This window comes from Gavia stellata, chromosome 24 (assembly GCF_030936135.1).
Source record: "Gavia stellata isolate bGavSte3 chromosome 24, bGavSte3.hap2, whole genome shotgun sequence".
In the NCBI taxonomy this organism is placed as follows: Eukaryota; Metazoa; Chordata; class Aves; order Gaviiformes; family Gaviidae; genus Gavia; species Gavia stellata.
The window spans coordinates 8,070,597-8,310,006 of record NC_082617.1 but is presented as its reverse complement, the minus strand read 5'-3'; the positions used below and the strand labels follow the sequence as shown (position 1 = coordinate 8,310,006).

The 239,410-nt window shown below is 48.3% G+C and overlaps 6 protein-coding genes and 1 non-coding gene across 13 annotated transcripts; 2 read left to right on the top strand and 5 right to left on the bottom strand.

Moving 5' to 3' along the window:
• The first annotated feature begins 35,439 nt into the window (after positions 1–35,439).
• RAPGEF1 (Rap guanine nucleotide exchange factor 1) lies at positions 35,440–125,370 on the top strand. The gene is made up of 26 exons (XM_059829067.1): positions 35,440–35,472; positions 69,892–70,031; positions 74,672–74,850; positions 77,914–78,070; positions 82,971–83,059; positions 83,450–83,602; positions 85,016–85,139; positions 86,425–86,608; positions 87,228–87,734; positions 94,283–94,485; positions 97,006–97,164; positions 106,514–106,795; positions 108,180–108,272; positions 109,913–110,001; positions 111,340–111,451; positions 113,089–113,164; positions 116,360–116,444; positions 117,796–117,888; positions 118,247–118,432; positions 118,588–118,672; positions 118,877–118,971; positions 119,440–119,518; positions 119,662–119,763; positions 120,194–120,291; positions 121,371–121,499; positions 122,108–125,370. The coding sequence occupies exons 1-26, from the start codon at positions 35,448–35,450 to the stop codon at positions 122,256–122,258; spliced, it is 3,675 nt and encodes a 1,224-aa protein (XP_059685050.1). The 5' UTR covers positions 35,440–35,447; the 3' UTR covers positions 122,259–125,370.
• A 1,733-nt stretch (positions 125,371–127,103) lies between these two features.
• On the bottom strand, positions 127,104–128,005 carry PRRT1B (proline rich transmembrane protein 1B). The gene is made up of 3 exons (XM_059829066.1): positions 127,664–128,005; positions 127,358–127,498; positions 127,104–127,250 (listed from the first exon to the last, which is right to left on the bottom strand). Exons 1-3 carry the CDS (start codon positions 128,003–128,005, stop codon positions 127,104–127,106), a joined length of 630 nt encoding a protein of 209 aa, XP_059685049.1.
• Positions 128,006–129,163: 1,158 nt separating this feature from the next.
• On the top strand, positions 129,164–134,620 carry UCK1 (uridine-cytidine kinase 1). Its single transcript, XM_059828748.1, has 7 exons — positions 129,164–129,250; positions 129,468–129,627; positions 130,457–130,553; positions 130,680–130,822; positions 130,921–131,015; positions 132,149–132,197; positions 132,615–134,620. Exons 1-7 carry the CDS (start codon positions 129,164–129,166, stop codon positions 132,800–132,802), a joined length of 819 nt encoding a protein of 272 aa, XP_059684731.1. The 3' UTR covers positions 132,803–134,620.
• A 64-nt stretch (positions 134,621–134,684) lies between these two features.
• On the bottom strand, positions 134,685–149,906 carry POMT1 (protein O-mannosyltransferase 1). Of its 4 annotated transcripts, none has more exons than XM_059828656.1 (21): positions 149,829–149,906; positions 148,997–149,116; positions 148,181–148,324; positions 147,781–147,887; positions 147,108–147,158; positions 146,607–146,753; positions 145,461–145,572; positions 144,666–144,731; positions 144,004–144,097; positions 143,398–143,553; positions 142,669–142,799; positions 142,325–142,420; positions 140,845–140,937; positions 139,736–139,832; positions 139,552–139,644; positions 138,907–139,027; positions 138,528–138,625; positions 137,887–138,000; positions 137,229–137,355; positions 136,321–136,498; positions 134,685–136,099 (listed from the first exon to the last, which is right to left on the bottom strand). In XM_059828656.1, the coding sequence occupies exons 3-21, from the start codon at positions 148,300–148,302 to the stop codon at positions 135,925–135,927; spliced, it is 2,178 nt and encodes a 725-aa protein (XP_059684639.1). In that variant the 5' UTR covers positions 148,303–148,324; positions 148,997–149,116; positions 149,829–149,906; the 3' UTR covers positions 134,685–135,924. The 4 variants fall into 4 exon arrangements, with proteins under 4 accessions (XP_059684639.1, XP_059684638.1, XP_059684640.1 ...); XM_059828655.1 differs by having other exon boundaries at positions 148,997–149,120; positions 149,834–149,906; XM_059828657.1 differs by lacking the exon at positions 143,398–143,553 and having other exon boundaries at positions 148,997–149,120; positions 149,834–149,906.
• Positions 149,907–150,358: 452 nt separating this feature from the next.
• PRRC2B (proline rich coiled-coil 2B) lies at positions 150,359–187,479 on the bottom strand. Of its 4 annotated transcripts, none has more exons than XM_059828963.1 (31): positions 187,333–187,479; positions 186,169–186,346; positions 185,846–185,948; positions 184,784–184,856; positions 181,831–181,974; positions 180,931–181,172; positions 180,400–180,521; positions 179,795–179,937; positions 179,103–179,193; positions 178,504–178,696; positions 177,802–178,117; positions 176,954–177,144; positions 174,201–174,411; positions 173,242–173,461; positions 170,519–172,585; positions 168,802–169,001; positions 167,829–167,974; positions 166,420–166,561; positions 165,715–165,797; positions 164,821–165,012; positions 164,487–164,681; positions 163,965–164,051; positions 162,928–163,032; positions 162,141–162,333; positions 160,757–160,854; positions 159,962–160,089; positions 158,629–158,869; positions 157,038–157,214; positions 156,271–156,362; positions 155,587–155,668; positions 150,359–155,123 (listed from the first exon to the last, which is right to left on the bottom strand). In XM_059828963.1, exons 1-31 carry the CDS (start codon positions 187,445–187,447, stop codon positions 154,983–154,985), a joined length of 6,711 nt encoding a protein of 2,236 aa, XP_059684946.1. In that variant the 5' UTR covers positions 187,448–187,479; the 3' UTR covers positions 150,359–154,982. The 4 variants fall into 4 exon arrangements, with proteins under 4 accessions (XP_059684946.1, XP_059684945.1, XP_059684947.1 ...); XM_059828962.1 differs by having other exon boundaries at positions 164,821–165,009; XM_059828964.1 differs by lacking the exon at positions 155,587–155,668 and having other exon boundaries at positions 155,029–155,123; positions 164,821–165,009.
• Positions 161,805–161,892, bottom strand: LOC132319143 (small nucleolar RNA SNORD62). The gene has a single exon (XR_009484459.1). It is a non-coding gene; the product is annotated as a small nucleolar RNA SNORD62 (small nucleolar RNA).
• Positions 187,480–219,667: 32,188 nt separating the features above from the next.
• PLPP7 (phospholipid phosphatase 7 (inactive)) lies at positions 219,668–233,278 on the bottom strand. The gene is made up of 2 exons (XM_059828879.1): positions 232,694–233,278; positions 219,668–220,511 (listed from the first exon to the last, which is right to left on the bottom strand). Exons 1-2 carry the CDS (start codon positions 233,142–233,144, stop codon positions 220,147–220,149), a joined length of 816 nt encoding a protein of 271 aa, XP_059684862.1. The 5' UTR covers positions 233,145–233,278; the 3' UTR covers positions 219,668–220,146.
• Positions 233,279–239,410: the final 6,132 nt, after the last annotated feature.

Genomic DNA, 239,410 nt, shown 5'->3' with positions numbered 1-239,410 from the left:
ACTTACTTCTGCAAGGCAAGCACCACTGCAGAATCAGTAGCAGCCAAATTTAAGAGAGAGGGTGAGTTAGGGAAACTAATCTACATGCAGAAACAACAGTGCTGCTTTTAGCGGCTCAGTCTGTCTGTTACAGAGCTGCGTCGTTCCAGCGCTGTTGTTTACAGCGCAATGATATGTTAATCTCACCTAGTACTGCAGGAAAAGTGCATTGCCTCACCCGGATTAGTATCGTCTTGGTATCACTTACCCTCATCAGAACACGCGGTCTTCTGTTGCATCCCTGATGCGAAGAAATCTCATTTTATTTTCCCATGTGCAAACCCCACCTGGTGTGCTTGCAAGTGCTAAAGGTTACAAAATCCATCTTTTTGCTAAGAAAGCAACTTAATTAATGTGAAAGTTTCTCTCGTGAAGGGAACCCGCAGCAGATATGCAGTGCCTGTTGCAGCCGGCTCTCCTCTTCCCTCCCAGCACCCCTCCCCAAACCACTTTAATTTCTCTGCCAATATTGGACAAATGTAACAGGCTGACTTTTTAATTTTCTACTCCCAGGTCTCCCTTGTCCCCTCATGCATTTTTCATCACAGCTCATGGCTCCCTCCCTGCCTGCCCTGTGAACAATATTGATCGACTGATTAAGCCATCAAGCCATGGCAAACAACTTTAATTTTCTAACCAAAGCCTTTTAGTTTTCTTCCCTTTCTTGTATATTTGTTACCTTCTTAGGAAGTTTTTAATGTCTACTTGGAAACAAATATATTTTTTAATTAGTCCCCAGGTTAATTGGGAGCTACGCGCCACCGAGAGAAATCCATGTCAAAATATTAACCCATAAAATGTAAAAAGAGAGAGCGAGAAGTGCTAGGTACGGTCCCCCGCTTCAAAGCCAGAATCATTCCTGCCCAAGCTTTTGGAGAAGGGCTTTAAGAAGAATTACGGTGCTTGCCTTTTCTCTTTGGTCTCTCCCAATAGCCTTAAATTTCACTGAGAAGAGAGGAAGCCCACCGCGGCAGTGCGGCACCCCCGCTCATACCTACAGCACTTGGGCTCGGGTACCAGGCTGCGCTTCTGCAAGTCCTTGGACCACAAATTACCGTTCTCGGCTAAACCCTCCAAAGGCTCATCAGGTTTCAGACATACTGCTGCCTGCATGCTCTGAAAGCCGTAAGAGTTCCTGCAGGTATACGTGAGACCCAGTTGTCTTGTAGAACATTTTTAACCAATGATGATGATAAAGTGAAAGGAGATTCATCTGACCTGAATCCCGGGGCTGGCAGGTGGGTAAAAGCATCTTTCTTGCAAACTCAGTACATGTGGTTTCAGTGAGGCTTGTCAGAATCGCCCTGTGCATCTGCAAATTGCTTTTCAAGGTAAAAATGCAACTTAAATGTCTCTCGCTGGAAGCCTTAGAGCTCTGCATCGTGCAGTGATGCTGCAGTCCTGTCTCAGGTGCTGGTCCTTAAGGTAGCACCGAGCCGTGAGAGCACAACTGGCAAACTGTAGTGTGTGTTGAGGATCCTCATTTCGAGCTTGTTCTGATATCTCCAGATCTGTGAATTACAAAGATGAGCAAAACCTCCCAAAGGAACCAGGCCCCCGTCGATGGGGGGTTTGCATAAAGGCAGTGCCGGCACCCGGCATCTTTACACCCCTGTAACTGCCCTGTGACCAGTCTGTCTTCTGGTATTTAGCTGGGAACCAGTTGCTCCTTGCTCTGTGCCAATACACGCGAAGAGCCCAGTCCCTGGAGGTGGGAGATGTGGCTCCCCGTGCTTACAGCAAGGTGGTTAAGCGGGAAGCTCGGTTGTCTGATTCAAGAGCTGTTACCCACCGCTGCGTGGAAATCTCAAATGTTTCTACTGCCGTCCCCACCTCTGCCTGTGTGCCCTCAGCACAGATTCATGCTGTGGATTTAGTTCAAATACACGCCATAGGGTGACAGATCGGCTTCACAGCTGGCTCTTAACGCAGGTTTCATCAGTGAGTTTAGCACCTTAATCCCTGTCCCGGACTCCCTCTCCCAGCTCCGCGTGGGAACTGGCTCCTCCGTCAGGTTTGAACCTCACAGCCCATGCCGAGGTCTCCGATTCCTCCGGTTTATCAGGAATGCAGCATCACTGGGCAGGGCTTCTGTTCTCCTAAACTCACCTGGGGTCCTTCAGAAGAGGAGATCTTCTGCAAGTACACAGGGGAAGGGTCAGCTTCGGCTGGGTTTCTTCGTCAGAAGCCGGCTGTTTCACCCGTGGCCATTCGTCGGTCGGAAGCAGCCGGGGTACGGATGGAGTTGGCTGTTTTGTGAGCAACAGCCCCTGAACAAAGCTGGCTTGGAGTCGTCGGGGTTTGTGTCACCTCTCTTGCTTTGAGGGACTCTGATTTCAATATCAGATAATTAGTTCCTATAAAGACATGTATGTGTCATGAACTTGCTAGAATTTTTGAGGCTGTCTTTTTTCCTCCCCTTTTAAAACCAAGCGATCAAAACAAGAGACATCTCCAGACGTGCTCCTTGTTAACACGAGGAGAGCGGTGGTGAACCCTCTGGGAGGTCAGGGGTGTATGCCTTTGCAAGAACCATGGGGTTTTTATCATCTGGCATTTTATCCTTTGTAAAGCTTAACAGCAGCACTAATACCTGATTACCAGGTTTGTGTCGTAAAAATGAAAGGGGATTAAAAAGAATGAAGTATGGCATAGGAGTGTAAATAGTCTTTTATTGTACGTTGCATTGTGAGAACCCAGGGACAGCTAGGCATGTCTCATTTTATTCACTTTTTTATGTTAATAAGGAGGCTAATTTAAAATGAGAGTCCTTGTACTTGGTAATAGAGAGGTTTGTGCTGATCAAAAGTTGCTCTGAAAACCAGAGGGCTGGGATCAAGGACGGAGATGTTTTGTTATTCAGGTGCTGAGAGCCGTCATTCTGGGTTTAAAGATGCCCGCGTGCACCGCGCTCGGGTCTGTCGTTCAACATCTCCAACAAGTTCCTGCAAACCAGTTGAAGAATATTGCCAGAAAACAACAAATACGTGAAAACTATTAATGGTGAGATAATTTCAAATTCATGAGAACAAATATTCGCATTGAGAACGTGATTATAAGAGTGATGCTCGTGAAACAGTAACGCAGGCTGGGATTTATGTTCCCAATTACAATTAGCCCGTGGTACCAACATTTCAGCTATTGCGTTTCCACAACAAGCTGCTCATTCGGCATCCGCAGGTGAAGAATTATTAGCAGGAAATTTCACCGTAGCCTTGGTATAAAAATAAAATTGATAGCGGGGAGAAGCAGCCTGTGCTTGTGCAGCACTGCCCTGCCCTTGTCTCTCACCATCTGCACTTCCTGCATGCGTTTTGGTTTTATTAAGGTATTTTTAGCCCTTTTTCTTTCCTTATAGCCGCGCTACTGTTGACGATCCCGCTTTAAAATGCCGCGAATAAAGCAGGAGCCTTTTTTTTTTTTAAAAGGCGCTGAAGTCCCATCAGCCAGGGCTCAGGGATGACAATGGGGCTGTGGCTTCCCCTTGGTTCAGAACAATCTATAGAGCAGCTACAGCGAGAGGTGACCTGTGGACACCGTTCATTTTTTGCTGGATGAAAAAGTCAGCCAGTCATCGGTTCCTGTAGCTGAAGGGGCTGGAACCTGCCGGGGGCCCTGAAGGAAAGCGAAATGTCAGATGAGAATGGCAAACGGGGGAACCTCTGCGGAGGGGCTGGTTGCTGTCTGCGTCCCGCTGGAGGGAATAAAGCTGGTCCCGGCGGGGGGAAAGGGCCTCTCCGGCCCCGGGGTCAGGGTGAGCCGGAGGCAGGTCGGGGGCCCAAAATTTGAGCAAGAATCACTAAAACAGGACCTTAACAGGAGGCTTAATTACGTTTTATTCTCTTTCTTCAAGTTTTTACCCAGCTCTTACATAAATCCTGCTCTCGTGATGAATCCCTCCCGAGCCAAGAGGTGACTGTTCTGTGCTTCCAAACCCCTTCTTCCTCAGTTTCCCCAAACCTGCTTTTCTGACTCAGCTGTGCCCCCAGGTAAGGGGAGGGAGCGAAAGCGTACCGGTCCTTCACATCAAGGTCTGTTCTGCTCAGGCACCGTGCGATTTCACCTCCGAGTTTTGGACGACAATTCCCCCTCTGTAACTACAGAGGAGTGATTGATGCTGATGTACGATGTGCTCATGATCTTACCCTCCCACTCAATTCAGTTTCCACCACTGCACATGGCTTTGAGGCAACAGCCGTGGAAGATTACAGTCTAATTAGATTCTTTGTATTAAATATTTTTCTCCTACTGAAAAACACGAGGAAATTAAACTGAGAGTATTTAACAAAACATGCCAAAAAGTAAAGCTGCTAAGCTCTTAAGATTTTCCTTTTGTTTTTACTGTGCACCTCGCTAAACTCACATAATTACAGACGTCCGTGAAATTAAAACTGCAAATTGCTGATGTAAGAGAGTGGAGGAGCTGTGCTATGAAACATTTACAATTACTGCGATGTGACGGGGTTTTTTCCATCCTTAAAGGAGCAGTGGGTGATGGGTCCTGCTCAAACTCCACTGACAACTGTGTTAATTGTAGCGGGAGATTAGAGGTGAGCTCTCAGACATTATTGCAGCTGAGACCAGTGGAGTTTGCAGGTGTGCAGGGGATACTGCCCTCTGCAAGAACGAAACTCCGATACTTGCTCAAGCGGCTGTAAAACTTTACCTTTTCTTTGTAAATTTACCTCTAATCCTCGGGTCTAGCCCTGTGTTTGACATCTCAGTTTCCAAACCAATTTGTTTGCTGCTGTTAATAATTCTTTTGGTTGTTTTACTGTTAATGGACTGTTAGAAAATTCAAGGTTAGTATTTATTTTTCATCTAAGAACTTTTTTAAAGGGTTTTCTTGGGGATGGGGGAAGGGGGGTGGTTCACTGCTACTTAAAAAGCAGTCGGGCACGGGCCGTTCCCTAGCAGGCTCCGAACCAGGAAAGAGCTGACTTAGCTCTTTTTTAATACAAGCCACCTTATAGCACAAGCGAGAGAAATCGATACGCCCTCACCCAGGTTATCAGAAGCGCTGAAAATATTTATCATTAAATAGTGGTGATATAAACAAAAAGTAACACCTTCAGCCCTTGAGATTAAAAGCGGATTTACTTTATTCTTCCCAAGTATAGTGCCGTAAGAGCTCTGCGCAAGCGCTGTGTGAAAACTGCTTGGTAGAGACGCAGCGTGGAAAAAGTAGAGCTTTTAAAGGGCATTCAGAAGGCAAAGTAATTAAATTTAAAAAAAGAAAACAACCAAAAACAGAAACAAAAAACCCCACCTCTAAGTCACTGATTTGTAAGCTGCATTTTAAATCGGTGCTGCCAACCAAAACTTTCTCTTCAAAGACTGTTAGCACAGAGTAACGTCCTCGTGGGCTATTTTAGTGCCATTTTAATTCCGTTGTTTTACCAGCTTCAGATAAAGCTGTTCCTTTCTAGGCTCCTATTCCAAAGAAATAACTCACACATTCGGATACCTGGCATTTTGTCCTCTTCCTCCGTTATTTTGAGGAAGCTGCAAAAAATAGGCTTTATTTGCTATTCTTTCTTATCACCCTCAAGGCCATCAGTGCTGAGAAGAATCTCCTGGCTTGTAGCATTCTTCGACGTGAGTTCAGAAGTGGGTTTTGGCACACGGGCTCTACTCTGTCCTCCGAGTCTCTGCTTAGATTTCAGCAGCTTTCCCCCTGTGCTCAGTGTCTGTAGGACGAGAACGATATTCCTCATTTTCATTACAACAGGCAATGCTGGGTTTTTGTTGGTCATGGAAACTTGGATTTCTTTAAAATGTAAATTTTGAAAATAGCTATATTTTTTATCTTTCATCCCCGAGGTATCACAGGCTTTACAAACCCTTTTTAATCTTGGATTGATTGATGTCAACGGGAGTTTTCCACTGGCTTCGATAGATGTTGGACCGGTCCCAGGGTGCAGCAATGCAACGATCTCTGGGAGGGAATGCAGCAGCTGTTAAACCTCATGAGGTGATGCTCTAGGACAAGCGGAGATGCTTTATCAGGCTGAATAAGATGGAGGTAGCTCGTGGGGAGGCACATGTGAACCCCTGAAGCAGCAAGAGGTGGGAGATGGGTCAGGGCAAAGAGCCTGGATCCCACTGTTGGTTTAATAACACCTCCAAGGGCATCACCGGCCGTCTCTGAGCACGGGACGTGCTGGAGGACCGAGGCTCAGCTAACCCGAGGCTCAGCAGCAGTGGGGTGTGCCTGGGACCTCCAGGATGGCGTAGGGACACTGGCGAGGTGGCGTGCTCCGAGGGGTGTCCATGGCGGCTGGGATTAGGGATGCTGGATGAGACGGGGTGAACTGTTTGATGTTCATCTCGCAGTTGCGTTGCGTGGGAAGAGGGGATGAAGCCTGGTATTGCTGGGGGAGAAAGAGAGGGAAGGGGGGGTCCAGACCTCAAGAGGAGGGATGGGGGGGTCACATCATGGGGAGACCCAACAGCCCTCGCATCGCCCCACGTGCAGCAGTGGGGCAGGGGAGGTGTCAGGTCCCCAGTACAGGCTAGAGGTGCGCTGGACTGTCCCCTTTTCCAACTACTGTTTGTAGGAAGGCGTTTGTCCCACCAAGATTTATTGTGTCCTGTTAAGTGTCTCCACACTGCGTTTACACAGCTGGTTAAAGAAACAATGCTGTTGTGTGTGGGGCACGTACTTGTTTTTGCTCAGGGACCAGCTTATAGAAATATCCTGATATGTGGTGTAATATAGACATAAATCACATCACTTTTTTGTAACGTGCTTGATCAATCTGTGCTACGGATCCCCCCCACTCCCCCCGTTCATAATGATCCGTCCGTCTGCGGTGCAAGATTAATAGTAGCCAGCTAGAGAACATTAAGATGACATTATCTGGAAAGAGAGCAAACACCATTTGAATTAAGGATTGTAATGGGATTGACATTCCCAGTTTCTGTGGGAAAAGGTGACTGCCTGTGGAAAAGCCCCTGGTGCATAGATTGGCATGAAACGTGGCTGGCAGCGAAGCGCGGGCACTTGTGTTCTGCTCAGAGAGCTGGTGGTTCAACCTCGGGGCCAGGACGGCGCTGATGGGGACAAATGGTGGCACAGCTCCACGAAATGCTGAAGATTATCAAGCACATCACCCCCGGGTTTCTGAACTCCGAGATCTCGGACATGTGGGACTAACAGGTACCTTCCCACACACAGCCCGGCGTGAAGAGCTGATAGATTTAAAGATCTAAAAGGCAAGGGGTAAGAGCCCAAGAGATGCTTTCAAGCCACCATCCTCCTTTCACACGCTTTCAAGAAGCTCAGCGCAAGAAGCAGCCGAACTCGCCACAATCTTCTCTCCTCTCCTTCGCTCCCTCTTCGTTTCCCAGCCCCGCTTTGAGGACCTTTGCACAAAGGGAACTCCACGACACGCGGATGTCCTCTACTTGTCCTGCTCTGAACTATTCGGTTGCAGCTTTTTCTCCTGAGCTCGGTGCTAAAAATACTTTAAAGGTAAACTCTGGGGTGGCTCCTTCCACCGATTCGGTCTCCTCCTGCCTCCTCCTTCCCAGGCAATTTCCCCCGCAGCCGAGCTGGCTCTTTTATGCCAGTGGAAATGTGGTATTGATCTCGCCACTTTACAAAGGGAGGGGAAACACGGCCCCTTTCATCTTCTCCTTGCATAGACTGATCCCCTTGTCCGGTTTGTGTTTGATGACGGGAGGGTTTTAATCCAGAAGGACTGGAAATCTTTACCTGATCAAAGAACCCCCCTGCATGGCAAGAGCTTCAGATGGGGGCTGCAGCTGCAGCAAGCAGGTGGAAAAATAGGGAAGCAAAAGGGATGCCCCGCTCGGGAACTGGTCTCAGGTGTTTCTGGGGATGGAATTGCAAAGCGAGCTCAGCTGAGCATCGTGCGGCATAAACCCTTGCGCGGGACGGCTCCAGCCATCTCCTCAAATGAAATCCAAACTCTTGTGTGTTTGTTTTAACCACCCCCCCCCCTCCACTTATTCATTAACTCAGTCATTTTTGAGCGTGAACACCCAAGCTGTAAATCTGAGGCCATTTAGCAGGTGAGGTGAACTGCGAAAAGCAGATTTGCACAATTTGCAGATTGCTTGTTGAGGTGAGAGCTAATGCTGCTGACTCACCAGCTGATCGGATGCTGTTGGCAATCCCTCCCCAGACTCCAGCTATTTCTATCCAGCCCTTCACCCCTCTCAGGTTTTGGCAGCATCCAAAGTTTATTCCAAGAACAGAAGTTTTCTGGATCCAGCAAAGCCACCTGTTTTTCCCCAAATGGTGCAAATACACCATTGCCTCTTCCAGACCCTGGCCCCAAAGCTGCATTTAAGTGGTCTCAGCTTAGACTAGCAATTAGTATTCAGGCAGGAGAGCCGGCTGCCGGCGGGAGCGGGAGGGACGCCTTGGCTTGATCTTTATTCATAATCCGAAAGCGTCTTCGCTCTCCGGGTTTGGGTTGCTGCAGTGCTGGAGGAGCCGGCTCCGGCTGAGCCGCAGAGGACCTCTTGGGCGCTCCGAGGCTCTGCTGGTTTTTAGCATTTCAGGATCATTTCTGAGCTCAGGCTCTCTCCCAGCCCGGGAGGGGCAGAAAACCGGCTCGGGGCTGGGGCCGGCGGTGCTCAGCCGGGGCAAACCTCGCCGGCACCGGCTGAGCGGCAGCAAGCATCTCCCTGCATGTCTGCTCGGTTTTCTCTCCCCATCACAGCCACCTCTTGTCAGTCCTCATCTCCTCTGCACGCTGACATAAAACCACCTCCAGGTACGAGCTGTGAGGTGGTTTCCATTGATCGCTTGGAAATCTGTGGCAGCAGCCAGGCAGGGGAGAAGGGTTTCCCTGCCCCGAGGATCGCTCACACCGACCCTTCAGCTCCAGGGCCTCCCAGACGGGGGAAAACCACTTGTTCTTCCAGCCCAAGGGCCTTCAGTCCAGGCTTTGGGCAGAAACAGGGATTTTTTTTTTTTTTTTTTTCTTCCTAATCCCGCTTCTCACTGCGGTTTGCATCCTTTTCCTAGAGGACAGCGAGCTCTGGAAATTTAGCAACATGTCCCAGGGTGAAACCGGCACCCACTGTGTCACTGGGCTGGGATTTGCTGGGAGAAGGGGCTGAGGGACCCGATGCTCTCGGGGAGCGGGTTTTCGCCCTGCCTCCCTGGCCGGAGCCACCACGGTGTCCCGAGCAGCCACGAAACTGCTGCCACAAGACAAACATCTCGTGAGCTCCGTCCTCGCGCTGCCCAGGGAAAGGCAGTGATAGATTAATCTGAACAAAGATTAGTCAATAATTTATGCTGGTGTTTTCATTCACCCGGGGCTTAGACAGACTTTGATATGATTTGATGGGATTGGACCCACCTTGCTTTAATTAAACGTGATGGTGAAAATTAGAAAGAAAACCTATTGGCTACTGGAGCTGAAATCAATCTGTGATCAGTAACGAGAGACTGATTAAAGAGGTGATGCCCGGGAACGAAAGGACAGATTCAGCAGACGCTTTCTGAAGGCCAGATTAGCGGGACATATTGAATGTAAATACACCTATTGGCGTTTTGTCATGGCGTGGCCTTTAGCGAGCGAGCTGTTTGTATGCGGTGATAAATGGCTTTGCACCATGGAAGGTGCTGCGGGAATTCACGGCTGCACTGGATGCTCTCCCGGAGCATCGGGGCGGGGGGGGAGCCGGGGCAGCATCGGCAGAAGAGCTGAGCCCCGTGCACCCACCGCCCCTTGCTCGGTGGGCTGCAGGCAGGTAAAGGCGGTGGGAAATGCGGTTTGTCTGGTTTTTGGCAGCGAGTTGCCTGCCGGCGGGCTTGCGCAAAGGCAAACTCGTGCAGGACGCCGGGCATGGCAAGGGACAGGGTCTGGGTGCAGCCGGCTCCCACGCCTGCTCTTGCCTTTCTCTCCAGCTGCTGAGCTGCTGTTGGGCTTTGTAGAAGCAGAGCTGCAGCGGCATCGTGAAGCACGCTCCGGGCTGAGAGCAGGAGGGAGGTTAACAACGGACCCAGCGCTTTGCAGGGGCTAATTAAGCAGCGTTGCATCAGTCCAGGGAGACGGAGATGCTCTAGGAGGAGAGATGCTCTAGGAAGGAGGTTGAGAGCGGTGCTCTGACAGCACAAGGCTTGGGGTGGGGAAGACAGAGAGACCAAAACCAGCACTTTCAGGAGGAGAGGTCTTCCCCCTGAGAATGAGGCAGAGTTTTGGGGGCCCCCAAGTGAATTAGGGCTGGTTGGTGGAGCTCATGGGAAAGGGAGCAGTTCTGGGAGCAGATTCTGTGCTGGGCTCTCTGATGCTGTCGGTAAAGATGTAAAATGTCCTGAAATTCAGAAATGGTGGTGGGGAGGGACGCTTTTCTCCGGTGAAGCTCTCACCTGTCTCCAAAGCAACCGGCCAAGGCACTGAGTGAGCCCATCAGGGCGCTTTGCTTGGCACGCTGGGCTGCGGGCTCTGCGAGCGGCTCTGCCATCCTGCCCCCTCCGCCCTGGCACCAGCACCGCCTCGCACCACTCCCCCGCAACCCCTCTGCCAGAGCCACCTCACCAGGGCGGCGAGGGATGTGCCCGGCCTCCCCGTGCTGGAAGTGCTCCCCATCGCCATTCGAAGCGTGGAGCATCCCTGCGTGCAGGGCGGTTGCTCATCTCTCTTTGCAGGGCTGGATTTTTCCTCTGAAAAGTAAAGAGAAAAATAAGCTGAAACGTTTCCTCTCTCTCCATCCCACCCTCGACCCTGTTCCGTACCAGACAGGGGGGACAAGCAGTATTTTTCCAGTCCCCGTGTGCCCCCATCCTCTGCTCTCCTCCGCATCTGCAGCTCCGTGAAAGACACCTGCAGAGCCCTGAAGAGACGGGGGACAGTGGGGACGGGGTCGGGGACGGTTCCTTCCCTCGGCTGCTGCAGTTGCTCTTTTTTAACTTCCCCGTTGCTTTGCAGGGGGAAGGAGACGGTGGGGAGGCAGGCGCTGGCTGCAGCGAGAGGTGCAGGATTTTAAGAGTTTCAGAGGCTGCGGGCAGGAGATGGAGTCACCGTGGGCAAGGCAGAGTCATGAATAAAGCGCCCTCGATTATTGCCTTGCTGGTGGAAATAGGCTGGATTTGGGGGTGAGGGAGAGAACCCTCCCTGGGAACAAGGTGACTTACGTGCCTTAAAATAAGCTTTTGCCATCAATCAGTAAACACGCAGCGTCTTGGAAGGAGCTCAGAAACGGGGTGTGTGTGTGCGGGGCTCCTGCCGGCGCGGGCACCACGGCTGCATGGGGACAGGGATAGGGATGGAGACAGGGATGGGGACGGGGATGGGGACGGGAACGGGGCGAGGTGCGGCACGTGAGCCGACGGACCTGCCGGCCACGCGGGAGGGGTTGGAAGCCGCTTCTTCCCCTGCCTGCCTTGTTGGGGCTTTGATTCCTTGCTGACAGCACACTGAAGGATTGATCTGAGTGGGGATAAATAATTCATGAGCTTTTTTTTTTTTGAGCAGCTGTGAATTTTGAGATGTGAGCTCTGCACAGCAGACGCTGTTGGGACTAAGAGAACAGTTTGAGGAGAAAGCTGTATATTTTTGTTGTTGTCTGTTGCCGTTTATAATTTCTAATCTCCTTTTTCTTTCTCTTTCTTTTTTTTTTATTCTCCCCCCCCCCAGGCCTGGTTTGTTCCTTTGGCTCTCGGCAGGTGGCTGTGGCAGAGGCAGCATCCCACCGCGAGCGGATGGCTCCGCCAGCCGAGCTGTGCCAGGGCAAGGTCTGACATCTCAGCGCCGGGTGAAACTCTAACCTCTGCCTGGAGGGAGATGCTTCCCAAGGGCACCCCCCGCTCACGTGTGCCCGTGGAGCACCTCAGACCCACCTCTGACCGCTGGCATCTGCAAAGCCCGTGCTGCTCCAAGCCCCGGAGTTCAAGGGGTTTGAATAGCACCTCGGAGGCTGCAGCACGGCTCCTCCACTGCTGTCTGCTCCCGATGGGCAACACGCGGATCCCCTTGGAAAACAAGGGTCGGAGCAGCTCTGTGCACGGCGGCACGGGTGGGAGAGGGGACGGCTGGGGCTGTTGGCAAAAAATGCCTGGGGAGGCTCAGTGGGGGCTGAGGACCCTTCCTTGGTGGTGTTTGGACACGGGGCAGCGGCGCGTTGCTAGAAAAGTTGGCCTGCAAACCCCCCTGGGAGCATCTGCCCGGCTGCTCAAAGGGCTGGGGGGGGACGACACACACGCGGGGTCTTGGGCAACTACAGCCCAAGAGCTGCCCCGGCCCCTGGGCTAAACCCCTGTGAGACCGTGCAGGTGCTTTAACCTGCATTTAATGTTTCCCAGGTTATCTGGGAGCATTTGTTAGCTGGGACCCCTGGCTGGATCTTTTATCAACTGCTTAAAATCAACCGTGCAAAGCTGCGGACGTCGTAAGAAGAGCTTCCAGCTTAACCCCACCGATCAACGCTCGCTGCGAAGCTGGATGCTGTAAACCCGAGCTGAACACCCACGCGCTGACTCCAGGAGCTCCCAGGAAGGGAAAACGTGGTTCCAAAGATTTCATAAGGAAAAATTAATGGTAAAAATATTCTGTTGCAAGTCAACCAGAAGTTGTAGACTCGGATTCCTGTGTTGGTTTGCGGCAGTGGTGGAGGCAGGCGGTGTGGGGAGGCAACCTGCAGCTGCATCCGAATCTGGGGGGGACTGGCTAATGCTAATATAAATCAGTGCAGAAAAATCTTTGCTGTAGCGAAGTTTATTTAGGAAAATGAGAACAAGAGGCAGCCCCCGCGCTGCTGCGGTGTGTACAAAGCCATCCGAAAGCCCTTGAGGGCAGCACCCACCGACACTGCCGTCAGCCTGCCATGGAGAGGAGGAGGGAGGTGAGACAGGAGCTCTTTGTCTTCCTGCCCCCCAAGTCACCCCCAAGCACTGCTGTCCGTGCCCAGAGAGTCCCTTCCTGGGGAGCAGGGTGTGCTGCTGGGTGACCCAGAGCTGGGGGCTCCTCCAGCCCCGTGGAGCGAGAAGAGCCGAGACCAGAGATGTGCCCATCACAGTCCCTCGTGCCCAGCACAGCTGAGGTCTTCTTCAGGGGTGCAGGGACAGCCCCTTGCTCTGCCCCGGGAAGGGGCTGGCATTGGGGCCGGACCCTCGGGGGCTCTACAGGCCCCTATTCTGTGGCTTTCGCTCCAGGGTGGGATTTTCTTTGTCGCTCCAAAGAGCTCTTGTCTGCCAGAACAGCAAAACTGGTGCAAAATGTTTATTGGGATAATTCCCCCGTCACAGGGAGGGAGGTGTGTCGGGAGGTTTTGCACCACTTCACCCCACTCATCCAGGTTTTCGTTTGTTCGCTGTAGAGCAAGAAGAGGGGACAAAGTCTACTCCATTTTGGACCCAGGAGATGATTCGCAGGGACATCGGGGTCACCTTTCCCAGCAAGTCCTGCAGGTCCTCAGCTCCCAGGAACAGAGGGGCATCTCACGGCTGCATCTCCCAAGGGGAGAGTGGATGCCCACATCGATACGGGCACTTTGGGCTAAGTCTCGTCAATGATAAGCAGTTTCAGGCTGATGGAAATTATTCATGAATTAGATGAGGAGTTGATGAATGGGGGCTTGGGGTTTGTATCAAAATGTTTCTTCCTAATACTTAAAAAATGGAGTATCTTAACTCTTCGTTTTGAAATGGTGGCCAACCCTGGTTTCCTAAAGAGGGGGAACACCGAAACAGCGTGAGACATTAGGGTTGGTGGCAAAACATTTTCGGTACTTTTTTCATCTGCTTATTTTGACAAGGGAAGGAAAGAGGAAGCCTGGGGGGCAGTTTTTTTCTTTCTTTTCTCTTCTGAAGGCTACAGCATTTTTTATAACTCTGCCTTTTCCCGGGTAGGCGGAGGTAGTAGGAGACAGTGAAGCAATTCCTGCTATTTAATTCTTGGCCTGTTACATAGAGGAGAAGGAAGATATTTAAACAACAGTAATTTATCTCCATCGTGCCGAGCGCACGAGGGCTTTTCTGCCTTCCCCTCTGCAGCGTGGCGAGCACGTCTGCCATCCCCGCACCTTACTGCAGAGCCCGGGTTCCCCTCGCTGGCAAGCAAAGCGATGCAGAAGCCGCCCGTGTTGGACACGTGGATGGTTAATCAGCTAATTAATTAATCAGACTCTGGGATCCAGCTGCCAACTCAATTTAGCTGGGTTTCGTTTCTCTCTTTGGTGGCTTAATGATGTTCACGACAACTTTTCCTTTGGACCGGGAGACAGACCCACAGCAGCGAAAACCTTGTACATCAAGAGCTTGATCTGCTCAGTCACACTCGCCTGCCACAAAGGAGGCACAGCTGCACCGAGAGAAGAAGATAAACACTTGAAACACGGGATGAAGGAGGCTTCAAACATCTCTGCTGCCTGCAAAATAGATTTCTGTTTCCAACTCCCTTTCTGAAAGCCACAGAGATCACAGGGAGATGCTCAGAACAGGTGGAAATCTGTGGCGAGACATTACTTATTCATAAAATAATGTGTAATCATTCCTGTAAAGCATTGGGGTTGGAAGGGTCACTGTAATTCAGGTGAATCCTGCTTACTCGTTTCCATTTCAGGGGTGGTAGAGCCCGGTGCCGAGTGGGACGAGGCTCCTCTGGCGCTGGAGGGGAGCGGGGGCACCCGCCTTTCTTGCAGTCGGAAAAACACAAAGAAAGCTCGGGAAGGTTGTTTCTTGGAAAAAGCTGCTTGACACATGGTCCCTGTTGATCGGGTGAAGAGCGGAGCAGCCTCCCGCTCTGTCCTGCTGCAGAGGGGCAAAGCGAGCGCCTTGTCTCGGAGCCGTATCCACGGGGTCTGCGCAGCACCGCTCTGCGCTGCCTCCCTCTGCGCTGCCTCCGTGCCAGCGGTGTGACCAGGATGCCTCGGAGGTGCCTCCTCGGGGCTCGATAGCCAAAAAGCGGGAGGGAACAGAGCTCTGTCCCACGTTTCCTGGGGTACCTGTAGGAGCTGCGGGATGCGTGTGGTCCCTGGGTGCACTCCTCTCCCCCCGCCACCGCTGCAAGGACTTGGGGGTGCACCCATCCCGCGGGCAGCTGCCATTCCTGCGCTCCGGCTCTTCCTTGGTCAAGTTATTCCTCTTCAAAAAGGGTGGCACAAAACCAGCAGGAAGTGAGACATCCTGTGAAAGGGGGAACCCGGTTTCATTAATCGATAGGAGATCAAGTGCTCCTCACCGGCACGCTGCGGTGCAGTTACAGGTATGAGATTCACAAGTAGTTATCACAGCGCTGCTAGTTAATTTGCTGTGTTAGAGTATCCGGCAAAGGGCTGAACGTGGACTGCCGGCAAGGAGTCTCCCGCAATAATTCACCCAAGACAGAAAACAAACGGTCGTGAGAGCTGATGGACACCATTGGTGTGGACGACTTCATCCCATGTGGGAATTCTGCCGCATCCGAGGCCAGAGCCAGCAGCTTCACTGAAGCAACATCCCAAATGGAAGCGAGGAAACCCCTTTTTTGCTAAATCTGTGCTGGTCATTTGGGAAACCAGAACTTATTTGCTGTTAGCACCTTTTACTTTGAAAATGCATCATAAACCTGAACAACACCCACGGTGCTGCTGTCAATCAGACACGGACACCGCCATCCTGCAGCCGGGGAAGGCATGGTGTTGAAGGGGATCCCCACATCCCCCCAGCACAGCAAGGGCAGGGGGCCACGGGGGACCCCACATGCTCCTGGCGTTGTCCAGCCCATGCTGGTTCCTGGTGTGGTCACCTGAGATGGACACCGGGGCACCACGCCTGAATGCCACCTCCTGGGGACAACTGCCCTGTGGAAGGTCACCCATGCTGCACACGTGGGTCCTTGAGCATCCCGGCTCCTCGAGCATCCCGGCTCCTCATAACTCTCACTGCATGTTAGCTTTTCAAAAGAAAAAAATAGGAAAGAACCAATCCTGGAGGCTCAAAGGATGTCTAAGAATAGGCTCTCCTGACAATCCTGCTTTTGCACATGTGGCCATGACCTCTCTGGGGCTCCCGTCCCGGTCCCTCGGGCTGGCTGCTGGCGCTGGCTCCTCCTGAACAGCCGCGGGCGCTTAACGGGACCTTGGAAAAATGCCTGGTCTGCTCCTGCCCAACGCCAGGATTTCATTAGCCTGCAGTCAAATATTAGGGCTGGCGCTGCATGTTTGATTGAATTTCTAATGCTTCTGCCCTCCCCGGGGCTGGGAATTGCTTCTCCACCTGAAAGCAGAGGATGCACAGGGACTCCTGAGTAAATTGGTCCAGAGAAGAGCATAAACGTCCCAGAAGGGACCGAGGTACTTCCAGAGATGGGGTTGGAGCTTGGCTCGGGGTGAATGTCACCCTGGGGCGCTGGGCAGCAGCTATCCCAGGTCTCTGCATGAAGCTGCTCCTTCCATCCCCTCCCAGAGGCTCATCCGTGGTCCTTCGATCAAACTGAAATACTTGCCGTGTCCCCTCGGATGCCGATAGCAGAGCTGCAATGCGCCGCAGCCCAGGTCTTCAGGACAAACCCAGGCTTTCCTGCAAAGCCCGGCGCTGGGGGGTCTCCATCCGCTCACTGCGACCCGCTGATGGTTTGGTACGGGGCTGGACCAGGCTCGTTGCCTCCCGACCTGGGGTAATGCATTCGCAAGGTGGGTCCTGGGGAGGTTCAGGCTGGACGGGGCCTCAGGAACAGCCCGGGCTCCTCTCCCTTTCTTTTGTGTGCAAAACTGAGGAAGAAAAAAGAACCCCAACAAATCAAACCCAACTAGTTCTTCAGCTTCGTTTGGACGGAGGCGTAAAACACAGTCTGGCGAGGCCTCGCGCAGCGCAGATGGAAACCCTATATGGGGCTACTGACTCACAGCACTAAAAAAAAAAACCAGTTAGTCAACGTTGGAAAGGGATGGAGCTCCCGAAGAAACCCTCCGCAATCCCCACAGGGGATGCTCCGCTTGGGGACCGCTACGGGCAGGGGACCGTGCCCCAGGAGCTGCGTCCCCCTGCGATGCTCCCAGGACCGATGGGTGTCGAGCGTGCGAAGCCTCGGCGGGGTAATGAGGTGGATGTTATTGACAGGGGTTTTCGCTTCTCCTCTTTACTGATTTCCCGTCCCTCCTCAGCGCGCTGCACTTTTTAATCCATCCAGGTCATGGCCCGCTCTAGCGGGGCCAGCTGTGGGGTCAGCACTAATGATATGCTAATGAGGCAGGGCAATCAATTCCCCCCTAATCAGGCAATCGATCCCCACTGCAGGCGTTTCTGATCTCAGGCTGTGCGGGAGCAGCATCCGATTTTAATGTGGAGGGGCTCTTTGAAGCCACTTGTCACAGCAGGAGCGGGCTTGGAGGAGACTTATAGGACTTATAATAATTAAAATATATATATATATTAAAAAAAAAAATAGAAAGGGGGTGCTCCAATGGGGATTGGAGCATCCTTTTGAATCCAAGTGCTGCTCTCTGGTCTGGTAATGAAAAAATCCTGTTGGCAGCAGTGGGTCGGGGCACAGAGGGGTCTGGTCCATGTGGAGGGGATGGGGATGCTGCAGCACCCAGACCCCAGGGGAGGGGGAAGGCTCCTCCCTGCTCGCCTTCATGCCATTGACAAGGTCTCGCAGGTACAGCGTTTTATGTGTGCCCACGTGCACCCTCATGTCCGCCCCGGCAATTCCCCTATCTCTTTCAACAGCAGCCCCAGCACCTTCCTTGCAGGAGATGTCCCACGCGCAGATCCCTTTCTCCACCATGGGGCACATCGTCTCTCAGGACACTGAGAAAACAACGCCAGCGCTGCCCAAGCAGACCTTTCTCCAAAGGGACAGTAGAAAGGTAAGAGGTTTCCAGGGGTTTCTCTGCTGCCGACAGTCTGGCAGAGCCTCGTGCATGGAGGTGCTCAGAGGGACGGACGCAGCCCGTCCTGCACCCACTGCAGCACCCAGGGGATGCAGACGGATAACGTCGGTGGGACAAATCCCAGATCCCCTTCTCAGTCATTGCCTTTTTCCTTCAAGAGCAGCGTTTGCTTTCCTCTTCCCTCCTGTTTTCCTCCATGGTCGGTGAAACAGGACTGTTTTCTCCCAGCCCTCCCTGCCTTGGGGGCACCTTCGCCAGCAGGAAGCTTTCGGGAGCCTTCACACCACCCAGTCTGCGCTGCCGCGTTTGAAGCGATGGCGAGAGGCTCTCCAGGATGGGTTCTGCCACGCAGACATGAAGGCGAGTAGCGAAGCCCCTTCTAGAGTATAATTTCCCCTTATTAGTCATGCAGCTTTGGGATGTTTACTTGCCTCTCTGATTTAGTTGAGGCAATTGCTTTTAAAGGCTGATTATTTATGGATCTATAGTACACAGTGCCAGCAGGAATAAATTTCCCCACCTAAATCAGTTATTTTCCCAGCACGACACACTCCCTTCAAAATAGATGCACCCACCCCCTCATCACCCAGCCCGGCTGCGCGGCGGCGGGCACCCACCAGCGCGGCACAGCCCAGTGCAGCCCCCACTGCCACCTCCAGCCGCTCCCACTGCACCGGCTCGCCCGGCCGGGGTTTCCCAAGCCTCTTCCCGCCTGGGGTTTGCGGGAGGTGCCTGCCACAAAATAGTGGCTCTTGAGTGGGTTTTTTTGGTCTCCTGTCTCCCATGGTAGCCGTAAGCAGATGCACAAGAGCGAGCAGGAACGGGTCAGGGTGTTTGATCCCCCCTAGTATTTTGTGTTTGAGCCCTCTAATAGTTTTTTTGGTGTCAATTGGTTTTGGCTCAGGGAATTTCCTGAGCCTGATGTGGTTTGCCCCCATCTCTTTGAGCTCCTCATCCACTCTTCTCTTCAGCCTACATGAGGTTTTTTTCCCCCCCACATCACCCTTAGGTAAGGATTTCAGCAGCTCAGCTGACCCCTGCATGGGAAAACCCATTTAACCGCCTCTAGTCCTTGCACCGGGAAAGCCTCTCTTCCTTGCAAAGGGGAATTAAAATCCCCCTGTGTTGCCCGAATCCTTCCCTCTGCACCTGGAAAAGGAGGAGGCGATGGGAGGGTGGCTCTGCTGCCTGCAAACCCTGCACACGCTTCGCGGTTATTGGGTTTCAGCGTGTCATTGCATCTGGAAAGACTGGAATTAAAGTTGCACGTGTGTCGTGTCGTGTGGTCCCAGCGTGGGTGTACAGATGTGCATCCACCCCGGTCCTCCAGCGTGTGGCTTTAATGGGAAACACTCTTACACCGAACCCAAGCCGCTCCTCCATGGCCCCGTGGGGATGCACAGCCCTTGGCACAGCCCTGCTCAGCCAAGCGACGTGAGGACGGTGGCAGGGCCAGACCTGTTCCTCAGCCCAGCCGGGACTGCCAGCATTGCCACCCGGCAGGCTCGTCAGGTTAATTAGAGGTACTGCGATTTACGCTTCTGCTTCGGGCAAAACCCCCTCTCCAAAACAGCCCTGCCCCCAATTAACCTGGGCTGTGCTCCGAGCCCTCTGTGGATCCACGCAGACGAGTTAACCAGGGCTCGGATCCGGTATTCTCACTTGGTCATGCCCAATTACTCCAGGGGAAGTAAAATAAGGATCAAAAGAGCAAGAAATGCACTTAAAAAATGACCAGCATCTCCAAAGTGACAGCGCCTGGGAGCAGGAGGAGCACTGGGAGGAAAAAGCACTGGCGGCACCGAAAAGAGATTGGGAGTGGGGGGCGGCCGGGGGTCCCACAAAAGAGATGATCAAGGAGCCGCTCGCTCGAATAATGCAGCCAGTGGCAGAGATGGAGACGGCTCTCAGGGCCCATTAGGAAGTCATCAGTATTGCTGGCGGTGAGGCTGTGCCATTGCCCGGCGCTCAGGCTCGCCGGCGGCGTTTGCCCCGTGTTTGGGTGGGGGCAGCGGGGGGGTGTTTGGGTTATGGAGGGGCTGGGTGTGCGCGGGGGGGTGTGTGAATCTTGTTAGACACATTTCCTGGCAGGTCAATTAGTTCTGCGCCCTTTTTTCCCTGATCTACCTGTCAGTCCCAATATTATCGTTAATTAGAGCGTACAGCCGGAGTCAGCTAATGGGGCGTGAGCGGCCGGCTGGCCGGTCATTAGCAGTGCTCGGGGTAGAGGCCAGGGCTGATCTGACTACGTATCCTGGTGTCCTCACCGGCACAGCCTGTGCCGAGGGTCACGCTCGCGCCTGCAGCGCTCAGGTACTGGTAAACCATCAGCTGCTCCGCGTCCGCTGGCGTTACACAGCGGCTCCTGCCAGCACCGCCTTTGCTGAGTCAGCAGGTTCCTCGCTCCAGCTGAGTCAGCAAAAAGCACCATCCCACCCGCCGGTGCTGCGTTGTGCCCCGGGGAAGACGGGCACTGTCGGAAGAGTTCCCCTAGGCACCTCCCCAGCAAACAAAGCAGCGGGTGCAATATTACGTTTCTACCAGTTTGATGGCATCTGTGGCCAGATGCTGATCCCGGCGTAACGCCAGCACAGAAGCAACCAGAGAAGAATTTGGCCCCGCAGGCAGACGATGGCAGGTCAGTGACTTGCATGGTCAAGTTTTGGTCCTGCAGTTTTGGTCCTGCAGTCGCAGCCCTGGGGCTGGATTTGCTGGTGCCTTGCCGGGCTCTGGGGTCCCCTGGCTGCAGACCCACTGGGTACCACCCCACCAGAAGCTGTAGGACTTTGCAGGCCAAAGCCACCTCCCCAGGTGGGGTGCGGGGTTCCCCAAACATGGGGGTCACTGCAGCTTTTGAGCTTTTCCAGCCCGCCGGGCTTGGCTGCAGAGAGCTGCAGCCTCTGCCCCGGCCGGAGAGCGATGGGGCATTTGGGATGCTGAGCTGGGCACTGTCACCTCCCCTCCAGCAGCCCCCTCTGCCAGCCGCTCCTCGTGTCCATCCCCTCCCAGTTCCCTCCAGCATCCTTCTCCCGGGACTGGCGTGTCACTGGTCCCCGCTGCAGCCCGTCACCATCACCGGTTACAGCCCGGAGTTGGCATCACTCTTCTCAAGGTCGCAAAGACATTTGGCGTTATCCCTGTGCTCTCCCCAGGCTCTGCTTTCCCACCAGCATGCTCTCTTCATCAGCAAGAAAACTGTCTTTTCTTAACACTTATTAAGCCCTAATTTTCATCTTATTCATTACTACCAAGTCATTAAGCTGGTAAGGAATTAAATGAGGTGAAATGAAAAGAATTGAAAGAAGACTGAAGGGTTTGGGGTGGTGGTTTTTTTTTTAAAAAGAGACCAGAAAATAATCTCCCAGGATTAAGCAGGTGAGAGCAACTAACCCTGCGGAAGGGCACGTAAGACTTAAAGACGAGGCTTCTAATTAAGAAGAGGCACCGAAGGACCCCAAGGGGTGTCTGTCTGCTCCTCCCTGCCCGCTGAGGTGACAGCGAGGACAGCCGGGCTCTGGCGGCTCCCTGCCAGCGAAGCGGCTCCTCCTTAACGTCTCTGCTCAAATAAAAGACGCTGCAGCGAGAAATGGGGGGGCCCAGTGGACGTTTGTGAGGCTTCCAAAAATAGTCTCTGCCAAAGTCACTGCTGTCGGTGCCAGACTAAGGTCCTGTGTGTGTGTATGTGTATTTAGGGATATTATTTAATAGATTAATAAGTTACATATAACCGCATTAATATATTTATATGTTCAGGGTATATATTTAAATATATGTCTGTATACATAAAGCCATTGCTTTCAGAAAACAACCTTCAACCTGCAGGGTTAAGGACGGGCCCTTGATGGGCGTTTTCTCCAAGGATGGCTCTCTGTCAGCCGCGCTGAGTGTGCACATGGCATTTACGAAATGCTTTGAAATCAAACGTGAAAAGCCTCCGTCCATCTGTCTGTCCCTGCACTCCTCTCCATGCATTTGATCTCCCACTGCCGCGTGTCCCCAGGGCTCCTGGCACAGCTGGGTACAGCCCCGGGCATCTCGCTCTGGGATGGGGCTTGGGTTTCTCTGGTGAGCACCCAGAAGGTGCTCACAGCCCAGCTTTGGGGCGACCTGAGCTTGCCCGGGGGTGACCTGAGCATCCCGTGCCTCGAGGAGCTCATTTCATCCCCATCCCAAACCCGTCACCCACCCGGGCTCTGCTGCCACCCGGCAAACCAGAGGGATCGGGCGTATCGCACCAGTGCGTGGCTTTTCTATTTGTATTGTTGTTTCCTCAGAGTGAATTAAAATAATGGTTATACAGAACAATGTCAGACCTGCCAAAGGAATCCCAACTCTCTGGTGACTTCATTAGCGCCAGTGCCTCCAGTCAGCAAAGTCACAGGGCTTTATTAGCGCACGGTGGGTTTTCTTCTCTCACCCTCGCGCATGCAGAAACCTCATTAGTGGGGAAGACGGAGCGCTTAAGAGTCCCGTTAAGTTTCCGTCCCGACTTGTTTCATCTCCTCCTTCCCTGACATGCTGCCCCGTCACCTCCGGTTCCACCGGCAGAGCGAGCGAGGCCCTGCCACAGCCACGGGGATTTGGGACCCGGCATCGCCCCAGCACCGCAGTGAGCATCGCCCCAGCACCGCAGTGCTCGTGTCCTGCCGCGGACCCGGGTCCCCCCCACTCCCCTGCCCAGCCTTGGGGACCCCACCGATGTCTCCGGCCCCACGTTAGGGCTGTGTTCGCATCTCTCATCAGCGGACACGCACCGAGTTGGCCGGCCTCTGCTAGTGCCATCCCTTGGGATATCCAAGTTGTCGGGCAACAGGACGCAGGGAGACCACAAGACAAAGGTGTGTGCAGCACACCTCTCTTCCTGGCCTGAACTGGTGTTACTGGTTTTAAGCCCACCTGGGTGGGAAGGTCTGAGTTCCCGATGTCCTGATTCACCCAGTACCCGGTGGGTTGGGGTTTGTTTCCACGCCACCACGTACAGCCCTGCTTCACATTCAACACGTCCCTGGTTGCACTGCAACCCCGCCGGTCTCTCGTTCATTTTGATGCATTCAGGATCGTAAGAGGCTGTTATTTTACAATGGATTAACGACGCTGTATTTGCTTTTAGCCTGTTTTATGGTGCCCCGAGTGCCTTGGCTATAACTCTTCTGTTTATTTGTTTTATTATCCCAACAGGCTGCTCATGGAGATTACTGCGAAAACACCCACTTCCCCCACCGCGTGCTTCCCGGGAGAGGCTGGAGGAGATATCCCACCCCAGGTGAGGCGCAGGCCCATGGCTTAGCCCGCCCGTGCCGTGGGAACGCTGCTTTGAAGGGGGGCTTTGCCAGTCGGGTGGGCTGGTTGTGAGGCAGGGGGCTGCCTGGGGATGGAGGGAGGGGGGCAGGAAGCCAAAGTTGCCTTAATTCAGTGTCTGTCTCAATGCATCCGCTCGCTCACGTGCTGTTGCGAAAGAGTGATTTAGGTCGCTTAAAGAATCATCGTCAAAGCTATTAGCAAAAGTGGTTTTAACATGCTATTGTAAAAGTGCGAATTAACAAAGTTCAGTGGCAAGGTTCACTCTATTAATTACTGCATGGAAGAAACGTACAAAGGAAAATTGAATTACGCTCAAGTTAGAATGATTCACAGAGAGAGCGGGGACGCAAAGGGTAAGGAGGACCCTCCCGTTGAGTCATGAGGTTCAGAGTGGACCCCCTTGCTTTCTAAACTCCTTCTCAGAGAGCAGTCTAGGTGCGGCTAGGTCCAAACCTAGTCTCAGACTTGGTCAACAGTTTATGTCTAAAGGTTTATATACGCAAAGTTTAGATAATGTTTCATTAGCATCAATTCAGCATGCAATCAAAGTTACCATACTACAAGGTTATGCGCAATATCAGTCGCTTACCAAAGATCTGCCGTTGGTAAAAGGTCTCTCTGTCTCGAGGAGCAACCTTGAGAGGCGTCCCAGCTCAAGGGGAGATCGCCGCCACGCTGCCTGGCAGGCAGAGCTCAGGGAAGGCTCACTTAGGCTGTCATACTTATGGGGTAAAGTGGTTGGCTCATAGTCAAGTTAAATACGATGGGAAAGGTATGCATGAGACTCCCTGTATCCACAACTTTCTTTGTTCCTTGATAAATGAGTCTTGGAAAAGCCACCCTGCTATTCATGTGTCAATCGCATGATGGGTGTTCCAAGCTCATATGCATCGACGCTCACTCTGTCACTCTGCTCCTTCGTGGGTTTTCAGAAAACAGATTGAAACTAGAGGAGTTCTTGGCCCAGCTATGGCTCAGGACTTTGCCTCCTTTGGAGCCTGTAACAAACTACTGCTAGTTTGGTTAAGGGATTGAGTGCGTCCGTCACACGTGCAGGGCTTGGCGTGGGCACCACCCTGGAGCAAGAGGAGCTGGAGCAAGGAGCCAAGGCCTTAGGAAAGGCGATGCGGAGCCATCACCGCTGCAGGGGGTCACATCCATCTCCCCTTCATCCTCCTTGCTGGGGCCCTTCTCCATCCTTGCCCAGGTACACGTGTGCTGCTAGACACCCCTGTGCAGCTCCTGGGACAAGTTGTGCGGGTGGGTAGGGTTTGGCTGGAAGGCAAACACAAGCTCAGGGCTCTCCGCAGCTTTGGGGATGACCCTGGGGGTGGCCCCGGTCTCGTACCTGCTCACCACCCTGCCTCCTCTCCCTCCTCTCCTCCCCGGGCAGCAGTATCTCGCCTCCCCCCTCCTCTCCTCCCCAGGGGCTGGTATCTGTGGTGAAGTACCTGAGTGCTAATAACTCACATTAGCACCTTTGGCTGATGGATGTCAGCACCAAGGGCCAGACTCCACTTCAGCTGAAAGCCTGGCTGGTAATTTCCAATAGCAAAGATCAACCGGGAGCTTCAGGGATTAGAGCAGTGGGTGGAGGGGGAAACAAGAAATGAAAGAGGAAGATAAACATAAAAGTTATAAAAAACAAATAGCTGGCAGTAACTCCATTAAATCAGACTTTTTAAAATGAAATATTAAAATATTAACTATGTAATTAAGTATTTATTAATTAAAAAGGAAGCCAAGCCGCATTAAGCCAAGCAAAGCCCTAGTCATGTGCAAATTCTTGTTTAGCGCAGCTGCTAATTCAGTGGACCTTGTATCTATCCGGCTTGCCAGGGCCTTGGGCTCAGGTCTATCAAAGGCATGGGGAAGCAGATTCCTGCTGAAGTTAAAAGGAGCAAAATCACTTCAACGTCTCCATTTTCCTGCCCTCCCGAGGTCAGAGCTGCCCATGTTGGCTCTTCCTGCGGCTCCTTCTTGCAGAGCCCCGCAGCTGCCCCGGGAGCTCGGCCGGCAGCGGGGCAGCAGGCGAGGGCGGGGGCGATGGTTTCCCCGGCTGTGCGTCGCTACTATTCCTCCAACTTTTTGGCAATTCCTCCTTCGATGACACCGAAGCGTGCCAGGAGCCATGTGCTGTTGTCCTTGATGTCCCAAACCGCCGGAGCTGGGTGTGGAGATGAATCGCTAAGTCATGGACTGGGATGTCTTAGCAACTGGTTTGAGGGAGACCTCGGTGTCCCTCTGCGAGGAGCCAGTGCCACCGGAGCTGTGACTTGTGTGGCAATGCTGGAGCCGGCGCCGGGGTCACATTGAGCTCTCCCAGCCCCGTCCCGGGGAGCCCAAGCTGTCTGGTGCCTCTGACAAACTCATCTGTCACGGAGTGAGGGCCATCGGCTGCGAGACGCTGCAAAAGAGGGAGAATTAAAAGAGGGAGAGAGAAAGAGCAATCAATACATTATTTAACAGCAGGAATGCAAATGACAAAAAATTAATGAGGCCCCCCCACCCCACACCCCTCCCCCAGCCCTCCTTTGCTCTAAGATTGCTGACAAATTCTCTGGAAAATATCAAAACAGCCGGAGGGTGTAACCTGCCAGAGTGATGCACCATTATCTATTATTGATGGAAACCTTGACAAGTTCCCTTTAAAAAAGGAGAGAGAAAGGGAGGGAGAGAGGGGGGGGGAAAATTGCATCTGATCTTTGTTTTAAAGCTACAGTTGCTCATTTTCTCTTTCCTCAGGGCAGCCGAGCGACAGAAGTTGTCACCATGGTGTCACCGTGGTGTGATGCTCCCTGAGCCCCAGCACAGCCGGGTGCCTCCAGACTGGGCTGGGGCTGGTGGGGAATCGGCACGGGGGGTGCCAGCATATGTATGGAGGAAGAATATTTGTTTCTCCCCCCGGTACCACCGTAAAGAGTCTTTTAAGCCTCATTTAAAGATGAAATAGGGCTGAGCTGGCAGAGATGGCACTGGGATTGTGTCTGGGGAGGAGAGAAGGTAGGGTAGAAGGGGTAGAAGGGAGGGATCAGACGATCAAAGCAAGCCATGCAGTAAATCCAGGAGGAGAGACCGGCTGTGGGACAGGAGGAGGAAGAGTTCCTGGTAGAAAAAGTGACTAGGGGAAAAAATATCCAGCAACTCCCTGAAGTATGTGAAAACCACTCCTGAGCGGCAGAGAGGCGAGAGACCACGGGAGCCAGCACAGAGCCACTATCAAGCACGCTGGCGAGTGACACGCTGCAGGGATTAATACTTTATAAATGTCATTGGCCTCCTGACAGGCTCCTGTGTAATCCTCTTCTTTGGCCTCTCACAGCAAACCAGCAAACCCCTCCGAACAAACCAGGTGGAGCAGGTGGTCCCCGCTGCTCCCGTCATTCTGTCGCCCCGAGCCAGGCATGACCTGTCCCCCCTCCCGCCGGTGCCACCGTCCCCCTCGCTACGCAAGGGGCATCTGAGCTGCTTTGGCTGCAGATCCCACTGTCCCCACATCGATGCCCTGGGGATGCTGTTTGCTGCAGGGCAGTGGGGCAAGCCGATGCGGCTGATGCTACAGGAGCCCCCCAGGATACAGCATCCTTCCCTCCAACCCCGAGCCCGCCTCGAGTAGCCACCTGGCCCTAAATTTATAATCTGCTTTCCTTTTTCTGCAGCGCTCATATTTACATGCCTTACTGCCAAGAGATGTGCAGCTCTAGGGAGGGAAAGCTGTCGGTACGTTGCGTACGTGTGCAGGAGCTGTGGGCTCTCAGCTGAGCTGCCATATGTGTGCCCATGTTTCATCGTGCCTCAGTTTCTCGAGGCAGACGAGAGAGTCACTTTGAGATCCAGGGATGAAGGGCATGCTGTAGGTGCCAAGTATTATTATTCACTGTTGCTTTTTTTATAGGTCCTCAAATGTCTTTCTCTCATCTCACGGCCAAGTCCCTCAAGGACGCTTACAGGATCTATTCCAGGCGGATGCTGAAATCCAGCTCCTGTTTCCCCATCAGTAGCTCTGGGCCTGTCCTCGGGCTATTGAACATGAGGCTGTTGGAGGTGTAGGAATTACCCCCAGAGTTTTTTTTCCCCGGAGACCTCAAAGGTACAAAATCCTGGACAGGACAATTTGTATCTTACTCAATTTAACCCTGGCAAACACCGGTGGTGTTCTGGTTTATGCCCACTGGCGTTGCGGATCCTGCTAAACTCCACGTTTCTGTGAAACCTCGTGGCAGGGAGTCCTGCAGTTCTGCCTGTCGGTATTCCCTGCTCTTGGTTTGAAAGGTATCGCCCTCTAATCGCATTGAATGTCTCCCGTTTTGGTGCTGCAGGGGAATATCTGTGCTCCCAGGCACCTTTTCTACACCAGCCATTGCTTTGTATGCCTCTGCCATACCCTCCTTCTCTTCACCTCTATCCCATCCTCTCTTCTTAAACTAAATAGTCCTAAATCTTTTTAATCTCTTCTCATGGATTATTGATACTATTTGTTGCACTACTTTGGATCTTTTCCATTTCTGCTCTATCTTTGCTGAGATGATGGGGTGATGAGAGCACACTCCCACCGAAAGTGAAGTTTATAAAGTCACTGCAACATTTGCAGGTTTGCCACCTCTCCCTCTGATGCCCAAACCCGCTGACTTTGGGGAAGGGGCTGCTTCTGCCCATTGCGTTGCATGTTCCTGGACCTGCCCACAGCAATCCCCAGGCTGCTTCCCCGGGAGCTTATCGCTCAGTAAGACCCCATCCACCAGCAGAAGGATCTGTGTTTTTCTCCCTGTCTGTTTGCGTTGGAGTTGTCACAGTAGGTGAGATCTGCAGTTGTGTTGCCCAGCCCCTGCTCTTTTTTTGAGTTCTCCCTAGCATTGCTCAGCCGTCGCTGGGTCTCAGGCAGCTATTTTGAGTCCCCCACAGGTCTTGCTGCTGTGTGATCCGGAGCCTCTCTGGACCTTCCGGACACAGAAGCGATGCTGCGGCTCTGCCCGATGCCTTAGCAGCATCCCTGCGTAACGGGGAGCAACCATGTTGCCCCTCTTCGGCTTGCTCCCACCCGGACTCCGGCGAGCCCCAGCTCTCTCCCAGCACATCCGCGGCCTCAGCAGCTTCTTGTGTTTGCAAAGCCAAACCCACGGAGGGGGATGCAGGCAGTGCGCAGGCTCCCATTTAAATGGGGAGGTGGCCCAGTTTATACAAAATTATTTGGGCCCTTGAGAGACCTGGTAAGCTGGGGGGTGGCAGGCAGTGCTCCCCACTGCCTGCACTGCGTGTTCTGCTGTTGGGGTGTCTCGGGGGGCAATCCCCTTTGCCAAGGTGTTGTCCCTGCTCATCATGCTCACCTGGATGCTTTATTAGTTAAATCAGTTCATTTTCTTGTTATTGGAAAGTGACTGGTCTATGATGCCCTGACTTTATCCCTTGGGTCTCCTTCAGGTTAGGGTTTGGCTTTTACTGCTTTTCCAGCTTGTCGGGGGGGGCTAATGGGAGGTTTATTTTCTTCCTGTCACAGCCACAAGGAAATGAGTCTGAATGTCCATCTAAAATGTGCTGCATGCCGCGTTTTCTGCCATCCAGACTGAAGCTGTGTCAGTTTTATCAGAAATGGAGCTAAACCCCAGCCACCTTTAAGGTGGGGAGAAAACAGGATTTGGCCCTATGGTAACAGAAATGAAGGTTGAATGACCTGCAGGAGTGCCGGGGCTGCTCTTGCTGAGGAGCTCATCCATGCCTCTTCCTGCAGGCAGGAGATGGCAGGAGTATCCCAGTCGGCTGCGCCCACCCATCACCTCCCCACCGGACCGCACCGTCACCCCACGCAGGGCTCCAGCCTGGGGGACACAGGAGACATCCCCCAAATATCCCAGCCTGCAAGGAAGCACTGAAGACCAAAAGAAGCAAACCAAGATAACGAAGCTGGTAACAGCAATTGGAGAGGTGATTACCGAGACGGGGCTGCCAAACAGTTGAGAAGCTCCAGCTCCTGCGGTGGGACCCCTCAGCCCAGGTAGGTTGACACAGCTGACAAGGAAATCAGCCTTTCGTGGAGCTGAAGGTCACCCCTGGGCCGGCTGCGGGGGGACAGAGAGCAGCCGCCGCTGTCACCATGGTGCTGGAAATGTCGTGTCCAGCCAGAGCATTAGTTTTGCTTTTCCATTGTCTGTTCTGCTAAATAAAGCTTTGTTGGCAAATGGACTTCGTGGGAAGTTTATCTCCCTGCTGCTAACTTTGGGGGGGGGGGGGGGGAAGCAATAATAAAAAGAATCCAACATAAATTGCCAGGCAGAATCAGGAGGTCAAGTTAAAAAAAAAAAAAAAGAAAAGGAAGGAGGAAAAAACTGCTCTAAACAACCCATCAGCGCTGGCTTGACGATGAAGAGAAGCGCTCTGGGCTGAGAAATAATGGTTTGAAGTTTGCATCATTATCAGGGCTACGTGCCCCACATTTACAATGCTCTCTGAAACGCATACAAGCTGGGACTTGTGCAGCGTAATGGAAGCAGCATGAGGGTGGGCCAGTCCCTCCTTCAGGGACAGAATATCCGAAAGAGAGACTTGCACGAGACATTGCAGCTCATCACCCCACACACTTCTGAGAGGAACCTCAGAGGGACTGGGTGAGACTCGCTGGTTCATCTTCGTACCAGCTGCCAGGCCGGCTGCTGTGCTCATAAGTGAGGTGCAGAGGAGGCTGTGCCTTTCTTGTCTAATTGCAAAGATGAATGGGCCCTTTTACAAAAAGGGAAACTGAGGCACAGAGAAGCCTGGCTGCCCCAACTTAGCTTTCTGCACTGAAAGTGATGCCCTTGCCTAAGCAAACGCGGCTCCTCTCTCGCATGCACATCCTCTGTGCTGGTGCTGCTCGCTGCTCAGAGGGAGCGCTGCGTTTCCCCAGCCTGGATCCTTTGCTCTCATGCAGTCTTCAGGATTCAGCACATCTCAATCCCGACCTGCCACAGCCTTTTTTATTCAGTGCTGGGCTCCCCAGGCAGGTTTGCCAACACGGCTCGCTCCTGCCCTGCAAGACCTCTGCTATTTCAAACCACGACCCTCTCCATCTCACCCAGCTCCCTCAGGTCTCTCTCCCCCATCCTTCCAGGTCTGTGCGTCTGCTGTCAGCTGTACGAACCGTACGGTGCTTCGGTAACGTGGGCAGGTGGCACTTTGGCTTGGGCACGAGGTCTCCCCACCCGGGACTGGCAGAGAGAGGAAATCAGAGCGCTGGGCTGTCACGTCCGATTACATTTTTCTCTGGGTCACCTCTGTTTCCATAACACAATTTTTATTATTTGACTTTGGAATATTGATTTTGGTTTCCTTTTTTGATTCATTTTGGTTTCACTCTTTTGTGCAGGGAGTGTCTGGGGTGACCTTCAACTTCTGCTTGCTCTGTAGTGTGAGGCAGGAAGGGTCACTTGTCCATGGAAAATGACCTGGAAGAAAAGCAAGGTTTTAAAGAGCGCTTGCATATGGAAAGGCTACGTGGTGGAGGGCTGGGTTTGTATCTGATGCTCTGAATTGGGTCCCTCCATCCTGTCCCTCCTGAATACCCCCAGCCTACCTGGTGACTTGTCTCTTTCTCTCCAGGAGATCCTTCCTGGAGGTGGATGTGAACTGCAATGAAGCAGGTTTGGATGTGGATCTGAACCTGCTACTTTAAGGCATCTGAAAATGCAATTTACTTATTTTTCGGTTAAACCACCTAGCCCCAGTGACCTAGGCATCTTTGGGCTCCTGCCCTCCTGCCTGCGTGGCTGTCTGGGTTTTACAGGTGGGGAGCCCTGGAACAGTGAGCGATGCATCTCAAGCAGCCAAAGGATCTGTCGGACTTGGGCTCCTGAAGCCAGCGATGAGTGCGAGGCCGGGGGGCTGCGGCTGCAGAGCCCTGCCTTGGCGGGGGCACGAGCTCGGGGGGTAGGCAGAAGGGGGGGAATTTGGGCTGAGATTTTCTGTGTTTGGTTCTGGCGCTTCATCCCTTTCAGAGGTTTGTCTGGGGAAGAAAAAAACCACCCAACCAAAAGTCTGTGAGGAAGCTGGGAAGGGACCAAGGTGTTTCAGGGTGGGGTGTCCCACCTGCAGAGGGGGGTGAGCCCCCTCGCTGCCCCCCCCGGGGTCTCCCTGCCTCCTGGTCCCCCTCTTCGGCGCTCGGATGCAGAAAGGGCTCGGAGGACGGGGCGCACCTTTACCGAGCATCCTCACGGTGAGCACTCCTCGGGATAACGAGTGCCGGGATGTTTTCCTGCTCCTTGCACCCGAGAGTTTGCTTGGCTCAGGCTTGCGGCGGGCGCAGGGGGGGGTCAGCGCGGCGGCCCCCCCAGCCCATGTGCCGGCAAATGCTGCCCTCTAGAGCCAGCACCCAAACTTGCCTTTTTTTAAAGGAAAAAAGCTGGTAGAGAGCAAGTCCTGTCAATCATGTGCCAGAGTGGCTGAACCAGAGAAAATTGCCCCCCCCGGGGCTCGGCAGTGCGCGGGTGCAGGGTGAGACCCCCACGGCCGCGGACCGCAGTGAGGGGGGGGGATCCACTGGGGAAACCACTACCCCGCCTGCCAGACCCCCAGCTTGCCAAATAACCGCTTCTCTCTCACTCCAGCGTGTAGGACACCAGGGTCCGTCCCGCAGCCGGGACCACCAGCCAGGTACTGTTAGCTGTTGCACCGAAAAAACCCCCAAAACACTGAGGCTGCTTCAGGGAGGTGAAAGTGGGGATGTAGCCAAAAGCAAGGTCTCCCATTTGTGCTTTCTTGCTTCTGTGAAGTTTGATGCAGCCCACATCACATATGTATTTTTCCAGGGAACTGCTACAGAAGCTCTGTCCTTGCCTACGTCAGCTCCCAGCTCTGTCCCCTTCCGCATCGCTCCTCGGAGCCTCACCCAGAGCCTGTCCCCCGTGATGATGCTATCTTCCTCTCCTTCCCTGAACGATTCCTCTCCTCCCCCATATACTGGGATCTCACCATTTTTTTCCATCACTGAAGACCTCAGAGGAGTTGCACCCATTAACAGGAGGTGAGAATCTTGCCCTTTCGCTTTAGTTTGCTTGCACTAAATTTTTTTTACCTCTTCCCAGTTGCAAAGCATTCCACCCTGAGGGCTGAGCGTGCATGGTGGCAGGAGCACCATCGTGTATCTGTCGCTCAGGGACCCTCGTGCATATTGAATAAGGTTTTTACAGGGAGCTGGTTGTGTCTTAACCAAATTGCAGCCACACTGACCACCGACGTTAATCAAGGCCAATGCTGGTCCAGGAGTCATCACGCAAGAAGGCAGTCGGCTACATTGCATTTCCCTACGTAATCCCAGTTATTCCCTGCTACTGAAACCCACCTGGACAGCTGTGTTTGGGGGTGAACGGCTGCTGTCTCCCGGCATTTCTGCAGGGACAGACCTTGCATCACCCCAGCCCCGGCCCCACAATCTGGGGGAGAGCAGGAGAGCGAAGGCTGGGGTGGGAGAGAGCCGCCCGGGCGAGGGGAAGGGCACTAGAGGGCAGGAGAGCTCTTTTCTAATTGCACGTCTCAATAGTTTTATTGGCATTTCTTGCACAATTTCCCCTGTTCAGTGGGTCAGTTGTAAAGTTCAGTGACTCATTGCAGGAAATGACCCTGTGGGGTTGCAGTTTAAGTCTGCTGGCCGTCCCTAGCTGCTGTCAGCACAGGTGGCGGGGCTGGAGCAGACTCGGTCGGAGGGGTTTGCAGGCGGAGACCGACCGTCTGCCCAGTGTTGCTGGCAGGTTCGCTGCCAGGTAGTTTCTCCCAGCAAAGGAACATTTGGGGAAGGAGGCTCCAGTTGTTGCCCCTTTCCTTGCACGCCTCTTGCTACAAGGTGAACTTTAGCACTGCCCTCTCATCTGATAGCAAAGCAGGTATCCACATCGGTACCAAGACCCAACATATTCTTCTCCTTTTCTTCTTCCTGACATAGCATCGCACATGAAAAATGGACTCTTTGCAGGATGCTTCAGTATTGCTCCCTCTTGAAGGTAACCAGCTACCGTCACCCCCTTTCCTCTCTCCCCAGCCTGCAGCAAGAAACATCCCCACGGGAACTCATGACACTCTAACAGCATGGAAAGCAACGTCTCTCTTCACAGCTCTCCTCCCGCTCTCCTGATCGGGGCTCAGACCATAACAACACATTCACAGTGATGCAATCAGCTCTGGGGTGGGTTTTTTTTTTAACCAGCTGGCTCAATGGGATATTTAGAAGCATCAGGTTTTCCCGGCGTTGTGAGTTGCATCTTAATGCAGAAAGCACAAGAGAAACTCCAGCATCCCCCGAAGGCAACACATCATGGGCAGAACAGGGCTTTTTATATCAGAGACTATGAAAAGACCTTCCAATTTAGTAGCTGTTCTGTTCATATCGCACATTATTGCACACACGCTCCTTCTTCCTTGCCCAAGTCTGAAAACGGAGGGTGTAAGAATAGTAGCTTCTTACTTCATCTGTCTGCTTCCTGTGTGTACTCACAGTCGGGTCTGCTCGCATTGACATCACCCGCTACGGCTCCTAGTTACTATCGCTCACTAATATGAGTGAGTCAGCACAGCTCAGCGTGGCTACAAGACAGCCACCTTTTACACCTGTGTAAGTGAGAAAAGAATCTGTCCCCAAATCTTTTCTGTTCAGGTTTATTAAGCAAACACACCCAGGAACTCTCCAAAAGCCTTTAAAAAAAAAATTAATGAGAGAAAAATGCATACTCTCCCTCTTAGAGAGTCCCTCCTGTAGCTTGTGCCCAGCCCCAGGTGTGTGAGCTGTTTAAACAAGCTGATGAAGTCACTTTAAAAGTTGTGTGTAAAGCTTTCAAAAATAGCAGCCTCGTGAATGATTTATTTGGTAGAGGGGGAAGTAAACAGCCTCTGACGGCTCACCAGGCTTCAGAGATTTATTGGCCCGTAGCACAGGGCACTACCTGCAAGTCAAGGTACTGCTGTGACATTTGTCCCTAATTAAGTCGTAGAAATGAGTTAATTTTCAAATAGGACCACAATCCTTTTATTGTCACCGAGGGCCATTCCCGCTGGCTCTGCTGTCGCTTCCCGCTAGAGGAAACCCACTTCTCCCCAGGGAGCTGCCACCGCTTCCCGGCCTCAGATGAGAAGAAGCGCGTGGGGCAATCCCAGGGCTGTGGGGCGTAGACTATGGGTGTAGGGCAGGCGGGAGCTGGAGCACGGCCCTCGTCTGCGGCTCCCGTGGGGCTTCCAGCAGCGGCGGTGGTTTGCACCAACCGAGGCTGCCGCGCGTGCGGGAGTTGGGGTATTTACGAGATGTCGTGGGGTGCTCTGTGGCCGCAGCACCCGTGTCCGGGCTGAGTTAAAAAACATCCTGGGGTTTGCACAAATCCCACCCTCGTTCTCCTTTGGTTAAGTGTAATCTCGCTGCCGACTCCTCCAAGAGAAAGACAGCAAATTTGGAAGCACGCGGCGCGCTGAGCGAGGCCTGACGAGTTTCTGAAGGGCCGGGAGCGTCGGCGGGACGTGTCCCGGGCAGCGCGGGACGGCGGGTCCCTGCTCCTCCCAAACCCGCCCGCAGAGGATTGCGTTTTGGGGGGAAAACGGCCCGAGGGGCCCAGGGCTGCCCCCGGGGCCTCTCCTTCTTCCAGGTTTCCCCCGGCCCCTCGGTGGCGGCCCGGGGAGGGGGCCGGGCCCGCAGCAGCCCTCCGGCGCTGGGCCTCCCCGCCGCGCTGCCCGGGGCTCCGCGGCCTCCCGCGCCCCGCTCCTCGCCCGGCCACGCTGACAGCTCCGGGGCCGCGGGCGAGGGTTTCCCCGAGGACGCTGCCGGCACCCGCCGAGGCCCTGCCCGCCTCCTGTCAGCGCTCCGGGGGGGCACCGCCGAGAGCACGGCCTGTCCCCGGTGCCACCGTCCCTGCAGCGCCGCCGGCCGCTGGCAGGACCGCCCCCCCCCCCCCGAGGCGCCGCCGCTCCCCCGCGCCCGAGTCCCCGGGCACGCCCGGAGATACGCGGGGCGCTACGGGGGCGCTGCCCGCGGCCCTGCCCGCCCCGCTGTCGGCCCCGCCCGGAGGGCCGTGGCGGCGGTTCCCCGGCGCGGCCGGCAGGCGGCGCTGCGGCGCGTGTGCGTGTGCGGCGGGAGCCCCCGGGCCGCCTCTTCCCCTCGCGGCCCGGCGGAGCGGGCGGGGGGCGGGCGCTGCCTGCGCCGCCGCCGCCGCCGCCGAGCGCCACAGGCCGCCGCCGCAGCGCCTCTCCCGGATCGCGGCCGGGCGGCCGGCAGCAGGCGGGAGGCGGCGGCGGCTGGCAGCCCCGCGCCGCGGCCGCTCAGCCGGCTACCTGCGCGGCCGGGCCTGAGCGCCCAGCCCGGCTCCGACATGTCCGGCAAGATCGAGAAAGCAGGTGAGCGGGCCGGGCGCCGCGGGAGGCCCGGGGGGAGCCCGCCTGGGCGGCCGCGCTCGCCGCCCTCCCCTCAGCGCCGCCCCGCCGCCGCCGCGGCCCGCCGGAGCTGCCGGAGCTGCCGGCCGCGGGCCTGGCGCGGCCCGGCGGGGCTGGGGGAGGCGGGCAGGGCCCCCCGCGCCCGGCGGGTTTCGGCGCCCCGGGCCGGCGGGAGGCTCCTGTCAAGGCGGCGGAGGGCCGGGGCCGGGGCCGGGGCCGGGGCCGGGGCCGGGGCCGGGATGCTCTGCCCGGCGCCCCCGCTGCCGGGCTGCCAGGGGCCGGTCCTGGGCTGCTCGGGCGCCGCTTGGGTCAGGCTTTTTGTCTTTTCCTCTGCTTTTTCCTTCCCCCCCCCCTTTTTTCCTTTTTTTTTTTTTTTTAATTTTCCCGCACCCCTGCTGTCCTTTCCATGTAGCAAAGCATCAGCAAAGCCAGGGCGCTGCAACGCTTTGGGGCCTACACGTCATGATTAATTGCAACTTCTCCAACTTTCCTCTTCTGGTGTTTGTGCAAGAGCAGAAAAGATGAGTTCGTGGGCAAATGTCAGAGGGAACTTGCTCATTTTTTCCTATCTATCTCTTGCAAAGCTCTCCCCTCTGCCTGGGGTGCTCGCCTAGAGCCAGGGCTGGGGGAGGCTGCTGGGACCTCTTCTGCTCTCACAAGGAAACGCTCAAGCACGGATCATATTGTCTCTCTGTGCTTCTGGAGTCGTGTCTGGTTCTCAGTTGTCACTTTAGATGGTTGAATGCCCCTGTTTTTCTGTGTAGTGGGAGTAGTATGTTTAAAGATTCAATTAGTGTTTTGCAAATCAAGCAGTGAAGTTATTTAGTTTAATTATGTTGCATTTAATTAGCAGAGAAAAATCAATGCTGTTTTGTATTTTTTATTGTAAGGAACAGCTAGGCAGTTTCCTACTGGGGAACGTAGGGTAGCAGTCTGAGTCAGGATGTGTGAAGTACAGCGGTTCAGGCTTTCCAAGGCAGCAGCCACCGATTTGGGAAAGATTCCTGTTTCAAAGGATTGAAGTTGGTAGCCGGGCTTTCTGGTTTTGATCATTCGATCCTGGTTTGTTCTGGCTTCTGCGCTGCACTGTATACGAATATGTTCTCCTGTGATACGGTTCTGGAGCGGCCTCCAGGGATAAGCCGGCTGGCTGCCTGGCAGCCGGCTTTTAAGTGCAGTACGTAGGCATGTTTCCAGTTCTTAGCACTAAGTTACTGTCTAACAAGTGTGCATCACATCATGGGACAAATGTTATTCCAGAAATATCGTAGGTTAATCTGATGCACAATCCCTTACATAGCACTGGAACATAACGCTTTGCTTTGGGATTCTGGCTATGTCTTTTCAATGCTTACTGGTATATTGCTGCAACTGTTTGGTATATCGCTGCAACTGTTTGTCTGGGAAGCGGGTAACTGAGTAAGGAAGGTGTTAGCAGCATATATAGTCCTGGGGCCAGCTCTAAAATAATTGCCACTTGTTTATGCTAGAGGTGAATTTGGCTTGGGATTTTAATAACTGCTGATAGCGCTATAGACAGTAATTACAGATGTATAAATAAGTGATCACGTTTTGTTTATTCGCGTGCAGTAAATAACCTGTGAGAATAGTAAATATAACTCCACACCAGCGAAGCAGCGTGAAGAGTTCAAACGCGGGAAGATGACTCTGTAGACACACACAAACGCAGTGCGGTTCCATAAACAATAGAACAGAAAGGCCAAAAATACCATACAAAAAATCATACGCTGCGCAACCTAGAGACCCGACCTTGCAACACACTGAACTCCCATTGAAGAACGCAAGACATCATGCAGGATCCATCCCCAGGTCAGTGCTGTAAATGTACAGTTTTGAAGATGCAATGGGTGAAGCCTCGATGTGGAGGCGTTCTTTCTAGTGGGTGTGTATCTTAGTAATGATTTGCTGAACAAGAGAAACTGTAAAGCTGGGAAGCTGTCCTCTTTCAGCTGCTTGTACTTTCATTTCTTTAAGAAGGGTATTTAAAAAAAAATTAAATCCAGTCCAGATATAAACTGGAGGAGAAGAGATGGGGAAGGGGAGGGAAGGAGAGCTGGAAACCAGCTGTTTCAGTGCGGTGCAGTCTTGATCACTGTTTCTGAGTGTTTGAACTTCTGATTGATACAAACAGTTTGGTTAATAGCGTCACCGAATAAACACAGTCTGCAATACCGCGGTAATTCTGGGATAATATTTGTCAAAACGTATACAGTAGCAGAACAAAGGATACAGAGTCATGAAACAAACGCCATGAGGTCTAAGGTCTGCGTATTTGTGTACATTTGAATTTGTTTTTTTCTTGTGGGAACGGAAATACATGCAAACCCCATTATGTTGTAAATAAAATACGCTGTTGCCTGATAACAAGCCATCTTGGCAAATTTCAGAATTGGCTTGGGCTTTGGTTTGACTCTCATGTTCATCTAGTCAGGCTTCTGGGAAAAGAAGTGTTACCTTATAGGGTTAGATCCCTAGAGATCTTACATACATCTGCTCCCTGGGCCCTTAAATGAAATACCTTCTCGGCACTTAATAAAAAACAATAATAAATGATTAGAGATAACAGCTACCATCCTGTCCACCAAGAAGAGCAGACAAGGCTCCCACTGGAGCCTCTCTGTACTGTTGTTTCATCAACAGAAGGGTCACTGTAGAGTGATTCAGAGCACTGCTTTGGAGTGAAGGGGAGCCATCTGGTAATGTAGAATAAGATGGTATATTTTGTTTTCACTAGTATTAGACCGCCTGTTTCGTTAGGCTCCAGCCAGGAGACTTACAAATACTTTTTGGAAGCAGAATCCCCATTGACTTGAAGAGAAGGAATGGCACCCAGTGTTGGTTTTTTCGTTACTGTAGGACTGTGACTTTTTGTCTTCACTTTCAGGAGATACTTGCTCTCACCCTCATTAGTCTTACAGTTTTGATCTAAAATCCAAAATAGGGATGCCAAGAAAGAGTGGAGAAGGTCACAGATTCTGCTTGGGTTTCCTGTTACCATGGCAATACGTGAATTCCTGTATTTATTTACCTGATGGATTACATGCTCCAGGGAGTTGAACTATTCTGCATCATTCAGGGGGAATAGGAGAGCAGTTAGACACCATCAGGTCTAAAACCAAAAGCTCTTCCACGAAGCAGGTCCTTTATTAAAACCAAAGAACATATGGGTGCCATACTTCGAAGGTTTATTCTACTTGATGTTCTCAGTCTTAATGTTGTAATTTCTTGCAGGGTTTTCATATCCCATGTAAGCTTGCTTTTTCAGTAGCTGTCTGCTAAAGGCCATTTGAGATAACTTTCAAGCGTTAGCTACCTGGAGTGTAGTAAATGATGTCTATTCTGCTTGGGACTCAACTGGATGTATTTATTCCCATCAGACTGAAAACGCTGTTGTCTTCACCTTTTCCTCATAAGCATTTGCTTGAGAAGCAAATTCATCTCTGGAGTCTCCTCCATTAGTATTGGTGGTATAAACATCTAGGGGTAATCCCGGGAGAACTCTCTTCTTAAGGAAATGGCAAAACAGAAGAAACAGTTCAGGAGGCCAGATTATTCCCATCTTTATAGGAACTTAATGTTTGTTCAGAGTCCTCCACACCAATTTACATGATTCTGAATTGTGCATCTGTGAATGTTTTTGTGAAGTTTCACGTTGATCTTACTTTTGGGGAGGATGTATTTTGAACTGTAATCATCTGTTGGATCATTCTATGCAAATTAACCTGCCTATTTTTTTTACACCTGTACAGTTTTTTGCAGTTTCTCTTTGTCTAAGGTACGCTTAGGTGAGTTACTAGGCAGAACTCCTTCTCGGTTCAGTTCTGCATTCACCACGGTACCATGTTCTTCAGTGTAAGTGAGGACTTTCAAGTTAGAACTTTTGCAGTTGAGCAGTGTAAGTGCTGCTCTACTGGTGGTTTTCAAACAATGTAAAAATCCTCTGTGAAATGTTTTGTCCTGGAATCTGAAAACTAAACTCTCCTAAAGACTCGCTTCACAACCCGAAAGGCAATTCGGTTCCAATTCTTCCTTACTTGGGCTTTTAGCACCTACTGCATTTCCTACTGTATGCTGCTCGGATGGTGACATCGCGTGTGTGTTTTGTTGTAACTTGTTTAAAAACAATCAACGATTCAGTCTAGTTTTGTTTAGAGGCAAAATACAGGTACAAGATGATCGCTATTTAGTGTTTCCTACAAAAAGACACAAAGAGCAGAATTTCACATTTTTTTAGAAGTCGGCGTAGGCTTGACAGGTGTTCTCTTGCATAGCTTCAAGATTGGAGCATTCAGAAATGTAGCCTGTGGGATAACTGCTGCAAGATTGAGATGGTCGTAGCAGTTGTAAGAAGGAAGTGGACAAGGAGTCGAGAAAAAAGACAGCTGAAGTCTACTGGAATGTGAAGCAGCTGGGTTGTGCTTTCGTCAGTGAAAAAGCAGAAACTGGAAACAATTGCTAAATTTATTTTCAGTGCAAGCAATCGTTTTCCTTGAACCGCAATGACTAAATATATCTATTGGTGTGATTTTTATGTGGTGGTAACTCTTACTGGCTCTTGCTAACCTCCTGGCAAGCAGAGAGATGAGTGGAAGTTCACTGTCAGTCAAGATCATAACACAAATGTCCCTCATCTAGGTCTGTTGCTTCACTTGCAGACAACGTTTCCTATTTGTAAGAGACCTGTAGGCTGTCAGCATGGCTTTACTTGTTGCACTGTGTTGTCTGAGTGGAAGAAACCTGGTGTTTGTTCCTAGGGAAGGGAGTCAATCTGTAACTGCTTTTTCAGGTTTCCTTGGGGTTTTATTCATCTTTTTGGAAGTTTTGAATTGCAGTTGATATCTCAGCTGATACTCTAATAACTTGATGTGTAAGTGCATCCGTGCTGTGTTAGAAAGACTCTGAGGCAAAGGTGTGGGTCTTTTTTAAAAAAGATACATTAACCCCTTATTTATTCGAAAGTTGAAAGCCTGTGGGTAGAATTGGCAAAATGAGCTTTGCTGTTGAGTTGCAAATCCTTTGAAAGGAGAGCATTCAGTTCAGAAGCTTACAGCATCTTAACTGCAAGTGGAGGAACATGAAGTGTAAACTTTCTAGACTTCATTTTAAAGAAACTAGAGAGGTGTCATACCTTTCCCTGGCAGAGGCATTTGAATTCAAGCACTCAGTCATTACGTGTCTTACAGGGGATGTCTAGGTAGTTCTTAGATGGGCTACTGAGAGGTGACAGCTGGAATTGTTCGTCATCATAGCATCTAATTTGGAAGATCCTTGTACCCCAGCAAAGGTAAGATGATAGAGAGCATCTCCTGTCTTTGTGCCAGATAAAACTCCAGTAGTATATTAAAAACAACAAATCACACGTCAGAGCTACAGGTAAGGTGATTTAATAGCTGCCTTCCTCTCTCCTGCTCCTCACCACACCCATCATTTTGCATAGTTTGGATACATGTAGAGGGATATAACTTGTTCCATTTTCCAAGACAACTCATCCCAACGTTTTTCTGCTGAAACTAGAGATCTGGAGTTTTGGGGTCTTTTGCCAGGTTGCAAAGCTATTGACCTCTGTGTACTGTTGCTTAGCAGTGAAATGAATCTTTCCAGTCTGTATTCTTCCTGTGGAGACTTTACATTGTCTGGAGAAAAACCTGTACATGGGGAGGGATCCTTCCGCTTCTCAAATTTGTGACAGAATAGGCTTTTCTCTCTGAAAACGATTGAAAATTTATTGTTCTCTAAGTGCCTGAATATTTGGGAAATTCTGCTTTGGTGTTATGTCTGTCTTTTTTTCTTTATTAACATTAGCAAACTATAGGATTTAGCCATTGTCATGGAAGCAGTATGGAAGGAGTATTAAAATCAGGTAGCTATGGCAAGAATATTAGCTTTGTTATTTGTCAGTTTTCTGTAAATAACCAAAGCTTGGCTTTCATGGTGTACAGCTGAGAAATATTGGAGAACATAATGGGATGAGGGGATGGTAATGGAGAACAGTGTGTCATTCTTAGTGCTTTAGTAGAGATTAGAGGAAACGGAAGAGCTGGTTGGAGGAAAAATAGATTTATTCACCTTTGCAAGTTTGAATTTGCAGCCCCAGAACTCCAAGGTGTATAAAAAGGAGGACAGGGAAGGAAAAGGGAACGTCACAAGGGGAGACGTTGATGGAATGGTTGGAAAGACCAGAAAAGGAGCAAGGGGATGCGCAAGCCTTGGATGTTAGAAGAGGAGGAAATGGTGGGCTAAGTTGCATGCAAGTAGAGCAGACAGGAAAAGACAGACGGATGACAAAAAGGGAAAGTGGGCAAGGAGGAGGCTCCAGGCAGCTTTCATGAGAGTCTGTTCCAAGGCAAAGAGACAGAAGATGAATTTCAGCAATCCGGAAAAGCTGCAGGAGTCCTGCAGGTTGGGACGTGCTGCCAAAGGAATGTTCTGCAGTACTGCTATTCACGTTACTGCAGCCTGATAAATTTACAGCTACATTACCTGACCCAGAGCATCCACTCTGAAAAATACATTTCCGTTCTCTTCTTGTGGTGCGTGACATTGATGCTGATAGAGGAAACAATTTCATCTATGCGAGAGAGAAATGATGTCCCCGCATATTATGTGAAGCAACCTGAGAAAGTTGATGGGTCAGACTATTGGTCTACTTCTATTTGCGTTGCGTATTTCAGTTAAAGCTGAAACAGTCTTCAGTTAAAGCTTTGAAACAGCCTCTTGATGTTAAATCTGTTTGCTGGTTTAGTTGCTACCATAACTCATTTTCTCTGCAGTTTGTAAGATAATGTTTTCATGTTGAGAGCAAGGAAGAAGTGAATAGAAACAAGTATAAGAAGGAGATGGCCTGTATCAGGGCGTTCACTTACTTAGTGTTGTGGGAGATATCATATCGACGGTATTTGGGAGAATCGGTTCTCCTACACTTGTTTTCTATTTTATCATATTTAGGAGAGTAATCTAAAAGATTTGAGAATTGACAAGAGCTGTATGGAGATTCTAAGCCTTGGCTAGCATTTTGGTTTCACGTTTCTTTCATGTTTTTCCTTCCCCTGTGGTACCACTGAGAGGGTCAATTGAGTGTGGGTGGCACCCAAAGAAGAGATGTCTTAGTTATGGGGTTGAGGCTCTCTGAAATCAGCAAATGCATGTTTTGCATTATCTTACTTTACCGGGGTGACAATCTCTGCTGCTTTGTGTAGAGCTTTTCCGGTGTCATGAAAATACTGTGCATTTTGTGATTCAAGTTAACATCTTGGTGTGACCATCAGTTCCTCTAAGGAAATATTAATTCATTTTTCTGCTGAGGGAGAAAGGTTAAAGCTTGCTTGCACTCTCATGCTGTCATTCTTTCTCTCTGAAGGCTTCATGTGGCGATGCCCTTTGTTGCATACTTAACATATTCACTGAACCAGTCCCATTTATATTCTAAACCAGGTCTTTAATTTCATCCCTCACATGCACAAAAATCTTGGATTTTTAAAGAAAATAGATGAGAATTTTCATTTCAGGCTTCTGGAAAGAAAGGAAAAAAATCAGTAAAGGTTAAAATCAGAGAATAGTTACCCATGACTGGTAAAGTTGGAGTAAGGAGATGCTGCAACTTGGTTGGTTGATTAAACCTTGATAGAATTTTACCAAGAGACTGAATATGTAGTTCTAGACCTGTTAAACTGTAGTTTGCAGGCAGTCTTTAATAATTAAAATGGGAGCAACAGGAGTGTGTTCACAATCTACAGCATGCACTGTTTTATCCCCTACCTTTTGATGGGTTTATTGTGCTTCTCAGTCTACCGATCTGTCCTGTCCGTACTGCCCAAGAGGTGGTAAAATAGCCTCAGGAATTAATTCCATATTTAGAAAGTTTCCTTTACGAACCAAACATCATGTAATAAAGGGCACCCAGGGAAATCAATATTTTTAGTCCTGGTTGTATAGAACATTCCAACCAATTCTAGATAGCAGCGCTCAGTGAATCTATCCAACGATGGGCTTCAGTTAGCAGGACAATACCGTTTAAACCACAGTTTTCCATGGGTGATATATTATCTTTTCATTTTGTGCTCTAACTATATTAACTTCAGTTTGTCAATTGGAGTATGGGGAGATAAAGTGCGGATGGTTCCCATCCGCTTTTTGCTTAACAATGCAACCTTGCATTTCATTGTTGGGAGTGATCTGTGCTGCAGCTTTCATATGCAAAGAAATTAAATATCCCTACCTGGATATATTTTTTCCATCTTAATTTTTTCAAGTGTATGTTTTCTGCTTTTCTAATTAGGAGAAGTTTTAAACTGAATTAAATACAAGAATAGCGAGTTTGAGGAACTAGGGAGGTCTACCAACAGGTTTAGTTAGAGCTCATCTATGAGTTTACAGGGACTTAGAGAAAACATAGAGCACTGGTTTGTGCAGGAGGTGACTGTCTGTATAAATATCCTTGCAAAGGTCACATGAAATCACATGTTAAATCTGATGCCACGTTTTTGATGGAGCATGGTAAGAGTGGTGCAGGGGCTGAGTTTAGTCTTTTACTGCTTGGAATTGCTTCTCTGGAGCTACAATATGGCAGAAATCTGCAGTGCCCAAAAAACATTATGCATCTGAAAGTCAAGTGACTTTAAAAAAAAAAATACCTTGTATCTTTATGAGCAATACCTCGGAGAATATAACTGACAGAAACTGAGGTGGGGAGTTTCTCTGTTTTCAGCTTAGTTTTTCTGTTTGCTCTGTGAATAGCTGTGTGCTCTTCGTCACTGGAAACAGTGGCACTTGTCTCCTACTCTGTCAGTCTGGTCTGTTGTAGTTTACAGGAGAGGCTCTTTGGAAAGTTGTAGAACCACCCTGTTAAAATGTTCTAATGAATATAAGGAATGGTGTTTACATTGTTTACAGTGAGCTGGCTCTCTCAAATATGGCCAATTTTGTGATATTCAGGTGTACAGTATGCCTTTAACGAAGAACCACTGAGTCTTGATGCATAACTTGGTGCGTCTGCTCAGAGGTAAGCTTGCTTCTTATGTCTGTACCCCTCCTTCTTAATCTGCAGTATTTTTGCATAAGGAAATAGCGATGGTTCATCCATCCTGTGTTAGAGCTCTTGGACCTATTGGCCAATTTCAGTCAAACTTTGCAGAGGAATCGGTATTTGAAATTTATGTAAATATCTGCACATTTTCTGAAGAAGGCTGAGTAAAACGAAGAGACCACAAATAGTGCCTTCTTCATGGCAAAAGGGAAAATGTAGCTGTCCCATACGCCGTTTGGCCATCCGTTGTCAACTGGTACACACGTCAGTTCAGAATCACTAACACACGGGGTGCTTCTTGATCAGAGGAGTGCCAAAGGGGCTGCGAGGAAGCTAGGTTTCTTGTGGGGAGAAGAATAGATAGAGTTTCACTAGTTTTGCTGCTCATAGAAAAAGACTTTTTTTTTTTTTAATAAGACTTGGATATTGCAGTTTGCTGTTTGATGATTTAACTAAGGTTATGATCTTATGCTCATTCAGTTGCATAAGCAGTTTGTCAGTCTAAACTTGTCTCGTATTAGTTTATCTTGCACTGTAAAATTCACAAGCATGAGATAAATCTGACTGTATTTTGAAAAAAATACGAGAAAATTGTGCAGTGAGCTACTCTAGTTTAACCTCAGCTGGATTAATTGATGCAACCTTCATGTATAGGCAAGGTCTAAGAATGAACAGATATAAATTCTTTATTGCCTAGAAACTTCTCCTCATTTCTCTACTAAACTTCTTGCACCAGTACACTTGTATTAGTTAAAAACTGATTCTATCATTTAAGCTTTTGCCTCTAAATTTATGAAGGTAAGATAAATTCATAAAAGAGAGATTTGTAGTGATTTGAGAATATCCTTGCTCAGAATTAGGCAATTTTGTGAAGCTGGCTCAAAATTGCACCTATCTTGAAATAGATAGAATTTTGTGTATACAAAGTCTAAAATATTTTTTATTTACATGTAATTTTTATTCTAATAATTTCTAGTCCCTTGTGGATTCCAGCAGTTGTCAAAAGGATTTAATACTGGTTGTATTGGTTTGGAAATGCCCATCTTTCACCGGAGATTATAGGAAAAGCCTGTGGTGACCGTGACGAGCGTGGATCCTAATGCCTCGCATTTACCCAGCCAAGTTTGGGGGAGTTGAATCCCAGCCTTGGGCAGATTTCTGTCCTGTTGGGAAACTGTTCAAATAGATTTTAGATATTGCTTGATACTGTAGTTATGTGAAGCTGAATGCATTGATATAGCAAACAGCTTGCTGCTTCTTTGGTTGAGGCAGAGCTGGGGAAGGCATTTCTTCATAGCCACCCTCGCTTGGCACGCCTGTTCTCGCAGCGCTAGAGCAAACGTGCTGTTTGGCCATGGTGTTCACCCCTCAGATTGCCTGACTCTCCGGGGAGGACACCAGGGTTAGGAGAGGATCCCTTGCCTCCAAAAAAATCCCATCTCACATGCAAGTTACTGCTGAGAGAACTAACGAAAGAACCTACATACTACAAAGGGGATGGCTGCAAGAGCTCATTTAATATTAACCCTGCTGCTGGTGGCAGCTCTGTGAGCTGGCAACATTTTTATCTAATTTGCTGTTAGTTGCCAAAGATGAAACAGACACTAGACCTTTTAAAGTTGAGTTTCTTTGCTTTCCCTTATGCTGCTCAGCCCAGGGAGATGCGGGGTATCGCGCTCCATCAGCCGATGATTTGGCATCAGGCTGAAAGCTAAAAACACTGATAAAAAAATATGTTTTCCTTTGCTGCTAGAACAAAGACTGCTTGAATTGTGAACTGGTTGGCCTGGAACGGGGAATGCCAAGGAAAAGCAAAATCCTTTGGAACAAAGCAAATATGTGTGTCTTCTGGGGACGGCTCAGAGCAGCCAATCAAGGGCAGTGAAGGTTGCGTTGCTCTTAAAAGCCAAAGTATCACAGTAAAAATGGCAGGGCAAATGAACCCTTAAAAACTGTTTAAAGAGAAAATCCGGTTCTCCTAACTGTCTGTATATATTTCCAGGTAGACTTTAAACAAAGATGGTTTTGCTCCTGTCTGTCTCGGGTGAAAGCATTTGTATAAATTCTTTAAATGTGGATTGGCAGCTCTTCCTCTTAGGTTTTATCCTGAATTACAGCCTTGTTCATTAGACCTCAAATCTGAGGTGTACATTTCACTGTAATACTTCTAGGGCTCCCTGGAGACATCAGGTATACCGCAAGTGATACACGGGAGAACTTCTCCAAGCTTCCATTTGGCTGGCAGCCTGGGGAGCGCCAAGGTCCAAGGGATCAAAACCATCGTTCGGACCAGACATTGATGTAACTCGTGTCCTTGCCTGGGGTTGTGGGGATTGTTATGGCTTTTTACCATGTGTGTAAGGAAAAAATGCTTACCTGGCGGTAGACCAAAATGATCTGTGTTCAGGGTTACCACCTGAACGTGCATTTTATACTTTTTGTTCTGGCTGAAGTTAACATGATAGAGAAGGGAGAACTAGGGAGACATCTGAGGGGTTATTTCTGGCAGCTGGGCAGATGACTTTGTCTATAAATCCTGAGCGTCTCTGGCAACAAGGTGTGTAAGAGCGTTAGTAACAACGGAAGTGATGTTGGAAGGTTGTAGATCGCTTATGTCATTGTTTTGATACTTCTCAAGTTCTGTAAGTACTCAGGGCTGGTATAAATAATAGCATCTAAGGTTACAGTCATTGGGCATCCAGGCTGTTGGAGCTCCACTGGCAAAATCCAAAAAAAATTCCCCCATCAAGTGAAAGCATAACTGATTCTGAAATTGTTCCCAGCGTGCATGTGCTGTTAACATGGCTGTTGATTGAGGTCCTGATCTGAGTCTGGCATCCAAAGTTGGTTACTAGTGCTGTGGCTTGTCCTGCGGGGACAGCTAACAGGCTGTAGGGTTTATTATTACTATTATTTTCTTTTTTTTTTAATAATTTAATACTTTTCAGATGAGGTACTTTACATCTACAAGCTTTGGCAACATAGTATACTAAGTTGCAAATATTATCATAATGGTGAAAAAAATTGTGCTGGAAATATTAGTACTCAGTAGTATACATTTAATAAAATTGTTATTCAAAGCTCTTATATCCAGAAAAGTAACACTGGTTTGTGTTGATGCTGCACACTATGATCTTAACCTTTGGGATGATAACAAAGCACAAAAACTGGCTCCTCCTGCAATCCTGTGCCCTTGGAGGAGTCATTTAGTTAAATTCCTTAATATTTTTGCAGCTGTGGTTGTGGTTTATTAACTGATGCTGCCTTGAAGAAGAGCCTGTGTCTGCAGCAGAGTTTTCATTACTCATCTGTCAATACTTGCCGCGTGAAACAAATGGGTCTGGGTAGAGAGGTTTCTGCTCTTCTGTGTAAATGGTTTCTTTTTCTCCATCCCTGCTATTTTACCCAAGGGGAGGGTAGAGAATAGTCTTGATGCAGTACATGGTTGTACTATATTGGATAGGAAGGTCTGGCCTGCTTTGTCTGTCAGGATTATTTTAAGGTATGATGTTTAGATTTTTATTACATGAACTAGAGGGAATTAAAAATATCTCTCTCTCCCAAAATATTCTCACTTGTACAGCGTAAAATGCCCCTTTATCCTGAACCATACCAGCTGAAGAATCTCCAGAATTTCTCTTTTGCAGTGGGTAAAATATGATATTTGGCCAGTTCAACAATTTGCTTGTCAGAAGTCCAGCTGAGTTTTGTTTGGGTTTGGTTTTGTTTTTGTTTTTACATAGTCCTCAACATTGAAAATTAGGTAAACCAAAATTATTACCTTGCTGTGTTTACTGATGCAAACTGCAGGTTTTGCAGTAATTGCCTTGGCTTCTGGGTGAAACGCAGGAGGCAACTTATCTGCCTGGATTTTGGGTTTTTTTGCATGGTAATTGCAAATGAAGGGCACATCTTACTTTGAAGCTCCTGTAAAACAGGGATATCTGCTCCGGGAGGTGGAGATACAAATTAATTTCGTGCTGGTACATAGTATGTGCGAGTGATTGGAACGAATGGCTTTCATAGCGAATGAGCAGTTGATACGAAATGCTTTGCTGGAACAGGGTAGGGCTGTAGCAAAAGGATGAGCTATAATAAGTAAGGGAGAAGGACTTGCAGAGCCCAGGGTATTGACTCATTTGACCACATGCTTCTCTTGAGATTCACCCTTGACTGTGACAAATACTGAACAGAATAACAGTCAGGCTAGTGAGCAAGTGTGCTTAAGAGCCAAAAGTCAGTGCTGACCTTTTTCTGTGCATGTGTATTTTGGGGAAAATACTGGAGTCCTTACCTCCTTTTCTTGTCGTGCATTCTGGTTTTGCGTAGTTTTTATCCTACTTCAAAAAATCACGGTGGGGTGAAACCACACTCAGCAATTCCCTGCGCAAGAAGGCGTAAAGAACGAAGGCCCAGCCCAGTAAAGGCGATTCGTAAATTGGAGCCTTGCGTTGTGCCTCTGTACCTTGGCTACGTGCAGTGTCAGCTAGTAAATTGGTGCCAGTTTCCTTAGCGCAGACCTGCCTTTTGTCATGGAGTTGCCATCAAATGTATTTTAAAGCCTGTCCTGTGGGAGACTATTCTGTGTTACCGTGGCCTCCGGTGAGAGCGGAGGGAACCAAAACCTCTGCCAGACTGAGCTCTTGACTATCTGCAAGCGTGAGAACCTAGTTTGGAGATAAAAACTGATTAGTGGATAATTCCCCCAGAATGAATCTCAGCCTTAAAAGATGAATTGTAGATGGGTTTGGATGAGAGAGGTATCAGGTTTAAAATGTCATTCTTTCAGTAACCTGAATCTGCTGACCTTACGTGGCATTACAGAGATCATTTCAGCCAAGCGAGAATGGAAGGAGAGACTTGCCTGTGGTACGTGGCCAGGTCTTCCTGCACCAGTCGGACCCCCGAGCCCCCAGTGTTATATTCACCTGGTGGTTTGAAAGGTCTTTTCACTCCATAAGGTCAAGGAAAGCTTCCAAAATACAGAGGGGAGCCATTGTAAGCTCCCCAAGTGAGAAGGATTAGTATCTAATACAACTTTTTAAACAATTTTCAGATCGGTTATGCATCTTTACCCATCTTTTACCTTTGCAAAGGTAACAGCACGTGTGTTTCCCCAGCTTTGACTGGAAAGCTTGCAAAAAACAAGACTGAAACAAAAAAACAAGTTAATGACTGTACGAGCAAGCTATGTCAATAAAGACCATCATTTTGTGTAGCTGAGCAGCTTATCAAATTACTCCAGCAAGAGTCTCCTTACAAATGCTTTTGTATTTTGTCTGTTGACTCATCCATCTCAACACTTGCAGTAACGTTTCAGTACTGTCTTATAAAGCCTATGATTGAAACAAGGCTGTTCTTGGGCTGGTTAATCAACAGATGCAAGTAATACAATGATGTTTGTCTTGACACCCTGTCTTACTGTGGCGGCATTGTAAGCAGCATCGCTACGTGAGGAGATCTCTGTGGTTGAGGACTCACTGTACAGGCAGATCACTCAACATCTGTATTCAGCGTACAGTCAACATTGAAAGAGTTTCAGACCTCTCCTTAGCTGGCAAATGGTCTCACTGGCACTACAAGTGATGTTAACAAAAGGTTAAATCATAATCTGCAGCACTTCTAATTTATTTAACAGTTTTATAAAATGCTGGGATTTCTTTCTGTTACAGAGCACCAGAAATGTAAAAGGAAAGCTCAGATAGATTTTCTTCTTGTGCGACTCTGGGAAGGTGGTGAAGGAAATACGATTTGGACTCAGATATTTATTCTTTTAGTAGAACAATGTCGGTCCCAGACCAGTGCTTCTCAGATGTGTTTTACCCTGGGAACTTGTATAAAACGTCTTCCCTTTCAGCTATTTCATTTTTAGCTGTATAGAGGGTGTAACCATTGTTTAAGGGAGTGTCGGTGGCATGTAGCCAGTTGGTATCTAAACCCTATCATGAATTGTTTTAAAGAGAGTATGATTTTCTGTACTGAGATATATTGATGACTTTTTTTCAAGGCAGGAAGTACACGCTGACTCCAGCACTTGCCAGAGCAGCTGTTCATTATGAGTAAGCCATATGAAAAATCTTGTGAAAACCTTAATATAAGTAGGAGGCAGTGCGAGCTTAAATGATCAGCACCAAAGTGTGGTTAAGCTGTATCAAGAACTGCTTTCATATTTTCACTTGCTCAGAATTTTATATTGGAAAAAGTTTCTGGTTCTTATGGAATCAAAGTCTGTAGGATAGTTTACAGAGAGGTATTTAACTTCAGGCTAGTTAATATTTGTAAAGGCTTGTCTGGCCACTCCCCAGACTCTTGCTCCAGGGTACAAATTTAGATGATTTATCCCATGCTGAGTTGATGCAGCAGTCTCTGTCTCTGTCAGTAAGCATCTCAACTGACTCCATGGCTTTTAGCATTTCCTCACAGTGTAACACCAGTGTTACTTAGACTGGGTTTCTACCAAGGCCTGTATTAGACAGGGCACACGCTTGAAGTGCAGTTCTCTCTCCGTCCTGAGTTTGCTCATCAGTAAGTTGGGTCTTTTTTGTTATAGTCTGTCTCTAATCACAGAGCTGACTTTTGTTGAGACTGGTACCTAGATTTGCATAGCTTTCCACCAAAAAGTTTATTTGTAATTAATGGGCATTTCAGTTAATTTCTGTAGTTGACATTTTCTGGAAAACGAAATTATTATTTTGGTCCGAAAACCTCTGATCCATGCCAGCTGTGAGCAGCAGAGGAGGCGCTGGGCTCCGGTGGGCTCTTCCTGGGTACGGGTGGCTATAGCAGAACTGCTGACCTTTGACTCACAAAAAAAAGAGTAAGCGAGAAGCACTGTGCTCCAAACGTGAACCTGTCTGGAAGCTGAGTATGCAGAGATAAACTGCTGAAGGGGAAATCCCTTTCACGTATAGCTGATGCATTGCACAAGTGAACCCAGTGTAATAGTTTCCTAGCTCAGCTTCTCAGATACTTCCAACCCAAGTTCAGTTACTGCCTTCGTTCTACATTTGAGCTCTGTGTTTGAATTGCTTTTCATTTTGTGTTGTTCCTTGTTGTTTTTGATACCAGGATACGATTTCTTCTTTGTCACCTCTCACTGCTGTTTGTTTTTCTTAGTTCACAATTTTTTTGATGCCTACACTCATGTTGCTTGTAGTGCATCCTGTCCAAGAGCCTGTGTCACAAGGTTTTGATTCAGTGGGGTTGTCCTGGAGATGTGTAGGGATGTGCCAGCAAATAGTACTACGTATGTCACAGCAAAGAGACACACATACACATCTTGCCCAAGCAGTAGAACTTGTCTTGCTGCTGAACGTGGTTCTCAGGCCATGGCTCAGGAGGGTGGTAGCAAGGGGAAATGTGGGATGTTCTGGCTTATTTTGAGAAGGAGATTCATTTTCCCTTGGTGCAATAATTTCATGAATCAAAAAGGAAAATGCGTAATGCCTAGTGTTTATCTGGAGCTTTACATTTTTAGAGCATTGTGCAAGCATTTATTCTGTACTTCTGACTTCATGAGGGGTGGTGATGGAAAGTGCTGTCTGTAGTGAGGTGAGAATAGCGAGTACAACTTCTGCCCTGGTTTCATTTACTGGCATGATTTAACTTGTTACTTTGGTCAGATGATGTCTACTTCTCCAGAAGCTTCTGTGGGCTTTTCATTTTATTGCTAGAGCTGCATACCCTCTGAGTGGGTTGTTAGTTCATGCTTTTAAGGCATTTGAGATCTCATTAGGTAGCGAGAGCGGAAGACATAGTGCTGTGTAGTGGTGGCATCTCTCCATTTGTGGGGAGATGCAGGTAATATTGTGTGCACAGAGCATGCCACCTAGAGGAACGGAGCGGGCCGGCAAGGCTGTAGCCATGATTTGTGGGCAAAATTTAGGTGGCTGTGCGAATGGCTATGTTGAGATCTTCTCCAAGCAGTGCCCTTTGGGGCCCTGTCGCTAGTACCTTTGCCAAGTCAAGTGTGAGAAGGTCCATGCACAGCAAGCTTTCCATCAACTCTTCTCAACGAACATTTCTCAACTTTTTACGTGAGACTACTGTTCATGATTTAGCCTCCTGGTTATGTTGATCCTAATCTTTCACGGAGACTCAAAAATCTGAAATTAAGTTGCGGATCTCACCTCATATTCTGTGGGAATTAGGGTGAGGAATCCAGTAAAAGGTGTGATTTGATGGGCTAACGCTCTCCAAGCTCTGTGCTTTTTTTGGCTTGTATGTTGCAATTTCTTTTGCGGGAGACTAATAAATTTCCCAGAAGATTATCCTAATTTCCAGAGTCTCAAAGTCTGAGTTGTAATTAAGCACTTAATTTGATGAGGGTTTTTAAATGTGTTGCTAGTCTGCTGGCAGCTTGGGGAAACGCTTCCATCTTCAGCCCAGCTGCCCTTGTGCAGGTTCAAGCTCAGAAAGCTGGTGTATATTTAGAACCTGCAGAATTGCAGCCTGCCAGACAGGCCTCAGAAAATTGCTCCAAATCTATGCTTTCTGGGTAGGTTAAAGCCAAATTTGAAAGAAGCCTGGCTTTTTTGAAGAAGCTGAAGTTAGGGTGATGGCAATTTTTCGTTAACAAATGGGCAGTGGGAAACTTTAATAATACATTTTATTGCTTACAATTGCATTGAGTTCCCCCGTTGCCACAAATGACAGTAATTAGTATGTCCAACAAGGAAGCTATTACTTTGTTTCTTGATCTTCCAGAGACTCATGATCATCCTGAGAGTCGAGGAGTTGTGTTGTCAGATAAGCACACGGCTTGACCAGAGCGTATCCCCTCTTTAGGACGGAAATTTCTTTTTGATCCATGTTATTCTAATATGTGGCATTGTAAGGTCATAACCAATGACTTGGGCTCGTAGGATTTAATACACAAATAATAATGACTGAGTAGACGTTTTTTCTTTCGTGCTATTTGAGGTTATGACTTCTAGTTGTCTCTGATTAAGTTTGTATCTTCTGCTAAAGTTTCTTTCTACCATTTAAATAAAACATCTTTTCTACCTCTCCCTCCTGTGCTTCACTTTCATGCTTAAAAGCTCAGGAACAGTCTTGAAGACTTTATTACATTGTGCCTTTGAATTGACCCCCATGTATTTCCATCAAGACATTAGGATGGCCTTCCCATTTCCTTCTATTCTCAGTTTAAATTTTCCTGTTATGGGAATACTAAAAAAAAAAAAAAAAAAAAAAAAAAAAAAAAAAAAATTGAATTGCAATTAGTCATATGTTAAAACAACCAGACTAAAGCCAGCAGGAAGAGCATCCTCTCAGTGTCGGGGTACGAGGCCGTGTGTCAGTGTGCCATTTCGGCTGCGGTCGGATCCCTTGCGTATATTGACCACTCACGCATTTAACAGACCCGTTCTGTGGCTGCCCCATGTCTCTCTCCTTAACACGTGCCCCTTTTTGCTGATAACTTTCTGGCCTCCAGGCTACTGACAGCTGTTGTCCACTTGCTGCTAATTAAGAAAGCAGCATGAGCGATGGGAATGTGGATTGGAGAGATTGAACCCCCCTCTCTGCAGCAAAGTGTTTCGACCTGATTAGAAAGAGTCTGACTGACGACTGATCGGCCTCTTTTTTCCTTCTCTGTCTGTTGAGCCTCTCTGTAGATAGCCTGTTTGCTATCAAAACTCGCATGTTAGGCATTCTCTGTGTCTCTGTATTTTTTAGATCCTGTAACAATAAGCAATGTCAGAATAGATTTACCATTGAAACAGTGGGCATGTGTGAAATTCAAGCCACTATAAAGCCACGTATTTAACATGCAAAGCGTTGTGTACATCTGTGCTCCTATGTAGACATTCAAATGTAGGTCGTATTTTTTAAATAAAATGACACGTTGAAAATTTAGAACTAGCTATAAGAATCAAGATCATCATGAATTAACAGCACTTAAGTGGATATACTGATGATTTCAAAGATTTTTCTTCGTTGTTTAAGGATTTTCCTTGTTTGTTTTGTTTCCTTGTTTGGTTTCCTTGTTTTGTTTTTCCTCGTTTTGCATCACGTCCCAGTGGGTAACCTTTTGTGTGATATGGTTATGCTGTGATTTTTATGATCCACTGAGAGAATGAGCTTGAACTCTGGAATTCCCTTTCTGGCCTGTGCTTCTGTGGGGGTAAAATGATAGACTGAGGTTAAGATAATACAAGATTGTTGTGTTAATACACAACCAGAAGATGTGAATTCAAGTAAGAGTGATGGTAATTAGGTAGAAGCAGCCTCCTCTTCCTCCTGTAACACTGATGCTTTCTGGAGCTGTATACCCCCAGGAATATTATGACCCTCTGTATTTCAGATTAGACCTCCGAAATTCAGTCTGAATTCTTATCTGCAATAAGTGGGCTCTGCATAGCCCCTAGCATGCTTTGAAAGCAGTGTTGTTTGCTCTCATATCTGGAATATAATTTCTCTTCTTCCTGTTGTGATTTGTCTCATGCTTGGCTGTTACCTTTTACCTTGGAGGTGATTGTTTCTTGATATATTAATTTAGCACAATCAGAGCTTCTCTTTAAAAGCAGTATGTATATATAGGAGTAAAATGTTTCTTTAAATTAAAAAAAAAAATATCACTGCCAGACTTGGCTCCTTAGGCGCGTGAAAATCCTCTAACAAACTATGTCTACCACAGTATAATCGAACAGTAGGAACGTGTCTAGGGAGAGGAGGACGTGCTTTTGACTGTATTTATTGGTGTTCACCTTGTATGCCCATCGTTTTGCCACATGATCACTTTCTGACAGAAGCCTTGGAGCATTTGACTTCAGCTTTTCAAATAAAGAATTGTTTTATATTTGAAGTTGAACAAGAGCTGCTCTACCAGTCAGTGTTATTATATAGTCAGCTAAACACTTTCAGTACTAAAATGGTTGGAAATGCAAAATGTAGTGTGCTTATAACTAACTGAACTGGGCAGACTCTTTGGGATATGGGTGGTTCAGGGTGTGAAAGTGCTATAATGTCCTTGGGCAGCTTTTTGTTTTCACATGAAGAGAGCAGATGCTGACGTGATGCAAATAGAAGAGAAATCCTATCAGTAGATTGGCCCTGAGTCCCCAAGCTGTAGTCTGTAAATAAAGTGATTTATGGGTATTATAGATGAAAATGGTGTTTCTTTTTTTCCTCCAAGCAGAATATTATTTCCAAATAGGTCATCTCATTATTGGACTCTGGTTTGGCTAGTAATTTTATAAAATAAGCCTGGTAGACTTAATGTTAGAAAATTAATGGGATGATTTCTCTACTAGTAAGAATTTGTGGAGACTCCAAATCCCCGTCTATCTTGCTGTGGGAGGCAATTAAGAATAGAGGCAGTGGTTTCTTGGTTTGAAATGTTGAAAGTGACTGTAAGCATTCGTACTGTTACATCTGGAGAGCTTGTTAGGGATGGTGAGATTGGTTATGCTGGGTCATTTGCTGTGAATATTAGTCATTTCTTTCACAGTAGCCTGATTATTCCTTGGACAGCTTTGCTGAGCTGTTTACTATCTGCTGCCTGTTGACAGGCGGTGTGTTTCGAGCGGATTATAGGAATATTTTGTGGCTTCAGGATCACGGTTAGTCTGTTTGTCCTTTAATGCCACTCATGGTGACAACAAGAATTGAGCTGCCGTCATCCAGGTAGGTCCTCCGCCAATATCGACATGTTTTTGTGTCTGTTCTGCATTAGCTTTTCATGTGACTGATGGCAAGTGTCACTTGCTCTGAATACCTGCCTCTTATCCATTTGTGCCATGAATTTCTGGCTGTGTAAAATGAAAAACCATCACAGTCGTTTCAGAGGCACAGAGGTGGCAGTTTTGACATTAAAGGGGCAAAAGAAACATTCTGCAAATTCCTATGTAAAAACTAGGTGCCTGTGTGGTGCTAGGTTAGGCTTTGTTTAGACTATTGTCTCAATGTAAGCCTAGAGCTTTGCTACTAGGTCTACAGTTGACTTCCCTTCCCCTGGGTTCGTGAATGACAAAGTATTTCAGAGGAGCTGGCGCTTCTTTGTTGGGTTGTTTTGCAAATGCGGACCCGGTTCTTAACAGGAGAGCGCGAAACAGGAATTTCTGCTTTATAATAGAAAATACTGGGTTTATGTTGTTGGAGGAACAGGTTTAGTTTCTCTGCTTTCCTGATTCGTTATAGTACCACAGGAGCGTCCCTTAAAGAAATAAAAATGACAAAATAAAACTGCTCCTACCAACTGCGAAAAAAGAAATATACACAAAAAATTTTGAGAACAGGCCACTGGATTGTAGGGAGAGTGACTACAGGAAAAATCTCCTCCTTGGAGGTTTGTCATCTATTTCTGTTTGACAAAGCTGGACTTTATCTGAGAAACAGCTTCCCATATATGTGAGAATTATCCCTAAATATTTTCCTTTATTGCCAATTTGGCTTCTAATTAGCTAAATCCACTTTGCAAGAGGACAGTCTTATTCCAAAGTAAAACCCTGTAGGGAGTTAATTGGGAATATTGTGTCTGAGTTTCTGGCCTTCTTCTTGATTTGAATTAACTTTCCCGGATGGAAAAGCCCTCTCATTTGTAAAGTCTGAGCTATAAGGTTCTTGTGGCTTGTGATGTTGGTACGTTTTATCATGAAAAATTACTGGTGTATTATAGTTTCAAGCAATCTCCCTAAAAGTATAGATTCGTACAGCTGCCAGAAAACCAGCTCAGCTCTTCACCTCCTCTATTCTCTGCCAATGAACGGCAAATTAACTTGATTGTGCTTAAAGTATTGCAGTATTTTCTAGATATGTTTTTTCATTCTCTTTTGTCAGTGATTTGAATCCCTGTCGGGAAATGTCTTCTGTGAGGGGCATCTTTCAAAGTTTCCATATGAGTGGGTTCAGTTTCATAATTTAACATTGTGACTGCTATATATAGTGTTGGGTTTTTATCAAATACCAGCAATCAAGCCATTATGGGTGTTTTGTACCTATGGCTTGTGTGTAATATCAGGATAGACATGGAAACGGTGTTGTTTAAAGTCGTATAGACTGTAGGAGCCTTCTGCGGAGGAACTCAGAACTCTCAGCGCATTTTAATGAAGGAGGTTTTCCCAAGTCACATGCCTTTTCCAAGATTTGTTTGAGACATCATGTTTTGCACTCTTCGCAATAGATACATAGCTGGTTTTCAGGTTAACCAAGAATAATGGCACACTTAGTGTGTTCAGACTTCCCTGACTGCAGACTTGCCAGAAATGAAGCAGGAGAGATCTCTTCCATCTGTCATTCTTCTACAGAAATCAGCAGTTTAGAAGTAGATGTAGCTGTTTATTTGCTGAGCTTCAGAGTAGAGTTCATGAGTACACAGAGGAAAAAAAAGGCAAAACTTACTTGTTTGTTTGGCGAGGGAGGCAAATGGATTTTGTTGTGTAAATTTGTAAATAGGGTAGAAAGGGAAGGGAGGTTTCCCCAAAACACATGCTAAAATAAATTAAGTCCAAGCTCAGATTGGAAATCTTGTGAAGTCGTGCAGGGCGTCGTGGGAGAGTGCTCCTTGTGGGGAGCAGATGTTTGCTGAGGTCCTGCAGTCAATGGCTGCAGTGTTCAACTCCTCTCAACCCCCTCCCACAACTCACGGCTATTTCTGCCGAGCAGCACCCCATCTCCTGTTCTTTCTCCTTTTTTTTTTCTCCCCCCCCCCCCGAGTTTTCAGATAAGAGTAGAGAAAATTGAAGGGTCTATGGGGCCACCAGTCTGCCCCTTTTTGTTACTGCAGAAGCTCAGACGCATACTCTCCTAGGCAGAGGTATTTTTTAGCGCATGTGATATTAGATAGCAATGACAAAGTTATGATTTTTAACTAGGCTGCCACAAAGCTTAGTATTAGATGCTTCATATACTGCAAAATAATATTAATAAACATGGATCGTATGTACAACGTCAATTCTGCGTTTGCAACATTATAGGTACTTGTTTATTAGTTGAAAGATGGTTTACAGCATTTCTTGTTGCTTTACTGCAGTGTAATTTTTTTGACTCATTAGCTGGACCCAGTTGAAGACTCTGAAAATACGACAGGGATGAAGCTTGTGCAGAGTGGTTGTGCATTACCAGTTGATGATATTAAGCACCGAGGTCTGGGAGGTATTTATCCTTCTAATAATGGCACCAAAGGTATTTTTAAAAACATGTCTTTCTGAACCCAACGGCTATGACATACTAAATCCGCTGCAGAAATCAGTAAGTTATTGAATGTTTTTCACAGTGAAAGTGCATAAAGTTAATCACACTGAAGCTTTAACAAAGCACCAGGCTTAGCCCGATGGAAAAGGCAGTGCTCTCTGGACGTGATGGAGCGTAGCCTGACCCGACCCACAGCCCTCTCCGGGCTGCCAGACCCAGCGCCGCACATCTTGAGGCCTCCGGGAGCTGAAGTTTCTCGTTACAGACTAGTTGTTTTCTTAACGGACCTCCTAAGCTCCCAAAGTATTGCTCAATGTACCACAAGCTGAAATTAGTATTGATTCACCTTTCAGGGCTGGATGGCAGGATCGCCACACAATCGTATGTTGTGTTGCAGAGACTTAAATAGCTTTGGCAGTTGTGGTTTTACTGCTTCGTCAAAACCAAATTAAATATAAATACTGTACAAAATTATTTATAGAATCGTAGGGTCTCTCTGCCACAGAATCTGGGCACGGGGTTTTAAAACGCGCTTTTTTGCATGGAGTGGATTGTGGTCTTTGTATTCACGTGGCACCCTGTGCCTCCCTGGCAGGTATGGCTCGCGGGCAAGATCTCACTTTTGAAACCTGATGCCATGCTCTGCATGGGATGTGATATGATAAGGGAATGCACTGTTCGTATAAACCTCACTCAAGCAGCTGTTAATTCACCAAGATTTATTCGGTGATAAAAGAATTGTTTCAGCAGGTTTGTAGAGAGATGCTGAGATAAGGTTCAACTTTGTTTTTGTTAAAATACAGTCTCAGCTTAGTTCCCTTTAGCTATCGCCCTATTGAAGGTGTTTCTTGAAATGTAGGCCAACTTCCTCTATCAGTAAACTGGAAGCTCATTAAAAAATAGAAACTGATTCTTAGTAGGGCGCACTTTTTGTAATTTCCATAAAAGATAACAGTAACTGGTTAAATACAAATAGCCAGGGTGATACAAGAAATAACGTTGCATGCCAGCAAAGAAATAAGCTCCAAAGAAATCAGGCTCAGCTATCCTCTTAAGTGGGTTTTCAAACTTGTCACTGCATTAGGCTATGTAATATTCCAAAATAGCTGGGGAATAGCTGCTTTTTCTTCAGCATTAAATTAACAAGTAAAATTCTAGTGACTGTTTCCATGCTACTGAAGCCTCAAGTCTTCAGTAGGCTTGGTTGTGTTAGACAGCATGGATTCCTTCAGGTTCCCTTCGTGTTTCTGGTGACGCTTCTACAGATCTGCTGAGATTTGCTTCTGTAGAAGTTTATTGTTCTATACCTTTTTTAAGATTTTTTTGTTTGTTTTAAAGTTGGGATTTGCTGAGAAGATTGGGGAGAACTGTTTGTAGCAGTATGCCTTCTCCTTGAAACCTGTTGTCTGTAGGAGCGATGTAACCGGGCAATTTTACTTCGGGCATGAGGAGATAGGATAAAGTAGGGAGTTGACACAAATAAACAAATAATTGTTTACTGCTAAAGTAACTTTTAATGTTTATGTGCAGTAGAGTGAAAGACAGATGTCCTGCTTAGACTCTGTAAGCTACCTCATGTTTCCTGCCATGATGGTCTGGGGATGTGCTAATCCTACAGCTAAGAAAGACGAGGGCTTGTATTTCCTCTCCCTCCTGGGCTGTTCAGTTCAATTAACATCTCATTTTCCCCTTGCTGGAAGCACTGATGTTTCAAATTGTGCTTATAGAAGACTAAAATTTCCTACTGCCTGTAGGCAGGCAATAACACTAGTGGTTTGGTTGCAGATCCTATCAGGTATAGAATAGGGTATGGAACTGAGGATATGGCCTGCAGCTTCTTAACCCTTTATGCAAGCAGCACAACAATAATGCAAAAGCAGCTTCTGACCTGATTACATCAGAAATTTCACACCTGCAGTGCCGCTCTATCACTTTGCACACATGCTTGTCTGTGTATGTGGAGATAGAGAGCTGGCCCTTTGGGGCATCAGTAGAGCAGTACTTCAAAGTTTAGTGATTTGCATAGCCCTCCTGTGATGCCTTGTTTTATTGAGTAAGCAATATTAGGGAAGTTAAGGCTGGTATTGCAATGCCTCTCTAGGAGATAGTGCTGCCCTGGTTCCTGACATTCATTTTTCTTTCTCTTGCAGAGATGTGAGCCCCCAGCATAGTGCACTGGAGTTGTGCAGACATGTTTAATCTTACCGAACTGAATATCTGCTTTTCAGCATCTGAGCCCTGAGGATACAGTGCTAGTCAGAACAGTGAGAAATGAGGCTTCCTTGCAGAGCAGTTAGCTCATCTCTTAACACGCATGGAGAAGAGTTTACATCACACTCTCACCTGGACTGTTGCCCTTAATCTATGGCACTTGCTAAAGAAGGAAATAAAATTGAGCATGTTTAAGCAAATGCTTCCCATGTTTTGATCTTACTTCTTGTGCTCAGCTCAGATGAGTGTGGGCTGTGGCTTTTGGGCAGGGTATAAGGTTCTTCCCAAGCCTGCTAGAAAAGAGGAGTTAGCTTTGCAATTCAGACTGAATGTGCAAATAGTCTGTAATCAGAGGTCAGAAATAAAGATGACTATAATTAGTAATGTCCAAAGCAACTGGAAATTGTGTCAGGCAGATCCGAGCCAGCTTCTCTTTTTTTCCATCGCCTAATGAATGAGAGCTGAGGTTACTCTCTGAGGATGAAAGAGTCTGAGTTTTTCCCATTCAAAACTAGTGCTGTGGGGCAGATGCAAAGTCAAGACTCTCATTTACGACCTTCTTTTTCAGCTATTGAACCTGTAGGCAGGTTGTGAGCAATTAGGCTTTTCCCTAAAGCATCTAAAATAATGCATTTCTGCTTGCTGTCCTGCAGAGTGCCAGTGACGACATTCTGTCACCTTGGAGATGGATAAACAGCTTCAGCAACATCGGGTTATAATCTTTCAGGTCTGAGTTTCAAAGCTGACAGCCGTACGACAAACTCAAGCCTAGCAGAGGTTTTTCAACGTGGAAAGTGTCTAAATGTGCTCGAGTAAAATGAGAGGAAGGGAGAACGAGTTTAAGCGGAGCTCAGTGAGAGGGCTTTTTGCTTGGCCATGGCAGTGGTGTGAATGAAGCGAATTAGCTTTGGCTCACATGCTCCCTACAGCCTGGAGTGACTCAGGTAGTGCGCACGCATACTTGTGCCTGCAGGGATTTATTTTTAGATGTCTGAATCACTGTCATGACTATATCCTCATAAAGCTGCTAGACAAGTGGGGATGCCCACGGACCCCATATTAAGTCATGTTTGGTGAACAGAGAAATTCAACAGATTCCCTCGCAACCATTGCAATTTCTGTGCTCAGAGCTGTTTGCTGAAGTAATGCAGAGGCTATGCCTTGTAGCTGGATTATTTTTTTCCAGTTAAAATTGAATGTTTAGTTAACAACCTTGGTGGTTTTTATGCGTAGAGCAGGGTGAGCACGGACCACAGCAGTCATGTTGATGTTGGAGGCTACTTGACTTTCTTGTTGTTTTAGTGTTGCTGGCACAAGGGGAGTTACGAGTCATGTTACCAGTGTTGTAATCCCATTAGTTCTCTCGGACTTGCAGGGCTGTGCAAAATCAGTACTTAAATGGGAAATTACCAGAGACTCACCAGATGCCACGCGAAGGTTTGCTAGTGATTCGGTAAATGGCAACATTTCTGCCTGTGAGTTGGTATGGGACCAATCTGCTGGGGCAGCTTTCTTTCAGATAAAACAGAGCAAAAGTCCTGTCTGCTGCTTATCAATAAATTACAGCATCTTTTTCAAAAAGAAGTCTGAAAGCCAGATTTGGTTTGCTGGAGGAAACTGAACTTGAGTAGCAAAATTCTACTCCCTTAAATCCCTCCTTGTTCAATTAATTGTACCTTTTTCCCTTTTTTTTTTTCCCCCCTCTGTAAATTGGTTGGGTGGCATTGCTGCAGTTTTCAGCAGCTAAAGGATTCCTGGTTTATGTGTCTGCATGCAAGGAGATTTCTTTCTTCTGAAATACTTCAGGCTAAAAGAGGACTAGGAGGGAACCTGGTCAGCTGCTCTGAACTTGCTGCCTGGTCTGGTGCATCTGCTCTTCCTTGCAGCCTGAAGATCTTCCGAATAAGAAGCTGGAAGGAGGAAGAGCTGTAGTACTAATGCACCATGAAATTAATGTTGTTGACTGACCCAGTCCTTTCGCTGCAGTCGGGAGACGTGGCTGAATTGATAAGTTGCCCTCTGTGCCTCCCAATTCCCTCGCAAACACTGTGAGCTCTTTCCACATGAGATTGCTGCAGCTGGAGATGCCTCATTCATGGTTGCTTAGAAAGAAAAAAAAAAAAATCAAAATAAAAATGTGCTCTCTGACAAATAAAAATGTTTTGCTTCCTCTGGAGGCCCCAGAGGGCGGCATAAAAAATAATGAAGCCTGTGAGTCAGTGAGCATTGCCTGGCCAGCTGAGAGGGAACTGAGCCTCCCTTTTCCATAGAAGTTTGTGTGCTGTCATTGCACATCATTAATGCTCACTGGGTTATGCTCATTCACTGTAATGTTGCCAAAAAAGAAAAAGGGCAGTTGGTCTTTCCGCTCCCAAATGCTGGCTGCTTCGAAGGTGACGTGATGTTAAAGGAAAAGTTTCTTTAGCACTCAAGAACGATTGTTTGATTCTCGAGCTGCCCTTCCTCCACCGTTTTCCTCTAAAACCTGGCGGCTCTCCTAGCAATCGGATTCCCTGGAGAGGGACTTGGAGCAGCTTACAAACAGCTCCACCTAAGGTACAAAGGTTAGGGTGGGCAAACTTCCTGACTGACACCAGACCCTCCCTTTTTTTTTTCCTTTCTGAATCCCATACCAAGTCTTTTTTCGTTTCTGAATAAATTCTCTTTGATTCAGTCTCTGGGGGTAATGGCAAAGTCGAGAAAAGTAAACTCACGGAGATGGAAGTGGTAGGTCTGAGGCTTCTGTAGTGCCCATGATACGCTCAGATGCTTAAAAGGGATATTTTAATTCTGCTGTGTCATGTTCTGCCTTTTTTGTATTTGGGATCCCAGTTCATCCTTTTGAGAACATACAGCATCGCACAAGTGCTGCATATCAGCATTTTTAGACTTCTAAACATCCCCATAGACTTCTGGAGAAAGAAGGCGTGAACTGTAGTAGAAGGCTGTTTGCTGTGTAATGCGAGAGCTGAGTTACACATTGCAGGTGTGAAAGGGCCAAGAACATACCTGGGGTTCTCCTCATCTGTTTCTTCAACCCTCCGTGAAAGCCTGGTGCTTCCTCTCCATCCTCGTAGCTACACACTGGCAGCCTTGAATGTGTTCTCACAGGGAAGACAGAGATGCCCTCCACCGCAAAATTATTAAAAATTATTTTTAAAAGTGCCCCTGCGGTAGCTTTCTGTTGCCCACAGCCCACTGGTGAGCTTCACATGGTTCCTCCTGCATCGGCTCTGCCAGCTCTTCTGCGGAGGAGCTCGGGTGTTGGGAGAGGCTGTTTGAGTTTCAGGTTAGAGCAACATTTCTGCAAAGCTCAAAGGCTTCAATTTTCTGTCAGTCGCTATTATTTTAGTATTTGCATTACAGGAGAGCCCAAAAGCTTTAGCCAGGGCAAAGGCCCCACAGATCGGTGTACTTACAAGTATGTAGGAGATAACAGCCCTTGCCTTAAGACGAAGGGAGAGGGTGGAAGGAAGATGGTTGGGAATTCCAGTAATATACATATAAAGACTTGAAAGATCTGTGCTTTGCAGCATGCTTCAGGATTATCGTGGGAAGCTCTCGTGCCCATCTGTCCATCCTGAATCGCCTGTTCTCCTGTGTTTCTGACAGCAGAATTGGGTCTAGAGGAACCGGAGCGGTAGCCCCAGCCCCGTAGCCTCTCGCTGGGTAGCACATTGCCGCACCAAACGGACAGCCTCAGCGGAAAGGTCGTTTTGAACTGTAGCTCATTATTTTTCCCTTTTGCTTCAGAACTCTTAAAGTCCCTGTCAGCTAGGGTTTAGCTGAAGCCTTGCAACTTGCCTTTTGTCTTCCACAAATGATGGAGCTGAGCCCAAGGGAACAAATGCCATTTTAATGGGCATCGTTGTGTAACTCATTACATAAGTCACCTCTGCCTTCAAAGGACTCGTGGCATAGATGGCAGGAGCGGTTGATTAAAAATGTGCACAATAGCTTCATTATGACATGGGGAGAGATGTCTGCTGTTATTTTTAATCTGATAGCTTTTAAATATGTGCATCCAGCAGAGGCCCAAATGGCCTTTGAAAAGGGAACCATTTGTGGGATAAGATTTTTATACTCTACTTGGTTCTTTCTAACGAGCCGCAAGAGTCAGTTCAAGCTGGAAAATGAACTATAACCCTTTCTTAAGAATTTGTCTCCTCTAAAGCTGCAGGGTTTCAGTCTGTGAGCACGTACAGAGTGAGAGAAGATGGAGGGTTTAGGTTTTCAGGTGAAGGAAAGAAAAGGTACTGTATTCTAAAGTGTTGGGGTTTTTTTAATTAAAAAAAAAAGTCTATTTTCAATTTGTTTGGTGTCGTGTCATCCAAGCACTAGACAGGTTGAACAGTTAAACTGCCCATCCCTGCTGCTGGAGCCTGCCTGCCATTGAGCTGTGCCATAGTGGCAAAAACGTGACCAGGAGGTCCAGAAGCCGGCGGGGGGTTATTTCCCATCTCTGAAGCCTCCCATGCGCTGGTTCCGCGCAGCCGGCGTGGGAGGCGGCCGGCGAGGAGGACCCCGCAGCTGGAAAGTCTGCTGTGGCTGAGCTCTGTAAAAGGCTGAACTTTCACTCTGACTTTAAAGTAATATGCTGCTGGGTTAGGTTGGTGGAATTTACCAGCATGTGTGTGTTTCGACTTAATTTCTGGCATTCCTTTGAACCCAAGTGGAAAGTGACTGTTTGACTATGGCAGCGGTGGTCGTTGGGCTTTGACTTGCCGGCTTTCTCCTGAGCAGCCTAGTTTCTTTGCCCACAAGCACATAAGCTGATTTATCTGCCTTCCCTTGTGCCTCTTAATCCGCTGTCGTTTAAAATCTCAGTTCTTTCCTCACCAGATTTAGCTTTCTGTCGGCAAACTGGCAGGCAGCACCGCTTTGCTGGAGCTGGCGGAGCTGCCGGGGGACGAGGCGGCTCCTGGCCACCCATGGCCTCCCCGGCCCGGGGGGCTCGAGGGGTGCCGAAAAACCCTCCGGCCACACCTGGCAGTGAGGCGGCTTGGAGCAGGCGCGTAATGTGAGCTTTTTCGTGTTGTGTGTGTGGTCGGACCCCAGACGCGTGCCGGACGGGGGGAGATGAGCCCGAGAGCTGAGCAGGGCCGTGACTCAACAGCTGGAGCGCGTTCAAGCACAATGGAGCGGGAGCCTCATTAATAGGGGGATGGAATTAGCAATGAAACGAGTGACGTATTAAAACTTCCAGTCAGAAATCAAGAAACTCAAATCCATAGTAAAGTAATTTTGAAGGGATTTTTTTTTTCCAGTTGTGTGCAGCAGCAGAGCATCCGGACAGGTGAAATATGAGGGGACAGAAAGTCAGCGGTTCCTCTGAGACAGAAACACTTTGATACAACAGTATTTTACTTTTTTTCCCCTTGCAGTTGAAATCACTCCATCAAGTTTATTACCCTGTCTTTTCCCATTCATCTTAAAAATATTTGAACACTGCATAGAAGTAAGTATGGGGTACCCTCCTCCTGTGCACCACAAAGGAGAAAGAATAGTTGAGAAAGCCGGCGCTGAGACTCCAGTTAAACACTGCCAGTTATTCATCAATAAGAGGCGAGGGTAATACGATAGAACAATTTCCAGTGGGCAGACTACCAAGCTCAGGAACAACCTCAATGCTGCATTAAGAGGTTTGGTTACTGTAGACAGGCAGGAAGGAGCAGAGGGACAGGAGAAGTGGTTTGAGCACTGCCGTGGGTCTGTTTTCTGCTTCTCTCTGTACGTTATCAAATTATTTGATCTGTAAAGGCATGCTGTGCTGTCTGAACTTTTTAACTGGACAGACATAGGATGTTGGATATTTAAATTAGGATATAGTGTAAAGAAAGTGACTTTCTCAAAGCAGACCACTGCTATGGTAACCAGTCTAGGAAGTCTTGCACAGCTGTGCTTTTTGCAGGAGAGTTTCAGTCTTCATCTGTAAAAGCATAGGTAACTTACACCTTTGGGCTAGAATACCTTCCTATTTCAGTTTAACTTCTCTTTTATACCACTTCATCCAGATTCATTAAATGCAAATTCTCTGTATAACGCTTGAATGATGTATCTGCTTGAAAACTGTGAAGCCCATCGTGCTGAATAATGTCTGTTGGCATACACTGAATATAATCACAGTAGCTCTGCCGTTTGATTCATGAATATGGGGAGAGGGCCGAGGGCCGAGGGCCTGCAGTTTGATGGAGGTGCTGTACTGGAGCCACTGACCCACCCTTTGCTCTGTTCAGACAAGTTGCTTTACCTATCTGCCTGCTTCCCATCTGCAGAGTAAGGTTAAGACCTAACTGTTTAAGGATGAGAAAGATACGTTTGTAATGTGCTTGGAACAAGAAAAGTGCTATTTTAAGTGCTAAGTGTAATTGAGTGTAAGAGAATATTGGTTTGTGACTCATTTGTTTAACTGCAAATGCATCAGAAACTTATGAGCAAATGAGATGTGGAAAATGCTTGTTGTAGATGGAAAGACATGGTAGTAAAAAGCTGCATTAATTTGTGATCTTCAAAGTGGAACTTAGCAGGGCTGTTCAAACAATAACATTTATTATTTTTGCAGATGTCAGCTGATTTACTTCATTAGTACTATTTTAAGAACTTCCTATTCTGCTCCAGCCACTTGCTCCTGTTCTCGCTCTGTAGGTCTGTGTCCCCTCGGAGCGTGGCATGCAAATGATTGTGTTTGATGTGACAGAAGGATAAAGAGAGCGAAGGGCAATGGTTAGGCTGGTGATGGTGGTGAAGGGAATCTGCTGTCAGCAGAAGAGAAACTTTCTCTGCTGACAAGGCATCTCCTTTTAGAGGTTCCAGACCATGCACACACAGTAGTTCAGCCGTTCATGTGCTTGCCCCATAAAGGTGGGTAGAGATGTCTGGTGGGGAGGAGAAAAGGAAACAGTAGTCTTCTGAAATCTCTCACCCTTCCAAATTTCTCGTCCCTACAAGGCAAAATTATTACTATAAGCAACCAAGGGGTTTGTAGGTATTTAACATTTTCTTACTCACACTAGCAGTCTGGATCTCACTGCAGCCCATGGAGGAGCCAGACACAATTTGTTGCTGCTACCCCTATTTCCCTGTAGATTAATTATTGTAATTAGCTGCCAGTTCTTGAAAAAAACTAAATTCAGAGCCATGACTTCTCTTGGCAAGTCTGCATACGTGCGGATGTATAGAAATTGTCATATGCTGTATGAGAGAAATACAAATTATTGCGGGGGGGGGGGGGGGGGGGGGGGGGAGTGCAAGAGCTTTATCATAGCAGCCAGGAACTGTTTTCAGTGGTGACCTTCAGCACCCTGTGGAGCCGGAGAGGTTTTAAAGGTTTGAGATCCCCTTGTGGATGTAAAGCAATGACGTAAATTGTTGCTAAGTTAGGGTGCCAGCTGCTGTAAGTGATTCTTCAGAGGCCAACTGATATGTCTGGATTTATCTGCAGTGACCGAGGTTTTTGGTGCCTCCCTCCTCAGTGCATTAAACAGGACTTTATGATACAAAGAAAACTTTGAAAAACATTTACTCCTGTAAATGGAGAACAGGTCTGCAGCCAGGCTAGATTATAATTGGTGCTGATGCAGCTTCTGTTAATAGGATGCCTGCAAAATTTTGATCAAGAGGACATAACTAACCAGAGTTTTGGCGCTGGTGAAGGTGTTAATAGCAGGGTCTTAACACGCTACCAGGAAACCAAGTTTAAAGGGAGACAGCCCTTACGGGGAGGCAAGCACAGGTTCCTTCCCTTGAGTTGTGGTTAGGTAATTTCTGAGTAAGAGGAGCGGTGTTTGCGCTGCAGTGTGGTATTTAGCTTCCGGGTGCTAGATTTGACTCAGCAGCCTTTTCTGTTTGCAGTCTGCATGCTAACAAGGTGGTGCAGTGCTGCATGCATGGGACTGTGTCGTTTTGACTCATGAGAGCCAGTGCAGTCAATTCCCAAATAATGTAAAAGAAAAATGAAACATACAGTGAAACTGCTTACTTTTCTTGATAATGTAGTTAAAGACAAGTTTGGTATCTTCTGCTGAATTATCTGGGTCACTAGAGAGCAATTCAGACCTTCATTTATTAAAGTGCTCTTTGCTCAAAATACATTCTAAACTGCTCTCTACAAGGCAGCTTAGTTTTATTTAGCTTCATGGCTAAACAGATAGAAATACATTTCAACAGTAAGTCTGCATATGGCATGATTGCAAACCTTTGAGACTTCCGCTTTTCGATATTAAAAAAACCATGAAAATACAATTTTTAAAAGGGTTGCGCAGTTCTGTAATTAAGCTTCTTCAAGGATGCCCTGGTATTAAAGCAGTTCCTCTGTTCTCTGGTTTGTCTGGTACATTTGAAGTGAAACCCATTGCAAATGACAAGGGCTGGCATTTTTGTTCAGATTATCCATGGAGCCACATTCAAAAGTGATGCTACCAAGTGGGTAGAGGTAGGGATCAGCAGCCTGGGAAGGCCATTACATCGGACTGCGTTTTCCTTTCCTGAAGCAGCCGCCATCCTGGGTACCGGGCAGAACCCTGCCCGCGCACCCGCGGGGGTTAGTGACCCTCAGCCAGGACACGGGCAGGAGCTCTGCTCTGCCAGAGGTCTGTGAACAAGTCACTTCATCCCCTTGACTCAGTTGCTCATCTGCAAAAGAGGGATGATGATTACCCCCTCTGAAAAGTACTTTGGGATCTGCTGGAGATAAGTGCTTTTAAGAGAGGTGGTTTTCCTTTTCTCTCCAAGGCACAGAGCGGTAGCAATCCCGCTGTTCCTGCCTTTGCACTGCAGCGTTGCTGCCTCCGAGGGGAAGCAGGAAATAATGGTGATATTGCGGTTGGAAACATAATAGAGAGCCACAATTTTTTTTTTTTTTTATCCTGTTCCACTCGATAAATTTACATGGTTGCCATGTTTTTCATACGTTGGTTTTCCAGATAACGCTGTAACACAACTACCCTGGTTTCAACAAATTTACCCTAATCCAGTAACGCATTTTTGTGTCTTTCTAGATTCTGAGCGTTCCCATCTCTCCTCGTTCACTATGAAGTTGAAGGGCAAGTTTCATTCACCAAAAATAAAGAGAACCCCTTCAAAGAAAGGAAAGCAAGCTGACCTGACAGTGAAAACACCAGAGAAGTCAGCGAACAAAGTAAGCAGACGAAGGACATGTTCTGTTAGTCTTGCTGGTTTCTTGCTTGCTGGTACTCAGCTTATCAAAATCCACAGCACTTCTTTTGATGCGTGACTTTGTCCTCTGCAGAACTCTGCAGATTTTTCAGGATCCTCAGGGTTGCTTTATGGTTAGTTATAAACTGCGCTGTGTAGTATAAAATAAGAGCAACCAAAGCATGTAATTCCCTTTGGAGAGCCTGCTGGGACCTCCTTCCATAAGCGTTTAAATATCTCATTACGGAATGTAGTTTATGGCCTGACACATCGACACGTCCTCCCTGCATGCACACCCTATGGTTATGCTTATAGCTTCCAAATAACTGCCTGATTTTGGGGTGTGATCCTTTTAAAAACCCCAAAACCCAGGCGAGCAAATCCTTGAAGCTGGTCCAAAGATGTGCTCAATCTCTGACGACATCAGCAGGGAGAGTCAACCAGATGCGTTCAAGCAGCTGCTGATTCTAGCACACCGTCCCTCAGACCCAACGTACTTCAAGGCCTCTAAGAGCTGAGGTCACCACTCTTTCCCAGCACAAACCTATCGAAGCGTTATCTCCTCTGCTGTTGTGACCTGATTATGTAGACTGGAGACTGTCTCTGTAACACTACTGTTGCAGTCAGTTTTCAAGTATGAATCTAAGCCAAAAGTTAAGAACAGTCGAGGTTATTTATGATAATTCAAAATCTTTCCCAGTTGTTGTTGAAAGTCTCATCCAATGTGCAGTGCCAAACATGCAAACTTTTTTAGATTATCTCTGCGGAGGATTGTTGTAGTGTTATTGAGACCAGTCAGCAAGATACAGTTATCTTATGCTGTGTGATGTGCTTAACACCCAGAGGAGTCGCTGCAGGGGTTCCTAGCCCTATTCTGCACCATCAGGTGGAAGATGATGGGCTTTTATTTCCCAGGCTATAGAGGGTTTTTTTTTTTCCCCCAGGAGGCTATGGGTATGCTTTTTAGGGAGCTGAGCACCTTGTATTGCTGCCTGCTACTAAAAATAAAAATAAAAAAAAATCTGGGAGTACTCCTTGAAGGCTTTTAATTCCAACGATATTTAAGGATGGTATTTTGAGATAGTTTAGAGGCCTTCCTTTAAATATGTGACCACAAATTAAATAAATCAGAAAATGAAGAGCCCTTTTCAAAATGCTGTTCTATAGCTATATACTAGCATGCTAATAATAGGTGAAGTCTTTGCTTTACTTTCTTTCCTCTAAGAAACAATGCTAGAGGATTTAACGATAAGGGATGCTGAACATGTAAAACCTTTTTTTATGTACAGATTGGGATTTTTTTTTAATTGGAATACAAAACTCTTGCAATAATTTTTATTATCATACATGATTATTTAAGCTGTATACATTTTTGTACTGTGAAATATTGTTGGTTTCTGGATCATTCCTTATCTATTTTAATAGCTACTGTCCAACTAATCAATTATTTGGATGCAGTCAGCTCGTTAGCTTTGTTGGGAGGGAGTGGAGAAGAGGATATGCCTGGATTGTCACCAGGTTCTCTCAGTGGAATACAGACATCAGTTGACAAACAGGAGATTTTCTGTCAGAAGGCACACTCGATAAACCAAATAGCATCTTTTCCTCCCTCTTAAGTACTTAAGATGCTATTTTTATACTCTTGAAGTAGATAATCACTGTAGAGCAGAAATAGCAATAGCAAAAATTAATGTAAAATCACAACGTGCAACCTGAAGGTTATGCTCAACCCATGCAGATGACATCTTCTCCTCTTCCCCTTTATACCTAAATGTGGGCAATGTAGGGGGAGGTTTTTTTCAGAGCCTCCTTTTGTTCCCTGGACCCTGCCTTTGATTCTTATCGTAGGGCATATTGTAGGAACAGTAGTGTCCTTCAGCACTATATATAAAGTTATGACAGGTTTTTCACTGCCAAAATGCAGGAAAAAAAGGGAGTGTTCCAGCTTTTGTAATCAGGTGTATTCTGTACAGCTGGCTGTAACCCTTTCTGGGTCAGCTGTATTTCATACGTTATGCATTTGTAATGATTATTTAAGCGAAAACTTCAAAAATCATGCAAAAATATCTATATGAGGCAGGCAGGCAGGGGAGTGAAGATGCCATTTTGCCTGAATGTTAAGTTTATCTCATTTAATGCCCAAAAGGGCAATGGGTGAATGAAGTGGTCCTGCTGCTTTAGCAGCTCCCACAGTTACCGATCTGCTCTCTCGCTGGGGTGAGGTAACTACTGGGGCAAGTTCACCTCTATTCAGAAATTAAAGGAGAGATTAGCTCAGGTCCTCTCTGCCAGCCCAGAGGGGTACCACTGCCTGTTTACTTTGGCTTTAGGGACACACTAAAATGTGTAGTGTAAGAGCTTAGTATCATTAGTCTTGTGAGGTGCAGACACTGGAATATATTAATATCCATCCATCCGCCCCACCAGGTTATTACTCCTTTCTCTAGATTATTGCTTCTGTTCTCAGGCCTCAGTGAGTAAAGCACTGAACACCAGAAACTTCAGCCTCGTAGCAGCAACTGACATTTATATATCTGAGCTCTGTAGCAGAACCTGCAATCCTGTGTAGTACGTATAGGCTTTCTTTGGGCGTGTTTCTGTGCACCTGTATGCACACATATATATGATGCCTTTGGACCTCAGAAGGAGATTCATAAAAAGTGCTCTTAAGGGATGTCACCCAAAGAGCTAGCAGGGAAGTTGCAAAAAAAGGGCTGTGTCCCAAAAAGGGGCTGGTGGCCGGATTTGCATGCCTTGATGTGCTCAGTGGAAGGATTTGTGTTCCTACTTGTCATTCTCAGCCCTGAACTCTCAGAGTCAAGCCCATCCCTCCTCTGGTCAGGAGTGTGTTTAAGCTATTAAGTTGCAAGCCTTTCTGCAGGAAACAGTTGTTGAATGAAATACATTAGCAGCCATCAGAGCAGGAACTGCATCCACATTTTTTCACTTCAGTTTGAGAGCTCTGACCACTGGGCCATAGTCGTACTCGCTCGGGGAATATACATATGGTCTCTCTCATCCCTGAAATGTGTGATCACATGAAGTGCAAAACCTTCATGGGAGGGACTGAGCCTTTCCGTATCCTGGAATAAACTGTGCAGTAGTGAGGGCACATGCCTGAAAAATGGGAAATGTCATTTTTGACATCAGCGAGTTGCCAGGATGCTCCTCAGCAAGGGAGTTCGGGGCACTGTGGGCTGCAGAGCAGAACTTGAGGTGCCTGGCAAGCAATATTGTCAAAAAGTAGAAGCAGCAGCAGAATTTGGGCACTTCCCAGATCAGATGGAAAATGACAGGGTGGTTTGCAGATCTTGGATTGGGACTTCTAAAGTTGGAGCTTGATGGGACTTGGGACTCTAATCCTTTTATGCAGCTGGCCCCAAATTACTAACCAGTGCTGCCTATAAATTGTTCTTCCTAAAACCTTTTGGGCTGCTGGCCTGATTTTGCAGAAAAGCAGCAGTTTAACAGCTGACAAGAGTATGGGGAGTACACAATGCCCATAGGTCATTAATTCTTGAAGCTGAATTTACAGAGGAGATAATGGATGAAACCTGACTCTGCTAAGCTCTCTGGTCCTTTTCTAGCAGTGTTCAGTAGTTAATTTAAATCTCACTTAGGAACAACTTGTGGCATTAAAAGTCCTCCAGGCATACTCTGGTAAACTTTTAAAAAATATCCCTGTCCAGAATGCCATTAAGATATCATGTATCACTTCTGAATTTCCTCTTCCAGCGTTGGTGGTGGCGCGGAAGTTGGTGACCACAACTCAGCTTTATTCCAATGAATTGTTCCCTTCTGCAACATTCATTCACTGATGCCAAAACTTAGCTTTCACGGTCTGTCCCCGTGGAAAGCATGCGAGTTCCCTTGTTGCAGCAGCATCGCAAAATGACTTTGGTTGGAGGCTGATCAGAATGGAGTTTTTTATTTGGGAATGGAGACACAAGACTATAGGCCACTTTCATAAGAGTAGGCATATTAGAGTCAGCAGAATTACTCAGGGTAATAAGGGTGAACACCCCATATGTCATTGAAACTATCAGGGATGGGTACAAAAATGGAGGCATCTTGTTTGTATTGTTCTGGAGTTCAGAAGTTTTTCTGGTTGTGGTTTGTTTTTCTCTTTCCCTTTGGCTGATCCACTGCATTTACTGATTGAAAAGACATTTTGATAGTGAGATGTGCTTAAGGCTTTTGATCGCGTCAGAGGGGCAATTCTATTTAAAACCAGTAGTTGTTGCTTCCTTTCTTGCATTATCATTACTATCTGAGCTTGCTATATTTTTTTTTCTTTCACCCTCCCAGTTTGGCATGTGGGTTTCAAAGCAGTGCCCTTCACATCATCAGTAGTGTTAATCTTGGCCTAAAACTGATCAAGATTAGCCTTCAGTTTGGAATGCACGTAATTCAGAAAGTTAAAGCGTGGGTGCAATTTTGCACTGACTATTCTTTTGAAAGAGTAGTGTTTCAATTTAAAAGTGTTAGTGGTAGAAGGGGTTTTCTCCAGTCCTCGTGGAACGTACGTCATTCAGTTTCGCCGCACTTCAGGTAAGTTAAAGTAATCTTGCCCTTAAAAATCCTGAGGTTTTAACATATTTCTCCTTTTTTCCTCCTCTTTAGAATGTATCATGGCTAGAGGAGAAGGAGAAGGAGGTCGTCAGTGCATTGCGTTACTTTAAGACTATTGTGGACAAAATGGCAATTGATAAGAAAGTATTAGATATGCTGCCAGGCTCAGCAAGTAAAGTGCTGGAAGCCATCCTGCCCTTGGTGCAAACCGATCCACGCATCCAGCAAAGGTAAGTTTCCTTCTTGGGTTTTGGGACTGTGACAGACTAGCAGGCTCCCAGCTTCTTCCCTTCTTGTGTCTGAAGAATCACACCGCACGGGAGACAGGAAACGCTGCAGTGGCTAATGAAGTGACTGCTATTTTTACTAATTATGTGGTAGTTTTCAAACATAATTTAAAAGCAGATTCCCTGCTGCGAAGCAGCCCATGCTGTGGAAAGATAAAGCAAATCATAATGGTTTCAGAGAGGAGGAAGGGCTGATTCTTAGCATAAACTTGGAAACTCATCATTTACTACCGGGAGGTTCTCCTCAGATACTATACTGTTTCCGCAGTCCATGATGGTATCCTAAAAGCTAACAAATCCAACAGCTTTTACCTGAAAAAGAGTTTATCTTCAGAGTAATCCTTCTTTGTGTTCAGTTTATCCACCCTGATACTAGAGAAGTCTGAGCCTGCACTCTTAACTGCTTTTTTGATTTTACTGGATCAGATACAGAACAGAAGTATACAGATGTACTTCAGTAGATTAACCAGTCCAAGTTCATTCCTGTGTGCTTTCAACAGATTATTTGTTTTATGTTTTAACAGATGATGTGTATTATGTTTTAACCAGTTAGACAGTGGGTCTGAAGCCAGAAAAGAAGAAGGAATTTGCCACAGCAAAGCTCAGCATGGATTATAAGAGTTTGTGGAGTTGCCAAGCCATAGAGATATAGCTGCCTTTCATCCCATAGATGCTGGAGCAATTAATTGACACAAAGCAAGCAAACGTCATTGAATAATACAGAAAGAGCAAAATTAGCACAGATTGAGAAAAGTACAAAACTAGGCAGAGCAATGCACGTGTTTGGTTCCTGAAATCCTGCCAGTTTTTGTGCTGTTCCTATTTGTTTTCCTATTAAGTATCTCCAAAATTTTTGTTTCAAGATGCGTATTTCAGTTCTCATGCAAGAAAGGTTTATAGTGTGGTTGAGACAGCAGTAGAGTGCCAAATATTTTGCAAACAGAGATGCTGAGCTGTGTTCAGCCCTAATGCATAGGTCAGGGTTATACCTGACAGTACAAAGGAAGGAGGCAATGGGTGAGTATCAGAGCTGTGGCTGGGACAGGAGAGATCCAATTTAGGTTAGATCTGAAGAATTACAAAGAGCAGTAGCTGTTAGAATGGGAACATTCATCAGGCTTCTGAATAAAGACACAAAAGTTTCTTCAGTTGCTATCAGCCATTAAATTCCTGACAAGCACCTGCTTTCACTTAATAAAAGAAAGAATGAACTTTCCCCTTACACCAGGAGAACATGTAAAATGTCAGCAAATATTTTTAGGATAGAACATGTCATCTTCATAGTCACTTGCTTTGATGTGTGTATCCACTGGGTGTTCGCTGGGTGATCTTTTCTTCCAAGAATATATTTGGAAATAAATATCAACTAAGTGGTCTTCAGCAGCAGCGGTATTTCAGACAGTTCTATTCTTGAAATTCCTTACACCCTCTCTCTTAGTAGTGAACTAGTGCAACCTTGACAATTGGATATCCATATTTACCCGTATAAGCAGAATAGTCAATGGAGTCCTCGACATAGTGATAAGTCTCTCTTTCTGGAAATGGTATGTATTACAGCAGAGATCCCATATGTATGTTCTGCTCTGCTTAGCCTCACAGTAAAAAAGGGGATCTGGCATTTTCAAAAAGCCGTGTCCTTTCATGCCTACCTATGCACTTTATTTCTTTGGAATAGTGGCAGGGCACCAAGGGGTGATTTTGATAGCAAATCAAATTTTGCTGGACTTCTTTTTGCTTTAGGGGAAGCATTTGCATTAAGGAAAAAAGTAATTAAATCTAGCACAAAATGGGCTTTCAATTACCGCCTCCTTAGAAGGAAGCAGACTGAAGATTAATGGCAAAGAAATCAAAGCCTTAGAAAGAGATGGGGGAGGGCCCTATTTAGCAAATATCTCCTACCAAGCTAATTTCATTTGAAATTAGAACAAATGGCAAGCAGCATGCTTTCAGAAAAAAGAACAGCCAAACAAAAAATTACTTGCCGTTGTTTGTATCCCCCTGGTTGTAACTTGACAATAGTTCTTTCCCCAGTCCTGCAAACTTCATTCACCTGAATAATCTCAATGAAGCTTGTGGGCTTGATTCTCTTCTCACAGATAATGAAATCACTGGAGTTAAGCCAGTGTAAAATAGATACCAAAAAGAAATGGGGAGACTTGGAACACTCGTATCAGTAATGATCGCAAGATTACACCTTCTCTTATCTGTTTATGGTTCTGATGCAGTTTGAAATGGATTTAACTGTTGAAGCATTGCCATCAGCAGTACTGTTAACACACCTTGTTTAGTAATGAAGTAAGTGTTTTCAGAATGGCCAGGAAAATGCCTGTGAGCACTGTTGTTACAGTTAACTTTTATTTAGAGTTGTCATCCTTCCAAAATTCCCCTTCAGAACAATAGCTTCAATTCTGTTTCTCATTAAAAACAAAACAAAGCAACACCCTTCCACTTCCAAACCTGAAATTCATTCAGTTCAATTTCTGTAAAGAAGCAGGTTTTAATTACATGTTTTCAGGCATTATAAACAGTGAGGAAATGATTTGTCAAGGAATGAATACAGTCAGCTCTCAATTATCCAGGACATTTTTGGGGAGAGTTAATAAGGAAGAAGGAGAGCATAGATAAAACTGAAATAATGTACCTTAAGACTTAAATACAGGACTTAAATACTTACCTTTGAAGTTAAGGCATAGGATGGAGCTGTAAATTAAAATGGAAAGCACGTTCTTTTTAGCATTGCTGTGTTAACCTGCAGCCCAGATAATTCATTCTGTTAACTGAGAATGAACTGTTGATTGTTCGTACCTTCATACTGGGGAGAGCAACTGCAGCGGAGGAGAAACCCAGGCTTTGTCACCTGCTAAACACAAACTCCGAATGTCAGAGGGAAAAGGAGAACAATCACGTTTTTAACAGTGTGAAATGCGCTTTAAATCAAGCACTCTGGTAACATTTGATAGTAGCTCCATAATTTCGTTTTGTTCTTTTTTCTCCCCTGCCATCCAGTTCTGCCATCTCGTCCTGCTATAGCCGTGTGTACCAGAGTCTGGCCAATCTAATTCGCTGGTCTGATCAAGTGATGCTGGAAGGTGTGAATTCAGAAGACAAGGAGATGGTGACAACAGTGAAGGATGTCATAAAAGCTGTTCTGGATGGAGTCAAGGTACAGGAGGCAAATACTGTAAATTATATTATATAAAGTATATAATAATGTACTTTAGAAGAGATTGATAGTTGAAGGAGGTTTTTAAGTGTAGGTAAAATACAAAGATCCTATTCTTGCCTTCAGTAAACTACCCCTTAAATCAACTGCTCCATAACTGAAATGATCCTGCTCGGTGCACTGGTTAAAGGCTAGCACAAACGGTTTGGCTGTTAGTGTGCACTTCTGAAATGCTCACCCTGGCATTTGATGAATTGGAAGGAACAATAAATCTTTATTGAGCATTGTATTAAATTTTCAGCAAGTCATTCCCAGTCTCCCATGCAGATTACAAACCAGAGTTTGCGTATTTTCTGTGTAGGCAAAATATAATGGAAATGCTTCCTGTCAATGCCCACAGAGAATTAAAGATTCCAGCTCCACCTTTTAACATAAATTTCAAGGGATTCGTCAGTGATATATCACTGCTTTCAGCAGTCGGATTAGGGTGTGGAACAGGTGATGAGCTAAGCTCAGTTTTCTGGAGATTAATTTTACATAACTAGTGGAAACGTTTAACAGAAACCTTTGTATCCTTTGTGAGACCTGCTTATAGCGTTCCCTCCCTGCCCCACCCAGGGAAAGCTGTTGGCTTTCCTTCTACTTCCCAGTAAGCCTTTGGTACCCATTATTTCTGTTTCCCAGGCTTGTCTCTAGGCCAATGTCGGCGGAGGCTGTTCATTCAGCTGTCCTAGCACTGCAGCTAAAAGTTGGCTTGACCTGGGCTCAGGGCACCAGCGGAGACACCATCAAATCTCCTGGGAACCTTATTTTGCAAACTGCAGAGAAAGTTAAGCCTCTTTCAACAGCAGGGCTGAATCTAAAGGGGAATACTTAGATCAAACACAGAAGGAAAGTTGGGGTAGAGTTTTAAGAGCTGCAGCAGGTGTTTCACCTGGATTAGTGTATCAGGAAGAGGCATCTTTCACTGTACTCAAACTCAGCTTAGTTTTTATTAACTGGAGCTGAATGCAGAAATGAAGTGGCTCTCCCAAGGCTTGGCTATCAAGTTTTCAGGAGTCTTGGTGTGGTGTTTGCATGCTCTGAATATCTCTTTAATGTTGCTCAAACACAGATACTAAAATCTACTATTACCCATTGAGCCTTTTAAACAAATATCTTTGAAATAAAAACGTTCACATCACCTAAAGAAGACAGATTTTCCAGGATTATTTTGCACAATATGCCCTTTAACTTTAAGCTCCAGATTTGAAAAGTAAAGCTGATCTTAAATTTGCACAGCAGGGTGGAGAAAAAGAGTTTAGCTTAAAGTCTCAGCTGCTGTTAGTGTTGGAATTCAGCAGCAATTTGCAGTATGTGAAAATCTGCGCTGTGGCATCTGAACTGTAATACCCCAGCAAACAGCGAGCCAGTTCACTCTGTTATCACTTAATGAATCTGCACAATCCCGTGGAGAGCCGTGTTACCGCCAGATCCAGGATAGGGTTGTGTCATGTCATTGCATGAGACTTGGACACCCACTGTCCCTTTCACTTCAAGCAACACTTAAACCCTCGGTACCTGTTGCCATCCAGCCACAGCAGCGTGCCCGTGCGGAAGGGTGGAAGGTCTCGGATGCCTGCTCTGCCCATGCTGCGAGCCAGCCTAGGTTGGAAGCAATGCAGGCATGTCCCTACAGTGCTAAGCTTGAGCTATTAAGCCCCGCTGAGCAGCATGGCTATATCAGTCTCTACTTTGGTGTTAGACTAAAAGTTATTTTGGCCTTCCAGTTGGAGCTGGCTTATGTCTGGTCAGCTTGGAGCATGCTTAGAGCAGATGTGTGGCTGTCTGGGTAGATGCGAATGTGTCTGCCCATCAACAGGTCAGCATTTGGAAGTGGCGTGCACTCATCTCCTACTGCATAGCGAGGAACAAGGTTTATTTTAGAAGGGCCAAGGCAGCTTTCGGATCTGGAAGCAGAACTGAGAAGCTGGACACTTCTCTGCTGTGGAGAGCCTTTTTTGTTTTTCTGGCAGATCACACAAGATCCACTTCCACATTGCAGTGCTTACTTCCCCCTTTATTTTCAGAATTGAGCATAAAGGAGTTGCTTGTTCACTTGTGTTACTTGCTGTTTTGATCTCAGGTTTTAGTGCCTTGCTAGGCATATGTAAAAAGAAGAAAAAAATCTATATTTTGATTATGTGACTTGTTAAAATTCCATCTCATTTTGGAATTTCCAGCTTGCTGAAGTAGCATAAGTTTGTAGAGAGGCTTTAATTATCTCTAATTACTGCTGCAGGAATCTCTTTACTTGCTGATAAGGAATAGCATAATGTGCATCTGGCTCAGTTGCGTGCTGATTACCTCTGTGTGTACACTAAAGATCTTGGCTTGATTTTTGAACACTAGTTTTCATTTTGGAGTTAGTAGGGAGGAGAAAAAGTCAGGGTCCAGGCAATCTGGACCTATTTGTCAAAGTTTAGAGGAAAAAGGGATCCTCTCAAGTATTGTCAATCACATGTTGTGTTGGTGTCTCTGGTGGGAGGTGGTTTAGGTTTTTTTCACAGCAGCAATGGTTTGAATCACTCTAAAGATACTTTCGAGCCAAATTGGATTGTTTCTCTCCCCTGTTGTAACGTACACTCCCATATGGTGGACAGGCATGTGTCCATTACAACTGGCAAAACAGGAAAACTGAGCGCTTCAGGCCCAAGGTTTTTAGTTTGAATGCCCGTACGTTTTATTTCCCTTATTGTGCTCTTACATGTTGTTTGGAGTCGCTCTTCTTGCTGGCGAGTGCCTGATAGCCCCATGGGGTCTGACGCTGAGTCCGTTGAAGTGCGTGAGAGTCTCCAGAAACCTCTTCAGCAGTGGAAGTTTGTCCAGAAGGCGGGAAGGTGGCAATCCGTTGTGTCATCACCCACTCCTGACGGTGACTGGGAGCATGGTGCCAGCTGCAGCCAGAAGAGTCAAATGGTGCCACTGCGTGATTTCTGAGTCGTCTGATTTACAGAAAAGCCTTGTTTGGCGTTTGTAGGTTCCCAGGTCCTACTGTTGTTTTTCCTAGTGATGTTCTGTAAACTTTATAGGGGAATTTCTAAAGTCTAAAAGGAATAGCAAGTTTTTAATTAAAGAATATTCATCCTGAAAGCGAGGATGAAACAGAGGAAAGTACATTTTTTAAAAATAGTTTCTGTTGAGTAACTGGGGACACTCAACAGAGGAGTCTTGAGGTCATTTCAGTGTCCGTCTTACCACTGTAGTTCTTCTGTGACTGAAGGGCCTTAATTATTTTAATTTTCCTTATACTGTGTAACATACATTACTACAGTGGAGCTGATAGATTGTCAGAAGCCCTGTCCGTCTGTTGCTCCTTGTTGCAGAGTATTTCCCCGCTGGGGGACGTGGCCCTCCATGGAGGTGGGAGCTGGCTGGGCTGGTCGGCTGTGGTTGGCTTGGGCTGTCCTTTTTCGCACCAGGGCACTTCTCACAACATGCTGCTCCTCGCAAGGCCTAGTCTTCCTGCCTGGGACGGACAGGAACATCTTCATCGCATTAGCCTGCATGGACATCTGCATGTGCTCTGTTTGTGCTCTCTCATCCTTTCCCGCATGTGGGATTTTCCACTGGAAAGCTGACTGTTTTGTCGTGGTTTTGGTTGACACGGTGTAAATTTATTTTTGAGCACGAGCTCACACCAAGAATGTAAGTAGAACATCGAAACCAGTATCGGCTGTGGTGGACACTTGGACTATGTTTGCTGTCCTTTGCACATCCAGTGTAGTACTTTATTCCTTTTGTTGTGCATGTGTTGACCCATAGGAGTTGAGCTTTATATAGAACCTTATATAAAAATACGAGAATTAGAATATTTCTCTTCCTCAGAAGGATGATGACGTCGACTTTCCAGTTGCAGTTACTGCGTTGAGAGAGCAGTGACAGTTGTTTCCAAGCTCAACAGACGTGGACATGAAGATAATACTGGAATAATGATGATGTACTTCAGGCTGCTTTAAAAACAAATTTAAAAATTGATCCTATATAGTTTCCTTTGCATAGTATGCTGGGAAGCCAATACTTTCAGGAAGCAGTGCCAATTTTCCAGCCTGCCTCTAAGAGGGCATGTGGCTGTATCTGTGAGCAGTAGATGTATTTGTCAGCCTCAGACATCCATAAAATGTTCTCTCCATCTTTCTGGCATGAATGATTGTTGCTTTGACTGCTGGCAGACTGGTAGTTCAGGATTATCATGCCCTTATCTCTTTATCCAGAGCCTTATCCGCCTCTCACAGATACACTACAGTAGTTCCTTGAATGATTAAGACTTCCATTGCTAACATGTTAAAAGATGGCTTCAGGGGAAGCAGGCCTTTTAATAAAGGTGTTGACTGCTTAATTTGTGGTTGGGCTTCTTACAGAAAACTTGCTTTTTGAAACAAATACATACTTGTTCATAAAATACAAAGCAATTATTTAATTCTTTTACTGGCTAGGTGAAGTAGTCCACTGTGCAAGACTTTTCTGTACTTGCATTTATGTATGTAAAGTCAATTTGCCATTATCTAGGGTGTTGTGGGGACTGGAACACCTTTGTGACGATAGAGGAAAGAGGAAGCACAGCAAAAAGGCACATAGGTGGCTTTGTGCAGAATCCCCATAGGGCCAGGGTTTATGAACTTAACTCAAATATGGCTAAACTATCTGCTAGGTGCAGGCTGCTCCTTAGAAGCAGTGCCGCATCATTTGTACAGCTCTGTACCAGACTTACACCCAGCTCGGCTCTCTCTGTGTCCGTGCCATTGTTAATCCGTAACGTGGGTAACCAAGAATTTACTGCCGTAGCACCCCTAGGATGTTTGAGTGCAGCATTCAGCAAATAATGATTATTCTCTTTTTTTTTCTCCTCTCCATCCATCAGGAGCTGGTCAGACTCACGATTGAAAAGCAGGAACATCCCTCTCCAACAAGCCCAGTTAAACCCAGTTTACCAGCATGTAAATCTGACAGGTGGGTCACTGACAAGGATTTCCTCTGTGTGCAGGACTAATAGAGAAGGGATAATTTCTGGCTACTGATGATTGAATTAAAGCATTCAGTTATTCTTCACAGAGGGTAGCGTAATGTTCTTTATGTAGCCTCATCCATTACAGTGGGACTACTTAAAGGGTGCAATATGCTATGATAGGGAAGATGCTAAAATCTGGCAATGAAACATCGCTTGGCCGTGACACGTGCACATTGTATTCTGCATATACATGGAATTCCACCTGCAAATGTAAATTCTGCCTTCTGCTGTAGGTGCCTTTCATATTGCGTATGATTTAAAATATGTATTAATCTGTCAGCATGCTGCATTCCAACTGTCGTTTATGATCTGCAATCCATATTTTGTTGCAGCCCATCAGAACTTCCCCTTACAGACCGAGAAATGGAGATCCTCAACAAAACAACTAATATGACTCAGTCCAATGAGCTACTGACTGACTCCATGGATGAAGAAGTTGCACCTCCTAAACCCCCTCTGCCTAGCATTCGTGTGGCAGAAAACAGGTAATACTGGCCAACCAGCTGACAGAAGAATACCAGTGGTTCTTACCAGCTTCTTGTGTTTTAAACGATCTTGGCAAAATGTGCCCAAGACAAGTCATGAGGAGGTTAGTGATGCCTCTGACTTTCCAGTTCTCCAGAGTAATTCTTCCCTGCTCCTGGACTCTGTTTATGACTTTCTGTTCTCTCTGTCTTGTTTTGAGCAATACCCTTCATTATCTGTGTTTTCCTTTCCTTCTTTTTCTGTGAGGGTAGTGCCATGCCCTGAGATCATGCATGAGAGACATCACATAAATGCGCAAGAACCTTATTTAAAACTATGTGAATACCACGCTGTACGACAGTGTCTTGTGCTGTTGTATCCAATGGGAAATGTTTTAACCTCAGCTGGCAGTTACTAGTCTGTCCTGCACATCCAGGTTGTTCTGCATTGCTTATCAGCTTAAGAGTGAAAGGAGCCAATAGTGCGTGAAAAAATTCTTTTACCTGGTTGTTCTTACGCTGTTCTACAAGTAACCACATGAAAGTTTCTGTGTTCTATTTTGAGAAGGAAGAGAAAACCCCCAATTTGCAGGTTTTTGGTCTGTGTGTATGATGTTTTTCTTCTCTAATGGATGGTGTGAAAAATACATGTTGTGCTAATTTGAAAATGCGGCATCAAAAGAGCTGTGGCTGGCAAAAAGAATCACATTTCTATGTATTTTTTGAGTTCTCATGGGTTATAGAAAATTTTCCTGGTATGTTCCAGGAACAGAATATGTGTGCTCTTGGGAACCTTGCAGGCTTGGTGATTACCAGAATGGTGTGTCATTAGAAGCAAAAACTAAAAGTACAGTGGTTAAAATCTCACTAGTTACTGCTAACGTGTGTATCTGAAACATATTCATGCCAAAACATGGGCCCTCACAGTATACATGGTGAGAGCAACGCTGACCAGCTTGTTCCCTGAAGTTCACCAGGAGAGTAAAAGGGCAGAAAAAGAATTTTCCTGTCCTGTAAATTTTTGAAACTTCGAACATTTTTCAAACCTGGAAGGTTTGAGGAGGAGGGACTTCTGTGGGTGGAAAACCAAAACATTTAATTGGGATTTTCACCACTTTTATTAAGAAATAATTACAATGCTAATTAGCACCATTAAAAATAATTTTTAAAACAGCAGTTGTTTGAGAAATACCAACTCTTTTCCAGCCTTAAAAAATAAATCACTGAACAGGACCTTAGCTGTGAGAGTACTCTTAAATTGGTATTTGTTAGTCGATACACTTTGCTGAATAGCTCCTGGCCAGGTTTGGTCAAGAACCTCTGAGCTTTGAGCCTGGCAAGTCAAAGGCTTTCTGGAAAACAAGCTCGTGAAGCCTCTAAAAGTCTTTTTGCTGGAAGAGTAATGGAAGCATCAATGCCTGTTGTGTCTTGCAGCCCTCCACCAGCATTGCCCCCTAAAAAACGACAGTCGGCACCTTCCCCAACCAGAGTGGCCGTTGTGGCCCCCATGAGTCGAGCCACCAGTGGGTCCAGTTTACCTGTTGGAATCAACAGACAGGTAATGGTGTAGCCCCTTTGTGAAAACCAAGGGAAACGTGCTGTGAACATGTAGCAAGAGCTCAGAGAGATGCTGTGACCTGCAGCCGCGCAGTTCCCTGCATGCCTCTGCTCGTCCCTGTACAGGAGAGCTCTGGAGTGGGAATTTTAGTGGCAGGAACGTCAGTATAATAAATAATGTGACTAGCTTAATTTTTTTTACAGTGCTGTTGGATTTCATTAACAAATTGCTACAACTTTGTTGCCTTGAGCTGTAGCAGTGTGAGTGGCTGTGTGTTGCTGTGTCGAATAGATCAGAGTACAGAGCGGCTGGCTGAGCTTACCAAGATCTCACCAAGGTTTACTTACAGGCCAGGGGAGCATATGGCATATTGAGATCAGAAGTCTGTCTTCATCCAGTCACAATTTAAAACATCTTTTAACCCAAACAGTAGTTTGAGCAACTGCCCTGACCACTGTTGGTGCTTTGGGGAAATTCCTAAATTTTCCAGTAGAAAAAATGGAAAACTTGTGTTAATCATATTCCATCGCTTGTGCTAGTCTGGGGTTTATGAGGTTGTAAATGGCTGGGTTTGCTTTACACATTCAGGAACTTACTAACTCAGCGGTGAGGACCTGAATCATATTAAGTTGCACCAAAATCAAATCTAGTCGTCATCCCCAAAGCCTCAGCTCTGGCTTAGGGAGCCTCTGCTGTCGGTTGGCTGACCCAGATCAAGCTGTGGCAGGTCTTCAGTTACTAGTGCAATCACACTAAGGTTGTTTTGCAGTAGTGGGAATACTTGAGGGGTTCACTCGCAGGCTAATAAGCTTGAGGTAATTTCCAAAATAGAAATGTAGTCATAGGCACAGAAAGTTGTATCTCACTATAGCTTATTTTCCCTTTGCATGCACCTAAGCTAACCAAGTATTTGCTGAAGTCCCAGTTATTTAATGAGAAATCTTGCAGTCTGGTTACCTAGTATCAACGTCTTAACAAGTAGTCATGAGACGTGTGTAGCAGTGAGGAGCTCTGTCATCTTCTCAGCATCTTGTGAAGTCCACTGTGGGTCACAGCGTGCCCTGCCTGGAAGCACGAGCGCACAGAGCTCCCTGGCGTGGACCTTTTACCAAATCAGAGGTTTTCTGTGGTCCTGACAAGTTTGTCTAACTAGAGAGGGCTAGCAGCACCGGTCCTCTGCCCTCCTGGTTTTCTTAACGTAGCTGTGAGGTGTTTGCTCCTCGAGCTGCATCTCACTTGCTGGCGAGCTGCCAAGAATGGCGTTGATTTGGTTTTTTTGCTTAAGGATTTTGATGTTGACTGCTATGCCCAGAGAAGGTTGTCGGGTGGAAGCCACTCCTATGGGGGGGAGTCTCCTCGTCTCTCACCGTGCAGTAGCATCGGCAAACTCAGCAAGTCTGACGAGCAGCTCTCTTCTCTGGACCGTGACAGTGGTCAGTGCTCCCGCAACACAAGCTGTGAAACATTAGGTAAGCTGGGGGTTGTCCAGGGCCGCTGGAGGAGCCCCCATGACTCTCATTTGGGAGCTGTCGTATCTGTGATGCAGAAGTAAATGGATTGTGCTTGCAACTGTCATCTTGTAGTTGCTGCAGGCGGTTCTATGCAGAATTATATTCTGTCGGATAGGAGAAAACCCAAGGGAATGTGTTTCCCTAGCTATAGGTGATTGTGTTCAAACTCAATTCAGCTCTCAAGTGGAATGTTTTGTTGATTTCAGCCTTGTCTGCAGATGTCAGTAGGAAATGACAGTCGTGGTAGACTAAAGAGATGTTGTTTCTATGTACTAGGAAAGAAAATAAAAATAAAAATATAAATATGAAACATAAATAATCTCTGCAATGATCTACCTATTGAATTTTTGTTATTTGTTTGGTAGTGTAAAGAAATAATGATAAGAGTTTTATTAAGGCTGGACGTTACAGAAGGTGTAGCAAGATGGTCCCTGCTGCAAGGAAGTACCACTCTGATTAAATGAACTGATTAATTAACTGATGGAATGGGAGGGGCAGAATTGAGAAGGGCTAAACAGTAAAAGAGAGAAACTAATGCATCATCCTCCTGTCCCCTCTGTTTAACCAGATCAGTCAGATCACTATGATCCGGACTATGAATTCCTGCAGCAGGACCTCTCCAACGCTGACCAGATACCTCAGCAGGTGCCAGGTATCCTCAGCCCCTTGCCAGAGTCCTTGGGTGAGTCTGGCTCCCCTTTCCATGGACATGCTTTCCAGCTCCCGCAGGGCAGCTCTCCTCCACTGGAATTCTGCAGCCTCTCGGGAGCAGCGCAGCCAACAGAGACTCCTCCAGCTTTACCAGAAAAGAAGAGGAGGAGCGCGGCTTCTCAGACTCCAGATAACTCAGGCTGCAGGGTGTCCTATGAGAGGCACCCTTCCCAATACGATAACATCTCGGAGGATGACATGCAGAATGCAGCGTCTGTCCCATCAGGACCCTTCACGCCGTTTGCTGCTGTTTTGCCTTTCCAGCAAGGAAACTCTTCAGCACCAGTTGAATTCATTGCTGACTTTGCTGCTCCAGATTCTAACAGTGACCCAGAGAAGCCACCACCTCTGCCAGAGAAGAAAAACAAACACAGTAAGCAAGTTCTTGTGTTTGGGTTTTACTTTTACCTTTCCCTTTCCTTGCAGTTGTACTTCAGATGACCACTTAGTAATGGTGACCCCAAGGTAATGCCCTTGCTTATGTGAGGCTGAGTGTCAAAATCAGTTAGTGTCAAAGGCATGGAAGGGAAGTGTCAGTCCTTTGGTGGGCAGGGAGTGACTCTTGGAGCCAGGAACGATCCAGGCCCAGGGGAGCTGGCATCACACAGCATCTTCATTACTATAGTGAGACCATTTTACGTCTCTGTTTACCTGAGTGCGAATCTTTGAGGTGCTCTGCCTTGCAGATCTTCCTTGTTCATCCTCCCTTTTTATGTCCATTCCTTCCCCCCTGCCCCCATTTTACGAATGTTCTCCCGCTGCAGAAAAGAACTGTGTACTCTCCAAGAGCTCGGAGAAAGGGCTGCTTTTCTGTCCAAAACCGAGCACTGCCAGAGCAGTTATTTGGCAATAGGAGCATAGTCACCCACATAACTGTGCAAGACAACGCTATTAACCTAGCCTCCAGTACTGCTGTTTTGCTACGGGATCTCATTTCCTTTGGATACCTAAGTATTTCCCACATCGTTAAAATGAGCAGCCTCTAAATGCGAAGGCTTGCCATCCCCAGCCAGGCTCCTGGCACACCAGTACTGACTGCGACTCAAACTCACGACCTTATTCTGATTTCCTTAATGTTCATGGCTGAAAACACGTGAAACCTCTTGCCAAAAAAGCAGCCATACTGATCTGCCAAGGAAGGCTGTGGACTACATAGTGAGTTCAAGCAGATGTTAGTTTACTAGTCACTGGCTTGCTTTGCAGTTGTACGTTGCATGAGGAGGTAGCGTATACAAGATCTGGATCGACAGTGTTACGTTGTATGGCTGGCAGCCCAAGTGAAGAGCTGATTCTCAAGTGCTGAGTTGGCCCTCTGACTCATTTCTGCAGTTTATAATAGTCTTTTCACTGAGAATAAGGTGGAAGTGAGACCGGTGTGTCGAGTGGCACGGTCGGTATTCTGTCCGTTCCTATGGTAGTTCACTGTGCCCGTTGCTGTTTTTAAAAAGTGTGTTGGCTAAAAGCATTTCCGTTATCCCTAAGTGACCAGTCCACATTTGTAACCCTCTGGGATTTTACTCAGAGCACAAGGCTTGACCCACCTGAAAGTGAGGGTCTTGTAGTTCGGTGTCCCCATACGTAGGAAATCACTTTCATCTCTCGCTGGTAAGCAAGCAGTTAAAAGATACTGAAAGTGGCTAAAAAGGAGCTGAGATGTTTGTTTGTAGAAACCAGAAAGGAAATAAATGCTGGCACAGGGCATAGCCGAGGTTGTTTGTGAGGGCTCGTGCTGTTCAAAATACTTGCCTGCAGTACCAGCTGCAAGGGGATGTGATACAGAGCCTCCTTACTGTAGGATCAGGTCCTTGTGGGCTCTGCATATTAATAACGAGGGCTGGGTCCAGGTGGTTTTACACCATGCAGGCTGGGATGGATGCAGGGAAATGCACCTCTGTACACAGAGGCAGCTTTAGTAGGGGGAGGCGCCTGCATGAATCTTGGGTAAGAGGCAATTCGACAGTTGGAGGAGAGACCTGGGTTGTTTGCTCTTCTCTTTAAGCCTCATGTCTTTGTTTTCTGTTATCGTATGAGATGTCAAGGAGTTAATTAAAAACGATTTTAAAAACTATATTCTCCATTATTGCCCATGCACACTTTTAACCTCAATACCAAGGCCTTGCATGTGAATTTTCTTTGATGTTAGAATAGAGTTAATTGTCGTCTGGCACTATCAGAAGCTCTCAGAGTATCGATCAGATTGCATTGTTAGGAAAGGTAGAAGCTGTTATCTAATGTGTTGTCAGCTCTGCTGGTTTGATAAAGCATCCTTGCTGCAAAGCTTGTAGTAGTATTTGGACTGATACCTGATTGCTGCGGATTTTTTAATTGCTTTCATGTGACACTGAGAACTTGTTTTAGATTGTTTTTACTCCACAGTATATCACACCACAGATCTGTGGTTGTTAGTTTTACTTTTATTTTCAACATTAAAAGGACAGTAAAACATTACTCAGGCTGTATGGTAGCACCCAGGATTTTTTTGCCGGGAGGCTGATGCATGTAGATATTCTTGTGTAAACGCATAGATGAGGCAGTGCTGCTTCCACAACCCCAACAAAGTCCTGGGATCCCAAGGAGATGCATGAATTTATTAAAAAGATCTAGAGCTCTCACAGATGGGACTCGGTTGTAGTCTCTTTGTTGTGGGTCATCTTTTGGTAGTTGGCAGGAAATGTTGCAGCAGAGACTTTGATGGTCTTTTTGTTGATAATATACAGCAAATGCTGCTTGAGTTAACCATGTGTATTGCTGTGAGCTGTGCTCAGAGGGACCTCCAAGAGTTGACTTCTGTATAATTTAAACAGAGGAGTGATAAGCCTTTTAGTCTGGCATGAATTATTGTTCTTTTACTGTGCTGTAAGAGTACATGTTACCGTGCTAAGGGCACATTACTACAGACTTCTGCTTGAGCACCAGCATCGTGCTTCTGCTGTACAAGACATGGATACAGAGCAGCTTCTGCCACGAAGAGCCCAGAGTCAGAAACAAGATCCTTCCCCTAAACAGCTCACAAAAGAAGCGAGGCACTTACGTTTCCCTCCCTGTCAGTGGGAACAAAATGCAGCCTGGTGCCCTGTAAGCAGCTGGTATTTAACTGCAGGAACCGTGCTGAGGGTAGTCTGGGCTTAGCCAGCGGATAATGCGAGCTCTTTAAAAAACAGCTCTCCTCCCAGAGGTGACAGCAAAGACTGGCTTATTTGACCTTGACTTCTTCAGTGAGCTGATGTGCAGTACAGCTTAAGAATTTCCATTATTTTGGCTCTTGCCCATGCACACAAATCTGTTGTGCTTGTTCGGGGCCAGTTGTAACACAGGCTGCTGACACAGTGCCTGGAGTTGGGCTATACTCAGTGAGTCCTTCCTCATCGGGTACTACTCTGCCTTACCTATATTGCAGATGTGCCTCATTGCTGATAAACTTCTAGCGATTCCTTGCAGCTTTCAGGACCAGCAGCTGCACGGCAAGCTGGCTCGGGTGCTGCTGGTGCACTCTGAGCAGTACCTGCGACTTATACCGTGTGGGCAGAACTGGTGTGTGATACAAATCCCTGAGCAGCTTTAGCTCCTTCAGAAATGACAGCCATGGCTCTGCAAGCAGATTGCTGGGAAGGTGTTCCTAGCCTCAGTCTGAGGTTGGGTTTTTTTTTTCATTTGAAATATTTTCTGTCTGGGTTCAGAACTGACATAAGCTGGGCATGGTACTGTGATGGGAGAGGTTTCTCTCTCACGCCTCCCTTGTCTCCCGGGGCGCTGCCTTGAGACTGTCACTCCACCCCGACTGCTCACCATGGAGGTTGCAGCCCTCATCTCCCCCTCTGCACAGAGTCGCTGCAGGGCGTGCAGCCTGATCTGAGCTGGTGATGTAATTTCCCATCTGCTTTTTAAATTTCTGCCTTGTTAAATACCGCAGCAGAGAGGGGAAGGGATGGAGGGAGAGGGGGGGAGAGAAGACCCTTTGCAAACAGCAGTCTCAGGAATGGTCCTGCTCCCTTCCTCTCCTGTTCAAGATTGGCAGCATTTTAATGATGCCCACTTTAATTTGCGCTCTGCAGTCTCTACTCCTGAGCCAGGTTTGTATTTCACCATCCCAACCGTTTTTCGCTTCACCTAAAAACAGAGAAGACAAAGTAGAAGCAGAGACACGCTCACCTGCCCTGGACTAGTTGTGACAAGCAAGGCAGGGGAGCTGCCATGGCGATGGGATGCATTAGCCTCGTAAAGAGCTGAGATAAAAGAGCTCTTCATTATTCCCTTGCAGATTGAGTTAAGGCTCTCAACAGCATTCAGGCTTACTACCTTGAGTTACAGTGATTTAATTTTACGCAAGTGTCTAACGTGATACCCTTTTCGCCAACACTTCCGAGTTGTAGTGTCATACAGACGTCTGAACCCAGGAACTCACAGCTATCAATCCTGAGTGTTGTCTTCAGATCTGGATGTTCAGTGAAGCACTGTTTTTGTAGATAACTCCACATGAAGGGCTGGTCTGAATTTAGCAATGTCAGCTGCATTATACCAGGACTGCCAAGTCTGACTTCTTGGCTTTTGTCCTACTCAGTTGATGAGCTCTCAAAATGTGGTCTTTTCCCTGAAGCTCTTGTCCTCTACCCTTCTCCAAAGAGTCTTGATCCTTAGTTCAATTTTGCTGCTAGAGAAATATCTGTCATTAGCCACCTTTAGATCTTATCCTCTGAAGCTGTTGTATGATACCAAGGCAATTTTCAGGGCATGGGTATTAATAGGAGTACCTTAGTCAACTGAATCACTGATATTTGAAAACAGTGTTTTAGCAATTCTGTATTTTCTACACCAAGACTCCTTCACCATGATTTCAAATAAGAGAATATTGCCAGAACGTGCTTCTTTTCACTATTAGGACTTAGGCTGAAATTCACGTGCACGAGCAAATTTGATCTTGGCTTTAACATGAGTGCCGACACCAGCAGATGGGAGGGCACAAACACACACCAACATGCATGTGTGTGCAGTTTGAAACCTCTGTCACACTCCCTTCAAAAAGGAGAGGTCTGAACCAGCAAGGGTGGTGACTTACAGCTGTGAAGTGGTGCTGAGAAGGCAGGAGGGCGGCTGGGAGAGGAAGAGGAGCAAGGCTTGGGTGGCAGCGGGTATTGGAGGGCAGAATTTCAGCAGCCTTGGCAGAGCTGTGCAGGAGCTGGCAGTACTGCGGGACACGAACAGGTTGTCCACTGGCTGCACTGTGTGGGGTCACAGGATGGGGACAGCAGGTGTTACCGGTCGGGATTGAAATCCATCAGCTGAGGTTTCCTGTGCTCCGATTGCCACAACCTTTTTTTTTTTTTTCTTTTTTTTCCTTTATTCTATTTTTTGGAGGAGGGATATCATTCTGTGGGAAGGGGCAGCTGTGTTAGCTCCATTTCTAAATGGAGTTTAAAATATTAGAGGAAATCTGAAAAAAGGTGCAAAAGACAGGTGCAAAGCGACTCCTTCCTGCCGACACATTTGCACGGCTGCATCCTGTTTGAAATAGGCCGGCCTGTAGATCTGCATTGGCAGGTGAACAGAGGGCTTTGCCTTGCAGCTAGTGTGGGAACCAGCTTCACGATGTGCAAATACTGTATTGTGGTTGTTGTATTTATAGCTTTCACTGAAGTCATCCATTCATTTCAGCTGTACAACTGAAATGCCAGCAGAAGCTGAATAATTGCCACCTAATGACCAGATTTACAAAAACTGACAACTGCTTGTTTATCAGGAAGAAGGGAGGAATGATCACAGAGTATCTTGTGCATGACAGCATATTTACAAAAAGACCTTGGTTAGTCTTTTTTGTGACACTTAAATACATCTGTTGCTCCTGTTCTCGGGTACATAGACGAGAGTTCTTTATTTATTTTACATTTATTAAGTACACTTCTGATCCTTAATAATTCTGGGGGTTTGTATTAGTCTTTCTATGGCACTGGGTGTCATTCTCCCCCTCCAAGACTAAAATATTGCAGCAGTAACTAATCCTCTGTCAGAACTGCATAGGCAGACCTGCATGGGTTTTTTCATAGATTTCAGAAGGATATTGTACAGATGGAAAGGTCCCTCTCTAAATGAGATTTGATCCCGTTTAATATTTCCATTGAACCACATCTCAGTAAAACTTTTGAATCAGTTGGATTCAAGAATTGGAGATGATAAGATGCTTTAAAAAGGGGTGGGAGCGAAGGGTGTTGGATTTGAGCTAAGGAGGTAGGAAGGCATGGTCAGTGGCACTTGTAAAAGCTGAGACTCTTGTGCCAGCATTGACGGTGCTATATAAATAGCTGAGGGAGAGGTACACCCAGTCTCGCAGGTAGATGTTTTCTGATAAAAGTTTCATCAGCTGGCTAGAGTGGAGGAAGGCTGTAAGCCTCGTTCTAGAAATCTTGCTGACTACAGATATGAGACTTATTATAGGAACAAGAATTATTATAGATTTATTGTCAAGGTTGCATCTTTGTACAAGATGATTTGTGCCTCCTAGAAAGCAGACTGAAGTTATTCTGGTTTTTTGGTGACTTTGGACATTAGCTGTTGAGGAATATTCTCAAAATTGCCATGGGTTGCATGAGGAAGGGATTTGAGCTAAGAGTCAGTGAATCAGACTTCTCAAGTGGCTGTTTGGAGACCTCACTTGTGCCTTAAACTGTTGTCAGATGTGTTTGTGGCCTGTGATTACGTTTGTTGTGCGCTGGCTTGCAGGACGGGATATTCAGAACCTTTCCTGCAAGGTGGATGGCAACTGACTGTGTGAGCTACCTGTGAACAGGGCACGGATGCCTTGCTGCTCCCGGCCTGCAGCAAAGCCTGACTAAGAGTGGCATGGCCTTACTTGTACTTTATTTTGAGAACGCCTGCTTGTTGCAGCTGCAGCATGCAGACCAGGAGCAGTGATGTGACCTTTTTTTGCAGTGATGGCGTATATGCAGTTTGTGGAAGACTACTCAGAGCCACAGCCGTCCATGTTCTACCAGACCCCTCAGAACGAGCACATCTACCAGCAGAAGAACAAGCACCTCATGGAAGTCTATGGGTTCAATGACTCCTTTATCAGCTTAGACCCCTCTCAAGACCTGGCGCCTCCTCCTGCTCTCCCACCGAAACAGCGGCAGCTGGTGAGTGACATCCGCGGTGCCCTCCCCGGCAGGGCACACCAGCCTCCCAGGAGCAGCTCTATTCTTGCTACTCCTGTTTCTGACAGGCTGCGGTGGTGGGAGGATGTCTCATTGGTGTTACCACATCATGCTCCTTGTCATCTTGTTAACACTTTTTTAGGCATTTTGCATCATCTACTTTGAGCTCCTTTCTAACCCCACGTTCAGACTGTTCCCCATAAGCTCTGAAGTCCTAAAATGCCCTAAAAATGAAATGTTAGTCTTCCACATGGCATGGCTGAATATATGCCAGACTACAGGCTTGTGTAACGACAACTGCTTTGAAGATTTTGACACACTGGGCAACACGATTTTCTAGAGATTGCTGCACTGTTGTTCCCAATGGTGTTTTGAAACTATTGTCAAGGATGCCACTAATAATAACCGTTTAAACATAATAACTGCTTTTATGGCTCAGTCTTTGCCAGGGCCACAGAACTTTGATATAGCCATTATTTAATTCGTGCATGTTTTCTCCACATTAGTCCCCTTGTGTGATTCAGGATTTTACCTGTTTTTCAGTGTTCTGCTGGCCTTCTCAGATTGCCAGCACAAAAAGGCACATCCACAAGCGCATGTGTGTTGGGTGGTGGGTTTACCAGCGAGTCGCATTTTCCACATGGGTGATGAAATCCTGGCCTCAGTGATGGCAGCATCAGTTTTGTTTCCAACCTCAGTGGAGCTGGGATTTTGTCCTGTTTCTTTTTAAGGGTCTTCTTTCTTTCTTTTCTCCCTTTTTTTTTTTTTAAACAAAACCCCTAATGTTGGAGTTAATCTGATTTGCTCTATTTAAAAAAAAAAAAAGCATCTTTTATGCTGATGTCGCTAACTTACATTGGCCATGGCTTTAACAAAAACAGAGAAAATATGGGAACAGAGACATGGTCTTACCACGTCTTACCATCATGAGGGCTCCTGTTGCCATATTTCTTCATGTTATCTGTGCTAAAGTTTGACTGTCCGAGGGTGTTACTTTTTAATCAAATGGGAAAAGCAACCAAGAACTCTAATTTTAGGATTTGCATAACTACATTCCTGTGATGCAGATAGGAGTCCTAAAAAGATACAGTAACATTTCTGGCTAAGCTAAACTGAGTATTATGCATTATTGCTTTGTGGGGATGAGACCTTAAACGCCCGCGTCCCATCGGCTTTGCAGGGACACTGAAGAGTCTAGAGGATTCCTCTCTGAATGATCCAGCAGTTCTCTAGAGTCTGTGGTCCCCTTGTCAGTGTGATCCTCGCACTGTCATTTGTACCTTGTAGTCCCTTGCCCTATCTCCTCGTCCTAGAGGTGGCTACACTCTAGTGATAGTTTCCAGTGGTGACTTGGTCTACACGGTCATGAAGGGAGGGTGTGTAAAGCACAGATTTACTGTAGCCATTTTGCACAGAGGGAAATTCTACTCCTTTTCTGAATTTGTCAACTGAAGCAAAGCATTTCTTTGCTGCCCTTTAATCATTATCTGGGCAGCCAAGTTGTCACTGGTTTGCCTGCTAGGCATTCTTGTAGTCTTGCAAGCTGATACCATCAAGGTGTTGCTTGCAGTTCCCCTGAAGCAAAGGTTTCTTCAAGTGCAGCCTCCCACCCTTACCTTCATCTCTCTGTTGGGAAAGTGGTGCAAGCAGACGATGGCTTACTCAACAACCATTGTAAAAGCCACCAGACTCTTGTTCCTCCGCTCCTGCTGCCATGAGAGTTTCTGAAACAGCAAATTACACGGGCATCAGCTGCTCTAGCAGTAGGCAAGTTTTGCTGGATGGACTCCTCTATAAAACAAGTTAGGAAGTCCTTTCTTGTGAGCTTCAGATCTTATTTATGAAATATTGTACATTATATTCAACAAGTAAGAGCTGAGAAAGCCTAGATACACCTTAGCCTCCCTCACACTCCTTACTATAGTGGAATTCAGGAGAAATTCCTTAATAGTACTTGTTACTTACAGTGTAATATCTCCCTCTTGTGCAAATGATACATCATTTTGGATTGGACTGAAAAATGGCTACAGCCGTACCAGTGAAGGCCCATAGATCACACTGGAAGGACCAAGTTCCCAGTCTGCAGGTTGCCACAAAAAAACCAGCAATCTGCAAGAGTCGGCTGCTTAACAGCCAGAAGCAAGAGCCAGTTCCTCCTTTGGGCATCTGCACCCATGCCGTGGGCAAAAAAGGGCAGGGAGGAACAGCTTGCCGCTCCCAGCAGCAGCTGTCCAAGGGTGAACTGGAAGGGGGAGGCGGGAGTTTATTTTGAAAGGATTTGTGAAACAAAGAAGATTTGAACTGTGATTTTTGTCATGCCTCTTGAGCTCAAGAAAGACATATTGATGTGTCTGGCTCTGATGAACTGTATGAATAGTTGTTTGTTTAGCAAGCCATTATATGCATTGTTTTATGGTTAGCATTTCTTATCCTTTATTCATAGCCTTTTCTGTGCTCTCTTTCTTTGTGTCTTCTGTCTCTTGCTTTCTTCCCCCTCTTCAGCAGGCCTCCTATGCTGCCTCCTCTTTCTCTTCTGTCTCCTACTGTGTCCAGCAAACTAAAGTGCCCTTCACCCCCGAGGACACCGGTGCCACTCAGGGCCTCACTATGTCAGTCTCTAACTCCTTTCTCAACCGGCACAGCTCCTTTCCTGTGCATTCGGTGAGTTGCTCTCCACACTTTAACACGTGTGCATATTTGTGTCGGTGAAACGCTTGTGTGCAAATTCTGTGCTTACGCTCTCAGTTGCAGGTAAAGGTGAAGGTTCTTTCGGGGGTTTTTGAACTCACGTAGTAATCAGCCAGGTGAGAAAAACTGTGTAAATCCTACTAAGCGAAGCACGGGAGAGGCGTGGCTTTCATTGCTTCATATACAAGTCGGTATTGACATTTGTGACGAGGGACTGATGAAGGAGAGCTGGCCTGTGTGCCCAGGCACGCTCCCTTGACCTGCGTGTTCCCCAGGCTGCACCTTGGAGCTGCAGAGGCTTTTTGTTCCATTGCATAATGTCAGCGATGTGGATGAGTCGATGAAAGGCTGCTGTGTGAGTCTGGCCTTTGGAGAAATAACAAGATGCTGTCCCTGAAATACATGGATTTAGTCAAAAGTATGGAACAGTGGCTGCAGCTCCTTAATTTTTTTTTCTAGAAAATGGCCTCTACCAGATCTTTCATCTCATATTTGCTTGTCTGCTTCCCTTCACGTCTCCATGGTCCCAAACAAGCTCAGCGAGCTTGTGTGATTTGCTGATGAATGAGCAGGGTTTTCTCTCCTACAGCACTTGTGAGCAGTCTGAAGAGAGAATGGCAGGAGGAGCTGAGAATGATTTAAATCAAAATAAGAAAAATCTTAGAGCACTGCTGAAATCTGTGATCAGCTGCTTAAATTAAATGGTAGTATTAATAAAGTGTTAAAGTAATGAAATTAAATCTAACCATGGGATTCCAACAGCTCATCAGTATGGGGCTTGTTTGCATGTAAAACTATGTGGTTATGCTCTGATTGCTGTGTGGTGACAACTGAGAATAGACTATTTTTTAACAGTGACCTGGATGTTTAGTAAATTAGACTTCTTCTGGAGAAGAAATTATCAGACAAGACTTGAGAAAATTCAGAAGAGTTCAATTAGTTTAATACTGACTATTTGAAAATGGTATCCCCCCACTGTGCCACTGCTATCTTCCCATTTCAACACTTATCATTCTTTAAAAATTAGTGATAATCATGGGTCCGAAGAAGAAGAAAGTATTCAGGTACTTTACAAGTAGCGCTACTTCACAAGCAATGAATTAAAGCGTAGTTTTGCTGCACAGATGAAAAGGCTGAGGTGCAGAAAGGTTAGTGCTTGCGTAAATTTGTGGTAAACAGTTTTAAAATTTGAGGTAATGCAAAAGTTCTGAATTGTACAGCTCTCTTGTTTGATAGTGATCCTTGCAAGCAAAACACAGAACTGTAAGACCAGGTAAAAGCCCTTCACTATTTTTGCTGTAATTGAGAGGCTATAAATACGATAGTATGATGTTCTAAAAATATGTGGGCACGTTCATTTAAAAAAGCCTCCTGGTTGGATTAAATGGTTATTACCTACTTAATTGTTCTGACCTGCTCTCATCTTGCTTTGGACTACGTTACTGTGAATACATTATTTTACGAAATGTGAAAACTTCATTAAAAAATCCTTACTCATTTTTGCAAGGATTTGGTGAGGGGAGAGTAAATGGCTGGAGCATGAGGAACAGTGAGAACAATTAGGCAGTGCGCTGTCAAATGCACAAAGGAAATAAGCTGAATTAAAAATGGTGATTTTTCCATTAATGCCTTTAAATTATGATAATCTCATAGTTGCTCATGACTCTAGCTGGTCTGTTCTTTGACAGGCAAAAATGCAATTTTTCACTATGACAGTGTCTCTTTGTCTCCGAGCTGCAAAATACCAATGTCCTTACATGTATTATAGCTGACCCATGTAATACCATAACCATGGTTTATCCCATTTTCCCTATCCCTAATAAGACAGAGATGTGAAACAGCTGTCGGGGTTTGGATCGTTCCCAGGGTGACACCCTGCATTTCAGCACTAAGAAGGACCGGAGCCCCTCTTGCAATCCGCTCCCGAGCATTGCCTGGGAAGTCCATGCGGTTTCACGCGAGGGATGCCATGAGCGGCACCAGTAACGCTTTAAGCACATCGCTCTGCTCCTCTATTCTCATGTCCTCATTTTTAACTCTCTCATCAAAGAAAGGCCACTCAAGTGAGCACTGTGGTGAACAATAAACCTGTTCAGAAATAAGCATTAGCTTTCCACCAGCCCCAGCAAGGGAGTTAATGCTAGGGAGAGCCCACCTTTCGTATACCAGCCAACTGAGGAGTTGGCCTCTTGTGCACCCAAATATCACTGGTGGTTATCAAGTCTCTTAAAATGATATGTCTCCTACATTAATCGTTATCCATTCTGTACAGGAAGCAAAAACCTCCTTAGATCAATACCAGGAAGTCAGAGCTGATAAACGAAATGGCTGTCCATTGACCCAACGTGAGCAACGCATTGCAGGTTTGCCAAGCGTAGCCAATTTTCAGAAAGTGCCCTGTGCTTTTTTCCTTCCCTGGAGACTGGCCTGGGATGGGCAGCAGGAGTCAATCCCAGAGGGAAGAATAGACCCATCTGTCCACGTGCAGGCAGCAGGAAAGCCAAGCCAACACCATGTTCTGCATGTTAGCCCATTAGCTCTGTGCTCCAGGTGAAGGATTACCACCTTATTACTGATTTACGGGGCTTAAAAAGACTGTTTTCAGACAGTGTTTTGAAGCAAGAGAGATGTGAATTTGTTCAGAGCGTCTTTACTCTTTTAATTTTTAATGTATGAATTTCTTTTCTAGAACCCTGACTTTTTTTCTTCCCAATCAGTGCTGCAGACGCTGCCGCAGTCCAGAAGCCACCGCTGCTCTGTCAGCCCACTAATCGCACTTTTCCCTTCTTTGCAGGAAATTGTGTCAGAGGTAATAGCTTTTACTGGAGAGAGGCAGATCTTGAGCAACTGGATCAAACCTCATAGGTTTGGCAAGTTGAGCTTGTTTTTTACCAAGCCTGATTCGCGTCTGGCCTCTGTGCCAGCAAGGGTCATGTTTGTAGTGTGGGTTGATATTGTAAGGAACTGCAGCATCGTCTTCCCCATCCCATGCACAGCTAGAGCTGTTAAATCCAACATCAGTGGGACAACTGGATCGTACTGTCAAGAGTCATTTTAGGGATTCCCATCTCTTTTGAAAGTACTTTCTCTTGCTAGGCGGTAGGAAAGGAGGTATGGAATAAGAAAGCATCCTCCTTGGTAATTGTTGGCAGTAGTTTTTCTCTAGCTGATCGCCTCCCTCCCTTCTTCTTGTGAAGACAGAGATACTGTCCTTTGGTTTATTAACTCCTTGTGCTGTTGGACTGGAAATGGGTGGGCGGGTATCTGAATGGCAGGAATCAAATCTCATTACTTCCCGGCAGCTGGGGAGCTCTGCACCGATAGAGGAAATCAGTCCAGTGACAAGCTATACTGCTATCCATCCACATATTTTCCACCAAAGACTGCAGAAAGTCTTGCATTTGGTTACAGCTAGGAATGTTTTCCTCACTGAAACAAGGAACGCAGTTGTTTCTCTGAGGCATGTACGTGCCATTAGTGGAAATCTGGCTGCATCCTCCACTATGGAGAAATAGCTTGCCTTTCTCAAAATGCTGTTTTTTCTTATGTTTTCATTTTAATTAAGAAACATTTCCAGTAATTTTCCAGAAACCAAATTGGCTGTCGGATTCCAGCAGAAGGCGCAAGTGATTTCCTTATGAAAGCTCCAGTTCAGCGCTTCTGTTCTCACTTGTTCCCACTGTTCTTGAGCAAATCGAGCAAGCGCACAGAAAATTCACAGCAACTGTTTTTCTTTCTTGTGTGTGTACTAACGTATGTTCAGGAAAAGGAGGGTCAGATAAGTGTTTAAAGACGCGTGCAAAGCAGACATGTGCTTCGCATGTTTTCTCCGCCTCGCTCCTGTTCTTGTAGCTCACTTCCAGTCTGCAACACGCCGCAGCTCTGGCCCTCAGCAGAGACTGAGCTGTTTTGATTCATCTGGTGGTTCGATGGTGGGACCCTGATCAAACCAGGACTGGAAAATCATAGTGTGTTAGTTCGTTTCTGTCCTAAGCAGGTTTTGGCTCCTTACTTTGGAGCAGAGAGAACGGGGGAAAAAAGATTTGCAACCATTTAACCAGCTGCTGAGTTCTAGGTATTGTTTTACCTTTCCTGTTTAGCGTTCCTTCTGCGCTTGTGTTCATTTCCACGGCCTGGACGGTGGTATTATTAGTGCTGTTGCATGCTGGCATCACTGAATCCTGCTTCTGAAAACCACTTCCTCCAGTGGTTTATGCATTTTCCTTGCAGTTGGAGCAGTACGGGTCTCTGCGTAGGTCTCTCTAAACAGTCCCCTACTGACTTCATAGGCCACACGCGTTTTTTGTGTGACTGACTTTTTAGGAGTCTTGTTTTTTGTCTCCAGGCTCTGCCTTTTAAAAATCTGCTTGCTAGATATGGTGGTATCATCTACAAGCTAAACAAGAGTTGATGCTGTAGGTGCAATCAGGTTGAATTCTCCTCATAGTTTCGAAAGAGATGCATGATAGCATGGTTAATAAATCTTACAAATGTTTTCTTCCCCCCCTGCCCCCTTATTTGTTTTGTTGCAAAGATGTACAAGAATCCTTCCCACTTGAGGAGAAGTTTGTGTTTTCTTCTGCAGAAGCCAGGAGACTCTTTCCCAAGGGAACGGCAAGCCCCATCCATCCATCTGCTGTGCTACCCATTGCTTAAAAACAGGGAGGTCAGCTGTGCAGCCAGGTCAGAGGCTTCGCTGAGAAACATTCAAGCATGAGGAGTTGCTGCCTTTCCTGTTGCAGTGCTTGAAGCCATTCTGTTGGCAGCTTGTGTTTCCAGCCATTCATTGTAGGAGCATTTCCTTCCTCATTAGCAAAAGTACCTGGAAGCCCAGCATTGTGTCATGAGATAGGAAGTCTTTTCCAATAGTTGTCTATGCAATTATATTCTGAGGGTGTAGCAGTTTTGTGCAACACCCAGTATTTTGTGAACATAGTTCTCTACTGTTGGAATTTGGGCATCCAGTTCTGGCATGTTGCCCACGTTGCTCTCTTAATAGCATTAGCAGAGGAGATCTAAAAGATTGATCCTTTCCTCTGATAGCTTCATGTTTTGGAAGTCTGATGCTCTATCTGATCTGGGAGTGTCTGGCGGGATTGCAGATTAATTTGGCAGCAGAAGTCCGTAGGGTAATTGAGAAGGCTGTGCTTAAAAGGTAAAGACTGTGTCTGCTGATGCTGCAGATGCTCTGGCAGCCATATAATTGAATTCAACTTTGAATTTAGGATGGAGGCTGCTGTAGCTCTCAACCAGTGACTCCCTGCATATAAACACCCTGTCTCCCTGTTACTTGTGGTCAGCCAAGCCTAGTGAATGTAAAGGAACGTCACTCTTGAAATAAGTTTTCTATTAGAGTGCTTATCTCCTGCCATCTACTTCAAATAAACGGTCATAATGTCATTGACCTTTGGGACATCCTGTAACACTGCTGCTAATGATGGAAAGCTGTTCTAAAATATTGACCGTTGCAAAAAATCAAAGGCAGCAAATTGCAAATGTTGAAAGATGCCATCTCTGGCAGACCTCTGCATGTCACGGTGTGTGGTAAACATTTAGGTCCAGGCATGTTAGCTTCCTGCTATTCCCAGGAGACGAGTTGCTCTGAGCTCAAAGCACGCTTTGTGGAAGTACTTCCCAAGTGGCAGACAGGGCTTTTTTAAAATCCACTTTACTGGTGAGAGGAGCGGAATCTCTCTCTTCTCCCTGTGTTGGCCGTTTGCCGTGCCACTCAGGATCACTCGTGCTGGGAGACCGTCTTCTGGTCCTGCGGTGGGAGCCTGGCAGCACGGCCGGAGCTTGGACAGAGGAAAGCATCCTTTCTCAAAGGATCCGGGTGCACGCTGCTTTCTAGCTTTCCCAGAGATTATTTTGAAGTACTTCAAGCAAAGCCATGGAGTCGGAGGTTGTGTCAGTACAGCCATAGCCATTACTGACCTTGCAAGAAACCTCTAAGAAGCAGATTAAAACAAGCACTGATTAATTTCCAAGATAAACTGTTGCCTGTGATTTCTTGGGGGAGGACTAGAGGATGACTAGTTTGCTTGTGACAGTTCTGTTGAATGGACTGTCCCCTCCCAAAAAAAGTATGTCTTTTAAAGGATGACAGGGCTTCCAAGAGATGTAAAACACCCAAACCCTGTGGAAGCCGTTGCCGCAATTCCTGATGCAGCTGCTGGCTGGGCTGGGCTGGGTCGGACTGGGGAGCTGCAGGAACGGGTGCCATATGGACATCATCGCCACCGCAGGGTGTTTTTTTCCCTTTTAAAAGTATGCTTCATTCTTGGCTGTTGTCCCAGCACGGCTGCATAGCTGGAATTCCAGAGCTGCTTGCAGGCTCCAGAGGAAGGAGGGGGCTCCCTGGCTCGCTTTCTACAAGATGCGACTTTACAACAAGATTGGAAGTCGAGAGCAGCCTGGGTAATTAATGCCAGTGCACCAAAGGCTTCTCTGCACTGTTCCCTTTGTTAACAGCATGCTGAGAGCATGTCTTCATTGTTAAATGATTGTTCGCGGATCACATAATGAAGATTAATCCATTTTCCTGGATACCTGGGCCTTAAACCGACGTTTTCAATACATCTCATGCCAAGATACTGTTTTGAAAGGTGTATTGATGAGGCCAAGGAGAGATGAATGTATAGTGATTGTCAGTAGTAACGTATTCGCATTCAAACTTTTAAAATTTATGCAATGTTATGTTATATTTAGGTCTAAATTGCCTTTGAATTGGAATGAATGTCTCTGGAACTATGCAAGGCAGAAGCTGTGCAAATTTTCCTGCCCCAGAAGCAGTAATTCATCTCCCCGAGCTGCTAGCTCAGCCTGCAGGCAGCGTACCAGGCAGCGTCTCAGCTGCAGAGCCTCCCGGCCGGCGTTTGGCCTGAACTAACCCTGCCAGCACCGTCACGCAGCGTGAGAGCTTCGCAGGGTGCTGCCTGTCCCAGAGTGACTTGATTGAGGACAGTAATGTCCTTTCACTCGTGCCCTGCGTGAGCTCCACTGCTGCTTTGCAAAAGCCTGGCTTTTTCTCTGGGTTCGGCAGGTCAGAGACAAAAACCCTTCGGATTCCTTGGTGGAAGATGTCCATCAACTACAAAGCAAGGACAGCGTATGCCGCCCGTCTCATTTGGGCACAGGAAGCCCAGCTCTAGGGGAGCTGGCACACAGGTCCTGTTTGAGCGAATTGTTTCCTTTACTGGAGCAGAGGATCTCGTTATTGTGACAGCAGTTTGTGGAGTGCCTTCTCGAGAGCCGCTGCAGCGGTGGTTCTCCGTTTGCTTTGCTCCTGTTCTTTTTTGGGGTCTAGCCTGGGACTTGGCGTGATAGTTGGCATATTAGCGCCGGTGAGATCATGAAATACCAGGGAGACGGGGCAGGCATAATGAATCTGCTGAGCCAAGATGATGTCATGAGCCTGGCGTCTTACGAGGGATTTAGTGTTTTGTGCCATGCAAGTGAAAATGAATAAATACAGAGCATTTATCCAGGCAGAAAGTAAATACAGAGATTAGACTTGTCATTGTTACTGAGGCAGCACCAAAAGCTGACAGTGTCCCTGGAGCCAGGGCTGCTCATCCGGAAAGGAACAGGCAGGAAGAGAGAGAGGAGCCTGTCCTAGAGCCAGTCTCCTTTTAGCCACAGGCATGTGGTAGGGATTTGCGTTTTAATTATTTTTCAGTAGTCTTTTAAGCTCTCTTTCCAAAGCATCTCTCTCTGCTTGTCTGTATTATGGCCTGCAATATGTTTTGGGCCCCGAGAATACACCCAGAGCAGTGCCGGACTCCACGCATGGCAGAGGGCAAGCGCTAGAGGATTAAGGTGGTGGAAGGTAAAGTCTAGCCATTGACCTTTATGTTTCCTTTCCTTTGTAGTGGAAAAGCTTTTTTGCCCAGGCTTCTGGCCCGAGGCTGTTCTCAGTTTAGATTTTTAAGCTCGTATCTTTCCCAGGTAGAAAAAAAATACCAGTGCTGAACTGGATGCTGCTGCTGTGGCTCAGGTGACAGACTAAACTTTGCTTTTTATCACCCGTTCAGCTCTCCCGAGAAAATGTAGCCTGAATTCTCTGATTCATGCTTTTGTTTCCCCTTCTTTTTACATCAGAGCGGTGTCACTTTTCAGCCTGGTTTGAGCGAGTTGTGTCTGTGCTTCTTGAGAGCTCTGTGATGCACCATCCTTCTGCAGCAGATCATGCAACCGAGCAACCGCCACAGCTTCATTTCAGCATGGGTTTTTTTGGATGATGTGATTCTTTCTTTGGTCCACTTGGCTACGATACAGATCTCGCTAGTGGCTGAGCTCTACAGGTTTTAAAATAAACTCCTCTCGAGCAGGTTTAGCATTATTGTATTTTTTTTTTTCTTGGTGGGTGTCAGCTTTCTTTTGGCCTTACCCTGATGGCAAATCTTACTAGCACCAGATGTTAAAAGACAGAGGGTTGCTCTTGTTTTTCTTGGCACAATATATTCCCACTGCACCCTGTTTAATACTATCTGAACAGTAATCTGATGATTAGGAGAGATAGTGAAATAAAGCTTTACGCAGATGATCTCTTTTCATCTCTTCAGCTGACTCTTCGAGGCACTGCATTAAAGGATCGGTTTGATAAGGAATTCATCGCTCCTGAGGGCAATTATCTTTTTTGCTCCCTATGTTTCTCAAATGGGAAGGAGTCGCAGCGTAATCTCCTTTATCCTTCAGTGTAACTTTGAAGGCAGTATCCAGCCACTCCTCCCTGGGAGCTGTGTGTTCTGGAACAGACTTGACACAGTAGCTGTTAAATTACAGGGCTGGAGGAAACGGCATCTTAAATTTGGATCTGGTGGAAAATCCCAGAAAAGCAATAAGCACTTGGAGTACTTTTCTCTGTCTAGATATTTCCAGCATGCTCACAGTCGTGGTTTCTGTATGCCTTTGCGTCCTTTTATCCACTCAAGGGATTTTTAGGCTGCACTTTGTCATTAACAGTACTGAGATATCCAGGCTTTCTCCCTCCCTGGCAAAGACTGGATACCTGCAGGTAAACACCCTGGTGCCCACTTTCCCTCTGTGAGATGAGCAGCCTGGCTGCTGTTCGTGCAAGAACATGCCTCTCCATGAAAAAACTGGCTGACGTGTCCCGGGTAGCAATTCCTGCTCTAGCGTGTGGATGATAAAATAGTGCTGCCTTTGTCGGGTTGGCCTCTCAACAGAGAGGTGCCTGTGTTAGAAATGCCTTGTGCTGTCACTGCTACGCGACTGCCGATCTAATTACTTTTTCTTTTGTCTGTCTCTTTCCTTTCCCCATCTTCCTTGTTTTTGTGTTGTACGTCTCTGTGTCCTGTAGTACAAATCTGTGTTTAGGTCCTACTCCCAGGACTTTGTGCCTCACAACCAAGTCTCCATACCTCCTTTCCTCTCTTCTACCTCCTCCTCCTGCTCCACCCCACCTTTTCCGCCCGTCCATCCATCTCAGAGCTCTGACCTAGCGGTGCCCGCCGCAGCCAGCCAGTCACCCAGCACTGTGGATGTGCCAAACTCCTCTTCTCAGGAGAGCAGCTTTAACGGGAATGCTCCTGTCTGCCTTCCTTCTGAAACCTCTTTCACTGATTCTCTCCAGACGCCCTCGGTGAGACTATCCAAAGAGATAATGCACCTTAATGCAAGGCTGGGTTTATTTGTTTTTTAAAAGAAAATGTCTCTTGTATTAATACATGCTACATGTGATCTAGTCTGGTTTCCAAACGTGTGTGTGAACTGCAGAGAGGTAATTTCATATAAAAATGGTGGCTAGAAAAAATGAACAACCTCAGCAGGTTTGAGAAAAACCTTAGCACATGTATAGCAAACAAAACGTCAAATGCTGGTAGAGGGGAGAGGAGATTTTGCCGTAGCTTCCTGCAATTGTAATACAAAGCTGGGGAAGGTAAAGGAGTGTTTTGTGAGGTTGGTTGTTTCTGAACACGGGCTCCTAACAGTGGTTTGCATCCTGCAGTCGCTGCCATGGCAGGATTTGGTGATTGCTGCCCTGCTCCCTCCTAAGTCACTGGTGAGCCCCAGCAGCGGTGGGTGCAGTTCAGCTCTGTCTTTCTTGTGCATAAAGCTGTTGCTCTCTCCAGGCTCCTGCTCTTTGCGCTTACCAGCAGCCCTAGCTGCGCGCTTGGTGGCAGTGCACGTTGGTGCAAGGCATCGCGTGTTGGTGAAGTTAGATTAACACTGATCCCACACTGATACGACACTGCTAGTTTAAGGTTCCAGATCACTTTTGCAGATCACTTGGCAGGTTTGTGCATTACAGCTATTTTTTTAAGCACTTCATTTTCAAGGCAGTTCCTTTTTTGTTTGCTGCAAAGCCTAGAGTTGATGGGATTAGAGGTGTCAGCACAGTGCGTGGTAGTGCTGTCTCTTCACAAAGTTTGGAAGAGGGACACTGATTGCAGAATAAATTATCAGGTTTTCACACTTCAGACCTGACCTTGCTGTTGCATCTTCCTTGCCTTGGGTCCTTGTTACAGCCCAGAAGTCCTCAAGTTTGGTTTAGCCTGGTGTGATGGCTCTAGTCTGTGCTTGTAGTTTGGGAGATACGCTTGATACCCTCTGGGCTGCAGGGCTGATCAGCATTTAGCAGCAGAACTACAGCACGGGTAGGACAGGCACTTGTGTGTCAAGCTCTGAATGCTCAGCTTCCATAACCTTGAAATCCAGACATGCATATTGCACCTTCGCAGTCCCACGTGGAGTCCATGGCAGCTCTTGCAAAGCAGTGCCTGCTGCTGTCCTGCTGCAGCTCAGGGCCTTCGGGATAGTCCTCAAGAACCAGAAAATAATTACCTCCAGGAAGGTACAGCCTTAGTGGCCAGTGTTGGCCACTGAGCCGGAGGAAGGGCTTCCAGTTAGGTGACAGCAGCCACCGACAGTGCTTCTCCTCCCAGACCATGGGCACGTTCTCTCACTAACGTTAAGTGCTGATGGGGGGCACCATCACGTATTTCCTTTCATCCTGTCTCCCTTAGAGTGAAAACGCCAGTGAGGAGGCTGGTGAGGGTGAATACGTCAATCTGTATTCCTCTGGCCAGAGCAACGGGGAACTCCCTCGTTCTGAAGGAGTAAGTAACCTGGAGAGGGCCAGACACCGGGAAGGGCCTGCCTGGTGCATGCTGAGTTCACACCGGGGCTGACGCGCTTGGCACCGGCCTCTTCTGCACACCGTGGAGCTCCTGTGTCCGTCCTGCTGCCCCGGCTCCCTTGCTGGTGGTCCCTCTGCTTGCCCACTCCTGGCTCGCAGGCTTGGGTGGCCTCCCAGTCCGGGTGGAGAGCAGGGGGTGCCTTCGGGGTCGCGGTGAGCCCTGGCAGGAGGTAGGGACGGCTTTTCCTGCCGCGCTGTTCGTTTGTGCTTCGCTGTCTGTTTGGAGCTGCTTGCGTGAGGTTCCCTTCCGGAAAGCTGCACCCTGACCAGCACCGTCCTGGGGCCGTGTCTATTCTTGTAACTGCTTTGGCTTCCCCATTTTAATACAGAAAGCCTTGTGCTCTAATTTTTTTTTTTCCTTCACCGTTTGGATACAAAGTAAGTGATTGATTTAGCATGGTAATCACACACTGTTTCTTCCTTAACTCCTCTCTTAGATATTTCCTAGAGGAGACAGGGCGTTTTCCATTGCAGGGAGGTACCGTCTTCCTGTTGGGTCATAGGAAACAGCAGCAGAGGTCTGTGGTGATCTTCTTGCCTGGCCTCATCTTGGAAGGCACATCTCCTACAGGATGTCTCCGAGACCTTTATCCATGCTGGTGTTAAATACGCCAAGAGATAGCGCTCCCATCACTTCCCTTCAGGAGACACATCTAGGCAGGCCCATCCTTTTGGGCAGCTGTGAGCTGGTTCTCAACTTTGCTTCAAAGGGCTTTGCAGATATAGTCTGGAAAAATTCTGCAGAGACCAAGAAACCTGAGCTCACCAGTGTCTTTTCCAGGCCAGATGGATAGTGTGTAGGTGGTTTCAGTCCTGTCTGTTTAGTAGGTTAGATTTCCAAGTTTCACTCCACATGATATTAAATAATTCTGAACTCCAACACTGTTAGATTAATATTCCCATTTGCCGTTCATGGCTATTTGTTTTCTTAATATATGGCTAATTTAAAATGCTGTATCTTTGCTTTGAGCGCTATACCTGCTGTTCCATGCCATGAGTTTAGATGGTTCTGCTTTTTTGCATTAGCCTTATTTCTACAGCCGTGAATTGTGAAGTGGAAACATTGCATCATTGCGTAACTGCTTCTGATGGGAGAGAAGGGCGGTAGGAACAGCAGTGTGCATCCACCCCCTAAGACAGGCTGGTTTGGGGGGCTGTGACTAGGAGGGGAACTGAAACTGGAGAGCTTAGAGCTGGCTGTGTCTGTTTGGATTAAAGCAGAAGGCAAGTGTATTTCAACAGTACGGGCTGGAGGAAAAAAAAAAGTTGTGAGAGGGTTAAAATCCAAGACAACAGCTGACTTGTGTTGTAACTTTCAGCATCATTTCACAATGTTAAAAGCAAACAGTACTAATTACACTAGTCTCCAGAGATGGTCCCAAATTTCCTGTCTAATTAACTTCTGTGTTTTCCTGGCATTTGGCATTAACTTGCATCAATCTTTAACCGCTCTGTAGGAATTTACAGTAAAGGGCCATTTAGAAGCAGTCAGACTGTAAATGCAAGGCTAGCTGTGGTGTAGGACCCCACATAATAACAAAAAACTTCCTTCTCTTGCAGGAATCTCCCTCTGTCAAAGACGGCCACTCAAAAGACTCAACTTTGAACAGCAGTGCCATGGGAAAGGAAGGCAAAGATGGAGCTGAAAGGTGAGCCTGACTCCCCTGGTGCTCGGGCTTCCCAGCCTCGAAGGGTGCAGAGTCTCACCAACGTCCCGTTAGCCCTGCTCTCTACCAAACCATCCTTGGGGCTGCCTGTTTTGCCTTCAGCCTTCTCAATGTTCTCTAAACTTTAAGTCCGCTTTTTTTGCACAACGGGTGAGCAGTGGGATCCTACTGAACAAGGAGCATCCTGGCAAGATGTCGTTACTTAACTCCGGGACCCCGTAGGGTTTAACGCAGCCTGTGTTAGCCATCCTGAGTCCATCTAACTGGCAGTCCTGCCATTGACACTGCCTGCTCCCTCCTGCTTCCAGGGAAACGGGCAAAAAAAAGTCTGTATTGCTGCTGGGAAATAAATAGTATTCCAGAGGGGAATTTCTTCCTAACCCTGCTAGTTAGGGGCTGGCTGAGGCCCTGAAGCAGGAGGCTTTATATCCCTTCTAATGCTCTTAGCTATCATTTGTCTATGTAAATGAAGAGGTGCAGGCTGTAACAGATGGGCTTCAGGAGGAGTGGAGTGAGTGCTTCCCTGCTGCTTGAGATTGCTCTTCAATTGCATTTCTAAAGCAAAAATAGAGAACGGCATTGTTTTGTGTGTGACAGTCAACTTCCCTCCCCCATTTTCCTGCAGTTGGTTTGAGGGTTTTAATCCCTGCAGTGAAGGAGACAATGCAAGAGTGCTCTGCAAAGCTCCCTGTTTGCTGAAAGTACTGACTTGGTGCACGGGATTTTGGCCTGTGCCTGGGGAAAGCTACAAAGAACATTTGTACTTCTTTTTTTTTTTAGGAATACAGGCACACAGAGCATGTGTCCAAGCACAAGAGTACCTGCCTTTGGGGGTGGGGATACTGGTGTTGTGATGTACACGAAAAAAGTGGTCAGAGCTTTCTGCTCTGTCTTCCTGCAAAAAGAGAGCCCCTCATCCCCCCATTATTATAGGTCATGAGCTGACTAAGATACATACATGTAAAGTATGCTCAGTCTCTATACATTTGAGGAAGGACTTAGATTTGTGTGCGCTAAAAATTTGGTGGATTAAGGAGACATGGAAGTGTGTACTTATGCAAGGCATAGTAAAATCCTGTCTGCCAGAAATGCAGGTGTTCAGGTCCTAAAGGTTCATCTTTCTCTTCTTCGAGATACGCACAAAGCAACAGAATTAGAGCTAGGCATTGGGCTTGTTTGCAAAAGATTTACCTCCAGACTTTGTGTACTTACTGTCGTTTAATGAAGGTTTGTACACTGAGAGCTCGGGTGGACCCAGCATCTCTTCCCCTGGATGGGCAATGACAATGATGGGTATTTGCCTTTTTTTCTTTTTTACAGGCAGCAGCAGTCACCAGATGCTTTGGAATCGTCACAGCTGGAGGAAGAGGTAGATGAGCTATCCCTTATCGACCACAGTGAAATTATGGCTAGGTTAACGCTGAAGCAAGAGGTAGGTGCATTCAGGTTTGCTTTCATACTCTTTGGTTTATGCTGTATTGAAATTTGATTCTCTGTGTGCACAAGCAAGGCATCAGCTTTTATTTGACAGGAAAAAACGAGGTCGCAGCAGAAGTGGTGTGCAGCTTTATGTGTGCAGGCTGTTGTGAAAGTATGAGATGCTGGTACAGGCAGGGAGCACCAGCAATGAATGAGTGTTTAACAAAATGTGAGCTGTCTCTCTAAAAACCAGCGTATCTTGTGCTCTTTTCGCAGTCTGCTCCTTCCCACCTCTTCAGCCTGCAATAAAGCACCTGAGAGCTTGAGTGCAGTAAATCTGAGTGCAGGTTTATGGTGTTGGCCTTTCAATCTGAAGGCTGGTTTAGCAGATTTCCCGAGCAGGACATTATATTACTGATGTGGAAGAGCAGCCAAAGTAACTGTTTCTGTATTTGAGAAATGGCTTTGTTTCTAGCCTTGGGTGCGCTCCCAGACAGCTTTGCTCACTGTGCTCTTGAACCAAGCTGTCTTTGACATGCAGCTTGAGGGAATATGCAGGCTTTTGAAGCTTTCAGACTGTCAGGGAGCTAGTCTGAAAACCAGAAAGAATGTATCATTTACTGGCACTTTAGGAGTGTTCTTTGGTCAGCTGAGATGCGCAGGAGAGAGAGAGAAGCTATTAGTCGTTCTTTAAGTGTTTCATGAGTCTTGCCAGAGGGTCACCTGAAAAACTCACGTCTTAGACATAGCTGCTCCGTGGCTGTAATCCATGTTTTTTTCAGTGTTTTACATATTGAAATGACAAAGACATTGCGAAGGGAAGCCAGACATGACTCCAGTCTCCTCTGCAGGAATATTTCCTTTAAAAAACAATTAAAAATCAGTGATTTCTGAACATTTGGGACTAGCAGATCTGTGTCAACCCTTCACTTCTTTTTTTCTTTCTTTTCTTTACGGTCTACATGTTTGAAACGGTGTAGAACTGCCACTGCAAGCTGTTTCCTGCAGCGTGGGAACCGCTGGCTGAGTGATAGATCAGTTTTGCATATTTTTACTTGTGAATTGCAGTAGCTAGAAGAAAGACATTTTTAGAGAGTGGTAAGGCAGGGGTCAAGCAGTTAGCAGGGCTGTTTTCTGCTCCCGGTTATTGGATCGCTTCAGGTGACCTCCAGCCAAATAGTTCCAGATTAGGGAATTAACTTGCTAGGTTTTGATGTTCCAGGAACGTGCAAGTTGAATGCATGACCTCTCACCCCACAGCCGCTGCGGTACGTGATCCCGCACTTTGAGACAGTTCACACAGTGTTACTGCTCTGTTAATGGTCTTCTGGGAGCGTTTGGGAGTTTGGGACATTTCTGTTCATTATTCTGTGGGCAGAAAGTTCAGCTTCCGCTGAGCTTCGCAGCCTGGCCTTAAGGAGTCAGAGACCCCGAGTGAGGATCAGCCCAGATCCTCATCTGGGACACCAAATGCTTTATTCAAATTCTGGGATTAGCCCGGCACTGAAGACCATGTCCCAGCTTGCGCTGTGAGCAGTGCCAGGGACATTGCGTACACTGCCAGTTGTTGCTGAGCTTGGACCCCAGAGATGGTAAACCAGGCTGAAGGGAGCTTGGGCTATGCCTAACACGTTTGTGTTCTCATTGCAGGGAGATGATGGGCCAGATGTTCGTGGTGGATCTGGAGACATTTTATTAGTGCACGCAACAGAGACCGACAGGAAAGGTAGAGTGGATGCACCAAAATAGAGCTGAGGAGCCTTTTGCTGCTTATCTTCTGTGTCTCTGCAGTGTGCGCAGTCGTGATGTGGCTGCAGGCAGCTGGGCCAGGGTGGAGAGGACTGCATTTGTGATCCTCCGAGTTGGGGCGGGGGGTTGTGCTTATCTTTGGTGAAATGGCGGTAAGCTGGATAAGTGCCTGTTCGTTCAGTTTAGCAGCAGGGATGGTATTAACTCCTCATAGCCCTTGCCCAGATCTGGAAGGCGAGGAGCACCAGTAGTGTTGGTGACAGAGCTGTGTTGGTGTCTCCATGCCTGCCTTCTGCAGGTGTGACTGATCCTGTTTTCAGAGGTGCTCCTTCCCCTTGGAACTTCAGGGCAGTGGTGATGTAGGGGTTGCTGGAGTGACTGTTGCAAAAAGTAGGAGAGGAGGGATGTTGGTTTGGGTCTAAGGCAGTACCTGTGGGCATCGGGCAAGCTGTCCAAGTGCTGATCTACTGACACCCCTTATTTTCAACTTAGCGTGTCACTTCCTAGTCCCACTCTGTATTGCTTGCATGCTGGTAGCCACCCAGACCGGTTCAGAGAGGGAATCCACAGTACAAGAAAGGAGATGTGGGGGAGGAAAAGGGAGGTTAGCAACCTTTAGCTCTAGATTTGTTAAAACCCCACTTTATCTCTCCAAACCCGGTCAACACCCACATGAAGCAGCTCCTTTCCAAGACCTGTGGCAAAGACAGCCTTTGCAATGTTTCCGGAGAGTGATTTTGAACCTGCCAAACACATTTGTGCTGATGGCCTTAACCAGAATTGATCTCCTTATCTCCTGGGATGCAAGGCAAAATGTGCTAACCCGCTGAACCACTCAGCACTCATATTTTAGAGGTTTGATAGTCAAAGGGGAAATATCTTTTCATGTGCATGTTTAAATGGTAGGGTTTTTACTATAGCATAAGGTGTTTTCAATTACTTACCAGTAGCATTCAGCTAGCAAGAAAATCCTTGCCCTGACAGCTATGTTTCCCTATTTACATTGGGCATCAAATCCAGGCAAAAAGAACCGAGGTTAGGAACATACTAGCGAGGAGGAGGCAATTGATTGTGGCAAGGTGAGATATGTATATTTAAAAAAAAATAGTCTAAATGAGATGGTGGAAATACCCCTTATAAAAATGCTGAAACCGGAATAGAGAAGCTCTGATTTACTCCGGCTGTTCTCCAGAACAAGCATCACATTGGAAAACTTCTCTACTGTTCCTGTTGAAAGACAGCTACTCGGTAAGGGGGGTGTGCTAGACCTCCGGTTCATGAATGGGGAGCTCTGAGGGTGCTGCAAGCAGTGAGGTGAAAGCTGTAGAGAACCTCTCAAGACTAGAAAAAAACTAGAGCAGGATTTAAAATGCACAGCAGTGCGGACGGGGAGAGCGGCTGGGTGGAGGGAGCTCTGCGTGGCACGTTTCTCAGAATAGTCACAGAGCTTAGCCTCACGGGCTCTGCCAAGCCGCTGAGCTGAATGGTGCACAGAGGAATTTGTGCTATGCTAACCCAGTGTTTGGGTGACTGAGAGGGTTAATGAATTAAGCTTACAATGAGAAGAATTCAGGGCTTGTAAATCAATCAGCCAAACGGCACAGAGGGGTATAGTTAAGAGGCTTTCCTTTAAAGATGAATTTCTTGGCAGCTTCGAGTGCCAGAGCAGACCAGCTGTATTACCTCACGTTGCCTTTTGGGCAGATGGGAACCCAGAATAAATGTAACTCCACGCCCTGTTGCATGATGCTTCTTGTCCATTTGAGTTTTCTGAAAGAGCTAAAATGGAATAAGGGATAAAGGGATGGATAAAGGGAGACTTGTGGTCTTTAGGAATAAAATCCATGGTCAGTTAAGTGCTCACAGCCACACGCGCTTGCTGTGAGTGCAGGATTACAGCTGGACGAGGCCTAGGACTCACCCCTGACATGACCACCCAGCCTCCGGCTTTAGGGCTTATGTCTGATTGTCTTTAACCAAAAGGCAGCAGTGCTCTCTGATTTAAGAGCGGGAGGAAGCGGCGTCTCTGTCAGGCTCCTGCCAAGAGAAACACCGCAGGTAGAGAGGCACAACTATCACACGGTGCCCTGCTCTTTCCCACGCGCAACGGATGGATGTTACAGCAGATGGGTGTGGGGTGATCCCTGTCCTGGCTGAAACAAGCTTTACATGCACGGCCTAGCCTGGGCAGGCACGGCAGAAGCTTTTTCTCCCCATCTGTGCTAACAAGGCTCTGCCAGCGGTTGCAGTGGGCCAGGCAAGGGCAATGTGCCATCCCACTGCACATGCTGCCTGCAGTGCTGCCCGGTTTTATACCGGGGCTAATAAGTTTCCGTTTTGACCACTGCTGTCCACAGTGACCAAGCCTTACCTGGGACTGTGAGTGTACTCCAGTCTTGACCTGAAATCTCCTCTCCCATTTGCGGTTCCTGCTTTTTCAAATTCCCTCCTTTGTGCCCATGACGATGGCCAAAGCCTTTGCAATTGTGGGGCCTGTAGCACCCACTGCTGCAGATTAATAAACAAAAGGTGTCTGCGTGCATCGCGTCAGAGTCTGTGTTGTGGCAGGGTCATGGTCATGGTAGCGTCAGTTTTTGCAGTGCAATTTACTCTTCTTTTCACTGAAAATAATCTTGTATTTACACTGTCCTGGGACAGATTTCCTGGAAAGGGCAGAGGGTCTGCAGCGCCATATCATCATGTCGAAACACGTGCATTCCTGTTCAGGAGGGAAGAGTGACCATGTCTTTCTGCAGGGCTCTGTGCTGCCTAAGCAGTAAAGACAGAGAACAGGCACCCACCTCTCACCATCAGATCTTCTCTTTAAAGTATCCCCAAGGTCTAAACCACATTTTCCCTTGACCCATTATTGAAAGTTCCTGTCCCACAAACAAATGTTTTTCACTGACCCCTTTGGTGATTGCATAAGCGAAGCAGCAAGCCTGAGTGCTGCAAATGGGAGGCAGGCCGGTGGGGATGGGGCAGTTTGGCTGTTGCTCTTGTGCCATAGGGTCCATCTGCTGGTAAGAAACAACAGCACAGCATTTCTGTGAAGTCCATTCATGTCAAAATGTGTCCATGTCCTCTTCCTGTAAGACTGGATTCAACTTTACAAGAACTTTCCTTTTTCTGAAAGCAGGGTTGACTGAGGCTTTCTTTTCTTTCTCTGTAGATCTGGTGCTGTACTGTGAAGCCTTTCTGACCACATACAGGACATTTATTACCCCCGAAGAGCTCATCAAGAAGCTGCAATACAGATATCCTTTTGCGTGAGTGGCAGTTCACCCCCACGAGGAATCAGAGCCGAGCAGTCATCATGGAAGGAGTTGGTGGCAAGTTGTTTGGTCAAAAGCCTGCTGACAACATGGTCAGTAATGTGCTTGCCCTGGCGGTGTACCAAGGAGGACTTCCTTCACCTTTGCACCCTGCAAATGGGAAATGCTGCTGGGCAGGTCCAGGCAGGGTGGGGTACCAGACCTGAGAGTAGTCTCCTGAGGGCCCTGGCAGGGGAGAAGAGCAGTTCAGCTTTTCTGTACATCACTGGGGAATTGGTCATTTGTTTGGGACATCTTCTTTGTAGAACGGGGATCACGCTACCTTCTGCCTTCCGGAGGGGCTGTGGGGATCGCCTGCTTGGGCAGGTGTAGTTTAATACCATCAAGACCTATTCTCTCTCTTATTACAAGAAATGCAGCACAGAAGATAATGTCCTCTTGGTCTCCTGGTTCTGAACTGAGCTTGTAACTGCTAACAAGGCGAGGGCCCCTACGTGGCAGGGTGAGCATTAGCATTTCTGGCAGAAATGGAGAAGGCTTCTTGTTGAGCACACTGCCTGCAGTTCCGTCCCCTTGGCTCTGTTCCCGTGGCTCCCTTTGCCATCAGCTGAGCGGGTCAGTGTCTCAGTTGAGGCAGTGCAAAGGCCTCGTGGGCTTTGGTCCTGTACACGCACGTCAAAGGGAGCCTGACGTCACCCTGTCCTGCGTCGCAGCTCATCACTGCCATCTGCAGCAGAGCTGCTTGCTCCCCTTGCTCCTGCTGGGATCAGCGCGGCGAAGGACACAGCAAATCTCACTGCAGAGCGGTTGTCAGTGAAAATGCCAGCTGGGGCATTCTGGCAGGCCCTTGTCAATACTTGACTTACTGATAACCTTTTTCTCTTTCCCTTTGTCCGCCTGGCAGAAGCTTTTTCAACCTGTGCTGTCTCCCCTGCCGCCATTCTCCTTGCAGCAAATTGGGCGGTGAGGAAGGTAGAGGTGACATCTGAGCTCTGTTATGAGACCAGATGTCAGAGACCAGTGGGGGAGATCACAGTAGAGGAGTGCTGCTCGTTAAATTCCTCCTTAGAGAGAACAGTTTCAGGATACACCTGCTCTTCCAGCATCAGTTCTGCAGTTTTAAGTACCTCCTCATACCCCTGCTACCTGCAGCTGGTGGCAGCTTAATACCATGTTAATTAGAGCCTTATCGGTGTCCCTTATCTCCTGGAAATTGAACACCAGTTTCATTCAAGACAGAATACTACGCTGTTCTAATGTTCCTCGAGGCAGCTGTTAGTTGTGCTGATGCTGGTCTGACCGTGCTAAGTTGATTCTTTAATTTGAAACCAACATATGAGAAGTTTTGCCACTTCCCAGACACATTTAAGAAGCGAGTCAGTAAGAACACCTTCTTCGTGCTGGTGAGAGTGGTGGATGAGCTGTGGTGAGTTGCCTTCTTTGTTTTGGGATGAGAGATGCGGGGTCAGTAACAACACAGAAGTCTGGCAGTGATGAAGATGTGGTTTTTAAACCTCATCTATGATGACAGCTGAAATCCCCTGACCAGCAAGACACCTATAGTGCCGAACCCTCTTGTCAGAAGAGCAGGTTCTCAGTGTGTCCTAACTGGGTCGGCGATTTTAAAATAACCAGTAAAAGGGGAGTCTGTAAGAAAGGGAGAGCTGGGAGGAGGAGGAATTTCAGTCATTCAGTTCTGCTTGTAGAAAGGAGTGACAAGACTCGGTACACATACAAACTCTGTAGCTCTGATGCCTTCCCCGGGTTTTCCATCTTTCTCTCAGCTTAGTGGAGCTGACAGAGGAAATTCTGAAGCCGCTGATGGACCTGGTCTTCCGACTGGTCTGCAATGGGGAGCTGAGCCTAGCCAGAGTGTTACGCAAGAATATCCTTGATAAAGTGGATCAAAAGAAAATGCTGAGCTACGCCAATTCCATCAAACCTCTTGCAGCCCGTGGAGTGGCAGCCAGGTGAGAAAAGATGCATGTAACCATACCTTTGTCCTGTGAGAGACAGGGCATCCCTTTCTTGCGGACACAACAGTTTTCTCAGTCCAAACTATAAGAAAGGAAAGACAGCAGGTCACGTTTTCTTAGCCTTTATACTTCATCCTTGTTTCCTACAGGCCAGGGACCCTGCATGATTTCCACAGTCATGAAATAGCCGAGCAGCTGACCCTCCTAGATGCCGAACTCTTCTATAAAATCGAGGTACAGAGACGAGGATGGGGTAAGGGCGGTGGGATCTCTGGTATTCCTGGCCAGCTCTCCAAGCACTCCTCTTGGGTTGTAGGAGACAGCTGAACTTGTGTCAGCAAATGGCTGTGAACACAGACTGCGACTGGGAATCTTGAAGCAGAAATCCCATTTTAATGTGTGATATTTTCCCACCCCTCTCCACTATTTCCTCGGCAGATACCAGAAGTTTTGCTTTGGGCAAAGGAGCAAAATGAAGAGAAGAGCCCCAACCTGACGCAGTTCACAGAGCACTTTAATAACATGTCCTACTGGTAAGGAGCTCAGAGCAACTGTGGTACTGAACTGTGCTTAACCTCCAGTGCCCTACAAATATTCAAAATATTCCTCACAGAGTTGGGTTCCCTTGTTACAAGTGGGAGAACATATATTTTTGGCCAGGAAGTAGATGCGGGGCAGTCATCAAAGACCCCAGAGCACGAGAGAAAGAATATCAGGAGGGCAGTGTAACCTGGAGGAATTATTGTCAGTACTGTTGACCCCTCCAAACAAACATTCCCCTTGCAAATAAAGGCACTCTGTGTGAGGGTTTTTGTGGTCGTGCTTGAAATTAGTCTTTGTTGTGAATTAGAGTGCTCCATTTAAGTTGGAAGCATCATGAGCTTTTCAGTACTGTTGATCCATCCTTATTAGTTAGCAGTTCTGTAAATGAAACAACAAGAAATCTGACATCTGCTTAAGTGCGTTTATCTTTCTGGGTTTTCTTCTGTCTGTTCTTCCAGGGTCCGTTCAATAATTATGCTACAAGAGAAAGCCCAAGACCGAGAGAGGCTGCTCCTTAAATTTATAAAGATTATGAAGGTATCAGCTTGATTGTTGCTGTGAATCACACACACTGCTCCTTAAAGGAGCAGGGGAGTGGGACCTTCTGGTTGGCAGAGCTGTTGGATGCTAGAAGGCTTTTCCGATCTCTAGAGTAACTGGTATATTCTCCCTCTTCACAGCACTTACGAAAGCTGAACAATTTTAATTCCTATCTGGCCATTCTTTCTGCACTGGATTCTGCACCCATCCGAAGGCTGGAGTGGCAGAAACAAACCTCAGAGGTGAGGAGCAGCGAGGGCTGTCGTCTTCAGAGAAAAAGATAACTGTGCTTACGGTGTGAAACAGCTGGGTGGTTTTAACAGCTCAGCAGCGTCCCAGGGTGGAGGGATGGCGGAGGACTGCTCTCCAGTAGGTATAATGCCACAGCGCTGGAAGCCTGCAGCACGGCTGGGCGTTCGGACAGCTGCAGGAGTGCTAGCGCAGTTGTGGCTGAGAACAGCCGCCTCCTCCTCCTCCCTGCAAGTTGAAGGCTTGATGAGGCTGAAGGCAGTGAGGCTCTGTGTATACGTGCTCGGGGTGAGGCTGAGTAAATCATTTGGAGGTGTTTGCAGGATGGCATTAACTCCCTGGCCTGCATGGCTCTCTGGGGAGAGCTTACAAAGGAAAGGGGTTTGCAGCAGTGGTGTCACCATGGACTTTGTGTTCTGCCAGGGCCTGGCTGAGTACTGCACCCTGATCGACAGCTCCTCGTCCTTCCGCGCCTACCGAGCAGCTCTGGCTGATGTGGAGCCTCCCTGCATACCTTACCTGTGAGTTGGTAGTTTCTTTGCTCTGCCGTCACTTCTGCACGTTCAAATGGTTCCTTCAAGGATTTCTCAGCAGCTTCTGCTCAGCTCAACACTCGCCTTTTGCCCTACATCTAGAATAAGACAGCAATGGGCCCTATCAACACATGTGCCCTCCCCGAAGCAATTTGTCCTGTAGCAGAGGAAAGCAGAGTGGCAGCTGTCTTTTTCTAAAGAAGGCTTTTGTGAATTGACTATGGCAAAGGAAGGATCAAGTGCCTGGATCTTTAGCTGACACTTTTTAACTGTATTTTCTTTGGGGTCTGTGTGCAGAAAGACCAATTTTCCCATGAGGTGCAATGGATCCCACAGCTTCAAGCTGCTGCTTGCTCCTCTGTTACAGCTCTGGTTTGGCTGACTGTGAGAGCTGATAAATGAGGAGTCTGCCTTGTCAAACATGCTGCTGCATCCTGTTTCTAGATGAAAGGTTGAAGCCATTGCCCTTCTCCGTAAGGGCCTTCTGATCTAGATACCAGATTTGCTTTGGGTTTACACCAGTAAAACTTCTCCTGGTCTTGCTTTCTTCCATGGAAAGAGTTCTGTAGGAGAAGGTTGCATAGGTACATGGCATCTCATCTGGCAGGGGACCACAGCAGGGCTCTGCAGAGACATGGCTGAGCAGGGGAGGCAGAGGGAGGAAGGGAGCGCAGACCCCCTTGCTAGCAAAACCTCAACTTGAGGGAAACCCTCTTGCATAAAACTGGAAGGAAGGTTTAACCCCCAGCAGGCACTTGCCATTGTGACCTTCTTCCAGCCTGGTCCTCCTTTCCAAGGAGGGTGAAAGAGCAACCTCAGCGCCCTCAGTGTGACCGCGAGTGCCTCGCCTCGCAGGTCGCTCAGCTGTGCACGGTGGGCACCTTGCGCTGAAGATTTTTGGATCTGCTACCCGGGGGAGACAGTCCCCTCTAGTTTAAAGCTGCCATGCTGATGGTGGCGGCAGCGGGAGGCCGTTAGATTGCATCTGGCTGCCTTTTGGCTGGCTGTCCTGCCCCTGTGTGATTAACCTCTGTACTTGTTTGCCTACTCCCTGGCCTCTCTTTCAGAGGCCTGATTCTGCAGGACCTGACCTTTGTTCATCTGGGAAACCCTGATTACATTGACAGCAAAGTGAACTTTTCCAAGCGCTGGCAGCAGTTTAACATCTTGGACAGCATGAGGTGCTTCCAACAAGTGTAAGTGCAGCAACAGGGGGGGTCAGAGGTGGCTTTGAGGCACTGTGGTGGGGATTGGGGTGGGGAGTCGTGGCTGGGGCACAGGAGCCCCCGTGGAAGGGGAAGGGAGTCTAAAGCCAAAGCATTGTGACGGAGATGTAAGGAGATCTGGGAATGACAGGGCTCCGGCCACGATCTCCTTCCCTCTTTAGGTTAGATATGACTAAAAGTTGTGAAGCGTTTTCCTATATTAGTTTTGAGATACAGTGCGGTAAAGTTTTCCCACTACTCTCTTTCAGACAACAGGTTTTTTCCTCCAGGTTTTGCCATTGCTGGTTCCTATGTTCTCCAGGTCACGGAGGGTTTTCTTCAATGCTGTCTTGCAGCAGAGGCCACAGATCTAACTGCTGATTTCAGTATGATAGGGTCTTTTTTTCCCCCCAATTCAGCAATGGGCATGATAGTTTTTCCCCTTTTTGGTGTCACACCACAGTCACGAGTATTGGGCTCAGGTAGTGCAGACCCCACAGCGCTGGATGTCCCTAGAGCAGGGCAGGGGTGACTCGAAGTTGGGAGGGGTCCCCAGGTAGCCCCTTGTTTAACTGCCACCCTACTCTGTGGTTTTCCAGACATTACGACATCAAAAGAAATGACGACATAGTGTCATTCTTCAATGACTTCAGCGACCACCTGGCTGAGGAGGCCTTGTGGGAACTGTCCCTCAAAATCAAACCTCGGAACATTACGAGGCGGAAAACAGACCGAGAAGAGAAAACCTAGGAGGAGGGGTTGTGCGAGCGAGGAGAATTGCTCCGCAGATGCGCCGAGGGCAGCTATGAGACTGGAGTTCAATGTTTGTACCTGTTACTGGATGACGCACCCTCCCTCCCAGCTGGCAGCGAGCCCTGGGTGTGTGAATGTTGGGCTCTCACAGCAGGCGAGAAGTGACCGGGCGCGTCAGCCGCGAAGGGCAGAGATCAGCCGGTGCTCGCTGCACTCGTCCTCCTTCTCCTCCCGTCCCTCTGTGCCATGAATCAGCTTTAAACCTGGGGAGAGAGCTTTGTGGAAGGAGGGTCCCATGCAAGCGTGTTGCTGGTTTGCTGGCCGATTGCATCCCGGAATACCCGGGCTTTTGTTTTCATCCACAAAGGAGGGTCAGCAAGAGCTCAGCACCCACAAACTTGTCTCCGGAGTGGTGTTCAGCAGGCAGCAGCCATGGAAGCCAAGGGTTTGAGTCTCCCCTGCCATGCCATCTCGAAACGTGTTCATCCCTAGGAGATGAGGATGGAAGAGCCTCCCGCTGCCTGCCAGAGGAGCTCTGCTTTCAGAGGGCTGCTTGTGTTTACAGGGGTCTTCGGTTTACCCCAGATCTCTCGCGCCTTCTTCATGGGAGGAAGGCACCAGTCGTAGATACGGAAGAGGCACTGAAAATGTGGGCAGGAGCCCGCCATCTCCAGTCATCGTATCCCCCTCCTCCTCTCAGATCTCGTTATTTAAGCAGCGGTAATCCCTCTGAACCCTGGAAACATTGACTACCCGAGGTACTGCGGTTCACTTGTCCTGTGAACCCGTATCTTTTAGTGATGGTACTAGCTTTTGCACAGTAAATGCTGTAGTATACGAGACTGTAAATATTAGTATTTAGAATCCATTGGGGATTTTTTTGATGCATGTCTGAATACCGATGGGTTTATAGGAAAACAAGAAAAGTGTGCAAAACAGTATGTATAAAATTCACAACCAGTGACAATATTGTTCCAAGTGCTGGAAGAACAGAGGCTCGGGGCGGCCGCGTTGGGCGCTGGCTGTGGAGCGGGTGCAGGAGCCGGGCGAAGGAGCCAGCGGGTCTGTTTCTGGGGTTGGAAATGGGAACCGGGAAGGAGCCCTGTGCCCGGCCGAGTCGCCCCGTCCCCTCCATCCCGCTCCTCTCTCCTTTCACTGTTGCCAAATGGTTTTTTGAGGGGGTCCCAGTCTGGCTGACCCTTGGTGCTGTGCTTTGTGACCCACGCTTTGGCAGGAGCCCCAGCAGCTCCCCATCCCCAGTCCCGCCGTGCTGGAGCCAGCAGGCCAGGGGCAGCCCGGCATGGAAGAGCGATGGGAGCGGGGACAGTCTCATTTCCCACACATGCAGCGTTAACCCCAATCTGTTCGGTGTGCCTTATTCAGCCCCTCTGTCCCCTTTCCGTGTCCCCCCCCAGGGCATCCTCCCCAGTGCAGCCCCAGCCGGGCCATTTCACATCCCTCCTCTCTGTCCTCATCCAATGGTTTACAGTGTGGATCATGGATTTGAGCGTACGCTGTAGGTTTTAGCAGCCTTGCGAGGCCTTTCTCAGCACCGTGTCGCATGATCACAGGTTTTTACAGAGTTCTGCTTAACAAAATCCGGCGGTTTTTGGGCAGCGGCTCACAAGGAATACAGACGGGGTGTTCCGCAGAGCATCCTTAACTTATTTCTCAATAGCAGCTCCGTGTTTGCTAAAGCCTCTGTTTATTCTGGGTGAATCAGAGTTGCAAGCACTTCCTTCTACAAATAGATTGCAAAGTCTTAGCCAGCTCCCTGCCGATGGCAGCTCTGCCTGATGGGCAGCGGGAGGGAGCGACAACAGTGTTGCCCCATTCGTAGGATTGTACCCACCTCGATTATTTTCCTGGAGATTTAGGCACAGGACTCACGCAGCAGCCAAATGCTGAAGCGCAGAGACACCCCCCTGCCCCTGAGGGCATCTTCTGGGGGAGGAGAGCGTGGGGTGCAACCCCAGAGCGGGAGGAGCGGGGACCTTTTCTGCACTGAAACGCAGCGTCCGAGCCAGAACACTTCAAAACCGGTTTATTTTTATGGCACTAAGGGCATTGGAGCCATGTGTCATGTCCGGCCAAGACTTTGCAACCCCCAAAGGCTTCCCAGCGTTCCACGCAGGAAGTAATGCTTGTGTTTTCCTTTGTAAATAAGATCTTAAAAAAAAAAAAACCTGAGATGACGAGACTGTGAAAAGGCAAATACACCCCGTGTCTGGCACAGGCTTCCCCCAGTCGGCTCCGAGCACCTCCCTCGGGTGGTGTGCTGTGGCATAGGCTGTTTCTAGGAATGTTGTGTGTGGTGATAGCACTAAAACCGCAGCCCATCGCTCCGCTTTCCCCGTGCGGGGGCCGTGGGGCTGCAGTGTTCATGGCTGGGGCTCCATGCCCCGCGGGGACAGGAGGGTGCACCTCGTCCTCAGCCCTGCCGGGACACTCACCTCCTCTCTCGCTGGCGAGCGGGACCCATTTCCAGGTTCTTGCTCTCGAGGGAGACCATGAGCCCTCTTAGCACCAAAGAGGGGTCTCGCTCCCCGCCCTCCACCAGCCCCCCTGAAAACTGGAGGCTCAGCCCGCAGCGTGGGGAGGGGAGGTCTGCGCAGCCGCAGCACCTCGTCCAGCGTGGTGGGGCTGAGCCCCCCAGCTTTGCTCCCCCTTCTCCCCTTTGCTCTGCCGTCATCCCCAGCCGAGCGGGGTGTCCCCACCACAGCTCCTGGCTCATGTCCCGACCTCGGGCCAGGCTCACGGGGCTGGAGCGACCCTAAAGAAGGATCTCCTTTCCCAGAACAGCTCCCGGTTTGCTGACCAGAGACCCCCCCCTCCAGGAGCAGCACCCCTGGGGAGCAGAAGCCCAGAACAGCAGCCGTTTGCAAGCCTGGCCGTGAGCCTGTTTGCCTGTCTTGCAGGCAGCGTTCGCAAGGCTGTCACCTCTCTTTTTGTGGGGAGGGAGGGGTCTCAATACCCCCTCTCCACGCGGGGCAGGGAGGGGGGAGAAGCGATGCCCCCGTCACCAGCCCCCTGCCCCACTCCCAGGCCTCTCCCCCCCCCCCCAGCTGTTCGGTTGTATTATATATTTACCACTAACCCAGTCCTGATGGTGGCATCTTCCTGCGAACATTTCAGACCTGTAACTTTTATATTAAAGACAAATAAACACGAGTAACAAACCCGCCTGACGATCCTGTTTACAGTGCATGCAGCAGTCTGTGGATTAAAGTGACAATCGAATCCACTTCTGGTGCTGGTGTGGCCTCGTGTTTTCTCACGTGCCCCTTGGGGTTTTTCTCTGCCCTTGGCCCTTTTCCCTTTTATTTTTCCCATATAAATCTCTTCCTTACCTCCGTCGAGATGGTCTCATCCCAGTACAAGCCCTACATTTCGGGGGGGGACATCTGCTCCTGTCACCTTCCTCTGGGCACTGATGTCCCGTGTCGGGGGGTTTCAGCTCCCCAAAACACACGCTGACAGGCGTGTGTCCGGCCGCAGCCCAGCCCGTGCAGCAGCCGTGGGCCGGGCGGACGAGGGCTATAAATAACCCCTGCGGCGGTCCGGGCGACCGAGCACACTCCCGCGCTATTTCAGTCCTGGATGGGGTTCAAAATTCCTCTGGAAATAATCGACATCGGCCAACTCGGGAGGAGGATGCCCAGACACTGACCAAGCGCATACCGCCTGCTCACTTGCTGGGGCTGGACCGTGGTGCTGCATCCCACCGGCCCTGCGAAGCGATGGGGAGCTGCGGGGTCTGTCACAGCCCCCGGGTGGCTGTGAGCAGAGCCGGGGCCTGGCGCGGGGCACACTTGCATCCCCGTATGGCTCCTGCCATTACGGAGCTGGAGCTCGGCTCATCAGAGCAGCCTTTGGAAGACGGAGCGGCTCGTCCTCCCCTTCCTTGTAGCAGCTCTGCGAGTGGCACCCCCAGGCCTGGGGCCGCCCCGTCCCCAGCACGGCCCCGCGTGGGCTCCCCGTCCCCGGGGTCTCCCCAGGGTCCTGCTTGGGCTGGAGCCCGGGCACCGCCTGTTTGTGGAGGAAACCCTGGTTTGACCAATTACAGGAGAACTTAACCTGAATGTTGTGGTGGACAAAAGCCACGGTGGGGCGGGGGGGAAGGTCCTTGGTGTGCAGAGGAAACGGAAGCTTTGGCTACACCTGTATTTTATTTCGATCTGGAAGCAGCAAGAAAGTGGCGATACAGCATGTGTGCGTGTATTTGTGTGTGCAAAATTACCATAGAAGCTAAATAACGTGGGTTTGTGTCTTCTCACATTACCGATCACCACTGAGGGGTTCTCGCACGTCCGGAGCAGCGGCTGCCGGCGGAGCGGCCGCACACCTCGGCCTCTCCGTTACGCCTCGGCCGTGTGCTCCGTCTCCAGCCCCAATTCTACAAGGCGCTCCCTCTGCACCAGAGCCCCATTTGGCACCTCCCAAGCAACACCACGCGGCAACGGGCTTCAACATCCCGCAGCAGAGCCTGATCCCGTACATGGTGCCACTGCTCCAACATGGCTCCTTGCCCGGAGCTGGCTCCAGCGGGACACAGCACCGGCATCGCTTTGCTCTGGGTTCCTCCTGCCCGTGCCGCAGTTCATGGGGCTGAGAGCAGGCGAGTGAAGGCACATACAGCTCCGGAGCGGCTCCTCGCCCCGCCAGGAAGGACAGACGCTGCCCCCCGACCCTGATAACGCTTTGTGGTCACCCGTTTCCCATGGCGGCCCCGGTGATGCCATGCAGGGGCTGCGGCCGCTCCACCTGCCCGTGCCCCCCAGGCCACGGTGAGCTGCAAGGAGCCCCCGGCACGCGCCGTGTCGCTGGGGCTCGGGGTCCCTGTCATAGGTACAGGGCAACCAGGACGTAGATGACCCAGCTGATGGAGGCGAACAACCCGAAGAGGAGGCTGAAGAGGACCAGCGACTGGGCCTTTTTGGACGCCACGTTTGCCTGGGCCATGTCCCCGCGGCCGAGCGCAGCCCGGGTCTGGCGCGGGGGCAGACGGGGAGAGGTTAGAAGAGACCCACGGCACCGGGAGGGGGATTCAAGGTGCCGGGTGGGTTCGGTGTAAACCAGGATTGTGCTGTCCTTACCTCGTGGGAGTAGACGAGGGCGATGACCCCGGTCAGCAGGCAGCAGAAGACGGTCACCAGCACCGACTCTACCATGTAGTCCTTGGGCAGGTGCTGCCCGCGGCCGGCGGGCGATGGCCCTGTGCTCGGCTGCCCGTTGTACTGTGACATGGAGGGGGGTTAGAGCTGTGCGACCCCCCCTGCATCCCCCCAGATTGTGCTGCTCAAGCATTTGGGGCGCTGCTTGGCTCCCCACAAACCCGGGAGGGGGGACAAGGGGTGACCCCGCTGCGGAGCAGGGGAGGAACGCGTTGGGGGGATACGTACGGTGCCGTAGGGCAGGGGTGCAGGCGGGATGCCCTGGGGCGGGACGGGCCCCGGCCCCGGCTGGTAGAGGACGGGCACTTGCTGGGAGAAGCCGGCCGGGAAGGGCGGGTAGAGCAGGTGAACGCTCTTGGGGTCCGGGGGCGAGTAGGGCGGCGGGTCCCCCTCGAAGGCCGCATTGGTGACCGCCACCACCACCGTGGGCCCGTCCCCGCGGCCGGCGGGGGGGTCGCAGCGGGGCCCGGGGCCGGGCAGCCCCCCGGCCGCCCCACTGCCACCCCCCTGCTCCGCTCCCTCGGCCGCGGGGCCGCAGCCCCGGGGCCCGGCCGGTGCGTCGCCCTCCATCCCGCGGGGACGCCTGCGGGGACAGGGAGCCCGTGGGCTGCCCCGCTCTCCGTGTCCCCCCCCCGCCCCGCCCCGCGAGCGATGGCCGGTGCGGGGCCGCGACGGGGCGGGCGCAGCCCCGGCCCACCGACCCCGGGCGTGTCCTCCCCCCCCCCGTAACCAGGGTCGAGCCCGGGGCCGGGCCGCGCTGCCCGCGGGAGCGGCCCCCCCTTTGCCACCCCACTGCCACCGCGGGAGCCCCGCGCCCCGTCCCCGCGTCCCCCCCCCGCGTCGTCGCCCGCGGGGCCCCCACCTGCCGGACGCTCCGGGCCTGGCCCCCCGCTACGGCCCCGCCGCGGCCCCCGGGCCCCGCATGGCCCCGCGCCGGCGGCCGGGAGCGCAGCGCCGGCGGGCCGGGCCGGGCCGGGGCCGGGCGGGTTAATCATTGACCGCCTGTTTGCCCGGGGCCCCGCGCGGGACAGGGCCGCGCCCGGCGCAGCCACCCCGGCCCCGCCGCCGCTCGGGGGGGGGGGGGGGGGGGCGCTTCGGGGCCGGGGGTCGCCCCCGCCGGGGCCCCGGGGCGGCGAACGGGGCGGCCGCGGTGCCCCCCCCGGGCTGCGGGTGCGGTGCGCGTCCCCTGCGCGGCTCTGCCGCGGCCCCCGGGGGCGGTGCGGGGGGGGGCGGGGGGGGGGCGCAGCGCCGAAGCGCCTTTTCCCCGCGGGAATGCGCGACGTGTCTGTACGTCACGTGCGACGTTTCCGCGTGGAAAGAGCCGCCCGCGCGCGGTGGCCTCGCCCGCCGACACGCGAGGCGGAGGCGGAAAGGTGCTTTTTCGCCGCGGTCACGGGCACCCTCCGCTGCGCGCGCGCGGGGTGGCACCCCGCGTTTGTCCGCGCCGTCCCACGTGCACGTGCTTCCTCGCACGCGTATCCCCGCGTGTGTCTGCGCGCCCCGCGCACGCCCGCGTGTGCAGGTACACCGGTACACACAGGGTACGGCGGCCGCACGCGCCCCGCCTGTCGCCGCGGGGGGGCTGAGACCGCACGCACTCAGCGCACGTGTCGCCGCCGGCCCCGCCCCGTCACGTGGCCCCCGCCCCGTCACGTGTCCCCCGCCCCGCGGACTACATCTCCCGTCAGGCCCCGCGGCAGCGCGGCCCGTCCGCCCCGCAGCCCCGCCATGGCCTCCGCCGGCGGCGCCGAGCCGGAGCGGCCGCACCCGAAGCCCTTCCTCATCGGCGTCAGCGGCGGCACCGCCAGCGGCAAGGTGAGACCCCCGGGCCGCTGCTCCGCGGGGCCCGGGGCCGGGCCCGCTGCCCGGGCCGCGCTCGGGCTCCGGCGGCGAGCGCCGCTTCCTCGCTCCGCTCCGGCCCCGGGCGCGGGGGGGGGGGGCGCTGCCCGGCGGGGAGAGGCTCGGCCCGGCCCGGCCCGGCGGGGACCGGGGCCCTCCCGCTCTGCCTCAGCCGCCCCCCCCCCCCGCTCAGTCCACAGTCTGCGAGAAGATCATGGAGCTGCTGGGGCAGAACGAGGTGGACCGGCGGCAGCGGAAGGTGCTGATCCTCAGCCAGGACAGCTTCTACAAGGTGCTGACCGCCGAGCAGAAGGCCAAGGCGCTGAAGGGACAGTACAACTTCGACCACCCGGGTGAGGCGGCTCTCCGCCGCACCCCTGAGCTGCGGCACGGGGAGGGAGTGGTTGGGGGCCGCTGGGTTTGCTGAAAGGGCTGGTCGGAGAGGCGACGTGTCAGCAGCAGAAGTGCCCTTTCGCCCCCCGAGACGTCTGTCTGTCTTTCACGCGCACGCATCGCTCCCACGAAAGCTGGGGCTAAGGGCCGTTTCGGTGCCCCTTTGCGGAGAGCGATGCTGGAGGGTTGGGCAGCATCCCGCCTCGCGCGGTGCTCTGCCTCCTCGCTCTCGGCTGTTGAGAGGCCCTGTAACAAACTACACCGTTCCCCAAATCCTTTCCTGATACGTCCTGTCCGCATAAACAGCTGCTCGCCTTGCTGGGGGGAGTGCTACGGACTGCAAACGGGACGAGGTTCTGCCCTTGGCCGAAGCCTAGAGCCGGCTGTAGGTTCACCAGGGTGGATAAGGAAAAGCATTAAAGATGTCTGAGGTTTTCCGAATTACTCTTAGCTAACAGGCTAAAAGAATTGCACAGAAGCATCCAATTACCAAGCGGTTTGGTAAAATTATACAATTACCAACTTCAAGTTTGGGTTCTTAATTTCATTGTATTGTAGCTGCTTATAAACAGCAAATTCTGTCTTCCTTATCTCTGTAACCCAGAGCAGCGATTCTAGTTTGGGCAGGGAGTGCTGGATTGCTGCTGGTAGGAAAGAATAAACCCTAAGTTCCTTTTTTCCTGGTGTAATACTGGACGGGGAGTTTTTCTTTCAGGTCTAGAAAATCTGAGCAGAACATTGGATACAGCTGCATCTGAACTTCTTCCGCTTTAAACCTTCCTCTTGCAGATGCTTTTGATAATGACTTGATGCATACAACCCTGAAAAATATTGTTGAGGGCAAAACGGTTGAGGTACCAACCTACGACTTCGTGACCCATTCGAGGTAGGTTTCACTTTTGTGTGAAGCCTCGGGGGGGGGTGGACGTCCCCAGCTGGGCCTGGGGACGGGCTGCGTGGCTGTGGTGCGAGACCCGTTGAACAATGAGCGGTGGGTGTTTTTTCCCGGCAGGCTGGCAGAGACAACGGTGGTCTATCCTGCTGACGTTGTTCTCTTCGAGGGGATCCTGGTTTTCTACAATCAAGACATTCGGGACATGTTCCATCTCCGGCTCTTTGTCGACACGGATTCCGACGTCCGGCTGTCCCGCAGAGGTAATGCTCTGCCGTCACGAGCAGCGTCAGCCAGCTCCTGTTCCTTGTCCATCCTCGGCCATGTGGTAAAGCTCATGGGTTTTATCTTCCCGTCCCAGTTCTGCGAGATATGAAACGTGGGAGGGACCTTGAGCAGATCCTCACCCAGTACACCACGTTCGTCAAGCCTGCCTTTGAGGAGTTCTGCTTACCGGTACTAAAGGTTTCACTAATTTTATTTGTGCGGTTTTTTTTTTGGTGGGGCGAGAAGGAGCAGGGTCGCTTGGGGATAAGCTGCGCTGTAGATGCAGCAGTGGTGGCTTTTGATATTCGCATTTCACGAGTCCCACGCTCTCCCCTCTGCCTCATCTATTTAACCATTACAAGCTGCTTGTTTAAGGAACTCAAATGGTTGGTCTCTTCTGCTCGCAAAGCACCATGCGAATCCCTAGAGGCTGCGCAGGTTTTCTCCCTGCCATGGCTGCTTTCGCGTGGGTCCCTTTGACTGAAACGCTCCCGCTCTGCATTTATTCTTAAGTCTCGCAGGAAGAAAGAAGAGCTTGGTTTCCAGCAGACTCTCTCAACAGGGCACGCTGGTGAAAACCTGGGGCAGACCATTATAGCGTCTGCTTGCTGCGCTATATAATGCGGGGCCAATTTAGGTGCTCACGTAATCAAATTAATTTGGAGAAAACCCCTTTGGGAATGAAATCTTGTATGCAGATTAAATAAGATTGAGAAGGCTAGCTCAGGCGCCTCTTCCTCTAGATCAAAGCAATTCTGGGATTGTGAAAGTACTCATTAGAAATGCTGAATTTGCCAGCCTTTTTATCAGTAGGGAGAAAAAAAAAAAACAGGGGCTCTATGGTGGTAAAGATCAATAAAATGTCATCAGAGGCAGGGAGGAATTTCATATGCACATTGGGTACCTTGGCTCTCAGCAGAGATTTAGCAATGGCTTGTGAAATGGTGATTAGAATCAGCTCTTAGCAAACAGGCCTCAGCCTCGAAGCCGGCGACCCATTTGAAGGGAATGTACTCTTCAGAAGTGTAAAAGCAAGTACTCCACGCTTGACCTCCTGCTTCTACCTGGTGATTCACTGCAAAGGGATAGTAAGAAGGAGCCCTGTCCTTAAATTCAGTGCCTGTTAGCCTTCTCAATTCATTTAGGCATTACCATGACTGAGAGCTTTAGCTTCCAGCCCCAGAGCACAGAAAGCCCTCTCTCTATCTTTGCCCCCAGCTTTCTGGCATTTGGTGGCTTTTCCCTAGAATAAAGCTGGCTTTTCCCTAGAATAAAGCTGGCTTTTCCCAGTAACAGTCTCCACCATCGTTGCTGTTTTGCAGACAAAGAAGTACGCAGATGTGATCATCCCCCGTGGAGTTGACAACATGGGTAAAAGGGAGTTTGGTTCTCTGCCTGATTTCTCTGGGGAGACCACCTTTGGGGTTGGGAAGAGAGCAGGTGACACACCACTGCCTTGTTTGCATGCTTCTAAGGAAAGGTGTTTTGCTGGAGGGGAGCAGGGGAGGGAGCTGCTCAGAGCCTGAGTGGGATGACCAGCCAACCAGCCTGCGGAGGGCTGGGAAAAGGGACATGGGATTGGGGATGCAGAGCAGGACACCAGTGTTAAAGCTGGTCCTGCAGTTGCTGGTTTCTGTTGAGGTCTGACCTTGCTGCAGAGGGCAGGCATAGTTTCATTGAAGGGCTTGTTGTTAAAACTTGAACCGAACAGGGCTGGATGCTCCACGTTTTCTAGATAGCTCGGCCAAGAAAGCCCTCGTGTCCTAGATTTCCCGTTTCTCTCTGCAGTTGCTATAAACCTCATAGTGCAACACATTCAAGACATCCTAAACGGAGACATCTGCAAGTGGCAGCGAGGGGCAATGAACGGACACAGTCGGACCTACAAGCGCCCATTCCCTGAGCAAACGGAGAGCAGCAGCGTGCTAGCAGCCGGCAAACGCTCCCACCTGGAGTCCAGTAGCCGCCCTCACTAACCTCTCAGCGTCTGAAGGCTTTGCCTCTGGTCCAGACCAACACTGAAGACAACTTTGGGGAAGGACTTCAAGAGAATGGTTGGTGAAGTGCCCTTTAAATCATCCTAGCGGCAGAGGGGATACTGGTGTGAAACCTCTGGCAGAGGGGAGAGGAAGGAGTTGGCCTACTGCCCCTCTCCCCTCCAAAGACCCTCCCTTTTCTCCCTACAATGTCTGGAGTTATTATGTTACTTGATGAACTGGTCAAAGGCAGTTGCTACTGGCCTCTTTTTAATTTTTCAAAATGAGATCTAATGCCGAAGTCTCCCCTGAAAATTAAGTGCTACCAGGTGATTAGCAATTTCTCTGATGACGATCTTCCTTAGCAGGAAAATTAGCTGGCTGTTTTTTCAAAAGAAAACCCAGTCTCTTTATCTAAGACTAGCTTACACCCTGTTAATGTAAACAAGCAGGTGCAGTCCTTTCTCTTTTCCACCTTGTTGGGACCTTGAGTTCTGGCATTGCTCTCCTTTTCAGCCTGTAGTAGCATGTGGGGGCAGAAGGATTGACCTGTAGGGGAATCTCTCCCCTGAGGTAGAGATGAAATGGAGACTGGCTGGGACAAATGGGAACTTGCAGTCCATCGGGGGACAAGCCCAAGAAGTTGTGTGATTCTGGTTCCTAATTTATTCCTTTCTAAGCTCCTGAACCTTGCTACATTGTATGATTATTTTTTTGTACCCAAATAGTCTCCTCTACCACAGTTAGTTACTGAATGTGTGAGCTCCAACTGGATTGAGTTGCTCATGGAAACAGAAACCTGACCTTGTCAGTATTAGTGTCTTTTAGGGCATTTCTGTACTGCTGGTTGCGGATTCTGCTGGGCGGAATCCATCCCTGTCCAGAGCTGGGTGGCAAGATCAGCAAGGGGGAAAGCTGTGAATTGCAAGGCCTTCCTCCTGATGGCACGAACAGCTCTCCGGACATCCTTCTACCCTCAAACAGGGTCAAAGCGCTTGCCTGGCACTCAGGCAGTTTAAACTCAAGAACGTCTGGTTTTCTAAAAAGAGCAGACAAGAGGCTGGAAGTATAAACAGTGACAACATCCCAGTTTCTGTAGCTTACCCCGGATAAGTGATACTGCAGTCACATGAAGTTTCTGGAAAAAAAATTCTGAAATGAAGTGCTGGTTGGGCCTTTCAGAATGTCCTTGTGGTATCCTTCCTGAACCTGGACTGACTTACTTACGGTGTAATTTCAAGAACAGGGGTGGGGGGAAATATTAAGAGGAACTTTTTCATATTTGCTAGTTTTCTAAAACCAGGGTCTGGCTGTGTTGGTTGTGGGTGTGTTACTTTGGCTAATAAACAAAATGAACAAACAGTGAGCAGAAATGACCGTTTTATATAAAAGGTGTTTGTGCTACTTGCACCACACCAGCACAAAGGTACAGGAAGGAACACTTCTGGAGATGCTTTTATACTCAACAGTTCTTTCTCCCCTGAAATCAGAATTGTTAGCTTTAGTTCTGTAAGGCCTGAAGCTTTAGAGGAAAAAAAACAAAAACTTTTTTTAAAAAAAAAGAAAGCAGTTTGCACTGTTACCCCTACAGTCTTTTCAACACTGGAAATCAGTAAAGGCTTGTTGTCTATGAATGATCTCTACGGTTCAGTGGTACAGCTCTGTAACGCTGAGGAGAAAGCAGTTCATTTCCTAACGGCTGCTGTTTAGCTCAGGGTGACAAGACTTTTTTAGAGTATGAGCTACTGCACTGAAGCATTAGTTATCAGGGCTGATTTAAGTCAGAGCAAAATAGTCACTAAAACCTACTTTGAATGACTGTGGAGTTTGATCATACCTTCCTCGGGGGGGGGGGGGGGGGGGGGGGGGGGCGGGGCTCAAAGCAGCCTTGAATAGCATTTCTTAGAGCAGTAAGGAACTCCACAGTAAAAAGCACCCTGGTCTGTCTAGGACTGCTGTTCTTGGTCAGCTGTGAGCTGTATTGCAAGATCCTGCTGCTGCAGCCATCCCAGTCCTTCACTTGCACCTTCTATGCTGTGAATTCCTCTGCTGCTGCAGGCCAGGACATGGGCTGAGTTACCTACAATGTTTTTACCCTGAACCCATGTGTACAAGTTAGAGCAGGTTTCCTTGTTGGCACTTCTACCTTGCTCAGAGTTCCTCTTCCTATCAGATTTGAGGTGTAACCCTGCAGCCCAGCAAATAAATACAATACCGCCATTGCTAGTAACAGGCCACAGGCGTCATTTGAATGCCGCAAGGCTAAAGGATTCTTCTGGCTCTGGCTGACTTCTTGGCCTGCCTGAAGCTTCGTTTTGGCTTGTTTAGCTCTAACAGCAATTTTTTAATGTCTGTTTATTTTTGCTTAGCTTCGTAAAAATTATGGTTATGCCAAATGATTATACCTAGATAATAGTAACAAGTCATTATTCTGTGCAGGATGTACTATTTATAAACTTAGCTTAATGCCGTACTGTAATGAAACAGGGATGATTGATAGCACAGCATTGAAAGTGGGGGCAAAGAATGCATTGTTGAGGAATATAGTCATGGGATGACGCTGAAGACTGCAGGCTGATAGTTGAAGATGTGTAAACTTCGGAGCTAGGAGAACCCAGTTTTTTAGGAGTAACAAAGAAAACAGAACAGTATCCAATATGTTGGAAAGTATCCATTTATAGTAACTTGTTGTAACATGGAATTGCAGACCTAAGTGTCAGGGAACATACAAAATAGTGCTAAATGCAACATAGTGCAAGATGGAAGAAACCATCAACATCATACTCCCAGGAAGGAGGGAGAAGAAACCCTCGCAGCATGCTCTTCCCAGCAAACGAGCAGGGATGCTGTTGGCTGACGTTAGCAACCTTCAGAGCCCGAGGGGCAGTGGAAGGGTGAATGTAACAGGGGCTAGAGATGGGGAATTGTGCTCATAACAGCTATATTACTCTTGAGACTTTTTTTTTTGGTAACAGTATTCTTTTATTTTCTTTTTCTGTAATAATTAGATCTGGACCACTGTCAGTTATTTGATCAGACTGTTAAGTTTCAATTATACTAACAATAAATTCTTGGCTTTGCATAAAAGGTGTTTCCTCTTGCCTGTAACAAGATTGTAATTGTTACTGTTTTCGGATAAGGATGTTCCAGCTGTCCTTCCAGCGCAAGTCCTTGAGTTCGGTAACAGACAGTGAGGGCTCCCCGTAGGTCACGGGGCTGAATGTGCAATAGACAAGGTAAACCGAAGAGAACCAGGCTACGATCAACGCACTGAACATGCTCGTGAGAAGCAGAGATCTGGGATGAGAGATGGAAAGAGGAGTCACGTTACACCAAGGCTGGCGAAACACTTCATCCAAAAAGAAGACCTAAATCTGGCCTATCTTCTCCAAAGGCAAATGACAAAGTGTGGCCACTGCTGGAAAAATCACTGCTTTCCCTGCAGCAGTTTGCCAAGGTGACAACCCTGGAGAGAAGAAATTTGTCACCTCTCTTGTCTATCTGTTCAAACCAAATACCTGCAGAAATGATCGCTGAGATGCTGTAATACAATGGGAATCAGAAGAATCTGGAATGTGAGGGCTGGCAGGTAGTGGTAGAGGAAAAGTGTTTTCTCCATCAGGAAGAAGGGCAGGTAATTCACAGCCCAGCCTCCAACACAGATCCCTCCAGCTGATACCCACAGCTGCCATGCATCTGCAGGAGACAAGAGAGATGATAGCAAAGCATGGACCCTGGAAACCTGAAGTCTCCAAGATACTGCCTACTGTCATGGGTTTTTTTCTTTTTTTCTTTTTTTTTCCCCCTACTCTCTAGAGTTTGTGCTAATATGACCTTTAACTTGAACACACCCAGCTGAGGGAAACGGTTAAATTTTGTCACACTTCTATGAAGTACCCATCAAGACAGATTATAGCCAACATGAAGCAGCTTCACAGCATGACAAGAGAATGTACAGCCAGAAAGGTCAGTGTCAAACTGCCCGACCACACAGAGGAGATGGTACCACTGCTGGAATGAACACATCTAAAATAAACCCCTCCCCACACAGCCAGTACCTACCTCTTTTAAATCATCACAAAAGGGCTCAGTAGAATCCAAATCTAATGCCTGGAGCTTTCTTACATGCAAGGAATGATTCAAATAAATAGTATGCTGGTTACTGTATTGTCTCATGAGGCGATGGTCACATTGCGATGACCATAATCAGTCTCTTCATGGGCTACTCTAGATGTCTGTGTGTCCCAAATAAAAATTTCAGGGTTGGGGGGGGCGGGCAGGAAAAAGTGCTAGCATAGCAAAGCACATAGTTGTAAAAAAAAAAAAAAAAAAAAAAAAAAGGCTTTGGATCCATTAAAGCATAGCAGAACAAGAGACAACCCCCCACACACACCTTGACACACACACACACACAATGGAAGCAGACCTTCAGGAATGTCATAAATCTTTCTCCTTCGTCGTACCAAGTACCACAGGGACAGACACGTGTAGACCAGAGCAGCAGCATTAGCTGAAGCCCAGGTGACAACATTCCCAAGGAGGTGGATCTGCGCCTGAAGGATAGAAGATGGTCTCAGCCAGCAGCAGGAACACGCTGCAGTTCTTTTAGGTAAGTTTAAGTTTAAATATTACCTACACATACTAGCTAAATTAAACACCAGAATGTGCCTGGCTAGTAACCTGATCTTTGCTGGAACAAAGCTAGTTGATAAACTTTGCTGCTTTAAGACTCTTTCGTGATGTAAGGCATTTAAAAGATGCTATTGGAGATATTAACTCATCTTCTAAATAGACTTAATAAAGGAAACTATTAAACTGCAGTTTTCCTTTACAAAAAAATAAAATGTGCAAGAAGACATGATTTAATTAAAAGCAACTACTGTATCACATGCCAAAAAAAAAACCCCAAAAACCAACCCCAATCTTCAGGGAAAATATATTGTTAATAAAGGAAGAGTCCATCCTGGAGCATTTCCTTGGCTGGAACTGCAGCCCTGCTCTCTCTCACACTCATGGAGCTGACGCCTGAACTGAAGTCTGCTTTCTTCACCAGGTTCACGTTTACTTCTACCTCTTGTACTTACACCAGAGGTCGGGTGGAGCCAGTAGGCAATGTTTGTGTCCATCGTGATCCACTCAAGAGCAGAGGAGCTGTACTTATGTTCTGTGTCTTCATTTTTTAATGTGAGTATTTTCCACTAAGAAAAAAAAAGTAAACCAACAGAAGGCTTTCAGAATTGGAACAATGAGTGGGATAGCAGGCATGGGTGAACAGCTCCAGATGTAAGATGGTAAGTTCTTAACCTGGGCGTGGAGAAAGCTTTTGCATATCTCACACTGGCTATTGATCAATGAAATGGCTTTATTTTGTTACATAATGCACTTTCCTTAGTGAATTTCTGCAGTGTTAGTAAGGGGCATCAACACTACTGATTGCCTATAGAACATGTTACAGCTCAGTTTCAGACTGCTTCTGGGTGCCCAACTGATCTTCCTCCCCTTTCTTTTTTTACACAATCACTTGGGTATTCATTACTGAATAACATACTTGCACAGTTCTCTAATGCCCTTCTAAGTGCATTCAGAAATATTTTTTTTCAGCGAGGAAGCCAAACTACTCTGTCAATCAACAAGGAATAAACAATTCAGGCTCAGAGTTTGCAGAAATGTTCAGGTTCCTGTTCTGCAGCAGAAGGAAAGATGAAGGGAGTAAGAAGACACTCACCTGCAATTCCATGAACTTTGCCATGAAGCTGAGGTTTTTACTTATGTCCATCTGTGTGGGAGAGTGGAGTTCCACTTCCCTCTCTTTTTGCTCTTGGCCTGGAAGAAAACAGCATAGCTCAGGAATAACCACATAACAGGTAGAAAGCTAGAAAGGGGAGAGAGCACATATGATATACCCCTGGCTCCTCACACTCCCGGGAGGCCTCCTCCAATACACAGTCTAACTCGGAGCACGCTCTAAGGGGATTTGTAAGGATTCTGACATGATGATAGAGCCAAAACCTGCTGAACACACCTACACACGATACCACGTTCCCATCAACACGAAGCCTCCCCCAGTCACAGAAATTTCCTTCGAGAACATGGCTGAGACGTACTTTTCCCATATCTGTGCTCTTCCACATTCCACACCATGCTCTGGTGGTAACCTTTGGACAGCTTCTCTCCAACCACCTCCAGCTGCCGGTATCCCCACTCGGGTAAAGATGCTCCACTGAGCTGAAAGTGAAAGATGACTGTAAACTTACAGCCCTGCCAATTTGAACTTCAGGATGGAAATTCCTAGGCCCTGCCTGAGCAGTGGATCACAGCAAGGGACTGCTAGAAAGTATGGGACGAGTCACCATGCAATACTGTCTCAACAAATGCTACAGCCATAAAGTCAGTGATTCTGGGAAACTCTGTGATGAGATCCTTAACCATTCCAGCTGCTGTCACACACACTATACACAGACTCAGCATCAGTTTCTAAGGCAGTATCTAAGCCCCAGGTGTGAACAGTGTTCACAACATCCTGAGAAGCAGGACAGCTCTGCAGGCTGAAAAGGAATGAAGTATGACTACCTGAAACACATGCTGCCCTTTTATCACATTGAGCAAGTTTATAATTTCCTTTTATTTACTTATTTGTTTATTTGTTTTAGTGGTTTAGGCATTTTTTGAGCAGAGAGATTAGTAGCTCATGAGATTATGAGAACTGCATGGAGGAAAAGCTATCGGCAAATAAACATAAATCGACTTGCCTTTAGCACTGCAGAGGTGTTCACGTGAACAAACCTCACTTCTGACAGAATTGTCTTCCACACGTCTGTGTCAGACTCCCGATTTACAATTTCCTACAACAGAAAGATGTCTTTTGATCGTCATGTTGTCTCAGCTGTTTCTGCTGGAATATGATGAGCTCCTCCCTTCCGTTTGACCACTCACCACTCTCCAAAGGTTCTGTGCTGGCATGGAGATGTTATAATCAATATAGCAGGAAACTTCTTGGGAGTGGGGGCTAAGAGGGGCAGCAACATCATGCCTAGAAAACAAGTAAAGATCCTCCAACACCTTTCCTAAACTCATATAAAAAGCAAACCCATAAAGGTATTGAATTGGCTTAGACCAGATTCAGTAATAAAGCAAAACCAAGTAACTTATTTATACAGATTGCACTGTTTACTCTGAAAGAGAACACTCCCCACTACCAAGAGCTGCCAGGAACAGGCTCAGAGGAAGCCAGTACAGATGCCTGCTGTGCCAGACTGAAGAACAAGCACTGATTGTGACAAACAGAGACACTGTTCACTGGGGTTTCCAATAATGAACAAACTAGGTTTGGAAGGGACATAGCAAAAACCCAAGCTCAGAACACCCCCCTTCCTAATGTGAGTGATATTCCAGTACATGCAGACACCCTTTGGGAAGCAGTCAGGAGGCAATTTCATACTACAGTCTTTACAAAAAAGGCGAGAACCTGTGGCAACCACCCACAGCACACTGCATTCTCCAACACATCTTCCTAACTTTCAGAGCACATCCTTCATGCAGGAGTATGCCATCAAAGTCAGTGGAGCTGGTAGATGACTTAGGGTTAACAGTCACACAAAATACTAAATATCTGCACCTGCCCGGAGCAGAGGCAGCGAAGGGGCAAGGATGGAGACTCACCAAGGGACTATGTATTTAGGAATCTGCAGAACTACCATGAATTGTGAACATGGGTAACATCACCATTAGCCCCTCTAAAGGCCACTTGTAGGAAGACCAGAAACAGCTAGCAGACACTGAACAGTTTGTGATTAGTATCAATCCCACCACCGAGTCAACTGCAAAATTGAAACAGCATACAGCATCCTTTCTCTGGGCCACAGGAATGGCTTATATAACTAACCACATTAGCCCCACCTTAAGAATCCATGAATAACAGGCAATTTATAGCATATCTGAATGCAAGGGCCACTGCGCTTCAACCCCGAACAGTTATTCCGAGAGACAACCGAGCAGAATGAGCCAGCAGGCTCGGCAGAGCAGAGGATGAGGAAAGGACTTACGTGTTGAGGTACCGAGTCGTGATGCCGTGGACGAGCTGCACGATGTGTCCGTGCCTGACGGGACGGGGTGGGTTACTCACCACCAGCTGCTGCCTGGTGGAGTGACACCCAAGAGGAAGTGGTTACATTCTTCTTTATATATAATGCAACCTTGTCATGACCAAACTGTTAGGTCAAGAAGCTGCAGGCAGGGACAGACATTTAGGCAGTAAGATGAGAAATTCAAGCAATCTATAGACTGTACCAGAATGGAAACAAAGCTCATCAAGGCAAAGGTAAGTTAAGGGCAGAATGACTCAGAGGATCGCTAATGGGATACCGACACCCAAGCCATTATTAGGTCAGTGATCTGAATCCAGGTCAGTCAGGAGCGAGTTCAGATTATTCCCACCACACAGCTGTTTGGTAGCTTCTGTGAAACGAGTAAGTGTTTCAGTGAGGTCTGACAGGTGTTTGTACTACAACTGATGTCACTTTTGGCAGAATTATGAGAGAGATCAATGGCTATCTCCACCACGAAGACCAAAATCTCATCTTGCCTCCGGACAGGGCTAGGGTATGCTTTGGCAGTGGGGAATGCTGCAGTTCACCTAACTGCTGCCTGTGTTTTACCATTCTATAGGAGGACTTCATATCCTCCAGGGCTTGTAGAAATCCTGAGTTTGAAGAATTTTAAGAAGATACTGTGTTTCTGTGGTTCTGGTAGAGTCCCTACTTGAAAGGTTTGCACTATGGACAAACATTCCCAATGTGGATATGATTTATAATGGCACACAGTCTGTCTGGTAGGACTGTTTATACAGTTCCCAGAGCAACATAAGAAACCTACAAAAGCAACAACTTTTTGATCAGTATGAAATGATATCACACAAGGGCTTTTACTGGCAAAACTACAAGAACAGAGCCCTGCTCCTCACTGACAGTTACAATGGCAAAACACTTCAGCACGAACCCAGCCTCTCAGGCACAGGCACCCACTTGGAATCCCTCCCCATGTGGCAGATTCTACAGCTCATCCCACACTTTAAATACAAAGAAACACTCATTCTGCAAAAGTGATTTCTGCTCTCTTCTGAGACCCATTCAAGTTTGATAAAACTCATCAAGGCGCTCTAATGCCATGGCTCACACACTTCAAAAAGCAGAACTTCCCTTTCATGCAAAGTGCCTGAAGAGTTCCCACCAGTCTCATGAGTCTTTAAAGTTCCCCTTGTGCACGGCACAGCCCACGTTCTGGCAGAAGCAGTTCAGACAGAGTTTCGGAGTCCTCAGTAATGTTTTTACCATATTGAGGAGGATTGTGCAAACAACCGCCCTGACCAACTCTGCAGCTGAAATTACTTGCTCAGGATCACACATGGCTTCTACACCATAAGCAGAAAATAGTTATGTCCAATCAAGCTATGCCCTGGTTAGGTTTTGGAAGCATATAGAAGCTATGCTTACAGCAGCTTGGCATTTAAATCTCTTGGATACTCACATTCCAGGGTCTTTGACAATCCACCAGTTATTCACATCCTTGAAGGGATAGCAGGTCACCTGCTGTTGATGGGAACTACCTCGGCCATTCTCATACCTGTACAGAAGGTTAAAAAAACTCACAAGTGTCTAATAGCACATTTCTGTGCTCAACAGAGTCACAGCAATACCAACCAGCACAAGATCACTGGCTCCATTCCTAGAGAGCACAGAGAATCTTGTGCATCTGCAGTGTGCTCTGAAGGATTAATGAAGAGATTGCCAGGACTCAAACGGATGTACTTGTGGGTGAAGAACCAGAGCATACTTTCACCCTAACAAAACAGACCCAACCAGATTCCTCACCTGATGGGATAAGTATTCGTGTGAGAATGGAGCCAACACTGCATGGGCTTGCCCAACACGTTCCGCAGAGTAATCTGAGAGCCGTAGGCCACTTCTAAGGGCTGACCCTGAGTGATTCGGGCCAGCCCACCCTGAGAAACATAATGATAGGATAAGTGGAAAGAAGAAGAAACAATCCAGAGACTGTTGAAATTCTATTAAGAGTGACTAGTCATTTTAACAGAGCAGTATCTTAGAACAATGCCTTCTCATTTGGTTGTATCTACAAAAATCAAGTCTTGCAGCATCATACTCAGCAGACAGTAAATACACCAATGCCTGAAAGACTACAGGGTCTTAGGGATTATGCTGTTCTAAAAGACAGATTAAGGACTCTTATACAGAAAATCATACTCTCATCCTGTAGTATACAATGTCATAATTTAAGAATTCAGTACTGTATCTACTTCTGTGGAGTTTTCGGTAGGAAGGGACAAATCTTCAGCAGAAGACTGAATATACTGTTCTTCGTTCACTGGGAAAAACTTTTCATCTGTTATTAGGATTTCAGTCATTACTGCATTACCTTAAAGCAGTACTACAGCAGCAAAGTAGTTAAATGACATAAAAGGAACAAATAGGCAAGATCAAAGGAACAAGACTGCACACCTTTCTTCTGATAGTGAACACAAGACAGATTTCCCCCTCTTCTCCCCTAATAAATCAGTTTCGTGACCACTTTTCCTTTACCTCTAAGCTGGCTTGGAAAGCACTTGTCATAATCTGGTCATGAGGCCCAGATCGATACAGCAAAGTCAAGTGAACATAGAAGAAGGACAGGTACATTGCCATTGGGATGATGATGAGGGCCAGTCCCCTAGCTAGAAAATGGCACATCAAGGAAACCTAGAAGAACACCGAGAACTCAATGGTTTCATGCTCCAGATATTAAAAATATTAAAAATACCAGTGTGCTTGGCTTGTTTCGTTTGTCTTTTTTAAATTTCCCCAACCACCCTCATTCAGCTATAATTTTGTGGACAGCTGGATAACTTCCACTGAGGATTTGAACTGGAGCCAGCAGGAGGTATGTGAAACAGTATAGGTTTTGAGCCACAAATCACCAAGACATGGATAAGAGCAGAGAAGCCAGTCATCTTAAATTTAATGCCATCTTCTCCAGCAACTGAGCTGGGAAACCGTTCTATGACAGGAGGGTTTGCAGACTATGACAAGGAATTTTATTACAAAAACCATCTACACGACAGCATCATTAGCTGTGGGTTTGCAAGGCTGCTGGCTGGCTCCTGTACTGAAAAGTTACACATAATATATTTTGCCTGTTGTGCTGCCTACATTTGAGAAGTTCTGGTCTCCTATCATGTGCCAGAAGTGGAGTCCTGCGATGGCCAAGAGCAGCATATAGGTAAACAGGCCCATATATTTCACTCTGAGAAGAAAGTGCATAAAAAATGAACACAGTTACAAACTACACAATTACCTAATACAAGACATAAACATTCAAACTTTCTCTTGAACAGGATGCATTAAAGTCCAAGGACTTCAATCCATGACAAGTTTGGTACAACAACATAAATAAGCCTGAAGACTTTGACACCGGAAGATATCATTTGTTTGCCAATTACATTAAATAACCGCAGTGACAGAGAACCTTATTGATAACAAGGTAGCAGATCACAAAGCACAGAGTCCCTAAATTCAGACTTGCTGAAGCTTGAGGCAACTAAGAGGGAGGGATGAAATGCTGATGCTAATTTATAGCATAAAGCCATCTCTGAGAAATGTTCTTCCCAGGACAGTACCCTCTAATACCTGGTATTGCCCACTGTCAATTGACATCCTCTCTATAGAAATTATCTAACCCACTAAAAAGTCACAGAGATGTCTGCTTAGAACAGCAGCAAGAATCAGTCTTGAAAATCCAAAGCCCCACTGATACCTCAGATGGCAGGCAGGGAAGTCAGCTTATTGAAACGAAGACAGACATCATCACTTACCCAACTGCACAAGAACAAGCTACTCCAGTCAGCAGAAGCCAAAACCACCAGCTTCCAGAGAAGGAACTTAAATAAAAGGACACAGGAAAGGATGTTATGGTGAGATGTGGGCACCTTCTTAGCATCCTGAATCCAGGTAATTTAACTTGAAAAAAACTTGCCGGACTCCACTATTCCTTATTCTACTCAGAAGTATCTCATTCTGAACCTCCCATGCCACCAACTCTCAGTCCTGACCTACAGGGTGTTGTTAAACGTACTTCTCTGTATCCTGAAAACCAAAACTGAACGCTACCTGCCTCTGATACTACACATAAAAGAAATGTATTAAATCACGTGCTGGGCTCAGTTTAAAGATAATTTTACTTTACTAAAGATTACTTTATCCTCTGCAAGGATCAGAGAACATGTGAAGTCACAAAAAAAGAGACAAAGATCTCTAAATTCAGTGCCTCTAAACAGTTACAAAGGAGCGTTAAGTGACCTGTTATCATCAGTGTTTCTGTGCACCTTCCAATAAAAAATCTGGGTGGGTAAAGGAGTGCTCCCAAGGGATTTTATTTTTATTGTCAAATAAAAAAGACAATGTCGCTACCAGTTAAAACAGTCTTTAATACTGCTCAGAAGAGAAAACTTCTGGGGAAGCCATATAAGAGGTCAAAGCATTGGATTTTACAAACAGATTAAGTGAGTTGCAGTACGGTGAAGTGACTGACAGAAAAAACCCACACAGTCTGTGACAAAAAAGAGTTACCACAAGAATATCCAAAAGTATGGGAGACAATCCAGCTTTACCTGTGCCTTTGCAAATTGTAGAATTTCAGGTAGGACAAAACTGCAAGTAGGATAAAAAAAATCAATATTGCTTCCAGGAGCATGAACCTTGACTGAGTGATCAAAGAGTTCTCTGTTGGAAAAGAGAGACAGACACAAAATTAGAGAAACTTATCTACAGGCAAGTGCTACCTCAGACAATCGCATCATTATCCAACAGAAGGACCCTTTAAGGACAGCCAATTCATTTGCAATCTTGCTGACTATAATAGGGAGGTGTTGGGTTTAAAGGGACAAAAACCTTCCAGCAGGAGCAAAGTACATGGCCATAACTGTCTCCAAGGACAAAGAGGTGAGCAAGTAGTGAAGTCTGGCAGGAGGCAGATAAAGGTGCTGTGCTTGCTTACAAAGGCAAAGGGAATCAATGCTGGGAAATCGAGAGGGGTGCCGCTCAAGGCAATGAGAGTCAAGGCAGTGACCCCAGTAGGCAATGAGCATGATGACAAATCTTCAAGAAAGGGAGCTGCAATGAGCTGCTTTGTGCAGGATTCCCTGAGCCAGAAGCAGACCAGTCGGTAGCTAGGAGAGGTTTCTCTTGTCAGACTGCTAAAGGGCTGTTGAGAGGCTCTTTCCCTTTCAGGCAGCTGCCAGCAGACCCTCAGAGAAAAAAACCTACTGATTTATACACACCAGAACAGTGTCAAATCATGGTGCTAAGGACACAGACTGGTTTGCTGCAGTTTGGAAATGAAGAAATTTGATGAGCTCTAACTGTAATACTTATAGCAGGTCGTCCTGCTTTTAAAAACCAGGATGTTGTAACTTATCCTGTAAACCTCTGAGGAAGAGAGTACAGGCCTCCTCGGATGCAAGAAACGCGGTTTTCTGTGAGGCTGTTAAGGCTGCCCATTGTGCTTAATAATGAAATGAACTTGTATACAGCCTCAGCCTAGAATGGCAGCCTGCTGCAGAGCTGTAAGGATAGGGGGGACCAGAGAGGCTCAGCAGCAACTGATACAGGCCAGGGCTGAAAGTGGGCTCCAGTGTGTTGTTCGCTTTCTGTGGGGAGATGCTTCTCCAGCCTTTTATGTGCCCTAAAAGTTCACAAGGGGAAAAGGGACCCTTCTCCCGCTGTATGAAGAATGGGGCCCAGGGGAATAATCTTACCTAAAAGAATCAGAAGAGCAGCTCCAAGTGCAGCACAGTGAGAAAACTGCAGTTCTACCAAAATCTGGTATGCTAAAGGCACACAGAGAGCACCAGCCAGTGCTGGCAGGAATCGCAAGGACCAAACAGGAACATTCATGCTATATTCTGAAATAGGAGGCAACAGTGATGCACAAATTTGGAAACTATTAATTGCAGAGAAGACAGATCAATACAGAACTCCTTATGACTACAATAAGTTGTTGAATCTAACTCCTACTCTTACTAATTCATTGTCCATCTTGTACTCCTTAAACTGTTTTAACCAACTTAAAAAAATCTGTGCTATGGAATCATAGTGCCTTAAACTTCTGTTAGAGACCTGCAGAAGACTTGTTTAAGAGGAGAAGTGAAGGTTTCAGATAAAGCATTATTTACACTAGTCAGGCAAAAGGAATCTGTCAGCCACTGAAATACTGCTTACTTTCTCAGAAGAATGAGACAGCTAAAATCAGCTCTTACCAGCTCCAATCCTGTTCCATAAGAAGTTTCCATCAAATCCTCCTAAGTAACCTACAACATAAGCAACAATGCAGAATTACCAGTCTCAAAACAAGTATAAAAACTGGTGCTAAATTGGTCCTGGAACCATTTCCCAAACACATAGCTCTTCCATGCATGAAAGCCCTCTTTCCCAAAAGGGTCCTCTTTCGTATTGTTTTGCCTGCAGCAGTGCTTGATAATGTGCAGAGGCACGAAGAATATAAATGGGGAACAACAGACTCTGAGTGACAAAGTTACATGTATATTTAATCTCTCCTTCCCATACAGACACTTTTATGTTGTGCATATCTCAGCTACAGAAACTAACTTAGGCCTGAAAGTCTGCTTGTTGCCTACTACTTCTAGTCACTAGCAGTTCTCATCTTACCTTTCTCTTTATCCAAAGAGATATTACTGTTTATTGGATAACAATGAAGTAATGGATACATGGCTCCATCACCTCCCTAGTACTCATGCAATAGCCCCCTAACAATACTAAATAAGGAAAATCCTAATTCTCTCTACATCAGAATCTCTCAGTTGCCTTGTGCTTTTCCCCCGTAACAGGCTCTGACAACTCATTTCTAACCAACACTTCTCTATTCCACAGCAACAGGCAATAGAGACTTCCCACTTCCAGGAGACACCCTACCTCCCAAAGCTAGCAGCATATGGCCAAAAGGTGGACCACTGTCATCCACGAAGAAGATCCTCTTCATGTAGAGCGAAACAAATTGGCCGTAATAAACTTCATCAAAACTGAAACACAAGAGGCAGAAACACGACAAGTCTAACTGGAAGTATCCTGCAGGCTACGGGGATACTAGGGAAGAAAACACTGATTTGTTGGCAAAAGGCTAAGGATACAATGAAGCATGGTGGCTTTGCCCCCCTGCCTTCCCCTCAGGAGTTTCCATTAGGGAAACACTATCACCGTATTTATAGAGGCTGATATCAGGCAAGCTCTGCTCTTCCGCTCCTCCATTCTTACTCACAAATGTTTAAAAAACAAAAGTCTGTCATTCAAGTAGGAAATAAACTATTCTACTTACACTACAGCCCGTGGATAGGAAAGCCCCCAAAGGCGGCTTATTAATCCCATCACAGTCAATGCCACGAGGTTCATATTTATCTCCACAGTAACCACAACTGGCTTCTTCAGGAATCCCAACATCCTGTCAAAGGTCTGTCCAAACCTCCGAGAGCAAACAGAGAAGAGCAGCAGTCACCCTTTCGCTCAAAGCTAGCTGAAGATCATTTGACAGAAAGCACACACCACTACTTTCTGCTACAGTCAGATCACGGTAACTGATCTTCCAATGTTATCTCGCTTTCCGCATTTATGTGTTTTCTGCTGTATCTACAGGAGTAACTGTAAAAATGAAGGTACTAAACTAACACACTTAACTTTCCATCTGCCCTGCTTCAACATGCGTATGGTTCTCTGTCATCAATAGTAAGATAGAAACTTTGCTTATTCTTACACTGGTTCTGCAGAAACACAATAGCTGAATTCAAGCCTATATTCCCCTTTGTGCTAAGCAAACCTCCCAGCCCAAACGCTGATGCTGGTGATAGGCAAACCACATGCTCAGGCACCGGGCTGCTCAGGTAACTTTAAAAAAAAACAAACCAGAGTTACTTCCTTGCAAACTAAGAGTATTTCTTGGGGGGAGGAGGGGACAGAACCCGTAAACATCCTCTGTCTTAAAAAGCTGGCTGTTGGAGCACGGGTGTAGGTGCTGTAGGGCTCTAGTGCAGCCTGGTGGGGAGCGTTGCAGGCAGCAGGACTGAACTCCACTCCTCTAGGCAGAACTGCTAAAAGCTAGGTCAGAAAATAGTAGGGAATCACTGTTGCATCTCCTCACCTCAATATGACTGGAAGTTACCAGAATAAATCCATCTGCATGGCTTTGATCAGGGGAGAACAAAGCAAGATGCGAGCACATCACTACCATCAAGCGCGGTGCCTCTGTCCTTGTTTCTCACTACCTACAAAACACAAGTGCTATTCAGCTGCGCGTCGCCCCGTGAAACGCTTTTCTAAGAAGCCCCTTACAAAGCTGTGCTCTCCACTGGCACTGGGGACAGCACACCACTGCCCCACCTGCCTTTGGACACAGGCAGGCCATCACCTGCACCCTGCCATCGCCTCGCAGGCCCCGGGACCCCAAAGAACACCCTGATGGAGAGGATTCCGCTTCTCCCTGCAGCACAAGCAGGCCTTGAACCCTGGGGCAGGAGTGCAGCGCTACTTGCCCCCCTCAGACCTCATATGCCTCCTCAAGGAACCACTAAGCCCTCTACCAGGCTTTGTGTTCCCCTCCATGAGCCTTATGAGGGGGTAGTAGGACCACCAACCCCCCCCCCCCCCCCCAGGCCTTGTTCCCCCTTTTGAGCTCTATGGGAGGCAGCAGGACCACCGACCCCACACCCAGGCCTCACCCTGAGGCTTATAGGGTCAACAGGACCCACTAGCCACCCTGTACCCAGCCCTGTACCCACCCTTGAGCGTTTTTTGGGGCGGCATAAGACCCTTAACCTGCCACCAGGCCTCCCACCATCCCCTCGAGGCCTACGGGAGCAGCGGGGCCACCATCCACCCCCCATCAGGCTTCGCCCCGCCCCCGCCCCGGGCCTCGGGGCGGGCAACGGCGCCACTAACCCCACCGTTAGGCCTCGCCCCTACTCCCGTTGAACCTTACGGAGGTGAGCGGGGCGCAGGACTACCAGCCCCGCCATGCCCCGGGGCGGCAGCGGGACCGGAACCCCCCCGGCCCTGAGGAGACGGCGGCCCCCTCCCCCCGCTGCGCGCCGGGCCCGCCGCGCCCCGCCCCCTGCCTCGCGACGCCGGATGTGGCGTCAGACGCACGAAGCGCCCTGAGGGCGGGGGAAGGGAAGAGCTCCGCCGTGTTGCTACGGCAACGCCCGCGTGTGGCGACGGGGTTGCGGCCCGCCCCGCCGTGGCGGCCGTGAAGGCCCCGGCATCGCCACAGCCCGCGGGTCCGGGCCATAACCCCAGCAACGACCCTCGGCTTGGCACCTGCTGCCCCCAGCACCCCAAAAGCTGTGGGGCCCCGTGGGTCCTGCCCTATCACGGCCACCCACCTCCCTTCAGGAAAAAAAAAAAAAAAAATAAAAACAGGCAAGCCTTCAACCAAAAGAACCAGCCAAGGTACTTGGGAATTTGAGAAAAGCATAATCTGCTTTATTTTTTTATTTTTTTTTATTTAAATAAGGAGAATTCTTTCATATGGAAAGAGCTAATACAATCACATATTTGAAAGGAGAAACAATAGGTACTGAAACGAGGAAAAAGGGCAATAAAGAGTGTGCTGCAACTGGCCTGGTGATTCCGTGATTCGAGTTCCGGTCCAAGTAAAAGTTTCCAAAAAATATAAACAGGTTGCACGTTACACAATTATCCATCGTCTGCCCTTTCAAATATCTGGTCTACATGAAAAGACGAAAAGAGGAAAGGCCAAAAAAAATTTACTATACAGGTCATGAGGTTAAAAGCTTTAAGGAGTACAATATCCCCTTGAGAAACAACAAACGCAATTTATACAGAACCAGAGGAAGGATTCCAGCTAAGGACAACGCCTCGAGACATGCTAAAGGGTGAGCGCCTCACTGCTGCTGCTGTGATTCCCAGGGGAACGGTGCAGGTTGTGGCTGCAGACGTCTTTGAGGAGCCATTAAACCCAAGGAGGTGTCTATGGCCACTAGGAAAATCTGGTGATCTTTGGATTAAAACAAGAAAAAAAAAAGTAGTTGGACTGCTGCTGTCTCTTCCCAGCCAGCAGTTCCACTGCTTCGGCAAAATGCACCTTTTCTGCTGATGGGCCACAACTAAGTATCCTGATGCCTGTTGTAAATTCTTATTCACAAATGCATCTTTCTTACAAGGAAAATGGGCTGCTGTACATCAAAAATAACCCGCGCTACAAGGAATTAACCTGTGCTTAACCAGTCAGAAGCAAAACGGAAAGTTAACAAAACGCAACAGAACAAGATCTCGGCATGCAGTGGTGCTCGCTTGAAAGTGAGTATAGTAGCCTGCCAAAAGGTGAGACATAGCAAAAAATGCTAGGCTCATTTTTTAATATATATCTATAAATACACAGGAACCACAGGGCAGCTTGTAGCTTTGCAGCATTCTTGCAAGGAAACTGTTAAATGGAGTGCCTCTGCATGAACACAAACACGTATGGAGTTCAATGGGCTGCAAACACATTCAGAGTTACTGACCACTATACAGCTGCCACACGGCAGAGCCAGGAGCGAATTATGGAAGATCAACAATAATACCTGTTTCACCGGTGACTGTGCTGCTTCCACTCGTCATTTAAAAATATACTGGAGCGCTTTTTTTTCTTCCTTTTTTTCTTCTTCCCAAACTTTTTTTTTTTTAAATTAAGAGCTAAAAGCAGGCTGAACTGGAGAGGAAAGCAGCACTGAACACAGCTGCTAGGCCATGAATCACTGCATATTAAAAGAACTGATTACACATATGCTTCAGACCTTCAGCTGAACGAAAAGCAGCAAAGTCAGCCTCTGAATATTTCTGCTTCACCCATTGTTGCTGAAAATATGGATTCCACCTCTCCCTCCCACTGCACACTGCACCTTTCCTAGCAGAAGGAGCCTGCAATTTGGTAGCTGATTTCCAGTCAAAGCAAAAGCAACTCGCAAAGGAATAAATCATTAGGGCCTGACCCTTCAGCAGCGGAGACGGCAAGCAGAATTATCCCCTACAAATCATATCCACATTCTATACATCCCCATTGTCCTCTTCCCCAAGCTGAATTTATATCAGCATACCAGCACCCTTGGCATTTCTGCACCTTGAGGATCAGAGACTTTCCTTTTGAGTCAAGAGCACCACAAACAGCACTAACCTTATACTAGCTTTAAACAAACAAACAAAAATATATGCCAGAGAAGAAGGATATTGCACCTTAGAAATCTGGGCTCTAAAACTGCTTTCCAACACATAAAACTCCATTAAGTGAAAGAGAGTCTTGCCAACTGCAGCTGACAGTCACGTAAAGGTGAGGAATGGAATGAAGCTCACATGCATTTCTTGGCCTTTCCTGCACAGAATAATTCAGACATAATATATAAATAGAGCAGTGAAACAATTACTTTTTCACCTAGACCTACAACATCAAATACGTATAAATAAATTCTAGTGTTTTATTCTGTTGGGGGAAGGAATGAAGGGGTTAAAAGAGAAAGCAGGGTGACCTTTTTCAACCGGAGGTATTGTAGTTCTGATGGCATTTACACCAGAGGGACTGCAATAACTTGTATCTAGCAATAACCCAGTTTCTCCAACACTTCTGACCATTTTAAAGTCATATAGGTGGGAGGAAAGAGGTTAGTGTCTTTGTAAAGCTTAAGTAGTGTGTCTAGGGTAGGAAAAGAGATGAGAAGAGGGGGGCTCGGATAAGTCTCTTTAGCCATTACAGTTAGATTCTGGGCTGATATTAGCTAGGACCAGCTGGGCAGAAGGATAATAAAAAAAGAAAAAACAGACAATTCTGTTGTTCATGATATTCCAAGGAAGAAAACAGGAAGGGGGGGGATGACTTACTGGTGGAGCAATCTTTGGAAAATGTTGGGAGCAGGACTAGCAGATGAAGATGCAGGTCTGGGAGACGTCTGAAGGCTGGGGAAATACTTGTTGCTAGATCTCAAACCCTGTACTTTAAGGAGGACGCTAGAGAGATGCTGGCGCACTCTGCTCTGAAGTTAGAAATCCATAAAACATGAGGGGAAAAAAAAAACAGCTTTTTTCTTGAAGTACCATCCTATCCCTCTCCCTTTGGGTTCTCTGCCATGGTCAATGGGGACACCTGTGGAGAGGGAATGTTACTATGTCTAAGTTAGTTTAGGTTTCCAGGCTCTTTAAAGCTACTGTATAAAATTCTTATTTATACCTAGCTTAAAACTTCAAATGCATCCCTAGAAAGTTATGAAGGATCTTTCCCAGAAAGGGGGGAAAAAAAAAGCAAACTAAGAAACAAGAACACCTTTCAGATCCCTTCCCAAATACATTCTTTGTTCAAAATATCTTCTTTGGAACCACCAACAAATGACTCGCCGCCACCTAGCAGAGGCAGACGGCACAGCCAGTTAGCAAGGTAACATCTCCTGCAGAAATGAAGTTTTCTTTCCCTCACTTTAGAGTGACCAGCCTACTTTACATTTTGAAAGAGCTAAACAACACAAACCAAGTTAGCTGAAAGTAGTTGGATTTACTTAAGACTACCGTCAGCTGAAGGACTCCAAGCGCTTTCAGGAACTTGTAAGTCTATCCTAAAATCTAGACGCACATGCACACATAAACCAAAACCAAACAACCAAAGAAAAACCCCCAACCCCCTCCCACTGGGACCTTCCTTTCATAGATCATCAATTATTCTAAGAAAGTGTAAGGTGATGACACTGTATACACACTATATGCAACTGCATCAAAAGTAAAGAACCCTTTGCTGTTCATACAGGGAAGGAGAGTAAAAGTATAATTCCAAACTGCCTCTGTAACCATGTGCTTCCAACACAAAAAAGGAGGTTCCAAGTGTGCTAAAATGGCTGCCTTGCAGAGGGGCTCCCTTACAATGCATTTCTATGCAAATTTTACAAAAGGCCATGAGTTAGAGGAACAAAAAGCAAGACCTAGGGAAAAGGGAGAAGAGCAAAGCTTAGGAGAGCAGCCCCAAGGGATGAACATAACACAGAACAAGAGGAGACATGAAGAATTAGAGCAGCCAAGGTAGGAAGCATAAGAGAGCATCACAACTACAAAAAGTAGTCCATACAGACCCGTTGGCTCTAGCCAACTCTTCTGACCCATGTGTGGTGAGGAGATTTTTCTTAACAGATTTTACAGTTCGTCAATTTATGACTTGCATTTTGTTGTGTGTTTGGCAGTCACTAAAAAAAATCCCAAACCCACAAAAAACCCCCTACCTAGATCCAGATGAGCTTGCAACAGAAATTTGGTGGTTTTTTTTTTTTCCTTAAAACGAAAATGCCACATTTTGTTGTGCACAAGGCACCCCAAAGCTACAATTAAAGTGGTGCAAGTTTCAAGATTAATGCACTGATCTACTATATACCTTTAGTACACACTTACTTCTAACGCAAGCACTGCTTCTAGCTTAAAACAAAAATAATGAAAAATTAATGAATGCCATAACTGTCCTTTTTTTTAATCAAATAATCTGAAAGGCTAAATCATCTGGGGAAAATACACCCAAACAAACTCAATTTTGAAGAGTCATGATTCTCAACATAGCACAGAACCATATATAAAACTAAGCAGAGTTTTGTCAGAACATAATTTTAGCTGAAGGGAAGTCTTTTCGGGAAGGAATGAGGAAAGCAGAAAGAAGGGGGGGGAATGAAAGAACATATAAAAGTTCTGCTATAAACAAAGATATAGCTTTTCTGTAAAAACCTCAGCTGCCTTTAAAATGAAAAACCTCAAACTAACCCCTCCCCCCAGTTGCCACTCTGCTGAGACAGAAGTAGGGAAGGAGAAGGATGGGCTTTGCCAAGCGAGCGATCACAGCTATCTGTGGATGGGGCACGGGGGGCAAAAAATAAAAAATGGCTCGAGCCACTTAAAAGTCACATGGTTGGTTTGTTTTAAAGCAAGCAGGTCAATGTCATATCCACTGTTTCAAACTGCTTTGTTGAGAGAGGGGCTTGGATGATGTCGCTGTAGTCAGTCAATGTGAGGCGGGGAGTAGATCTGGCGAGATTTTCAGGAGATCCAGTGGGGTCCAGTCTAAGCTGCAGTGCCTCTCAGGCAGCAGGACCAGCTGGGCATCAGAGATGCTCCTAAGCCTTGCTTTCCTCCACTTTGACTGCCTGAGGTTTGATCGCTCCTGTGCGCACTGGCTTCATCTGGTTTGTGGAGGCTGTTTCTTGAAGCTTTACTGCTCCCAGGTTGGCTTTATTTTCATCCACCCGCTGCTTTGCCTTTTGATATACAAAAACAAAGCATTAGCTAGCACAGAAACCTCCAGGCAGATATAAAAAACCAAACCATGACCATCATTCATGCAAGACATCAAATTTGCTCCAAAAAACAGGTATTTCTTCTATTCTGTCACACTTTGCTGTCCTAAAACACCTCACACATAAGGATCTCAAAGTGTCTCACATGTCTGGCAATGCAAATAACCCATAAACAGACAACAACACACACCACGGACACTGTAAAACGAATAATGCTCTGATCTCTCCTGACTTCCAAACCACACAGCATTACTCTTAGACTCAGTATAACACCCACCCTCTCTCCCTACAGGGAAAGTAACAGCTCCCACATATAGCTCCAGTACACAGGCCTTTCTGCCACTCCTCTTACGTCCAAGGCGCAAGCATGACAGTACAGAAGAGCAGATATTGTTGGGTCAAACCAAGTTCTGATGTACCCTACCTGTTGTACATAGTGTCCTTGCACAGAGCCCATACTAACTGCTGGTCCAGACGGCTTCCCGCTTGGGCTGGCAGAGCTAGGCCTGGAAATCGAAGAGTCGACAATATTCATGGAGTAAATTCTACAACGGAATAAGAACCTTATTCATGTGTGAAAAAAAGAAAAAAAAGACAGCAGAAAGCAGCAGTAGACAGGGCACAAGTCTGCGCTGTGCAGATCAGTGAGCTCCCCAGCCCAAAAGACAAAAAATAAAGTAATTGCTTATCTCAAAAGGCTCAATGACCTGAAGGTTTGATATGTCTAGACACAAGCACCTCGCATCTTGAGAGGACCACGCTGTAAACTAAAACGTTTATTCAATGATCCTCAGATTTTCCACCTTAACAAGGAACACACAAAAGCACACACCAATTCCAATTTCTCTTTCAGACTCAGTAAACAAATAACTTTATGCACTTCCCACAAGCAAAGGGCCAAGTCAGATACACGCTGGCCCACACCCAAAAACAAAAGCCATGATCATGGATTTTGATACAAGTATTTGGATTACGGTAAGCACATTCTACATGTGAAAACCCAAGTGAATCTTCTACAGGGATGATGCATGCGCCATGTCACTGCAAATGGGGAACGCTACTCCTTCCCCATTCTGACTACAGAGGCTAAGTTCTGTAAACATTTTACCTGTACGTATGTGGTGATGGTACAGACCCTCCGGAGGACATATTCTGTTTACCATCGGAGAAATGAAACCCTTTCATTTCCATCTGGGAGGACTACAGAGGAAAATGAGAGAGAGTATCATCTTTGCATTCACAAATCACTCATTACTTCATATAAACACTTAAGCCAAATCTTTGCCCTTCTACCCATCGTGCCCATTAAAAGAAGAAACATTTTTCAGGTGAAAAAAGTGAGGCTTGTAAGTGAAATAATCTGCTTGTATTAAACCAACAAGCCAGCAGCACAAGCAAATACAGAACCTGGAAGTTAAATGCTGTGCTCTCTCTCCCCTATAATAGACAAACTTATGATACGAATCCATCAAACCAGACATGACATTAATATACCTACTCAAACGGACAAGCTTCACAACAGAGTGAAATATCTGGGCAGTATTCCAACTGTGTCTGGAGCTCACCACCCCTCAAGCACTCTGGGGAAACCTGTGTAAACATGTAATAAAACTGGAGACTCCAAACTGGATCAAGGCAGGATGTGGCTCCCTGGAAACAGAATGATGACCAGCAGCAAAACCTGAAAAACTGCTGGCCTGGGCTTTGGAGATGAGGGGAAAAGGGCTCCTTCAATTTAACACCAATCCTTGGCTTTGAGATTTAAGGATCCCAAACAAGCCAGTCTCCCCTTTAACAAGCAAGATCAAGGGGTGAAACATCAATGCAGGAGGGGTTAATGAATGCCAAGGTGAGCACACAGGAGTTAATCCTTACCTCCCTGCTGGTAGCAAGAACAGAAGGCTGGGATCCAGGAGGGAGGATTCTTCGGGGAGCTCCTACAGGCAGGTTTTGCCCCTGAGGGAGCTGGATGGACTGTGGCAGGATCAGGGGCTGCTGGCCAGAGCCGTAGCGGGGCAGAGGAAGCTGGGAGCCAGGCACAGGCATTGTTAGCTGTGTGATTAAGGACACGTAGTTAACGGCAGCAACAGTCTTGTATTTGACACACTGTCTCCTAATACCCTGAAAGCACAGCATTGCTAAAAGGAAGCTCACAAACAGCGCAGTCTGGCACAGAATAAATGCAAATCAATACAACAGAGGGACTTTCACGCTGAAATGCATGTTCTGGTAGTGTTGCCAACACCCTATCAGCTGGGCTTTTAACATGGCATCGATTTAACGTAACAGCACTCAGACACAGGGCTTTCCTCCTTGCCTAGAACCTTCACCCAGTTTTTCAGTCTTCCTCATGGTCGCTGCATAGGTGTATCTTCCCTTGATATGATGGCATCGTCAGACAGCTCAGTGTCAGGCATCTTGTTTGCAGCTTTGATGCCCAACCAGAAAGTCTGCTACACTTTCATGCCAAGAAAAAGTGATGGTGACCTCTATAGCGAGCTTCAAACTGATGATGGTAATAATTAAGAGTAAATTTAAAAAAAAAAAAATCAGCTCAGGACTTCAGAGCCTCCTGATTCATCTGGCAGTTCTCACAATTGCTGGATTTGGGAGGTTCTATGACAACACTTTGTAATAAATAAAAAGTATCTAAGGCTGGCAAAAGAGACCAAGTTACTAGCTTATAATGGATAAAGCATTTCTTCAAATATTTAGTTTGTCAGTATTCTCTGTATTTTCCTCAGCTAAGTTACTTTCAGGATTAACTCTATGTCAGTCACAACATAAAAATCCCTCTTTGAACAAAAACTAAGCCTTAACATGTTGCACAAAATAAAACGCAAGATGAGTTTAATAGAAGTATCAAACTTCTCCATCAGAATCAGAAATACAGCTATGCTCACAGTAGGATTCAGTGTCTTTATCTTAACCATGCTTTACAAAAACTTCTTCACACAATGAAATTCTTGTTAAGATGCTGCCAAATGGATCAGTAGAAGTTGTAAATAAGACCTGGATAACAAATGAATTGAGAAGATAGATGAGGTTTTAATAAAAGGTCCTAGTTACCCTGGAAGCCGAGTTAAATCTGGAGACGACTGGGATATGGCTCTCAGAAGAGGTCCTTTTAGGACAACTATTGCATCGCGGCCTCCTATGCATGAAGCACCGCAAGGTTTGATCTGCATGAAACGTCTATATTGAGGGCGAGGACTTCCAAGTTACAAAATGACATCTCAGCAGGGACAGACAAGTAATTAGCAAGCACCTCATTAAATAAGGTGCTGCATGTTTAAAACAATGGTTCACAGAACAGTCTCTCAAGGAAATCTTTTGCCTCTTTACAAAGAGCTTCGTTCACACAAACACATGCCTTAGCACAAATACTACTTTCAACCCAGTCTCAGAAACAAGTGGTTGTGAAAAAGCCTGTACAAAGGAGTAGCTTGCAAGCCCTGCTCCTAACCTGTGTAAGCTGAGAGTCCATCATCTGGGAAGCTCCCATACCAGCCGCCTGGTTTATCTGGCCTTCATAAACCAGCGTCTGGCTTCCGTTCATGGGCTGATAGGGGGACCCAGACTGGGTCTTTACCACCTCCAAGGGCTGCATGCCTGGGAAGGCAGAATATGGAGCCTTCAGTGCAGTGCCTCCTGTCAGGACCATGGTGCTGGGTTGAGACAGACTGGGGTGCATATACACCTGAGACCTGGAGAAGAAAAATACGCTCAAGTCATTACACAGAAAACATTTGGAGACTATACACGCACCCCCCTACCAAATCATATCTGGCCTGCAATCAGCAAGCAGTTCTCAGACTGTACTAAATTGACAGCTTAGAAATAAGCTGTGATGGCACTTCCCATTTTAGCTATGGGGTTTTTTTACTTCCACTTTTAAGCCCTTACAACTATGTCCCTGTGTTGCAGGAATATTCAATAGAATGACATTGTGACCTACCCAAAAGTTTATGCTTCAATATCCTGCACAATAAGCTCTAGATTAGTAGTAAGGGAGGATTCAGGTTACCAGAAGTTTGCAGCAGTTTTGCAAAGCAGAAAAGAATCAGAAGCTACAGATTCAAACATCTCTAGCAAAAAAGGTGGTTTTTTTAAACCTCAGTGTCTAGGTTTTTGAGGCCTTGAAGGACTATTCTGATCATTCACTCTCATCTCATGCAGGAAAGGGGGTACAGAGTATGATTCCCACAGCCAGCCCAACTCTGAAGTGGATGTCTCAATCCTCCAATTCTAGTAAGCAGTTCCTGTAGCCAAGTACTGCTGCTGTTACACTTGCGTTTGATTTCCTAATTTGAATCTTACAATTTTTCCTCCAACAAAGTACAGGCATTTATTCTGTTTTTGTCTTGTAGTCTGTATCTAATAAAAAGAGTTATTTAATTTCACTCAGCTCTGATCAAGCTGTCTCTTCTTCTTCTCCCCAGTAATAAGCCAAATAGACTAAGCTGTAAGCTCTGGGTTTCTCACTAATAAGTCTGCTTGCCAGCCCATGAACTTCCTCTTTCTACATCAAGATTTGCCTTACCATTTGAGAGGGTAGGCAGAGCAACTGAATATAATTCTCCAAGGATGGTCTTTGCCACTGTCCTACAAAGAAACATACTACAGAGCGCCTTATGTGCCCCGATATCCTTGCTCTCCATCCTGGCAATATTACTAGGGGAAGGAAGCAGCACGTCAACAAAGGGGGAAGAGGAGTATGGAGTATCTGATCAATGTACATGGCCGTCAGGAACACAAGAGATCAAGCCACAAGGAAATGAAAGACTGGAAGCAGTTACCTGAAGGGCTGTATGGAGCTGTACATCTCCTGGGACTGGGAAACAGGCAGACCACCCCTCAGCCCAAGCTGAGCTTGGGCCTGTAAGGATGTGTGGAGGGAAATGGGAATCTGTTGAGCAGCAGCAGCCTGCAGAAGAAATTAAGATGACTGAGAGGTACAAAAGGAGTCAGAAACTCTCCCAGGCTGTTAAAAATCCATCAGTTTCCTCTATGAGTCAATCTGCCACGACAATTACCTACACCGCACCTTTATCCAGCCCCTGCATCATTCCATGGAACAGCAGCACCCTGGCAGGGGAAGATACTGCACAGGCACCCAAAAGGGAAGACTGATGCCTGCAAGAGGCATTTGATGGACACATGAGGGGACCAACGTGCTCCACACACAGAACAGGCACTGACAATCCCAACTCTCACTTGCCTGTACTCTTACCTTGAAGGGGCTCTCCCCAACCCTTTCAACACCCTATTTACTAAGGCTAGTGAAATGTCTCATCAGTATTGACAGGCTATGGAATTTGCTGAAAGTCACTTTACCTCACACAGACGCCTCAGCATCTGCTTCAGTTAAACCCAGTCCAAAGGCACTGGTACAAAAGGGGAAAAAACCCTCAATTCCCTCCCTTCAATTTCACTGACCTGTGACACCCACTGGGAAGCAGCATTCAAGGAATCTAAAGGGAGCCACATCTAAGCTCCTTCGGGCTATCAGAGAGATAAATGACTCCTCTTTTCTTAAATACTACCCTGAAGATTCCTTAAGAAACCACGAACTAGTCGTATTTCTCCCTTACCTGTTGGTAGCTTTGCTGCTGAGGTATCGTCTGAGGGACCAGGCGGGGCTGACTTGCAAACACATGGCCGTCCAGATACAGGGGTGGAATATGGTTACCTAAACATCAGAGAAGGCAGGCTGTAAATTCAAAGTACAGGGGAAATACAGGCACAGTAGACTGCCGAGACCTGCAGGTCAAGACTATTTCCTACCTCTCAGCAACCAACTCAGCAAGTCAACTCAAACATAGTACCCAATCAGAAGAGCCTGTAAAGCTCTTAAGTCCACATACCAAAACCAGCAGCCCAGTTACAGTAGCAGGCTTGCTGAGAATTAGTCGTACCTTTCTGTAAGAGGCTAAATGTAAATCCAAGTTTCCCACATCCACAAAAAAAGTCAGAGACACTAACAGTTCAGGAATTGGTGAACTGCACTTCAAACTGTTCCTAAACGCCAGAAACCTGCTCTGCAATCATCTCATCTTTGCAGCTAGGAGGGACAGAAAGAGCAAACATGGCGTTTGAGACCTTCACACCAGAGATCTAAAAGCCATATTCACCCCAAGGGTGGCACCAATTAGAAAGTGCTGTTCCACTCCTGTGGTTCTGTGCAGCTCTGAACCATGGGATTTACAAGCAAAATTAGGGTGGGTGGGGAAGGAAATGACCTGACTTGAAACAATCCTTCTTCCAAATGGAAGCTAGTAACGAGCCACTACAGTGGTCCATTCGCTATCACTTCTGTCCAGCATATTCCACTCCATTCTTGAATTGAGGAATGAGAAGGATACTGCATGCATGAGAGGTCCTTTGGGACCAAGGAGTCAGAGAATCCAAGCACATTTCCTTTTTTCAGGTGCTCTTCCCTAATTATACACACTATCTAACATGACTGAGCTTAAGTTTTTCCTCTAACTCAAGGACGGCAACACCTTCCCACCTCCCAGAGTTCTGCAAACTGTAAGCAAGTTGTTATTATGTACGAAGAGCAGAAGGTGCTCAGAACCTGTGACGTAAATTGCAAAATGGGCAGAGCCACAGTTGATATTGATATTGGGACTGTTGAAGTCTCTCAGCCTTAGGTTTCTTCACTTCCCTTCTATTCTATTGAGCACACAGTGAAGGGTAAGCAGGATCTATTGAGACATCACAGAGACTTGCCGCTACACAGGGAAAGTTGTCCTTGTGCTAAGTTTATACTAGTCACACTCAAGTAACATTCCTCAAAGTGGTAGATGGTCCCTCTTTCTGTCTTGACTGAATTGTTGTTAAGAATCTGTTAAATACCAGCCAGCTGCTTTAAATGGAAGCTCTTCTCACCATACTCTCATCTACCAGAATCCAAGGATGATTCCTAGATACCAACCAGACAATGCAAATACTGCTACTGCAGTTTGTGGGTACCTGGAATAGATGCAGAAGGTGCTACAGACGCCACAGGCATGGGAGGCATAGAAACTCCACCAAAAGAGCTGTAGCTGACACCGTTGGAAGCTCCAACACTGGAAGGAGGCTGGATGCCTGAGCCTGCACCTCCTGGGGAGTTCTGTTCTGGTAAACTAGGAGAGTTTTCCCAAGCTTTACGAGCAGACTCCATCTATGGAAACGAAGGACAATAACTACAGACAGTTCAAATGGGGAGGACAATACTGAGGCTTAGAGTTGCTCATCTATGACATATTAGTTCAAATTAAATCTAGCCTAGTTGTAGCAGAAAGCTAGCAGGTCTCAGGTCAAGGGGTTTCACACCAATTCCCAGCGGGCAAGCATCCTTCACCAACACTCAGTCCCCCTTGGTATTTGCTGAGCTTTTTGTGGTTGGGGTGGTGCTGGTTTTTGTTTGGGTTTATTTTGGGTTTTGATGTTTTTGTTTGTATGTTTGGGTTTTAGTTTTTTGTTTGTTTTTTTTCCTTCTTTAAACCATCAGGCACCTAGGATCTCTGACCAGCCATATTACCCAGTTATTAAAACAGTAAGAAAGCTCTGTTGCACTTGTTCCAAAATCGTTGAGGACTTTAGCATCCAGCATGCCCTTCCTGAATAGCATATATGCACAACTTTTACAGAAGCTAACTAAATATTTAGCAGTACCTAAAAAAACGCTCTGGGAAAGATCTCTCCATCCTCACTACTCTGGCCATGGAGACATGGCATCCACACCTAGGACAAACACACATTCCAGCTTGCTTACCTTAAGAGTAAGGTCTGCAGTGGGGAAGGACATGGGGTTCAGGCCAATGCACCGCTGGAGGTGATGATCTCTTCGCAGAATGGGAATGGACTGCGTTAACCCTGCCTAAGGGGAGAGTCATAAATGGTAAATACTTTATAAACTCTTATGAGAATGTCACGAGCTACCAAGGCTGACGGAGCCTCAGCTGGCAGCTCTAGTAACTACACCTCAAAGGATTTAATCCTCCGTGGTACTGCAGGAGTTAAGTATCGCATTCAACCGTGATCTATTCTGCTGTTGGAAGCTTCGGTGACATGCTATGTCAAATTACACCAGCTTCCACTTAAGCATCAATTTGACCCAGTAACTTCAATTTGCAGAAGAGTTCTCCCTCCTGTCCCATATTTGGGACCTACCTAAATTCAGACAAAAAGCTGTTTCTGAAAGAGCACTTCTGAAAAGAAACACCCTTTAAGACAAACCTTCAAAATACAAACTTGAAGACATTTCAAAAACAGCTTTGTGAGCTTCTTACATTGCTGTCCACAGCTGAGCTACAAGCTGGGCTTTCAGTGTGCTCACTCCTTCACATATAATAATGAAATACCCAAATGGCTGGAATAAGCTAGGAACCTCCAAAAAGGACCTGACTAACCAGTTACAGTTCTCTGCCTTTCTGTGGCAGATGAGACCACCTGAGGAAGCTGGCATTCTGGGCCTAAAAATGCCACTGTCCGCATCATGTCCCTTACCAGCACTCTTTTGTGTCTCACGGGAGAATGGTGATCTCAGATCTGCAATACCCCTTGCTTTACACAGGTCACTGAATGATAATGGAGTTCTCTCTATGTCACTTCTAAGCTAGTGATGTTCATTTTATCAAGGTACCTTGAGGGCACAGATTCCCATTATGGATTTTAGTCACGTGTGCTGCCTAAACATTAAGTGCGAAGTCAGCCGCAAAGAAATATACTTGCTCTCTTTGGAAGCATCTGAGGTTTAACTAAGGAGCATCTCCGATGAATCAATGCCAAAAGAAAAAAAGAAATACTTACATTACTGGCCAAGGCATCCTGCAGTTTGGTGACAGGGTTAGCTGCAGTGCCAGAGGCAGAACCAGGTGGCAAGCTGAAGTCAGAGTCCTGAAAATTCAGAACACACAAAATTCAAATCCAGGTCCAAGGGCCACCCATCTGCTTCTCATGGTTAATGACTTTAGCCTGAACCATGACACTAGAAACTAAAGTTTGTCTTCCAGTAAGCCTTACTGGAAGAGAACAAAAAAACATTTCTCAGCACTCAGCAGCAGGCAACCCCCAGAGACACACAAAGGCTTAGATGGCCATAATTTTGTCCCTCACCTCTGTTACCACCCCAGCTGGTCCTTCGGACAGTATTTCCAAGAGGGTATTACATGTTTGCCAAGACATCTTGAGTACCTGGTTTGTGTCAGTAATGAAATCTAAGGCAAATCTACAGCTGGAAGCTTCCTCTAAATAATCCTCCTGTCTCAAATCACCTTTCATATCTCAACAAGCTCAAATCACCAAGAAGATAAAATTAAATTCAATCCTCACTTTAGGATTTACTCCAAATTCAATGGGTGGCACAGGAAGTACAGAATCCACGTGAATTTCCACCCCGTTAACAGGGGGAATATTCCCTTCCAGCCGTTCCGTTCCCTCCGAACCCTTTCTGTTTTTCAGGGAGCGTTCGTTGCCGATTGGTCCAGGCTTGTGTTCCTTGTTCTGTCCTGAGCCTTGATCTGAATCCTTAACAGGAAAGCACAGAGGCTGAGACACAAAGACCGAATAACCCAATCTCAAGCCTTAAAAATGCTATCAAGAACAACACAACCACTTCACAAGGTCTCTCACTATGTGCTCTGGCTTGGCTGCAAATCCAGATTACCTTTTTATCAGATTGCTTCTGCACTTGCTCCTTCTGGCAGTCAGGCTTTGGGTCCACCAGGCCAGCCCCATTCATCTCCTCTGGTTTGAGGGTGCCATATGGAGAACTGCGCTGAGAGGAGGTAGCGGAGGATTCCCGAGACTCCGCGCTCAAGTCAATGCCACTATCCCCCTGGCTGCCTTTAAAACCCTGCTATGCAAAGCACGAAATGTGTTAAAGCCCCAGACTCCGACCCAGCTCCACAAAGGAGGAAAAAAAAAGAATCCCAGAAAACAGCAAGACCATGTCCCCTTTTCAAATCACATTCTCGGTTAACTGCAAAGGGCCTGACCTGCAGCATCCCTTGGCTGCTGCTTCAGTTCTACACAACCCTGAGAAAGGTTAACCAATGCACCAACCGCACCATGGCTTCAGAATATAGAAAAAGTGTCCCATGTAGCAACTAGGCTGAGATTGCCAAACTCATTTCACTTGTGACCCAAACCAGATTTGAACTCTGGTCCCCAGAGGTAAAGAATTCAGGAACCTCCTCCGCCCTCCCTGCAGTAAGGCTACAGCTACACACTGCTCACAGGCATGAGGCACACAAACATGACCTACGGGATTCCACCATCCTCGACAACACTCTGTGTCCAGTTAGGAGCATAACCCTGGAATACCTCTACCAGTTACTCCAGATTTATACCCATGTGTAACACCAAGCAGCACTTGGCCCCCTAGGTCAAGATTTGAGCAGCATCAAGCTCAGATTAGAACTGCAAAGGAGACAGTTTAAAATTGCACAAGCAGAGCTGAGAGTCGCTAAGCACAGATGGAGCAATGAGAAGCATAAGCCACCTACGTTAATATTTTATACACACACAATACCTGAATGGTACATTAGGTGCTACTTACCTCAGTGGTGCTAGATTCAGTGCCATTAAAGGTATTTACAGGCTTGCTCCAGGAATCGCTGCCAGGAGACTGAACTGAAAGAGCTGGAAGAGAACGGAGGGCAGGGTTCAGCTGCTTGAAACAGAACTGTGAGCACACCTCGTACACCATGCATGTTACACTATTAACTTCCCATTTCTAGATATGAGATAGGATATTTTCACCACCTCAGAAAGCTAGTGCTCCCCATTCAGCTGAGACATGACACAGCACTAAGAAGTCAGGGTATGGAGAGCGAGGGTAGAGAACAGGGAAGAGATTTCTTAGGGAACATGAAAACACCAGGAGAAAGAGCAGAGATAGAAACAAGGGAGGCACTAGCTATTTGGGGCTAGAGGATAAAAAAACAGAGGAAGGCAAAGTAAGAAAATGGCTGATGTAGACCCAGCCCAACAGGCTAGAAAATCCTATGTAGAATCTTGATGTTACAAGACAACCCAAGAAATAGATTAGGAGACTGACATGGTCAACAACAGGAGGAGGATGGTTGAACAGTACAACTTTGAACAGATGCTACTCCAGATGTCTGCTAGCTCCCCTCCCACTTCCAGCACCAGACAAGAGAAGGTTGTCTCCTCTTAAGCATGGACACCCTGTCCTTCCTGCACATACCAGAGGATTCCCCAGCTGTGTGAAACACTCCAGAACAGACAGACTCAAACTTACCTGGGCTGTTGCTCTCCCAGATTTCTGTGCCCAGGCTGTTTCCAGAAACTGTTACATCACTTTGCTCCAAGCACAAACTGCTCTGCTTCTTAGCAAATCGAGGAGGAATGCGAGACTGAAGGACACGGGCCTTAGCTGGTGCCTGAGACAGAAAAGGCACAGGCCGTAAGACCTGTCACTGCATTGGGCTAACACAGTCTGCTCCTGGCAAGTTCAAACCCTGGATTTCTAAATGCTGCAATGTGAAAAGCCTCCAACTCATGTAACAGAACCAAACAAAGTAGTTCTGATTCCCTCCCTGCTCTTTTTTTTTTTTTTAAATGGACTCTGTGGCTACTGGGAGGCTCCCCTAGTCTAACAAGGCAGTGAAAAAAGCTGCCTTCAGCAGTATGAAACTGTTTTCTTTTGGGTAGGCGGGGGGATAAGATGCAAAGCAAAATTAACACTACAACAGACTTGCTCTGCTTAATTCCTCTCTTTTACTCCAGCTGAAGCAAGATCAATTAATAATTTCATAATACAGAGATGGCGCTCTATTCAGATTTTGGCTCTGTGAAGAAGAGAAGCACATCTCTGCAACTGCAAGACCTTTGCCACTCCACATGCACACGTTGCCTTCAGCTTAATTTTAAAGATGCCACGCAACCAGGCTTTTATAACTTTGCTTGTGAGACTCGCTGAACCTACCTACCACAAGCCCTCCTTGTCGGGAAGCATTTCCCAGTGATGCTTTTCATTTGCATTTAGTCCTCCAGATTTCACTGAGTCTCCTTTCACATCAAAATATTCTCTTATCCCCCTAGAATCTGGAGTCTTCCAGTACATATAGACAAACGCCCCCCTCCTAAACATGACTTAACTAAGCTATTCACCCTGCAGTCTTAGATCTTTTCTTGTAAATCAACTCCTTTATCCTATTCTGAACATGAAATGTCAGAGCTTCTTCCAGTTTGTTAGTTTCTTTCTGGTCAGGTGCCCGGACACAAACATGACACCTCCGGCAAGGAAGCTACCACATCCTGTTCTAGCAAGAACACATTGTTGACACAGCAAGAGTGCAGAGGTCCTCCACTGCTCACTGCTGCCCAATATCCTACCAACTACAGCCAGCAACTGGCTTAGTGAGCCAAGATGTTTTGGATGAGGATCACTTCAGAAAACCCTCCTTAACTCACAATCAGTAATTCTGCTAGCAAACAAGAACAGTCAGAAATCTAACCATCCTTTCCAGACTAATGGCCCCTGCCCATCAGAGCCAAAATATCCTTCCGGGGCCTAACACAGGATCTGTACTACTTTGGCCAACTGCATGTTTTTCTGCTCATTCAAACACTTTTTGGGGCCCTTTTCCTCTGACTGCAGTCCAAACAATGTAGCAGGTTAAGCTTTTTCTGCTTCCCATTCCTCACCTGAGCAGCCTGTTCCTTCTTCCTTCGCTCCTCTTCCAGCAAACGACGCTGCTTTTTAGTAAGAACCTCAATGAAGCCTTCACCTGCCATAGAACCTACTTCATTCTCTTCTGCTGTGTTCGACACCCGATTATCAATGATGGTACCTGAACAAGGAGCCATATACGAGGAAAAAAATAGTGCATGTGTGTATGCATATAAAGCTTATAATCACAGTAATTTAAAGAGTGCATTCCAAATAAGATCAATGCTACAGGCAAAGAAGTTCAGCCAGCAGCGCTGCAGTTAAGCTTTGAAAATGAAGCCATGGTAGTCTGCTGACATCTACCAGTCACTTTATGCTGTACGGCTTTGCTCTCCTCTGCCTCAAGACGACCACGCTTCAGCTGTGAGAGCTTGGGAACATGAGCCATGTGGTAACTCAGGTAACTTTAGCTGTAGTATCAGTTGCAAAAAACCTCATACCTTTCCAAATACTAGCAAGGACAAAGCAGACACAGGAACTTTTGAAAACACGCCCAGCACCTCTGGATGTAAAACCTCAGTTCTACGAACAGCAAAAAGCCTAATGCCAATGGTTTCAGAGATACTAGTTTCTTGCCTCCCTGCCATGAACTCAAATTCCTCACTCTGGATACTCTTTCAACTTCCTTCACACTACATAAGGTATTTTGGGCTTGAAATTTAACATCTTACAGGGAAATATGGAAATATTCTCCCTAAAACTAAACTTTCTCTAGAATAAACACTAGAGAGACTGTCAGATCTGGCTGAAAGTTTGGGTTTAAAATTTAAAACCATCTTCGTCTCCCAAGTTTTCCCTATTTAGATACACTAGAATTTTCATGTTTGTGTAAATAAATGGAAAAAATCTAACCTGATATTTAAAAGTACACTGGACAGAATTCGCCTGGCTTGAAGTCAGCCACAATGTGTTACCCCTTTAAAGAAACAAATGAATTAAGATACTCACTTCCATAACTCAGTTCAAACTGTGACAAGGCCTCTCCCTTCTCACTTGCTCTTTGCACAGTGGATTTGGGCTCCTTCTCTGGCTTTTTACCTGGCCCCTCAGTGCTCTCTGAGTTCGCATGGGAGGCCCTATCCAAGCTGTAAATGGAGTGGCTGCTCCCACCACTGGTGTTGCCAAGGCCCCCTCCTTCTTCTGGAGACCTAGAAGGAAAGAAGGGAAAGGAATTAGATTTGTCACTAGAAGATGAGTAAAAGTAGCGAGAAGAAAACATATGGGCTATATTTTCTTTACCAGTTTTCTAATCGTATCTCAACCTGCCCCAGCCTTTGCTCAACTGAAGCAGACATTAAATTCTGAGCACACAGCCCATTACAAGGATGTTACTGGGGAAGTGGGATGGAAACAGAAAACCACCTGTACTCATGAGTCAATCAACATGCTGCCCCTGCAACAAAGCTAATACCCTAGCTTATCCCTACAAGGAGGGCTCTGTGCTTCTGTACAGTGTCTCCTACCCTCCTATGACACTGCTCTAACAGCCCCCCTGTTTCTCTTTGCAATCAACATGCATTTCTTGGCAAGCATTGCATGAGGGGAAAGGAGATGGGGAGAGGCTGATGACATTGAGCAAATAAATTCCCATTTTGTTTCTCCCAGAATCTTTTTGTCTATTTGACCACCATCCATACATCATTCCCAAGTGTTCAACTCACAAGAGGCATGCTTAAAGGAGAAGGGAAAAAAGCCTCCCTCTTCTCTTACTTTCCCTTTCTACCTGCACGCATCTTTCCAGACACCAGCTCTCCTCTCCCTTATTTCCATATAAACTACTATTAGTTACTAGATCCAGGAGTTGCAGGAGACAGATCACAAGAAGACAGAAAACAAAGAACAAGTTGCCTATTTATCAGTGCTTTAAACCCAATACAATGCAGCTGCACAACACTCTTTCTCCTGTTCCTGTTAAAGGAAAAGGGTAACAAGGGAGCTGTCAAACTGGCCCAGGACCAAGGCCCGCCTAACCCAGCGTCTTGTTGATCACCAGATTCTTCACAAGACACTTGCAAGGAAATACTGATTCCCTAGCATTAGAGTTGTCTTAAAATACTCTCAGGAGGAACTCCTCCCACCAGGCTAGGAACACACAGCACTGCTTGCCATTCATCACCAGTCTCCACTAAGGTCTAAGAAAATACTTGCTCAGGCAAAGCTAGGAGTAGCAACGTCACACATTGTGCTCAACCTGCACAGCTCACAGCAACTTATCCCAGGAAAGCCCAACCCTCACTTTTGTGCTTTGCTACACTCTGCTGGGGACCCATGATAGGAGAGGAAGGACACTGTAAGTTTGGAGTTAAGGACCAGGATTTCCTTCATTATCTTTCATGCCTCTACTGAGCGGCAGTCCAGAGAGTAGAGAGCTGTCTTGGCCCAAAACTAAGGTAAAGAGCAGCAGCACATGTCATGCCCACAGTGTCTCAGCAATTTCCATAAACCTGGATTCCTAGCATGGAAGCAAAGGCATCAATCAGTTGTAAAATAGACAATGATGAAACCCTTGGATGTCATAAGGTTGGATAAACAGTGCTGGAAGTCAGCTGCACTAGATGAAAAGAAACACAGCCACCAGCTCCTCACCCACAGTCCAGCCCTTCTCCACTCCTCCAATATCTGCGTATCAGACAACAGATATCTGTACATCAGAATGCAACTTTACCTTTTGCTTTTTATCAGTGTCCCGTTCTGCTGGGTCTCATATCTGGAAGCTGCTCCTACACCAGTCCTGACAGACTGCTCGGCAAACCCTGCTGGCTCGGCCTTGCGGCTCTGCCTGTCAACAAGCGGCCTTTGGCTTGAGAAGCTCCTCTTCGCTAGTTCCCTCTTCTCTCCCAAGCTCCCACTCCCAAGGCCACCGTCCAGCTGGCCTTCGCTCTCTGAAACTCCATCTCGCCTCTCCCGCCGCTCGCTGAAGTCGCTGCTTTCAGATGCTGTCTCCCACTCCTCGTTGGCATGGTCCGATGAGTTCTGGTAAGACAGCTCAGGAGATCGTCTGCCCGAGATGCTGCTCTTCTCTGTGGTGGTCAGCTTGGGTCTTCCAGGCCACTGGCTGGGCAGCAAGTTGGGGCCTCCCTCCTCGGGGTTCCACTGGCCAACCGATTCCCTCTCTTGCCTGAGGCGCCTGAATCGCGGGGGCTTGTCTTGTCGGGGGGGACGCCGCCTCCTGAATGGCCTGTTCTCTATGTTCTCCTGATCCGCTGAGTAATCCTCCTGGAAAAAGTGCCTTTTGTCATCCAGATGACTCTCATCAAAAACCCGGCTGGAGAAGGAATCCACGTGTTTGTAAGAATCCTGAATGTAGTCCCTGTCAGACTGCTGCCTGCTCCCAAAAGTGTCTGATGGAGAGGTGTGGCTGTACTCCTGCCACCCTGCTCCCCCACTCCTGCCTTGCCACTGGGTGGGCTCCTTACCCATGAAACCCCTTCGCCCATAGCCAGAGTTGCTTAGTCTTGGTGGCAGTGATCTCCCAAAAGCTCTTGGAGCCCTCATCTTAGGATCCAGACTGCTGTGATCATCTGAATAGATTTTGTTGGACCTCCAAGACTCTTTGAAGTCTCCCTTTTTCAAATCACTGTCCTCCCTGTCCAGCACAGAGCCTTCAATGCTGTTTTCCGAACCCCTCTGCCGGCGACGCTTGGGGAGCTCCTCATACTCTGACCCTTCACTGTGCGTCTCACTCGCAATCCGGCGCCTTGGCTTGCCTCTGGGGAAGTCCTCTGGCTGGTTGAACTCGCGAAGCCCTCGTCCTCGGCTGCTCCGCTGGTTGTTATAGACTCCCCGGCTGCCCACAACAGTGCCTCGGCCTCTGAAAGTGAACTCTCTGAAGCCTCTCCCTCGCCCACGCCCTTGACCTCTCCCACCAAAGGCTTGTTCCTCATCAATGAAGATCCAGTTGTTTCTTTTTGTGGGAGGGAGATCACCGGACTCTCTGGATAGTTTGTTCTCCCAGGTTCTTTCTGGCTTCTCTTCCTCCTCTTCTTCTTCTTCTTCTTCCTCTTGGGATTTCTCAGCCTCTCGGGTAAGGCTGGCTTGGGAAGAACCTTTATCATCCAGCAGGTAACGTGTGGAGTTCAGCAAGGCTGCAGAATCATCTGACTCATTTTCTACTTTCTGTACAGCCACCTTCTCCTTCAGTGGGCGTGAAGTGTCCTCTCCCTCCAGTTTAACCTTCTCCATCTCCTTCTCCTTCTCTTCCACCTTGAGGGCTTTCAGGACTGGTTTTTTAATCGGGCCTGATCGCCGTGTCCTCCCCATTTGCTCCTGGTGCTGACCACTCGTGTTCCGGTTCTCAGGAGCCCACTCTGTTGTCTCTTCAGTGGGCTGTTTGGTATTAGCTCCTTCTTTCTTCCACGGGTCAGCACTGAATGACTGCTCATCCCTAGGCACTTCTTCAGCAACTTCCGCTGCAGTCTCTGCAGGTTTCTGATGGTGGCTGATATCCCAGCCGTTATATTCAGGCTTCTTCTCTGCTTGGATAAAATCGGGCTCTAGGGGCGAACACCTCAAGTTTGCATGGCGGTTGCCAGCAGGACAGGTTTCCTGCACGGTCTCCTGATGCTGAAACAAGATATCTTGGCCTATCCTCTGAGAAGACAGGCAGCTGTCAAAGTCTGCTTGGGCCTTCTTGTCAAAAGCATTCAAATACTCCTCCCCTCTTTCCTCAAAGAGATCTCGCTGGGTGCTCAGACTCTCTGGCCTTCCAGGAGCAGCAGAGTAACTGTCATTCCTGAGAAGGAAACAAACAACAAGCAAAAGAAAGTCAGCTAATGCAGAGCGCAGCAGGTCTCCAAGGGCCCAGGCAAGGCACAAGAGATGGAAACAAATAAATAAATTGGTGTTTGTTCTAAATCATGAGGCAATGAACCTATAAATACCTGAATGCTGGACAGATCTACTGTGGCCCCAGGCTGTACTGCCTGGTTTGTCAAATCAATGGATGATAAAGAAAGCAGTTCCTATGATGGGCAGCAAACTTAAGAAATAAAGGGAGATTCAGCCTCCAACATATGTGGAGATCTGAAAACAAGGAATTGGTTTCAGAAAATCCCCCAAAATTAGGAGACAAACTAGAAAGTATCAGAATTTTTGACTCATTGTTTTCTGTACCTACCCATGTAGGTGACAAGTGCCTCTCTCCTACTGAACAGGGTCCAAGCTGGTCACAGCCTTGACTGGCATCAGATAGAAAAAACTCTGAATAGCTCAGTCTGTAAGCACCTCCATGACATAAACACTCAGCAGAGTAAGGGTGCTACCAGATCAGTACCTTGGCCTGTTCAGAGATATCTTTTGGGTCAACTCTACACCTGCTTTTCAGTAGGAGGACTTATGCCAGCACCTCCCATCAGAGCATGCATGAGGACAGGGGAGTTCCGCACTCACCTGGCATGCAGCCCCTCCATCGTCATGTTGTCAGCTTGTTTTTGATGTGATAGAGAGTACCCTTTGCTCTGCAGAGATGTGTAGCTCTCCTGGCCCCACACTGGCACAGGGTCCAAGGCAGCAGTTTTCCTTTCTGCCTGCCCTCCCTGACAATTCTGATCTTCAGACCGACAGCTGCTCCCACCGATGGAGTCCTGCTGAATCATGGGCTTCATAATTCCTGGTCATAACAGAGTTCATACCATTAACACTAGGATCTCATAGCCAAGAAGAATTAACAATCCCCAGCTAGCTTGACTCCCTTTCCTTCCAGGGCAGCAGGTGACTGCAGCCACAGAAACCTTTCTGGTAGAGCGGAGCCTGTGCTTGGGAAATACACCTGGAGTGATACAGGAGGTGACACAGCTTTCAGAGCCCAGCCTGCACAGAACTCTACACACCATCACTGGCTTGGAAGCAAGCAGGTGTGTGAAAACAAACCACAAACTCAAGGAACAAACTCAAGGGAATACATCCTGCTGTTTACATTCACACCTCTGAAGATCAGTAACAAGGTAGGATGGTGCTAGGAGCACACAGCTCAGGAACCACAGGATTTCTCCATCACATTTCTTAAAGGGTGTCTACTAAGATTTCACATGACTACAGGAACTCGCAAACTGATCCTTTTCCTCCAATGGGCACGATCTGCTTTTACACCCACTAAGGCTCTAAAGCTTTTAGGGAAGATCTCCCATTGCAGTGCAGGGGATGAACAGGCAGGTGTCCTCCTTCCCAACCTCCTCTGTTCCCTCACCAGCTCTCACTGCAACTGACACTTTCTCATCCTTAGAGAAGGTCAATCACAGCCAGCCAGGACACAAAGTCTGGACAGAAGTAAGATGGGTGAAGCACAGCACCTTTCCTGATATGGACCAACTCAACAGCCATGATAAAGGGAAACATTGAAAACACCTTACCTGAAGGGTGAAGGGCTGAAGGATAGAAATCCACGGGGGTGCGACTCTGGGCCATGCGAGGGTCCATATAAGAGGGCATCATCATCCAGCGAGGATCAAAGCCAAGCATTTGGGGGTGCGGCGGGTAGAATGTCCGTTGGGGATGGGAATGGGATGGGGGAGGATAGACTTGCTGCTGCTGCTGCCAGTGCTGCATCTTGTACAGCTGCTCCTGCAGGGAAGAAGGATGGGCCGTTTGACATGAACGGTCAAGGTGCCAGGAATCACACCTGCAAACTGGCCAGCCAAAGGAAAACACACTCCACATGATAGAGGCTCAAAAACAGATCAGATGGGAGGGTAGAGCAGATAAGGGCAATTCACCACCAACTGGGAACGTGGCAGTTGTAATTCTCCAAATACCCGGAACAGCCAGAATATGTTGAAGCCAGAAGTGCAGCCAGAATCTCACACCTGTATGGGTCACACTACACGGCCAAACGCAAGGGATCACTTCAAGACTGGAGTCTGCATTTTCTCAATGCTTCTATGAGATATGGGACAGCTTCCTGTCAAACACAATTTCCTAATCGGAACCAAATACTTTAGAAGATGTTGCTCTTTGAAGGAAATGCAATTATAAGTTATTCAGCATGCATATATATTAGTTTTACTCATGTTAGCCGAACAGATTAGATAAGAACAATCTAAACTCAATTAAGAGAGCTATTAATATTTTATAGTATTTCCTGTGCATCCTCCAGAGTTGGGCTGACACCTTCGGGTTGTGTCCCATCTCCCACATGGCCAGGCCACCTTCCTTTATTTGAGGACTGTCATGATGTTAATCTGATCTGACATTTAACTTTTGCTAAAGGTCCAAGAAGAACCTATATTTGACAGGAGCTTTGTGTATTGAAGAAAGCTTTCAAAAGGTAAACAGAACCAATTAACATGAAAGCCGTCGATTTACCTGTCAAACTTTCCACCATCTTTTCTTACTAAGCTTACAACAGTGTCAGATACTGTAATTGTTTATAAAAAAGCCAATCACCTATTGCACAGCAAGAGCGACACCCTTAAACCTGAACCTGACATATCATTATGGCAAAAGAGAAACTCAGATAAATACAAAGATTATATCCGAGTTATCTAGTGCTCCAGTACCTTGGGGACAATATTTCATTAATGATACCAAGACTATTTTTTATTTTGTTCTTTTCATGGAACCATTGCTACCAAAGCAACGATCCAAGCCATCCAAAATACAAACTGCCTCATATATATTAACGACACAGAGGATAAGAGAAAATAAAATGAAAATTTCATGTTCTTCCAGTAGCAACGACCTGTGGTATTATTAGCATGACAGCAAAGACATCCAATTATTTTTAGTTTAAGAGCACCTCTTTTAAAGATTAACATTAGCAGCGTTTGCTGCTGTACATTTGAATCATGAAAATGTCAACTGCCCAGTAACAAGCACAGGGGAACATCCATAAAAGGGCAATTACTGAGTTTCCAAGCAAAAGCCAAATGTGAGCTCTTCACTGAGGTTTGCAGCAGCGTTGATTATATCACATTTCAAGTGGTTATTCTTGAAGAATGGCAATTAATTTTGCATTATCTCCAGCCTGGATATTCTGTCCCTTGCTTTGACTCAGCTGCCGTAAGGAGGCTCACTGCATCTGGAAGAGCTGAACAGTATGCAAGGCACATACAGCACTGTAAGTCTGGGCAAGATGCAAGACATACTAATCTGTTCAGGCTGATCTCTCAGAGCCCCAGGAGAGAGTTTTCAATGAAACAAAAATTAACAATTAAGACTAAACATATTTATGGTGCAAAGAAAATACTGATTTGAAAGAGCCTCACAGAAAAAAAGTTGGGTAGGTAGAAGATGAGAGCAGATGTAGAGGACCACCTCTCTGCAAAGACAGGAGATGGAACGAGAAGTGTCCCGCTTCACAACTCTCACATTCAGCCCAGAAGCAGAGTCCAACCACCTGCCAACCTAAGCACAGTTTGCCCCAGCAAGCCAATGGCTGCCCATACCTACCAGGGTAAGGGCACGGAAACTGCAAAGTGAAATGGAAGCAGCTGATCCCTGAAGGTTTTCCTTTCCCTTGGCCTGTATATCCATTCAGCTCCCTGCCACTGTAGCAGTGCTGAAGAACAGCAGCTCTCATCTTGTGCCAGGGAGTAAGAACAGATGTTCACCAGGTTCACTGCCAAAGGCATTAGAGACTTCACTGGATAAGACCTACAGCAAGTACTAAAGTAGCCACTGCTGCTCTCTTGACTTTGGACATGGGAAGGGGAACATCCCCAGCTTCTCCTGCATACACACATTTGCAAACCAGAGTTCTGCTACAAACCACACAGTCCTAAGATTTCACGTCGTCAGGAGACACCCAGACAACCGTGCAAGACAAGTCAACATTTCTGACAGCAGCGTCTCCTTTTCTCCCAGGCAAGAGACAAACCTGGCCTGCCCATGCCTCTCCCCAGCCACAGGAAGACCTAACCACAACAGCGCCAGCATCACGGGGTGCACATAAAATTTATGTAACCTATATAGAGCCCTTTAGCCCTGCCAGACAGGATACATCTGTGATCAAAAGTACTGAAAAAGGGCAGGGTAAAACTCCCATTTATCACCTCCCAGCCCAAAGGCGGTTGGTTAGTTTGTTGTGCAATTGTATCAAGAACCAACCAAACAACGGTTTGGTGGGGGTCCAAAGGAAGAGGGGTGGGAGTGTCACACCTATTACCTGCTGCTGTTGCTGCTGCTGCCTCTGGAATCGTGGGGGAAGAGACTTCTGGTATTTGTTGAATTCCTGTGCTGGGGAGGGAGCTTCTCTGAGCTCCTCCTCACTGCTGCTTTGGGCTGCTGCTGCTGGAGCAGGAGTCTTCTCTTCCAGATAGCCAACAGAGACATCCTGTGTATGAAACTCAGGGGTTGCTGCAGAGAAGAAAATAAGCCTTGAAGAGCCCTGCTCATGACAGAGCTTGCGAGTGCACCACTGCACCACAACATACACGGGTGTGGGCATGTCCTGACTGCATTACGTGGTTGAACTTTATTATAATCACATATAACACCTCACACACAATCTCCCCCATTTGCCTTGACAGCTCTAAAGGGCTTCGTTCATCTTATTTTAGCAATAAATTCAGAGATCCTCCTCTGCCATCAGCCTTCTGCTTAAGCACTGGGGGAAAAGTCTATTTCCCCTGTTACTCCTTAAACCTGCCAGCACTTACTGAGAACCGATTTTCTGATTTGTGGCCCACAAGCACTTTCTCAGTATCATCATCCAATCCTGAGAAGATCAAGAGGCCCACTCCAGCAAGGCCTCTGCTAGCACAGCTGACTAAGCATAAAGGCAACCAAAGAAGTTTGCACTTGTTTTAATAGGATTTTTTTTTTTTTTTAAATGAACCTTCATCACCAATCCAAAATACTCTGCAGAATACGAGAAGCAGCTGATTTCTCAAGCGCAACTGAAGTTACACTCCAAATGCTCTGTCCCAGGAACTCCCCCACGCTTCAGGTAAGAGATGGGCACAATGGCAAAAAAGCAGTTTTTACAAGGTGAAGCAAGCAATATTTCTTTACCTCTACGGAAAGCATGACCATTCTCTTGCACAGCATTTTTCTCTGTGCTTGGGGGTCGCAGGTCTTCATTCTCAGTGTGTTTCTGGGTCTCCCCACTCTTCTGAGCCAGTTTGCATTTCTGATCAAGTTGCTTCAGCTTTGCAGCACAGGCTGCCAGACGCTCCTCCCTGGCTCGCCGCTCCTCCTCCTCCCGTCGCCTCCTGGCTCTCTCGACAGCTTCAGAGATCTCAGAGTGCACAAACTTCTGTCTCAGTGGCACCTTTTCTTCTTTATCCTCGAGGGACTGCTGTCTGAGAATACTTCCCAGTGTGGGCTTCTGCCAAAGGAAAAACATTCCTCAATAAGCATGACCCAAACATCTCCTGTATCTTGAGCTTTGCATCCCACACTGAAAAAATCCCCTCTTGACTCCCTCCCCTCTATCCTCATGCACGCAAATCCCCCTTTTGGTGGGGGGAGTTACTGCTATCTGGTTCAATAGCTCCATCTTCTCACTGTCTGACAACCCCACTGCTCTGGACCAGCTTCAATTTCTTTTCTCTAGTGGGAGTGCTATGCAGATGGATTTCTCTCCAGCTGGATATAAAAAGAATTGAGAAATTCATCAGCATCCTGTTTTCAATAAAATGTCAAACTGGCCTCTTAAGGACAGCAATGCTTCGCATCCAGCAGCACAAGCCCACTCACGTGAGTTCAACCTACCTGGCTTTCAGACGAAGAGCTCCAGCCATTCAGCTTCCTCGGAGGCTGCTGTGAATCCTGCACTTTCCGGACTGTCCGGGACAAGGCAACTGAGTCGCCCCAATTCTTTCCTTCCTCCAAGGTGTGTTTGACATCTGCACTGTCTGCGGAGCTCAGTGACAACTGTCGCTGCCTTCTGGGATCCCAGCTGTTCCTGTAATAGCAAAGCTGTTTATGTGACATTTGCTACTTGCCTCAAAAAGCATTCGCAGTCTTATCAAGTGGCAAAGGCAACTGACTGTAACAGAAAGATCAAAAAACCAAACCAGCAGAACAAGCAATGCGCTTTTACTCCTAAGGTGCATAAAGATTAACATTACTATTGCGCAGCAGGGTAAAGATGAGACACAGAAAGAGGAAAAAAGCCTGGCATCCTGGCACTCAGCTTCGAGACCTACGCATATCCTTGAAGCCCACTCAAACAACGGCCAGTGGAATCAACAAAGTCACAGTACGAATTGGGGGACCAAGCCTCAAGATTTAGAACAAGTTTTAAAAAGATCCTGGTATTGTTTACTTTTACTGAAACAACTGTAGGTGCGAATACAACCACTTCTTACCACTTCTGTCGTCCATCTTTAAGAGTTTCTTCTTCTTCCTCATCTTCACTAAACTTCAGTTTCTCTGAGTAATCCACTTCATCATGAATGCCTACAAAGGGAAGATTGGAGAATGGATACCATGAACGGAAAGAAACAGGTCCCTTGTTCTGATAAAGCTTATGCCTTCTCTGGCACTAAGCCAGAGAATGCACAGGCTTAGCATAAACTACTCTGAAAACTGAATGTCCACCACAGGTACTGGAAATTATGCGAGTAGTGTGGACTGAACAGCTGGGCTGGTCCCAGAAGAGGAGCAGCAAGCAGTCTGGGAATGGGGGCTGCAAATGAGGACACAGCCACTAAGATACACTGTGTGTAATTGGATACTGAACACCATGACTGAAAAGGGAGAACTAACTCTTCTTCCCAGCAGCCATACTGCTGTTTGGTGTTGTCAGCTTTTAGGAGTCTTCAGATCCAGTTCCTTGAGTACAGTGTGATGGAAGGATCAGAAGGATCCATTGTGTCATCATTTACACCAACAGCAAATTCACAACTACACAGATCACTCTTTGCTTCCCCTCCTCCCTTCTGTGGCAGTGAAACCGAGCCACCAGAATACCCTGGCTATTTCATGCTTCGGAGAGGAGTAACTACTTTGCTTTGCCTCCTAATCTGTGGCCTGAAGCTGAAGAATGGAAGCACTTTACCTGCCCATCCGTCATCCGCATCAGTGTCTAGTTCATCCAGCCCCTTTAGATTCTCCGCATTGATAATGGTGGGCCGAGGTGCTCGCTCTACTTGCTGCCGAACTGGACGTGTTGGGCGAGACAGGCTGAGCCTGTTCTCTTTTCTACAGGGAAATACAAAGAAATGGTTAGAAACAGCAAACAGTAAAGAAAAGAATGTCGAGCTGAGTTCATAACAGTCAATCAGTCCTTTTCTACCATGCAATTATATACAAGGGCTCCAAGTTTCTCTCCCTGTCCAGCAGTTTCTTTCCCTTGTCTACATGGTACCCACTTCCCAGGGCTTACAGATGAGAGCTGCAACCGTTCCAGTTCAGGATCACACACAACTACTTCTCACATCCACATGCTCTTCAGACACACAGTGCTGGCAGTCCTGCAACATTTCAGATGCTGCTGTAGCTGGAGCAAAGTGCTGCTGCTTTGGGTAAAAACCAGGTTTCCTCTGTGGCTGCCTGCAGCTTCACCCACGCAACTGGATCCTTGGCCCAAATTCTTGCATAGTTTAAGGTTCATGTCACACCCTGAACTTGCATCTCAAAGTACGACAGTCATGGCAGCCTTACCCATCTTGGTCATTCATCTGGTATTGTCTGAAAGGTACCCGGGGCTCAAGCCGAAGCTGAGGAAGGGGGAAAGACCCTCGGTCCAGCGATGCAGGGGTCTCAGTTGGCTGTTGTGGACACATCTGGAACAAGGCAAAGCAGAATAGTCAGGTTTTTCTCTCTGCCACAGGAAGGTTTACCCAGATTAGGTTACAACATGAACACAGTAGCTGCATCCGCACAAAGGGAAAACAAACATTTCACGTCTGGCTGCCTAACAGACCACGTGCTAATGGTTACCCTTTCCAGCTCTAGAGGGAAAGCAACAACTTTTCCTTGGGCTGAGCAAGGCTGTGCTACACTATTCTAGCATGAAAGGGTAAATGCACAACAGGGGAAACTAAAACAGATCAAGAGAAGGATCCCTGAGCAAGCCCTGGGAACCAACTGAGAGTCCAGAAAAGAAATCTCTCAGCTGAATTCTTCAACCCCCTCCCTCCCACATTATAGGAAGCAAGGACATCACGCAGATGTGGGGAAAGGGCAACTTACAAAAGCAGGTAGCATGTCATGGTATGTAGGTGGTTGGTAGACGTTTCCCATGAACTGCGAAGCCCCTTTGCGGACAGGCTGAGCTGGGCGGAGAGACGGCTCCTTCGGATCGCTGGTAGTCACTGAGGAGGGGGCTCCGTCTCCCGTGCTAGAGGTCTTGCTGCCCAGCTCAGCAGGGGAGGCGGTCAGAGATGTGGCAGAGGTTATGTTCCTCCCACCGCCCTCCCTCCAACTGGTGACATCTGGAAAGGAAGTAATAACTATATTAACATAAATGTAGATAGTCACTCTGCCAAAAAGTCTCGAAACTCCAATACTCTGGTCAAGCCCTAATTATACTGAGCATGTAGAAAAACCATCAGGGACAAAGGAAAATTTCCAAATGCTTTTATTTTCCTAAGACACTAGCAGCATCAGCCACTACTAAGTAACTGCCGCACCAGTGGTGTCCTTATTTGTCAATAAGCCTAAATTCCAACCAACTCTGCTCCCCATCTCCATAGTTCTTACCCTACAGAATTAAGGCCAATTAGATCATGCACAAACACTCAAAGAGAAGTCACATTACACCACCCACCCATTTCACTTCTGACTCTCCCTTAGCCTGGGGTAAGGGGCCTGCTTTGCAACATCACACAGCAATTTTTATGAAACAATGTAGTAGACAACAGTCCATACTTGGCTGTCTGGACCACAGAACTCGGGCAGCGAACATCAGCACTACAAGCAAATCTGTGGTCATTTGCTAAGCAGCCTGACACACGTGAGCTCATAAAAAGATAAAAGGAAATGTAAGGATGGAATATCTGATACTACTGTGAACTGGCATCCCCCTGCCCAAAACACAGTCTATGGCGTTATGAGCTGGGATAAGGCAGAAAGACACAATCATTCACTTACTCTGGGGGCGGAGGCTTGGTCCTGGCCCATACGACGGATCTAAGGCGCCCTTTTCTTTGCCAACCTTGTCCTGCTCGCCAGCTGCTTTCAGCGTCGGAAATTCCTCGGGAGAGAAGGATAACAGTCGGCTTGAGGCCCTTGAACCTGTCAGACAAATAAGTGTGGGACTCAGAGAAGATCTTTCCACTCTTTCAATTCCCTTACGAGATCAGCCTGGAAACGCGTTTCCTGAGAATCTGGGCCTCCAGCACATTCAAACCCAAATTACTATCGTACCAGCACCTCAGCTCACATCCAAAACACTCTCAGACACTGTCACCAACACGACAACACATGTCCTCACCCAGTACTCCCACACTCTTAACTTGGGCTCTTCATTTAAATTCTCATGTTCAATGGAGTCAGAGTGAACTTTCTCAGCTTCCCATTATTTTTGTAAAGTACAAAATTCAGACTGAAGCAGAGATATAAATTCTGCAAGACCGCTTATAGATGATATCCTCTTAAGTATTTGACATTTCTATTCAGACTCTTTCTGCTCAGATCTCACTCTACTGGGGAAGTCTATTGTTAAGATTTCTGGCAGTATACTCAGTGAAAGACCACAGATAAGGACCGAATGCTATACACTATACCCCACTCTCCTTCCTGCTGCAGCATTTTTAAGATGCAGCTCACCGGCCAGATCAGGACAGGTTAATTTCTAGTCATTGGCAAATTGTCTTGCCGAGTCATCAGCCACCCTAGAATGACAGCTTTCTGTCCATTCTAAGGATCTGCCAGTGACTGGAAAACAAAACACAGCAATTCTCCTAAATCTGTTGGCAAGACAACACTGAACAAAAGGAAATGGTCAGCATCATTGCACTACTCAACATTAAAAAAAAAAAATGCTTTTTCGAGAACTGTTTCTCGGTGTTACTTGGCTAATGCTCTTTTTAAAAAGGGCATTTCAGAATTACCATGTTAGAAGTATCAGCAATGTGTACTGAAGACCTGGCAAAAGAGTCTCATCTATCTTTATCCCTCCTGGCCCTAAAGAGTCAAGAAGGATTGGCTTAAGTAATTTTCACTTTCTGGAACTTGCACACTGCACAGGACCTCCCATCTGAAGACTTCCAGGGAAGACACTGCAACTGCTGCACGTAACATGTTCAAATATTTTGGACAGATGAGAATACACAAGGACATTTCGCAAATACACCACAAAATATCTGAGATGTGCCGAGAGTTCCGATTTCTACTGCACTATTCTACTGAACTAGAATGGCAATGAGAATTTTAACATGTAAGTGTCTTTCAAGGGAGACTTCCACCCCCCAGGTAAGGCTGCACAATGTAATGACTGTTAACATGCAGGCATTAACAATTTGCACTCTAACCCTAGGCAGCATCACACTGATAAAAGTTTGGTGCCTCTTTTTGTTTTTCTCCAAATGCCCCTTATACAGAAGACACAGGCATGGAGCAGTTCATTATTAATTTACTAGACCACATTTCTTCAGGATACACCCTCCAAAAAAGATTTTACAGCAGTAATACCTAGAAGAGAGCAAAAAGCAAAAGACTTTCCTCTTTGTCAATAATATTAGAAACTGCTGTATTAGCTTAGAAGGAAAGGCAATGGTTCAATGCCACTGGAGAAGAGGTGTGAGGACGGGATGGCCTAAGAAGTCCTTTCAGCCAGATTTCTGATGCTTCTGTGATTCAGTTACCTTCTAATTAAGCTGCTCTTAGCCACATATGCAACTCTTTTCTTGGGTTGAGAATTCTATATTGATAAGTGTAACCTAGAATGAGTTTTCAAAAAAATCTTTAAGAACATTGTTAGATGATCAGACTTCAAAACGACTGTACAAAACGACAGTCTCAAAAAAGTACCAATTAATCAAACAAGACATGGTCTTTGCACTGGCCACCAACCTCAGGCAAGCACAAGTCTCTGCTTTAACATTTAGCCTTTAAGAAACACCCTCTCATTAAGGGACTCATTTAATTGAGGATAAACTTGTCCTCTCCATTTCTGCAATCCACAGCTGTCTCAATTCTTTAACTGTCTCTGCAATCTCACTCGACAACTGAATGGTTCCAGATCTGTTCACACTGAAACAGTGGAACTGAGCTGCTATTCTCACTACAGTTTTACTGGTAGTACTCAGCACAGCTGGAAACCACCTCCTCTGTGGAAACGGATGCATTTGAAGACAACTAAACTCTCGATTTATGTTAACACTACTTCAGGATCCTCAGTCAAGCAGAAGCCATTAGCAGCACAGTTACTCAGGGAGATTTAATAGACAGGCCTCAGCCAAGGTATAAGGAAGCGCATCCTGCAACAGCTTCAATGCCACTTCCACTCACTGATGCTGTAATACCCTTGTACCAAGGATACTCTGTACAGCCTCCCTAAGTATTATTACAGCCTCACTTTTGACAACCTAATTAGATGAAGCTCCCTATGCTACTAACCATGGAGATGCATTTCCAGTCTCCAATGTCCCCTCTTCTCCTTTCTTCTTTTCTTGTAAACCAATCCCTCCCCCCTTCCACTGTTTTCTGCACCTTTATTCCACACTGCTCTGGGCTGGTGGAAGACGCTTATGAGGGGGAAAACGTTTCCCTTCTCCTTCAAAACCTTCACCTCCCAAAACACACTGCTGCTTCCCAAGTGCATAAATCATTCTGGTTCATGGTGGCAATGAGACACATTCTGTTCAAGCTATGTCTTGCACTGGCAGACCTAAACAGATGCAGTTGCATCATTCCAGCCAACACACTACACAGATTGAAACCAAGACTCATATGGACTCACTGCACTATAACCAAGACAGCTGTGTCCCATTCCACACCAGTCTAGACAGGGAGGGCAGGAAGAAATGGAGTCCACCCCATCTCATGCCTGTCTGGGAGAAGCTGGCACACACCCAGCTCCATTTCTGTTTATCATACTCACCACCTTCTTGTCCTGCTGGCTTTCCATTCAGCTGTGCCCATGACTTTGGTCCACCTGGCACTGAATTTGTACTCTGAAAACAAAACACAAAAAAAAACCCCAACACCCACAGATCAGTGAAGTCTCATGACTGTTTCTCATTTCCTGGCTGGCACCTGCTACAATTCAGACCTCTAGATCACCCAGATGTCACTGGATGCCACAGGTCTCCCCAGCTTCTTGTTGGGGCTAAAGTTAGTTGCTTCACACTCCTGCATACTAAGATGCTACCACAAAAATCATCTTCTCTGCCCTGCCTCTTATCTCTCCTCTGCTCATATTCACCAACTATTTCCTCAAACCATTCCTCTTGCTTTCCCACTCTGATCAAGCTTTCCCTTTGTTCTGTTGCATTCTCCCAAATGGTCCCTCAATCTTCTAGATTTGTTCCGTGCTACACCTCAGCTTGAAGGCTACTCTACTTTTTCATGCATTAACCACTCTTCTCGTCTTCAAAACATAACTCCTGTCCCAATTTCCCTGAACCTCAAGGCTTGGGAAATGTTTTTGAACTAAAAGTGTGAAATCTGCAGCACAGAGGGGCCAGGTCCCTGCACTCTCTGGGGAAGCTTTCTTACTTGTCACTAGCTTTTTTCAGGTCCTGACACTGGCTACTTCTCCCACATGACCAAGTCTCACCCAGCTGGGAGCAAGAGCTGCGTCTGTTGTCACCAAGCGACACTTGAATTAGACCCAAAGTAAAATAGTTTACAAGTGCTAACCAGCCATCCCACATTCCAGCCATTCTTTCTAGATTGAAGCTAGACTTTCTGCACACACTTGAAAGGTACAGAGGTAACATGCACAGGATTATACTCTTAACTGCAGCACAGGATTTCTGAGGCACAGTAACTTGGAGTCAAAACAGTCAATTCTACAAGAATTGACTATACAGGAGCTGTTCTGTAAATTACAGTCTGCTAACTCTTACTTACGCAAGGCAACACAGACAATTAAAGAAAACGCTCAAGCTGTCTGGGGACAGGGCAAGCAGGGTGGCAGTCACAGACTGCTTGCGCCTACCTCCTGACTGATTGACTGTGTCGGCTTCTGTAAATTGGAGACAGATTTCTGCAAACCCTGCTGCGGCAGCGACTCCTGCAGCTGTGCAGCCGTCGCACTGGAACTGAAAAGAGACAGCAGAGGTGAGATCAAAGGGGAAGGAAGGCAAGGAGACAGACAAACAACTCTGGCAATATAGCAGTTGCTAAAGATCAAGATAGCATTGGCTCTACAATGGCATGGACAACAGAGAACTCATCACTGTAAGATCCAACACATAGCACAGCAGTGCACAACTGCTGCTGCTTGCCTGACAAAACTTAGCAAAGAGTAGTTCTACCTACCTCTTTTGGTCTGGCTGATCCTGCTTGTTTGCCCATCCTGTACCGTCCTTGGGTACTATAATGATGTTGGGATCGTTTCCTTTGTTCTCAGACTTCAAGCTAGGCAAGTTTGCAGGAGGTGGCATGCGCCGGGCAGCAGCAACTTTCCCGAGACTCTGTAAGCCATGTCTAGGAATAACTAGTGAGAAAGGAACAAGGGCAGGTCACAGAGGGCTATATCCTGCTAGATAAGTAACCTTAATTAGCATACTGTGGCTGGGTGCAGTCCCAACAGAACTGTACACAAGCAGCAGCACCACTGCTGCTATGTCAACATACGGGTCATTTCCCACAGGACCATGGCAAAGCAGCCATCTGTCGTAGCAGCTGGCTAACAGGCAGCCTCCTGCAACAGTCAGGAGCGAGAAAGAAATAATTCTCCCTAACAGAAGATGCCCACAGAGTCCTTTAGCTACCTGTGCAGATACTCCTCTTTCATTTCACCAAGGAGAAGCAGCATCGCCCTTTCACAGCTTGGGAAAATGGCCATTCAAGTCCACCTCTTAGCAGACAGACTGGTAATCTAACCCAGGAGTCCTGAGGTCCAGATTTTCCAGCTCTACCCACCAGATGACATTTATTAAGATGGTATTTTATTTCCTTTGGTCTTCTATGCCCACACCAAATCCAGAGCCAATCCAGGCAATGTTTCCAGTTTTTTGACCCCACCATCCACTTTTGGTCACATCTCCACCGCAAAACTAACTCAGGTTCCTCCCTAAAGGAGTCCTCGACTCTCACCTCACACAAGGTCTGACCAACTTAAGGCACTTCAGTCAGCTTAACTGCCCTGTCTTGGTATAGCCTAAGGTGCCGGTAAGGCTTTCACTCAAGTTTGCAACCTGACCACTTTGCAGCAAGGACACAGGCTAAACAAAAGGGCCAAGAGTCCCGCAGCTGTTTTGCCGTAATACCTCCATGTCTCTGCAATAACAGCAGCACAAAGAACTGCAGACATTTTCCTTGAAGTCCTAACGAAACACAGGCTTAGACATCAGCACAAACAGTTCCGCAACCCAGCTGCTTCCCACTGGGCATCCTACCCACAGGGCCAACAACCTAAATTAGCTCTGCAACAACACTCTTGGAAGACACCAAAAGGAGTTTTCTGAAGGCATTTCTTACCTGTAGTTCTGATAGCTTCTATTGACTTTCCTTTATACTTATCAAACAGGCTGAGAGTCGAGTACTTGCTTTTCCCATCCTTTCCCTTGGTTATTTGCCCCAAACGATCGGACATTGCGATGAAATGTCATCTAGTAAGGAAATTTCTCTGCGCCGCTCCCGATCTGCCTTTTAATGAAAGAGAACCAGGGGAATGCCATCAAATGGATTATTTAGCCACAGACAAGTAAAAAGTAAAATGTGCACAACTGCTAAGTTACAAGGTTTTAACTCCTTCCTCTTTAGTCACAAGAAGCTTGTGGGATTTAAGATTCATAAACCAAATGAAAAGAACTGCAGGAACACAGTTGTCAGCATAATTTTTTTCTGCCACTCCAGTGCTGAAAGAGGTGAGCTTATTTAAGTATGAGAATATAAAAGAGGGCAGTCAACATAGTCCTCACCTTAAAAGAGTAAATCTAACAATAAGCAGCTATGCACAAGGATTCCTAAACCTAAGTGACATAAAAGCACCATATCTTATCCCACGCTGGAATTTACCATTGTGTTCCCCACTGAAGCACTGGTCGCCAGCTTTGTAATGCTTAGGATTATGGTTCCACACTGGCCACAGTTAATGACTCATACCAGCAATTAATGCTTTGAAAGCATCACCTGAAGGTAAGAGTTATTTCTTCAAATTCCCTTTTTCCATCTGCTGGCCATGAGTGAGTGTTAAGGAGTCTAAAAAACTGCACAGATGGAACAGGTTCAGAGTCTTGAACCTGTGGGTTCAGCAGTTCTACTATGAATCCTGAAAACATTTTGTAAAAAAAGATTATGTTTTCTCTGTTGCTGGCACCTTCAACACCATTTTTAGCTATAAATATGCTTTTCACAATGGATGTGGTTTGTTAATTTTTCACTCTGATCTTTGCTGGCACAACATGCTGTGATTAACCCTTCACACAGGCAGTCTCTTTGCTTTCACTTTTTGGTTCCTGGAGCCTCGGACAAAGCTGAAACATGGGGAACACACACACTGTAGGCAAATGTTTATCTCAGAAAAGAAACTTTGCTTACTTTCAATGGACCTTTCATTTTTTCAAGCATAATTCTCTGTTCTAGATTTTATCAAATCTGTGAGCTTAATCTATCCTTTTCACACGTAATTTAGATTTCCAGATACCTTGTTGTAAAGCCTCCACTTCAAGCCTAAAACTGCTGGCGGTTTTATTATACCACCTGCTAGGTCCCATCTTGCTGTTGCAAGTCTGCGTTGGAGTAACAAAATGCTATGTGTATCTCAGACCTTCCCACCCTTCACCCTTTCTGAAACTCATCTAGCTGAAAGCATGTTTCAAACAGAGTCAGAAATCACTCTTTCTGAAAGCAACTGTATCTGACCAGAGGCTACAACTTCCACCAGCGAACATGATTTCCAGGTTAAGAGGATTAGTCCATCACGCATTATGTACAAAATAAAGCATAGACCACAAACATGTTGGATACAGCCAGTTTGAGAATGCACCACAATCTGCAACTAGCCGAGTAAAGCCCATCTAAAGGCTGCTGCCAGGGGGCAAGTTTCTGACCAATAAACCTGGCACCACACAGCGTTCATTCTTGCATTGCAGGATTTAAATCGGGCCTGGCAGGAGCAAGAAGCTGTGTGCGAGGCAGCAAGCAGCGCGCTCAGGGGTAGAGGAAGAAAAGTATTTTCTGTCACTCAGTAACAGCATCCACAGGATGCTCAGGAAAAACACCAGGCTCCACAAGGAGCCCCTCACAGCCACCTTTGTGGGACCACCACATGGGGCTGCAGCATGAAGGCTTGCGGAGGCAACAGGGCTGGCCGGCGTTCTTGAGACACCTTTTCCTGCAGAGCTGCAAAGAGATCTTTGGCTCCAGTCTGGTTCAATCTTTGCTCAGATGGTCACTGTGTGCCAAAGAAAACAATAGCTCCTCCCTCACTTGCCCATTTCCACTGTATTTTATTAGTGGGACAGACATAAAAGAGAAAGGGGAAAAAAAAACACTGATTAGCACGGACTTGGCAGGAAAGTAGAAGCTGGACTGAGAACAATGACCTGTTTGATCTGGCAGAGTTGTGGGGAGCCCTGGACCAGACCGAATAGCAGAGGGTGCTGCACACCAGCCCTCAGCTGTGCTGGCAGGAGCACAGCCACCTGCTTTCACAGGTATATGAGCCTTGCAGAGGGAGCCTGGCTCAGGGTCTATCCAGACCATGTCAATTCTGTACCAACCTCACACAATCCCAAGCAATAAAATCCACTCTGAGGTTCAGAAAACTCAAAACAGACAAAATCGGGGGGGCGGGGGGGCAGGGCAGAGAAGAACTACCACATCAGGTTCAGGAGTTAGCCAGTTAACAGAAAATCCCGAGTTCCTGAAAGTCAGCACACAAAGTGCACACAGGGTAACGCTGCCAAAGAGAAACCCTGACACCAGTTATGTAACTGAGTCTCAGCTGCCTCTAGATTACATCTTATGTCATTAAAAGGATGCGGGAGGAATAAACAACCACTTCAGAGCAGAAGAGCTGGGGACATGTCAGGATAAAGCCCCTTCTCAAACTTTCTCGGACAGCCACAACTGCTGTACAGATAAGTGAAATTTACTTTGAACTCCTTCAATGTTTTGAAGCTGAAAACGTGAAATGCAGCTTTGTTTGTGTGTTATGTGTGCGCTCCAAAGGGGAAAATAAGTCCATGGAGAGGTGAGGCAATTTCCATATGCTCACTGTGCAAAGGGGCTGCAGCAGCACTGAGCCCCCTCAGAGCCATCCCACAGGCAGGACCTTGCTGCCTGTCCCTCCTGACAGCAGCCAGCTGCAGCTCTGAGCTAGTCCTTGGGTAAGTTGGCCAGGGGGATCACTTGGCACCCAGGTCACCCACAGCACTTCAGAGAGGTCGCAGAGCCTTCCAAGGCTGTTACGACACTGGACTATTTTCCCATCACAGAGTGAAACACGGAATCCAGGCAGGGATCATCAAGGCCTTCCAGTCTTGCAGAGCAAAGCCATTTCTAATAAAAATCAAGCTCGTTAAGAATTGAACTGCCAGCCTGCATGCTTATTATTAGGAGAGCTAGAACCGGAAGGCACATGCCAATGCTGACAACTGAAAACTGACAGCCTCGGCAAAGCCTCTGACCTGTGCTCAGGGTCCCTGTTTCTGATAGCTGACCCTGAAGAAAGCATTATCCCTTGTTACAGAGAAATTTAAAAAAAAAAAAAAAAAAAAAAAAAAAAATCAATCACCAGCATGTCTGCAAGGTTTCTCTCTGGGTTTATAGACGTCTTTGGGGGAAGATTCACTATCAGCTTTAGCATGGAGCTTAGCCCCTCCCATTCTCAGGACTAGCAAGGTCTCCTACAACATCCAGTAACAGCACCGGAGTGCAAAATACTGAGTGAGAGGAATCAGAAAACACTGCAGTATGACCAGTTACATTAGAGACCCCAGGATACAAATAACTGCACCAGAATCGCTTCCTGGGCAGAGAGCTCTGCTACCCAGGAGTCTTCATGTCCACATCGTGTTGCCCTGGATTTCATGTGTGGGTACTGACCCCGTCTAGCTGCCTTTTAAAGGGGTACATTCTAATCCAGAGAGCAACAGTGACATTTTAAGCGCCAGAGCACACAAGTCTTGGGAGCTACAGCAGGGATCTACCGAGCATAGGAAGCCCATTCTGCAAAAAAAGCCATGTGAAAACCTTGAGTTACTGGCACTAGTAACAACTGGAAACCCCTGAGCTGAAAATACCGCCAAAGGAAGAGACTCCTGACAAACGGGGTTGTCTGCAAAGCTCTTTGTAAATCTATGTATGAAGGAGGCTGGGCTGCCAGTGTTTTATTCACAAGACTTCAATGGAGCTTGAATACCTGGAAGTTAGCCAGCCTTAATTGAGCAGGGCAAACAGATTTATGAAAGGTAACACACACACTAGAAGGAATCACTTCAGCTACTCGCACACCACTGAGCTCCACACTGAGCACAATCATTCGGGCAAAGGGCCCAAGACCACTGCAGACCTTCACTCCTTGCTCACTTCACAGCAGCACTCACAAACGCAAAACAAAGCAACAGGATGGAGATTAACAGTGAAAAGGTTTTCCTCCAGAAGCAGGAAGATTTTTGACCTGAAATTTTATACAAATTGTTCCGAAACTCACAAGTTGCAAAAGCAAATAATAGAGAAGTAAAGAAGTGTTTTGAGTTGACATTAAACTGAAATCTGTTGTGGTTTCTAATGTTACTGGTAATATGAAACCTTTTAAAAAACATACAGTTTTACAGAAGATTAGTGATGTTCACTCTTCTTTAAATACACACGGTCAATTTTGCTGGTACTTCTCATAGCTAAACATTTCTCTGTCCACATGGAGATACCACTACTTCTCCTGCAACATGTCCCACCAAGAATCACCTATTTGTGAAACAGTTGGTACCTGCCTCAGCAATGAAAAACACCACTGGCTGCCCCTGAAGAGCTTTGGTGAAACAGTGTGACCAGCTGCCCTAGGGGCTTGGTGCCAGATGCACTTATATCCTGTAGAAGCCCTCTTTGGGCTAGGCAGGGATCATCAGCCTAGCAGGGAAGGGACCAGACGAGCATTCAGTTCCTAGGAGAGACTGCTTAGTAAGGAGGGGAGCAACAGAATATCAGCATCCAAGTACAAAGTCAACAGAGGCAGTGCAGAAGAGCTGTGCAGCAGGCAGAGGCTGTAGCAAGAGTCTAGGCCGCAAGAAGCCACTTGCTGTCATTCTGTTGCATTGCTTCCAGAGGGAGCTGCTAAGATTTTTTGGTACACCTGAAGAAGGGCCTGCCGAGATCCTGAATGTGGCACCAAGTCCTGCCAGACAGGGAGAAGCAAGTCAGCAGTCTGCAGTGCAGGGAAAAGATAGACACCCGTAGCAAAGACAGCTCCTGATTCACAAGGGGGGGACCCTCCTTGCTTAGCTGAATAGGTCTATTTGGCAGTACCAGTTCTTTACATTCTGTACAATTCCAGCTTCTCTCTGCATCTCCCATGAACCTTGTCGCCTTGTAAAAACAGGGAATGGGAGACCAGGATCACGTCTCCCATGATTTATTGCAGAGGTATGCTGCTAGCTGAGTAATACTGCTGGAGGCTGTCTGCCAGCAGACTTGCCCGCTGGCCAGCCCTATCATCTCTAAGCAAAGCCACCCTGGATTTCAGACATGCACCAGGACCATGAAGAGGAGAGGCAGAGTCTTCTGGACAGCATTATCTATCATTAACTCTGTGGTGTGGAGCTGTACAGGCAGAGATAAAACATGACAACGGGGGGGGGGGGGGGCAGAAAGGGCATGTCCTGCAAGATGACCTGACCTCATTTTCTCAGCTCTGTCTTCACCAAGCTCACCTGCTGTCCCCTCTTATAAATGTACCAACAGGTTGGGAATCACTGAACCACTGCACAGTTACAGAGAAAACAGATCTCCATGATCTCAGGTTTGGCCTGTGAAATACAGAAGCCTCACCTCTCTGCTAAACAGCTTTCCCACTGCTGGGAAGGTAGGCATCAGAGAAGGGCAGCCAGAAAGGGTGGATTTGTAACTTACTGTAAAACAGATAAAGCAGACCAGAGTCTGGAGAAGAGCTCAATCATATTTACACAAAAACATTAACAAGTTCTGTGCTCCTTTCTGGAAGGGCTGGACAGACAATGCCACACCCTGAAAAGGAGCCCTGACCTCCAGTAATTGAGGATGCAGACAAAGATAAGAAATACTTCATCCTGAGGGTGCAAGACTATGGCATGGAGCAAAAAAAAAAAAATATCCAGCCAGAAAGCTGGTCCACAGCCCACAGAAAGTACTTACAAGATCATGTGCTCATGAAACTCTCCCCTCCTTTTCAAGCAGCTGCAAACCCAAGGTGTGCAGTAAATTCTTTTCTTGAAAGGAGTGTCTGTCTACAACAGCCCTCCAGAGAAACGAAGGCCATTTTCTGCCCATCTGCCCCATCATGCTGTAAAGAAGGAAGCCCTTGGTCCCAGCTTGTTGGTAAGGAATAACTATCTCTAACCCAAGAGGAAGCTGCAGGGCTTTCATACCCCTCAGAATCAGGAATTATTACTGCAGGGAGGCAGCAAGGTATCTTACGAAGCACCAACTACCAACATGACACTCGTTGCCCTCTCACCCAGGCCATAAAGGTGTTAAATGAGACAAGCCCCAGCACAAACTGACCCTGATGCCCCTATCTAGAAACCTCACCAGGCTCAGAAACCGTGACCTCCTGCAGGCACTTCTGCAGCAAGACACAATAGAAATAAAGAAGCATATTTCTTTGCTGTTTCACATTTCAGAGGCAAAACTCACAGAGGACAGAGCAGCTGAGTTCAACAAGAACCACCTGTGGCTTCAACAGGCCCAGACCCCAACCACTCTAGTACAAGAGGAAAGGGAAGTGACCTAGTCATCTCCACAAGCTGCCTGCACAAAGGAGGGCTCATATGCATCAAATGCAAATCGTTACCCTTAAGAGTTGTACTTCTGCTCTGGCTCCTCCACAACCAAGGCCCAGAGCTGAAGCATGTTACCTACAGCCTCCAAAGTGTTTCTGCCTTCCACTTAGCCCTGCTCAGGTTCCTCTGAGAGCTGAACATCAGGGGAGAATACACAGATACAACAGCCTGTTCCCTCAACATCAAAGCAAGGAGGCTGATCATGAGCAAGCAATTTAAATCCGAATACAAAAGAAATGCCTGGCACAATGCTCTGTTGGCAAAACCAGCTCAGAAAGCTCCCGGCAACATTCAGCTGAACTGTAACGTAAACCGGGCATTTAGGTATCTGAGCAACAACAGCAGACTGCGCATAGCTGGTAGGGATCTCCTGATGGGTAACAGGGCCAGCACTATCAGTCCTATTTTACAGGCTGGGTAACCAAGGCAGAGAAACAGTTTGCTCAAGTAACACTGTAGGCAGTGTTAGGAGGTCTCAGAGCTCAGGTTTCTGCCCCAGCCACCCAAATCTGCACTGCCAAGACCCTCAAAGAAAATGCAGCTCTTGATCACAAAGGAGCAAGCTGTAAAGAAGAGACAAACAAGGAGGGAATGCATTGCAGCATTCTGCATTCTAGCATCTGCCATGTCTAGAACAACGTCCTCCAGCGGAAGACTGTCCACTGGCACAGAAAGTGGACCCAATCCTGCCCACTGCTTCAGAGAAGCCCACGAGGGCAGGAGGCACACACACAGCGTGAACTGTTCTCAGGCCATTGGCACCAGGTCTTAGGACTGACAACCCAAGGCAAAGACGCTTCCATCACTAACAACTAAACTGAACATCACTGCACCTTAAGGTTGTGAAATTCCCTTAGTCCTGACGCTTCCGCCACACAGACTTTTAAAAATCATCACAGTGATGATACTCATATAACTGAGGTGAGATACAGCAAGAGTGGCATAGGTGAAACACCTGTGCTGCCACCTCCAGAACCCAAATGTAAGCCTCCAAGTCATTAGATGTAGCTCACCTCGGAGAGCCCTACACAGCCAGACCAAGGACAAGTGGAAGGACCGCAACTGACTGCTGCCAGAGGACAGATCCATTCTGAGGCAGACCACAGAAATTCTTCCAGTGAAGTCACAAACATTTCATAAATCCTTTACCTGGTCCCAAGCTCAGCAACTTACTCCACGTCTCAGCAGTGAACACAGGTTTTACAGCAAACAAACCAAGAGGAAATCAGAGATGTCACAGCTCCAAGAGATGAAAACAAAGCAAAGCTGGCAGTCTTTAAGGTTAACAGTTCTTTTTTCAGGAACAGATACAGCTCTTTCCACACAAATGCCATCAGCTGTTGAGTAAGCAGCTCTGTTTTCTCTGCAGTCTCAGAAAGGATCACTCTGGCATGGGGAGGTGGGTGTTTACCTCGTACCAATGAGCCTCACTACCAGACCTGGGCTTCGGTAAGACCTCTCCACAGTCTCAGGCTGTCTGCTGACTTCAGGGCCTCAGCTCCCATTCAGGTTACGCACAAAAGGTTATCTTCATGACGAGAAAGACTAGAGGTAAAACCCAATGATATTAATCAGCAGGCAGTAAATGCCAAGCCCTCACTGCACACACAAGGGAGAGGTTTCTGTACACCCCTGCTGAGCAGATCCCTCAAGCCCTGTTCCTCCCCAAGGCACTGATCGGAGCTCCTCCGGCAGGCACCTTTACAGCCAGCCAGGCCAGCACCAACACACACATTGCAGGGTACAAAGCTGCCCTGGCAAGAGCTGAATAGATCTTTCTCTATCAGATTTCTCCAGTTTCCCACAGCCATCAAGACCGATGCAGCCAGTTCAAACCATTAATAAGATTACAAGCAGTTCAGATAAGCCTGCAGTTCATAAACACTGCAGATAACTGAAGCTTCCACGGAAGTATTCCTCCAGGTTCCCCAATTTTAAGAACACTAGGGCAATGCAGCATTTCACAGGAACCGTTCTTACAGGAAGCCTCTTCATAGGAGCCATTTGCACTACAAATTAATGCCAAGGATACTAACAAGAATCTGATGGGAAAAGGACACAGATGCAAAGTGGTAAGAAACCCACAGGTTACATGCAATGTGGTTCAGTACTCTGAAGAAAGGAGCTTTAGGTAGCTTTAGCTTTTCTGGAGAGCTAAGCAACTCAGGCTATGCATGGGATATCTGGACTACGCTGAGCCGGACAGGAAGTGAAAACATTTCACAGGTGCTTTAATTTATATAGATATTTGCAGTGTATAACTGACAAGGTGTGTAAGCATTATCACCTCTATTTTCCAGATAGGAAAATGATACTGCAGAACTCTGCAGCTATGCTGAGCGGCAGAGCAAGAAACAGACCCATCATCTCCCACTTTCTGGGGCTGGAAATCACCCTCTGAACCCCATTGCCTTCCTAACGCTGTGGAAAAAGCTGTTTCAGAAAAAGATGAACCCATACTTCATACTATTCCAGCCATGAAGAAGCATTTCCTGAGCATGTCCCTACTCCCCTGCCTGCTTCACAGCCCCCTCCAAGTTCTGAACAAGAGCACTCAAGGCTTTTGTACAGGCTCCCAGCCCACATACAGGTAGGAACAACTGAAGAACCCACCCCACAGCAGAACTCTTCCAAAAAAAAACACTGTATTCCCACACAAGGAGCGCCTGTGGGAGGCAAAGTCCCAGTGCAAGCTCTTCAAACCTGTCTCTATTCACTCCTTGCAGCACCATCACTACAACTCCTCTCCAAAATGTCTCAACAGCTACCCAGGAAGGATTCCTCCACCAAATCTCTTCCAACAGGGTGCTAACTCTGCAAATACTATATGGTTTACTCCTCTTAAGTGCTACTCACCTGAAATTCAAAGGCTATTGAGGATGCTCCCAACAGCTAATTGAAGCCCTGTGGACATCTGAAGTTCCACAGTCCAAGAGAGTAGTCCTCTTGGCCAGATCCTAGGATGCTGTTAGCAAGTACTCGCTTTCTTGCTGGTATTTTTCCTGTAATTCTTTGCACTTAAGCCTGGCTCACCTTCATCTCCTCTTTGACTTCTGCATGTTTCAAATCTGGCCATTACCTCTTCCCTTTCACTCAAGGGATGATTGTTTTCACCAGCCCTCCACAAATTAATTCCATAGTCTCTTAAAGATGTAACAGTGAACTCTCTTGCCCCTTCCAGTTTACCAGCACTTTCCTGAAAACCTAAGTGTTCAGAATCAAAATACAGACACTGTACTTTGGCTGTAAGTACAATGACCCCTGCAGAACTGCACATATGCCTTTTAACACCTCAAAACCACCTTCTGTCCTCGCAGACCCCAGAGCACTGCAAGTCAAGCAGCTTCACAATGAACCAATGCCACAGGTAAACACAGAACAACCCAGAGCTACTAGACCAGCCTCCAGTCCACTTCAATTATGGTCCCAATGCTCCCAGACCAAAAAAAGAGAGAGATACAGCTATATACATCTGAACAGTTTCGCTCCAAAATAAACGGCTCATAAGCTCAAACTTCTCAGTTACTTCTGTGCAGGAAGCACATGCGCATGCAGAGAACATCCTGAATACTAGTACAAGTTCCTAACTAAAAATGAGCCCAAGCTACATTTCAGTGAGGCTTAACATTATAATACAATCTCCTGCTTTAGCCCCGTTTTTCTCTCCTGTGGGAAAGAACAACTCTAACCAAAGCAGATGGGTTTTGCAGATATGCGCAAAAACCCCTTCAGAAGGTGCTTTCCAGGAGCACACTGTCATGACTTCCGTAACAAAGTTGCTTAATTTCAGCAGTTAGGAAAAGACGTTCTGCAAAGGAGAGTGCTGCACCTCCCCAGCCTTTACCTGTTTACCGTGCTTTCACCTACCTCATTGCGGGATACCTGACAGACTCATGGTTGTATTTCTTGTGCTCCAAATGACAAACTAGCGATAAGGAGCTGTGAAATTGTCGACCTATTAGGAGAATGAGTCAGTGCCACATGAAAAACAAAACCCACTTACAAGGCATGATTAGCTGAAGAACAAGGCCTGATACTGAGACAACACGCTCATTGCCAAGTTGCAGAATAAATGAGGAATCTAGTAAAGAAGAGCAAGGATGACCAGAGAGGTCCAGCCCTTGGAATAAACCCTCTCCCTCCCCTAAAGTTACCATCCTGCATTCAGTAAGTTTCTCCCGTTCGTATTGCTTCTATTCCTACAACAAGAAAATAAACGATTACAAGTGGAAATGCCTCTATAGCAAAATCTCTGTGTATAGACTATCATCATAAAAGAAAAAAATAAAATGGCTTATTATTATTCTCAATGCAGCAGCACTCAAGAAAAATAGCCCGGCTCGCCCTAAAATACTTTCAATTACTCAGGTAAGTACAATGAAGGCCTTAAGCAACCAACGCTTGCGAATCTTAAATAGGTAGGTAATTCTGTAATGGATAATCTAACAGGCTCTGTATGTGCAGCTCAGGCACACCGGAGGCACTAGCAGGCATGCCAAAACCATAGTCCTGATTTTGGCCAGTTGCACCTCTGATGCGATACCCTGCAGGACGAGGAGGATGCGGTACAGGAGTAGGGTGCTATGCAAATGCATTGGTGCTGCACACATGAGGACTGAGGATTGTTTGTCTTTATACCATCACTCGGTCAGATACCATGGCACGCTGCGTCAGGCATAAGACAAATACGGACTCTAATGCCACCCCTACTTTGAGAAGGAGGTTGTTCAAGTAAATTAGCCTTTGAAGTTAGGTTTTACACAAAGCTTTAATAAAAGGCTTTATTAAAATGTCACTATGAAGTTAAATCATTTTAATAACAATTCTTTAGGAACATTACTCATATTTATTAAAACTAAAATACTTTTAAACGCTGCACCTCCTTTCCAGCACTTGTATGGACTATTTACTTACTTTTCCAGCTTCAGCCAGTTGGCTGAGTTTCACTTTTAAGCTCTCATGCACACACAGAAAAAAAAAGCCCACAGTTCATAAAAAAATGCACTGTAAGACCAAATAAAAAAAATCTCTAAATTTAGAAAAAACAAGGCACCAAGGCACTATGTAATGACAACTTTGGAAACCTATGTAAAACTCGAGGTTTACTACTATTTTTTTTTAAAAAAAAAAGGAAAAGTTACCTGCTCAAGTCAGGTAGAAATATATTTTCTTATCAGTGAAGACTGCTGAAAGCATCCTAAAATGTGTGACATCTAGTCTACTCAAGCCATGCAGAAAATCAGACCAGACCAACAAACAAAAAAAAAAAAGGAATCAACTTATATTCAAGGTACATATTAAATTAATCACAAAACCGAAATACAGCTAACAGCAGATGTACTGGCTTGAGGAAGTATGTAATTCAAAACAAAACAAAAACACCCCAAAAAACCCTCAGCAAACTCAAACAGTATTTGTGATTTGTCCGAGGATGACTTTTAATCTGAACTTTTTAACTGTAAAAAGAAAAGTACCAGTCCATTTCAAGGAGGTCATATGGGAAAGGTCTTGTTTATCATACCCCAGAAATAGACACTGCTAACCATGAAGAACCTCTCAGACCATAGTCCTGAAAGAAGTAGCATCGTCCACGATGAACCCACAAAGATCTCAGGGACCCCAGAAGTGCTCCTGATGAAACCCAGGCCCATTTGCAATACTTCGTTTGAAGTGAAAAACGCAGGTCGGTATTTCAACGTTTCAGACAGAAACCATCCTGAAACCATCACTTTCCATCCTCTCTTTAAACTCCACTTCGGAATATGGTCTCAGCCTCCCTCCTCCCTACCTCTTCCAGGTGACTTTACTCCCCAGTCCCTGGCCCAGAGCACTAGCTTTCAGGACAATGAGGTTTAACCACCCCAGTGCCAACTGAACATGGAAAAGGCAGGTCCAAAAGTAACATCCTTGCCAGTTTACATTTGAGAAATCTACTCGTCAGGAGCTGATTCTCCAAACTCGGGCTCTCCAAGGCAGGGACCAGCTCTTTACAAACCACAAAAAAGCCCATTCCAGTGGAGGCCCCAGGTGCATCTGCAAGACAAGGCTTAAAACAAACAAAACTGCCATTATAAACCTTGATTCAGTCCTGGAAGAGGCGGGATGCCTTCCCCCTGAGCAGACTACAACAGATGATGTAGACACTGCAATGTGCTTATACTTAATACCTGTTCCTAGAAAGAAACAAAATTACTGAAGTCCTAAACATTTATATTTATTATATGTTATCACCCCAAACATCAGTAACGTCAATACACAAATATTTGATGAGTTGATAATCAAAAGTATCTCAAAACCAAAACAACTTTCCTAACAAAACGCACAGGTCCCAGCTCATTCAAACCCCTTTCGCCAGCTTTGACTTTGGGGATCAGGGGGTTTTCATAACCACCTTAACGAAAAAACCCTCCTAGTTCACAACCAACACTACTAAACAAACCACCCCCCTGCTAAAGACGCACAGGACTTGTGTCCCAGGACCCGCATTAAGGCTTCCCCAGCTTGCAGCACATCTGCTCCCACACAGCGATGAAAAACTCCTTCCTAAACCAAAAAACCCCCACACCTTTTCAAACCCACCTAACAAGCTCACCCAGCACCAACGCACACAAACTCCATCCTTGCTCCCCCACGCTCAGCAGCTGCCCCGCACACCCCCCCCCCCCCGCCAAACCGCATTTCAGCTTTCGGCCTCGGCCCCCCTTTTGTAGGCTCCCGCACAACAACAAACCGAAAGAGCCTTCTGGATGCCACCCCCCCCCCCCCCTTGTTTTGCTGAGACACACACGGCGCGACAAAAATATCTTTGTGTCACACTCCAGACGATGAAGAAAAACAACCTGCCTTTGCTGCGGGGAGCCCCCCCTTCCCCCCGCCTTCCCTCACCCCCAGCCCCTGCTGCACCCCTCCGGGGAGCGGGGCGGGGGGCTCCAGCCCCACCGCACACAGGGACACCCCCGCAGCAGCGCCCCCCGCCCCGGCCCGGGGGCAGGAGCCCAGACAACGGGCCGCAAGCCCAGGCGGCCCCCGCCAGCCCCCCCGGGCCTCACCGTGGCCCTCACCGGGGATGGGGCCGGGGACGGCCCGGCCAGGCCCCGCGTCTGCCCCTGGCGCCTCCGTCCCCGCGGGGGGGGTGTCGCACAATAAACACGGGCGGCTACAACAGCCCGAGGGCGGGGGGGTGGCCCCCACAGCCGTCCCGGCCCCCCACCGCCGGGCCCCCGGTCCGGGGGACCCGCCCGGGCTGCGCCACCTCCTCCCCGCCGCCGGGCCCAGCCGGGAGACCGCGGGGTGCCGCAGCCGCTGGCTCCGGCTCCATTTTAGGGCTGCCTCGTCCCACCTTCCCTCTCCCTCCCCTTCCTCCTCCCCCCCGGCCCCACTCACCGCCCCAAATATCCGCGGCCGCCGCCGCCGCCGGCCCCCGATACCCACCTGTGGTGGTGGCGGGGAGCCGGGAGTGCCTGGGGAGCCGGGTGCGGAGGGGCGATGGGCGCGGGGCGCGGCGGATGGCGGCGGATTGCGCGGCGGCGGCGGCGGGATGCGGGGCGATACGGGTTCTCGCTGCCGCTGCCGCTCCCTCCTCCTCCTCCTCCTCCCCCTCCTCCCCCGGCCCGGCCTGTCAATCCCGCGCGGGAGGGCGCCGCGCCGCCGCCCTCCGCACAGCGCCGCCTGCAGGGCCCCGCCGGCGCCGCAGGGGCGGCCCAAGATGGAGGGGGAGAAGAGGGTGGGCGCTGAGGGGCGAGGGCAGGTGAAAGGGGCAGAGCCGCGGCCACGGCGGCTACCTCCGGCCCTGACCCCTCTCGCCACCCCGCAGGCCCGGAGCAGGCGCCCGGCCAGCCCCGAGGGCCGTGAGGGAGATATTCCCTCAGAGCCACCACGGCGGGCTGAGGCAGAGGGAGCTGGGCCTGGCGGGGCGCCCGGCCCCTCGCAAAGGCAGCGGGAGGGGGGGGCGGCGAAGCCACCAAACGCACCCCGACTCCTCTCAGCCCGTGAGGTGCCACGCCCGGGCCCCGCGGTGCTGAAGGAGACCCCGAGCTCATCCCTGTAGGGTTCATCCCCCTACAGCCACCCCAGCTCGAACCCCCGGCACCGGGGAGGCCGCCTCCAAGGGGGTACGGGAGGGTTTTCCTTCAAGTTTTTGCCTCCTTGCTGTGGTGACCCTGGTTGGGGCCGTGGGGCAATGACAGCGTCATGGGGATTTCTGTCCGGAAAGTATCAGTGAAGGCTGCCCGGTGCTCCTCCCCGCTTCCATGGGGAGCAGGTTCAAAGGCAACCCAGGGGAACTGCCCCTTGGAAGGACTTCAGTCCAGAAATACCTTTTAATTTGTTCTTTCATTAACGATGATGGAAATGAATGCAGCAGGGCAAGGCAGTCACTCCTGTTGCAAAAAAAACTCTACCAAGCCGTAAAATACAAGTAGCCTCACGAGGCAAACACGGTCCCTGCTCTGGCCAAAAAGAGCTTCAGGTGAACACGATGCGAGCAGCATTCCTAACAAAAAATTGGCACTAAAGGTGTTGTTGTGGAAGTTGCTATGATGTGCAGCTCCTCTGCCCAGGGGATTTTTTTGTAGCTTGGGAGATGTGGTCTCCTCGCACACAAGGACAGACCATTCTCCCTTTAATTCTCCTTCCCTGTCCTGTAACAAACTCACATGTCAGTGTGACATTTTGCAATGAAAGGCCAGACTGCAGGTATGCGTGCATTTATTTCTTAGGGACTGTCCAGCAGTTTGCAAAAGCAGCACGCACACACATATATATTATACACATACACACACTCACATATATGTGGGACAAGCACCTGGGCATTTGCTGGCCTCCTGCAAGCGCACTCTAGCTTATTCACAGGTCACCAGTCACGCGCTGTCACCCTGCATGTCCTTGCCTATGAAGGAAAGGTGGCTTCAGAGGGATTTAGCAGCACATTTCCCTGGTGCAGGCGATGCCTCAGGAGGAACGGTCCCCACCTCTCCCCAGGTTACAGGAACAGCCTGGCACCTGGATCTCTGCTCATGAGAGATGCGTCTGATCTCAAACAGTCATCAAGAGTAATGCAGAGGGAAGAAATGCATGAACAGCTTTCTGGACCATATGCGATGTTCCTACAGTTGATCTGCACTGCTATTGAAGTTGCCAGGCAGTGAGATACCAAGAGACGCACCAGCGCTGCTGAAAACCATCATCTGGTTGTCAGATCCCCTCCTTTTCTGGATATCAAAGTATTACACTCTACTCCTGCCCCTTTGGTGTCTCATCTCATCTTTCCTGCAGCATGTTTTTTCTGTCTAGAGACAGCAGGCCAATACCCTCCACTTCTCTCCTTAGAGCCACTTGCATGGAGGAGCCCACCCTCCTTCCTGACATTAACAAACTCCCACTCACACCGACTCACAGAGCAGCCGGGGCATTAGTCTGGTGTGTTTGGTTTTTCTTTCTCCGTCGGTCTTCCTGTCTGGCCAGACAAGTACACACATGCACACAAATACAAATAGCTCTTCTAACTTGCTTCCTGCCTGTACAAACCTCACTATCCTCCATGAGAGAAGCTACAGGTCAGCCAGATTTCCAGAGTCCCTCTGATTTGGGCTGCTGCTTTTCACATTCAGCCACCGTACTCTGCAGCACCATGCTGTTTCACAGCCCATGTCAGCTGAAGAGGAAGAGGAGAGTGAACCATCTTGTACTGTATGCTGCTGGTGCACAACACCACCAAGCAGCCAAAGGCATTAATGTTGCCCTTCAGGAGATGGGGCAGTGTGGGATTCCCTCACTTTCAGTGACTCATGCAGCCACCTACAACCCAAACCATCAGCAGGTGACTCATGCAGGCTTGTCCAGGTCAGTGTTATGCACACCTGCTGCTGTAATAAGCATTTCTCCAAAGGTCTCTTGTGCATCTCCAAGGCAACAATCCAAGGCCAAGGGAATAGATGCGCCAATTAAAGGAAAAATTAATGCAACCTGTTGTGGAGACCAAAAGGCAAAAGTAAACAAGTGAAAAACAATTCTACATTCATTACCAGGTGCGTACACTGCAGCCCCCACAAACTCATGGCTTTTCCACCTGTGCCCAGCAGTGTGCCAAGGCCAACTCTACAGAGCTTTGCAAGTCTCATGGCTCAGGACTGCATTGGGGCTGGGCTTCTCTTCTCTGCTCAGAGCTGGGCACTATCTGAAGAGTGGAAGGACATAGTTTGTCCCTACCACCAAAGGGAAGAGCGTGGCTCCACGACATCCTAGTCCATGGATACACCGGCAGACCTTGGCATAAGGTGATGAATTTCTGTGCTGCTCTTCAAAAGGCCTGCACCGTCTTGCACCTGCCTGTGTATAAACCAGAACAACTGGTGTAAAATGAGTGCTGGTGGGATTAAATGCGCAACAGACTGTGAGGGAGGAGTGTCGACAGCAAGAAGAGATTTGGGCAGAGACTGATGAACAGGTTTCACTTGGATGAAGTTCAATGCACAGCTCTACGCATGATCCATTCTAGAAGGACTGCTCACCCACTCTGATTTTTGACCTGTTCCAGAGAGCTGAGAAAATTATCCCCTGGACAAGAGAGTCAAACTCTCTTGCAGCAGGAAGAGTCCTGCTTCTCCTTCCCAGGATTAATTACAAGTGAGAGCAGAAATCCTGCTGTGTGCTTCATCCTTCCGCTAATGAAGAATCCTGTCAAATAGAAAATAACCATTGCAGAGGGATTACAGCTCTAGTACAGAATTTGCATCTACAGAAATGTCTTGTGGTCTAAGGCTTCCTAGAAATAATACAATTACTATGATATTCTACAGCTTCCACAAAAACTTGCTCTGAATCTATAAACCCCTGACCACGGCTTTCATCATGCAGGGTGTTTTACAGCAGAGCAAACTGAAGGGTAAATGCTCTTGTGCCATTTTGGTACCACTTTGCTCAGTTGTAAATGGCAGCCTGCAGCACAAGACAGGGCCTTACTGCCCTCACGGTCATTCACAAAACGCCACAATCCCTTTGGAAAGAGCAAAGTGATCCTGCTGTGTTCCCCATCCAGAGGCCATTCAGCACACGCAAAGTACACATTTACCTCACCGGGTCAGGCTGCGGTCCTTCTAGTTTTCCATCTATCATGTCAGACAACAGCCAACATCAGCTGCTGCAGAAGAAACACGCCGTGGACAGTTGTGGAGTAACCTGTCCACAGGAGAATATGCTTTCTAATCCCATGAGGTAGGAGCTGGTTTATGCCCTGAAGCGTGAAAATCCATTTCAAATTCAGTTGTGTCTAAATCAAGAATGCCTCCTGCCTGCACTGACTTCATTAGCTCGTCTGAGACAGCTACAGGGAAATTCAAGCCTGCAACTAAGTGAACAGGGCCTTAGGACCCAAAACCCAGTCAGTAAGAACATCAATAGAGTTGAGCTGTCATATGAGAGGTGGGAGAAAAGACATGAGTGGCTCTGGCAGTTCTCTGTAATCCCATGTGTGATGCCGTGTTATCCAAATATAAGGAACTGCTTTGAAAGCTAGACCTCAAACAGAACAAAGGGACATCGGGTGTCAAACATAAAAGGTTTATTTCCCCCCCTCCCCCTTATTTAACACCTAATATCAATAGAGATGTTTTTGTAAAATTGTTTTTAAGAAGAATAAAGAGGTGTTCTGATGAGAGAGGAAGCTGGAACCTCTCGCCTCTCTAAGCTGAAATAGAGTATGAAATACTGGGAATGGGAAAAGAGTATGAAACCCCAGGAATCTTGGCCTTTACACCAAACAGGGTTAGATGTGATCAGGGAAAGCAAAGAGGGCAACACTATGCTCACTCTAACTTAAACTAATGCATGGCATGGTCCCCACTGTGCATCTGCTTCAAGTATCTGGTGTCAAGAAATGCAATCATGACAGCTCTGCTTTCAGAGTCAGATTGAAGAGTCTCTTAGGTTGTTTTCCCCAGCATTTGTTGAGTAGCTGACCCATTCACAGGGCATTGAATACACCTCTGACCTCGAGATTGCTGAACCACTACATGTACAAAGATTTACTTTACAGGTGTTTGTGAAAAAACACGCTTTAGGTTAAGGTGATTCCGTTCTCACTCTCCATCAAATCTCACCATCAAGGCAGGACAGAGCCACCGACTCCAGTTCCTTTCTACTGCAGGGGTGACTGGGTGCCCCCAGCTGTGGTCTTATTTGCTATTACCTCCCCCCCCCAAAAAAATATTTCCCAGACAAGAGGAGATTCAGGTTATTGCTCCTTGTAGCTGCTGGATTAGGTAGAGGCTGATCTTTTTCTTTAATCCTTTGTGGCCTGTGGGAGTCGCAGGCTCTGTATAAAAATGAGATGCCATTGAAGCATTTCTGTTTGCCAGACTATTGTTTGTCCTTTTAAAGTCTGCAGACCCACGCCATTCTTCGTGAGCGAATGCTGGCTGCCTGAAGGACAAACTAAAATGACTATTTAAGGCACTAAAAAAGGAAATCATTTAAAACAGAGCTGATTAAAAGGAAGAAACTGTTCTTCCAATGAGCAGTGAATTGCTTTCAGCTGGCTTTAGCTCTGAGCTTTGCCTACAATGAGAACCAAATACCAGTTGCCTGATACTGCAAGTATTTTGGAGGCACTTCATCAGCCATGACTGCCATTTTTCCTTGTGTGTAACTGCAAAACAAGACTACTGTTTCTGCTCATCCTGGCTTGGTGATTTGTTTCCTTTGGCTGTGCTGTTCAGAAGCTAACAAGGCTGTTCTTAGGGCAGCTTTTAAAGCCCAAACTCTCTCTTACTACATCCACTCAGAAGCCCTCACACAGCCTTGAGTTGCCTAAATAGCAAGAGGTTCAAGAAAAATTCAAGATGCACCATGCATCTTTATGACAGCATGACAGTTTGTGTTCTTCAAAAGACTCCAAAGATTGTTGGTGACATGCTGAATTTTCAGCACACTCAGAAAGGAGGAGAAAACAGGGAGGAGGTCCAAGTACTAAAGTTTTGCCAGGCTGTTTTTGCCAAGACTTGTTTTTTCAATGCAACACTCGCTCCCAGAACACAGAAAACCACTGCTAGGAGCATCTGCTTTTCTAGTTAACACCTTTGTTTGCTCTGTCAAAGCCCCCTTTTTCAAAGATGTTAGAAAAAAAATAATCAAGACAAATAAGGGAATCCAGTTATTTGACGTAGGGTCCTAGAAGGCATAGTTGAAAACACAAGGAGTAGTTCTGAGAAAGGCAACCCGTGACTGTGTTAGAGCAACCTGTCTGACTTCTATGACAATTCATAGGCAGATCACTGGATTACACAAATATATATCAGTCTTAATTCACTCTCAATCTGAAGATCAGCACTTGCCCCAAACAACACTAGAGCCAAACCTCTGCAGAGCTGATCCGGATATTTTAGCAACAAACCCCACTCTCTTTTGAAAACACCATTTCATTCACTCTAGTACGTCCAGTCATGAAAACCGCAGCCTACTTTGGGGACAAGCTCAGCCAAATATTTGAAGGTGGAGTTAGCCACAAGACCTGAACTGACAAAGAGGTGGAAACCTCCCCAAAATGGACAACAAGGATAGGTGAATCCATACTTTCCTCAAATTTATTGAAAGAGTTTTAAGGTACTTCGAAGTAATTGATTTTGCAATGCCTAATATTCAGTCCAGATTTAAACTAACACATAATTTTGTTTCCTATCTTGAAACCCTCGTAATGACCACAGATGTGTCAGGAATGTAAGTTCAGGGACACGTTTGGGTTCACGGTTCCAACCTTCAATCACAACCATCTGATTCCTCCGCTCCATGTGTTGCGAGACAGCTGTTGTTTCACAGTTCAAAAATATCTCGCTTCAACCCGCCAAAGGGAACTATCAGCTGCTTCTGAATGCGATGAAGCTGATGAGAATAAGTGATTTTGGTAGAACTACAACCCTTGCTGTAAGCAAGCAGACTCTCGCTGTCCCTGACAAGCATGGCTTTGATCCGTGATGGGAAGATCACAGCCCAGCCAGCATGTGAATCCTGCACATGTGCAGAGACAGAAATGATAATTTGCGATCAACAGGGGCTGCAGGATTCACTTCCAGAGTCCCCAGGCAAAGACCATTGTTTGGAACATCTCCAGAGTTGCAGCATTCCATTTTTCTTGGAGAATTTATGAAATGATGCTATGCTTTAGTGAGCAGTTTTTCTCATTACTAGATTTGTCTCTTCTGTCTCATGAGATCACACGAAGTCCCTTTTGAGTTCAGTCTCTTCTTTAATTATTAACACAATTCCTAAATATTTCAGTGGGCGCTAACTATCTCAGCAAAACGCAGCCTCAGCCCAAAAAGATCCAGCCACCGAAGGCCCTTCCTTCCCCACGCCCTGCTGGGAGTCCTTTGGGAATAGCTGCAAGGCACGGGGTGTCACTTCCCACCGGGCTTTCACTTGGCGTGGGACGAAATGCGCAGGGCACAGCTCCCCACGGGAATAGCACGGGCACAGGGGGTAAGGTGGCCCGCGGCATGGCTGTCCGAGGGGCAGCAGCCCCGCGGCTCCCGGGGGCTGCTCCGGGCCGCCCTCCCGGGGCCGCGATCGCGGGCGGCGGCGACATCCTCCCGCGTCCCCACTAGAGGGAGCGACAATCCAGCCTGGGAGCCGGCGGCGGGCGGGCTCCGGCCCGAGTCTCCCCAGCCCCGCGCTGCGAGGCCGGCGTGCCACCGCGCGGTGCCCGGGGAGCTCCGGGGGCGGCATCCCGCGGGCAGGGATCGGGCAGCAGCCAGCCCCCTCCCCTGCATCTCTCCCCGGGAGCAAAAGGCCTGTGTTGGGGGGGGGGGTGGGGGGAAGAGCTCAGCTTACCCACCGCGTGGTGGTCCCACACGTACCGCTGGTGCTCAGAGAGGAGGCCAAGGCGTCGAGTAGATGGTCCACCGCATGACAGCGGGTTTTTGCCTGGTGCAGTGGACTGAAACCCTTCACCGGCTGCAGGGCCAAGACGTGGGTGAACATGGCGGGAAGAGGAGGTGATGGGAAATGGGGGCAAGAAAGCTGGAGAGGATGGGAAAAGAGGAGGAGAGCCCTGGGAGGGAACTGAGGAAGGAGAAGGGGATGAAAGAGCAACATGGAGGGAAGGGAAGGGGCCACACAGATTACATAAATCCATGTTGCAGAGAAGTTCCCTTTTCTATCCACATGGCCTCACAACTAGGCACGGCAGGATGGAAACAGCCACATCAGCGCTGGGGAGCCCAAGTGTCCTGTCTCAGGACACAAAGTAGAGCCAAGGTGTTGGGACAGGCCAGGGTACAGGTGGGGAAGTCAGTGCTGTTCCCTTCCCTGGCTCCAGTTGCCTTCCCCAGCTCTGATCCCCATCAAGGGCAGGGACAAGCCTGCAAGCTGGGTTTAGAACCGAGAAAAGGGCCAAGGATGGGGGAGAGGGAGGAGGCTGGGAGGGGAATAAACCACAGATGGAGCTGGAAGGGCTCTGGGAGCTTCCCCAGGGCTCAGCAAAGAGCACCTGCTCTGCCTGTGAGCTGCAGGGCTGGAGAGGACACAGCCTTCTTGGGGTAAGATGGGGAGGTCAGAGGAGTCTGGGGCACTGCTCCTAGTGCCAGGAGATTTACCATGGTGAGAGCAAAGCCTCAACCTCCCTGTCAGGGTGTTGCAGCGTGGGTTCCCAGCAGGGACAGTTGCAGCATGTGAGGGCCTGTGAGTAGAGAAGGAAGAACCAAAGCAGTAGGGAAGGAAAAGAGAAGGGGAAGGAATCAGTGCTCCAGTTGCAGCCAGAGCTGCCCCAGACCTGAAGGGCAGCTCCCACTTTGCTATTTAAAACCTGCCCAGGCAGTGCTAATGAGCCTGGCTAACGAGCACCAGACCTGGTAAACACAGCCTGGCTCATCCTCACACTAAATCACCTTGCAGCTTTGCTGAGCCTCCTGGGGCCGGGGTTGTTTGTATAATGTGGCGGGGATGTGGGTGGGCTACAGGCCACCCCGGGGCAGGAGGAGACCTGGGCAGCTCTGGTCTGTGTGCCCCAGGGCTAGCAGTGACCCCCAGTGCTCAGGAACCCCCAGAAGGCTGCCTGCAGCCTGTGTGCTTCCCCTGGAATAGCCCAAACCCAGACTGCATCATCGCCACAGTTTTGCTGAATGTGCCATTCTTTGCCCCCCCAGGTCCCACACATACCTGGAGAGTCTCCAAGGGACCTGTGGCTCCTCTGCTTTACACTTGCAATCCTGGGAAGAGGAGTGTAGGCAGAGGCTGTGACCAAAGAAGAGGTTCAGCAGCGACAGACGGAAACCCGGTGGCTGGCAGACCCCATCCTGTCCATACGGACGTGGGGGCCAAGTGCCACCAGGGTCTGCAGCAGCCTGGGGACACCTGGTGTGTCCCAGCCTGGGGAAGGGGCAGGCGGCAGTGCTGATGCTACTGTCCAGGAAGCCCAACTCACCTGCCCCGCAGCCTGGACCAGGGCTGATTTTAGGTACAAGGAAACAGAGGACCTGAGACAAGGATGCCATGAGGCTAATTTCAGCAGCACCAGGAGCCTCTCTTGTGCTGGCGGGAGGTGCAGGGGCCTCGGGCCTCTCCAGGCCCCTCCACCAAGCCTCACACCACTTCTACCCGGCCCTGTGGGTGGTGACAGGGTGCAGGGGCCGGCAGAAAGGAGCCCCTGACCTTGCCTGGGGTGTGCATCTCGTCACCGCGGAGGAGAGACAGGCGATGCCAGGGCTGGCAGGCGCTGTGTCGGGAGCACAGCCAGGGTCTTATTAATAACCTGCTGAGTCAGGGGGGGCTCTTGAGTTTCAGGATCACAAGACACAGACACCGAGCAGCTCAGATGGATCCCCCCATTCCTACTTTTTACATTGACAGGGACAACTGCTAAGCTGGGTGGGGGCTGCAGCCAGAGCTGGGTGCCTTCGGGCCTTGCTCTATCTGCAGGACAGCCCAGCCCCATCCTGACAGTCCCCGCACGCAGCAGGGCGAGGACTGGAGCTGCGACATCCCCAAAATATGAGAACTGCCCTTAAGGAATGAAGCCATGCTGCAAGGAGGGCTGGAGCAGAGACACGCAGCATTGATCAGCTATGTCAGGGTGTAGCAGCTATACCAGCCCCATTCCCCATCAGCATAATCAAATCACATTGTGGGGAGAAAAATGAGTACCATGGGCTTCACTGCCAGTCCTGCTTCCCTGTGGGGTCCTCTCTGCAACCCCCAAAAAGGCTGTGAGTGGGGCTGGTGTCCTGCTGCTACCCAAAGGGATGGAGCCAAGGACCTTGTTAAGATGCAAAGAGAATTTGGAGGATCTTGCAGACATGCACATTGCAGTGTCTAATTGCAAGAGTTTTACAAAGGGTGAAAAGCCTCAGGGGACGGGTCAGCTCTAGCTAGCACCGGACTGGATCAGACCTCTCAGAAAGCGCGTTGTCCCATCCTGGCTGCCACAGGGTCACCTACGTTTCCATTGAAGCACTCGGCACCGTCATACAGATGAGCTGAGGTCTGCTCTGGGATGGCGATTCCTTATGTATAGCTATGGAAAAGTAGTCAGTGATGTGGAACAGATTAACTTTCAGATGCAGCAGCCCGTGGTAGCAGTGTGAATTGCCAACGTACAGTTTCTTTAGCAACTACCATGCAAGAGTGGCTAGAGCGGCAAGAGCCATCCCCAAGTCTGAGCCCGGCCCCCAGCCGTGCTGTCAGGGCAGGGGAGGTGCAGGGACACCTCGCACGCACAGGCACCAATTGCTCGCTGGTCTGTGCGCGGGGATCCGGACACTCACACCTAGAGCTCTTTAGGGCCACCAAACCCACTGGCATGGGGTTCCTCCCCTGTGGTTTTGCCTGGCCCCGCTCCCCTTTCCCCCATCCTACCCCCGGGGTGTGCTGGGACACAGTTGCCTATCGGGAGGGAGAGCACCCCTGCTTTTGCTGGCAGCATGCTCCAGGCTGGCATCCGGCACCGCCGTCTGTTTTTCCACCCAGGACAGGACCAAAATAAGTCTGTCTCACCCCTCCTCAGCAGCTGTTACGGACATCACCCCGGCCGCACTGGTTTTCCCTGGCCCCTCTGCTGTCACAGCACTCAAACCCTGGCATCCGCAATTGCTATTGCTGTAGCTGCCACTTGCAGTGGCTGAAATAAGTGAAGCGCTGAAGCTCCGCTCGACTTCTGTGTCCCCGGAGAGGTCTCATTTTGTTGTATCAGGCTGTCTGAGCAGCCGAGCCCCGTTCATTTCAATTAGGCCGGTAGCTCTCAAATCCTATTTACCTTTATGGATGTGTTAGCATCTTACTGCTTCCTGCACCCAGTCCAGATTAAAGGGTGAGTGAGGAATACATGCCATGCGATATCACACGTTGACTGTTAACCCTTGCTGCACCCCTTGCAAGGCTGACCCACCGCACTATATTTCCTGCAATGAGTAAACTGAGACAGAGATAAAGCCATATCGAAGAGACACAGTGAACCTCATGGAGCTGGGAGCAGCCTGCAGCATTAACTTACAGATTAGTGAGAAACCCAGTCTATGCCTTTTGGTTTTAAACTAACACTTTACATTTTGGGCGATGCATCTTTTGGCAGATAAAGGACAGAAAAGCCCAGAAAGGCTGTAGTCCCACGAATCTCCTTTTTGACTAGGTGCTCCCTCCCAGTGGGACCTGTCCTTAGGTCCATGTATCTCACTTGGATTTTAACAATCATTTACCATCGCAACACATTCCAGCACTTAAATAAGCTCCTTGAGAGGGAGAGATAAGGTATCAGCTTTCCGGTTCATCTTGCCAGTCTGTCTGCAGCAGATAAGCATGTTGGGCAGCAGGAAAAAGGTTATCTGGAAAGGAAGCTGAGCAACGGTTGCTGTTATTGCAGGAGGCTTTGAAAAAAAGTAACCCCATCAGGAATCCCACAACCCATACAAGTCCTTCCCGGCAGGACATGATTGATGATTGGAGTCCAGCTGTGCCTTCCTTCCAGGGTTGGAGGCATCTTCCCGTATGGCGGAGGGGAGAGGTGTTGAGACGGTCGTGCTCTCCCAGGGAAGGTCACGATCGGAGGCAGGTGCCCAAAAACCTGTTACTTTCCCTCTCGCTTGTCTCTCCTGTCCTGCCCCTGCTCCCAGGAGCTGCAAAAGGACGGCTTTGGTTTAGTGTCCCTGCTGCCCCTTCAGCACATTTTGAATGTTTCTGGGCTGAGGAATCTGCAAGAGGGAACTTTTCTGCCCAAAACTGGGGCACTCCTGTTCTGGGTTGTGCATGGGGTCCCTGGAAATCAGCACTGATCTCCCACCGATCACCAAGGAGCAGAAGTGGGAAGGAGTTTCTGACAACCCTCAGCCTTTCTTAACGCAGGTATCACCTTGCTTTTTGGGATGGGAGAAGGGAAACGAGCCATGTTGGCGGGGTTCATTTACAACCTAGTGAAAAACGTGCCTTTCCTTTGGTTGACTGCTTGTTACTTTGTCTTCCGGCCTGTGGTTTGTTTGCTTGTTTGCAGGTGCAGAAATGATGTATGTCATCAAAAGAAAAAAAAAAAAAAAAAGCAGCCATTTCCAGTCAAATTCGCAGACCCCCTTTCTGCCTTCTTGACATCACCCAGGGACAAAAGACCCCACATCGCAGCAATGCTGGCTCAGGAAATGTCCTGCATCAGGGACTGCAGAACAATAACTGGAGCAAATCCTGCCAGGAAGCGCTCTGAATTCGCTCAGCCACCTTCTCTCCCCTCTGGACCTGCCAGCTCCCTCTTGCCTCCCCTCCCAAGACATCCTCACCGCATCCCTCCATGTGCTCAAGCTCTTTTGCTGATTCCCATTAATCTGTGTTTTGTATAACCCCTGGCTTCTGCTGGACGCAAAAGCTATGCGTTACCATGCTATTAATACACAACTTTAGGTTTAGGATTTAAAGCAAATAAAAACCCCCTTGCAGCCAGGGGAAGCAACCCATGACAAACCAGCGCTGGCAGCTCCAAGGTGCAAATCCCAGTGGGGAGAGAGCACCAGCGCTGGATGCATCACAGCTCCTTGCAGTAGACCTGGATCCAGATGTCAGAGGCTGATTCCTTAAGCACCGCCACATCAAGTGCATTTAACTATTGCACAGCTCCTTGGCTGGAAGCAAACATCACCAAATGCCCAGAGCACTTCGGTCTCTGGGCAAGTGTTTCGTGAACATCCATCATTGTAGCTCTCAGCTTCTCTTCCCATTGCTTTTATTTTAATTAATCTCTGCAGGTCTGACTTTTCAGCACTGATGGTTTTGCACAAGGCTGCTGGTCCTGGGAGAAGGGAGAAAGTCAGAGAGGGTCCCATGGGTGTATCAGAGGGATGGGGACTCTGCAAGGACAGGGCAGTTTCTGGGGAGTGGAAACCAGCTCCACCTGTTTGAAATTTATTACAAAAACTGGGAGAGATCCTTGTGCAGTGCCCAGGTCCCCAGACCCATCCCCATCCTCCAGAGAGGCTCAGAGAAACCACACTGTAAAGGGAAGAGCATCAGCATTTCCAGTGGCCCTGAGCCCGCAATGCTGGGGCCAGCAGCATTTGCCGCAGGGCTTCCCGGCTGCCGAGATGTGGCCCCGCTTGTCGAGCGCTCTGGAGTTGCCTGGGCGCTTGAGCCAATTTGTTCCAACCCTCCAATTAGCAGTTCATCATGGCCAAGCTGTGAACAAAGTAATACCGCCCAGCCGGAGAGGCCTCCCCTGCTAAGAACCAGGTATTTTCCGGGGGAAACCCTCCTTTGGGGGGGGCAGGGGAAATCCTGGCCCCTCCAGACCATTCGGCATCTCCCCACTGCAGCCGGGCTCGGGCGCTGCTCAGCCTCGCTCGGGCTGTGAGAGGTTAATGGTTTTAAAGCAACTCCTGCGATTAACTTTTCCTAAATCTCCAATTCTTCCCTGCCTTCTATTTTTATAAAAAGAAAAGGGCGGGGAGGTGGTATTTACAAGGGATTTCACTCAAATAATGAAATAAATGTGATCAGCCGAGGGACCCTTAATCCGCTTTGACTCTTGCGTCCTGGGGAACAAACGCGGAGATCTTTGCTGCCTCTGAGTCCCAGCGAGGCGGGGAACAAAGCAACCCCATCCCTGCCTGTCTGAGGGGCAGAGCCCACAGCACCACCTTAAATCAAGCGCTGTATTCAGACATAGGCACGTCAGCCAGGGATACTTGTGTTGTCACCGGAGAAAAACACTTCTTCAGTCATCGGCTCCCACCCTGCAGCCAATGTGTCCATCCCCAGGCCTGCAGCCTGCCATGCCGAGGCAAGAACTGGCCACGTCTTTATTTCAGATGACCAAACACATGTAAACATCAGCTGTGCTCACGCATCTTCCGTCTGCAGCGTGACCCGCTCTGACAGCACCCTCCGCAGTACATGTGTGAAAGGGAGGAACCTTCCCATTTCTTTCAGCTTTGCCCAATATATTAAACTTTTAACCTGGAAACGAGATGGTTAATTATCACTTTAATACAAAAACTTAACTGAAAATCATGCAGATGATTCTCCCTAACTGGGGAGAAACCTTTGAGCCCCAGAAAGGAGTTTGTGGCTGCTGGGGCCGTCCTGCACGAGTTGATGCTGCAGGGAGCGGTGCTGGGGCTGTGCCTGCTGCACCGAGCTGCTGGCAGCCAGTTAAGCCCACGGGTCCCTTCACCCCCATCAGAAACACCCCTGAGTGAATAAAAGGGGTGCATTTGCCCAAGAAAACACAGCACGGGGTGAACTAGAGCCACACCTGTGGTACCGCAGGGAGACCTTGTGTAACAGCCTTCCTAATTCCCACCCGGAGTCCTCAAATCCGCAAGCCTGCTCTCTGGGTGCCAGCCAGTGCTCGCGCTTCCCTCCTGCCTCATCCCGGGGGTACATGGGGCCCGAGTCACCCCTTCCTGGGGGACAGCGGAGCGGACCCCCCCCAGCAGCTCCATGGCAGGGAGGGCAGAGCAGCCCTGATGCGAGAAGGGATTTGTCCCACCTTCATTTCAGCGCAGCCCCAGCCACAAATGTACAGCTTGTTGGAATAAAACACCAGCTTAGGTTGGGAAGGGGAAAACTAAACACTCCAGCTGTGATTCCCACATATTGCCCAAAGATATAATCCAGATTTGCTACTTGCCCTGGCACCCTTTTCTTTTTTTTTAAATAAATTAAAACCTCTTTTTGCTGCTGAGCATAATCAGCATTAGGGCGAGGGGAGGAGGGGCCTTTCAGTGTACGCAGCAGAATCAAAAGTGAAATCACCGCCACCGCAGCCTGGGACTCTCCCGGCTGCACGGACGCATGCAGCGCTGATGGCAGCAGCCCCTGAACCCATGCACTGCACTTGCCTCCTCTGGGGCATTTCCTTAATTCATCTGTTAGATGTACTGAAAGGCAGAAGATGCCCCAGTCAGGGGGATGGAGACGTGTCCTGGTTTGGGAAGGACCACTCCTCCCCGAGCCTCATCCTGAGCCTCGTATGGCTCAATTTGGGGGTCTTGAGGGTTCAGGGAAAACACTCACATTCCTGGGCAATCCTGAAGGAGCTCAAACCATTTGGCTTTTTGCCTCCCTGCAGCCGCATGACCATGGTGGGCATCTGCACAGAGCAGCCCTGGTGTCCTGCTCCAGCTCATGCAGGACAGCTGGGGCCAAACCTCTGTGTGAGCATCAGCACGAGCTCCAGGGGAGTGGAGAATGAGGCACAAAAATTATTTGCCTCAGCTGCTGGCTTCCGAGTAACACACGCCTGCAAGACCCACTGGTGTTTCTTACAGCCACCTCTAAATCTGAGGCCAGTGGGGAGCACAACCGAGCGATGCCTCCAGCACATTACACAGGAGCCCGCAGTCCGGCAGTGCTGCTGGGGCTGAGACCCAGCCCCATCCCTAACACCCTCCGAGGGGGAGAAAACCCTCCTCTGGTTGCAGGGCTTTAGGGACAGGCACACTGCATCCACGATCCTCCTTGCAAGCAGGAACTGAGGGCTGGAAGGCAGATGGCATCCATACAGGTCTAAAGCCCAAAGCCCGGGGAGATTGTCCTTTTCCTCATGCTGCTGTGCCCTCTTTGCCTCTGAGCCAAAACACTCAGGATCTGGCCCTGGATGTCTGTGAGCACAGCACGGGGGGGCTGAATTGCCCCCCGTGCTGCCTCCCGCCTCCCCGGCACAGCCCGCAGTGGGGTGGACAGGGCGGTGTTACTCAGACTGAGCACAGTCCCTGCAGATTGTACCTTATCGGTGGAAGAGCCGGGTCGTCCTGTCACTGCTCCCCATGTGCCCCCATCCGCACGGCTGTGTCCCCATTGCAGCCGGGCTGGGGGTCTCCCGTCCCCCCCACCAGAGGTAATAGCTAACCCAGCCACAGCCTGTCCTGCTTGTTGGGTGACAGTGACAGGTAGGGACACAGGCCGGGCAGCCCCACAGCGGGTACCGCCATCCCTTGCTGTTGCTATAGAGACAGAAGCTGGTTTTCGTCACAGTGATGCCGGTTGTCTCCAGCGGTACCTTCGGCATGGCAGGCAGCCGGGAGAGAGGGGCAAGGGATGCCGTGCGGTGCCGTGCCGCTTGCCTTGCTGGGAAGGCAAAGCTCTGCTATGTCTCTCCTGGTGCCTCTGCACCCAGATCTGCACCCACCTTGTGGGGGCTCTCCCCAAACCCTCCCTGCAGTGAAGACAGGAGCACCGGGGCTCCCCTGCTCTGGGGATGCAGGCTCTGGGGGTGCTGAGGAGGAAGGCTGCCAGGAGAAACCCCATGTAGGAGTGAGCCCTGTCCTACAAACCCCAACTTACCCCAGTGAGTCACCCCAACTCACCTCTCCTGCCCTCCTGCCTCACTTTGCAACCATGTGCTGGGATGAGACCAGCTCAGCTGGTGTTAGCCACCACGGCAGCTTCTCCAGGCCACGCTCTCCTGATTACACCAGCAAAGACCAAGAGTAACTCTTCCAAAGCCATCCTGGATGTACCAGGAGAAGTCAATGCAAATGCAAGGAGACCTGGACCCAGAGACATGGCTGTAGATGCACCCAGTCTATCTGCAAAGGTTCAGTAAAACCCGGAGCTGCAAAGCGTGAGCTTCCCACAAAGCAATCGGGGCAAAGTCTTCCCCTGCTCCCTGCCTCTCCAGGTACCCATCTCCAGCTACACATAGGTGCGCACACTCGCCATCAGAGCCGCAGTAAGGTGCCCCCACCCTTCCTAGGCGTGAGGATAAACTCTGCCAAGTGTAATAATGCCTGGAAGAAAGAGAAAGCACCATAGCTCACTTCTTCACATAAGTCTTTGCAGGAGAAGGACATTGGCAAAGAAAAACCCTGGCAGAGGTGAGGCGCAGTAGCACACCTCTGCTCCCACCCCCAGCAACACTCCCTGTTTAAACAAGCAGCAGCAGGGGAGCGGGGCCGCACTGATCACCCCCCTGCTGCTCTGGCTGCTGCTGCACCCACCCGCCAGCTGCGGGGATAACCGCGAGACCCAGAGCTCTCCCCTTCCCAAACACCCTCCGGGACAGCCCTTCCTGAGGGACCCTCGCACAGCCCACCCCCAGGGAGCTCCGTGGGAGGCTCGTCTTTAAAGGACATGGTAGCCCTCCTTACCATGCTTCTGCTCCAGCCTCGGAGCCAGCAGCGCAGGAAGTCAGCGGCTCCCAGGGCTCTGCACTGACATCCCAGCCTGGAGATGCATGCCAGGGATAGATTTTCTTTTTAGCTTCTTTTCATATTAATTATCAAAGAGCAACGAACGTTAGCAGCTTGCAACAGTCATTATCTGAACGTCTTCTCCTTCTCACCAGCAGCCCCTGTAGGAAGAGGGTCCCCAACATGCAGGGATAGATGAGAGCACAAGACCCAGCTGGTTGCTCCCTGGCTATTTTGCTCACTTGGGATAGGCAGGAGGACAGGAAAAACCAGGTCCCTTCATTCTGCAGGATGCATCCAACCAGGGAAGGTGCTGAGTCTGGTAGTGTCCATCACCTGCCAAACATCAAGCTCTCTTCCAAAGACAGAGAAACCACAGAGAATCAGAAGGTTCTGTGCAAAATACAGGATTTTCTTAGGCAGTCATGAGGGGTAACCATTTCAGAGACACCACATTGAGCATGGCCATCACGTGGGTAAAGATCAGCCAGGTTTCAAGGCAGCCACTTGTCAATAATGGGAATCAATGGCACCGTGTCTGGGCATCAAACTCCACATTCAGTAATCTCAGACCAGTTCACAGACATCAATTAGCTCAGCCTTGCGACCAAGGAAGGTCAGGAGCGCTCTCTTTATTTCACACAGGGTGAGACACAGAAACAGTCAGTATTTCCCTCTGTAACGAGGTTACAGCCAAGCGAGCAGAGGCAGGGGTATGGGCAGTCCTCCCTCCCTGCCCTCTAGCTCACCGGCATTGCTGGCTGTACCAGAAAGCAGTCAATGCTGTAAGAGACTTACCTTGGAAATTCCCATCTACAGCATCATTTGGCATAATTATAAAATCATGGCTGTGAAGAGATAGCAAGACTCTCTGCTGTGTATCTAGACCTGCTTTGCAAAATCACCACGATCCAGCACATTGCCTATTCAATTACTCCCTACTGGGATGAAAATGGGCAACTTGTACTTGTCCTTTACCAGACCAAAAACCCCACACACACCCTCACAGAGCAGATTTTTGAACAGCAGATGAAGGACCAGCTTCAGCATGCCACCTTCAGTGGCTTCAGCACCCATCTAGGTCTGCCCCATCCAAAGCAAACCATTTCAGCGATAGCTTGCATCCCCTCGGTCAGCAAGACTGCAGGACCTGCTCCAAGCTGAACACATATCTCAAAGCTACACTGAACTGGCTTTTGTCCCTTCCCTCACGATAAGAACCAAACAGGGCAGGATTTTTATGATTATTTATTATCTGTGAAGTGCTGGCAGTGTCCTGACTCTGTACAAGACACAACTGTTGGGCTTACAAAAAGAAAAAGCACGGTGGCCAAAATGATTTAGCCTCAAAAAAGTTAACGAACGTGTTCTCAGGAAGCTCTCAGGCGCTGCCCATCCTGAGGACATATCAAGGTGCCGATACGAACCACCCAAACCAGGCAGACATGTAGGTCATTTCTCTCACCCGTAAAGCTTAATTAAGTTGCTGTCCAAACACAGTTTGAGAACATGGCCAAAACACAGGTACGGGTCTTGATTTCTAAAACCCAATCCATTGCAAGAAACATTATTTTTTTTTCCGGTGGGGAAGCAACATTAAAAAACGCCACTACTCATGGAAGTTACAACTGCTTCCAACAAACAACATGTAGAAAATACTGGGAGGGAGACTCTTCAAGTATCTGCTAGTTTCCAGTGGAAAGGCGTCAAGTCCCCCAAGTTCACCAGATGGATATCAACATCTGACACGTGTTGGAAGACATCCATATCAACTCCACCAGCCTGAACTGTAAGTAGCCAAAAACAAAGCCAGACAGGACATCTGTGATGTGGTGCCGTCCGATCATGACACGGGAAAAGCCCACGCAGAGGGCCCAGAGGACCAGGAGGATCCGGAGAGGGATGGCCAAGACCAGGTGGTTGAGGAAGAACTTGGAGAGCATGGCCGCTCGGCTGGCATGCCCAGCTGGAAACGCGTAGGTGTCCATGGTCAGGTAGTCCAACAAGCCAGGGTTGATGTCGTACGGGCCCTTCCGCTTGGCCAGCTTCTGCAAACCGGCCACAATCATGATGTCCAGGAGCAGGGCTACAAAAGGAGAGATGAGGAGGGAAAGGTCACAGATTTAAGCAGAGTTGAGGGCAATTTTCAAGGCAGAACAGTCAAGGATTGTTGCTGTCTTTAAATAAAGGCTTGGGTTCAGTTCCAGCCAGGTGTCTGTGGTTCAGCTGCATGCAGCCCCCTCGTCCTCAGATGTTAATTAACCCTCCCAGTTCACCCATGGAGAAGGCAAGTTCCATTATCACCACCTCACAGAGGAGAAACCCAAACCGCAGAGGCAAGCGACCCGCCTGGGGAGGAAGAGAGCAACTGGCAAAGCTAAAATTAAAACTCTTTTGGCCCTCAAACCACCGGGCTGCGTGTCTCTTTCTGTCCTCCTCCCCACGCTTTAGAAACCTCGTGCAGCAAGGAGGTATCCCTGCCCGGGGTGGCTCTGTGCTGGGGCGACCACGCTGCAGTGAGCAGTTGGGGGTAGGAAAGGTGCCCCACGGCACTTTCTGGTGGTTTCCCTTGTCCTCTCCCAAGCCCACCACCTCCTTCCTGCCCAGACCCAGCCTGCGGGACCGCGCTGCACTGGCAGATTTCACTAAGAAAAGAGCATTAAGAGACAGTGAACCAAGGGAAAAGCCACACAGTTAGGAAAAAGGGCTTCTGCCACAGGTCTCAACACCAAATCGCCTTTCTTCTCTAACTGCTTCGGCAGTGAAACCCATCAGCATTTGTCTTCATCATCCTCCTCTTCATCCTACTCCCTTTGCCCCAGCTGACAGGTACTGTCATTTCTATTTCCTAGCATCGATTTTATTTTTCTTTAATCCCCTCATCTGCTTTTCCCCAGCCCTCCTAATTAGTCAGAGTGCTGATTTCAGCTCCTCGCAGCGATGACAAGGAAATATATACCGTCGCGAGCACAGCCTGCTCCCTCAGCAGGAATGCGAAGGGCCAGTTGCCTGGTTCCCGGGCCCTGATAAAGACCGTTCCTTGAGAGCTGACAAGGTTTCAGGAGGATGGATGGGAGTGCGGCGGTGGAGGGGACGGGAAATGAGACTGCACATCGGAGGCAGGCGGCTCCTCCTGCCTGCTCGGCACCTGGCAGGAGCTGGGAAGCGAGGAGCTGTCACAGCGGCTCTGCTCGCCTGCCTCCTGCAGCATGCCACCGCTGCACAGCCAGCCCCTGGCATCGCTTTGGGAAGGAGCTGATATTTATCCTGGCCAAAGTCTCTCCTTGAAGGAGGGCTATTTTTCTTCCCCATCTGCAGGGCATCTTGCGTGGGGATGGCAGATGGCAGGACCTCCTGCCCATCAGGTCCTGCCCGAGCCACTCCTGGGCTCTCAGAGGCATGGAGGGGAGATGGAGCAGAGGAAAAGGTCTGGGCACCAGCTCCTCACCAGCAGGAACAGCGGCACAGGCAGCAGCGAGCCTCCAGCTTAAACACAGGGAGCAGGAGGCTGACATGAAGGAAAGGCTCATAGGTGGCATCTGGAACGAGGTGGCGAGGCTGCAGGTGGCAGAGGGACACAAGGAGGCTGGTCACGACACCGGCCCTGTAGCGGTAGCGATGGGCGTAGGAGGACAAGGACAGGCAAGGACTCTGCTCCGAGCCCACCCAACGGGACCAGCAGACTGGGAGAGAGCAGGGGGAGGGCTGCAGCCCGCAGCGGGGGACCCTAGCACTCAGCAGAGCGGTCCTCTGCACTTTAAGATTTGCTCAGATCATTTTAAGGGGCTGGCCGGGGAGGAGAGAGGGAGAGGGGAATTTCAAACACAGGCTGCAGAGCCCTGGAGCAGCCGCTCACCGCAGGTTCCTGTTAAGGCCGAATGCTCTCGGTACGGCTCGCAGCCGCCAAGGGCAACAAAGCTCTGAGGCTGCCAGCCATTACGGGGCTCTGCTCGTGCTGGGCTGCCTAAATCACCCCCCACCCCGCTCCTCACTCCACCAAGGTGACCCCCCGCGGCCCCAATTCAGCAAAGTGCTTCAGGAGCTGATTTTCAGAGCTCATCGGCTGCATTGCCCATCAGTCCCATCTCACCCTGGACAAGAGCTGGGCGGGAGCCGAAGCTCCGGGACGCAATCTCAGTAGTCCAGACTTGCGCATTCATTTCAGAGAGATGAGGCACCAGCACTGCCAAGAGAAGACTCTGGCCCAAGCTGCTCCTGCTGAAGTCCGCAGCTTATTGCATTGCTGAAGAGCCCAGCTGGGACTCAGGAACCAGACCGGGCACCCCCAAAGGATGCCCAGTGTCTCCCATAGCGTTCAATAAACCCACTACAGGCCATTGCCCACCAAACCTGCCCATAGATCAGTAGCCCAAACATAGTGTGCTTTAGCGACGCGTGGTGTTCACCATTGCCCATCAGTATTTTGCACTTACAGGATTTTTTTCCGGTCAAAGATGATGTTAGGGCAACTTGAGGGATGCAGGCATGGGCGCGTGGAGGTGTTCAGAGCATGGAGAGCAAGCCAAAGAGCTGTTTTAATAACCCTTTCATTCAGAAGATGAATAAAATGGGCCTTCAGTACTGCTAGGTTTGATTTTCGTCAAATGATGCACAGAAAGCAGAAAGCCTCATTTGCCCACATTTCAAGATCTGAAGGCATGACAGCATTAAAACTGGGGGTTAATTTGCCGTTAAAAGAAAAAAACCAAAAATCCCTCCGTCTGGTGCTTTTTCTGTCACTTCCCCCTGCACTTTCTGTTCCTTCCATGAAGCAACTTCTCTATGAAACAGCCCCAACAGCCTGCCCTGCCCCGGCCCCCGAGGCACGGGGGGTCCCACCGCCCTCGCCCAGCTCTGGGTCTCCGCAGAGCCCCTGCAAAGCCCCGGGGAGCCGCGCTGCGCCCCTGCCCGCTCCCGCTGCTGCCGCTGCTGGCAACCAGGCGCTGCCAGAGTGAATCAGCATGCAGCACTGCTGCCGAGAGTGTTGCCAACGGCGCATCCTTCAGAAACAGATACAGACGGTGCTGACGCTCAGCAGCCCCAGCCTGGGCCCTATTCCCTTGCAATTCCTTGACCTACACACCCGCTTGGACTTCGGCTCGCTTGCTTTTTCCCCTCGGCTGTTTCAGCTCAATGCATACGAAATCCTCCCTCCTCAGCCGGGCACATTCCCGCCGGCATTAAGCAGCTAAGGGGTTAACCTTCTCATAGGCATCCTTGGTGGGTCCAGCTGCAGGTGGCCTTCTCTGCACTGGGAAAGGTTCCTGCTGGCTACCGAAGCGGTTGCATCCGAAGCCCCTTAGCCTTGCACCCGCCAGTGCAGCCCCAGCCACCTGCAAAGCAGCATCGTCACCTTCGGTCTGCCCTTCCTCTGTCCCTAACGCAGAGACGCGCAAATCCTTCCGGCCGAGATGACTAAAGGCTGGAGGAAATATAGCCCCGGGAGAGACCGCAGAAGGAAGCCTGCAGCTGATTTACCAGCCTGCACTCACACAGCGCTGCTCTCTGGAGACGGACGGGGCTGTCAGAGGCGTCGCAGAGACAGCAGAATGCCGCCCGACCAAGGGGTGAGATGTGAGGAGCAAGAAATTTCAATTTTAAGCATTTTTTTCATCATGCCTTTCCCCCAGATCCAGGTAGCATTGGATTTAAAACACAGGCAGGATTGGATTTAAAATCTAGGTAGCATTGGATTTAAAAGAGCAAAGGAAGTATTAGCTGTCACCCATCACTCTTTCCACATTTTTCTGAAAAAGATCCAGAATTCCCCCCTTAACCTGGTGTCAAGGGAAAGAATCCTTCAAATTTCCACTGCAAAACCATCCAATCACAAAAAGCTCTATTAACATCTAAAAATTCCTTAAAGCGCAAACCCAAAGAGCAAGTCTTGTCTGCCTGCCACGATTTTAGCATCAGAGATCACCTTGGTATTGTAAATAGCCAACATCTGGCATCAGATGCACAGTAAATGAGCTGAAAGTGAGCCCCCTGGGCAGACGTTTTATATCTATTAATAAGAAAAGGAAAACAATTATCTGCCTTGCTCCTACCACCAAATGTTAGGAGCCCATTAAGAGTGGAGGCGAGCAGAGAGGCGAGCCCTGCGCGGGCAGGGCACAAGGACGAACCCGAAGCATCGCCACAGCAGAACCAAGCCAAACCCCAAAGGTGGTGTTTAAGGGAAGTCAAAACAGTTGGATGTCCCCTGTCACTGTAAGGTCCTTTCTGTCCCAGCGCCCGAGGTGCCACCTCCGCTGCCATCCCTTACGGAGGGGAGGCTGAAAGAGGCTGAGGATGGGGCGAGCGCCCTCGGGGTCATCGCCTGCCCCAGGTCGGAGCCAGGCAGCATCTCCAGGGAGGGAGGCAGATTCCAGCTGAGATGTTTATATAAACATGTTATCCAAACCGCAGCTGAAAAACAACCTGGGTGCAGTGCTGGGGGGGAGGGAGGAAAAAAGGAGAACGCCAAAAAAGCCCGTGGCCTCGTCTGCTCCTGCAGCCGTGATTCACATGACTTCACGCACATGGGGCTGCTGGGATGAGACAAGGCAGCTTTCCAGAGTTCAGCCTGTGAGATCAGGATCAGAAACAGAGTCACACGCTGGACTCAGCCTCCCAGCGCCATGGCTGAGCACGCGGGGAGAGGAAAAGGGGGGGGTAAATGCCCAGGAACGAAGAGCAAGCCCATCCCGTGAGCTCAGGAGGCACCCAAACATGGGGACAGATGTGCATCAGACAACCCCCTCCGCCCAGCCCCAGCACCGTTTTAAAGCAGAGACAAGCTGGCAGTAACTCATTGCCTGGGCTTCAGAGCCTGCAGCCTGCTCTGACCTGCGTCCCATCGTGCCAGAGGCCACACCAGCCCCGCTGAGATGGCATGTGCTCCCTGCCACAGCCGCCCTGGCCACGCGTAGGGCCAAGGCTGGCTTTGAAGGTCCTGTATTTCCCAGATTAGCCAACCTCACTCAGGAGTGAACCCTGGACAAATGTCACCGTACCCAGGAAACAGCTCCTTTTGCTCCACAATTAGAATGAAATTATTTTTTTTTTCTTTCCTTTTTTTTTTTTTTACTTACATGCCCCATCCTACTGCTTCTGAAATTCCCAAATCTCCTGCAGGCATTAGGCTCCCTGACCTGGAAAATGAGCTGTTTGCAGCCTTGACTAGTTGACATGAAGGAAAGATGCAGGTTTCAAAAATGTCTTTACCCTCTCTCTGGTGGAGTCGGTGGCAGCTGGAAGAGCTCCACTCCTCTGGAAGTGAACTCCTCTACGCCATTTTCTTCCCCAAATGTGGTACTATTAGGTGTAAGAGCTGACAAAAGGCACAGATGGCACGACACATTGAAGAACCAATGAATCAGACACTGTGGCATTTTGGGGGGAGGTTATTTTTTGGCTGAACAAGCAGCAGAGTGGGGTAAGTGGCCACGGGGAGGTGAAAAAATGGTGGAAAGCAGCATTGTGCAATTAATTAAAAAAAAACCCCAACAACTAAAAATAGACCCGCTATATCCGAGATGATTAGAAACAGCCCCAAGAGCAGACACAGGCTGCCTGGAGTTCTCCCCTTGGAAATACTGTGCCCCTGGGAGCCGGGCAATTTGTATCTCAGCATCAATTACTGAGCGGGGCTGCCTCGCTGGGGGTCTGCATGGCCCGGGGACGAGATGCGGGCGAGAGGGTGAGTGCAGAGAGAAGGGCTCGTGGTGATGGGGAAAATGAGCTGAGCAACCCCCAGGACGGCTCAGCTGCCTCCCAGAAGGGCTCCGACAGCTTGCGATGCCCCCGTACGCTACGGCAGCAGTGCAAGTAACATCAGCGCAGCCCAGAACGACGCGCCGCAACACACACAAGCACGACGGCAGCATACGGGATGAGCTGGAGGAAGAAAACTGCCTTGGGCTGATGACCAACAGCATCTCCCAGCCCACAAAGGCTGGGCTCCTCGCTTGGACTTACTGCTGCTTAGCCTTGTGTTCACACCCCGCTGCCTTCAATAAGGCAAATGGGCAAAAAAAAATTGGGGCTGATTCTGTGGTGTTCAGAGGGCCTCCAACCATCGCATCTCATGGTGCCTTAGACCCGGATCAGTTAGGTCTGACAGCATCCCTGTATAGATGGAAACGGAGCGTGAGACCAGAACTGCGTTCCAGGTGAAAACACGGCGCTTTCTTCCAAGGGGAGGAAAAAGAGACAGTTCATCTGCTTCCCCTCTCCCATTCCCATCCTCCACCAAGCCTGGCCTGGAGTGGGATACCCGACGGGCTCTCCCTGCCCACCGCTCCTCCCAGCAACTCTCCTCGCTGCCCAGCGCTCCTCCACTTCCCTCTTCCCAACCACTGCTCCTGTCAAGGCGCGTTAGAGGCAAACACACTCACCCATTTCTTGGGATCTCCCTTCGGGACAGAGCCTGGCTCAGCTTCTCCGGCAGGGCTGGCTCTGCCTGAGTGAAACAGCTACTGTCCCCTTGGAGCTCCAGGCAGGGGCACTGGGAAGCTGTTCCCGGAGTGACAGACATAAGGATGACTCATTTCCCATGTTTATTCCCCCTCTTCCCATTCAGCAACCCTCGCATTTCTTTTCTCTTTCACGCTGCATTCAGGCTCTGGAACATTTTGCCTGCTCGCTCTGCACGAGGGTTGGATTTCAGCTGACTGCGGTTTCCCCAAGGGCTGCGCGCTGACGGCTGCAGGGCTCGCAGCATCCTCAGCACCAAACAGCCAGCCAGGACCTGAGCTCCTCAACGCTGCCCGGTACCAAGGGGCTGATCAGACCACGGGTCTGATAGAGACCCTACGTAGGTCCCTGGAAATACCCCCCTGCCTGCTCCAGCCACAGCCAAATGGGTCCCAGCCTGTCACTGACTGTCCTTTATCTGAAGGGACACTGCACACTCGCAAGCCTGCCCTGCAGGGAACAGAATACGTTTGCCATAGAGGAAGCAGGCGAGGAAGGGAAGGGGGCAGGGAAGCCTGGAGAGCTGGGCATCGCTCGCTGTTCAGAGATGCCTGAGCTCATCAGCTGTGAAGGGATGAAGGGTGTGGACGGCACCCACCAAAGGACCAGGGACTTCAACTGCTGTATCTGGGCAGGACAACAAGAGGCAGATTAGCAGCCTGATGTGATGAAGAGGAATATTTAATGCCAGGCTGGACCTGTGTCTAGATGCTGGATGCAGAGAATGGGCATCTGTGTTGTTCCCTCTGCCTGGCACCCACCATGGGTCAGTCATGTTGGGTTACTTGACATTTAAACATTTCCACCTCGCTGGGCAGATGTGCTGTAAACGTGCTGAGATCTCAGGGGGCACTGGCAGGGCTGGGAGGGGAGCAGGACTGGCTGAACCTCCTCCACGTGCCAGGTTTTACACGGAGGGGATGGTTCACCCACGGCACCAGCTCCCGAGCTGCTTTCCCCTTCCCTGCCGAAACATCACCTGCCCTGTCTAGCTCAGAAAATCCCCAGCCTCACAGTGGGAAAAGGAAAGGGGAAAAAATAGACACATCTGGCCCCAAACCATTTCTGGGGCTCTCGGCTTAGCAAGCTCTGCTGCATACAGACTGATCCATCTGCCATGCAACTCCCCGGCCTCTCTGCTGGGTCTGGGCTGCCGAGCCCTGAGGCTCGACAGGATGAGCTTGTCTGAACTGCCTGGGCATTTAATCTACTTGGTGACCTTTACCAGCAACGGGCTGCGCTATCGGGATTTTCACCACACGGACTCCAAAGAAAAGCATGACAATACCTGAAGCACCTCCGTATTGTTAGAGGGGGGTCAGCGGGGTCTCGAGGGGCCTGATGAAGGCGTTTCTCCCTTTGTTTCCTTCCTAACCCACCACTTTCCTGCCAATCTGGTCTTGCTTGGAAGCTGCCGGGGCTGTCCTGGCCCTATATATGTATTTATAAATATATATCTATTTTAAATAAATATATATATGGCTCAAGATAAAGTCACAGCTCTGCTGGGGACTATGCCTCAGAATATCATGGCTTGGTTCCTGGTCAGACTAAAGCTAGGTCACTATTCAGGAAGAAGGCTGGAGAAAGCAAGGACTCCCTTCCTGCTGACCTTCAGGAGTGGAGAAGTGACCCCGGGTTCCCCTCCCTTCCTCCTCCTGTGGCAAGCCACCCATCCTCAATCTGCCACGCCGCTCGCGATGATACGTCCACACCCTGCGGCACTGCTTTACTTGACGGCGATAAATGCTTAGTGACAGCACCGAAGAGCCAACCCGCCCCTCGGAAGCGGGATGCAGAGCCAGCTGGTGATGGCTGGGGACTGGGACCTGTGTCACTGGGACAGCAGGCAAAGAGAAAACCAGGGCTTTTTCTTCTCTTAGTCTGAATACCTATTTCAGAAAGCCATGACCAAAGCAGAACCAGTTAATGGCTGTTATTTCAAACCGAGCACAAATACGTATTTTATGTGCAAACATTAACCAAGCAACCTTCCGACAACAAAGGCACACAGCTGGACTGCAGATAACTAAACAAAGTGGTGATTTGGCTCTAAACACAATAGGTGGACTTCACCGGAGCGACCACCTTGGGTAGATGACCATATCCCATCCCCATTGCAGTAAGAAGGTGCCTGGACCTGGAAAGATCATCAGTCTAACGAGAGCAATCTGTTTAGCTTAATAAATAGGAGGTGAAGAAATGACTTGAGCACTGTCCAAAATATTGAAAGGCAGAAGAGATGTTGGCTAAAAGAGCTACTCAGCTGAAGAGACAAGGGTATGCAGACGCAATGAAGGGAAGAGAAGAGTCAGACTAAAAGCAAGGCGCTTGTGAGCATACCTGCCACTGCAGTAATATAGAAATGGTTCTGACAAGTTCACCCTCACTTGTAATTGTACATCATATTGAGTGTTTGGGTTTTTTCCCTTAACAAATTGAACAGGGATAAATTAAGGGATGTGCTACAGCCTGTATTTTGCCGTGGGTTAGATCAATGATCCAAATGTTCTTTGCTGGCTTTGCAGTCAATGAATCACTAAATTTGGATCCGCATCCTCACCGGATGGATCAGAACCAGAAACCGAGGTACTGCTTCCCCCAGGGTATCATGGAGTTTCTGTCTGGTTCTGAAGCAGATCTGGGAATTTTAGTGAAAGTTTTTTATCTGTTTTCCCCCTGAAAGCCTGACTGCAAGGTTCAAATGATTTTCTAAGCACCTCAGTTCTCATGAAATCCTTGTGATTGCAGAGAAAAGCTTGAATGGTCCTAAAAGTTCCAACGCCGGCAGACAAATAAAATGAATTTTAAAACTCGGGGGGTTCCTGAGCTATGACTTTCTCAATTTGGCGAGGGGTGCAGGCTTTCTTCCTGACTTTTCAACAGCCAGGGCTGGCAATGCTGAGACAGTCTTCCTGAAAGCACATTCTGGCAGAGGGATTTTTATAGTGGGCACAGATATCTGATTTCTTCCATCTTTTCAGTAACAGGCTGTGAGTGTGCTTCTCTGGCTGTTTGGCATTTGCTGGAAAAGATTACGATGAGGAGAATCAATAAATTCCATCACAGATGACAAACATGGAGGGAAAACATTGCTTGGGGTTGCTAATCAACAACTGCAGTTGGGATGGATGGAGCATGCCAGGGTCAGACCCCCTCACCCGAAATGCTCCCGCATGTGTTGGCAAAGCTCCTGCCAAGAGCTCCTCAGGCGCAAGTGCCCCCCCTCCATCTGCAGTGGTGCTTCTGCCAGGTTCTGGTCCCATTTCAGCAGTCTCCTGTCTCCTTGCCTTGAAAGCCTGATTGCAAATCCTAAACAAGTGCTCTATGATGGGCTGGCTCCCTGCCCAGAGACTGCATCAGAAATTCTGCTTGATGTATCAAACTCACGGCAAGCAGGGGGAAGGGAGGAGAGCCAGGGGAGGTAAGGAAGGGGTACCATAGACAACCCCAAGTTCCCTGCTTCCCTCTTCCCAGGAGACCAGGGAAACACCAGGAGGTTCCCTTCCCTTTGACCTGTCCCTACCCAGAAGGGCTTTACACCACAGCCTCAAGGATTTGATCCACAGGAAAACAGCAGCAAGAGGGACCAAGGATGCCAGATGCCGCAGTCATGCCGTATCCTTCCTATTTACTCATGAGACCCCACTTCTCGTGGGATCTGTCTAGGTCCACCAGCCCCACACTCCCCAGCCAGACTCCTTCCTCCATCAGCAATGCAGGTATTACAGCAGCAGCTACTCGGATATTCAGGGTTCCTGACTGCAATCTTAAATATCAAACCAAGGCCACACTCACGGCAGAGATTTGCTCTGCGGGGTGACACAAGTCCAGCTGGGGAAGCCCTGACGAGAGAGGCTCGGGACACCTTGGCCAGTTCCACCAGTCAGTGTTGTCTACTCGGAGGGCAAAGTGGAGCTCTTTGGAGGCTGCCAGACCTACAGAGCTGTCAAGTCACGTCATGAAATAGTCCTTCACACAATTCAACTATTTTCTTTCTTGGCAGGTGGAGAAGAGGGGTGGGAGTACTGTGTCTAAGGCAAGGAAGCAAAACTTCAGAAACCCCCCGAGTTGTCCCCGGGTACCACATTTGAGCTCAGGGGACCTGGAGGTGCAGGTAGTGGTACAGGGCTGAGCCCTCCCAGCGACCACCTGATACTCAAAGTTTCAACGTGACCTGGAGGTGGCTTTGCATTTGGCCTCCTCACATGGCAACAGAAGGACAAGAAAACCTTTCTTGTTTTTAAGCCGAAGGTGGCATTAGCTCTTTATAAGGATCTTAAATATTTGGAGTCAAAGAGGTCAGTTTTCAGGCTCCAAAACTTTCAAAAGCTCTTGGGTCAAGAGACATCTGGAAACCGTGCCGGTTGATGTTAGTCACCTACTATTTCATCTTCGTGCCCTTTTAAATGGAGCTTCTTTTCTCAGTGAGAGCTTGACCCAGCGCACCGAGGAGCCCCTGGAAGAACTGCTGACGTCGGCGCGCTCTGCATCACGCTGATGCTATTCTGGCTTCTTCCCCGCGATGGCCTCCCTTCATTAGATGTCACAGCATGAGGACAGTCTCTTTCAAAGGAAGAGGGGAGAAAAAGCAGCTACCACTGTGCTTTTCAAGCCAGTTCGGCACAATCTTCGTCCTCTCCGAAGGATCAACTTGTGAAAAAAAACCTGGGGCCACACTGCAGAGCCCGTATCGCATCGCAGTCGGCCCCTGCGGACAGGGTGTCCCTTTCCTGAGGTGCCTCTGAAACAAAATGTCCCTATGTGCTCTCAAAAGTCTCCCTGAGAAGCAAAGGCCTAAATCCAATGCTTTCAGTTTCTCTTACCAACCAAAAGCGGGAGTTCCAATCGTCGTTTTTTTGGGGAAGGTGAAACACTGGCATGGATCACGGCCAGATGAGACAGGAATGAGTCACAAGGAAAAATTCGATAACTGGCCCCATGCCAAAGGCAGAAGAGCGAGAAGAGCAAGGTCCTCAGGTTGACCCGGCCAGGGTGGGTTGGGGCCAGGATCTAAGGCAAGTCACACCTAGAGCTCAGCCTGCTCCCTGGTGGGACATCGGTCCAACACGGGTGGGATGGGCCCTGTTCAACTGGGAAGGCAACTCCTTTAACACATCCCGACCTCCAGACACAAGGACACCGACCACCGCACAAGAAAGGACTAGCAGGAGAGACAGAAAGATCACAGCCCGTCTGCACAGCCTCTGGGTCGAATTAGCGCATGGAAATGGGGACAGCAGCAAGAAAGCTCCTCATGGGAAGGAGGATGTGAGATCAAACCACAGCAGGGAAGGAGACAGGACTCCATTACGTGGCGGCTGGAGCCAGGGTCTGTTCAAGAAGGTGGTGAGGGGATGGAAATCTTTTTTTCTTTAGGATACCCTCAGAAATTGATCCAGACATCAAAGATTAAAATCTTTGTTTTCCCCACCTATCAAACCACCAAAGCAGATTACTATAGATTAAATAAAAGACATCGCTGCTGGTATCCACCTGCACATCACAGACACTTCCTTGGTCTGACAGGACAGCCCTGCCCCATGCAGGACAGGGGACCTGCCGCTACTCCATAGATGTCACCAGCTACCAGGATGATTCCGTCCCTTTTAGACAACCTTTTGCTACATCCATCACCCATGGTACCCAGGACCGAGATGGCCAATAAGTGCAGCATTCACCGTAAAGGTCACTCCCTGCTTCCTGACCACATCGGAGCTGGGAGCGGTCAGAGGAGGAGTCCCAGTGCCGCTGTCCCTTGTGACCAGGGCTGGGCTTTCCCGGCGGGGAGGGAGGTTTGCCACTCACCTAGCAGCAGGTTCATGAGGACCTCTTGGCCTGCCAGCGTGCTGCTCTTCACCAGGCAGATGAGGGTGCCCGCAATCCAGGGGATCCCGTGCCCCGTTATCCCCAGGAGGTTAATCATGGAGCGGGCACCACCCCAGGAGGAGGCTCTGTTGGCGCACACTCCCAGCCTCTTGGACATGCAGATATCAATGGCCAGCAGGGAGTTGAAGGCGATTCCCTTGAAGGAGGGGTTGAGCTGCATGCAGTCCTCTTCGGGCAGCTGCTGCGACTGCCTCCGCTCCTTGGGGTTGCTGTTCTGGGCACCAGCTGCCCCGGCCTGGCCGCTCTGCTTTCTGCCGGAGCTCCTGTTCTCCTGGTTCCCCTTCAAGGGCTGATTCAGGGAGAGGAACTCAGCCCTGTTGAGGACATTGCTCCTGTCTCTTGCCCTGGACCGCGGCTGGGATGCTGGCATTGCAGTCTCTCTCTAACGCAACCTGCTTTGCAAATACCGGGAAGGAGAGAAATCCCTCTTCTCCCTGCAGAAAGCTTCCCCCACTCCCACCCTCACGAGCCGTGAATTTGGGAAGCTACAAAGGTTCCCCTCTGTTGCAGTTGCCCCCAGCACAGACTGCAGCTGTTAAATATAGAGTAAGGAATGCACATGGCTGTTTACTTCATGGGCCTAGCAAGCTTGGAAGGAAAATTAATGCCAGGCTTGGCAGCCACTCCAGTGCCAGGGAAAAAGGTTAAACAGCCAATAGATTGGAAGAAGAGGAGGGAAAAGCTTCGTGCCAAAGGTTGGTTGCTTCTGGCCTGGTCTATTTAAATCTTCCAATTGCTTATTCCCCTGGGCTGCAAGGGAAACTGGGAAATGTAGTTTTTTGCACTACAATTCACATTTCAGTGTCGGCGAGGCAGAGCTGGAGGAGATCACGGCATCCCCCCCTCCCCACGGCAGCTGGTATTGCTCCTACGGTGGGCTTTGGGCCTGGCTTTGCAAGCTCCGAGGCTGGGCATTGCTCAGGGGCTTCCCCCCCAGGGGCTCTCCCCGGGTATCTTCTCGATTTGTCTGTTCCGCCCCATCTCACCCCTGCTAGGGCACCCTAAACACCGCCTTCCTCTCCCTGGTGTGGATACCTTTCAAACATTACTAGCCCCATCCTTTCTCCCCGCTCAGGGTGCGTCCCTGCAGCGACTTCCATCCCTCACCTCATCCCCGGACCCAAGGAGAAGCATCACCTGCCTCCTGATTAAAAGAGACACGGCGCCGCTAATGAATTCCCAACGCCCTGCCCCCAGCGCCAAGCGTGGCCTCAATACCGCACGTGTTTCTGCCGTGTCATCCAGCACCGCAGATCCCACGCTGAAAGCAGGTGACAGGCGGTGCCCGCGTCCCCAAGCTGCGGGTGTGATCAGCAGCACAGGTACCGGCCCCAGGGGAGCGGGCATCGCAGGACGGGGAGGCGGAAGGCTCGTGCCAGGCCCTGGGGAGTCCTCCCGCGGAGGGCAGGGAAGATCTGCTGTCCCTCCTGCCACGGCGCATTGCGCTCCATCACTTGGTCCGTGCGCGGCTGCTGTCAGCCTCCCCGCTCCCCACCGCAGCTGGGCTGAACCCCGCCGAGACATCTCCCACCTGCCGATCACCAGCGCTGGCGAGCGCCTGAGAACATCCCGTCTGTGCTTGCGGCTCCAATTTACAGGTCTGAATGATCTTTCTACAGTCCCTGAGCCACAGCCGCATGGCTCTAAGCCTCAAGCACCGCTGGGAGACACCGTCCATCTCAGCCCCTCCTGCCCGAAGGACAGCAGCCCGCTGCAGCAGCCGCCTGAGCCGGATCCACCCAGGCTGCCATCGCTGAGTTCCCTTCCCTGGGCAATGGGCTGTCGTGGCTCCACACCACCCACGCGCTCAAGAAACAGGATTATTCCTATGCAAATAGGCTGGAAATCCCCCGTGGACAGAGAAGTGGAGAAGATGAATATTGCACCGAGGAGCAGAACAGGCACGTCTCTTGGTGCCAGTGACATTTGCCTACACTAACGTTCGGTTACAGAGGTCGGTATTCGTGCAGGTAACCCTGGGAATCAGGCACCCAGGTATCTTTAAAAGCCTTGTCCAAAATACACTGGAGAGCTTAAGTGCTAAATGAAAGGTGGTTCTTGGCTTTCTAAGATAACAAGAAAAATTTTGCACCTTCTTCGCACTTTTTATCCATAGGTCTCAAAATCCTCTAGATGAACTACGCATGCAGCCTGTGCCCGTCTGACAGACAGACTGGCCAGAGGCGAGGGCAGCGCTTGGCCAAGCAAGTGCCAGAGGTCCTGAGGAGCCCTCGTCCCTGGGCTTTGCTCATACTTCCCTCCCTAATGATTCAAAGGAAAATAATATACATCAGTTTATTTCTGAATCACACCCTCCAGGAACCTTCCCCTAGTCTGCAATGATGATCCTAGCTGGAGGAAGAGCTCGTTCCCTCCTCAGGCACCCCTACCCAGCCCATAAACCACAACCCCCTTCAGCTCAGGTACCATTTGGGGCTGCGGCAGCCCGGGAGCGTGCACAGGAGCTGCCACATCACCGACACCCACCAGCTCCCGTTTGATCACCGGTTGCACAGTGGCATTCTCAAGCTATCGGAGAAGTCAGTGCCCCGTCCCTATCTGCCTGCCCTCATCCCGCTGCCCGTCTCCGAGGCATGTGGAAAATCTCAGCCCACCTGTCATCAGCTGGGGAGATAACCGTCGTCACCACTTTGACTTGGCTGTAGCTGGACGGCCTCCCTCTTTCTCCCGCTCCATGCAGGGCTGCTGCTGTGTGGGGCTCTTTGTAAGCACCAGTGGGCAGAGGGGTAAAGCGCTGGTGGCCAGGAGCCTGCAGAAATAGGGAGACTCATCTCTCCCTCCTGTCCAGCCCTGTGCCAGTGGTGCTGAGCTATTGCTGAGCATGTTCCTCAGGAGTTGTCGCTGGGGAAAAAAATACCTTGAAAGCCCTGGGAGTTAATTTAATCTGGTGCCTGTCTCTTCTGCTGACACCAACATGGGGGAATATCTCTGCCTTACACATCGAGCGGCCCCAGCCTCCCCGCGGGAATGCAGCCTCGCACCCCAGCACGAGTCCCCAGCAGGAAGGGGACGGAGGCAGCGCCAGCAAACCCCTGTCAAAAGCGCAGCGGGAAAGGAAAGCGATTTGGTCTCTCCTGCAGCCAGCCAGGCTGTCACTGCTGGTCCCAGCCGGAGAAACTGAGCTCAGGGGGGGAACGTCCCTGATCTCTGCACTGGGACCATGCCGAGCACTGTCCCGCTGCACGCACGGAGGGACGCAGCGAGCTTAGAGGAGGAGACGCGCTCTGCTCACAAAACAGCCACAAAACCAGGGGTTTATAAATATCCTCGCTAAACCTGTAGACAGGCTGCCTGCTCCGGCGGGGCTATTCCAGGCCTGACACCTGATCCACGCGGGTCATCAAGCGCCTCGGAGAATGCCCAGACGGACAAATCCGGATGGACAAATCTGGCGTGCTCCACGCACCGTGTCTGCTCGGCCCCGGCCGTGCTCCCCACCTGCCTGCCCACCCCTGCCTGCGTGCAGTGCTGCGGTCCCCGGGGCTGGGGGCTGCCGGCCACAATTCCCCGTGTAACCGCGGCCACGCGGCTGCCATGGCCATGCAGACCACGTTGGAGATGCGGGTGGGACAGGAGGGACAGCAGCGTCCCCTTTCTCCACAATTCACTGGAGGCTTCGGTGCATCCCAGCCTCCAGCAGCGGCTGGCCAAGAAACAGCGCTTGCAGCCAAAGTGCTTGCAAGTACAGCTGCAGCGTTCCTGGGTGAGATTCTTCCAGGGGCGAAAAAGAAAGCTTGGCCAAAAAAAAAATATAATATTCTGCAGTATTTATGGCACACGCAGCAGTGCCAGTCAGGCCCATGAGCACAGCATCGCACAGCCTCTGGTCAGCTGGTTTTATTTGCCGCTGCTCAGACGGCGAAGGGGAGACCTGCCTTGCAGTAAACCTGGAAAACGTGCTGGAAGGACACGGAGGCACAGTGCAGGCCATGATGCCGGGGGGAGCAACAGCAGGAACGGAGCATGGCTGTGCTACGATCAGACATGGACAAGTGCATCAAATGAGCAGCAGAAGGAAACGCAACTCACAGCATCACCAGACACTCCTAATTCTTACTTATCACGGCTTGGCCTGACATCGCCAGCAATTCCATCAGCGAGCACCACATTCTCCGGCACAGGAACTGTTCTTGCGCAGGGCTTAATGCAGCCACTCTGGGGTGGAGTGTGCTGATGTCTTAATCACTCACAGCAGCACGACGGAGACAAGCACAAGCAAAACCCAAAGAAAACTCCAGCTGAAGATGAAAAGCTGATTTAATTAGAATGTGAGATAATGCAATTTCCTAGTTGACCAGAACACCCAAGACAGCCAAGTTGAAGCAAGACCTGGCTGAAGCTTTAGTGAAACTAGAGTTACAGAATATGCAGTTTCACCAGATTCATAATGCTCTGAAAAACTGTGACAAGCTTGTTTGAAAAGTGTGAAAGAGTCTTGGAAATGTCAAAGGATTCAGCACCTTCTGGAGGCTGCTGAAGCAACTGGATATTTCACTCAGAGATGCTCATTTCATTCTTGCTTGTACTACGTGGCTTGTACTACGTGGTAGTAAGTTGCTTGCTTGAGTGCGTTTGTAGTTTTTCTATCTATTGCAGGGCTAGTGACTATAATGGTGCCCTTCACAGAGACTGGGAAGTTTAAAACAAATACTTAGCCAATGCTTTGAGAGGTGTGCAGAAGAAAACCGTAACAATGTACTGTGTTTTTCCCACCCCTTGCCAAGGGGGTGGAAAGGAGCAAATCTGCCTCCCCTCGTCCTGTGCAATTCACTCGCCAGGATCACCCAGTAGCTCCAGTCTCTCCTACCTGCCGGAGGGCAGACAGCAAGCGTGGTGTTGAAAAACGCCAGGCACTGCGAGAGCTAATCGAGCCTGCTGAGAGTGCGGGGAGGGGAGGACTAAAAGACATTTACTTAGCTGTGCGCTGATGTACCATACTGCAAGTGGCACCGGCAAAGCAATTTTCACCTCCCAGTGCCCCGGGTTTCCTATTTAGAAACAAGTCACGGAGGACACGCACACCCAGAGCTCTGCGTAACGCTCGACGCACGGCAGCTATTACCGAAAAGCTGGACACGCGCACCTCACCTGGTGCTCGGCTCTTGAAATTCGGATCCTCAGCTGGCGGACGGTCAGCAGGACCAGCCAGCGATGTTACTCCTAAAACTGGCTGTAACAGAAGTTTACAACTTTCTCACAGGCCGTTGCTGCCTCAGATGCTTCTCACTCTCTATTCCAGCTACTCCTTAGTCCTGCCGCTGCTATGGAGAGCTTTGCATTTCCAGTTGCTTGAACCACAGCCCATCCAGCCTACGGCTACGGGTTTTGCAAATAAGGAGACCGTCCCTTTACTGAATCTACCAACCAAGCTCCAGCTGGGAGAAGCAAATCTGAATCTGAAAAACCATGAGAAAATACACTGCAGTTAAATTAAGGGGGGGGGGGGGGGGGGAAGACGTTTCTAAAAAAACTACATTACCCACAATTCACGGACATGTGGGAGGAAATGCTGGTTTTGCAAAGGAGGTTTAGCTTCAACAGCTGCGGTTTAAAAGCGAAATAGAGGGGGAGGGATGGGACTGGGCGAAGGAGGGAGGACGGGGAGGCAGGGAGCGGGGGGGGCTGAGAGCCGCTGCGAATCCCGCCGCCGGGGCGGGGGAGCCGCTGTCATGCGGCGGTCCCTGCCCGGACAGCCGGCGGGAGCGGCGGGGCACGCCCGGGGGCACGGAAGGGCGACGGGCGACTTTCGCCGAAGTTGGACCCGCTTGCCTTTTTGACGCTGCGGTGGCCCCCGCAGCGGGAGCCCCCCCCCGCGCCCCCCCCCCCCCGCTCCACCGGCGCGGCTGAGAGCCGGGGCCGGCGCCGTCCCCGTATGCATGAATGTATTGCGAGAGAGGAAGCTTGCGGCAGCCGGGAGGCGGAGGCACCGATCCTGCTCCTCTCACCTCCCCGGGCATCTAGCGAAGAGGCGAAGGAAAAAAAAAAAGGAGCGAGAGAAGGAGCCTCCCCCCCCCCCCCCCGCACCTCGCCCCCGCGCAGCGCAGGGGAGCCCGGCGCGGTGCCGGTGCTCGGCGCTGCTCCCCGCCGCCGCGGGATGCTGTGACGCCCCGCAGGACCGCGGGGCCCACGCGTGAGCGGGGCAGCCCCGCCGCCCGCCCATGAGCCCCGCCGGTTGAGCCACAGCCGGGAGCGGCGGCAGCAGCGGCGGCAGGAGGAGGAGGAGGAGGAGGAAGGTCGGACCCCCCCCTGCAGAGACCCGCTCGCCGAGGAGGAGGAGGAGGAGGAGGAGGAAGGGGAGCCGCGGGGCCGGCGCCCCCCGGGCCGGTGCGTGGCGGCGGGATGTCACGGGCGGCGGTTCCGCGGCGCTGAGCGGGCGCGGAGCGGCGCGGCCCCGGGCGGGAGCGGGGGAGGCTGAACGCCGCCTCCTGCCCCGCGGCGCAGCCCCCGGAGCCCTCCTGCGTGACCGGGACCTGCGGCTTATTCCGTACGGTTTCGGCTATTTCTAAGAAAAAAAAAAAACCCCAAAGCCCTTTAAAGCCCTGCCATCGCTGGCGGAGGAGCCTCCGAAATCGGAGATTTGGCTACTTTTTGCGTTTTCCACCCGTCGTTTCTTTC

Excerpts from the sequence above, each read along its gene's own strand:
- RAPGEF1 (XM_059829067.1), top strand. The coding sequence starts at position 35,448 with ATGTCCGGCAAGATCGAGAAAGCAG. Across the intron at positions 83,060-83,449 it reads CCAGCATGTAAATCTGACAG|CCCATCAGAACTTCCCCTTA; the intron begins GTGGGTCACTGA and ends ATTTTGTTGCAG. Across the intron at positions 85,140-86,424 it reads CTGTTGGAATCAACAGACAG|GATTTTGATGTTGACTGCTA; the intron begins GTAATGGTGTAG and ends TTTTTGCTTAAG.
- PRRT1B (XM_059829066.1), bottom strand. The coding sequence starts at position 128,005 with ATGGAGGGCGACGCACCGGCCGGGCCCCGGGGCTGCGGCCCCGCGGCC. Across the intron at positions 127,499-127,663 it reads CACCCCTGCCCTACGGCACC|TACAACGGGCAGCCGAGCAC; the intron begins GTACGTATCCCC and ends TCCATGTCACAG. Across the intron at positions 127,251-127,357 it reads CCCTCGTCTACTCCCACGAG|ACCCGGGCTGCGCTCGGCCG; the intron begins GTAAGGACAGCA and ends CCCCCGCGCCAG.
- UCK1 (XM_059828748.1), top strand. The coding sequence starts at position 129,164 with ATGGCCTCCGCCGGCGGCGCCGAGCCGGAGCGGCCGCACCCGAAGCCC. Across the intron at positions 129,628-130,456 it reads GTACAACTTCGACCACCCGG|ATGCTTTTGATAATGACTTG; the intron begins GTGAGGCGGCTC and ends TTCCTCTTGCAG. Across the intron at positions 131,016-132,148 it reads TTGAGGAGTTCTGCTTACCG|ACAAAGAAGTACGCAGATGT; the intron begins GTACTAAAGGTT and ends GCTGTTTTGCAG.
- POMT1 (XM_059828656.1), bottom strand. The coding sequence starts at position 148,302 with ATGTTGGGATTCCTGAAGAAGCCAGTTGTGGTTACTGTGGAGATAAAT. Across the intron at positions 142,800-143,397 it reads CTTTCCAAGCCAGCTTAGAG|GGTGGGCTGGCCCGAATCAC; the intron begins GTAAAGGAAAAG and ends TATGTTTCTCAG. Across the intron at positions 136,499-137,228 it reads GATTTATGACATTCCTGAAG|ATGCATGGCAGCTGTGGGTA; the intron begins GTCTGCTTCCAT and ends TGTCTCCTGCAG.
- PLPP7 (XM_059828879.1), bottom strand. The coding sequence starts at position 233,144 with ATGCCAGCATCCCAGCCGCGGTCCAGGGCAAGAGACAGGAGCAATGTC. Across the intron at positions 220,512-232,693 it reads CCTCATGAACCTGCTGCTAG|CCCTGCTCCTGGACATCATG; the intron begins GTGAGTGGCAAA and ends CTCCTTTTGTAG.
- PRRC2B (XM_059828963.1), bottom strand. The coding sequence starts at position 187,447 with ATGTCCGATCGTTTGGGGCAAATAACCAAGGGAAAGGATGGGAAAAGC. Across the intron at positions 178,697-179,102 it reads AAAGATGGACGACAGAAGTG|GAACAGCTGGGATCCCAGAA; the intron begins GTAAGAAGTGGT and ends TTGCTATTACAG. Across the intron at positions 160,090-160,756 it reads AGCAGCAAAGCTACCAACAG|GCTGCTGCTGCTCAACAGAT; the intron begins GTAAGGGAGAAA and ends TTTCTTCTGCAG.